General features: G+C 41.6%; 25 protein-coding genes and 1 pseudogene across 33 annotated transcripts in view; 15 read left to right on the top strand and 11 right to left on the bottom strand.

Annotated features, from left to right (window-relative positions):
- The window catches only part of LOC132995424 (retinoic acid-induced protein 1), a 58,954-nt gene extending 45,253 nt beyond the window's left edge, over positions 1-13,701 (top strand). Inside the window, exons 2-5 of one of the 2 annotated variants that reach the window (XM_061065398.1) lie at positions 1-6,639; positions 7,343-7,436; positions 8,422-8,471; positions 12,019-13,701. The exon at positions 1-6,639 is cut by the window's left edge and continues 4 nt beyond it. In XM_061065398.1, coding sequence (XP_060921381.1) covers positions 73-6,639; positions 7,343-7,436; positions 8,422-8,471; positions 12,019-12,027 — 6,720 coding nt within the window. In that variant the 5' untranslated portion in view covers positions 1-72 and the 3' untranslated portion in view covers positions 12,028-13,701. Of the gene's footprint in view, positions 6,640-7,342; positions 7,437-8,421; positions 8,484-12,018 lie in introns of those variants that run through there. The other variant, XM_061065397.1, reaches the window with a different exon arrangement.
- A 1,849-nt stretch (positions 13,702-15,550) lies between these two features.
- srebf1 (sterol regulatory element binding transcription factor 1) lies at positions 15,551-32,855 on the bottom strand. Its single transcript, XM_061065400.1, has 19 exons — positions 32,354-32,855; positions 29,281-29,847; positions 26,973-27,142; positions 26,741-26,878; positions 25,851-26,069; positions 25,632-25,746; positions 25,227-25,384; positions 24,438-24,657; positions 24,133-24,317; positions 23,689-23,950; positions 23,255-23,421; positions 22,752-22,920; positions 22,136-22,244; positions 21,480-21,589; positions 20,586-20,718; positions 20,261-20,426; positions 19,322-19,546; positions 17,760-17,871; positions 15,551-17,376 (listed from the first exon to the last, which is right to left on the bottom strand). The coding sequence occupies exons 1-19, from the start codon at positions 32,457-32,459 to the stop codon at positions 17,156-17,158; spliced, it is 3,552 nt and encodes a 1,183-aa protein (XP_060921383.1). The 5' UTR covers positions 32,460-32,855; the 3' UTR covers positions 15,551-17,155.
- A 4,124-nt stretch (positions 32,856-36,979) lies between these two features.
- On the bottom strand, positions 36,980-55,047 carry LOC132995439 (TOM1-like protein 2). 3 transcript variants are annotated; one of them, XM_061065427.1, is made up of 16 exons: positions 54,953-55,047; positions 50,913-50,997; positions 48,159-48,237; positions 47,650-47,799; positions 46,996-47,130; positions 46,768-46,911; positions 46,491-46,607; positions 45,730-45,863; positions 44,732-44,774; positions 42,889-43,060; positions 42,407-42,521; positions 41,665-41,740; positions 40,699-40,773; positions 37,876-37,935; positions 37,287-37,323; positions 36,980-37,168 (listed from the first exon to the last, which is right to left on the bottom strand). In XM_061065427.1, exons 1-16 carry the CDS (start codon positions 55,002-55,004, stop codon positions 37,020-37,022), a joined length of 1,623 nt encoding a protein of 540 aa, XP_060921410.1. In that variant the 5' UTR covers positions 55,005-55,047; the 3' UTR covers positions 36,980-37,019. The 3 variants fall into 3 exon arrangements, with proteins under 3 accessions (XP_060921410.1, XP_060921411.1, XP_060921412.1); XM_061065428.1 differs by lacking the exon at positions 40,699-40,773; XM_061065429.1 differs by lacking the exons at positions 37,876-37,935; positions 40,699-40,773.
- Positions 55,048-55,550: 503 nt separating this feature from the next.
- Positions 55,551-60,054, top strand: drc3 (dynein regulatory complex subunit 3). The gene is made up of 14 exons (XM_061026954.1): positions 55,551-55,604; positions 55,705-55,865; positions 55,956-56,072; positions 56,173-56,339; positions 56,423-56,569; positions 56,660-56,752; positions 56,847-57,094; positions 57,401-57,411; positions 57,772-57,995; positions 58,083-58,214; positions 58,524-58,594; positions 58,788-58,911; positions 59,105-59,236; positions 59,339-60,054. The coding sequence occupies exons 2-14, from the start codon at positions 55,706-55,708 to the stop codon at positions 59,426-59,428; spliced, it is 1,716 nt and encodes a 571-aa protein (XP_060882937.1). The 5' UTR covers positions 55,551-55,604; position 55,705; the 3' UTR covers positions 59,429-60,054.
- Positions 60,055-60,341: 287 nt separating this feature from the next.
- gid4 (GID complex subunit 4 homolog) lies at positions 60,342-64,429 on the top strand. The gene is made up of 6 exons (XM_061065457.1): positions 60,342-60,720; positions 61,245-61,304; positions 61,883-61,990; positions 62,557-62,658; positions 63,258-63,388; positions 63,496-64,429. The coding sequence occupies exons 1-6, from the start codon at positions 60,496-60,498 to the stop codon at positions 63,557-63,559; spliced, it is 690 nt and encodes a 229-aa protein (XP_060921440.1). The 5' UTR covers positions 60,342-60,495; the 3' UTR covers positions 63,560-64,429.
- Positions 64,430-68,620: 4,191 nt separating this feature from the next.
- noxo1a (NADPH oxidase organizer 1a) lies at positions 68,621-72,521 on the top strand. The gene is made up of 8 exons (XM_061065430.1): positions 68,621-68,917; positions 69,010-69,090; positions 69,191-69,263; positions 69,351-69,534; positions 69,644-69,831; positions 69,923-70,036; positions 70,646-70,763; positions 70,884-72,521. Exons 1-8 carry the CDS (start codon positions 68,852-68,854, stop codon positions 71,632-71,634), a joined length of 1,575 nt encoding a protein of 524 aa, XP_060921413.1. The 5' UTR covers positions 68,621-68,851; the 3' UTR covers positions 71,635-72,521.
- A 1,530-nt stretch (positions 72,522-74,051) lies between these two features.
- Positions 74,052-91,935, bottom strand: tbl3 (transducin beta like 3). Its single transcript, XM_061065404.1, has 23 exons — positions 91,765-91,935; positions 91,586-91,637; positions 90,653-90,748; positions 90,117-90,164; positions 89,850-89,991; positions 89,667-89,751; positions 89,385-89,555; positions 89,216-89,291; positions 89,035-89,131; positions 88,721-88,950; positions 88,240-88,381; positions 87,832-87,890; positions 87,511-87,617; positions 86,443-86,578; positions 82,493-82,732; positions 81,868-81,938; positions 80,296-80,452; positions 79,998-80,056; positions 79,193-79,296; positions 77,197-77,268; positions 76,626-76,784; positions 76,181-76,274; positions 74,052-74,929 (listed from the first exon to the last, which is right to left on the bottom strand). The coding sequence occupies exons 1-23, from the start codon at positions 91,794-91,796 to the stop codon at positions 74,557-74,559; spliced, it is 2,802 nt and encodes a 933-aa protein (XP_060921387.1). The 5' UTR covers positions 91,797-91,935; the 3' UTR covers positions 74,052-74,556.
- A 387-nt stretch (positions 91,936-92,322) lies between these two features.
- rnf151 (ring finger protein 151) lies at positions 92,323-95,279 on the top strand. The gene is made up of 4 exons (XM_061065454.1): positions 92,323-92,519; positions 93,787-93,956; positions 94,061-94,157; positions 94,639-95,279. Exons 1-4 carry the CDS (start codon positions 92,517-92,519, stop codon positions 95,098-95,100), a joined length of 732 nt encoding a protein of 243 aa, XP_060921437.1. The 5' UTR covers positions 92,323-92,516; the 3' UTR covers positions 95,101-95,279.
- Positions 95,280-95,502: 223 nt separating this feature from the next.
- rps2 (ribosomal protein S2) lies at positions 95,503-97,933 on the top strand. Its single transcript, XM_061065451.1, has 7 exons — positions 95,503-95,612; positions 95,906-96,043; positions 96,144-96,233; positions 96,816-96,923; positions 97,013-97,346; positions 97,611-97,702; positions 97,797-97,933. Exons 2-7 carry the CDS (start codon positions 95,909-95,911, stop codon positions 97,884-97,886), a joined length of 849 nt encoding a protein of 282 aa, XP_060921434.1. The 5' UTR covers positions 95,503-95,612; positions 95,906-95,908; the 3' UTR covers positions 97,887-97,933.
- Positions 97,934-98,816: 883 nt separating this feature from the next.
- ndufb10 (NADH:ubiquinone oxidoreductase subunit B10) lies at positions 98,817-101,258 on the bottom strand. Its single transcript, XM_061065461.1, has 4 exons — positions 101,031-101,258; positions 100,562-100,700; positions 99,319-99,458; positions 98,817-98,965 (listed from the first exon to the last, which is right to left on the bottom strand). The coding sequence occupies exons 1-4, from the start codon at positions 101,176-101,178 to the stop codon at positions 98,877-98,879; spliced, it is 516 nt and encodes a 171-aa protein (XP_060921444.1). The 5' UTR covers positions 101,179-101,258; the 3' UTR covers positions 98,817-98,876.
- A 992-nt stretch (positions 101,259-102,250) lies between these two features.
- LOC132995448 (large ribosomal subunit protein uL3-like) lies at positions 102,251-107,626 on the top strand. The gene is made up of 10 exons (XM_061065438.1): positions 102,251-102,384; positions 104,001-104,193; positions 104,391-104,559; positions 104,657-104,792; positions 105,625-105,811; positions 105,895-106,055; positions 106,145-106,246; positions 107,026-107,121; positions 107,293-107,412; positions 107,503-107,626. Exons 1-10 carry the CDS (start codon positions 102,382-102,384, stop codon positions 107,560-107,562), a joined length of 1,227 nt encoding a protein of 408 aa, XP_060921421.1. The 5' UTR covers positions 102,251-102,381; the 3' UTR covers positions 107,563-107,626.
- Positions 107,627-107,843: 217 nt separating this feature from the next.
- LOC132995428 (testis-expressed protein 2-like) lies at positions 107,844-122,180 on the bottom strand. Of its 2 annotated transcripts, none has more exons than XM_061065401.1 (12): positions 121,620-122,180; positions 116,233-117,521; positions 114,482-114,682; positions 113,826-114,105; positions 112,840-113,027; positions 112,110-112,310; positions 111,400-111,499; positions 110,066-110,198; positions 109,826-109,963; positions 109,351-109,560; positions 109,142-109,262; positions 107,844-108,461 (listed from the first exon to the last, which is right to left on the bottom strand). In XM_061065401.1, exons 2-12 carry the CDS (start codon positions 117,400-117,402, stop codon positions 108,315-108,317), a joined length of 2,889 nt encoding a protein of 962 aa, XP_060921384.1. In that variant the 5' UTR covers positions 117,403-117,521; positions 121,620-122,180; the 3' UTR covers positions 107,844-108,314. The 2 variants fall into 2 exon arrangements, with proteins under 2 accessions (XP_060921384.1, XP_060921386.1); XM_061065403.1 differs by having other exon boundaries at positions 112,840-113,024.
- Positions 122,181-132,849: 10,669 nt separating this feature from the next.
- LOC132995445 (myoneurin-like) lies at positions 132,850-136,063 on the bottom strand. The gene is made up of 3 exons (XM_061065434.1): positions 135,666-136,063; positions 134,540-135,040; positions 132,850-133,864 (listed from the first exon to the last, which is right to left on the bottom strand). Exons 1-3 carry the CDS (start codon positions 135,841-135,843, stop codon positions 133,122-133,124), a joined length of 1,422 nt encoding a protein of 473 aa, XP_060921417.1. The 5' UTR covers positions 135,844-136,063; the 3' UTR covers positions 132,850-133,121.
- A 697-nt stretch (positions 136,064-136,760) lies between these two features.
- zgc:173575 (uncharacterized protein LOC100141356 homolog) lies at positions 136,761-138,774 on the bottom strand. Its single transcript, XM_061065444.1, has 2 exons — positions 138,479-138,774; positions 136,761-137,853 (listed from the first exon to the last, which is right to left on the bottom strand). The coding sequence occupies exons 1-2, from the start codon at positions 138,654-138,656 to the stop codon at positions 137,048-137,050; spliced, it is 984 nt and encodes a 327-aa protein (XP_060921427.1). The 5' UTR covers positions 138,657-138,774; the 3' UTR covers positions 136,761-137,047.
- Positions 138,775-139,506: 732 nt separating this feature from the next.
- LOC132995442 (zinc finger protein 436-like) lies at positions 139,507-144,258 on the bottom strand. Its single transcript, XM_061065432.1, has 3 exons — positions 143,992-144,258; positions 141,861-142,337; positions 139,507-140,332 (listed from the first exon to the last, which is right to left on the bottom strand). Exons 1-3 carry the CDS (start codon positions 144,155-144,157, stop codon positions 139,533-139,535), a joined length of 1,443 nt encoding a protein of 480 aa, XP_060921415.1. The 5' UTR covers positions 144,158-144,258; the 3' UTR covers positions 139,507-139,532.
- A 1,240-nt stretch (positions 144,259-145,498) lies between these two features.
- LOC132995446 (zinc finger protein 287-like) lies at positions 145,499-147,953 on the bottom strand. Its single transcript, XM_061065435.1, has 2 exons — positions 147,656-147,953; positions 145,499-147,213 (listed from the first exon to the last, which is right to left on the bottom strand). The coding sequence occupies exons 1-2, from the start codon at positions 147,858-147,860 to the stop codon at positions 146,060-146,062; spliced, it is 1,359 nt and encodes a 452-aa protein (XP_060921418.1). The 5' UTR covers positions 147,861-147,953; the 3' UTR covers positions 145,499-146,059.
- A 2,642-nt stretch (positions 147,954-150,595) lies between these two features.
- On the top strand, positions 150,596-152,797 carry LOC132995471 (methionine-R-sulfoxide reductase B1-A-like). Its single transcript, XM_061065463.1, has 4 exons — positions 150,596-150,741; positions 151,525-151,667; positions 151,879-151,993; positions 152,205-152,797. The coding sequence occupies exons 1-4, from the start codon at positions 150,687-150,689 to the stop codon at positions 152,222-152,224; spliced, it is 333 nt and encodes a 110-aa protein (XP_060921446.1). The 5' UTR covers positions 150,596-150,686; the 3' UTR covers positions 152,225-152,797.
- Positions 152,798-153,584: 787 nt separating this feature from the next.
- LOC132995470 (methionine-R-sulfoxide reductase B1-A-like) lies at positions 153,585-155,556 on the top strand (annotated as a pseudogene).
- A 12,932-nt stretch (positions 155,557-168,488) lies between these two features.
- Positions 168,489-182,928, top strand: LOC132995449 (heparan sulfate glucosamine 3-O-sulfotransferase 6-like). Its single transcript, XM_061065439.1, has 2 exons — positions 168,489-169,319; positions 181,480-182,928. The coding sequence occupies exons 1-2, from the start codon at positions 168,799-168,801 to the stop codon at positions 182,096-182,098; spliced, it is 1,140 nt and encodes a 379-aa protein (XP_060921422.1). The 5' UTR covers positions 168,489-168,798; the 3' UTR covers positions 182,099-182,928.
- A 6,934-nt stretch (positions 182,929-189,862) lies between these two features.
- Positions 189,863-191,020, bottom strand: fahd1 (fumarylacetoacetate hydrolase domain containing 1). Its single transcript, XM_061065459.1, has one exon. It carries the CDS (start codon positions 190,884-190,886, stop codon positions 190,224-190,226), a length of 663 nt encoding a protein of 220 aa, XP_060921442.1. The 5' UTR covers positions 190,887-191,020; the 3' UTR covers positions 189,863-190,223.
- A 200-nt stretch (positions 191,021-191,220) lies between these two features.
- Positions 191,221-196,556, top strand: LOC132995455 (hydroxyacylglutathione hydrolase, mitochondrial-like). Of its 2 annotated transcripts, none has more exons than XM_061065446.1 (9): positions 191,221-191,380; positions 192,856-193,040; positions 193,923-193,987; positions 194,161-194,278; positions 194,364-194,472; positions 194,606-194,709; positions 195,626-195,727; positions 195,833-195,912; positions 196,010-196,556. In XM_061065446.1, exons 1-9 carry the CDS (start codon positions 191,314-191,316, stop codon positions 196,107-196,109), a joined length of 930 nt encoding a protein of 309 aa, XP_060921429.1. In that variant the 5' UTR covers positions 191,221-191,313; the 3' UTR covers positions 196,110-196,556. The 2 variants fall into 2 exon arrangements, with proteins under 2 accessions (XP_060921429.1, XP_060921430.1); XM_061065447.1 differs by having other exon boundaries at positions 191,236-191,376.
- A 993-nt stretch (positions 196,557-197,549) lies between these two features.
- On the top strand, positions 197,550-201,408 carry LOC132995459 (hydroxyacylglutathione hydrolase-like protein). The gene is made up of 9 exons (XM_061065452.1): positions 197,550-197,696; positions 197,844-198,037; positions 198,248-198,312; positions 198,415-198,532; positions 198,659-198,767; positions 198,971-199,074; positions 199,362-199,463; positions 199,865-199,944; positions 200,600-201,408. The coding sequence occupies exons 2-9, from the start codon at positions 197,933-197,935 to the stop codon at positions 200,748-200,750; spliced, it is 834 nt and encodes a 277-aa protein (XP_060921435.1). The 5' UTR covers positions 197,550-197,696; positions 197,844-197,932; the 3' UTR covers positions 200,751-201,408.
- Positions 201,409-201,706: 298 nt separating this feature from the next.
- Positions 201,707-206,870, bottom strand: narfl (nuclear prelamin A recognition factor-like). Its single transcript, XM_061065433.1, has 11 exons — positions 206,764-206,870; positions 205,666-205,761; positions 205,414-205,557; positions 204,725-204,854; positions 204,480-204,614; positions 204,114-204,232; positions 203,865-203,994; positions 203,707-203,779; positions 203,496-203,633; positions 203,120-203,277; positions 201,707-202,333 (listed from the first exon to the last, which is right to left on the bottom strand). The coding sequence occupies exons 1-11, from the start codon at positions 206,827-206,829 to the stop codon at positions 202,092-202,094; spliced, it is 1,431 nt and encodes a 476-aa protein (XP_060921416.1). The 5' UTR covers positions 206,830-206,870; the 3' UTR covers positions 201,707-202,091.
- A 1,347-nt stretch (positions 206,871-208,217) lies between these two features.
- Positions 208,218-214,629, top strand: e4f1 (E4F transcription factor 1). 4 transcript variants are annotated; one of them, XM_061065411.1, is made up of 14 exons: positions 208,218-208,359; positions 208,618-208,751; positions 208,846-208,927; positions 209,355-209,536; positions 209,667-209,787; positions 209,887-210,039; positions 210,190-210,377; positions 210,521-210,757; positions 210,985-211,102; positions 211,239-211,456; positions 211,572-211,770; positions 211,862-212,025; positions 213,077-213,139; positions 213,610-214,629. In XM_061065411.1, the coding sequence occupies exons 1-14, from the start codon at positions 208,263-208,265 to the stop codon at positions 213,976-213,978; spliced, it is 2,325 nt and encodes a 774-aa protein (XP_060921394.1). In that variant the 5' UTR covers positions 208,218-208,262; the 3' UTR covers positions 213,979-214,629. The 4 variants fall into 4 exon arrangements, with proteins under 4 accessions (XP_060921394.1, XP_060921397.1, XP_060921392.1 ...); XM_061065414.1 differs by having other exon boundaries at positions 208,846-208,936; positions 210,214-210,377; XM_061065409.1 differs by having other exon boundaries at positions 208,846-208,936.
- Positions 214,630-215,311: 682 nt separating this feature from the next.
- On the top strand, positions 215,312-248,929 carry grid2ipa (glutamate receptor, ionotropic, delta 2 (Grid2) interacting protein, a). Its single transcript, XM_061065399.1, has 23 exons — positions 215,312-215,988; positions 218,157-218,410; positions 219,066-219,398; positions 219,494-219,648; positions 230,327-230,602; positions 232,528-232,613; positions 232,970-233,039; positions 233,787-234,083; positions 235,806-235,957; positions 236,168-236,329; positions 237,437-237,543; positions 237,659-237,806; positions 238,935-239,266; positions 239,663-242,074; positions 242,178-242,265; positions 242,947-243,033; positions 243,161-243,357; positions 243,461-243,616; positions 244,217-244,303; positions 244,416-244,545; positions 244,645-244,763; positions 244,848-245,012; positions 246,512-248,929. The coding sequence occupies exons 1-23, from the start codon at positions 215,907-215,909 to the stop codon at positions 246,590-246,592; spliced, it is 5,976 nt and encodes a 1,991-aa protein (XP_060921382.1). The 5' UTR covers positions 215,312-215,906; the 3' UTR covers positions 246,593-248,929.
- A 1,066-nt stretch (positions 248,930-249,995) lies between these two features.
- On the top strand, positions 249,996-258,196 carry slc5a11 (solute carrier family 5 member 11). The gene is made up of 16 exons (XM_061065417.1): positions 249,996-250,119; positions 251,484-251,665; positions 252,440-252,511; positions 253,134-253,238; positions 253,338-253,397; positions 253,499-253,603; positions 253,723-253,828; positions 253,933-254,013; positions 254,106-254,311; positions 255,347-255,482; positions 255,654-255,761; positions 255,865-256,015; positions 256,661-256,829; positions 256,925-257,140; positions 257,582-257,756; positions 257,845-258,196. The coding sequence occupies exons 2-16, from the start codon at positions 251,525-251,527 to the stop codon at positions 258,075-258,077; spliced, it is 2,064 nt and encodes a 687-aa protein (XP_060921400.1). The 5' UTR covers positions 249,996-250,119; positions 251,484-251,524; the 3' UTR covers positions 258,078-258,196.
- Positions 258,197-258,517: the final 321 nt, after the last annotated feature.

Here is a 258,517-nt window from a genome sequence, read left to right as displayed (position 1 = left end):
CCTGACCCCCTTCCCCCTTTCCCATCTCACCTCACCTCCCCCTCCCTTTTCTGGCTACAGACGGAGACAGCTATGCAGTCCTTCCGTGAGCGCAGCGGTGGTTACCACAGCAACCAACCCTGCTACCAGCAGGAGCCCCATGAATTATCCCGCCTGGAGACCTACCGACAACATCCTCATCATCCCCAACCCCAGCACCCGCATCCAAGCCCTGGTCCACATCCAGGCCCAGTGCCAGGTCCAGGTCCAGGTCCAGGTCCAGGGCACACAAGGACAGGCTATGAGGCTCTTTCACTGGCAAACCCCACAAGCATGCCTCCAACTGGAGGACCAGGAACTGGAGGAGGACCCAAGGACTGTTACAGCCAGCAAGCCTACCCTGGATACCCGGGAAATGGTGGAGGGAATGGAAGTGGAAATGGAGGCTCTGCACCCTCACAGGCAAAAAAATCATACAGACCAAGCAAAGTACCCCAAACCAACACCACTCAGCACCTGCAGGGACCTGGGGCCTACAGTAACCACATGGGGCCTGGTAGTTACTCAGCTCAGTATATAAGTGAGGGCCACCTGCAGCAGAAATGGGAGGACCAAGCCCAGCTAGCACAGTATGACCAGGAGCTGATCGGACGTATGGAAGGTAGTGGTACCCCTGCACCTGGTTCCTCCCAGTACATGGACCAGAACATGCTGGGCCACTCCCAGACTCAGTGCCACCAGCCCTCCACCCCAGCCTATACCAGCCCCCACCATCAACCTCACCCTCCTAACCCTGCCCAATCCCCTCTCATGTACCCTCAGAGTCACCTGCACTACCCCCAGCACTCACCTTCTCCGTCACCATACATGGAAAAGTGCAGCCCTATGCCTCATTGTTACAAAGGTTACAACATGCCAACTAACTCCCAGTATGGAAGACAAATGAGTAGCAACATTAATCTAAAGCAGGGAGGTTACAGGCCAACTCAGAACAGTTACAGCTATCAGCAGCCTCCCTCAAGAGCTTATGAGCAGCAACCCCCTTTACAGGCCATGACCAACCCCCAGGAGTCCCACACAAAATATCAACACTACAGCCAACCCCAACAAAACTACTGTCTCTCGGATCTCTCTGTCAGATCGCCAGAACAATATTATCAGACCTGTAGCCCTTCCTCAAGCCACTCCCCTGCACGTTCTGTTGGGCGCTCCCCTTCGTACAGCTCCACCCCTTCACCGCTAATGACCAATCCAGAGTCGTTCCAGTATGGCCAACCACCCATGACCCCTGGGGCAGCCTCCTCTTCTTCATCCTCTTCAGCCGGTATGCAGGACCAAGCCAGTACCAATACCATGTTGATGCCCCCACGATCGCACCCTTCACCCAATGTGCCCCACGCAGCACCCCATAGCTACACTACTACACCACAGGTCCCCACCATGAAAGAACGCTTCTCAGAGAAGTTGCTGTCCAACCCCAGCTTGTGGAGTCTGAATGCCCTCACCTCTCAAGTAGAGAATATCTCAAATAATGTCCAGCAGCTGCTGCTTTCAGAGGCTCTGGTGGCCAACAAAAAGGGAAGTAAGCGCAGCAGTGGAGGAAGCAACAGCAGTGTTGGAAGTGGGGCATCCTCCAAAAAGGGTGACGAGTACAAAAGTCCTCCCTATCCAGATAGTGGTGCTGGGAGTGTTGGCCCCATGCAGGACCCTTACTCAACTCCACAGCATCAGCCAATGCCTATGGAGCTCCATGAGGGAGGCTACTCCAGCAGTAGTGATGAACAACTGGAGAGGGGCTACTACTACTGTGGCCAGGGCAGAAGTCCAGCACAAGCCCCCAATAACACACAACAAAGCTTGGATACAGCCTCTTCATGCTCCATGACATCTCCAGACGATATGTCCACTAGGTCTGGGGACTCAGGTCTTCACAACCTTACCCCTGACCCTACTAGATGTCAGTCAGGCCAAGGAGGAGATGGCATGAGTACTCCAGTAAAGAGCATTGGTGATGAGAGGTCGCCGACAAGTATAACAATTCCTAGTCCGATGAAACAAGAAAGGGACTCTCCTTTGGATATACAGCATATCAGTGAGCCTGTCAAAGAAAACTTTGAAGAATCAGCATGGACAGAGAAACCAGTGGACAAAGAGGAGGTGACAACAGATAAAAACCCCGACCTTGACAGAGATTCAGACATGACTAAATCAACAGAGAATCTTGAGAAATGGTCGGATGAAGAGAAATGCACAGCTCGATACAGCGACCTAAACAAAGATGAGACAGACAAAGGCTATTGCTATAAGGAGACACTTTACCAACATGTACAGAGCAAATATGACTCTGATGCAAGAGACTCAGTTGAACAGTCCCCAGCAGCTCTCTCTGACTCCAGCCACAAGGAACACTTTGTCAATGAGATGAAATCTGAGGCATTCAAGTCAGAGTCTCCGACTGCTTCTGAGAGCTCAGTGAAAACATTGCCTTTCGTTTCTGGGGGTGACCTTGAACAGGATCAATACTCAACAGAGAAGGATGACAGCTCAGAGAATGCCTCCCCTACCCCCCTAGCGGAGGTCTTAAATGAGAGCAACATGGACAAGAGAGAGAGCAGAGATGAGGAGGATGAAGAGAGAGAAGACGAGGAGGAAGCGGAAGAGAAAAACGAAGAAATACAGAAACAAAAGCTACACACTCTTTCACCTCCTCTGTCTGCCGACGAAAGGGAGGAACTGGGGGAGGGAGAGACAGTGAGCCAGTCATCGACTGAGGATCACATGAATAATAAAAATGTGCCAGAGAAGCCTCTTGGAGATCTCTGCAGAAGGACAGAGAATCAGAGTACTGAACTCCTTATTGACAATGAGTCCGCAGGGGCACCTTCACATCCAAATCCAGCAGCAGTAACGGCAGCAGCAGGTGCTTCTGAAAGGGAGTCAGCCATTGGTGACACTGCTCCTCAGCCTCAGTCATCTTTGCCAGTTTTCTCAGCTCTCAATGACAAGGGAACACTCCAGGCTAGGGATCATATAGATCACAGTGACGCTAAAGTGCTGGAGCCAGACTCTCCTCAGCTCCCAGGGAAGTCGATACTTCCCTCAGCTCCCTCCTGGGCAGATACTCCACCCTCCCCCAAAAAAGGTGATGAGGACATGGAACCAGGCATCAGTTGTGCTAGTGCTGTGACCCCCTTGGCCAAGCCAGAGCCTGTTGCCCCATCTGCTCAGCCCAGAGCTTTCGGACGCAAGCATGCCAGGGGCAGAAGAAGAATAATGCAGTCAGGTGATGGAATCAGGCGACAGCTAAGTTTGGAGAGGGAGGGGGAAAAGGAACAGGAAGGAGCCCCCTCTCCTACACAGAAACCATGCATGTCTCCGAGTAAAACTGTTTTATTTACAGATCAGACGGACCTAGCTCATCAGGAGTCTATTGTGAGCCAGACTCCCAAAATGCTAACGGATGCTTTTCGATCTAGAATGTGCACTCGCTCATTCAATTCACTTGACTCACCACCCAAAGTTGAGCCCAATGTTAAGAGAAAACCTGGTCCAAAACCAGGTCCAAAGCCTGGGTCAAAACCTGGACCAAAACCAGGGCCAAAACCAGGAGCAAAGCCAGGACCAAAACCAGGGCCTAAACCTGGCCTAAAGCCTGGACCAAAGCCTGGATTAAGACCTGGACCAAAACCAGGGCCAAAACCAGGACAGAAACCTGTGCCAAATGAACCAGAGCTGCCACTGAAAATTGAGACTACTCTGAGAAGAAAGCCTGGACCGAAGCCAGGTTCAAAACCTGGAGCTAAACCTGGCCCAAAACCAGGACCAAAAACTGGTTCGAAACAAGCTCCTAAACCAGGTCCAAAAGCAGGACATAAGCCCGGAACCAAGCCAGCAGAAATTTTACCGCCTGCTGACACTACACCTTTAAAGGGCTCTGTGGGTCGTCCCAAAGGGTCAGTTTCTAAAGCAAGAGTGGTACAACAGGAAGAAACAACCCAGCCTTTGACTGCACAGCAAAGCAGAAACAAGAAGAGCACAAAGGCTTCCATATCACAAGTAAACGAGGATGTAAAACCAGTAAATCAAGAAGAAAAAAAAGTAAACCAGGAGGAGAAGGCACCAGAAAAGGAAAGTAAGAACATGGTGTTAAGATCCAGAAAGCCCTCACAAGAAAAACCCTCAAAAGAAAAAGAAAAAAATGGAGGGGAGAATGTTCTCCCTCAGGTTGTAACTGAAATAAAAGCCAGTGATATTACTCCAAAAACAGAGGAGTCTACCTTGAAAGAAACTGTAACTACAACTCCTAAAGAAGTAAAAAACACAGATGTTCCAGCAGACCCACCTGCACTAGTTGCAGAACCAACTGAACAATCTGAAGAAAAGACATCGCTTCCACTAAAACGGAAACCTAGTCCAGAACTTTCTCTAACACACACAGGGAAGAAAAAGAGGGGTCCAAAACCCAAACCCAAACCCATACTGCCTGACCCAGCTGTTTTGGAAGAAATTGTCTCCCCACTTGTGGGCTCCAGGAGAAAGCGAGGGTCAGCCAAGAAAGCTTCTGTGGTTACTACCCCAACCAAAGACAGTCTTCCAAACATCAATGAAACTGATATCACAACTGACACGCCTGTGGTGCCTCCTCAATGCCCCACTAGAACAAAGGTTCTCCCACCACGCAAAGGTAGAGGACAGAAATATGAGGCCATGGTGCAGAAAATTACATCTCCTAGCTTGAAGAAACACCTCCCAATTCCCCAGACAGACAGCAATCTAACTGATGATGTGACAACCAAGGTTTTGTCTCAACACGCCTTGAAGGAAGGTGAGACGTCGGTGCTCATACATGGCCCTGAGATGATGGAGGGAGAAGTAAAAAGCATAGATTCTAGACAAGAACAATATAGTAAAGAGGAGACGGCACAAGAAAGAAAAAAACACAAGATTAGTCAAGAGGCATCAACACAAGAGGAGGTGAGAACAGGGTCTGAAGAAGAGGTTGTAAATAAGGAGGAGATGAGACAGGAAAACCATAAAGCAGGGACGCCCCAGGATGGTGAGGCTGACAAGGTTTGGAGCGCAAGGGATGGCCCTGTAGAAGTCAAGCCTCAAGGAAAGTCGAAACAACAGGCCTCAGAAGCTTTATCTTCAACTGCAAATAACTCCTCGAGAACTAAAAGAAAGAGATGGGCAATGGTCGAGAGTACTGATGCCTCAGTAGTAGCATTGGAAGCAGATAGCCTGATAGTTACAACGCCAAGGCTAGCTAAGCAGAGAGCAATTAAAAACAACCATGAGATGCACCTTAAACAGAGGAGGAAGAAGAGAAAAGGCCAAAGCCTTCAAGAAGAAACAGAAATAGTCCAAGAGATAAAAGTTGAAGCAGCGGAACAGCAACAGGAGAGGGTAGAAGAGAAGGTAAACACAACAGAATCCGCAGCACCTCTGCCAATCAGCCAAGACGAGATCAAAGAAGCTCCCCAGGTCGCCAGCACAGACCATATCCAGAAACCGAGGAGAGGCAGAAAGCCATCAACAGATCCAGCCAAAAGGAAACGCAGCAAATCCTCAACAGAGCCGGTTCCTGGTCAGCCACTCAAGGTCCACAAAAAGCCTGGGCCGAAACCTGGGATGAAAGACGCCATCGAGGTTATTGAGGCAGTAATAAGGGCTGCAGGATGTGAGTCAGATGCAAAAGAGGAGAGAGAAAAAGAAGAGAGGGAAAGAGGTGAAATTGAAAAACCAGATAAACAGGAGGAATCCGTTGTGGGTCCTGTGGTGACGGTATCAGACAAAAAGACTGAGATCATAACAGTAAAAAGAATCAGACGAAGACCAGTCTATCAAAACCCTAAACTGTCTTTCTGTCCTTACGTGCGGATTAACAACTCAAGGGACTTTTCCTCTTGGTGTGCCATCGTCAACAAGCCTGAGGATGCAGTAATATTTCAGAGACGGAGAAAAAAGGGCATACTTCGAATGAGGAATCCGTTCACAGTTGCAAAAGTAGTGCCACAAGCTGCTGCCATGCTACAAGGACCCTTGGTAAACACACATCTAAGAGACAGGTGTCTTACATGTAGCCTGTGTGGAAAGCCAGCAAATTACAGAGACTTGGGTGATTTGTGTGGACCCTACTACACAGAGGATAGTGTTCCCCGGAAAGTTTTGACGACCAGCCACGAGTCCCTCAGGATAGGTTCAGAGAAGACAAATGATGACAACAACAACAACAACAACAGTAGCAACAGTGAAGAATCAGGCAACTCCCTAAAGGATGAGGGAGAGTGCAGCACAAAAAAGGAAGGCAATACTGAGGCATTACCACAAGAGGTCAGTAGTAGTAGTAGCAGTAGTAGTCGTCACCATCACTGGCGCCACAGACGTGCAGAAAGACCTGAAAGAGTGGGTCAGGAGGGCGGTCCGCGAAGATTAACGCTCAGAGAGAGGTTCAGGCGGATGAAGCAGCTCCAGTCCGTCAGCACAGGGGCTTCAGGTGACCAAGGCGGCAGTGGCAGCATGTTCCAGAGGCTACAAGTGGAGGCGGAAGCTAAAGAGCACTGGGCGCATGAAAACTGTGCCATCTGGACCAAGGGCGTCATTATGGTAGCTGGGAGGCTGTTCGGCCTGAAAGAGGCTGCAAACAACTCAACCCAAACGGTATGACTGTGTTTATTTACTCTGCTTTTGTGATTATGCAAGTTAATAGAGAAATGATAGCCCCTTTCACATTTGATCTGCACTCCTGATCATTTTTTCAGAAATTGCCAGGGTGAGCTGCCAACGCAAACTGCCAAACTTTTCACCGCTTTCACAGTTTATCCAGACTTTTTGTCCTGCCAGCCCACTTTCCACATTTAGCGAGCTGATAATATCAGGAAAATTCTCCACAAGTGAGTAAGCAGGGGACGATGTTGTTTGTTATGCGTCCATTGCAAATTGGTCTGATCAAAATGCAGGAAGTGAGGTTGCTTCATACCGCTTGTCAGTATGTTCTTTTCCACTCTTTTGTTGACAGTTCACATGTTTCATTGATATAAAGGCAAACACTGCCATCTTGGATATTTTGTAAATATTACACTGTGACTTTTTCCTCCTGAGACCTCGTCGCCCGTCTGACAGGGAAAATCTGACGTGTGAATAAGCAAGTCTTGAAAATCTCTGTCCTGAAATTTCCTAGAAATGTTCAGGAGTGCATGTTTGAAAGGGGCTCATGATAATTCTGTCATGCAAACAATCTCTGAGAAACTGAAATAACTTTTTTTTCCCTCTTTTCCTCTCCTCTTGTGTGTCTCTATTGGTCAATTTGTTTTGTTTCTTTATTGGTCCCGGTCCATATGTCCGTCTGTCTGACTAACCCCAGAACTGCTACAAGTGCCAGATTGCGGGGGCGTCCCTCAGCTGCTGTTGGAGAGGCTGCTCTCATAAATACCACTATGTCTGCGCCAAAGAGATAGGTAAGAGACCACAGCCAGAGAGGAAGAGAGCAACACGGGATGAAAAGAGAAGAAGAGTCGGGGGGAGGAGGGAGGAGAAATAAGTAGAAAAATTGGGAAAGAGAAATTGAAGGTGGTGTTTAGAGGGCAATAGGGAGGAGGAACAAATAAGGCAGGTAGGGAAGAAAGAAACAGGAGGGAGGGTGGGTGTTGGTAAAATGAGAGCGAGAAAATACATCAAGAAGTAACATTATTGAGTGTGAGGAGAGATGGCGGAGAGTGCTCAAGGAGCGCAAAAGAGGGAGGGAGCTTTGAATAAAGGGGATGATGAGAGGAAAGTGGGACCCCAGAGTGTGCAAGAGGGAGAGGGGGAAGAGATAGAGGGTGTGCATGTGTGCATTATTGACCATAACCCTGTGGCTTGGTCCAGCTCTCTGGGTACTGAGTGTGCATGTGTCAGCGAGCATTATGCGCCTGATTGCTTCCTTAAATGCGTTCCTATGTGCATCTCATAACCATGTTGCTTCTGTGTATGTGTGCTACTCTTTTGTTGTCAATATAAGTGAGTGTCTGGGTGTTAGCACATGTGTTGCATGGCTCCCCTTACATTACCTCATGCCAATGAAGTACAGTGTGAGGATTAGAAAGCCTGCCACGTCTGCCTAGCCAGCACAGAGAGCAGAGCGAGGCCCTTTTTAATCCTGCTGAGTGCACCAGCCATATCTGCCTGCCTGCCTGCATCACAACTCATCCACTCACTCTATCTTTCCTCTGTTGCTCACCTTTTCTCTCTCTCTCTCTCTCTCTCTCTCTCTCTTCCTTTTCTTGCACATTTTTCATCCTGACCCTTCTTCTTTTTCATTTATCTGGATTTTTTTGACGTGGGGTTGTATGGGTTGCTGCGTGTAACGGCTCATGTAATTTGTTTCATTTATTGTCATGGTCTATAAGAGATACAGAAAGTTTTTTTTTTTTCTTTTGGTTTAATTACTCTCTTTCTGCCTAGGCTGCACATTCCACGAGGATGACTTCTCCATCAAATGTCCTAAACATGAGGTAAGAAAATGAAAGCCTTTTTTCGGCTCTTTACTGATTCATCAAATCATCGCTGCATCCTGCTCTAACTGTGAGTCATGCCTCGAAGAAAGGTGAAGGAGACGATTTGAGGAAACAAGTTAGCGCACTACTGAAATAACCTGGGTTAAAAGCTCTGTTCATGTACAGAGGGTTTGTGTTCTCTTAAGAACTCATCCTCTCTGTTCTCTAAGAACCCGTGTATTCTGTTTCTTTTCTGTTCTCCCCCCCCTTCTATCCGATTTTGTCTCACCCCTTGCACCACTCCACACTTCATCCCTCTCCATGGCATAGAAAAAAAAAATCGAGTTCACACATTGCTGTCACAAGCAGCAACACCTTGGCTCGATAGATGATACAGTGCAGAACAGAAAGCACGATTGCCAGCTCTTGTAAAACAAAACAAAAAGAGGACAAGAGACAGCAGAACAGATGAGGATTCGGCTTTGAGTTCCTTATACTCAGGTATCAAGTCCACTATTTAGCTTCTTCTGAGATATTGTGTATCCCATGAAGGATCCAGGATCACTTGGGCTCTGTGATATTTTGTTACCCAGTCAATATGTTCCCGGTGACCTTGGCAAGCTAAACCCATATCCATCAGAAATAGCTGCAAAAACATTCAAGTACTATTCCCGTTTGTATTGCGGTCACTTATAACGGCTGCAGACCTCTACAATTACAATAAGTCACCTGGTCTTGCGTGAATATCAACAGTGCACTTCGCTTTGCTGTAGGACAGATGCCATCTGGTGGTGGCGTGTTCACACTGCAGCACAGAGAGGAAGGTCAAATGCGGAGGGAGGCGGGGAGGGAAGTAAAGAGGGAGAGATGCTGACATTCAGCAGGGAGCAGCGGTGCATTGAGGCAGCAGTTGCAGCAGCCTCCCTCTCTCCCTCCCCTCTCTGCATCCCTCTTTCCCTCCCTCTCTTCCTCTCGTTGCTCTCCTCTGTGCAGACTGACAGGGATGAAAAGCTGGCTGCTGATCAAAACACCCCACCCAGCAACACGCTGCCTTCTATCCTCCCCACAAGCTCTCTCCACCCTTTTTCCTCTCTCCTTCTCTCCCTCTTTTCTCTGTTATTTTCCCTATTTTGCTCCCGCGCTTCCCTGCTGTTCCAGCTCCCTCTGTCTCTCACTCTGCTCACCTCTCATCTCCCTTTTTCCATTTTCAGTCATCCTCCCCCCCATTTCTTTCTCCCTCTTTTCTTTCTCATCTCCTCTCCTCTCGTCTCCCCGCCTCCTTTCACCTCACCTCCCACGTCTAAGCGGCAGAAATAGAGTATGAGAAAGAGAGAGAGAAAAAGGAGAGCAAGACAGAGAGATTGTTGTTAGCAGGCTGAGGCACGGCTGTCATCAGCTGAGGGATTTGAAGGTCTGTGTGTGTGGGTCTGTGCCGCACCAATTTAAGCTGAGGAGCCTAATCAAAGGGAAGAGCAGATACAGATGCGCACGCACACACACACACACACACACACACACACACACACACACACACACACACACACACACACACACACACACACACACACACACACACACACACACACACACACACACACACACACACACACACACACACACACACACACACACACACACACACACACACACACACACACACACACACACACACACACACACACACACACACCCATGGGTCCCCCTTCTGAAATTCTCCCTCTGCCTGAGTTCATTTGGTTTCAGGGCTGGAACACACATATCGATGAAATTGTGGGCACATGCTGTGGGACACACACTGTGTGCGTCCACACAGGTTCATTAACAGGGTACCTGTAGGCTCACACACGGATACACACAGTGCATGAGAGACATGCAATAAGAAAGGGGGGGGGGGGGGAAGAAAAGAGGAATGGGGGCAGTTACATCAGACAGCAACTGAATGAAAGAGGCAGAGATTGAAGGAGAAAAGAAGGGCAGAATCAGAGAAGGGCAACAAAGGGAGCAACATCCATGGGTGAAGAAAAAGAGATGGAACAAGTGAGATTTAATGTGTGAAATAATAGGATCCAAAAACACAGAGGGAAGTGTAAGAGTCAGTGAGACACGCAGCTCGTCTGAGTCCAGGCTATGAGGATGTGCGACTGGTGCCTCAGAGAGAATGAATGAGAGGTACTGGGTGGCTTCAGAGGCCGATGAGTTGGAAAGAAAGGGCCCTACCGCCACCTCACCAGTGCAATTAGTGGGCGTTCCCGCTGTGTCTTTCACAGTGGAGCTGGTTCACTGACCAGCCGCATCAATCTCGCTTTCATGTCTGCAGAAACACTCATGCAGACACATGTACAGCACGGCGATCAGAGAGCTCCAAGTGGCAGGTCTGCACAGGCTTCACCTGCAGTATACATGATAACAGTGTTGCGGCTTCAATGTTAGTAGAAGTAGTAGCTGACGGAGGCAATAGTGCTGCAACAACCGAAAAGATTAATTAGTGGAAATAATAAATACATTAACAGTAAATGCTGTAAACGAAACAATCAAAAAACAATCACAAGAGAGGGTCCATTTCAAATATATCAAACACACATACAAACACACTCTTTCCCTCTCTAGGTTGGCATTAAACATGCCAAGCATTAAGAGTCCCAGTGCCTGCAGATCAGGCTACATGTATTACAAGCTGCACAGCTTACAAAGCTAACCAGCTAACAGCTGCTCCTCTTAGCAGCAGTTACCAGAGCAAAGCTTTCCTTCCATCAGAAACCATTTTTCTAAAAAAAAAAAAAAAAAAAAGATGCTAAATATCAACACAAATCAGTGCTCTGGTGATGTCTATCATTATCTGGTCAAAATATCATGAATTCATCAAACTCAATGTATCTCACCTGTCTCTCCCTCTCCTATCAACATTTCACATAGTGCCCCCTACAGGCCTGGAGCACTTCTAGTGTGACGGTGGAGTTGCAGCTAATTCTGTTGTATTTGATGTCTGTGTTTGTGTGTTTTGGACTCTGCAAAGGTTTATTATTTGCATTTGTTTATGCCTTTGTCCTGACTTTCTGCTGCACATCTTTCATTTTGCAGCAAATTTATGTTGTTCAATTTGTATTGTATTTTCTCACTGTACACACTTTACACAGTTTTTAGCCAGGATTGTCATGATTTAAACTTTGATAAAAACTTGTAAAAAAAACCCAAATTAATTGATAGCTTTTGATTATAAATACATTGCAGGCAAACTCCTGCAAACTGTCTAATGCCTTCGCACACTTGAAGACTTAAAAAAAGACTTGTTAAAAGACTACCGTCTGACACCCTCTCACATCTAAAGACAAAGTGTCAGCAACTCACAGAGTTTTTACTCACAGACTGAAATTGCACAAATAAGCTGCCAACATATATTTGCAATTTGCCGACTTTTTATTGATGGACTCATTCCTCACAGATACACCTTTTTATGAAATAGATGTAGGTTTTTTTTTAGTTTACCTCTGGCAACTCTTATAGGTTTCTTTCTTTCTGTGTGTTTGTGACTATTATTTACATGAGTCACTCTTCTCTTATTCTGCAGGACCTGTAAGATATTCCAGTACTCCACCACCAACACCACCTCACAACCGGTCGAGAATCACCTTTCCAGCAAGGCAAACAAGACAAACGCTCACAGTCAGACCAGCCACCAATTCCTGAAAACATGGTGTGGACTGAAGACGGACAGGGACGTTGGCTGGCCAGTGGGGCTGGGGAGAGGGGGGGGGGGGAGCGTGAAAGGCTGGAGCTGAGGGCTAACAGACCCTGGAGGAAAGCTCCGCAGAGAAAAGCTGCTCCCAGGACCCGGCCTGGAAATGTGTTTTCTCATCTGAGCCCCTCACTGGAAGGCAGAAGGCAGCAGTTAACGGGAGGATGGACTGTGTGCTGAGAGCCCAGTGCACACATGGGGGCTGTTTGAAATGCAGAGCGATGAATGTGTGTGTGTGTGCGTGTGTGTGTGTCCTGCCTTCGGATGGGTTTGCTATCATATTCAGACACCTGGCGGACACTGATTGGACCGCAGCATCCCTCTGGCCACCTTGTCTATGGTCCAAGAAGTGTGTCTGTGTGTGCCTGCGTTAGAGTGTGTGTGATAATCATAGAACTCATCATTCCCCGGCCACATCATCAGTGTGTATGTGCAAATGTGTGTGTGTGTGTGTGAGGGAAAAAGGTCATCTCCAATTCAAGATGTCACGCATCAAAAAAACAGCAGCCAACCACTGGATGTACTATCTCAAATGTGTGCGTTTGTGTTTAAAACAAAAAAAGAAAAGAAAAGGAAACTGTACATGATGATGTGATTTACAGGTTCTACATATTCTGAAAAAACGGACGCAGTATTTTAATATAACGCTCTTATCTTCGGAGATGTATTTTGATGTGCATTATGACTATACGACATCATTGCGTCACCCTCGGTAAATGTCGGGCTTTGTGTTCCTCCGAAAAACGAAAAAGATGAAAAAAAAAAAAAAAAAGGATAACTCTGTTGAAGAGTGTTTCTACATTTCAACAGTGTGCACATTCAATCTGTACAGTCATCACTGGACAGGTTGCAGATCAGGAGGGAGGAGCCAGGTCATCTCACGTCATCTCTTTGTACAGTTCAGAAGTATTACTGTTCAACATTAACATTACGTATGAATATTTCACCTTCCACAACAGTGCAGAAAGTTCTTCATCGCGTTCAGATATCATCACACACTCGTCTGTTTGTGTATCTCAAATGTAGCCTCTCTCACTCTTCCACGCTAAGTAACGGCGCCCTGCACAGCGGGCGGCAGTAAAGAGTACCAGTCATATCAAAAAGGAGACATATTTAAGTATTAGAGCAGAAAAAGGAAGTGCTAAAAAACGCCACACCAAACGTTCTCTTTTATGAAGCTCATTATTTAATGGTGTATATAAGTATTTGATGCTGTTTAAATGTAAGATGTGATGTACTAATATAATTGTGTATAGTATTTCCTAGAGATGTTTATTTTCTATAAAATGGAATATGTTATTGCTTATAAAATGTTATTAAAAGAATCCATTGATGAAAAAAAAAAAAACAACGACCTTTTTTGGGAATGTCACTTGTCTTAAGTTGGAGCATGCCGTTTGATTGATTTTCATGTCTCTTTGTTTGGAATCGATGACACAGCATCACTTTGTTTGAAATGTTTTTGTAACGCCAATGTTAAATATACCAGCACCTTTCAATGCTGCTACGACCAGTGCCTGCTCTTTTTGTCTTTACTGAACATGCACCGACATCCACACACTGGAGAGACTCAGACCAGGGGTGAGCATCGCTCCTCCACAAGACCACCCCGCTCAAATCAGGATTCATAGGCTACACTCTGATTCAGGAATGACTCTTTAAAATGACTCCACACATTTCCATTTGGTTCTGATCAGGCTGAGTCTTGCAAATTCAATAATCCCAGGTCTTTGTTATTACTTTAAGGAACTAAAAGAATAGAGGTAAACAAATTCAAAATAACATGTCCTTGTGTTATTTCTCCAAATCACAAAAGACTAGGCCTCCTGCACAAATAATTTGACATTAAGTGTCAGAACTGAGGTCTTTAAATCTCCCACTGCTCAGGTGTCTCACTTTCACAATATGCACTCCTGAATGTTTCTAGAGAATATTAGGACTACTGAGTGTAGGTCAAGAGAATCACAAAATCTGCCTTAGAGTGGAGAAGAAAACATAACGCAGCCGTTTCATTACGTGCACAGAGATTGCCCAGGTCGCATGCATACAGTCTTGCACAGATTGCAGGATATAAACGTCACCCCCCCCTCTGCCAGTGGCTCGAGGTGAGTTCTCCTGATTATATCCTGCTGAGTTCTCACATCAGCACTCTCAGAATGCGGTAAAACGATAGGGGGCTGACAAGAGAAAACGTTGGATCGAGTCAGAGTGAAATATTCAGCTGTTCACAAACGCAGCTCAGCATGATAACTTTCAGGTTATTCAGGAGTTTTGTTCAAGTGTGAAGAAGACTTTCTGGCAGGTATTTTGGGGGAAAAAATATTAAAATCGGTTGTTAAACACACATATCTCAACTCTTCTGTAAATCTCGCGTCATGGTCTTTATGAAATCCTGCTTACAGTTTAAACAAACATATTTAATCAGTAGGGCCACAGTTTAAAGCCAATTGTAAGTACAGCAGAATTGTCCATAATTATCTGGTTTGTCTTACCTTTTTACCAATCCAGGTCAGACTGATGTACTCACATCTGTAATGTTCAGGTCGGTCACCACCTGGAATAAACTTAAATGTTTGTCAATGAATTTGGTATTTAAAGGCAGGGTTGTTAATTCTTTTTGAAAACTAGCATGATTTTGAAAGTAGCATTCCCTCAGTGCTCCATCAACACCCGCCCCCTCCCCTCTGTGCTCCCTCACTTACATGCACGATTGTCGAATCTTTCGGTGTTAAGTGAACACTAAAATTGATCATTATTTTTATATATATATATATTTTTTTAAACGTGACTGTTTTACTACTCACAAAATCAAACGACAAACTCACAGTATAAACTCCGTCATCGGTGACGCGCTTTGAGTGTGGGCTCGTGCATGCATGAGGTAGAGAACGAGCAGGGAGACGGGGAGGCTGTGATTGGTTCATCAGATTGGTACCTCGTGGCAGACATTGGTCAAAGTTTTTACATTCTCACAACTGCTACAGATGACGGATTATCTTGGTTCCTGTTTCAGAGCACGAGAGTTATTCATTTCTGTCAGGACCTAAAGACAATTTCAAACAAAATCTTAAAAAGTTTATCTGGAGAAAATTACCAACCCTGACTTTAATTTACAGCTTTAAAGGAAATAACTGGGAACACGCAGGAGAAATTAAGTTACTTCAGCTTTTACCCCCAAAATAGAAATCCTCAGAACATTTAGCAAAAGTTTCGTCCCACTTTAAACTAAACTAACACATGACCTACTTGCATAATTTGAAGCCAAGTGGAGGGGGACTGTCAGCATCTTTTCTCGTTATGCTGTATTTAAAAAAATATATATATTTTTTTTAAAAACAGAGGAAGAACAACAGGGAACAGAATATTCGTCTTTACAAAATGCTTTAATATTTACATCATAAAAGGTTGAAAGTAAAGAAAAAGGGAAGAGATGAAAAGATGTTGGTTAAAAGGACACATGAATAATACCTTTAGACACGGGTGCATCTCATTCACTTCACTCCGATGACTTTCAGTCTTTCACATTAGTGACACACTATAAAAATGTACTGGTCCTTGGACAGAAACACATGCTGGACAATGTTTTTTTTTTTTTTTTTTTTTTTTTAAATGTCTTACAGTTCTCTAAAAGTCCATAAATGGTGTTTCTGTAGGAACATGAAAGTATAATGACTGAAAGAGCGAGTACAGCTCGTTATGTTGGAGCTACACAGAAAACACTGGAATTCACTGCAGGTCCTCTTTGGAAAGAATCACAGTCAATTACTTTCAAATCGGTCGTATGACTTACAGTATGAAAGTCGTTGAAAAAAAAGCGACAAAAATTATCTTCATTTTTTTATGCCAAAATTGAACTCTGCCAATTCCTCACAATGACGTAGTTACTTATGTGCAACAGTGCAAGAGGTCGACAACATCATACTGTCTCTGTTTGACACTTATTGCCATGGCGATACAGTGCAGTAACTACTACTTAGGCCTGGCTGAAAGCTACCAAATAAAACATATTCAAGGGAAACACACTCTGCTTATGCAAAATACTGCTCAATTAAAGTTCATACAGATTATAAATACCTTTTTTTAAATATGTACACGGCAACAAAAAAGAAAAAAGAAGAAAAGAAAAAGGACGTCTATGAAAGTAACCTCATAAAGCCATATTTTTTTTTCTCATCTCATTGAAATCAGCCTCGCAGGGCTAGTGCAGAAAAGTCACAGAGCTTGTGCAGGGGCTCGCCTCGCCTCAGATGATCACTGAAACATGATTCTAATCAACTGTCGCACACTTTCAACAACCTGCAGAGAGCGGCTTCCCACTGGACAAGCTCAAGGTCGGTCCGAATCCGAATTTGGTCGTCTCACACTGCAGCCAATCAGAGCAGCCCGACACACCCAACCCACTGAGCACTCGGCCTGAAGAAGGTGCATCCATGTTGAAAAGATCAGGGGTGGGAGTTTGTTTAATAAATGCAGGGCAAAGATTTCTTTGTCATTTCTCACACACACACACACAAACACACAAACACACAAACACACAAACACACACACACACACACACACACATCATTCACACTGAACTGTGATGGCTCCTCTTTGTGGGCAAATTGTGGCACTGCAATGCTTTCTCAATTGGCGGTTCAGCTCGGGTAAGAGGACAAATGCTTCTTAAACTCTGGTAAAAAAATCCACAGCAACAAGAGTGTGAACTCTACAAGTGCCTCCTGATGTGGGGTTTAGGGTGATGGGAGTGGTGGGAGGGACAATCCATCAAGAAAATTCCTGACAGTTCAATATGAAAACATGAAGTTGAATGAATCTGTTCAATAGGTGCACACCATAAATACAAGAGACTGTGTGGTTGTGTGGCTGCAGGGGTTTCTTTTCGGTGTCTTTTTTTCTTTGTCAAAGATGTTCCCACACACAGCGTCCATGCATGGCTTGCTGCCCCTCCCCCCTGCTCCCCCTCCCTCTAGCTGTTGGTGACGGTGGTGCCGCTGCCCAGCTTGATGATCATCTGCTGGCAGTCGTGAAGGGTCCTCTTGTCTCCCAGCTTCTCCAGCGTGCGGGCCGCGTCGGCCAGCATGCCCACCCTTTGGCCTGGAGCCGACAGGAAGGAGGGAGGAAGGTAGCGGCACGCCAGCATGACAGCCTCCGCCTGCTCCCGCTGGCCGGGCCGCGTCTCGCACTCCTCTGCGCACACACACACACAAAAAAACATAAACAACAATCTTGTTACCATTGTGAGCTTTTGATGCCGCCAGCCACCGACAGTCGATCAGACTTCAGCAGCTTCTGGTTTAATTACTGAAGGGATTTAGTGCGGTGAACAATTGGGCGAAATAGACGAGAAGCTGATTAGAGTCTCTGATTACAGCAATTCAGCGTCGCTCAGCTCTCTGCAACTTTTATTTAAAAAGTTGAAAAAAGGCACAAATTCAGAAAACGATGCTCAGAGAAAAAAAAGCATCCACAAGAGAAGTTATTGTTTTGCTCCTTAATAACAGTTTGATATTGCGCTCATAAAAACAGTGATTAACAGTGGATTTAAAAAAAAAAGAAAGAAGTCCACGAACCTGTCTTGGCTCCGGGCGTCGCTCTGCGTCGCAGCGAGCGATCTAGGAGCTGATGGGTGCGGGTGGGGCTGGCCCCCGCCATCAGCCTGGCTGTAGCTTCATGAAGGAACAACTGGAGGAAGACGAGGGGTGGGGGAGGGAGGGAGCAGAGGGAGGGGAGTCAGTGATGATGAGTCATACAGAGTGTTCAGCTCTACCTCAGAGATACTTTGAATCGTTGTGAACAGCGCTGCTAAACATTTGCCTCAGGGGTGTGTGCGTGCGTGTTTCTGTTTGTGTACGTGTTGCAACCCCTCTCAGCTAATTTCCTCAGAGAACTGTACCGTGGACTGCCTGCAAATATGTGCACAGGATGCATTTGTATTTGTGAATGCTGGGTGCTGCCATTTTTTTTCCATTCCAGGTATTTGCAGCACCTTCTTACACAGCAGCGAACATTTTTACATGAAGACTTATGAGGATTTTTAGGCACCTTTAATGACGCTGCGTGAGATTTTTTAAATCTTATTTACAGTCCCATGAAGCAGCTCGTCGAATAAGGTCGACAAAGTGTTTGATTCCTTTTCAAACCACATTTTAAGACGAACACATTTCTGTAATCAGGAACATCAATAGTTCTGGAACTGAAACTTTGCCGAGACATTTGTGCAATTAAGAAAGTGTGCAGGAGTTTGCCTGCAGTTTTTGGTGATTAAAAACAACAAATGACCCAATAACAGGGGCCTAGGACTTTTATGCTTGTTGCCGCTGCTTTAATATTTTTTTTTATTTTTACCTGAATCGTATTAAAGTTCTGGTAAAGTGACAACCCTATTGCTAAGTGTGATTTGATTCCACATTTTGAAAACAGCAAGTTGACATTGATTGGCATTTGGAGCGGCCAATATCACTAGAATATGTTTCCATCTTGACTCTGCCATCTGCTGTCATAATTTAATCAAAAGAAAGGAAATTATAAGGGTTAGCAAGAATGAGCTTGTGATGGCTTGCTGGCTCTCAGGTCCTTTGCTCGCTGTTACGTTTACCTATGTGGAGATGACTAAAGAGATGAAAATAGCATTTAATTAGACCCAAAAAACTTGGATGTGTTTCATGGATATAAAAGTAGGAATACCCCTGAGTGCATAACGAGAAATCTACTTTTTTAATATTTTTCAGGAAATTACAAACTCAACAATATCTTAGCTACAAAACTAAAAGAGTTTAAATATATGTTGATTGCATCTGAACTTTAAAGTGAGGTATTAAGTCAAAGAGTGTTCATGTTGTGTTAAGATGTCTGAATGAGAGGAAGTACAGTCTCAAGGGTTTCAAAATAAGACATCGCCTTTTTTAATATTTTCTATAACATATGACACCTACAAAAAACAAACTTTTCTATGTTAAGAGGCCTGATCCTTGAATATATGGAGCAACTATTGCAAGACTTGTGCAATATAAATAATCAATTTATGATCAGCAGGACGATAAACCCCTAAACTGCTCGTTCACAATAAGCCTAACAAAGGTTGTGTTTGGGCTATAATGATGATAAGCAGGTAGAAAGTAGTAACTGTACGTACTCTTCTCATTGCAGGCCTGAAGCTGTGCGCCAGCTTGCGTAGTGAGCTGAGATCTTGCTGAAAGCCCTGCAGCTCTGGTGGCGAGGCCTGGTGGAGCCCTGCAGGACCGCTGGTGCCCACTGACCCCGACCCCGACCCTGCAGGACCGGTCCCTTGCTGCTGCTGCAGGCGCCACACGTTGGTCCTCATGACCAACAGGAGGTCGCACAAGAGCAACTGGACTACCTAGAGACAAACGAGAGTATAAGAATACAAGTCTGTGCTTACAGTAGCCGATATGAAGACGTTCAAACATAAACACAGTGAAATGGTCCTGAGCACAGGATGAGAACGAGCATTTATTGTTGTTTTTAAGGAAATGAGAAACTCTGAAATATCAGAACTCCTTTGACCAGATTCTGACATAAAAACTGATATAAAATAAGTGCAAGATCAGTGTGATAAACAAACAAAAACCATCGATTTGATGTTATTATTGTGGTGTTTCTGTGTGTGTTCCGCTGTTAGCAGCCAGCTCTGTGTTGCACTGCAGGTACATTGCACTCAGCACAGACACACATGCAATGCAACTACAATGCACCGCAGCTCTGGCCGTAGAGGTGCGCACACTCCGCGCGGCCTCATCCACCAGCATCACCATCTGCCGAGCGCCAGAGGGCAGGACAACGCTGTATCACACAGAGGAGTTGCTCCAGGGGGTTTGCTGTCTGTAGTAAAGTGTGTGGCTTTGTGTTGTAAGAGAGGTGCACGCGTGTTTATAGATTTTTCTTTTTTTGAGTGGGAACATCTGTCTCTGTGTGCATCTTATGTGCGTTGAATTTTGAAGTATTGTCAATGCAGGAGATGCCGTCACAGGCGATCAATAGAAATGATCTCGACATCAGTGTGCCCTCTGCGTGACGCTCGTGCCTCGGTGCGAGTGTGTGATTGCGTGTGCACCTTGTCTAAACTGGAGCTGTGGCAGTGCGGTCCCAGGTTGAGGCTGTCTCGAAGCAGGGTGCTGGCCTTGTCGCTGTAGCTCAGACTCTGCTGGCAGTTTTCTGGCTTGGACAGCAGAGCTCGCACCGCCCTGAATGTGTTTAGACACGCCTTGGGCAGAAGACTCCTGATGGAGCGAGGAGGAGAGGAGACAGAGGACACAGGTTAAAGCAGTGGAGATATGCGTGTGTGTGTGTGTGTGTGTGTGTGTGTGTGTGTGTGTGTGTGTGTGTGTGTGTGTGTGTGTGTGTGTGTGTGTGTGTGTGTGTGTGTGTGTCTAACTTACTCTGCGCTCTGCAGACTGCGGGGCAGGTGCTCAACGGTGGGATACAATCTCTCTGCAGCAGCATCATCTCCTTGGAGCCAGTTGATGATCACCACGGCAACCGAGGACCACCACTTGGAATGAGGGTCACAGCCTGGAAGTGGGAACAAAACAGTCAACAACCTGACAGGGGGAAAAAAACAGGATGCAAATAATTGAATTCTCCACTGCCCATTCTCCAGCATTAGAGTACACGCACACACACACACGCACACACACAGAGATAAAGACAGCTGCTGTCTGAATATTGACCTCTGTATCAATCTGTTTGCCCCCTCTGGCAGGGTCACTACACGCTGGGAGGAAGCAGCCATTTTGAAGAGTCCCTCAAGAGGGGGAAACTCCTCCATTTAACACTGGGCAACACACACACACACATTTACACACGCCGACTTCTAACGATTTGTGAGCAACCTGAGGCTCTGCCAAGAAAAGTCTCAGATTAAAGTCTCTGCACAGCCTCCCTCCCTCCCTCCCTCATCTCAAGGTGATCACTGATTTGACAGCGCTGAAGATAGATGATGCAATCTAGAGGATCCCTCCCCCCCACTCCCCCGCCCCCTTCTGCTCACATCAGTGATCAGTGAGGAAAGGAGAAGTGGCAGGAGGGTGGGAGTCAAGCAAGTGGAAATCAGGCTACTCGATCTTAATGTTGTAAAAAATAAACTTTATCTCGCTGCTTTTCATTCTGCTCACACATTTAGGGCATCGCAGAGTCTGCGGAACGAGGAGAGGTGCAGGGAGAGGAAATGCAATTCTCTCAAAAAAGAGATAAGCAGGGAGGAGGAAAGAAGTAGAAAACTGCACAAAGCAAAGGGGTTGTTGACGGAAATGACAGCGTCAATGGTGACTTACCAGTCACAGTCGCCATGTTGGAGCCGATGGCGAAGGATTGAGAGGTGGCACCTGCAGCGTCCGATGCACTAATCAACAGCTGGAGGTACTCCAGAGCATCAGCATACTCCCTGAGGAGAGACACACAGGGGATGGTTATTTTGGTTTATTTTGGTTATTTTTTCATCTTTAAGTTAATTATGCCTTTTTATCATCTATTGTAAATTATATCATTCTAGTTGTATTCCCCATTTATCTCAAACTATTCATCCAAAAATGGTGACAAACAATAACACCTAAAACAGCTGCAAAATAAAAGCCAGCGATTCAAATCATCACGAGAAGAGTCCAAGTGTAAGCACTTTTTGTTTCTTTTTTGCTGAGTCATGGTACACAGCAACGCAGGAGCTTCAGAGCAGATTCGCTGTAAATGATCTTGGCTGTCAGTTTACCTCGATAGGTGACTTGTATTCTTCTTTTATGATTAAATAATTATGTAAGATCCATGACTTGGATTTAAACAATAAGAAGTAGACCTCTGGAAATGGTTGGATGTCAAACAGCCGAAGTGGGTTTGAAAAAACGAGACACCTGCCGATGTAGCAGGTGGATTAAACGCTAAACTACATCAAAAACACTATTTTTCTGTAGGTGTGTTTTTTTTTGTGTGTCCTCACCCCTCGCCCTGGTTGGGGCTCGTCTCTCCACAGGGCTGGGCCACACAGTACAAAGCTTTCTCCAGGAGGTGTTCTCTGAACGCCTGAGTCACCTGGGCCAGAGGGTCCACTGTAAGAGAAACAACCAAGCTTTAACATCAGACATACAGACTGACAGCTGCCTGAGCTTACGAGTACAAGGGTTGTCATGACACCAACGTTGTAAGCGATTCTAGAGCATATCAAATGATATCGATGCCTGTTTAGATACCACAGAAACAGAAATAGAACTCCTCTGCGCTCAGTATTGGATAATTTATTGTTTTTAATTACTACAAAATGAAGTCAAACTCCTGCACAGCGGCTGAATTGCAGGAATACTTGAAACCTTGCCAACGTATTTGTGCAATTAAACAGCGCTCTCTGTCTTTCGCTCCCAGCAGTCTTGGTAAAATAATATGACTGAATTGTAGTTTTGTTACAATACTATAGTTCATAAAAATAATGCAGATTGTTTAAAGATGTGCTGAGGTTGTCAAACGTTTTGATACTTTTTGATACCACATGTTTGGAACAATACAGAGGTCTTTGCCTTGTGCAGGATTTAAATCTTTAAAGTAACTGTTGCTGCCCTTACCGGTGTTTCCAGCCTGGCTGTAGATGCTTTCTTTAGGAGTGCTGCGAATAGCCCAGTCACCGTCCACAAAGAAGCGGTGACCCAGTGGGTGACAGAGCCACTGCATCGCTGGAGGCACGCTGCCGCTGGACGACAGGCACGCCTGGCGAGCGCTGCTCAGGAACACACGCTATCAGAAAAAAAACAAAAACAGGAACAAAATCAGTTTAGTTCTTCTCTCGCATGTCCTGTGTAGATCGGACAGTGTTTAGTTTATTAATGATGTTTTACTTTGACTCCTCGTGTAGTTCAGTTCATTTTAAGTCTCGAGGTCATTAAGGAGTTAAATGTAGGTTCATTAAATATGGGAGAAGAATGAAGTTCAGCTGTGTGTTTCACTTTAATCCTAAACAACTAACGGCACTTCTTTCTGTCAGCTTCTACAACTGAATACAATATCATAATCTCCACAATTCAAAATACTGGGTTAGAAAACTGTGCATGTGTGAACCAAGTGGACTCACAGAGGTGAAATGCAGGATCCTTGGCAGGCTGGCTTTGACCCGCAGAGCTGCAGAGACGTAGACCTCAGCCAGAGAGGCCACAGGCAGGCAGGAGCCGGCACACTCTGCCAGGTTCACGGCACTCAGAGCCATGTGCACTGCTGACAGGTGGCTACCGTTCAGCTTACCTGTGTGCAAAGATAGCAGACAAGGAAATGATTACTGTGAAGAAGAACTGAGTCAGACTGATCACTAAAGGTGAGCAAATATTACTGCTGATAAATACTCAGGTCAAATGACTTTGCAGCCTTAGTCTGAACCTTTTATTGTCCCTAAATCCACAGAAGCGGACTCTTACATCTTTCATCCGCTGTGATTCTATCACTTTAATATCTCGCCTGCAACGTTCAGTCTACCACACTGATTTAATTTCAGAAATTTCCAAACCAACCGACCTGTCATGTGCAGCTGGTGCAGGCGGTGGTAAACAAGGGCGGCATCACGGCTGCTCTTGCAGGCGTCCTCCTGCAGGGGGCGGTCTGATCGCAGCCTTCCAGCCCGGGCAGCCAACCAGCGGCCCACACCCAGACGCTGGAGGCAGAATCTCAGCAGGGACCAGAGGGCAGCGCAGGCGAGGTCCAACTGGGAGATGGGTAACGGTCGACCAAGAGCCTTCAGACAGGTCCACAGGTTCTGACTGGCCTGGGCAAAATCTCCCTGAAGGGAAGAGGAGAGAAATGTGAGGAGATCCAGAGTATGAAGCTTTAGACAAAGGAAACACCTGAGGGAGGAGATAAAAGATGCATCGATCCCTCTTTCAGAATCTGGTGTTGCACAAAAAAAAAAAAAAAAAAGAACAAAAGTCTCTCTTAACTTTAAAAACATTAAAAAACACTTACTCTTGCGAGGTCGAGGTCAGCCTGCTTGCGGTGCCTCCAGAACAACACAGAGGATCCAGAGTGTGGTCTGGTCACCGGCTCTCCGTACACCAACAGTCGGATGAGAACCCCTGACACCAGAACACCGTTCAGCAGCCACACCAGGATAGTCGGCAGCATCCAGTCCATCCAGCCCAACGAGTCCGCTGCAGAAAACAGATTCAGAGCTCATCATTTAGAATAGAACACTTTTATATATTTTCTTACATATCATTTTTAAAGACTAGCCACCATAAACTATCACAACAACCCCCCCCCTCCCGTACCTGCGATGTCCACACCCAGGACGCTCCTTCCTGCGTGATGGGTGGCGCCGCCGGCTGCAGCGCTTTCAGCTGAGCTGCTTCCGGAGGAGCAGAGCAGTGCAGCGAGAGGATTGAGGGAGAGGAAGAGGAAGGTGAAGGCGCACAACGCCATGCGGGATCTGTCCAACATCCCGCCAGCACCGCCTCCTGCTGCCGCGCCGTCTAGGATGCCCACATTCGGCTGCAGAGCGGAAGAACTGACAGTTAGAAATCTCAAATTCCTGTATCAAATGTAGCGTAAATTTAATGCTGCACCCTAAAAGTAGACCGAAGAAAGTCAGGTAACTGGTCGGTTAATTGCAGAACTTAAAGTGTTTGCTGCACTGAGAAATAAAGCATCTGTTCTAGCTATGTTACTACAACAATTACTGTTGATTTTTTACTCTTAGTTTGCTAGTTTTAAGCCAAGCTTACGCAAACTGAAACAAGACGTCTCCAAATTAAAGTTTGGAAATCAGCAGCAGGCTGGGGAATATTGTTGGAATGTGTTTACAACATTTTTACTCCCCTTGCTTATTTTTTCTGACACATTCTGAATCATTTATGTTCCTGCTTTTTCTGTTAGAAGACTTATTATTATTACTGTTGTATTTCCCTCAAACATACCATATTATTAAAAATGTTACTTTTCTTTGTCAGTGCCTGACCTCAAACCACTCCCTGATACTCCGGGATTACATGAAAATGTGAAGTCGTCTTCTGATGAAGATCATTGGTCATTAGTTTGAAGTCATGTTAACCTGCCATTACCTTTGTGTCCTCCCCCATTGGACTGTCGGGCTCAGAGTCACTGCCACAGTGTGAGAAAGAGGAGGGAGAGCCCACGTCAGAGGCCGGCGGGGTGGGCAGCTCGGCTTTCACGTCAGCCTTCTCGTCCACCTCCATGGCAACCAGGTCCTTGAGAGACTCTGCGGGGAGACGGTGAAAAATGATCAATCAGTGGTACGGCGGTAAAGACATCTTCAGCCTTCAATCCCACTTACTTAGAGGCAATAGAAGAACATTTTTTCACTTCTGTCATTTCTAGGATAACAGCCGCTATCAAAAGACCTCATCGCACGAGGTCAACTGAACGACTTCCTTTGACAGAACTGAAACAAATCTCAGAGAAGCCGTAATGGAATAAAAACCAGAGGCAGGGTTTTAAGCACTTACTGTTTTTCTGTGCTGCCATCTTCAGAGCCATGTTCTCCTGCTTGAGTTTCTGGTTGGTCTGCTGAATGTAACGGATGTAGTCGATGGCCTTCCTCAGAACTGCAGACTTGTTGAGCTGTGAGGAGGTGAAATCACAAACAGTTTTTACTGATCGACAAATCACGCAAACTAATCTTAACCAAGCATACACACTTGGAATAATCAGTCACTCTGTCCTACCTTGGCCTCGGTTCCAGCCACCAGGTCTTTGAGCTCCAGGATTTTGTCATTAATAGACGATCGGTAGCGCTTCTCGATGGCGTTGTGGGCCGTGCGTTTCTCCCCCTTGTGCGGCTGGCCGAAGGGCTTGCCGCTGATGGCGATGCGGTTTATGGGCAGCTTGTCGGTGTCCACCATGACAGGAACTGTGGTCAGGATGGTGCCACCGCCCATAAAGGCCTGAGGAGGGAAAGAAAAAAAGAGAGCACATGTGAGGAAAAAGAAAAGAAGGGAAGACAGTTACCAACAGAAAGCACGACTTATCTCTTCTGACAATCTTCATAAAGTCACAGTTTTTGATCACCCGGTCTCAACACTCCCTTTAGCTGATAGACTAAAGTGTCGAAGATGATTTTAAAAAACATGCTCACATTGGCTCTAAATTAGTTTTTTGATCAATCTGAGGCCCTTCCTTGATGTAAGAAAACTCTACACTTGGCCATTTTTGTGATTACAGTGATTGTTATTTATGAATTTACCAGACCAGTGTAGAAAAGTACAGAGGGATTATTCTTTAGGTTGTAAAACGGGTCCTGGCTATTTCGTTCAGCCCTGTAATCTTTGTGCTGCTCAGATGCCGTCTCTGTACGTCCCTAAACGATCACATCGGTTAGCTTATAAATATAAATCTCTCCTTTGCCTGGTTTCTCCTCGTCTGTGTACATTCATGTGTAAAAATCAGTGTGGCATGCTGTCACAATATCTGAACAGATGTTGTTCCCCCCGAGCTAGAACAGAACAAGAAACAAAAGGCAATTAAAGATGCTGCCCCTGCTTCCTAAGAATAAAGCACAGAAGGACCTGAAGGCTCAGAGCTGGATAAACTTCAGAAATGTGTTGTATGAACCGACCTGCAGCGAGGTGCTCTGTACTGGGTTGGTGGTGGCGAGGGATGTGGGCGAGGCCATGGTGGTGACGATGCACGGGTCATGCTTCAGAGTGGTCAGCAGCAGAGACTCGGCCTTGATGAACTGTGGCTGCAGCAGCACCTGAGAAAACAACACACAGGTACACAAACACAGTTAGGATCGCTTCATAACACTTATTGAATCTACTTCACAGAGGCCGGTCAAACACACTCACAGGGACTTGCTGAACGTGCGGCGCGATGGCTTGAGCCGACGAGCTCACTGTCGTGGTCAGGAGAGGAGAGGCGGTGGTCAGCGCCTGGAGATGAGTCTGGATGGTCACCGGCTGAACACTTGGAGGCGAGGATGACAAGCTGGCAGCGGGTTGGCTCACACTGCTGGCGACTGGAAAAAGAGTCACAGAGAAGATTTTTAATTCAAGCATGAACAGTGGTATGAAACAAACAAAGTCAGAGCACGATGATTACTTTCACCCAACAATCAGAGCGAGTTAGGATGACATTTTTCATGCAGATAGAAATGATTCTCTTTCTACACAGTTTGAACATTTCAAAAACGTCTGTGATATCCACGCCGGGAAAAAAACCACAAGTGTTATTTGTTTGAAAATAAGGTTGATAAAAATGTTGATCATTTTCAATAACACACATTTTTAACAATCCAATCTCATCGTTTAGTTATTGACAGTTCGACCTTATAACTCATTTCCTGCATGTCATTCTCCTTCTCTCTCTCCCGATTTCCCTAATCTTTCCACTGTCCTAGCCCATAAAGGAAAAAAGCCCAAAATAAATCTTTAAAAACAACAATTAAAACAATCACAGAGAAGATAAACATGAAAATATGTTCCAAAAAAAAGGTCCAAAAGAAATGAAGAAACATGACATTAAGTGAAAATAAGACATTCAAATACTAAATATATAAATAACCTGAAATGTGTGATGTAGTGATGTTATCTGTTCTGTGCTCCTTTCAGTGTAAAACAGTTCATGACCTAAAGTTAATAACAGTTCAGTTAAAACAGTCATTAATGTTAGATTATCAGTTAAATCAGTGAGCTATTAAGTGTCATCTTATCAGCATTTATTCTGGCAAAGCTTCTTATTACCAGCGTTTTGATGAAGCCTGAATTAGTCAAACTAACACAAAACATCATCATGGTTAATTAATTATTATGGTTCATCATCAATGTCCAAAATGATCATTGGTGTACTGGTTAAAATAAAAGTGTGTGGGAAACTCTTGGAGCACTGGTGTCTTCTGCTGAACTGGTCACTATCTCTGGGTTTGTAGGCCAATAGTTGACATGCAGACTGTCTCATTAGAAGAAAGTGATAGCAACATTCAGTGTGTCACAGTTTGTTCCTTATCAGCTCCACTCCAATGACCTACCAGCACCCGGGTCAGTGAGTGCAAAGAGTAATAAAAATGTAAGACCCCTCAGACGTAAAGTTCAATGTCCTGTATGTTATTAATAAACAATGAGCATCCAGACGAAGCACTTCCTTACCACACCGCCGAGCAAAGTCTATCAGATTAGGAGGACTTGAATATGACATCAGCTGAGGTTGAGTAACCGAGTGTCCTAACTTAGTGAATGTAACGCACGTGAAGAACCGCCTTCCTTTCCCACGCACAGAGGTTAGATTAGTGGAGGATTCCCAAATCAGACCAACACAAAGATGGTCCCAACACCTGCATGAGGACCACTAAACTTTACAGACCCTAACGGTGTTATTCATTCAAAGTGAATGAAGCTGTAACACCTTAAAATGGTCAACATTTAGCAAAAATAAATACAGGAAGTGGATGTAAATATTAAAGTTAACGTTCTGTACATTTGTGACATGACTTTACCGATGCTTGAATTTTCAATGCCATTTACAACCCCCAGAGATTTGCTTTGTAAATGGAAGGAATGCTATCTTTCTCCTCATTTTTACACCGTTTACTGTGTGCCAGCTGTTGATTTTAATGTTGTAACAAACACTGATGAATTAACATTGACAAAACAATAAACACTACACGGCCTCCATCGGCTTGAAAATTGCCACATTGACGTTTTGTCTCCCTTTACAGCTATACTCACAAAAAACCTTCAATAGAAGCCCAGGATATATATATTTTTTGTTAAGTTTATTTGGGGGATAGTGATGCCTTTATTTTATAGATAGGACAGTGGATAGGGTCAGAAATCAGGGAGAGAGAGAGAGTGAGGAATGACATTTGGGAAAGGTGCTACAGGCTCGATTTGAGACCGGGCCGTCCGCATGGAGGACCACAGCCTCCATGCTGGCTACCGGCGCTCCAAGCCCAGGATTTATTATGGATATCAAATTGATCCAGTGGGAGGAATTCAAAGACAAGAAACTATCATAGACCAAAGCCTTTAACTTGGAACATGTACCTCTAAAGAGTTGAAGATTGTCTTAAAAACCAGCAAACATTGAATATCTATCTTAATGTATTGAATCCATTAGAGGTGTTAATTTGATCCCTCATCACCACTAAAGAGTTCTTACCTGTGAAGCTGTTCTGGCTGCTGTAGATGGTCCGGGTCTGTTGGGGCTGAGTCTGAGTCTGAAGCTGTGGTTGTGTCTGTGGCGGAGTCTGTGGTGTCGGCGAGGTGAACAGAGCCTGCTGCGTTGAGGTGAAAGCTAGGTTTGATACAGGTGAGCCGTGCGGTGAAGGTGCCTGGGCTGGGGCAGGCGGGCTGAGGATAGGTTTGGGCTGCTCCACCTTGGCCTGCTGCATGGTCAAAACCTGCTGCGGGGGGGACGGCTGCTGCCTCTGGGTTGCGATGGGCACCTGGGCCAGGGGGGACTGCTGGAATGTGGGGGGCTGGAAGGTCTTGTCTGGGGTGGATGAACTGCGGGTGATGGGAGGGCCAAGAAGTGCATCCAGGTGGGGGCTGCTGCTTAGGATGGAAGAGGGAGGTGGGGGTGTGGTAGTGGTGCTCGGAGGGGGCGCCGTGGCGATGGACTGGGTCAAACCAGGAAGCTCTCGGTTGGGAGCTGGCGCTGTGTACGGAGGGTTATCAAACAGCCCTCCGAACTCCATGTCCTGGTTGTTGATGAGCTGTAGCATGTCTGAAGAGGGGGAGAAATCAGCATCACTCACAGCTACATACAAGGACAGAAAGATCACTCTGGAGCACAAACACAGGAAAACTATTTATCATCAGTTAGGTCTGAATATGGAAAAAAAAACTAGAACCACTTCCTAATTTATTTAAGTATTTGGTCGTCAGTGTAGCTTATTCATTTCACCTTCTCTAGTAAGCCAAGCATCAAACCCACATGAGCAATGTTATGTTGTAAGTAAGTGCAGAGAGAGCACTAACAATTTAACAAACAAATGTTGGGGCAGCTCAGAGACTTAAATTGGATAATTATCTTAATTAAATGTATTTACACTTTCACTGCATGCTGAAGAAAAAGTGCAAACCCACCAAGCACCAGAGGTAAACATAAGCTGTACACTTTAAATGTAATGTTGGTCGACCCTGGCTATTTATATTTATTGTCATTTATTTATTTTGCTGGAGATTTCCTACCACCCATATATTTTTCAATTGTGGAATGATTTTGAGAAATATATGCAGATATACTTATTATTTCATGCATTTTATTATGATTGTATGCATGGCTGCTTGTGGTTTGAAACTTTGTTATCTGTCTTGGTGAGGACATTCTTGGCAAAGAGATTGTTTAATCTCAACCATATAACAAATACATCAAAAGTAATCATAGAGCTATTAGTCAAAGTCCAGTGTACTTTGACCAAAGTATTATGCCATAAAATTTACTTAAATATGCAAGTATTTACTATTTTTTTATAAATCTGAAATGTTCCTAAATTGACTTTTTCCATATTAATTACTGTGGTGGATACATTCAGAGGATGCTCATGTGACAGCAATGTGCTTTCACTTTACTCACAGGCACCGTTACAAGCTCCTCAATAAAGATGCCGCATTCACAATAATTACACTGTCTTTTCTTTGGACTTCACCTGCTACATATTGTAAAAAAAAACACTGACATTTTGAGTGAATTTTGTGTCTGCAGACAAACGCAGCAGCCCGGATTTGTAATCCAGTGTTTTGTATGAGGTGATCGCTTTGGACCAATCAGAGCGCTTCTCTGAGACTTGCTATGCCGATCAGCCCAAGACACGAAGAGAGAGAGTCTGTCTGTGACTGCGCATGAGGTTACTATCGAGCAGCAACACCCAGGGTTACTGTCGGTCAAAATTTGGAAAGTGGCTGCAGGATATCCATCCATGACCATCAGCAGTACACACAGTGACGCTTTAATAAATACACCTCGACTACTACCAACATGTGGATGTTACTGGAGTATCTTAAGTAGAAATATGACACCTCTGTTAAGCCTTACCATGTTATCATTTATATGCATCTCTGAACGTCTGAAGAAAATGTGACTGATAGAATAAGAGTAAAGATAAAGATAAGATAAACTTTATTGATCCCCATGGGTGAAATTTTTGCATTCGTAAATTGGAAAACGCAATTTTTGCACGTTAGATGGTAAAAGGTGTGAGAAAAAAAATACTCGTGTTTACAACTTAAACCTGACATGACTGGAAGTGACAACACGACTTTTTATACTCTTGACAAAAACGTGTAAATAATATGGGTTAATTCAGTGAGCATCAGTGAACTCAACAAGGAGGAATGAACGGCAGTAACCTCCTGATGGAGCAGACTGGGGGGGCGGGGTGCTCACGACCCTTTAGCATCAGTTAGCATCAGTTAGCATCAGTTAGCTTCAGTTAGCTTCACTAACCCGCTGCAGTAATCGGCTAGTCGTTACTGTGCAGTAAGATTATGACAGCCGGCTCCGATAGTGAAAGAAATCACAGAAAACGCCTTATGAGACAAACATTCATCACTTAAGCAAAACCCCAAAGCATTGTAGCTAGCCTGATGGTTGGCTAACGGTGGCTAATGAAAGCATATGTTAGGCTAAAGCTAAAACTCTTTTATGGTGCTTTTAATTGGTATTTACAATGTTTAACACCGACATTAGGTGTGTAGCACAACAAGCAAGTTAAAATGACGAGTTAAACACATACATTGCATGTAGGAGTCACATGTAATCATGTTTAGCTGTATAGCAAGCAATAAACAGAACAGGTGTTCTGTCGAATAGTGCTACCCATTAAGATGATGCCAAGCGGCTAAGTGCAGTACAGGGGCTTTTCCTCCATCCAGAAATGCTACCTCTAAAATATGAAATGCAGTTTTTTTAGAGTATCAAAACATGCTTCAGATTCTTGGCTGTGCATATGCAGCGAGCAGTGTTGTTTTAAAGTGATTATGTGCTGAGAGCATTATCATATTGGGATAATTGAGAATAGAGATACGCTTCCTCTGACATCTTCAATAACATAGCAGCACCAACACTTGCTCCTCATACTGTGATAAGGGTCACAGATACAGATCTCTGATAGGGCTACAGATACAGATCTGCTATAGTTTTACGCTATGTTAGCATTTTTGACAAGGTAGCACATCTCGACCTAACACCGGATTAGCTAGCAGCAACTGTTATGCTAAAGTTGTCTTACCATCAATGTCGCTTAAGAGCACCGTGTCGATGTCGCTGGGATCATTGAGCGACAACGTTGGATCCAGAGTATCCAGCGAAGGATCGTCAAAAGACAGGCTGTTCATCTTTACTGTTGTGTCTGGCTTTCCAATGTGAGACTTCTGATCAGTCGCTCTTCAGGGGTAAGAAACCTCAAAACCTCCTGCGCTCCTACATTTGACAAAACGAGTCCAGGTGAAGCCGAAACACGCGCAAAGTGAGCGGAAACTTTCTATTGATTGTGTCAATTAACTACACACTCCTGCCCCCATGATCGTCCAGGGGAAACTTGTGAAGCCGAGCCAAACACCGGAGCTCATTCAGCACAAACGTGCTTTCACGAACCCTCCTAGCCTATGCTGTTGATTGACAGGCGAGGCAGCCAATCAGCGCGTTTGCACTGGATTCCCACGTCGCAGTGCTCCTCAGGGTTGTTTTGATTATTTGACTGAAGAGGTGTGGAGCATATACCATTATTTACTAAAATGGAAATAAACAGAGAAAATTACATTTGGTGAATACCTAAAAGTGAAACATCTCTTCAAAATTACCTAAAGGGATCCATCTGAAAATTATACTAACATAATCAAACCCTGTGTTAAATATGTTTATCGTTTCTCACATAATATACAATTAGTCTGTGTTCATTACAATCTAGTACAAACATCTTTATCAGGATTATATGTAACCAAACTGTTTTTTGGTGAAACCACATAGACTGTAAATAATAAAGTCTATGGGTGAAACAGCATGGATGTGTTTTTTTGTGGGCTTGCCCCCAACAGCCTATGAGAGCCTAGTGGGTGTGTGCTTGTGAAAACCAAGTTCGGTTGACTCGAAGCGGCGGCTCCTCCTGTAGAACCAGTGAAATGGTCCAATGGGAAGCTCAGGATCCGAGTGGGGTGATCTGACGTCACATCTCTGGTACAGAAATTACATCATGTGTATCTATCTTGGACTGGAGCAGGGAAATAACATGCAAGGACACAAGTGGGGGAGAAAAGTGGTGCTAAGTGTTTGTTTTGGCTCTAAAAATATAAAAAACACTCAATCCATCCTCTCATTAGAGTTATATAACTAATTAAGAATTGTGCAGTGAGGGTTTTTTCCAGTAAACAACCCCACATCAATTATTCATAATGTAAACAAAGAGCAAGGCAAACTTTATTTTTGGATTTGCTCAAGTTAATCCATACTGTGTGAGCACGCTGTAACATGAAAACAAAGAGGCAGCCCCACATGAGGCATGGTGGGGAAATAGGTCAGTGACCTAGAGTAGCACGACAAAGTTGTTGTTAGTAATGGGGAGTGGAGTATTGTTAAAAAACCTGTCAGCGAGCATGGACCCCAGGAAGAATAGTTGTTACTGCGGTTAACAACTAATGTGGATCCAATGTAAATAAACAAATGGTATTGTTGAGTGTTTGTATATCCCTCCTTACATTCTTGATTTTAGAAACCTGAAAGCAATCCTCTACAAGCAGCTAAACAAGGAAACCTCTATTTAAAGAAAAATTGTGTGACTAAGATTGGTTTATTTGTGTCTATTATTCCTGCTAAATGGATGACGTGTCCATAGACGGGAATAAAGCAGGTGGTAGAAGTGGGTAATGTGGCACTGATGGGCCTGTGCAGTGCAAGATTGAGGGCGGGTTGCATCAGCATGCTCACACAGGAGAAGCAGGATATTGTCGCCCGGCCCTTCAATGTAAATAAATAACCACAAACAGTTGTGAGGTAGAGGTCACACATTGCTAGTGTTTTATTGGGCAGTTAAATACGTGCATTAGGCCAAACAGAAATCTGACCATTAGTAACGGCAGCAGACATGGGACACCGACCAACAGAAAACAAACCCTCTATTTCCATGTCCATATAACATCAGCAGTTCTGCTTCATCAGTATTAAAAGACATTCAGTTACCTTTTTCTAGATAGCAAAAGCTCTGAGGAATACATGTTGCAATCAGAACTTAAACCTCATAAATGCAAATAAAAAAAATAAACGCTGTTACAGGTCCAAAACGTTGTACACACACTCTCAAAAATACTCTCTAGTTTCTTTCCTTTTTTTAGTAATCGACTTTGTTCAGCCCTCGTGGTAAAATGTTTTTTTTTAAAGTAAACACCACATTGATTGTAAATTTAACGCTATTATCTCAGTAACCTGGCAACCATATTAATCTATATATAATGTTACCTTACAGCATTTAAAAAAAGTTAAAGCTCAGTTATTATTGTTTTTTTAGACAAATCATTTCAAATGTTAAAACCTGCAAACAAGTGTGATAAATCCTAAATACTTCCCTCTGCTTCTAGGCCTATACTGATAATGGATAACTCGACTTTGAAGTGATTTTGATGCATGGCTAGAAAAGCGTTTCGTCATTACAAGACTGAAAGGTGGAAAATTAATAAACTCAGAAAACAGCATTAGGAAAAAAAATTGAATGAAGAACGCATTGCTTTTTGTCTCAAAGTGTGAACACGTCACACCAAAGAAAAACTACAGACAGAGCTGCTGAGCTGACATCAGTCATTTACAGAGATGCTTTGCAGCAGCTCCAAAATGAGAGCAGATGAATCATGCAAGAGAGAAAATGTGCAGAGAATCAAAATACATCTTTGACTGCTCGAATCAAAGGAAGAATGATTTTTGTCCGTTTGCCACATGCTTATTTTCAACCACAAAAAAAAGATAAATGATGATGGGTACAAACAAGATTCTTTTTTTACATAAACTATTAAAAAATACAATCAGGGGATCAAATAAAACACAAACCTCTCTGCTTTTTGGATTTACTCTGGGCCTATACATTTGTCATTCAGATACAGAAACTTTCATCTCTGTATTTTGAGGTATATAATCATTTTATGGAGTCAGGAGGGTCTACTGATATAAATACAACCGTGCATTTCTGTAAGCTATATGTTTTGTCGTTAGTCGATTAATGTGCCAGAGAGTTTAAATGCCATTATTTTGTCTTGTATCTATTTGCAATTCTGACCGTGATTCAAAGATGTTTGCCATCTTAAGTTTTAACCCTCTGTCGATCTAATTCTATCAGAACAAACACGCCTAGAAACAATTACAAGACTCATGTGCAAAATGGGACTTTTCCCCTTCCCCCTAGAAAAATAGTTACCATCTTGTAAACACAAAAGGACAAAATACATACATTTGTTTTTTTTGCATCAAAGAGCAAAACAGACATTACTGTAGCAGGGGGAAGGAAAATACTCATGATCTCTAAACATTTACAACATATAAACATGATTATTGTTCGACAGGCTGAATTCAGTGCTAATTGGTCGTTAAAGCCTTAATAATCTTTGGAATGGCTAAAAGTGTTTGCAGTTATTTAAGAGCTTGTCTAAGCTAGTTTGTTGTAGCTTTTCAGAGGACTGAAAAGGACGATGGGAAATATTCCATGGACACATTCCTTCCCTTTAGTCATTGTTTTTATATAAACATAACAGACAACCCCAAACTGCTGTAGTGCGTTTCCATTTTTGTGTCTTTTTCCCTTTGGCTAAAGGAATGCTGGCATACACTCGTTTAAGATTAGCTAGGATTTAGCTCTTATATTCATAGTTAGCAAAAATAGCCTGCTGACATACATTTTTTTCTCCACACTGCTACTTCAGGAAAATCGAGAATTGACATTTGTTGCCATTCAACCCATATCTCAGAAGCACAACTACTGTAGAGCTAGGCCCTGTGTGTCCACCTAGCGTTTTGTCTGGGCAGAAAAGCGCTGCACGTCCATCCTGTCTCTATGACAACGGTCGGTGTATGACCGACACTGCTCCGTTGTTTTTTATTTTCGATCCTTTATTTACCGATCAAACTTTACCCGCAAAGAGGATGTGGGTACAAGACACAACTACAGGGAATCTTACAAATTTGGAAAAGAGCGCCGGAGACGTCAACAGCACCTTTCTGAAAAGTTGAATGATTTTCAATTTGATTGCTCGGGAGCGGCTGCACAAAAAAAGGCGGAGCGCTCGGAAAAAAGATGCTGGGCCTGCTGCTCCATACGCTTTCTCCTCATTTAAAACAATTGGGAAAAAAAAGACGCTGGAGCTCAGAAAGAAACGCTTAGTGGACACAGGGCCTAACTGGAGTTTTTGTGGAGAGAAAAAAATGCATGGAGCAAATTTTACCACAGCGCTTTGAAACAATAAATGCATACATTAGCGATAAGCTAAGTGTAGTTAAACAACACAATGTAACCCTTATTGTATTCTTCCATACTGACTCGATGCTTTGACCTGCAGGGAACTGTTTCCGTTTTATCTCGCAGTAATATACTACATTTTGAAACCACATCAGACAAGCAGGGATGTCTTCCTTTGGTGGCGCGTGACAAAATAGATGCAGGGCTGCGAGTAGTTCATCCCATATTAACAGATTAATACATCCATATACTGTATAATGCAACACCGCTGTGCACAGTAAACATAAGACCTCTGCATGTTAGCGCAACACTGTGGCATGAGAACGACAACGAGGTGGAGATCACTTGCTACAACCGCTGCCAGTAGGCGATGAAATAAGACCGGCAGGACTGTTTTGGAGGAATCACGTAGGGCGAGGACCTTAAGAAGCCCTGCAGAGAGAGATGGAGGCTCGCTGCGAACAGTCTACAAGGCAAAGAGGGCGTCTTCTGTCCGCTCAGCCTTCTTGTGGGAGCCTGCGCTGGGGGCCCGGGCGGGTTGAGCAGGGTCAGCTCCAGGGGGAGATGGCAGAGAGTCCACCGCCTTCGCTCGCTCCTCCAGGAACTTGTCAAATTCTGATACAAACAAATTGAATCATCAGAGACATGGAGAGTTGACGTTTTAGCGATGAAAGAGTATGTTTGGAATCAGCATGAGGGGAAAAAAAATTACTACATTTTAATCAGTATTTACCTTCACTGGTCACCCCTTCCTCTGCAGTATCCCCTACCTAAAAATAAAGAATACAGTCATGAGATTTAAAACACAAATTTGCAGAACCATTAATGCAGTTTTCTTTCTTTAAAAACAACCTGTGTGTGCATTCAGCAACAGGTTGAGCTGTTGCACAAAATCGTCATACAAGTTAAATGTCTGCACGGTTCACACAGAGAACATCCACACTCATTAAGGGTTCGACAGTCATGCATCGTCCAACATTTCTGCAGGTGAAGACGACAAGGAACCGTCTTGAGCCCGACTCCTCAACCTCCACATGCATGTATTCAGGAAGCTCTTTCAACTCGACTGTCATTAGGGATACATTTGTAAGTCCAACCTCACAGTAAACGGTTACATAAGTCAGTCATTGGTGGAAATCAGTTAGTTGAAAGTGAATGAGAGGATGTGACATGAAAGGAAACTCAAATTAAAAAGTCTTCAGTTGTATGAGGTGGCTGAATGAAAGGTGCTGTCAAAGAAAAATAATAAATAAATAAATAAATAAAGTGAGGGGAGAAGAGAGAGAGAGAGACAGATATAAATCAAGGTAAAGCGGTCTCACCACGTCAGCACAGAGCCACTCCTCTATGTCATCCATTACAGAGGACTGCGATACGGGGATCTATGGAGCAAAGCCGTGGACAAACCAAGGGGTAGCACCAGAGCCACACAACAGAAAGACACCCAAACCCGACAACAAAAGAAAAATAGTAAAAAAAAACAAGCACAAACACCAAACACACAGAAATAACAAGAATAGAACCAGAGGATCGGAGAGGGAGATGATAAAACAAATCAAAGTGAGAACAAAATGAAAGTTGCTCAAAAGTCACACATGCCCCTTTCAAGTCTGTGCTCTGACTGATTCATCACGTGCGACGTCTTCAATGAGAACAGGAGTTCCCAGGCTGTGTTTTATTCTCATTACTTCTGGAGTGCTGACATGGCTTAACAGCTGCCAACTCATGTCACTCTGCAGCGTTCATTATTCCACATCATTAGTGAATTAACAAATCGCTTGAATGTGATTAAGAAAATTGATTGGATGGGAGAAGCTGAAAGCACAGGGACCATCAAGAGGCAGTGCTAATCCAACACGGCATACACACGCTGCACACACACGCTAAGGTTGTCAAAATGTTCAATAATTTAATTTGATTTGATTTAATTAATAATTTCCTTCTGATACAAACGATGCAATCCATGATATTTTAATATTTCAACAGTATCAAAAAGTACAATAACTTAAAGACCTTTTGACATCTAAGTTGCACAAAATACCAAAACGTTGTCAATGTATTTGTGCAATGGAGAAAGTGTGCAGAAGTTTACTTGTAGTTATGGTCATTAAAAACAAGAAGTTACCCAACATTGGGTACCTAGGTTTTCTATTTTTGTTGCTGTGGTTTTGAAACAGGTATTGATATTATTTAATATTTACTGATATCGTAAGAAAATGTAAAATTCTGGTATCTTGACAACCCTAACACACACACACACACACACACACACACACACACACACACACACACACACACACACACACACACACACACACACACACACACACACACACACACACACACACACACACACACACACACACACACACACACACACACACACACACACACACACACACACACACACACACACACACACACACACACACACACACACGGTGATGATGAAAGCCATTTCAACATGGGCGGAGTGAGTTTGTTTTCATCTTTGTGCGGGTACAAAGTGAAAATGTGTTGCATTATATGACACTAAAAAAGGAAGCTGCAGCTTAAGAAAATGTACTTTCATCCAACGATTGGGGAACGATAAAGGGACTTGATTGCCGTTCAAAAGCAGAACAGACACTGATTTTACACACGATTCTACAAATGTCCACATTTGAAGATGACCTGAACTTTATTTTTTTAAGCATCTGAGGCCTTGTCATATACTATGATGGTGGGGGTCTTCATCATGACATCATGGTGAACGCAGTGAAGGAGCTTCATAATCAAAGGATAAGGCAGTGGAGAAGTAAAAGTCATTCAAAAAAAAACACACACACATGCAGCTGTGTGAACAGGTGAGAAAATGTTGCAGAAAAGTGCATTCAACAAAACAGTGTTGGAAAAATGACAACTTTTAATTTGGGTTAGTTTGCTAATCTACTTCTGGTTAGTGTGTAAGTGAGGTTGTTGTTAATTTTCTCGAGCGTGTTATCTCAGGGCTAAAAGACAGTTAAAGGGGCAGTTGACAAATACTCTCTGAAACACAGCGGCCACTTTCCACTTCCTCATCTGTCACTACTTTAACAGTCGGGGCGTTGCTGTGTAGCAGAAGTATCGGTACTTCTCGGCTGTTTTAGTACTGAGTGACTGTGAGTAGATGAAACAAGCCGATGGAAGTTCCTCCTGGTGTCCCGTCAGGCTCATGTTTTCATTAATGAAGGGATTATAAGGCGTTGTAGTGAATGCATCAGTAAAGGGAAGTCAATATAGGTGTGTTATATGATTTGATGTAAATCTTTTTTATCATTATCAACATGTGGGAAAGGACCTACAGGTTGGATTTGAACCTGGGCCCCCCGCTTTCAAGGGCTTTAGCCTCTGTATTGTACATGGGGTGCGCACACCACTAGGCTACTAGGCTATATGTTACTTTATCATGTAGACATTACGTACATTATGTATTGCAATAAAAAAAAGTATTGTTCATTGATTGGATACATTGACTGTAATGTGCTCATTTAACAAGTATAAGCAGATATTTAATAAACGGCCTAACAAGAAATCTGAAAAAAATCTGCAAATCAAATCTTAGCAGGTTGCGTCTAATTTTTAGTCAAAAATATCTCACTACATTTTTTATAAGCTACATGCACCTGACATGCAGAAAAATAATTTTATTGTGAGGTATTACAAACCAAAAAAGTTAGGCCTGAAATGCTTGGAAAAAAAAAACCTGACAATTACAGTTTAAGAAACTTCAAAAGTACAATTTGCTTTCCCCATTGGTACATTTTTCTAAGTATCAAAAGAAAAGCAGGCCTTAGTTTGCCTTGTAACATCTTTAAATAAGATGTTTATCTGGACTTGTCAGGTGAATGTGGCTCATAAGATATATAGTCAGAAATGTTTGACTAGATATTAGACAAAGAAACTTGCTGAGATTTGAGTTTTTGCAGTGAGATTTCAATATGTGTACTCGGCATGGAAATTCATGTTCTAAACGGGGAAAGCTTTGTCTTCCAGGAGAGAGCAGTGAGATGAGGCTTTAAATGAGAAGCAGCTCATGAGGTTTATGGATGATGCCGCAGGAGGGGGGGTGATAGCGGACATGAGGGAGGGGTAGGAGGAGGACACACTGAGGATGGAGTCCTCACCATTCCTTGGGTAATAAGCCAGCTGTCTATGGGCAGCTCCTGATCTGCCGGGTTATCATCCCCTTTAACCCTCAGCTGAATCAACAACAGAACAACACCTTACACAAGAGAAGAAAGGTAGCAAGCCCCCAACACAGCATAGCACACAATGCAAAGAGAGAGAAAGACAGAGGAGAAGTCAAATATGCAAGAGAGACGGCTGCCACTTGAGAGAAAAGGGGAGGAGAACGAAAAGAAAATGAAGATAAAAGGTTCATTCCATAAAGATGAAAATGAGGAAATCAAAGGAGAGAAGATCTACCTCATGTGACCTTGTAGAGGCAAAGGGAATTTAACTTAAAAAAAAGGGGCCTGTGTGTGCGTGTGTGTGTGTGTGTGTGTGTGTGTGTGTGTGTGTGTGTGTGTGTGTGTGTGTGTGTGTGTGTGTGTGTGTGTGTGGGGCAGTTCAGGTTTCAGAATCATCTGTGTACATTGTGATAACCATGCAAATATAATGCAATGTGAACTCAGACAGGGTAAATGAGTGCTAACATGTGACTTTTGTATCTGATTATCAGAACAAATAATTTGTTTGGAGTTTGATTTACACAAAAAACTGAAGAAAAAAAAGGTGCTGATGTCTGTATGAAGAGTGAACTGTTAAAAGTGTATTACCGCCCAAAACACATCCTTAAAGATGACAAGTACTCACTTATCAATACACCTCACACTAGACCAGTTATTTAGTTTAGCTATTCACAAAGGCAACAGCCAATACACAAAGCGTCACCTCTTTGATCAAAGTTCAAATATGGCTCCACGCAGGACTAAAGTTACTGTAGGACAATCATTATTACAGATCAACACATGCAGGGAGTGACCGAAGGCCGAGGACAGGCTGGGACAGGAAGGCTCGCCAAGCCACGTAAACAACACAGCACCTGCACTCCGTATCAGGATGAAAGAAGGCTGCATCGGTGTACTCACCCCTCCTGCGTTCTGTTGTCTCACATCCAAAGCAGACGCCAGGCCGCCCAGAGCCTGAGGATCTTCATACGTTACACTGCACACACAAAAAAACACAACGTAATTAAAGATAAAGCCCTGAAGGATGCAGAATGAAAAATAAATATCAACAAAAATAACCTTAAAAATGTGACCAATCCGAGAAAACTAAAGTGACACTCCATGCTCATTTTGATCATGTAATACTAAAATGTTACACAGTTTATGTAAACATTGAGCAAGATGTTTCAACAACTGCAACACTAAAGTTAGAAAGAAGGTTTTTTTATAATACTTGTGACCATCTTGCATAGAGAGGAGGAATACAGAAAGCAAACCCTGGAGTACATTCATAGTTTTTATCAGGTTTACACCGAGAACGTTGGAAGACCTCTTCAATAATCACACATGTCAAACAATCTAATTTATTTTACTAGCAGAAGAAGAAATATTGTTCTGCAGAAAAAAAGCCTAGTCTCTTTATCAGTTTCTTTTTCTTAACTGAAATGTTTGACATTCAGCCAAAGGCAACCCCAGATATATTTCTGTACCCTACAGGTATTCAAGTGTCATTACAGGAAATGCAGGAGGAAATTGCTTTCAGAAGAAGATGAAGCAGGCAAAGCCAGGTTAAGGGGCAAAGGGGATACATATATATATTTAAAAAAAACAACTACTGGTATGCAGTCAACATCATGGAAAAGACTCCAGAATTGTGTCCTACTTTTTGCGTTGTTCGGCCAGCGAGGTGCTCCTGGTCTGGGCAAACATGTCAAAGTCATCCTTTTTGGGGCCCGGTAAAGAAGACAGGGTGCCGCTCACGCTTTCTGAGGCTACATCTGCAGAGGGACAGTGAAGGAGGATTAGGATGAAACGTTTAAAGAAAGTGAAGCTGCCTTTACATCAAGATCAATGACATCAAGAGCAACACATGTTAACTTTAAGGCAGAAACTGTAGCATACAGGGACTGTCCAGAAACCAAGAGTTGGTGTTTTAGTGGTAGGTGAGAGCGTCCAGCAATGACTTAATGCTGGGCTTCTTTCCTAACAGCAGCCAGATTTAAGCCTCTTTTACACTCTGCTGCTTCTTTGCTGCATGTGTGCAAAGACTGGGGGGAAGTCTATTTGTGAGGTAGCTGGAAATGGAAAGCAAAAGTATCTTTATCTCCACACTGGAAAACAAAACTGCTTCCGTTCAGTTCATACCAAGGCCAGCTAGTGCAGTGGATAGCGAGGCGGGAGTGGGGTCCCGGGCTGGGGAGGCAGTGGCCCTGGCGGGGGAGTGGGGCGTAGGGCTGGAGATGATCCGGGGCGTGACCACCGCAGGAGAGCCTGGGCCCAGGTCTATCAGGTTGTCCTCTGTGGCCTCATTCAACATCTGACAGGGAACAGAGAGGGACATCTCGCAAAAGTTACAAAAAACATGAATTATTATGAAATGTTCCACTGGTGGTGAAGCTGCTGCAATGAATGTTAGCATGGCTGCAGGCCGAGTGTCAAAGATAATTACAGCCGTGCTGATATTCAGGAAAACTGCATCACCTTCAGTTTGATTTTGCTTCAAGCAGCATATTCAAACTTCTGAAACTTGACTTGATGGTCTGGAGAAAAGTTTCCTGCACTTCAGCTTCTTAATGCAAGTCCAGTCTTTACTGCAGACCAGTTAGTTTGTACGATATAGATTCATCTTAAGCCAGTGTTTGGACTTATGATGTAACCAGTAATATAAGATTTATTGATCCAAGATCGACAAAGACCGTTTGCTGTGATGTCAATTGATGGGATTCGTAACTGTTGCACTTTATATCAGCGCTCGTGTTGTCACAATGTCAGACTTTTAAACATTGATATGATTCTAGTCCAAATCAAACAATATGATAATAATACAATAATAGTGTTTTGCTACCACGGCAACCGACATACAAGTACTAGGCACCTAGTATTGGGTATTGGTTTTAATTAAGTAAACACCTTCATACTGTCTGAATTGCACACACATGTTGGTAACATTTTGCGCAGTTTAGTCATTACTAAAGATGGCGGATGATCTGAAGTTTTTTTTTTTAAAGTATCAGTACTTTTCAACTCTGTAGAGGTATCAAGAAAGTATCAAATATGTTGACAACCTTAATCAGCGCTCATGGAATGCCCCATGTCCGATCAAATAACCCAGGAGGATAAAAGTGTTTGATATTTAAGTGTTAAATAACATCAAGCTGCGACTCTTCTGAGGGTTTGATGATTGGCAAAGAGACCAGCAAGCACACAGAGATAAAGCCTGTGCTTTTTCAAAACAAAATGAAGAAGTTAGATTGAAGGGTTCGCACTTCATACAGAGAGAAAACATGAGCTTCTACAATCTACAGGATTTACTATTCACACAATCTGAGACATCGTGTGGGTGAGCAGTCGACTCTACTGGAGCTATACACAAACAGTTTCAAGAGACTTGATATGTATGAGACAGAAGGCAGGAGAGGAAAGGAAGAGCTTGTTATAGTATCTAGTTTCACACAGAACTAATGGCGTTGACACATCATATGGGTCTACTATGGGGTATATGGCATCATACTTGCCTCCATCAGCTAGCCACAACACAAAAACACAGAGTACACAGACATATCAACAACATGCAAAACAACAATACTGTATATATTGTTGGCTGTATTCAGAGATAACCTGGTCATCTGGGAAAAAAAGCACTCATACTTATTAATCTCTTTGGTTTGCACGACCAGTTTCAATGTTAAATTTTGAATAAAGCTAAACATGCATATAAATGCTGCAGTGGACTGTGTGTGACTCTGTAAAACAGAGTAAACGTTAGCCGTGAATTCAGAGGCTGAAACAGCAAAATAATCACAACATATATTTTGGGATGGTTATATGTTTGAAATATTTCTCATATCACCCTCTCAATGTTGGAAAAACTGCCACATGCAATGCTAATGTAGCTGTGTTAAAATATAAAAAGGCTCAAAATGTTCTGAAACATGCGACAACAAAAAAGCAGAGAAGAAGTGATCCTAGGAGAGAGACTGATACTCACCCCGTTGTTCTGTGCAGCTCTACCCAACCTGTACCTCTCATACCTGCAAGCAGCACAAAAAACCCCACCTTTTTAATGTGTTACCAGAAGCTTTGTGAGCTTCAAATGCTCACACACTTTTCATCTCCAGACACCTCATGAAAGAGACATTTTCAAGTTTAATACAGCAGAATGTTTAAAGGGAACAAGTCTTGCTCCGATCTTCAGAGAGAATCGGGAACTTTGTGGTGTTTGAAGTCGAAATGTTTTCAATCCGTGTTGTGAATAATTTATCAAAATATTCCAACTCTCCACTGTAAAGCTCAACACATCCGGAGCTTCATTGTTAAAACTGTGGATGAAGTTACACATCAGCAAATTTCTAAAAGCAGTTATTAATTTATGATTGGAACAAGTTACTTTGTATTTTTATTAATATTATAGTTTTGGGTTTTTTGATCCTTTAACCACTTGTTTCTATTTCTTTTCCTGCTCTTACCTTCTTATTGCTGTTATCTTTTTATTTGCTTTTAGCTCTTTTAGTTTCTTACATCTTTTTAAATCGTTGGTCCTCTTGGTCTCAGCTCGTGTTGTTGGGTTCTTGTGTTATCTGGGTTCTTATGATGGTTCTTGTGATGGTCGGGTTATATATGTCTGTTGGGTATCATGCAATATGGGTTCTTTTCTGTTGAATTGTTTTTAATTATTTTTTAGTATTTTGCATTTGTTTGTTCTTGCTGTTGTTTATGTTCTTCTGTGTTTGCTTTAGTTTGCTTTGTTCTTGTTTTTGCTGTTTGTCAAAGCATTTTGTAAACCTGTGTTTTTAAAAGGTGCTATATAAATAAGTTATTATTATTATTATTATTATCATTATTATTATTATAAGTCATCTTCTTATAACATGGGTGAGCAAAAACCATCCAGTTCAGCTGTTCAACTTCATGATAAGAAAATACAGAAAAAATTTCTGACAATTACAGCAGCGTTACAACAATCATCCTTGTTTAAATGGATCGTACCTCTCATATCGGAGGAAGATGTTGTTGAGGTCGTCGTTGACGTGTAAAAGCTCCTCGGTCACCTCCTCGTTGGAGACGCGGGAAATCAGCTCGACTACCCTCTGCTGCATGGCCCTGCAGGTTCTGTTCAGCTCCTTTAAAAAGCAACCAAAATGACCAACATATTCATCAATAAAAAAAAATAGAAACAGAAACAAAAGAAGGAGATAGAACTAATAATGATCCATAAATGAGGAGAACATTGTATAAAGCTGGCATGTTAACTCCTGTGTATTATAAAGAACTATGTTTTTCATTACATTCAGTGTTGCACATGTCAGATATATTTGCAGATAAATAAAAAAAATCATAAAATGTTACAATTTGCTCGAGGACCTTATCCCAGTGGATTAAACTTTGCATGAATATCTGCTCCAGTGGTTAATAACCCCTTCAAGGAGTTTAACCTCAGCCACACTGTTCTTGATAAGAGTGGGCGGGTCAAAACTTTCCTCTGATAATGTAAGACACTACTCCCCCTGGTGGATGCAGAGAATTCTAACACTTCCCAGCTGACGGAAGCTATTTGGGGTAATATCTGTAACACAGTGTGTCATATTTCATCGCTAAAAACTGTCTTCTGATTGGATTCTATTTGAAACTTTAAGCATAATTAAAACTGTATTAACTTCAAATGAATACAAAGCACAAAAACAGCAGTCGCAACATAAGTAAAGGCATGTACTCAGAGAAAATAGAGCAGCGGATTATGGTCCCCTAACCTGAAGCAGTTCGAGGTCAGAGGCATCTTCCTGTCCAGGGACCATCTCTGTCAGCATCTCCGACATGACTTTGGTGTTTCCTCTCACTACGTCCAGCTCGCTGCGCAGCCGTGCGATCTGAAAGCACAGGCGGTCAAAGGTTATTTGAAAACAGTTGGGGCTTAACGGCTCTGCCCGATGTTTTTGACGGCAGGAGGCAGAGTGAGTCATAGTAGTGGTCAACAAGTGCAGCCAAAAGCTTATTTCAATTGAAAAGGTTTCTGTCGTCGCCCCACACCTGTTCAGCGGTTGCTGTGATGGGGCCAGGTGCCGGGGGATCCTGTGCAGCAGAGACAGGGGTCGGGGAAGGTCTAGTCGTCACAACAGCTTGTGAAGCAGGTGCTAGGTACTTGATCATAGAAGGGTCTACCTCTGGTGTACCCTGGGGAAAAGAAACACCCTAAGAATACTGCCATGTGACTGTATGTATGTTTTTGTACTGTGTGTGTCTCTACTGTTTTCTCACCCTCTGTGGTGTGTGGATGGGGGACAGTGCATCCAGGTCTGCCATTGGGAACTCGATGCCCTTCCTCTTCAGTTCCTCGTAAATGTGGACTACACCAGTTAGGTCAGGGCTGCTCCTGAAGGCATCAGCCCAGGCCTGCAACAACAACAACACACACACACATAGACATTGAGACAAACAATAAACTTAATAGGTATTTGAAGTCACAGATTTGTTACAGGAAAGTCCTTCCATATTTGCCAAGCCTAAACAGAAAAGGAAAAAAGGATCAAGGAGCTTTCCTGCCAGACACACTCTCTGATGGTGTAAAAAAAAAAGACAGAAGTAGAAACAGAATGAGTCTCTGCAGATTCTTGTTCATCATCATTTACAAAAAAAATACCTACAAGGCTTCAGAAAAAGAGAAGGAAACACCACCTGTTGGTTGAGGTGACATCAGGTAACTACACAGTAGCAGAAGCTACAGTCTGTGGTGCAACACCTGGAAAGTGGATTATATTGCACCCTCTAGGCCTCCCAGAAACCATCACTGATCTACTAGGGTTTTTGGCATTTTGTGAGTTAATTCAAAGGGAGTTATCTTCTGCAATGAACATGAGAACATTTAACAACATAATAAAACTGAAACCAACACCAGAAGCTCCAATATCTCACTTGTATGAGCGACAGAACTTTGTCCTGCACGATGGTTGGAGGATTGGTTTTGGGCGAGATGATTTTGACCAACACGCCGTCGATGAAATCTCTGTTGGCCACCTGGACGTGAAACCTGTGGCCACAGTTTTTCACACACGTCTCCAAAACCTGCAGAGAAAAAAGGGATTAACCGAGACCGAAAACATGGTGAATAGACAAAAAACTGCAAATGAGGTGGCAGAGAAAAAGAATTTGCTTGTGTTGGGCTCACAAAAGAACTCAGCCAAGATGCTTTCATCACACACAGAGCCATAAAAGAAGTGGGTGGATATGAACAAGGGGTCAAAATGAACAAAAAACTCCTCCAAAAGAGGCCAGGAAATAGACAAAATGGGTTTGAATTATCAGCAGAGAACAAAAGATCTGGTTTTATACAAGGTCTGCATAATGCTTGGACACATAATGCACCTCGATTTGTTCTATAACATCAGCTAAAATACGATTTTACAAAACAAAGAACTTCTTACTGTTAGCGCCAGCATCACTTCTCTGTAGTTCTTGTTGCCAGTGAGCCTCTTCTTCAGAGCCCGCATGGCGTCTTTTGGCCTTGAGGGAAACAGCAGAGAGGATGCAGCTGAACATCTCTGACTTTGTTGGAATAAATAATTTTGTTGTGCCACCATAACAGATGCCAGTCACATTGTCAGTGTAGCTGTTTTACAAAGATGGAGAAGAATCCTTGCAGCATCTGTTTCTCGCTATACTGTCTGTATGATTGTTTGCTTCCTCGGAGGCGAGATTCGAGCTGCCGATACACGAAGCTATCTGAATCAAACTGTGTCCTCACTGTGAATGATGCCTCATACGTTTTTATGAACTTCTTCGATAGTTACAGTACATTTATTGAGTCAGAGGTGAGGAGTTTAAAGAAATCATGAGAGTATCAAGTCTGATGTCTTTACATGTGAGTGTGCATGTGTGTTTTAAGGGGAATTTCTGATTAGACTTAGACTGGTTGTTGAAAGTGCATACATCTTAAAAATACATTTTTAAGCTCATATTATATGTTGTTAAGGGAGTCGAGATTGCAAAACTGATTACTTTAAAAGCACAAAAGACGTAGCTGCAACTGATGATGATGTATAATATCAGCTGTGGGTCAGTCTCTTGATGAAATGATTCGTTATTTGGTCTAAAAATGTCAGAAAACGGTCAGAAATCAGAAAATATTCACATTGAAGAGGCTGAAATGAGATAAGTTTGACATCTTTGTCTTTCATGATATGATTCAAACTCTAAATGATTTTTAAAAGTGTTGCTTATCAACTCATACTAGTGCCAACTAGTTAATAAACTGACTTGTTGTTGCAGCTCTGACACAGCAGCGTGTGTTAAGACAACGTGTTCAAAAAGTTATTTTCAGTATTTCAGAATTGAATGAATGAGTCCGAAGTTAACCCGACATTTTCTAACTTAATGAATATTTTGAGGACAAGAAGTTCAGTGTCTGGAGGATGTGTGTGTGTGTGTGTGTGTGTGTGTGTGTGTGTGTGTGTGTGTGTGTGTGTGTGTGTGTGTGTGTGTGTGTGTGTGTGTGTGTGTGTGTGTGTCTTTGGGTATGACAGAGAGGGCCTCATGTCGCATGCCAAGACAATGAGTGTGTGTAGGCATGAAGAATGTGAGAAGCAGCGAAAAAGAGGAAAATGGAAAAGTGCTGAGGGAAAAGACAGAATCCAGTGTTCACCCTCCTCAAACATTCTCTGCATTCATAGTTTTTATGACGATTCACATCCCTATAAATACACGAAATGAACATTATTAAACAGTTTTTTTCTTTGAGGTTGGCTGAGGTTAGAGACAGACTTAACATGTTTTTATTGTAGGCTGATTCATGGACTCTCTGGAGTCGCTAGCCAACAATCTTTGAACATAACTTTATTTGGTGGAGCAATTTAAAGACTTTAAAGATGTGAAGGCGCGTTTACCGTGTGTTGTTTAAGTACTGTCGGACACCAAAAAAAAAACTTAAAAGAAGAATTAATCTACTTGTCTCAAAATGTCCAAGACAGCGAGGGAAATTCTTCCTTTTGTCTTATTGAAGAAAAATTCAATGAGGTGTTTTCAGGATAACATTTACACGACACCTAGTTGATTATTTTGTCATGGATCAATTTATCAAAGTGTCCATCAATAATGAAATGATCTCATGTTGGAGCTCTTTAAAAATAGCGAAAATTAGATAAATTGTGCTTTTATATTAAAGCATGAGTGGTAATAATAATCTTATGATATAATATAATATATCAGAGGAACATTTGCAGGGGACACTTTGTTGCATTCAGATATTTTCCTTTTGTATGTACAGTTTCCTGATTTTAATTTACGTCACCTTGTAATGTTTCCAATGCAGGAATTATCTATTTTTTTTTTTTATGGGCTTTTTTTTTCATTAGAGAGACAGGACAGTGGATAGAGTTCGAAATCAGGGAGAGAGAGAGAGAGAGAGAGAGAGAGAGAGAGAGAGAGAGAGAGACAGAGACAGAGCAGGGAACGAAAGGAGCCACAGGTCAGATTTAAACCCAGACCGCTCGCTTAAAGGACTACAGCCTCTGTACATGGGACACACACACTAACCACTAGGCCACACACAGTAGTATTTTTACAGTGCGGTCCGTATCAGTATCTGTTATGTAATCATCTTTATCAGTCTGGCTTTCAAGCATGAGAGAAAAACAGAACCTACTGTGCTCTCATTGTAATCTTCATATATTTGATCAAAAACCCAAACAACAGTGCACACAGCATTACGTAAACAGCCACAAGATACATTTGTCATGACGTTATTATGTAGAGTGGTACATAAAAAAACAAAATGCCTCTACAATATTTGACATTACAAAACAAAATGCTGGAACCTTCGAGAGTTTTTACCTTTTTAATTAACTTTCCATTCCCTCAAATTTTGATTTTTAAACACTGTCTGACTAAATAAACTCTGATCTTTGAGTCCCAGATAGGATTAAGAGTAATAGATGTCCTTTATACACACTGAGTGTCGTTATTTCAGTGTGTGACACCTGACCTGGAGAAAACAAGAGGCTGTTTGTAGTGTTGTGTCTGTTGGTGAAGCACAGTAGTCAGTGTATTATTTACAGTACATCACTGTGTCGTTGTGTGACATAACAATGACAGTTTCAGGCTGAAATCCAGATACCAGGAGTGTTTTAGTAAATATTAAATAACCTTAAGTATAACACAGCAGTGTTTAACTAGAGGCTCACCCCTCTTCTGTCTCGTTGATGATGTCACAGATCTCCATGTTGAGGGTCCAGTCTTCGTTCTGTAAGCCTCCATCTGTCGCCCTCTCTGCATAAAACACAAAAAAAGAAAGTTTTAATTTACATATTGTAATTTCCAAGTTATTGTTCTTACTGTGTCTTTATTCACAGTTATATGTGCTATGTGACAGGAAGAAAGTGTTTTTGTACAGAGACTCAACGTTGTTCACCACCAAACAAAATGACAATCACAGAAGAAGAAGATATACTTTATTTATCCCGTGAGGGGAAATTCAGTTTTACACTCTGTTGTTGAACATGCTACACACACATAGGCTGAAATACACAAACTGGATCCTATGGACGTGCACAAATGGAGAGATGCCACAGCAAGTGGGGGTTCGGTGCCTTGCTCAAGGGCACCTTGACAGTGCTCAGGAAGTGAACTGGCACCTCTCAAGCTACCAGACCAATTTCCAGACTTGGTCCTCATCAGGACTTTAACCAGCGACCCCCTGGTTCCAAACCCAAGTCACTACAGACTGAACTACAGCCGCCCAAAACAAAGATGTTCCAAAGCGAGTTTAGATTCATCTGAGTACAGTGATACCTGAATCGTAGTTACTGAACAACCCCAAACTTTTAAGCTTTAGGTTGTAGTACATTTAAACTTTTGATTCGCTATCAGCTGTTAGCTTCCTGCTAGCCAACGCAGTGGTAGGCATGATGCTACATTTAACTCAAGTCAAGCTAAATTAAATACAGAGAATTAAAACAACCCACACTTAATGTAACAATTAAAATAAAGGTCACAATATGAACCATTAACTAGTAGCTTATTAGCATGCTAATTAGTAGCATACTGGCGGCTGATGAATCTACGGTATATTAAGCGTTTATTACATTTTATATTTCTGAAAACCTGAGAAATGCAAAAGTAAAAAAAGTAATACAACACGTCAATTCAGGAGAGCATGCTTTGTCACTACTTGTTCTAAGGTGTGGACAGTCTGCTCAAGGGAGATCCATTAATAGCCTCACTGCAAACTAATCTCCGTTCAAGGGTTGGATCAGGTCTTAGGTCGGGGATCAGGTCACAAATCAGACTAGTGCAATTCTAATTTACTTTTCTCAGCATTGTCTTCCTTAGGGCGCCACATGTGCTATGAAATATGGCCAACACCTGTTGTTGGGATCTTCAAAACTGCATTAAATCCACTAAAAGAACCAAAAGCTGGAGGAGACACCTGCTTTCTCTTTTTACACTCCATTATTTAAAAGACTACAGACAGGAAATAATGGGATCCAGACAATATGATGAACTGCCAGCGCAGTCATCGCTGTGTTCCTCTCCGTCTCCTCCTTCCTCTCCTGTCCCCTGAATCCATCCATCATCATCACATCTGTGACTGCTGATGACTTTCAGGCTGGCGGTCATGTTGGGAGGCATTGAAAGTGAATCAGAGAAAAAGGTTTCTTTAACCAAAGCGAGCTGTGACCGAGTTGCTGTGAGTGACACTCAATAGATTCTCATTAGACGACTCTTGAGCTTGGACAGGAGGAACGTCTCTCCCTGAAGCCCAGAGGGCCCCGAGCAGGCTGTCATGCCCAGGCCGAGAGCCTCTCACTGGGCTGTTTTGCTTTCCTTTTGGGAAGCTCCACATTGGACAAGCCTGACAGCCATGACTTATTTATGCTCTCTAACCCCCGTGTCTGATCAAGTCCTCACAGACTTGGAAGGCACAGACACAAAAGACCTTTATTTTCAAACAAAGGAGTCATAAAAAATGAACATAAGGAACATTTAAAAACACAGTGCTGAGCCTGTGAAGAGTATGTTTAGAAGAGCCAGCTTCTGCCACCGGGACATCCACGTAATCCCTGCAAGTAGATTGCCAGGTCAATGGCGGACAGAGTAAGGGGTTACCAGGGGGAAAGAAGGAAAGAACAACCTGATCTGTTCCTGTGAAATCGGATAGAATAACACTGTACAACTACAGTCTCACTAATGAAGATGAAAGTCTGCTTAGTGCATTCATTCATGATGTTGTGTCAACCCCAACGCCCCTCCCACTCCTGGGAATCGACACCACAGTCCATCACATGGCTTTAACGGTGGCAGGCTGTGCCACGCACCGCCAACTTAAACACAAATCTCTGTCCTTCCCTGGCGTCATCTCCCCACGTTTTGTCCTTTTAAGACTCTTCTTTTCTCTGCACATTTTCCACTTGTTGATTCATTCCGTCCTTACTGAGTTAACTGCAGCATGAAAACGATCATTCATTGCCTCGCACACCTCTGCCACCGTCTCAGAAACATACAGGAAATGAAAAAGCTAAATAAAGCGCCTCACAATGCATTCCTCCTTTATCAGTCTCCTCTGTCATTGTCTCTGTCATTGTTTCAGGTAAGCAGATCTGTGGTGTACAGTCTCACTGCAGCAGAAAACGCTGACTGTACAACCTTGCACAGGGTGAATCCAAGGTATGCTAAAAACAGTCTGCTGCATGCGCAAACTAAAAGGATCTCTGTAGAATAAAATTCTCAAGATGATGCTTACGGTTGTGCATGAAGAATGAATGACATGGCATTAAGCAAATGGGGCCAGAGGTCAAACCAAAGGCCCTCTAAATCTCATCCTTGTCCTTCATCCAAACTGTTTCTATCCAAGTGCTCTAAGAAACTTGATTAAAGCACTGCACATTTTAAGTTAAGGACATGCTGGGTCAAACCATGAGGATTACTGAGATCTATACACATCAGCAGCTTGTTCCACTCTAACACACAAAAGACTGCATGTAATCAATTTTGCCTGTGAGACAGCTGCTGCATGTATGTTTCACATCTGTTGGGCAGGGGCTCCACTGAGAAAAAATAAATCAGAAATCTGGAAGTGCTGGGTGAACTCTGGAGGATTTTTTTACACTTTAAAGTGGAATTTACAAGTCGAGGTAAGAGTTTATCAACTAAAACCAAGAAAAAAGTGTGTTCATGTTGGTCTCCATTGCTGATTCTTTCGTATCACTAAGCCCTGCTAGATGTTATTAACCTGATACGAAAGTGAAGCTAAATAAACACTTTGTTGCAACCAGACTACTTATTTATTTAGTCTTTGTTTAACCAGGACGACCCATGAGAGTGGAATCTATCCGAGGAAGACCTGGCATAGACAGCATACTTGTTATAGTTTTTAAAATAAAAGTGTGATAAATGGTGACAGAGCACCCCAACACCAAGCACACAAGGAAGATGACCAGCTCAAACAATGCAAGTACATGTTACAGATTTGTGATGTGTGTGTGAAGTTTTTGTTAGATGTCCTGCAAATTATTCCAAGTCCAGGGTGCAATAGAGAAAATATGTGGCATCTTTATTGCATCATCATCTTGCATGTTGTAGGCAATCTCCAGCAACACACACACTTAAACAAACACAGAAAAAATATTTATTTGACGTAAGCTGTGACATAAAACCTTCTTTAGATTCATGTGTACTGTTATGATAAAGGCACAGCAGAGTCATAGCCTTGTCAACTCTTCTTGAGTTGCTGATCTCTGCACAGATTTTGCAAACAAATCTGCGAACATGCAATTAAAGCCGAAACCACAACAAAGGGGTGTGGTAGGAAACGCCTCTGTTCTCCTTTGTACAACAAACTGAGATTGAATACTAAAACAACCTGGGCTGATTATCCACTGTGGACTCACTGACATTTTGAACTTTAACATGACACTTCAAATCATGTCACTTCACTACCGAAGCCATTCCTTCTTATGCCAATTCATTTTTCACATAAAAGCAAACATATCTGATTATACTGGATTAATAAATTAGATGGGTTAGCTTGCTAACATTAGCAAAAAGCTCATTCGAAGTAGATGACGTTTGCTGCAATGATGCTTGCTAGCAGGCTATTTCCACTGGGGCGACCACAGGGTGCTTTTAATCCTCATAGAAAACACCCTTCCGCCTGTCCACGTTTACGTTACACATAATAGAGGTAGTATTACGGCTCAAATAAGTAATTTAAAGCATAACGTACCTATATTTTGACCCACGGGAGTGCTGAATGGATTGCCAAGTAAGAACTCCATTTTGACAACAAAACTATCCGCTCGAGAATGACAGAGGCTGAGGCCCAGAGGCGGGACTAATATGTCCCGCCCACAGCACAATGCTATTGGTCAAAAAGGATACAACGCTCCACATGAATGGATGGAATTGATGTCGATCATGGTAAGCAGCTAAAGCTATGTTCAACAAATAAATGTATACATATTAACCACGTATTTCACATTTAAACGCAAAATAACTGAATAGAATTGAAAGTATCAATGGAAGCATAAATCCTCTAAAATAGAGCTTATTATTACATATCGCTACGAGTGGACGTTTCGTTCGTTAGATTTGAGGGGAGAAAAGTTGAATTATAAGAAAACGAGCATTCATTAAAAAAATGGTCTGATCATAGTCAACCAATGACTTTGATTTATGTTGTTAAGTATTTAATTAGGTCGAGCAAGTATGTTTGTATAGTAAAAGTGTTTTTAAATAGAATTATTTTTACGTCTTGAACACAGCTTACGTCAGCCTGTTGCTAGGTAACAACGTGTAAACAGAGGTAGGAGGTCAGGTACGAACGCTTTTAATGTCAGTTTCTTAGTGTTTTGTATTGGACAAACAACAGCAGCAAGGTAAATAACATAATTTATCCGGTAAACGTGTAATTCAAGGTCATAAATAACACGTTGTTCTTATTTAATTCAAGTGTGACTCTTACCTCGTTTGCTGCAGGATGGACATGCCTCATGGTGAAACTATGCCCAATTTGATGAATGAGGTGATGTTGAAGGAAGCAGTTATGGAGCAAGTCTCTGAAGATGAGGTCAAACGCATTATGAAGCAGGAGAGCATCCACTTTAAAGAAACCCTTCATCTACGTCTGGAATTCAAAAGTAAGAAAGATAATGCCATATTAGACACAATAGCCTATACCTTATGAATGGGGGGTTCCTGTACTTGAGAGATTGTTTTCCTTTCTTTAGAAATCCAAAGAATTCATTGCTTGTGGGAATTCACATCCTTGGACAGGCTTAATTTGAACAACAACCTCATTGAAAAAATTGAAGGCCTGGACCGTCTATTGAATCTGACATGGCTAAGTAAGACAAACCTCTAGATTTCTCTGTCACTTTTATGCATCATCCCAGCCACCACTACTTATGAAGTTAATTAATTAATTCACTAAATATGTCTTTTTAGATCTATCATACAACAAGTTAGAAAAAATTGAAGGTTTGGAGTCTCTGCGGAAGCTTGAAGTCCTGACTCTGTCCAACAACAGGATCTCTGTCATTGAAAACATGGACACACTTGAGAAACTCACACTATTCTGCATTGGAAACAACCTCATTGGACAGCTGGATAATGTAACATTTTCTTGTCTTAAGATGTCAGAATTGAACAGTATAGTATGTTTCTGTCACCTAATAAAAATGAATGTGTTCAAAAGGTGCTGTACCTCAGGAAATTCAAGAACCTGTTCAGCCTCAACCTGTGTGGAAATCCTGCCTCTAAGGAAGACGATTACAAACATTTTATCGCGGCCTACTTTCCAAACTTGATATTCCTCGACTTCAAATTACTCGAGCTACAGACAGTAGTCTTCTTGTTTTAATTAACTATTTATTGACGATTCTCTTTTACATCATGACTATACAAATAATATTAATCTTGTGTTCATGTGCAGAAAAATGACGCTTCTGTTAAGTACCAAAATGCCCTTGAGAAAATGAAACTCGAGGAGCTGCAGCAAGAACAAGCTGAAAATGCTGAACAGAAGGTGATTGAAACTTTACATTCTGCAATGCAGCTACTTTTCTACTGAGCTCTCAATGCATGCTTTAGAGTGACAAATTCATTTTTCTTTCCAACAGGATGACTTAGAGGGGTTCCTGAAGGGGTCTGATCTGTCTGAGAGCATGCTCAAATTTGATCCAGAGGCAAAGACACTCCGGGATGTGCCTGGAATGGCTCGAGAGATGGAAACATATCCTTTCCTCCCCTTTTCATTAAGCAGTTTACAAAACAAGATAGGGAAGAAGTGCACAGAAATAAAGGCTTGTAATCAGACAGCAATGGGGGAACAACGACACTACACATTCATACCCAAAGATCAAGCAATGTGACAATGAAGGTTGTTAGAATTTTCGATACTTTTTTGATACCACGTGTTTTAAAAATGATTCAAACTCTGTTATTTGAATGATCGAAAATATTGAAAGTATTGAAACAAAAACAAAAAAACATGTCTACCTCATAAGACAGTTATATAGAAGAGGAATGAATCCATCCAAAAACTGTAGGCAAACACCTGCACACTATGCACAAATTGCTTGCAATCTTTGATAATTGAAAACAAGGAATTACAGTCTTACCCAAAGTTTGGATGCCTAGGAAGTCTGTTTTTGTTGCTGTGGTAACGAAACAGGTATCAGCATCGTCTGATTTTTACCAGCATCATATCAAAGTTTAAAATTCTGATGTAGTGACAGCTCTTTTGACAATATGATGTGCTGTGTTTAAAATGGAAGCACAAATTATTATTAAGAAAAACAACATTAAATAAACACATATAAGACAACCTGGGACAGACAAGGAGCACAAAGGTAATAAGTTATGTTGAAAAGCAATGACTTGGATTTGGATGTATACATTTTTTAAGCCATGTAAACAGATTTCTTTCGATACATTTTAATAGTTGTTAATATAATGTAATATGTAATGACACGTGAACAGTGAAAGAGTGGTAACTTATGATTAATTACCATGTTTTTTGTTTTTGTAATGCATGATAGTGAGGTTTAATCTATGGTAAGTTATTAGTTGAATTCTTTAACCCTTCGCTTACATTTGAACACCAAATGTTAGAGCTGTTCACACAGATCATTGAATCAGGCTTGGCTGAAAATGAGCGCAGAGAGACGGAGGTGAACTGCTTTGTCAGCGCTCAGACGAAGGCGATGAAAGACTACCAGAAGAAAGTCTCGAAAAAAATGGCAGATTTTGAGGAGCAGCATCAAAAGGTCAACTTTGAGGACCACTATGTTTTAACATAGGGTTTGTCCTGGATCTTTTTTAACATAGTTGTCTCTTTGTTCACTTCTCTGTAGAGGATGGTGGAGCTGCAGCAGATTTCAGAATCAGACCTGCTAAAGGACAAGATCAGCCACTGCAGTGATGAAATCCGTCAACTCTGTCACAGCTTCATGGAAATGGAGTGGCGGCACGTCAGCCAGATGGAGGTGGATCTGCTTTTGTGCCTTTTTGCGTACACCTTCTATACCTGACCTATTCAGTTAGGGGCCTTATTCGCACATAAGCCTCACAGCATGAAAGTTTCACATGTCGGACAGGGGGATTGGGTTGGCGATCTCTGGAGGCAGGAAAGGATGTGCCAAGATTGCAGATGAGCAAAAGAGTCTGACGCTATGGTTACAGTTTTTGATGACAGAGTGATACATTTGAGGGATTGTGTTCACATTGTGTGAATGTGTGAAAACAGCTTCATTTCTTTTAGATTTGCTAACAACAAATCTTTGTGTTTGTTTCAGGATATCATCAAAATGTTGGATAAAAATCTCTCTGACATGGTCGGCAACTTCAGTGAAACTGTTCAGGGACTATATCCTTTCTCACTCTGCTTCTGAATGAGCTGTTAGGATACTTTATTCATACCTTATCGTTTGAGGAAGCAAGTTTCTCCCAAACCAAATCTGTGTTTGATTTAATCATAGCTACACACACACACACATACACACACACAAAGTCTAAGCTGCAAACGTACTGATAGTCTGATTTCCATGACAAAGTAATACATTCACTCAATGTCGAGATCTGGAGGATACATATTATGAAAAGGTGCGGCAAGTTGCTATAGCGACTCTGGAGAAAGTGGCCAAGGGTGAAGTGGAAGAGCACATGCAAGATGATGCTAAAGCTGTGAGTGTTGTCTCTTTAAGATCAAAATGGAAATCTTCACATCGTTCATGTAAACAAATTCATTATTACAGATAAAGCAGAATATTAGAGGTCTGAGTACAGAGTTAAACCTGAATAGGTCTGATGAGCTAAGGACATGGTTTATTACTTTTGTAAGTTTCCTCAGCCTTTCATACCTGTGTACCTTTTTTAGCTTTTCACAGACAGAGATGCAGTGATGGATGCACTAGAAACCGCCCACGAAAACCACCTGCTGAGGATCAACGATCGACAGACCCAGCTGCTCACACGTGTCAGTGCGTGGAAAGTGGCCGTCATTGAGGGGGTAGGTAGCTGAAATTTGAAATAAAACAAACCAAGATATATTTTTAAACAGATAACAAACTGCACTCCTTTCATATATTTTTGTCTTTACGGATTATTACAGGTTCGAGACAAAGAACTTGAGGGGAATCGAACACGTATCTCAGACTTCCACAGATATACGGACATTTTGAAGGAACAGCTGGAGGAATAACATGTAGCACCATCATTTCTACCCAAAGTTGTAAAACAATGGAAGAGGACTATTTCACAGCTGGACATCAATACATTTAAATATGCAAGAAACATTTTTTTCTATAGCCTATTTGATTCAGCCTAATAAAACAAAAAACCTTTCAAATATCAGATGGTTAGCAAAAGTGAGACAAATTGTGCATTTTTTAAGTCCCTTCAGTGTGTGGCTGTTTTAAGAAACTATGAAAAATAATTGAAAAGAACATTAAGATTAAAATAAATTTAAGCTTGGTATAGGACTATAAAATACATGTTTTTTAATGTTTCTTTATGGTATATCTCAGAAACTGAATAAAATGGGTCTTTGTGTGTCTATAATCTGTATCTGAAATAAGACTGAACATAGACTACATAAACACTGGCCAACACAGTTATACATAATTATTTCATAAAATGCTGGTTAAGGTGTAGTAGATAATTAAATACAATTCCCAGAATTGATAGAGCACCAGTCTTCCTGTCTCCACCCAATGAAATTCGGGGAATCTTCAGGTTGCATTCAAGTACTGCCAGAATGAAAGGAAAAAAGACTTTCATACCGCTAAAATTCAGGTTAATGCTCAATTACGGTCAATAAAGCCAGAGAAAATTGTTCTCACCCGACATGCTGTGTTGAGAGACTTGACGTTACATGATGCAGAAAAAAAGGCTCAATTAGCAATAACTTTGTGTTGATTAACATCTCCCAAATCATTATGAGCCTCGTTTATCATTTGTAATATACACATAGACTTATTATCTTCTAATTAATTCAAAGAAATACAGTACAACATTATATTTGTAGCGTCCACGATGTCACTATATCACGACTTCAAGCTCGTAAACACAACAAAGTCGGAATAACGACTTCCCAACTCGGGAAAGAGCGCCTGAACGCAGCATGGGACGTTGAAGGCTTGAAGCTCTTCAGTCGCAGACCCAGAGACTAGCTTCCCAAATTGATCAAAGTTGTGTGTACCGCCGACACACTGTCCCCTGTCAGTCCCTTTTCTCCCTCTGGCTGCTGTGTGCTCCGTCGTTAGGTTCATGACGGTGGCTGACGGTGACACTTTAGCGCTCATTATGCCTGTGCGAGCAGAGAGCTGCTGTACTACCGGCCTGGCCTGCTCATCCTCGGCCTCTCTTGTTCCCCCTGCCCCGATCAACACGTACCAGCCGGGGGTGGCCACTTCGCTGCTGTACAGCGGCTCAGAGTTTCGGGGTTATCAAAAGAGCAAAGGCAACTCCTACGACGTTGAGGTTGTTCTGCAGGTAATGTACTCTAAACATGCACTAGTAGTCCTGTTGATATTTTCATGTTAGTTTGTTGGTTATTTGCAAACTCAGCATAATTTTAGCCCTAGTTGCTAACTTAGCAAACGTTAGCTTGCTGAGGTGTTTATGTTATAATGTTTTTCCTCTGCTGGTTTTTATAAAATACTAACACACTGACCTAACTTTGAGCTATCCTGGTGACTGTTTCTACTCTAATGTAATGAGTTATGACACAGTTACAGATATGAACATTTTAACAGTGTACACCACCCAAACAACACGTAGGCATTTTGTGCATCTGTCTTTCTAAATGAGTGTCACTGACCGACGACCTGACATCTGACACTAACCAGAAACTGCCAACGTATTACATATTTCTGTGCTAACCACATCCTCAAACCTTTTCTGTGTGCCATATTAAAAAGAAAAAAGTAGAATCATTAATACCTCTGTGATTTCCAACTCTCTGAGCTACATAATTAAAGGTTAAGAGTGACTTAAAGTGTGTTTGTCTTGGGCAGCATGTGACTATGGAGGACTCCTATTTGTGTGGATACCTGAAGATCAAAGGGCTGACGGAGGTAAGCATTAAAACTGGGTCAGATATATTGACCTTTATTCTATTTAAGCATGAACTGATTCCTCATTTAAGCGTGTTGGAACTGGTTTTCACTTGGTTGATGAAGGCTTAATTGTGTCACATTAGATAAGATGAATGATGGGCTTTGGCTTTAACCTCTTATTTCACGTCTAAGACTGGAAATCCTTAGCATAAAGTGTGTCAACCGTATACCCATTACATTATGCAACACATGGAAGGGAGCAGCTCAGAAATATACTGAAGTGAATTTTGGAGGCGGCAGAGTGGTGTGAAAGATGAGTAGATGTTGTGTATGCGGCTTTCTAGATACAACCACGTTTCTGTGTGAGAAATATAGGTCAAATATTTGCTCTTATTGCTGTCATACGGACAGTTATTGCATCACAAATATTCATCAAGGCCAGTAAAACAGCATCCAAAACGATGATGATTCTTCCTCCTTTTTGTTATTTGCCACAACTAGTGGACGAATCCCTTTTGGGTACATCCAGATATCAGGATATGTCTACTGTTCTTGTATCAATGTTTTCTTTCCTGTCTCATTTCTCTTCGTGACAGGAGTATCCCACCCTCACAACATTTTTTGCCGGGGAAATAATCAGCCGGAAAAGGCCTTTTTTAACCAGGAAATGGGACGCAGACGAAGATGTGGACAGGAAACACTGGGTATGTCCCATTTGACTATTATCAATGTATTGTTATTATTATTATGAAGAATGGACTGTTTGTGACTAGTTCTTTGAATAAATATTAAAGGAAAAGTTGGATACTTAGAGAAACCGCGGTTGAGGTTTAAGTTAAAAAAGAGAAAACTAGTGTGCACACATCCAAGCAAAATGCATACTGTACAGGTGCAGGACAAACAAATGTATTAACTGCAGCAAAAGGAGAAGGTCTGAGGGAGATGTTTTAGATTGAAACGTTGCCCTTTTTAAAATAAGTTTGCTCATCGGGAGCTGAACACTGTGCAGCCATTTTTTGTGCCTTTTTGCTGCAATGAAACCCTGAGTGTCTGCATGTGTCTTACCTTTAGATGAATAATTGATTGATAAAAGCTGTAGCAGCTCCTATCGCTGGGTTTTAGGGCAACTTTTAGAATGAATAATAAACCAAAGAGGCATGTTTTACTGTAAGGCTTCCAATTTATGAAACTTGCTGTCTATTTTTCTTTCCTGTCATGATCTTATCAGCGTCTGTTCTCTAAACCTCTTTTTACTGATCTCTCTCGACAGGGCAAGTTCAAGCCTTTTTACAAATATGCCAAAAGCTTTAACTCCGATGACTTTGACTATGAAGCACTGGACAGCAGTGATTTCGTCTTCATGAGGTGGAAGGTTAGTACGGACTACTTTACATGTAATAATGGCTTCTGATGAAACTGTGCGAAACAAATATAATGTCTTTAATTAGGCCTCACCTGTCAGTCTCAGTTGCCCATTATGTGTTTCACTGTGAGACAAGACATTTAGGGATCGAGACCGAGTCAAGACCACGACTATAAATATCGGTGAGGAATCATCATCTTGTGTGCAGGCGGCTTGTCACTCACTAAGGCTGTAACACCGGGAAGGTTGAAGCCATAACCGTGGGATAAAAATCAAACCAGAAATGAATTGAAGTTTTATGTTCTTATAGAAAGGAGCGATTTCCTTATCAAAGTAATGACTTGGAAAAATAGCCGATCAGTGGTGGTCTTGACCGGTCTTGATTTAAATTCTGGAGTCCGTCCCAGTGAGCGAGACGAGACGAGACTGAGACATTCAAAAAGTGGTCTCGAGACCAAGACCGATTTTGTGTACTACAACACTAGTGCAGACTGTAGTTCTCTTTATTACACCAGAACTAAGTCATGTTCATTATCTGAACATTTCATACAGCACCTTCAGGCTCTAACTGTTTCTCTTTGTTGTTGTTTTTCCCCCGGCATCTTCAGGAACAGTTTCTAGTTCCAGACCACACCATCAAAGACATCAGCGGTGCCTCTTTTGCTGGCTTCTATTATATTTGCTTCCAGAAGTCCACAGCAACTATCGAGGGCTACTATTACCATCGGAGTTCAGAATGGTAACTAAAAAACATGACAAACTGCATTCTTTCAGTCTGTTTTTTTTCTTCTAACCCTAACCCTTTCATACCAATGGGACTCAATTCTTCTTCATCTCCATCCGCAGGTACCAGTCTCTAAACCTAAACCACGTCCGGGAGCACAGTATGCCTATTTATGAGTTCCGGTGACAAACATACACAAGAAAACGAGTAGAAGAAGGTCCTTACTGCTCTGTGGTTAAATGGGATGGGAACAACAGAGAGCCCTTTTATTGCCAAGATTGGAGCTGATCCTGATTCCTCGCTGCAGGAGACTCAACCTGTGATCAGCCGCTCTTCTGAAGGACTGAAAGAAAGAAGGCACAGAGAGAGGGAAGAGCTGATAGAAGATGCAGATCAATGACTGACAGTTTTACTGCGACTGTAAGACTGCTGTTTTCCTCGAAATTTCATTTTTTTATTTCATTTTTGACCCTTGCTTTTGACCTTTTTTTTTTATTTCAATTGCGTGCAACCAGATTGCTTTGTTCTCAGCTGTTGGAAAAGTTTTTCCTTCAGCAGAGACACTAAATATGATCGCCTCTAAAGATAAGAGTTGCAAAAGAAAAGGCTTTCAAGTTGAGAGAAGAGTTTTGTTCTGTAAAGATTCATTTTTGTCTTTTTTTAAATAATGTATATGATCCTTGTAATCTCACTTTAATGCCCCGTCGTGACTCCTGCAGAGTGAGATGGTGGAGGGATTGCCAAAACGTTGCAGAGGAAGTGACGAGGATCTACTTTTTATGCAAGGTCTGAAAGATTGTAGGTTGTGGTTTTGGTCGCTCAGGGATGGTAGATCTAAAAAACCAGCTGCTGATTGTGGGATTTAGAGTTAGGATAACAGCGATGAACATGTTATTGATAACCAAGAGCTGCTGCTTTTTTCACATTGGATGTTTCTATGCAAGCCAAAGGTCTCTAATAGGTAGGAAATCTAACTCCACTTTGCTTCTTTTATTTCAGATTATTTGTCTTCCAATATCTTTTTTTTTTTTTAAATCAAGAATGATCTTGAGAAGGTCTACATGCTTGAATGAGTACATGCAGATTCATGGGAAGACACAAGCACATTGATTCAGTTTTTCCAGCCAGTATTTTGAAGCTCGGATATGTGACAGGACATTCATTCACATCAACATTTCTCAGTCTGTCAAAACGTGGAGCTGAAGAATAGAACCTTCATGGTTAATGTGGCTTTGACACTACAGTCTGCGGATGTAAACAAACTCCTTTTTCATCTGTAGAGGCTGATATTGCTCAATGAGTCAGTTTGACTGCATGTAGTTGGAAAAAACATCAAAAGCTTCACCTTAAATGCGTATTATCTGCTAAGTAAGCGCTACTCTTCTGTCCTTAAGTGGAAAAAAAGTTGTGAAAAAAAGCACCTCGTGTGGCTAATGGAGACGAGTCTGAAGTATGAAAGAGTGATGAAAAGAATGAAAACCTCCTTCGATGCTTTAGAAGAAAAAAACCTTCTGCCTTACACTTTTAAATGTTTATAAAAACGGTTTTAAAGAAAGTTATGTTAGTGATGTTTTATTTCAGAGAGAATAAGAAAGTACGTTTCTGTGTTTGAGAGGATTTGTGTGAAAAACAGAAGGTGAACTTCTGTCTGTGGAAACGGGTGATATAAGAGTTGTTTTGTTTTTCTGGAGAGTGCATGTACTCCGCCTGCCTGCCTGCCTCGTTGTTGCTCGTAGACTCTCAGCCGACTCGCTCGCCTGCAGCATGACTAAGTGGATTTGATGAGCTGTGGGGGATTACTGACGGCAGTAAGATTTTTTTATTTCAGTGCGAGTTCAGTGTGGATGAAGTCCGAAGACTTCCAATAACTTCCTTTTCTTTCTTTTTTATCACTCGTATATCAGAAAAATGTGCAATGTAAGAAACAGAAGTTTATGTGAGAGTGTCGTTAAAGAAGAAGACGGACGAGAAATCTGCTTTGATTGCATTTTGAGAGAAAGAATAAAGAGTGCGATATTTTTACACAGTTGTGTTTACTGTTTGATTTGAGTCAATTTGTCAGTTCATTGAGCAGAGACAGGAGAGGAGAGAGAGGTATTAAAATACATGCAACTTAGTCCCAGCTGTTCTGTGCTCCCTTCAGGGCCCATTCGTAAAAAGAGAATCAGTGTTCTTCTGATTTGAAAAAGTCGATATTTCTGTTAAAACTCAGGTTAAAAACACGACTGAAGATATTGTGTGTTTTTTACAATCTTTGGTTCTTTATGATACTATGGATCATTAAAATAAAGAAGATTGTATCGTCTTGAAACACGTGGTATCAAAAAGTATCAAAGTTTGAACAACCTTATTGGATTTAATGGCACAGACAAACCTTTAAAAATGGACTTAATCCAGATGACCCAGTTCACTAACTTCACTATCAAACATCTGATCCACAACAAATACATATAAACAAATAAACAGCTGTAAAACTCTGAGTCACTGACCCAGGACGCAGAAAATAAAAATGGGACCTGACTCTAATAACCATAATAAAACATAGACGTGCATGGGTCAGGTGTTTTCGACCAGTAGATCCATGAACACCTCAACTGCTCAACAAGAGATGCACATATTATAAACAAGTTTGACTGTATCTCTGTAATTCATAGAAAGTGAGAAGACAAAGTAAGAATGAAATATTCACTGATGGATACAAACACTACATTGAATTAGCCGAACACCTCACGGTTTAGAAATTCAACTGCAAAGCAAAACAAATAAAGTGTATATTACAGGCTTAACATTTTGTTAAGAACATTTTTTTCCTAAATCCAATCTGAGTGAATCTCTTCATAATCAAGTTTAATTTTCAACAAAATTCCTGAAGGATTGAGCCAGAGCCAGAAAATAAATGGAGTGAATCTATTCCAGATGATACGAATTAAGTGCTGCACATTTTTAGCTGCCTCCACAGAAGCATCAGTTCATAATATCTATAAATAACTAGTTTGGAGGCCTTTCTGATTTTGATAAGATTTTATCATTCATGCTATCTAAAATCTGACCTGAGTGTTTTTAAATGACTGGTCCCAGACTGCTGGGTTGGTAAAAGTTTAATATTCTATTCACTATCCATGCAGGAGTTCATACCACAGATATAACAGCAGCCAGCACTAGATGTCAGCATCGCATCAAGAACAGCTTCACTCTTTCAGACTCACCACAGGGAGTCCAAATCAATCTCAAAGGTGTTTCTAACTCACACCATTAAACAGAGTACTGCTGCTTGTTCTTGTTGTATTTGACATTGTGTGGCAGCTCATTGATAAATCAGCAAACGATCGGTCTGAAAATATGACTTTTTGTCGCTGCAAGAGCCCTCTAACCTGGCAACCACCTATAGATAACTCAAATGTTCTGTTCTGTAATGTGAAAAGAAATGCTCTCATTGTAAAATGTTGAGGTGACTGGTTTAGCTCAGTCTGTGGAGCAGACGTCTCATATACAGAGACTATCAACCGTGATGCATTAGTCGTAAGCCCTCTACACTTCGATGCATTTCCCCACCCCTCAATCCCCAACATGTCCTGTCTATATTCTTCAGATGTCCTCTCAATAAAAAAAGCTCACATACGCCCAAAAAAATCTAAATTGTTGAGGTGACTCCTATAGTTTGACTAGTGCCGTGGTAGAATTAACTCAGTGAATCAAATCTTTTGTTTTCAGGAGTTCATTTGCAGCAGGTGAATGATTGACCCTATATTCCTGAGAACATAACAATAAAACACACGTAAATGTGTGACCACGGCTCTTTGGTGTACGTGCTGCAGCTAACATAACAGGAGGAACCTTGACTCCTTAAAAAACACACAAAAGGAAATAAATGTGATAAACGATAAGAGCGACTTCTTCCTCGTCCAACTCTAACAATGCTTGCTTCTTTTCTAAGACAGCAGGTTTGGTAACTTAGAATAAAACCTCATATTACTTCATATTCATCATCAGGACAGTTTAGAGGGAGACAAAGGAGATGTGCATTTCAGCTTACACAGAAAGACTCTTCAACTCTTTGAGTGATTAAATTTGTAAAGTTATTTAGCAGCAATGAGTGAGTCCTGTGAACTGAATTATTGGAATAATAGACATTAAAATGTATCTGAGATTATTACATTATTATTTATTTTAAAAAAACATGTCATATCTTCCAATGCTTCACTGCAACATTATTTGAAACCCTCAATGAATCTCACACTTACCTGATTCTAATCTGGTATTAATCCAAAATGAGTTTAGTATCTTTTGCTATTTTAGAACGAAACTTAATAAAATAGTTTGACTTCTTGAACTTTTCAGCTGATGAGGACGATGTTTGGGAAGAGTATGAACTCCATTGACAAGACAAATTTCCCCAAAGGGTACAATTAAGTTTATTGTAACCAAGGTTTCAAAACTACTGTATTGTTTCATATCATATCCTTTGGCATTGTATCGTATTGTATAGTTACATATCTTATTATTTTTCGCTACCTACCAAAATTACTTTCAATTATATTTTACAAAACCAAAAAAAAATCTAATTCTAAGCATTTGCACTAAAACTATGAATGAAAGCTGACGTGCTCACTGTGTGTCAGGTATTGTTGGGTAATAAAGGTGCACTGTAGTAGGGACAAATTACTGGTGTGGGAGAGGTTAAGGTGGAAAGGTAAGAAAAAGAGTGGATATACATTTGCATTCATTGATGCAGCTCATCCCAAAATGTTTAAGAGATTTGTGTACGTGTGAAAACACCTGAATACGTCTACAAGAACTTTATCAATGCAGGGGACTTGAGAATTAAGGAGGAAATAGAGTTTTTTTACAGGGACTTTGGGAGCTGAGTTGTCACAACATTCAGAAATATAAAGGAAATGCAAGTGGACTAATTCTTGAAATCCTCCGGGGTCTGTAGACAACAATGTTTGAGGAACCTTTTAGTCTCTAGAGAAATAAAGTTCCAGGGACTAAAAGTTCTGGGTACTGCAGTTTCTGTGTAGACTCACTGTTGGAGGGTTTTATAAACGCTGCTGTTCTGCTCTAAATAAAAAACACATTCCCTGCAGGTAAAACATTCACTGCAGGTGCGTCAGAATAAAACTGATGGAAGAGGAATGCTTTCTGATTAGGAAATGGGAACACAGCCGTCACATATTTCGTTGAACCTGTTCCTTCTCCCTCACATCCTAATTAAGAAAACATACCTGAGCTCTTTGTGGCTTTAGGTCGCAAAGAGCTGTGTTGGTGCAACGCTGTACTTTCCTGCTGTAAGTGACGAGCATAGTTTCCACCTGGGCTTTTCTGTACGTGACTCACGCGGGGCCACACCCTGCACCCTGCGCTGCACGGACACATTTAAAAGCACCTGTTGGGCTTCTCTGTTGCAGTCGCAAATCAAACCGAGTTTGAGAGCTCATACCTGGACTATTCGACACACTTTGACTCTGTCGCTTCACCATGGAGGAGCAGCGGTATCCCATCAGTGTCCGTCTTATTGGACTGATGCTCAAGGAGAAGAACAAAGTGAGTACAGAGATTATTTATTCACGTGCAAAAAAAATGTGAAATATGTGCACATCTGCCATGTGTTTAATTTGAAATTGTCCTCCCCCCAGATGTACATGACCTCTGTGCTTTGGTCGGACCAGAATGATATTGTTGTATACAGAACTTTGGCGGATTTCGTGAACATGCATGTAAGTATGAATTATTGCATTTCTGTCTTCGCCTTTTTTTTTTGTTGCGCATGGATTGTTGAGTATTCAAAAAAACGCTTCTCATTCTTTTCTATTGCAGAAACAACTGAAGAAAGCTTTCCCACCTGCTAGTAAACTCAAAAAATCCAACAGAGTCATCCCTAAATTTCACGGTAAGAGTGCGTAATTTATGGTCAATGTAAAGCAGAGTGCGCAGCTGCAGGTTGGCGAGATTGTGACCGAGTGGTGTTTTCTTTCAGCCAAAAAGAAGAAGCGCAGCGGCAATAAGAAGAGCGCCACCAGGTCACTGACGCGGCTCAAGTCTTTGCAGAAATACTGTAATGAACTTCTGCGCTGCGACCCGAGAGTCTCTCAGTCTGCAGACCTCATCCAGTTCTTCCACCCCAAAGAGCAGGACCTGAAGCCGGAGTTCTCCAAGAACAGGTAGGCTACACTATTAACATACGCTACTGGGGCTCTATAATAAATGAATGTGTTCTTTTTCTAGAGTGCATTTCCCTCAGAGTTAACCTGCAGTTCTCCTCTTCCTCAGCATCATGATCATGCCTTCAGAGGATGAAGTCGAGGCCAATGCAGGCCAGGCCGGCGGCAACGTGACCCAGCCGTTTGTCACGGAGACGTACAGATGTGTGGCGACGTACGAGACCAAGGACACCAAGAACAAACCTTTCAACGTGGCAGTGGATGAAAAAGTAGACGTGCTCATCAGAGACAAAGCAGGTGAGCGCACATGGTTCTGATCGGGGTTGAAACAGGTCTCCTGCTGCAGCCAAATGCACTGTTAGATGTTTAATGTACGTTTGTGGAACAGGGTGGTGGCTGGTGGAGAAGGAAGACAAGCGCATGGCCTGGTTCCCTGCACCCTACCTGGAGAAGCTGGCAGATGAATTTGATGAAGATGAAATAGATGGGACTGATGACAGAGGTACATATATGAATACAAATTGGCTTATTTGGACTGATATTTTTATTTTATCAACCCTTACCGGTAATACTTTTACTGCAGGAATGAAGGTCAATAGACATTATATAATCAGGCCTGAGGAAAATCTGCAATGTGCAATTATATTGTTCACTATCACAATGACTATATGATGTGCAACAATGAACATGTGTTAAATAAAAATTGATGGGTGCCCTGTGCACAGCCGTGCAACTCATCCTGGGTGCAGCCAGAGCAGGAACAACACAATATTCAAGATCAGATTAATTCAGCGCACTTCAGGAATGTTCAGATCGACTTTGAGTTTAATGCATTATAAAACATTGTTTGCTCCAATGTGGTCATCATGCTAGCTAACAAAGGCATGTTAAACTTGCTGCAATAAGTCTGAGGATAGCTTACGGCTAGTTTAGTTTTTATCTGATTGAATAAATAGTGTAAATGCATGGCCAAGGTTTCCATCTCCATCAAACTTTTGCATTCTAAGTGACAATGCATGGCTCTCTTTCAATAAATATTTCATGAGGTGATAAGTGCACATCTTCATGCAGCCACACAGTAAACATATTAAAGTTGTTTCTTTCCCTGCAGGGTTGCTTTACTGTGCAGCCAAGAGCTACAAGGCCACCAAAGACGATGAGATAAGCGTAGCCATCGGTGCTGTGGTGGAGGTCCTGCAGAAGTCTGACAACGGCTGGTGGCTCATCAGGTATTCAACATCGCCGAGTCAGGACAAACAAAAGCCGTGTTTGTGTTCATGTCGACTTCCTGAAGGACTGAAATCCAGATTTTCAACCCCACATTCTTTGTCTTTGTCTCCTTTTCACAGACACAATGGTAAAGCAGGTTACATCCCCACCATGTACCTGCAGCCGTACAACTACCCTCACATCCGCTTGACACCACACCAAGATTTCCGCCCCTCCTCCCCGCTCCAAGTCCCGAGCTTAGAGCAGCAGTCGCATCAGTTCAGCAACTCGCAAGGAAACCTGCTGCTGCTTTCGCCCGTCAGGTCCTCTCCGAACCTAAACGAAAGGCAGAGGTCGCGCTCTCTCAACATCCTGTCTGACAACCTTCCTCCTCCGCCTGCCCGGCTCACCACCCCAAGCCCCCCGTCCGCTGCGAGGGTAGCCATCACACCTACATTCACCAAGAGTCCCTCTCCTCCTGCAATCATGGTCGAGATGGATGGAGACGACGCGGAAAGCGGCAGAAGCTGGAGAGACAAAAGCGCGGGAAGCTTTTCCAGCGACAGCTCCGACTTCAGCTTCGACGATGACCTCAGCTCCTCCTCTGCCAGCTCCACCATGACCCTGAGCCCGACCGCCAACGACGACCAGCTGCATCTGAGTCGCACGCCGCCCCCTCCGACGAGAAACCGCCTGAGCCCGACGAGCGGCCAGGAGGGGAGGCTAATGCCCAGCATCTCCGATCCGAACCTCTACAAGGGCCCAACGACGCCTAAGGTGCCACCCAGACCGCGGGCCCAGGAGATCCTCACACGATGCACCACTATCACCCGCAAGAACGCAGCTAGAGGCGGCGCTTCACCCACACCACCTGAGATTCTGGGTCGATGAAGTTTCTCCTGAAGCCAACGTTTGCTTTACTTTAAAAAAAAAAAGGACCAAAGCATGAAGTAATAACCTGCTAGTGAGGTCACAGTAGATGGTTCCTGCTTGTTTTAAGTCTTTGCTGGTTGCAAAGTGCTTGCTAATTGGTGGATTCATGTTGGTACTCTGTAAATACTACAACAGATATTGCAGTCTAGATCTGCTCCTGTGTTACATGTCCTGAGATTTAAAATAATGTATGACTTGAGGCTGTGTCGTGTAGAGACTGTTTGATGATCAACAGAGGGACAGTTAGAGGGACTGTGATGAGAGCTAGCTACAGGATATGTTTGTCAATCAGAAGGTGTAAAATTATGCTTTCAAATTTTTTAACTAGTTGTTTTTAATGTTGTGTTGATACAATTTTTGTTGGCATCGTCTTTGAAGAGAGACGGCGAACAAGCATGCAGAAAATGTCAAATGTACAAAGTTTTTGTTTCCAAAAAAATCAGCAAAATACGTATAAGGTGATTCATCAGAAACACTAAAAGCACCTCTTAACTACTATCTGTTTTGAAGAATGATTTATTTTCCATACTGGAAACCCTGTGTTGTGCCTTATATGCATTTTGTCTGCTGTGTGAAACAGAGACAGAATATTTTTTTCTTTTTTGACCTTGACAAAAGTAAATGTTTGTCTGGCTGTTTGTGTGTGTGTGTGTCTATTTCCTGCTATAGAGTTTCAGTTTAATCAACCTAAAGAATGGGAAGCTTGTTAAGAGTTGAATACTGTCGGTTAAAAAAAAAAAAAAAAGGATTTGCACTCCAGTATCTGACTCTGTAAATTTTGTCTGTATTTGTATGCACTCTATGTAAAGAGCTTAAAACTAATAAAAGCACATTTCAGGATCAAATTCAGACTCAGTGGTTGTTTTTTCATTCTATTTCATTCCTCGCCTTACATTAAACACATTTATTTAGAAATTGAGGACAGTATTGAGTTCTTATGACTTTTAAAACCCTGTTATGAGGCAAGCTTCAACAAGGCTGGATCCTACATCTCCCATAATGCAACAAATAGCTAATTTCATTCATCCCTGTTTGGTAAATGAGAAGGTCTTTTAAACTCTGTGTTTCCAGTTTGTAACAGTATTTAGTTTGGATGTTAATCAAAGTCCATATTATTCAAGTGTCAGAAACTCCAATACAGGACTCTGAACTTATGAACTGCAAACGGAATCGGGAACATACTTGTCACATGTCATCTTACAATTACTTGTTTTGTCCAGCCAGCAGCAGCTGCAAAGTCTCTGAAGTGAGAGAGCTAGCCTTGGAAATGTTTGCTGAACAAAACTAACTTGATTATATTTAATTATGCTGCTGATTAAATAAGCAACATGTAAGATAATTAAATGATAAAGTGACCTTACTACATCATCAGTCATTAAGGAAACATGCTGTGTTGAAGTGCTGGCTTCTCTGACAACAATGCAGCAGCCAGTATGTCCTCCTCCTAAGATTAGATTCTGGTCCTGAGTGGTCTGGATTTGTTTGGACCAGAAAAGGTAGGCGGTTTTAAGGCCGTTTTGGACGCCCCCCGGTTTGTCAGATATGAGAGCAGTTATCAGGTCAAACCAACAGGTGTTGCAGAGATGGAAGCGGGCAAGCGAACCGGTTCAGATATAAATGATTCTTCCCGACCTAATAAGCCTCTGCATTTTTTGGAAGTGATTGAACAACCCTCATCGCTTTTGTTTTTTTTATTCTGAAGTTCTAATTTTAATTGGTCAGACAGATAAATTACTTCTACATGATGAGTCAAGCTCAAACCCACAGGGACTTCAGCCGTCTCCACTGAGCAGTTCAATCTTTGAAAGCATTCACTCAGCACATGTATGATGGATTCAACATGTAAGACTGCAACGAGTACTGCCGAGGTGCCTTTGAGCCAGTCCCTGTGTGACCCCCACACTCTGACATCTCTATTCTAACGCACGTCCATAGGTCTTATTTGTTCTTTCAGTCCCATGTGTGTGTGTGTGTGTGTGTGTGTGTGTGTGTGTGTGTGTGTGTGTGTGTGTGTGTGTGTGTGTGTGTGTGTGTGTGTGTGTGTGTGTGTGTGTGTGTGTAGCATGTTTGCAATAACAGAGTGAAAAGTTGGAATTTCCGGGACGCTGGTGGAGCAGTGGTTAGTGCGCGCGTCCCATGTTTGGAGGCTATAGTCCTTAACGCGGGTGGCCCGGGTTCGAATTCAGCCTGTGGCTCTTTTCCCACATGTCAATCCCCACTCTCTCTATCCCTGATTTCCACTGTCCTATCTCTCCATTAAAGGCACAAAAGCCCAAAAATAAATCTTTAAAAAAATAAAAATAAAAAGTTGGAATTCCCCTTGGGATTCATTAAGATTAAAATACAAAGTGAATAGAAACACAACTCTTTCTAAATAACGAAGACCAAGTTTTTTTATTTCATAAACATTCTCAGTCATTACATAAAAAAAAAAAAGGGTTATATAAGGAACCTTTTGTGGTTGTTGCGGTTGAGCCGGTAGATCAGGACTACACAGCAATGCAGAACAAGACAAAGTGTGCTTGTTTCTGTACATAAGTCTTACTCAGTGACTGAATGTAAATGCAGAATGTTTTCCATGTTTACTGCCACACCTCCACCTCGTGTGAGGAAAGCACGCTGATAAAAGTTTCATCAGATTCTGCCCAGACGCTGTATGAAAGAAGTGATGCACACTTTAGTTTTTGGCTCGGGGGGGGGGGGGTGAAGTCTTTTGTACTCCTCAGAGAGACCTTTTATCTGTATCATTATCATTCTACACCTGTTGCTCTGTCTCTTTCTTTTGTCGTCACACTTTAAGCACTGCTCCAGCTAATGGTCCCAGATAAGACGACCTCCAGGGTTTCTTTTGTCATCTTGTGATGAGCTTGACGATCTCTGTCAGCTCAGGATGGTCTGGCATTGTGCTGCTGCAGAAACCGGGAGACATTTCATCTCTTTCACGGTTTGATCCGTCTCCTCTTCTTCCTCATCTGAGCTCTCCTCACTTTCAGAGTGATGGTTCCCGTTTGTTTTGGTGCTCTCTCCGTTTTCCACTCGCCTGTCGTTGGAGGACGCCTTCTTTGTGACACTGACCTCGTCATCTTCTTCATCTTCTTCCTCCTCCTTCCCTGGGCAATTTTCATCTTGTTCCCCACCACTGTCATCTCCATCTTGTTTCTCCTCATCGCCGCTGCCTGTTCCTTTCTCCTTATCGATCGTAAAGAAAGGCTGTGCAAGGGGAGTGGTGTCCATTTCTTCATCCTGGTCCATGCTGCACAGAATATACAAAAAAGAATACATTAACAAACTTTTATTACACAAGACGAGTTGAAATGTGCATCATTGTTTGTAACATTGTCTTGGTATCAGTTTCACCTTCACTCATCTTTGCAGAGTCAGCAGTCAAATGTCACCTGATCTGGTGTTGTATAAAAGCTTCATTCTGAATAGAAGAGGAAAGTTGCAGCATGCCTCTTAATGCCAAGAATGCTGCCAGTCAGCAAACCTAACCACCTTTTCTACTCTCCAGAATTCCTGTGAGACCGAAGACAGCCACAGCCTTTGTGTTGGCTTTTGTTGGATCATTTATAAGCTTCGTACCTGCGTGTCACATCTGACCCACATCCAGAGAGACAGGATGCAGGATAACCTTCCTGTTACTAAGCAACTGAAATGGAGCACTTCATGCTCTGAATGATGTTTTAGGTCAGTGGAGAAACAAGGAAGTTACTGAGCTCAAGCCTGTCCCCTGAGAGATCCCATAAAGTGTGTGAGACTCTGACCGGAGCCCTGCATGAATTAACTCAGCACTTTCATTCATTTGACATCAGTACAGGACGATCGGGGTTATTCTGGCAAAATAAAGCTGATCAGCTTAAGATGCAAAGTGATGTCATATGTGACAACGCCCTGCACGGGTAAGTCAAATAAAAGTGCATGTGTGTATTCCTGGCTGATGATTTTAGCTGATACCAAATGGAGAGAGAGGGGGGGGGGGGGGGAATAACATGCTGGAAAAGGAGGGCAACAGGTCCAGGGCCCTGAACCAGGACCGCCAAGTAGGAGGACTATTGCCTATGTGCATGGGGCGTGACCTGACCGCTAGGCCATCTACGCCACAGAATTTTTCAACTTGTGGTTTTGACATGATTAGTTGTGTAGTCGGTGTGCTTGGTGTCATGAGAACAGCAGCGCAAATTAAACGGCAAGATTTACTGCAAAAGAAAATTGCAAAGGCACTTCATCAGAGGAGGAAGACACGGCCATATGGAGTATCAAGACTTTCCTCAGAGATAAGAAATGAAAATGGAAAAGCTTGATTCTGAAGACATCTGGACATCTGTGAAGTCCACCATGTGGACATACAGAGTTTTTTGTAAACACGGTTGGTACGGCCACATTCAAAGGCACCCCTTTGTAACGACATATTTTGACTGCTACCCTCAAGGTTCGGAGGGAAAGACAGGAAAGTCGCTGCTGTGATACATTTCACTGTTGATAAATGTCAGTGTTGCTCTTTCACCTGGACGGAGCTCCGGCCACTCTCATCTTCTGCCACATGTAGTTCAGGAACATGGACGTCTGCAGCAGTTTGCCGATCCTCTGCATGTGTCTCTCTGTGGGAAGAAGGAGAAGAATTCATCATACAGTCATCATCTACAGTATGATCACATTTTTGTTTTTGAGGAGCCACAGGTCGGGTTTGAACCCGGGCTGCCTGCTCTGACGACTGTAGCTAACCACTAGGCCATCATCTGCATGCCTTGCCCTCTTTGCTGATGAAATTATAACGTTCCTTTGCGGTTTGGTTTTGTTATAATCTACTCATACAGATTGTAAGATTGCCCTGCTTTCATAAGCAGTTCCATCAGTGGTGTATTGTAGAATCATTTTGTGATATAAATACACTTCTTCTTCTCTTCTTCCAAATGCGCACACATACACACACACACACATCATTCACTAACCTGTGTATGGGATGAGTCCCTCCAGGTGCGCTCGGGCGCCCTGGTACTGCAGCAGCTCCTCAGGCGGCAGGTGTGTGAGGAGCACCTGCAGGACGGCCTGGGCATCCTGACAGTTTCTGGCGTTTGTGTTCCACACCACGCAGTAACGCAGCAGCGACTCTGAGACGGGCGGAGATCATGACAGGGTCAGATAAAGACGGAGAGATGTGAAAAGACATGGACTTCACTACTCTTGGCTCCGGCAGGAATTCTTCTCATAGTCTGCTGATGGCTCAGTCTTCATGGAGTCAGTCATTCTCGCTCAGGAAGTTATTATTATATTATATTATTTATAGCCTCATATCATTTTAAATCCTCACCTACTTTTCTTTATGATAAAATCTCCAGTGCATAGTTCATATTTTGAGGTACCTCTGTGTTTAGCTGTAGTCCACAGGGCATTTTTAAAAACATATCCTACCTAGATAACATTCAAGCTTTTTTAAACCTCTTTTATTTAAGGATGAATCCTTATCCCTTAAAATCACTGTTACAGTGTTTACTCCTGTCAGGGAACATTTCAATGCTTTACCTTTCTGATCCACTCGAAGTTTTAGCAACGTCTTCTCCAACAGCTCATGGCTGCCCTCCACTTGACGGATCGCTAGGAGCAACAGGAAAAATATATGTTAAGTTCATCTGATTGAGTTCTTGGCCCCGTTATATACCTCAGTGAAACTGACAAAATCATGCAAAAGAATTGACAACATCACAACACAGGTACAAACTCTGTGATCAGCAGAAACAAAAAACATCCACTTTGGATAAATAAAGGAGTAGGGATGTAACGACTCACTCAACTCACAATACAATTCTCTCACGATTTATTTCACAAAATGAGACTGTAGACAGATTATGAGTGAAAAAGATTCCTTTAGGGGCTGCTAACCCGCTTGTCAGTGTGTTTTCTTTTTTTCTCGAAACAAGGGGAGGTGATTGGAGCTTCTCATTGTGGGGTGGATTAAGTGCTGCATCATGTTGGTCATGCTTTTTGTGTAGTTCTCTGTCTTCTTGCAATATTTGCACACAGTTTTTGTCTCGTCTGTTGTCTTCTCACCTCTTTCATTTTCTGTCTTGGGGAAGCCAAAATGCTTCCACACCTCCAACACCTCTGCTTTTTAAACATTGCTGTACATATATAAACAACACAACTTCAGAAGGTCAACATTTTTTTATTCTTATTATTTTTTTTATATTCAGGTCTAATTACAGATTTTTTTCCTCAACTGTTTATAGGTTCTTGTTTAAATTTCACATATATTTTTATCCCTGCACGGGTTATGTACATTTCTTGTATAAGTCTATTTTTAATTGCACAGTTTAAGTTTGATTCATCTAGGAGTATTCTTTAAATCTTTTTTTCAGGTTAATATATATGTATGGGGGGGTCGGTTTTTGTGGTTTAATTTGTAACAAATGTTTCATGTCATATACGTCTTTGTAACCTGCTACTGGATGCTTTGAATTTCCCTCGGGATCAATAAAGTATCTATCTATCTATTTAAAAGACGGTGGTGCGTCCTCAATTTCTAAATCTCGCTCTGCAGCTGCTGACGTTCACCATATTATTGCGCTTCATTTTTCAGAGTATCGATGTGAACCTTGACACCTCTGAATCGATTTATCACCATTTTACAATTCATCTTTACATCCCTATGAAGGAGGAACCCAGCTGTGTCAGTGGGAGCAAAAGTCAGCGGGGTTTAATAATTGTGAAGACACTTTGTAGAAACCGTTTTGTAATCACCAACCATGGACATCGTTATGTGTTTGCTCGAGCTATAAACAGAAAAACTGTGTCAGCATTAGATGCGTAATCGATACCTCTTTGAATGATCTTTGTCAAGTCTGAGAAAGACCAAGCTTTTTGTTTTACACATGTACTGAATGGGATGCTTGATGACTCATCCCCTGCCGTCATTCAAGTCTTAAGCCCTCAGATTTAAAACGGATATTCAGATTTTTAAAAGCGATCTGTCAAGACTCAAGCACAAAGACGCAAAGTCAAGTTCATAACCATCACTTAGTGACACTGAAAACTATGTGATGATATGTTCCAGAAACCTCTTTACTCCTGTGCCAACTGGATTTACAAGTTCAAAGCTAAGAGGGATATGTTATGTATTGTGTTGTCTTTGTTTTGCATTTTTTCATCAGTCACATGACACAACAAAAAGCAAGAGATGGTGAAATCTAGGAGTGTTTTTTTTCGGGGCTATTTTTTGACAGATGCATCAACCCTCGGGTGACACACCTCTTAAAGTGAGCAGCCATCCACAAAGATTGATGACAGGCTGACAGAACAGCCGGTTTTTAAGGTGGCGGGTATCAGGAGAAAGGGCAGATGAATGACTGAAGTGTGGCAGAGTGTACAGAGGGAACATGATGTTTTCAAAAAGAAACAGATAACAGAACATGTTGTGTTTACTGTGTACATGCACGCAACAGAAGATGTTTTATCCTCCCCCATCTCTCCTCCCCCCCTCGTTCCCTGCCAGTCTAAAAAGGAGAGCAGCAGCACTCGTTACCTTTGATCACAGTGAGCACCGTGCGAGGCTGGTCCAGCGAGATGGCCAGACCCAGAGCTTTCAGATATTTCTTCTCATGGAGCAGGTTGGACAACTCCTGCTGCCTTCACACACAACAAACACAAAGACACATGTTGAGAAACGTATGGCAGAATTTCATGAGAAGTTTAGATTTTATGAAAATGTCACAGTTAAAACAATGGGCCTTTTTTTCCTTACATAAAAGGAGGCTGGAAAGAAGAAGGAACATATATATGCCAGTTTTCCTTCAACGTGGTGATAAAAAAGAAAATAGCAAACGTTTAACCTAATTTCCTTCACTGTGTTTCGGCTGTGTGCATCTTCTGCTCTAAAATATCTGATGAGTTTTGTGCAGGAAACTATTTCTATCATATCATGATTTGTCTTTCGTCTGCAGCTTGACAAAGAGGGATTATCATATCAGAAAGAACACACATGTCTGAGGTCATGTACACACACATTAGTGAGCGAATGTACACACATTAAACACAACAAGTGTCTGAGGCCTTAAATTCCTTCTTTCTAATCAGAACTGAAACAAACACACAGACGGCCCTGACCTCGGCAACCCCTGACCTTTGACTGAGCCGGGTCCACCTTAGCCCAACGCGTTCTCTGTTTATTTATCAGGGGACAGACAGGATGGCGCAACACGGGCGAATGTGGATCATTGTCTGACCTCAGTCTCTAATTACTACTTTATTTGTCAACCACTTCTTTTGAGTGACAGACGGGCAGAGCGTTCGTTCATGTCTAAAGTAGATCATGTCTATGTGTAACCTACTTGAGTATCTGATCCTCCTGCTTGGCCTGCTCCTCCGCTAGCTCCACTTCAGTCACATCCTAACAGAGGACAAAAGAAAATGAAAAAACAAAACCTTTTACTCTTTGTAATACTTTTATCTTGTGACGTGATCCGCCTAATAACCTAAAAATGAGAAGATGTGAACCGGTTTCGCCCTTAATGCAAAGTTTTGAAAATCAATACTTTCAGCTGGATGTTTTCTTGCTCATTAATACAGCTTCACCCCCCCCCCCCCCCCCCCCCCCCCCCCCCCCATCCCCCCTCAGACAACACCTACCAGCCACACGGTGATGTTGGAGTCTGCAGAGGCGGTCACCATCTTGTCGTCTTTGCGGTTGCCGTGGAGACCCCACACTTTGTCCTGGTGGGCGTCCAGCGTCTTCACACATTCGTTGGTCTTTATGGTCCACAGCTTCACTAAACCGTCGGAGCCGCTGAGGAGAGATCGGGTTCAGAGACTTGAGTTAAAACTGCGAGTCAACCGTTAAGACTTTCATTTAAAACGGCTGACACAGACACACGGACATATGTGAACACATGTGAACAAGAACACCTCTTAGGGCAGAATTCCACATTTTCTGCAAACTGATTGAACATACAAATAAGCATCCAAGTAAAAGAAAATATTATTCCATATTGCTGATTTTGTCACAGAAGCTGCAGCCCTGATTTAAGAGTGTGCAATCCAATGCACAAAGGATATAAGAGAGCGACACAAAGCTGCAGAGCATGGATCTGAGTCGGGAATGACATGTGGGAAAGGAGTGAAACAAACAAGGTAGTGAACCTCTGAAGGCAAGTTACATTCAGCGAGTAGAGTGGTGAAGGCAAAACTAAAAACCACCATATCCGCACAGCACCAGCCCATTTCATCCTCTGAGCTGCACGGTAGATGTGGAAGTAGGAAGACAATTGTCGATGGCGTCTCATAAATAATAAAAATATCCTCAGCAGCAAGATGGACTACATTGTACACGCGATAACGCCAAGGTGATAACGCGAGTGGTTGCCATGGTTGCTTCTTCTTCCTTCTTCCTCTTGGTGGATTTGCAAACCGACTACGTTAATGTCGCCACTTCTGTATCGGACTGTGTACGTACGCATGTGTGCTCTGACAAGGAACGATGTTTCACATTAGTAGCATCGGGGGAGAGAGGAGGGGGGGGGCAATGGTGCCTAATCTGAAAACGCCCTAAATCCTCTGCACATGGGGCTCGACCTAACCACTATTTCATCAGCTCCTCCATATTTAACAATGTTGCTTGGCACATATGATGGCATCAATCGATCACTTTGGTTCCTTATATACTGACAACAAAAGCTCAGCATCATTTAGAGAGAATGACATCCTGTACATGTTGAAAACGTAGGGTGGATTGTCACTCTGCTGACGTGTCAATGTTTTCTGAGCACATTCCTCGATCTTATAAGCGAGCATGACAAATGAAATGACTCATGGCAATCAGACATCTGAGATTAGATGATAATTACAGGTGAAAAGATTAAGACTAAGATTAACTTCATTGGTACCCGCAAGGGGAAATTCTGTTTTTACACTCTGTAAGTCATGCAACACACACATAGGCTGAAATATACACACATGCACAAACAGGATCCTATGGACTAATGGAGAGATGTCAGAGTGACGGAGCTGCCCACAGCGGGCGCTGAGGTTCAGTTCTGAGTTCAGTTTTCCTTCTGCACAGAACAAAATTAAAGTTTCTTAATCTACTTCAAACTGAACCTGTTAATAAATTCAACAGTGAAAAAAAACAAAGATGATAATATGTAGGAGTGTTTTGTTTTTTTTAAATAGAGAGAGGTTTGTTTGACAGGATGTCGAGGTTACCTGGTGAGGAGCTGAGTCCCTCGGCTCACAAAGATGACCTTCAAAACAGACGCGTCATGACCCTCGAATGTCTGAAGAAATAAAGAGGAAAAACGTCTTAAGAATAATAAAGACACACATAAATTACATACAGAAAAGTGTTATGTTGACGATTATCCCGTATAATAAACTAACTTGAGAGCTACTGTGCCATTGGATGTCCACTACAGGGCCTCACATACGTATCACCTCACCGTTCAAGGTGAACAAAACACAACTGAAAATTCAAACTGGTTTCATTCAGACTGCATGTGTTGAGAGCAAACGTTTTGTAATCGGGGTAGAGCAGCAGGGTACCAATCGATTACGAACTCGTTAAAGCACAAATTGTCTTCAGGTAGACTTCTACATTCAGCATAAATCTAATCAAATACAAACACAAATACAAATACTCAAAGTAATTCTGTGAATCCGGGGTTGTGACACTTAAAGGCACTGAAACTGTGTCAGTGTAAAACTTCTTTTCAAATATAGGGCACTGATAAAAATTCAGATGCACAACACATACTGTATATTTAATCAGCTATCATTTTCTCCTTTTATAGAAGAAAAGAGTGACACATGCACGCTTGATTTGGTTGCCCACCTTGAGGCAGCTGAAGTCCTGCAGGCCCCACAGTTTGGAGGAGCCATCAGCAGAGGAAGTGGCCAACACCTGGTCGACGGGAGAGAAGCAGACGGCCCAGACGCCTCGACGATGGCCTCTGAACACCCCGAGCAGGTCCACGGTCCCCTCCCCCGCCAGCGACCACAGCTTGGCCGTGCGGTCCTGTGAGCCCGAGGCCAGCAGCTTGTCATTGGGCGACACTGCGACGCTGTTTACATCCTAAAGACGGGAGAGCAGCATCGTAAGTATTCTATGGAATGCAAATGTGAGACTGTACAGAGAAACGACATGTGTAGAGCGTGTAGGAAAGATATGAAGTAAGAGATATTTTGGCCCTGTAGAAACATTCTCCAAATGTCTCTTACTTCACAGCGTCCAGTGTCATCATCACTTAGTGGTCATGACTGACATGTCACATTGTCTCTGAATCTGATATGTAAGAAAGATTGATTGTTTTACATGACAACAAAGGCAAAGTTAAGTAACAAGGCACTACTGGAGGACAGGCTATCAATTGTTAGATCTTGCAACTGGAGAGCCCTGTGTGTAGGTGTAGCAGGAAATGATGGCGTGGTGTAATTTGGACTTCAAGGCGTTTACATAAGATCAGAACTTCCTGGGTGAAAAAGCGGACAGCCTGTTTTCTGCACTTCCTTACGAGAAAAGAGAGCTTTGCATGAAGAGATGGGGATGGACTGTGTGAGTGTGAGTGTGAGTATGTGTGTGTGTGTGTGTGTGTGTGTGTGTGTGTGTGTGTGTGTGTGTGTGTGTGTCAGGGAAGAGAGAGAGAAATCCACACAAGATCTTCCTGATTCATAAGTCATCGTCAGGAAGCTCATAAATTATATTTGGCTGCCCGCAGGTCTGAAGATACGCCATTGCACATATAAAGTTTTCAATTGTCAAAGTCACTGAAGTGAACGAGAAGAGATGTTGTCTTTCAATCGTTTGGTTTGTGAAAGAATTAAAAGTGTAAGAAATCCTTTCACAAGCACACAAACCTTTAAAATGGCGCCCTTACAGGCTTTTCTTTTTGTTCTTAAACGGTCAAACTCCTAAACTATGTTGTTAAGTTAAGAAACGTAGAGGCCACAAACAAACCTGGATCAAGAAATCATTAGCATGAAAAACTATTTAAACATTTTATCTCTTAAAGAAACAGTCACAGAGGTCACAAGTTACTGCTGATGACATTCAGACGATGGGAGACAGTGTGCACCCTCACTCTCTCATTACTCTCTCTCATTGGTCCAAAAATCAGCCTTTGCATTATTTGACCCGTTTCTGAACTTGTTTCTTGTGTAACCTTTCATGTCGATATTCCTCCTTTTATCACCCTGGAAATACATTTCAGCTGAGCTGTATGTGAGAAGGCAAAAAAGATGTAATAGGAGCGACGACGCTTTATCTTTCCCATCGGAGAGAATTCAGAGTGAGAAATGGAGCCAAGACAATGGAGTGAAATGTCACCGCACTCTTCAAGTTACAGAGAGGGAAGCTGACATAATGAAGGCAACCAGGAAGTCTGAAAACCAATGTCATGTCAAAGCGGTTAAACATCTCGTATTTCCTCCTCTTTTCATCAAAAGAGCAAAGAATCCACACTGTTTACTCAAAGGCCCAATGAGGGACAAGAGTTAGAAATGAGCAATAGCTTTAGCCTCTCTGTGCAGAGAGTTTCATGCTCTGAATTCAAACTATGTTAAATTCCATTTTCCCGATTAAATACATATATTCACATCATATCACTCATCACAGTGATTGAGTATTTTGACTTCAGTGCATTTGTACCGCATCCATATTAGACTCATGCAGCACACATAGGCAGCTGCCACGTTAGCCGCCAGGTGCATTTAAAGAGTGCGTAAGGTAACCACCACATCACATTACCTCATATGTTGCTCTAAAGGTTTGTAGGTAGACAGCTTGACATTCATTCATTCAAGTTATTCCTGTCCAAACAAAAACAAACCAACATGGATGGACAGTTGGACACACCCTGACACACCTGTTCACTGTCATCTCAGGAATCAGTTTTGATTTCTTGTTCAGCTGAAGTGCAAGTGCAGACTCCTGGACTCACCTCTGGAGATGGTTAGGCGTTTTACAGGATAAAAACACCACCAGGTTATCTTCTTGTTATCTGTTGTTTACAAGAACTAACAAGGTCTACACTCCCTCCCGCCCACTACGCTCTGCCAATGAAAGGCGTCTGATCCAACCTTCACAACAGGGTCCTAAGACGCTGACTAGACTCTTCTCCTCTGTCGCCCCCCGGTGGTGGAATGAACTTCCAAACTCCATTCGATCTGCAGAGTCCCTCTGCACCGTTAAGAAAAAGCTAAAGACCCAGCTCTTTCATGAATAACTACTAACTTAATGATGATGGTCTCCATATTATTGATGATGATGATGATGGTAATGACGATGGTTTTTGTTTGATAACTACGACTTATAAGATGGTTTCTATACTGATTAGAGCTCTCAAGAACTGCCCTCAATGTTGTGCTTTGCCTCTGGTCACTTCCTGTCAGCACCTGTGTGTCCAATCAGACTCAAAGCTGATCGTTTGCTCTTACTGACATTGTTCCCTTTTTTCTAGATCCTTGCTTGTGTTGTACTTACTCTCTGATGTACGTCGCTTTGGATAAAAGCGTCTGCTAAGTGAATTGTAGAATTGTAGATCTTGAATGCATACGTGAGCAGAAAGGCCCAATGGAAGCACCTAATCCCTACACTTGACTACCCCCCGACCATAAGAGTCCAACATCTGAATGAAGACCGTTTCTGCAGAACTGAGGGCACACATTCCCTGGAGAAGGATTTTGCTAATAAGCCCCAGGTTTAATGGCTTTTGACTCATGCCATTATTTCATCATAAACAGTGACAATAAGTAAATCTGCCTGATTTTAAAAACATTCAACGTGTTGTTGTTAACGAGAAAAGGACTTCTCGTCTCTAAAAGCCCACACAGACGGTAGAAAACGACTACAATGTCTTTCCCTGATAGTGAGAAAACAGCTGTCAGTGTCTTTGTAATGCGTCATAAAGGCACCATGTAAATATAGATAATCAGTTTATTTGTATACTTATTGATCTATGATAAATTATTGCAATTTCAGCGCCTTCATTGGACTTATAATCGCTCACTGCACATGTTGCTGAAACTGAAGTTTTGCAGCGTTTTCCTCAGTAGCCCTGCAGATCAGGTTGCCTCTCATCTGCGCGATCAATGACATTCTCTGTGTCCCCCCAGATTTACTTTGTTTAAAATTGTCAAAAATGAAAGCTAACTTTCTGCAGGTCTCAACCTCTCAACTAAGTGCTCACATAATAATGTAAAGCATGTTGGGGACGGGGCTTAATAAAGCAGTCTGGCGTGTATTTCCACATCATCACAGTGTTTTGAAGAGGAGAGTGTGAAGAGAATGAGTGGGGCGGCAGTAGCTCAGTCTGTAGGGACTTGGGTTGGGAACCGGAGGGTCGCCGGTTCAAGTTCGGACCAAATATGGAAGTTGGTCTGGTAGCTGGAGAGGTGATGGCTTCCTGAGCACTGCCGAGGTGCCCTTAAGCAAGGCACCAAACCCCCTCCCCACCACCAGCTCAGGTGCGCCCGTCGTGGACAGCTCCGTCACTCTGACATCCCTCCATTAGTGCATGTCCATAGGATCCTGTTTGTGCATGTGTGTATATATACTTCAGCCTATGTGTGTGTTGCATGACTACAGAGTGTAAAAACAGAATTTCCCCTTGTGGGATCAATAAAGTCAATCTTAATCTTACATAATGAGGCTTTAAGAGGCGGGTAATTAAGAGGCTGTCAGACAAGAGTAATTGGCTGCTTGGCATGCAGACATCATCAACCTCAATCACATCTCAAAGCTGCAAAGACAGCGGGGGTTTCCCACTTTCTTTTTTGTATTTGTACCTTATCGTGTGCCTTCTCCGTGGCGCGGGCGGTCAGCTGATGTATTTCTGCACCTGTTGTAGACAAGTCCTCTGGCAGATCCCACACCTTCACCGTACAGTCCTGACTGCCCGACACTACGAAAGATGCTTTCAGCCTGCACACAAACATATGCAAAGATGTAGAAGGATCTTTCAAAGTAAAAGCTGTCTAAAAACTACAAACTCCTGTTGACATCTTAATACCAAGTGTTTCAAAAGATTCAACCTCTGTCATTTTTAACGATCGATTGAATTAAAAGTAGTAAAGCTTAAAAAAAACAAAAACACAACAAACATCTATTTTAAAGGGCAGGTGTGTCAGAGAGGAATAAAGGGAACTCCTGCACACTGTATGAAGGAGTTTGCCTTATAATAATAATAATAATAAAGAAGAAATGACTCAACATGTGTTGCCTAAGACTTCTATGTTTGTTGCTGTGGTTTCAAAACAGGCATCGAAATCATTTGATTTTTATTAGACCCGTATAACTATCTGGTATCACGACCATCCAACTTTATTTTCTTTTATTTTGGAGACCTTCTCTCTCTCTCTCTCTCTCTATTTCCTTTACAGTTTCCACCTTACGACCCAGAGTCTGTTAAAAACACGATGAAGCTACGTTTACACTACACTGTTTGTAACTGAAACAAACTCCTGTTAGAGATTAATATGGTCCAAATGTAAACATTTTTAAAACCAGGTTAAAAATATTTGTTTTCACAAGCCTTTGAAAGAACTAGGGCCCGACCGATGTGTGATTTTTAGGCCGATATCTATGTTACAGTAGTAAGTCACTGTTATTTCATTTTGGAGTACTATATCCCCTGACATAGTTTTTTTATTTCTCCAAAATGTTCTTATTCTCTTTCAGTACAACTTGAAACTCTTAATATTTAAAGCTTGTGGTTGTTCTTTTATCGTCCCCTGGATGTTCCTTTTATCCGTGTTACGCACATTAAGTTAGCTTTGTGCATGCAACGGGCTTTATAAATTAACTCTCACTGCTTTACTCTGTGCTCGTGTTGTGATCAGTAACAGGAAGTGTACCTGGAGCAGGTGATGGAGCCCACAGCGTTAGAGTGGCTGGAGCCGTGAGCCACACAGGTCACCTGAGCGCTGTCGCTGTCCATCCGCCACACACGCACTGACCGGTCCTACACACACACACACACACACACACACACACACACACACACACACACACACAACATTACAGATGTTATTGTTGGCCTACTTCAGGTTTTTAAAGGGCGTCTTCTGCAGAGTGTGTTGACATTTGTGTGTATTTGTGGTGAAGGCATGCATGTGTGGACTGCTTTCAGTTCTTTGTCTGCAGTGTCGACAGATTCTGAGAAGTCGTGAGCTTACCTTGGCACAGCTCGCGAAGAGAAAACCCTTTTTGAAGACGTCCAATGAGAGGACAGTATCTGTGGAAGACAAACAAATGAAAACAGCTGTGAATGACAGAATCAGTTCGCATCCATCGAACCTGCTCAGCGAGTCGGACGGATCTGAATTCTTTGGATTTTGCTCCCCTGATGAGGAGTGGAATTTCTATTATATAATACTCTGAAAGATTCACAGATGATTCACAGATGTTGAAATCGACACAAAGGTTCAAATAATGAATGAGACATAGAATTAAATCAAACAGTCGGTGGGGCCTGAGGCAGTCACTAAAGTGATGGTGAAACGTCCTGCTCACACTCCAACACACTGTGGGGTGTTTCACTTGTACATTAGACGAACACGTGCTGCCCTCTGCTGGCCACTCACCTGTGTGTCCGTACAGGATCTGGCAGTTGTTGGTGAGCAGCTCAAACACCTTCAGCTGGCAGCTGTTGGTGGCCACCACGATGTGGCTGTCATCTTTACCCAGAAACTTCACATCGAGCACCTCGTCGCTGTAGCCTACAAACTGTGAGCACACAGACAGAGGAAGAGAGGATCTTTATTTATTCTGCAAACATGACTGTAAAATCTAAACCCAAAGATGGGCTCTTAAAAGTTCATGTTACACAAGTTGTGTATCATAATGTGCAAGGAAGTAAGGTAGTCAAAATGTTAAAAACTTTTTGATACCACGTGTCACCACAAACATTAAAAAACACTGCCCCCTTGTGGCAGCTCAGGAGAGGTCTTCTTTCAAAAGGTTAAACTAGCAGTATGAAAGCAGGCAAACCTGTCTAGAAAAAAAGACCCATAAACCAACATTTACTTTTGAATTAAAACTGTCAGAATAAATAGCAGCACCCACCTGCTGCTGTGTGCTGAGAGCGGGCAGCTGGTAGAGCACGATGTTGTGCTCTGCGGTGACCGTGGCCAATCGCGAGGAGTCGGGCAGGTGAAGGAGGTACGTTAAACTACGAGGGTCGTCGTCCTTCTCTTCCTTCTTCTCCTCCTCCTCAGATACAGCGCTGAGGGTGGAGGACAGGGTCTGGGTGTAGACGCATCGTGCCGTGCTGGCCTCCCACACTCTCAAGACTCCTGAAAGTAAGATAACAGAGGAGCGGTGAGTTACAGAAAACAGAAGAACACAGTTCAGATAAAAAGAGGATTCAAGAGCTGCACCTTTGCTGCCAGCTGTGATGAAATGCAAGTCGTTGTTTTTCACTCCAATCTCAGAGAAGTCCTCGTTCTCCGGCAGAAGCATGACACCCTCCACAGCCTGGAGACAAAGACACAGAAATGAAGCTGTGCTATTTTTGTTAATCAATATCTTCCAGTTTCTCTCAGTTCTTCACCGTCTTACCTCATAAACCGGAACAGTTCTCTTGGCTTTCTTGGTCTTCAGGTCCCACACTGTGCAAATCTTATCTCTGCCAGAACTACAAGTAAAGATCAGGAAAGAAGAAGAAAGATTAAGAATCTAAAGCATCTTGAAGTTGTAAATAGCAGCCCCACTGGTGAGAATACAGTACCTGATCATGGTGTCTCCGGTGGGGCTGAAGCTGAGGGCGGTGACGGCGCTGTAGTGGCTCTGCAGCACGCACACACACTGACTGGAGCGCAGGTCCCACAGCCGAATGCCACAGTCCAGAGAGGAGGAGAAGAGCTGCAGCCGGCTGATGTCTGGGTGGAACTGCACCAGGCTGCAAAGATACAAAAAAAAAAAAGGATGTTTACTTTATGATTTAAAAAGCCAATATCTGTCACTGCGACATATGTAACTTTAAACTTCTCATTCCTGTATCTGAACTTACTGTACAACTCCAGACGAGCCTTTAAGGTTGTGGGTGCAGTACTGCTTCACCACGTCCCACATCTTTATAGTGCCATCACAGCCGCCTGCAAGACAAATCACGATACATTTGTAGAAGATATCAGGGAGGAAAAATGGAAAACAATCGATGCAACATAACGTTAGTAATCTCATAACTGCGGACCTGTGGCCAGGAGGGTGGAGGTGGAGTCAAAAGTCATACTGGCCACAGGGACTGTGTGAATGGCCCTCCATGAGCGAGTACACTGAGCTTGCTTCCAGTCCCACTGCTTCAGCAGCAGCGCTCTACTGGCTGTTACCAGCAGCTGTGGTAAAAACACAGAGCAGAGACATGCAAACATAAATACTTTTTTATGGGCTGTCATGAAGAATTGAAACAATGGGGAGTGTGACTTAAGAAGTAAGAAGGGGGTCAAAGTGTTTGCTTTACCTCGTCATCACAGCTGAGGGCGAAAGAGGTGATGTCCTCTTGGTCATCCTGTCAAAACAGCACAAGAGAGAGATGTGATGGAAGCAATATCAAAATAATCAAATGAACTATTAAGTCAGGGTCGACACAAGAAAGTCCAAAACTTATTTCCATTGTGGTGATTATGTAAAAGGGACAAAATGCTGCAGATAGCTTTTTTTAATGATCAGTATTTAAATTGTTCAACTAATTAACCAACATAAAAAAACCATACAGTTTATATCATATTTGAATGATTAGAAATCTGGAGAAAAAAAATATAATAATAACTACAACTACCAGTACAAGTTGAACATGAATTGTTGACTCTTTTCAGTCACAATTGCAAATGAAAGCCCCCTGTATGAATATTGGCAGGTCAGATTTGCTAAAGAAAACTGTTTTGCAGGAAAGACAGCCTCAGGAAAGTGATGTTAGCTCAGCTATGTTGTTGTTGTAAATATTAGTTTCAAGGCTGTGGTCTTTAGAGGAAAACAATTAATTCATTCTGGACTTACATGTTCAACGCAGTGGATGACCTTCCCCGTGCTGATCTCCAAAACATTCACGCGGGAACCACAAGTGCAAAAGATGTACTTTTCATCTTTGCTGATCTAGAAACAGACAGAAAGGTGACGTCAGCGCTGCTCAGCCTGGACAAACTGTGCAGTGACGTTTTAAATGGCTCGGGAATCAAATCAACTTTATTTATTTTGCATGACACATTACACACAACACAGATGATCCAAAGTGCTTTACAACAAACACACAGAGGAGAACAAGAACAAAAGAAGGAAACTAACAGGAATAGAAGAGAAAAATCAAGAGTGATGACAAAATAATCATTTTAATAATAGTTATCATAACAACAAAAACAAAAACTATTTACCTCCATCTGTTACATAATACATCATTTATTATCACATTTGCGTCAGCATCTTCTGCACTACTCATCACTGCACTATTGTTTTATTTAGTACATACAGGTTGTTGGTTTATAGGTTAATATTTAATGTTAATCTTTTAGAGCACAGTCTTTTGAAGTCTGTGTGTGTGCACTGAGAGCACACCTGGTCAATACAGCTGATCCCTATAACAATACCTTGTTTTGAGATACCAAAACAATATGAAGGCATGAATGAGTTTTTCAGTGCCATTAGTAAAGAGAATTGATCTGAGTTTGGAGATGATGCAGAATAACTTCTACGGTTGATTTTGGAAACTTGACTGATACCAGGGTCTCAATGTCAGGATGCACTGATATCAACTTTTTGTGTTTTTCACCATGTTAAAGTTGTATTTCAATGCGTCATTCATAAGTAACCCACCTCTAAGGCTGTGCAATATTACATTACTGTAGTTATGGTCAAACATTACAATAATAAACTTAATAATCACAAATTTTATTAAAACAGACACTTCTAATATAAAACACAGAGCTGAAAACTCACCTGCACTTTCCCTCCTTTGTAAAACGGTTCAATCTTGCTGGAAACGACATAACTGTGAGAGAACAAACCAAACATCACTGTTACTTGTCGCACTTTCACACTTTCACACTTTAGCCTAGCTCGTGAAAGCCAGCTAGTAAAGTTTACAACAAGCACGTGCCATGTGTCAAAAAGCTTACTTTGTCTTGAACTGAAGAGTCCTGCTGGCCATCGTGTTCACGCGTTATACCAAAGCCTCAATGTGTTGGTCGCAGTTTTGATGAAAATACCTTATTTCTCACTACACACGTTGGTAACAGTCAACACATCCATCCCGCATGTTGATAGGCGAGTCGCGCACATTTCGCGTCATCAGAGCGCACAGAGCTGTGATTGGCCAGGCGGAATTTGGCTCATAAAATTGTCAGAATTTGATTAAAAAACTGCTTTTGAACGTGTGACCTAGGGAAATTGGAGTCAAGAAGTAAACTGGGTGAGATCTTTTCGATTATTATAGTTTCAATTTAACTTTAAGATTTAAATGATGTCATCGAGGCTCACAACAATAGACTGAGCTGGAGCTATGCAGGTCTAAAAACACCTGTGTGACGTGTGGAGGTCGACCACTGATGCCAGAACAGCAGGGAAGGGACTCGCTCTCTAATGAACGCCATTATCTCTCTTCTTTTTTTATAATTTCACCGTTTTCATTTGTCCACACACACTCGTACACAACACACACACACACACACACACACACACACACACACACACACACACACACACTCATACACACTGCGCGCGTGGTCCCTCCTTCATGTTTTGTCAGGAATGTTCATGTGTGTTTTTGCATTGATAACACGGGTGTGTGTTGAGTTTGTGACATGTGAGTGTACCGATATGGAGTAAACTGGCCCCGGGGATGGAAAAACGGTGAGAACAGGAGATTATCATGGTGAGTAGACAACAGCTGTTGTGTTTATTAATAATGATTATTTAATCAAGGTTGTGTTAATGGCTGAGTGTGGTTTATTGTGAAACTATCTTTAACATGGGAACAACTTGTCTACATTTCTGATCTCTGAACAACTCATTTTTCAAGAAGTGTCAAATGTCTTGTATAAGTATTGTGTTATTTTTCTATTAAACAATTTATTCAAATTAGAATAACATTAAGAAACTAATACGATTATATTTTTAAAGCATTTTGTAATTGTGATTATTTTTCATGGAAAAAGGATCAGTTTTGCCAGAATAATTACACCTCCTTTTTGTTATCATGTAACCAGTCACATGAGTTACTAGAACAATGCTGTTTTGTCCTCTTGTGCCTTTATGTTGACAACACTGTTGACAGCCTGTAAACAGCTGTACTGCTTTTTTTTAACAGTTGTAGTGAAAATACAAAACTGTTAGTAAAACCAGGTTGTAGGGCTGGGAAATATATCTACTTTTTAAGATATATCTATATAATTACAAACAAGATTAAGGATAAGACATTATCGTTTATATTAATATAGTTTATATAGCGTTGAAATAACGTTATATGTTTCTTCCCCGCCAGTTCACCTGTTTCTCCTCTCACTGTCGGTCCCTCTTGACCCTTCTCCGACTCTCTCTGTTCTCTCTCAGAGCCAAACTCCCCAAACTCCCCAAACCACCTGAATAACAAAAGACACAGTTGTGTGTATTTTTTTAGGCAGGAAAATAAAAAAAAATTATTTAAAAAAAGCATTTTAATTAATTTAATATTTCACAAATGGGTCTGTCATTCTTCCTCTACATGTTGACATTGCGCCTATGTGACTTTTGGCCCATATTGATTTGACTGAGAACTGATTTTGTTTTTGTTATTTCTTTACAGAATCCCCCCCCCCCCCCCCCCCCCCCATCTGAGATATAGATTATCACCATTCAGCTAAAAACTACATATGTGCAACAAGATATTATTTCACCCAGCCTTATGCTCACAGTCTATCATAACTTTCAACCAAATTCTTTAAAGTCTCCATGAAAAATATAATAATATTAATATTCTGGAAAGCTTTATTTTAGAGAAGGAATTAATCCCCAAACACTGACAATGACTTAACTGTCAGTAAAGTCATTTTTTGTGGGCAGTCGTTAATTTATTTTTTAATTGAATGTTCCTGCGTGTGTAGATTGGCTGTTTTTGGGTTCATAATCGTTAGTTAACTTCTATCTTTGTTTGTCACATCCAGGCGGACCCGGAGGTGTCGACACAGAGTGGGGGCTATGATGTGGAGCTGTTCGTGGACACTCCAGACTACGATCTGATTTGTACCATTTGCCAGGGGGTCCTCAGGTGCCCAGTGAGAGCTGCATGTCACCACATCTTCTGCAAGAAATGCATCTTACAGTGGCTAAAGAGGTCTCTAATCTATGCAGTGGACAAGAACACAGAAATATTGAGCTGTTTTGGATTGTTTTAAATGTCTGGTTCATACAGGACTAACCGATATCTATGTTCCTCAGGCAGGAGACCTGCCCCTGCTGCAGGAAGCCTGTCAACCCCAGCTTGATCTTTGTGATGTTCAAGCTGAGCAAATCTATTGGTCGCATGAAAATCAAGGTAGGAAAATAAAAAATAAATGTTTTATCAACTGATCATAAACGTAAGTCTTGTTAAGTAATTGTGATGGCTTCAATTGTAAGACATTTTTTTTTAGCTTAATAAAAATGTTGAAAATGTATTATTAACAATTTGTAAATTAATTGAAATTAGCTCCATCATGTATCAGTAATACAATGTTAATATATGTCCTTAAAAAGCACTCACAGGCACCATGATCTGTAGGGCTTTGAGTTTTTTTATTTGATCATTTAGTAAGTTTTTCTATACTTGCATTGTCGTAATGATATTTTTATAGCATGAATTTTCCAAAGTGTTTTTTAAAATTCTGCTTACTACTTCCACCTCTGTGAAATAATTTACACTAATTAGTGTCTCTTTATGTAAAGGACTCTCTCGTTATGCTGCAGTTAGGCAAATGTTTATCAGGTCATTTACAGCCATTGCTTTCTTTAATCTCTGTATCTCTGGTCTGTTACAGTGTAAGAATGAGATCCGGGGTTGTGCAGAGACCTTCCCCCTCTCCGAGCAGTACTGCCACAGCATGAGCTGTATGTACGAGCTCATCCCCTGTCCATACCAGGGCTGCCGGGCGCAGCTCCTCCGCAGGGACCTGGACACCCACGCACGCCACTGCGAACACTGGCGTCAGCCGTGCCACATGGGCTGTGGGACTATACTCTCTCATCGCACCCAGGCGCAACACAACTGCTACAAACAACTGAGGCAGGAGTATGAAGCAAGACAGAGGAACCACAGGGCCATCGCCACCGCCCTGCAGAGGAAGATGAGGAGGATGCAGAGCACCATGGCCCACATGAAGAGGCAGATAGGCCTGATCTGTGAGAGTCTGGAGGTGATGGACGACCTGAATGAGGTAGAGGAGGAGGACCTAGGAGAGAGCAGCGGCAGCTCTGGGACTCCGAGTAGCAACAACAGTTGACAAATCTCAATTCACTGCTGCTGGCTGGCGACTGCTTTGTATAATTCTGCATGTGTTCTTTCTCTTGAAAGTGTGTTTTTGAATATGTAGGCTGGTATATGATTACATGAGTGAATTTGTAAAAAATGTGTGCTGTTTCTTAATTAATTTTGTAATAAAAGAATATTCATCATTACTCACTCAGTCTGATTTTCATTCAAGAGAACAGCAGAAATTATTTCCTAAAAACAAATAATCATAACAGTTATTTTGCAAATTTTCCCATCAAATGTTCCTCATGAGTTTCTGTTTTTTCAAAATAATGTTTCAGCTTTTAAAAAAAACAAAAAGATAAATGATAATTCAATACGTCAAATACATTGTTACAACCTTACAATAAAGCACAAGATTGATGTGGAGAAACAGCCACTGGGGGCAGTAGCAAATATTTTCTCTAAGAAGTATCGCGAGAATACAGCTATATATATTCCTGCGGGACCTCTCACGGGTCTTCTTCCTGTAAAAACGATCACGTAAGTCGACAGCAACATCCTTTATTCCGACTCAAAATCCTCTTACATCTGAAACATCATCCTAGTAAACACGTTGATTTTACGTTTAAGATGACGACTGAACATGATATTTTAAATGCTGATGTGTATTTACGAGGGAAACGTAGAAAAATCCGGTATATTTGTTATTATTGAAAGAGGTCCTCAATGTGCAATATGGCGACCCGGTTTCTGTAAGATGGTTAACTGCGAGATATACGATCAAATGTGAGATGAACAAAAATGTAAATTAAGACTTTTGCTCTGTTCTATAGCAAATGGCGGACGACGCCGGTGGTAGAGGAGGTTTTCGCGGAGGTTTCGGTGAACGCGGCCGTGGACGGGGCCGTGGCCGCGGCAGAGGCCGTGGAAGGGGCCGCGGTGCCCGGGGAGGCAAGTCCGAGGACAAGGAAGTAAATGCCAGACTTACAAGCGCATGAATTCTCATTTTAATGTTAAACCTCAATTCGTAGTACGAAGAGCCCCCTCTAATGGATCTTTGTTTGATATCAGTGGGTCCCCGTCACCAAGCTGGGCCGTCTGGTTAAGGACATGAAGATCAAGACCCTGGAGGAGATCTACCTGTACTCTCTGCCAATCAAGGTAAGCAGCAGCTGAGTATGGATACAGTAACTGTCAAATACTGTGCATGGTATTAATTAGCTATCTTAGTGTAAAGGAAGGTCTGAGGAAAGATGCATTAGCAGACCCCTAAATGGGCCTGTTGACTACAACCTGTCACGATTTGTGAAGTTGGGCCAAATCTGTGAGAATCATCACGCAAGTTAAAGAGCTAAGCTGAATTTTCTCTGCAAATTATGATAATTTCTGGAAATCCAGGTTACTTGCAGTAAGAGAAGTTGTTAAATGCAATTCTAAATTATATGGAAGTGTATTGTTTCTACCCAGTTTCACTAATATTTGCAAAAAAAAATCAGTTTCAACATAACTTTGTTGTTGAACCAAATTACATTTTTGCAATCTAGATCAAACAGGGTTTCTATAAGAAGTGCAAGTGATCAAAGACTTTGTTTACCGAACTACGCTAGCGTATGCACTTTTTGTTATGAGGAAAATTGCAGGTTTCCATCATAAGGATAAATTAAAATGGATGCAATGGTGTTAGTGGCAGCATGCGAAGCATCAAAGCAGTATTAAGTTGATTTCCATTTTTTTCCCCTGCAGGAGTCAGAGATCATTGATTTCTTCCTGGGATCTGGTCTGAAGGATGAGGTGCTCAAGATCATGCCTGTCCAGAAGCAGACCAGGGCCGGTCAGCGTACCAGGTTCAAGGTGAGTTTTCATCATGTACCAAAGGCCTTATTACCCCATGGTGCTGATGGTCCAGTTGTGACATTGTCCCCTTTTTGCTTTGCTTCCAGGCCTTTGTTGCCATTGGTGACTACAACGGCCATGTTGGTCTGGGAGTGAAGTGCTCCAAAGAGGTGGCCACAGCCATCCGTGGTGCCATCATCCTGGCCAAGCTGTCCATCGTCCCTGTCAGGAGAGGTTATTGGGGTAACAAGATCGGAAAGCCCCACACCGTGCCCTGCAAGGTGACTGGACGTTGTGGCTCTGTCCTGGTGCGTCTCATCCCTGCCCCCCGTGGTACCGGTATCGTGTCAGCCCCTGTGCCCAAGAAGCTGCTCATGATGGCGGGTATCGACGATTGCTACACCTCTGCCAGGGGCTGCACAGCCACCCTCGGCAACTTCGGTAAGACCTTTTGTGTTTGCAACCGCTTTAAATCAGCTCAGTGCTTCAGTTTTTCTCCTTGCTCTGCCCAGCTTCACCTCTGCAGTGGTGTAGTTGTCGTTATCCGGAGAGAAAGAAACGAGTATTGTAATGCACGGCAGAAAGACTGTTAAAGTCGTCTCCTCTGTTCCCCCTTTCAGTACTCTACATCTTTTGTTCAGAAAAGTCTGCAGCACGATAATATGTTCAGCGCTCAGTCTAAAAACCTCATTATTTCCTCCACAGCCAAGGCCACCTTCGATGCCATCTCTAAGACTTACAGCTACCTGACCCCTGATCTGTGGAAGGAGACCGTCTTCACAAAGTCTCCCTACCAGGTACAGTACAGTGACTTGAGTGATCATTAGCTTTTTTTAAAAGTGAGGCTCATTTATTTATAATTGTGTTGTCTTTTTTTTTTTCTTATCCCAGGAGTTCACTGACCATCTGGCCAAGACTCACACCAGGGTGTCTGTGCAGAGAGAGAGACAGGCCGCCGCAGCAGCAGCTCCCCCCTCCTAAACGTTTTATAAAGAGAATTGTTGAATAAACGTTCTGAAACATCACAATGTTTCTGTGTCACATTTGTACTTTATGTAATAGAAACTTGCCTCAACATAAAGCAACTCTAACGTACACTTTATTTTTGAAGATATGAAAGCAGGCTAATATCAGACTACATAATGGATAAGTCTAGGTATTTGTAAATGTTTGAAGAGCATATTTATGACTATACCGTCTGCAGAATGAGGCACATGTATCTATTTGCTGATGTCTGACTGTTGACATCATGGACTTAGGTCTCGGTTCAGGCTGCAAATGACCAGTTTACTCAAAGCCAAAACGGAAAAAAAACATGCTTAATTCTAAACTTTCCTGACAAAGTAGGGTTAACGGGATTCATTATATGCCACTGTTACACTTTCGTATTAGACTACGGCCCTTAATGTGGCATGTAATTCTATCGCTAAGAATGAGTTTCTTAAAAGCGCTAAAAACTTCAAAAAATAAACACTAAATTAACCCCCACATTTTTTATTTTTTTTTAAAGCAAACCAACACAATACCTGAAAATTAAAAGTGATCTGCAAATATATCTATTTAATCAAAGTAATCCTGCACATATTGCTTTTTTCACATTAGGCTCACACAGCTTGAGAATGAAGGGGAGATACGGCTGTACAAGTAGCGAGATCCAACAATTCAATCCCTTGCTACCAAAGTGCTTGTCAAATCAGTTACCCTGGTTTTTAATTTTACCATTGTGTCTTATTGTTGCTTATTCTTCCTCACATTTCTCTCCAAATCTTGTCGTACCCTGTTAACATGACTATAGATATTGTATCCTTTTGTAGAAAAAATGTTCCTGTATGAGGTTTGCACATTTCTGCAATGACTTCCAGATTTATGTAACTTGGATAAAAATCCAGCAACACACTTTAGGAGACCAGATTAGTCACATACATTTTATTTTACAATCTTTACACGGGACCGATTTCATGGCGACTGTTCTTAAGCAGTCTGGGCCTGGGCAGCCATCATTCGTTCTTTCTGCTTCATTAGACATTTACGACTACTGCCGTACGCTCCCAGGTCTCCATCTGGAAAAAAAAAAAGTCAAGTTTTAAATATAGCACAAGTAGAGGTCAGACAAAAATAACACTGAAAACAACTACATTCCTCAACGTACATAATGTCATGATGGCACCAAAACTTATTTTCCATTTATTTAACTTCTTATAAAGTTGTTAATAAGCTTCTGTCAGTCGTTTCAACATGGACACAAACAGTATTTGTTACATGATTTACCGCATCTGTGAGATAATACACATTTAAAGAATGACACACGGTAAACTTTGAGTCTATTAAAGCACCTATGGAACATGTAGAGTTAGTGAAGACAGTTTTTGTTTTTTATGCTTCACTTTAAAGCTCCAGACATCACATAACTTACAGCGTAACTGGTAGTTCTTCGCTGTCTCAGTGAACAACTCCATTTCTTTTGCACAGTTCTGGTGGAAGCTGTGTCCCTCTCTCGACTGGCAGGCCCGTAGACGCTCCTGCACCACCTTCATGATCTCCTGGTCCACTTTGCTAAGGGGGAGAGGACAACAACACCATATTGATAATATCTCTGAATAACACAGAGGGATGCTCTTCTACATGTACTGTATGCAGGGAGGCGACAACAACACAAGTAACTCCAGTGTCACCTCGAATAGGACTAAATAATGCAATAAATACCAAAAAGTATTGCACATAACAAATTGACAGTTCAACTATTACTTCAAGAGAAAATAGCATAAATGAGCTAACAGGCATCAGGGGGCTAAGCCTGATTTCCCATTAGCGTTGAGGTTTACACCAAGGAGTTCAGGTGAGAGCTCCGTGCAGGACACTGCGGTTAAATATCCTATAGAGTGGTCTCTGTGGACCTTGCTAGCGCATCGCAGCATTTTAAGCAGTGAGCACATACAGTAGTCGTCTTATTTATTTCATGTATATTTGTATAGGGACAAGTACAGAGCAAGTAAAAGGATGCCACTCACCACATTATTTATAATATGAGGTAATTTGCAATGCCCATGACTAGGAAGGCCTTAAAAAATCACAATATGGAAAAAATAAGCCATAAGCCGTTTTGACACAAACACCCAAACTCTTTAAATGTGAATTGAATCAACTTTCCTTTAAGTGCCATCAATGATACCTGATCATCTCTACCAAAAGGCTGCTGCATATCACATTTTGCTAAGAGGTGCCGTGGTCTTGTTAAATAATATAGTGTAGAAGGGCTGTAAACATAAAATTTTTTTATTTTAATTAACAATGGTATAGTATAAAAATCTACATCTATTTGAAAAGACCGGTGCTTTGGAGAGGAATTAATCCGCAAGTATACTTATACATACTGTCTTAATTAAAACATGAAAGTTCCTAGTATTAGATGCCCATGACTTCTGCTTTTGTTACTGTGGTATCTAAAGAGGTATCAATGTGTGTTTTACTAGTATCATGACAAAGATGAAGGAAATGTCACCAAATTCAAAGCTGGAGCTTCAGGGTCAGGAAGTTTAAGAACATGTAATACTGTCAAATGTAGGATTTGTTCTAAGTGTCTAATGCATTTCCCCTCATAAAGAACCATCAGCTGAACATTTTTCTCCCACACATTAACATCTTTAACCTTCACTTACAAATCTCTCCTCCACTGCATCTCAGCCTCATAGCAGCAGGTGTAGTCTCCCTCCTCGCACTCCGTCAGGTAAGGGACACGGCGGTACTTCTGGTGGTAGTACACGGGCCTGTTGTTCTCCCTAAAGCCGTCGATGATACCTGGATGAGAGGAAGAAAACTGCTCAAAGAATGGCTTTCACAATACGCAAGGCAAACGCGTCCTGTGCAGGGATCCTTCATGATGCTATGAAGGACGCTTGCTAGCAAAACATCTCGCTTGTAGCTGTCGTTAGCTTTGTGGGGTTAAATCACACAAACCACATCAATGTGTTTGATCTGATGGGATATCACACAGGAAATTAACAGTGTTAACCAGTGACAATACAAATTCAACAACATGTTTAGGCAGCAGCCTCAGCTTATTGTGGCTATGTGTCTGTGCTATTCGGTTAGCTAGCTAGCCCAGCTAGCCATGTTAGCTTGAGTTACCTCTAAATGTGGTGACAGGCAGGTCCACGGAGTAATAAAAGAGTTTAGTCAGAATCACGGCAGGGTTTGGCAGTGCGGTCTGTTTGTCCACAACCGGAGTCTGCCGTGGAGGCGCAGGGTACGCAGCTTTGTCATGGTCTGAAGGCATTATTGTGCCTTTTACTCGCCTTGTTCTAATTCGACCTCGACAGTCCTATACTGGAGACGCGCATGCGCAGACGACTCTATACAATGGCGCAGCAGAGGTCAGGAATTTAAAACTTTACTCTAAAAACATTGAATTCTAGATATTTTAAAAACAGTTTCCCGTCACTTAGTCTATCTGTAAATTGGAACTTAACGTAAGTCCAATTCCATGATTTTAAAAATGATTTAATTCTTAATGTAAAGGTCACAGGTAAAGCTGTTGTACCATTACAGAGCAGCAGAGGGTGGTGCAGAGCTGCCATCCTTTATCACTAGTGCATGGTCAAAGCAACACTTAAAATAAACAAGTCAATAGTCTGAAATAGCATAAATCAAAGCATCAAAAATCTATCTAAAATCTATGTTTGGTTAGTGAAAATACAAAGTTGTAAAAAACAACATACACTTGTGTTTATGTTTGCTTGTTTAGTAAGTACAGGATGCTGTAGAAAGCTAAACTCTTTAAAAGCAATATCACACTCATGGTCGTGCTGTTATACTGGATATCAACACTGCCGCAGTCACAGCAGTGCAGATATTCAGTACAACATCACATTATGCAGATTAAAAACATGAATATAGAACGGCAATACAGGAGAGGGTTCATAGATTTAGGCTGTGATACACAACTTTGCTTCCAAGGATGTGTAAAAGGAGGCCCTCTCTCCTAGCATTCCCAGACATATTGTTTCTTTTTACCTTGAATTGAGCTCTTCCTCCCATATGGTTTCATTACATTTATCAAATTAATGTCATGTTACGTCATAAAAATGTTTTTGTTTCGTCAACATATAAGCCCAGCCAACATCTGGTCGTATTATTGTGCCATAGAGAAAGAGAAAAGTCTGTTTCCCTAACAGGGCAGGTGGATGTTGGCCTCATGACAATGTCAACTTTCTTTTTCCTCCCACTCTCCTTTCTTGGTTACATGTTCCTGTCTGCTGGGCCCCCTCACCCCCTCAGACCCCAGACTTCGCCCCTCTCCCCTCCTCCTATCTCCTTCTCTCGTCAGAACTTGGCAGAGATCTCCTTGTGTGAAAGTGAATACGGCTCCTTAACTGGGCCAAACACCAATTTAGAGTCCTTACACTGTGTATCATCTTATATCTGACCCTTACTTCAGCACTGGCTCTCTTTCTATCCTGCGATCGGACAGTGAGCAGACATGGTCAGTGCTCCTCTTATTTTTGGGTTTTCTCTCCTATGAAGGATATATTGATTCACTATTTTATTAATAGTTTAACTCTTTGATGTTTATGTGTGTCACTTTATCTGTAATGTTGGTCTCTAAGAAAAGATGAAGCATGTTGAAAAGTGATCTTATAATGGCTGCCTTTGAGGAGACCACGTGTACTAGAGAAATGGCGACTTGTCTTTTAAACAGCTTCCCATTGATTGAGTTTTGCTGTCTGTTTCTCAATCTTTCTTTTTGTCTATTTGATGCTGTTTTTGTCTACATCTGTCTATCTCTCCTTTTATATCAAACTTTCACTGTAGCTTTTCACAGCACATGGCTGTTCACCAATGAGTGTGGTTCTGCTCCAGGTGTCTGCCTGTTGAAAGGAACTTTTTATCCCCTTGCACTGTTGCCAAATGTTTACTCATTGGTGGATTCATGTCTGGGCTTTGTGAGAAATAATCTTACATAGAGCAGTTCTCTATATGTAGAGTAACAAGAGATTACATTTGTTGTAATTTTTTGCTAAATATATACAAATAGATAGTTATTTTTACTTTGCTGGGTTTGTTTATAACATTTGAAGAGGCAGAAATCAAAAACAGCTGACTTGAAGAGGCGGCCACATGCTTAAAATTGAACTGACTTCACTATTATGCCGATTTTGTGTTCAGGTAAATCAAATTATAACTTTTGAAGAATATTTACGTCACAGGATTTGACAAACTGGGACAGATAGTTGAATTAATTTTACATGGCAAGGATCAACTGGTGTTTTTTAGAAAGTAAGTAAGTAAAGTTTTAAAAAGTGAAGTAAGTAAAGTAAAGTGCTTTACATCAACAAATTACAACATACATATAATAAAAACAGGAACAGGTGTGTGGTTCATGGACCAACATTATTAAAATCCTGCTATTCCTGCAATGCTATTTTAATGACTAGTTGTTGTAGAATAAGTATCCAGAGAAAGTAAACAACAGTAATCTTAGTGTCTAGAAAACCTCAATAAAATGAACTATAGAATTTTACAAGAATATATAAAATATGAGCTGTCATTAAAATAGCATTGCAGGAATAGCAGGATTTTAATAATGTTGGTCCATGAACCACACACCTGTTCCTGTTTTTATTATATGTATGTTGTAATTTGTTGATGTAAAGCACTTTACTTTACTTACTTCACTTTTTAAAACTTTACTTACTTACTTTCTAAAAAACACCAGTTGATCCTTGCCATGTAAAATTAATTCAACTATCTGTCCCAGTTTGTCAAATCCTGTGACGTAAATATTCTTCAAAAGTTGTAATTTGATTTACCTGAACACAAAATCGGCATAATAGTGAAGTCAGTTCAATTTTAAGCATGTGGCCGCCTCTTCAAGTCAGCTGTTTTTGATTTCTGCCTCTTCAAATGTTATAAACAAACCCAGCAAAGTAAAAATAACTATCTATTTGTATATTTGCAGGAATGTGCAAGATGATTGAGGAGTGCAAAAAGCTTGCAGTATGAAATGCAGAGACAATGTGGGATGTAAACAGACAACAATCCAGTTTTTGTTTCATTTCAATAAATGGAAATTAATTGTGACTCATGATCTTATTCCAGTCTCACCGCAAATTCCACGCACCCCGCCACGGGCACATGGGGTTCCTGCCCCACAAGCGGAGCAAGAAGCACAGAGGCAAGGTGCGCACCTGGCCCAAAGATGACCCCAGCCAACCCGTCCACCTCACTGCCTTCATGGGATACAAGGCCGGCATGACGCACACGCTGAGGGAGATGCATCGCGTTGGCCTCAGTATGTATGAATGTGTCTACTTCAACCTGAGTGATTCTCATCTCATTTGTTTAAGTGGTTACTGTGAAGGGGCCTTATGTATTCACTTGTTAGTATCCAGCAGTGAAGTGCTGAGATTTAATTAAGCTTCTGGAAGCATTAGTATAAAGTATCAATACAATTAAACTAGATTAATCGTTTCCATTTTTCTGTTTCAGAGCAATCAAAGCGAGAGGAAGTAGAGGCGGTCACCGTCATTGAAACCCCTCCTATCATGGTGGTCGGGATCGTGGGATACGTTCAAACTATCCGTGGTTTGCGATCACTTAAAACCATCTTTGCCGAGCACCTCAGTGACGAGTGCAAGCGAAGATTTTATAGAAACTGGTGTGTGGGGGGTAGCCTATCATTTTCTTCCATGTGTTATTGTTGCGCTGACACAGTGTACACTCAGATATCTAAATTGGGTTTGTCTGCTTTTCAGGTACAAGAGCAAGAAGAAGGCCTTCACCAAGTACAGTAAGAAGTGGCAGGATGAGACAGGAAAGAAGCAGCTGGACAAGGATTTTGCCACGATGAAGAAATACTGCTCAGTAATCAGGGTTATTGTTCACTCTCAGGTAAGCCAGCAAGAGAGAGAGAGAGTGGGCAATGAAATGTGGGAAAGGGGACACAGGTCGGACTCGAATCTGGGCCGCCTGCTTTGGGGACTACAGCCCTTGTACATGGGGCGAGAACTAACCGCTAAGCCATTAGCGCCCCATGATTTGTCAGATTTTATTATTTTATACAACTTAAGACAAGAAACACAATATCATAACAGCATTTGAGCATCCCAATCTGAGTGTAAAAATGGTGTCTCATGAGACCCCGCAGGTGTAATACTTGGCAGAAAACCCCTGCATATCTCCTTATGTCTTGAGTCCACCCGTGCTTAAGAGCAGAGCTGTAAAACTTACCCACCTGACTACATGTAATGGTAAAATTCCAGATCTCCCTGTAGCACAGAGCCAAACGACTCCAGGCCATGACGCTCTGGGGTGCACTGCAGTGTGACGTATCAAATGGCAGTTTAAAAATACTTGAACCTTGCTGCCAAGTGAACTTTAATGTTGGTGGTAGTAAACAACATGTTTGTCACCCAAGTTCTCTTTCTCTGGGCTGGTTTTAGCTTCAGAAGAAGTAAAAATATCAAAATGTGTGCTTCATTTCAGGGCTGCGGAGACCCCCTGGTGTTATCATGCATACTTCAAACATGATCTTTTGCTGAGTAGTACATCTAAATATAAACAGGACAGGTGCTAGTTAGCATAGTAAGTTCAACGCAAGATGCTTTCTAAGCTTTTGGACTTCTCTATCTGAGCTTTTCTATTTCTGGATGTGATTGCCTCTCGTGTAAATGTTGTGATTAAATAAAAACTGTGGTCGTGTTGACATATCTTCTTCACTCAGATGCGAATGCTGGCCTTAAAGCAGAAAAAGGCCCACATCATGGAGGTGCAGCTGAATGGGGGGAGCATCTCGGACAAGGTGGACTGGGCAAAGGAGCGTCTGGAGCAGGCGGTCCCCGTCTCTGCTGTCTTCAGCCAGGATGAGATGATCGACGTTATTGGAGTCACCAAGGGACACGGCTTTAAAGGTTTGGGAAATAAATCTGATCCAATGACTAGTAAACTAAATATACTGCGTTATAAACGTATGTCTGGCCCTTCGTGTCGACAGGTGTGACAAGCCGCTGGCACACAAAGAAGCTTCCGAGGAAGACTCACAAAGGTCTGAGGAAGGTGGCTTGTATCGGGGCCTGGCATCCGGCCCGTGTGTCGTACACTATAGCTCGTGCTGGGCAGAAGGGCTACAACCACCGCACCGAGCTCAACAAGAAGGCAAGTTGATGGAGTCACACGTTTCATCTTAAACTGGAGGTATATGTCGGAAGGTTTACATTAATGCAATGTCTCTACATGGTCCTCAGATCTATCGTATAGGTAAAGGTGTGCACATCCAGGATGGAAAGGTGATCCGGAACAATGCCTCCACCATCTACGACACCACCCAGAAGGCCATCACTCCCATGGTACTCTTGTTTTTCTGCTAGAATTTTACAAAATGCACTTAAAGCTCAGAGCTGCAGGGGGCAGGAGCCGACCCCAACTGCCATTGGGGAGGTACACTCTGGACTGTTTGCCAGTCAATCACAGGGCTGATATAAGAGACAGACAACCAGCCAAACTCACATTCACACATTCGAACCAGGAACCTCCTCGCTGTGAGACAACAGCGCTAACCACTGCACCACCATGCAGCCCCTACTTTTCCATATGTACAGCACAAAATCAGCTAAGAGATATGATGCACTGCTTTGTCTACAGGGGGCGCCAAATCAACACAAACCAAAAGTTCCTTACAGGAGCTTTAAGAGAGGCACAAATGGATTTTAAAACTAGTAGTGCAAATTCTCCTAATGCTCTCCATGAGGTCCACATATAAAAAGTGAAAACTCACCTGTATGACACATTCTCCACTCTTATACTGGCTTGTCAACTGGTAAGTTAGACACAGAATATGTATGAAGAATTGAGTTTGTCCTAAGGCCCATTTATTCTTTGGAAAAGTCCAGGAGGGGCTAGAAAACGTTGCTGGTGAGAGGAGTGTAAAGCATACCTTGTTCAACATAATGCCAATGGGACCAAACCCCAGAAAGCAGAAGACGATAAATGGCTGGTGGTTAAGACCACATAGTGCTTTACCACAGTTGATATCTTTTGATTACATTTTTTGTACTTTAAGGGCTTCATAGAAAATGTCCTTGTGAACACTCTGTCTTTCATCTCTTGTCCTGTCATGTCCCTGCAGGGAGGCTTCCCCCACTACGGTGAGGTGAATAATGACTTTGTGATGGTGAAAGGCTGCGTGGTCGGAGTTAAGAAACGTGTTCTCACCCTCAGAAAGGTACAGTGATACTTTTAAAGTCTAATTTCAGATCCAAAAGACAGCTCGCAGTACACATATTTTCTGACTTAAAGCTGACCAGATAGAGCATGTTATTGATAATTAAAGAAGGGCTTTCAGAACATCATAAGAGTGCAGTCAGAGTTCATCTTTGTGCGTCCTTCTCTCTAGTCTCTGCTCGTGCACACGTCTCGCAAGTCAAAGGAGGCCATCGAGCTTAAATTCATCGACACCACTTCCAAATTTGGCCACGGCCGCTTCCAGACTGCCCAGGAGAAGAGGGCATTCATGGTGAGTGTGAGGAGGAAGTTTGGTGCACACACAGATCTGATCTGAGTCTTTTTAGCGCTCCTTAACCACTGACCTCTGGTTCACCTGCAGGGGCCTCTGAAGAAGGACGTAAAGAAAACACTGCCAGAGCCTCTGACTGAAGAGGTCTGAAATAAAAAGGGAATATCTCAAATTTTTGGACTTTAAGATAATAAAACTGGGTGCAAATACATCATGTGTTGTGTTTTTTTTCATACTTTATTAGTATTAGTTTATGTGATGTAACTGCATTGAATTAAACCATTTGTTTCTCTATTAAAATCAAATAATTACAATTACAAAAACAGTCAGTTTTATCGTGGTTTTTATTAACTGATAAGTCCATGAGCATATCGACACTGTTAAGAAATAACATGCACAAGGGAAGCTTCAATGATTAGATAAACATGTTCATGTTTTTTTTTTTTTTTTAAGTTTCCAGTTTGTTCAGGCTCTCAGCCATTAACAGGGTTAGTAAAAAAAAAAAAAAAAAGGAGATGGATGGATACATTCTTTTTAAAGAGAGTTCTTCAACTCCATTATAATTTGACAAGGGGAAAGAAATTCAGTTTTTCAGTTTGGCACCTTCAATCATGTCAGAATCAAAAGTTCCCCTTTAGAAAACCAGCGTGCAATCAGTTCTGACGCTGATGGAGGTGCAGTTCAACCATCTTCCCAATAGGGGGCACTGTTGCACCACTCTCACAGCGCCCAGGTCTCTGCAGTGCTGCCTTCAGGAGGCGTCCATCCTGCACTTGTTACCTTGAGCACAGGCAACATAAACCAGCGAGCGGGTACCCAGCTGCAGCAGCCTCCCAATCCATCACAGATTAAGGCAATAGCTGCACGACACCTGTTTCCATCACAACCTGCTCCATCTGTGGCTACTCCGACAGGTACTCCTGGGACTCCATGGAGGACTGGTGCGATGACGAGTGGATGGAGGACTGTTGGGATGCAGCTGGGTTGTCGAGGCCAGATGTCATCAGGGGCAGATACAGATCGTCCATGTTGGGCATGACAAACACTTTCTGTTGATTGTTCAAAGGGGTGAAAAAAAAAACCAGAAATTGGATTTGTTCCTTTTTAGGTTAGCTCAAGGTGTTTTTGGTCCATGACAAAAGAAAAATGCCGAAATAGAATATATAAAAAGAAAAAACAAGGTAAAAAGCAGCATATAAAGAATATTTAGTAGCATATTTAAAATTGAACAATCATTATAATCCAGATGATATGTGTGTTAAAGGAAAGCATTAAGGCAAGGCAAGTATACATAGAGGAACTCATGGTGCTTTATAGAGTTAAAACAGAGCAATTACAACAACAATGAGCAAAAATAAGACATTAAAATACAAGATATATTCAATTATAAGCCCTTAAAGTTGTTATGCAAGCAACGCCCACTTCTGAGGCGATATACTTCTACTACTACTACTTCTACTACGGTCACTTTCTGTTCGTGTCAGGCCTCAGACCCTGAAGGTTATATTTTGAATAACCTCTTACTGAGCCTTGAACATCTGAAGTTAAATGGGCAAGCTTAATATGATTATATCATTAATACAATTTAAATGAACCATGCTGGATGAGAGGCTGCGTCACTGCAGGCGGACCGAGGACTAATTGGTAAGGCTGGATATGGATACAAAAATACTGTGCAATGTTTTAACGTTTTCAGCAGCAAGGGAAATGTTTTTACTGATGGACTCACCTGGAACTCACACTGCAGTTTCTTCTCGATCCACTCAGTGACGTGCGTGAAGGTGACCTCCCTCTCCCCGAGCGTGGGACGCACATGGAGGTCCAACCTGGGAGGGACACGAAAACTGTACCTGAAGAGACAGAGAGACTGCTTGAGAAAGACAAAACGTAAACCTTCAAATGTGTGGTGTGAAGTGAGTAAAACAGAAACTTTAGTACCATATCCTGTCCGTAGGAGGAGGCGGGATGTTGACCGCCAGAGTGCCAGAGAGCTCCAGGACCTCGACGCTGAGGATCAGCGGCATGTTGGACACCTCAGCTATCTTCTTCTTGATGTACTCGTTCTCTGTGGCTTTCTGGAAGTACTTGGACTTTGCTATTTTGTCCACAAATCTTAAGAACTTCCTACCTGTGCTGCCACCAGTGTGCCTAACGGGGAGGACAGGGACACAAATGTAGTCAGGAGACTGTGGACCATGTCATGAGTCTAAACTGAGAGCAAAGTGATTGTGGCTTGTTTATATATTCTTGATGTCAATTCTTACAAACTTGGAACCAGTTTATAAGGTCACATGTTATAATATAAACAAGATGAACATATTCAGGGAAACATGTGCAGTGAATTTTTGTGAGCTGGAATCCAAATTTAATTTAGTATTCGTCGAGGACAACTACAATTAAAATGTTTATTTACCCTTCAGCTGTTACCACTGGGCTCTTTTCTCCCAGAGACCCCTGCACCTCAGACAGAAGGACCTCCTCTTCATCAGAAGAGCCTGCGCTGGACGACTCTTCATCACTATCGGCCAGCGTACACAGCCTGGGCCTAGAGCTGGAGACAAATCAGGAGTTCCCTTCAATGCAAACTAACTGAGTGTAAAAGAAACTTGATTTTCCATTTGTTAAAGAATACAAATCAGAAACGCCTCCTAACCCCACTTGCTGAGTCTCTGGTACACCGTGTGCCTCGTCATCTCCATCTTTACCCAGCTTACACAGGTTCATCTTAGTCTCCAGGGTCATCTGAAGGCAGCCTGTGTACACCACCTCCAGCTCCAGCCACAGGCCTGGGGATAAAGGAGAGGAGAGACAGGTTGCTTTAGGTTTCTTAAAGGGACTTTGATCTAAAGCCAGAGTTTGGTCAGCAGGCTGAATCGACATCTCCTTTTCCAGCAGGATTTGAACGGTGATGTTCCAGAAAACACATGAGACAAATGCAGGAAAGCTCAGGCATGTCATTGTCGGTTGAGCTAAGTCAAGTCAAAGGGATTGCTAATCCCCCAGGGAGGAGACAATGGAGAGCTTTTAAAGTTAGTGCCGGAGACGGCAAACTCTCTAATGAAACAAATGGGATCATGGGCTGAGCCGACAGCAGGAATGCGGCTGAGAGAAGAGAACTCGGTTAAGACTGTTGCGTAAACCTTGTCTACAGTGATTTAAGAAAAGAAAAAAAACAAGACTCAAGCTGAAGTAGCAGCTGTGAAAGGAGGGAGTAGATGAAGTGTCGGGGGGGGGGGGGGGGGTCCCCAAAGTGTCACAACAATCCTTAAGAGATGGGAAGGATTTAAGTACAAATGATGGGTTACTGCGCTTCAATAGAGTTGACACATATCTGTATTTTATGCAAGTTTTTTTATCCTTTCTCTCTCAAATTCAACACTAGTATATGTTCTTATTAGTACTTCTTACATTTTAAAAACAGGCTTCTCACTCTATAGCTGAAATGCACTTGAGGAATTACAGATTATAATTATTTTGCATTATTGCAGGACAATAACGTTTTAAAGTTATTTCAGCCTGTAGTCTTGTAATTTTTAATATTATGAAATGTGCCGGTCTTAATAAAGTTGTTCTTTAATCCACAAGTGTTTCTGGAGCGCTTTAAGATATTTTTGTTCTCCATGCACTGTGGAAGTTGGTGAATCTGTGTCAGAAAACCTTCCTCTGATTGTTCAGTAAGCCACAGAAACAGTCGCTCAGAGCCTGTACTTCTTCCATTTACATTCAGTAAAGAAATTTAATCAGTAACTCTACTTACCAGAGTCTTTTTTTGCACAAGTATATGTACCTCTATTTAAGTTGAGAGTGTGTCTACCTTTGCTGCACTCTACCATCAAAATGTTGTTGTTACATTTCAGTCCGTAGAAGTGGACTGACCGACAACAGAGCCATACTATGAGCATGGCTAACTCTCAAAAGAGCAGGAATGTGTAGAAAAGAGTACTTCTCTAAAGAAATATGTACAAGTGTAAATACACACAGGTGTACCTCTGCGGTCCAGAGTTGGCTTGGAGGTGCTGAGGACTTGAGGTAGACAGGTACCCATGTCAAGGTCAGCCAGGGTCAGATCATTCATGAAATATGGCAACTACAGAGAGACAAACCTTGTGTGAGTAAACACACTGAGTTCATGCAGGACATAATGTACATAAAGATAGGTGTGTGTGTGTGTGTGTGTGTGTGTGTGTGTGTGTGTAACAGAGAAGCAAGACAGGAGAGGTTAAACTATGGTGTGTGTCGAAGAGAGGAGAAGGAAATGAGTAATGAGACGCTGTGGTGCCATCAGTGCTACACTCCTCTCTCTCTCCTCCTGCCTTAGAAACTGGAGAGTGCATTATCAGCAGACTCAGATACACACACACACACACACACGCCAACACACATACATGCACAGGAAACAGAGCTGCAGTGTTGTTATGCCTGGCGTCCCATCCTTTGACCTTGTGCACAAACCAGTGGTGATGTTCCCGTCCTGTCATCCAGTGACAGTTTGCAGAGATGTGACCTGCAGTAAGCTCACTGCTGCAAAGCAATGTCATAACTCTGTATGACACTTATGATGATGGTGGGAACACACAGATGGATGTGAATATATAAAGCACAAACAGGAGCATCAATCCAAAAAGATCATCTCCTGACCTGACTACATACGTTTCTGACTGACAGTGAGATAAATCACCGTCCTCATCCCGTCTCACCTTGATCTTGCTGAGCTTCTTCTGGATCTTGTGCGCCACCTGATCCGTCCAGTACTTCTCGCGGAGAAAGTCCCAGAAGATCCGTCCCACCAGGGAGTTCACCCAGGTGGGCTGGCCCTCTGCAGAGCGTCCCCCAGTCCCTGAACCTCCACTGGGCTCATCTCCCGCTTGACCTCCACATCCAGGCTCTTCATTGTGAATCTTAAAAGGTACAGTAAATACATTTAAAAGCATTGCACGGACATTTTTTTAAATAAATATTATGGTTTGACAGAACTGAATCTTTCCTATTGCTGTGCTGACTTTTGTACAAATTCTGCATCAGCCACTTCCAAGCATCAGCACAGATGTTCTCTTCGAGGGTTGCCAATCGCAAATAGCCTGAGTTAGCAGCTTAATTAGGTATACTGCTGATGTACCACAATCTTTTTCTATTAATATCCTTCCAGGCAGGTGATACCATACATTTCTGCACATTGACATTTAGTAAAGTAAGCATGGAGGTGTTTCGCTGAGCCAACATCCCACACAAGGCTGGCCCGAGCACAAAGCACAACAATGAAACAGCAGCTGATATTGACCAGCTCTGATCGATGGGAGTCATGTTGAGTATTAGCACAACATGCAGAGGGTAATTAGAGCACAGGTAAAGCTTTCATATCTGGTCACAATGAAAAGACATCCATACTGCATCTAAAAAGCTAAATAAAAGTGTTGTTTTTTTTTTTACCTTCCTGTGCGATGTGGGGCTTCCCTTGTCGCTGTTGCAGGGGCTGGGGATGGTGTTGCAGCTCTGTGTTACGATCAGTTGAGTCATATAGTTGCTGTAGTCTAGCAGTGTTCTTGTTTTCAAAGCTCCCTGCAAGTCGTGCAGCTCTTCTGTGCTGTCTCTTACAACTTCTCCTCCTACGAGTGCTTCTGTGTGAGAGGATAAATAAAACAGAATAGAAATAAATGATATGACATTTTCTATCCTGTATCTGTTTTAACATAGTTTGATTTTTACTGTCTCCTGTGTATTTGTCACTGATTGTTATGTATTTTAAAGGGATGGGCATTGCAAATTAGCTTATGCAATGAGTATCTTGAGGATACCGGTTATTAGCCGGATCCCGGTGTTGATCATATTGTGGATATGGTGTTTACATGCACACAGAGAAACCTGGTTATTCATATCCTTGTTTGAATTTAAAGCAGCTGAGAGGAGCTTTAAGATTTTGGTGATTTTGGTGCCTGTTACGGCTGCTTGTCCGTTCTCCCCATCTGTTGTCTTCAGCTCTGCTCAGGTGAAGTTACTCAATGAGGTGCACCTAAGCCTCAGTAATTAAAAGCCCTGCAGCACTAACCTCAGGAGGAGGGAGGCTTTTGGAGTCCGGACTGCTGTGCCTCTCAGATTCTGGGTTGTCTTGTTGATTTAATCCTTTGATGACTTTTTTGAAACTATTTATTTATGTTCCTGTCTTATTAAATCTCTTTGTTTTGCCTTTGTTAAGGTGTTTTATGTGCTTTACTGGGTCAATTTGTGGGTTGCTGTTAGCCACATAGGGCCGCCTTATGATCAGGTAAATCCTATACATTTTCTTCTTTACAGAATAAACAGAATACACTCTTTACTTTTCAACAAAGAGCTAATTAAGTATTGACAAAATGTCTGCAGACACTATTTCTTTCTGCTGAATTTGCACCAAATCACCGAGCTCCAGACCTTCCCTTTACCTGCGTTCTCCTCCCCGCTCACACCTCTCGTGGCTCCAGCCCAGGAGGCCGACAGAAAGTGTTGGAACCACTCCTCCTTCTGCCTTCCTGTGCGGCCGAACAGGTACAGGGTGACAGGAAGCTGGTGGTCAGGAAGAGTGTGTTTTTCTGCCCTTTCTTCTTCCTCCTGTCCCTCGATGACACTCTCCTCCCCTACCTCCCCCTCTGCAAGAGTGATGCAGATGGGGTATTTCTTATTCCACACCCTCTTGCGAGCCAAACCAGGCGGCAACAGAGACACCTGGAAAAGAAAGAAAATATAAAGATGATAATTAGCTTTTTTTTTTAATTTTCTATTTTATTTCTACTTAGTTGGGAGTCCCCATTAATAAAAGCCTCCTCCATCAATTAGCCTGTCTGTTAAGGTTATTCTGTTACCCCTTTGGAAGAGAATGCATCAGTATACACCTGGGACAGAAGCCGGGTCAAATTCATTCAACACATCATCACTTCTCTGCTCTTTCTCCTCCGTGTTAGATGACAATATGGGTGCAGAGAGATGAGAGTTCAGGTGAGAGTTCACCTCGCCTCTTGTTTACTCCCCCTCTGAGCGAAAAAAGTCAACTCCCCCCTGGGACCTAGAAGTGAGAATATTTTTGTGCCACAAAAGCACTGACCTTGCAGTTCGCCAGCTGGTAGGTGCGCGTTCGCAAAAACGCAGCCTCGTGGGACGTCTCGTCAAACGCCGCCCACCGGGGGATGTGGGCGCGCGGGTATGCAAGGCGTAGCCGGCGTCCCTCCAAGGCGACGAATACAGAATGGAGCACGGACGGGTGAAACGACTCAGGGTCGTAGCTGTGTGTTTCATTCATCCAGCCCTGGAGACAGAAAAAAAGAGGGTATAAATCACATATTCCTTTAGAATGTGCTCATGTGTAAAGCTGCATTAAGGCGGTTTTCAGGGTATTAAACTTGATGTTTACAGAATCTCTACTCAGGCAGATAAAATATCAGAGTGAGAGGTGCAAACTGCAGCTCAGCAGGAGGGGAAACACGAGACATTGCAGAATACATCTGTCTCATTTAACACTGTGGGAGAGCCCGCTGTGACCAACTCCTCCATCCTCGTATACTTATTTCAACCTGCTCACTCGGCGTTTATCGAGCCAGAGGACCAGTTTGAATCTCTCAGCATAACTGTCAAGAGGAGCTCTGAGAGAACTTTTTTCATATTAACCTGCTCTCTTTGCTTAACCTGCTTTCCCTATGGTTGTAGTATTTATAGTCAAAATGAACCCATAACGCATTAATCATAACGGTATCTTTAGTGCTCTCTAAAGCATCACACCATGACTCAAAAACACTTACCTAGTTGGTTGACATCCAACTTTACAAACCAGTAATATGTTGTTGAACCCAGAGCAAAGGCAACTTGTGGATTGGCTTAACCAATGAAAAAAAGAAATGTATCCAACCCTTTTTTCCAGTAGTATTGATGGGCCTGTCTTAAAGCTGTGCACTTATGTTTGGGAGGAAAATGAATGAAACACGATGCTTTTAAACCAGTGATCTTTTAAAATCAGTACCACGTCTATGGAGCTAATATTGTTGCAAAACTGTTTGCAAATTCTTAAATAATAATATAAATAATAATAGATCTAAAAAAAATGCATTTATAGATCCACAAATGTAAGGGTTAGGGTTAGGAGCCAGATGGAGATAGCCGCCTCGGCTATGTAATAGTGTGACATCATAGCAGCCCAACACAGTGTAGCCAGCTATTTATTAAGTTAAACGTTCAAGAAGAACAGGGACACAGTAAAAAAAGGGACCCTTTAAGGTCGGATTGGTACCCTTGGCACCCCAAAAGAAGGGTAACAAAAAAGTAGGACGGTACGGATCCCTTATTTTGGTACCATTGCCAACTTCTGACGGTGGAAATGCCAATAAATGGCTATCGTACCGTACCGTACCGAACTGAACCGGACCGCTTGATGGAAACGGGGCTGGGGATGGAAAATGGTGCCAAGCATACCGATCCCACCCTAAAGGTTGAAGCTAGACACACTGCAGTCCGTTGATTGGTCGAAGGAATGGTCACTTCCTGTGCAACAGTGGTAATAAAGGACAATCACAAAACACACCATGTTTAAATAACTTGTGGATTTGAAGAGAGTAATTTCAAAGCTGTTTCTGTTGTTTGCAACTTATGTCCAAACTGTACTGAACCAAACCGGACCGCTTGGTTCAGTACAGTTTGGTACATCCTTGAATATATGTGTGGATCTATTTACATATTTGTGGATCAGTGTGTGCATTTATGCCTGTACGGATCTAACGGTGGAATAAAGGTTTTGATAAACGTTGAGGTCGAAGGACGAAATGTCGTCATGTCAGTGTACTGTTTCTCTTCACATTCTGTATTTACCTCTAAGAACTCTTGATCTGCGAGCTCTCCATTCAGTGGATCCATGTTCAGATGTTTGCTCAGTCGAGAGCCCTTGTCTCTTCTGGCAGATGAGCGTCGAGGGGCAAACATGTAAACCACCACCAGGCCCAACATGAAGCCACATACAATCCCAATAGACAGACCTGTCACATAGGAGGGCAGGGGCAACACGAAGAAACCATAAGCTAAAAGACCCACGGGGAGGAGCCAGTGGAAAGGGAGTGGAGGGACCGGAAATGAGACTCTGGACCGGGTGTACGCTTTATGATGAGTCCCTTTGGATCCGTTCTGCAGCTCCACCACCTGGATCACGTCCCCATAAGTGTGAATTTCCAACGTGCTGTCTTTGCTGTGTGTGTGGTGTTCTGGGGATCCAGAGGATTTTATTAACGAGCCCTGTTGGAGTCGTCTCAGGGGCGAGTCACACACACTTTCAGTTCTTCTCCGACACTTAAGCTCTACATTGTCACTCCCTCCGTCTCGCCCACAGCTGCCTTGCTGGGACTGTGAGTCTCCTGCCCTTCCATGCTTTGGGCTGCCGGAGCTTTCGTCCCCCATGATCTTACTCAGCATGCTAAGAGGATCCAGCATGGCCTCGGAAAACTTCCTGCGAGTGTCCTCCAGCTCTGCGATCAGCGAGCTTCCCCGGGGTTCCACAGGAGGCATGCTGCCAGGTGAAGATTCCCAGTTGCTGTCCTCATTCTGTCCTCCCGCATCAGGCTTGGCCTCAGGGATTCTAGGATGACTAAACTGCTTCCGGGGTTGCAAATGCAGTTTGGAGTCCGACTTGGATAGGTTGACCTCTGGCTCGACCCGGCGGGAAATCTCCGTGCTCAGGGACTTGACCAAGCTGAGCAGAGGTTTGCTACGTACGGACCCGCTCTCGCTCGGCTCCAGGTCAGTGGAGGAGGACTTGACGAGGGTGCTGGAGATGGGAAGTTCTCCAGAGAGATCGGCGAGAGAGCCCGGGGATGAGGGGGAGTGACGCAGGAACGGCGAGTGGGCGCGTTGGCCTTGGCTCAGGTCTAACTCCATATCCAGAGTGAGGTTGGGTTGGCTCTCCGCGCCCCGTGGTTTATCTTTGGAAAAGGCCACGATGGGACCTTCATCACGGCGGTCCAGGCTGAAGATGAGCTTGCTCTCCTCCATGCTGGCTGGAAGAAACTGTGAAAAATGTGGTCAACCCAACAGAGCAGCCATTCCAGAAGACTTGGAGCGTGACACCTGAAGATTCATAATATCCACCTCGGTTAGCTTCATGTTGGAACCTTGAAAGTGGGAGAGAAAAATGGAAAGTATTTTATCAACAGCATCTTGTGTACTGTTAGTGGATTAATCAACATTCAGGAGGAAAGCCCACAAGGGGCTGCTTGTGGGATGTTTTTATGATGATGATTTTATTTGTTTATAGCCACTCGATTTATTGACTGGAGTCTGCCGCCATGGTACCCTGGAAACAAAAATAAGATGCCCTATACCAAGCCTTTCAAAACGAATACAAATTGAAACTATAAATGAAATCAGTGACTTGAACTGCTTCAACAAACCCATGGCAACGTTTTCACCCTGAATGACGGCTCAACATTTAACATTTCGCTTCCCTGCTGCTTCTCTGCAGCACTGACCTTCAGATTCCCGTCCTCGCTGCTCCCTTCTCTCCCCTTTTTAAAAATGTTCTCTGCCCTTTCACCTCCTCACCTTTCTTTCTAATCTCCCCCCCTGTACTTTCAGCTTTGTCCCTTTTACTTATTCCTCTGCAAGGAAGGATACAGGGATTGAAATAGTGTGTTTCACTCTATGTGTGTGTGTGTGCTGTCATTTTACATGAAGTGTTTTTGGAATCATCATACGGAGTCGTTTAGACAGAGACTTTAATTCCAGAGCTAATCCCACATGAAAGGCAAGGATCAAAATCATGAGCCTGTGTCCTTTTAGGTTGTTTGTGTCTTGACACATTTTTTCTTCCTCACTTGTCTTTCTGTTGTGTTTTTATTTCTATTTCTGCGTATTTTATCTTGCTTGTAGATGTGTGAGACTTTCACTCATCTGTACTCAGATCTTAAATCAGATTTCCCCAGATGATGATTCAGGGATTCAAAACTCCTCGACCGTAAACTCACTCTGTGACTCAAGAGAAACTAGAGAACATGTGCCGTTATTTAGCTCTAGATATCAGTGTTTGTGGAGTCACATGCGTCCAAAACAAATTCTTTACATCTTTTTTTTTTTTTACAGGCAAAAATCACTGACAAGTATCATGCAGCCAAAATCACAGAGTCAACCTCTCGATCCGACCCAGACAGATAGTGGATTAACTGTGATCCTCTGTATTTAAGAGGCTTTCACGACAGGAAACTAAGACACTTGGCAGATGAATTCAATCTGATGAATGGGCAATCAGTGTGTCTCTCTCTGGATTGGATTGTAATCTGTGATCACAACTTCTGCACTTTATCTGCCGACCAGACTTTGGTCTTCCAGGCGGGCGGCCTGGGTTCAAATTCAACCTGTGGCTCTATTCCTGCATGTCATTCTCCACTCTCTCTCTCTCTCTCTCCCTGATTTTTGACTCTATCCACTGTCCGACCTCTACGGCCCAAAAATAAACAAAAACAACGTAAAAATAAGACTATACCATCGATCAATAAAACATGGTGAGTAAAAGCGAGGTAGAAATGAGCCATAAGTAAAAACAAGAAAACTAAAGACAAGATAGAAAGTGCAGAGATCAATAAATATACTCAAAATTGCTTCTGCATTACATCTTGTTCATCTCACTGATGGCTGCTGGGACGAAGCTGTTTAGGGTGGTACGTCATACCGACGTCCTGACGGGAGATTTGCTCACATTTACAAAACATTCATAAATTGTCTGACTTTTTCAACCTTTTTTGTTTGGCTTTGAAATATTGTAGGGGAATTAAGCATTTGAAAATTTGGCACAAGGCATGTAACCACGATAAGTTAAAATACAAATGAAGGCTGTGGAGGACGGGTTTAATCTCCATGTTCACGGTGCAGACACAGTTCATGTTTCAATCTAAATTCAACAGAAAGCAACAGCATCATCATAACTTAATATGACTATCCTTTAGGGGACACAATTTGAACATGTTTAAGCTGCAGCAGGAACTCTTACATAAGTGAGACCCATGAGATGTGTTTAACGATTGTCTTTAATATGACAAATATCTGACCTGGACCAGATGAAACCAGTTTTGAGGAACTGGTTTCATCTGGTCCAGGTCAGATATTTGGCTGCACATTTAGTTACCATATTGGTCAAAGAATGTCACTTTCCCGTCGGCTCCTCCATTATCTCTTCCCTCCTCTGCACACGGTTCATTTAGAAAGATAAACATTTCAGCACCAACCTGCTGTTTGTCAGATTTATTTAATTAAGTAAAAGTGCTGCTCCTGCTCCCCCCCCCCCCCCCCTCCAGTCAGCCCTGCATTACCCCAATCAAATTCTGCTCCTGAGTCGATCTGAATCGATTCTTGCTGACATAGAGAGGGAAACCTTTGCAGCCCCGCGGGCTACAGAGTCAGCAGGGATTTTGCAGCTCAGGACTACTACGGATGAAATTCTGCAGGAGCAGGAAGAAAGAAAAACTAACGGAGGAACTCTGCCTCAAACCCTCGATTTTGGTTCATCCCATGGGGGGGGCGAAAGTGAAACAGATTCAGCGATTTAATTATCAGTGGTGGAGCAACTTCTAAGTATAGTTCCTGTTAATGAGGGAGAAACATGTAAGAAGTCTTTGATGACACATAGCTGGCTCTGTAATAAAGATGTTTCTGTCACCAGTGTGGGCAAGCAGGGGAGAAACAGTCTTTGACTTTTCAATGGGAAAAAAGGTCGATTTAGAGCTGCAGCTCAAGTTACATTTCATTATCTGTTAGTTTGATGATTGTTTTCCTAAATACATCAAGAGAGAATAGGTTTCGCTCTGTCAGAGGTGACGTCTTTAGATGACTTGTTTTATTCAAATCTAGGATAAAAACTCAAAAATATTCTTCTTCTATGATAAAAACAAACTGGAGTAGAAGATTGTTCAGCATTTCACTTTGCAACAGACTAAAAGAAGTCAGTTTTAAAACAAACAAAGGGTTCAAAATTTTATATATCTTTAATGATGTCTGTAGTTTCTGACAGTTTAGATTTATTCACACTGGCTCAATATGAAAGCCCTGATAGTTTGTAATAATGGCGGAGGAAACATGTTTTTAATCCTGCACGAATTGAGCATTTTCTTGTAATGTATTGCTCTATTTTCAATCAAAGGTTAGTAAGCAAACAAACAACAAAGCCACGTTTATCTGTCTGTCTAGGGCTGGGCAGTATATTAATGTTTAAGATATAGCTATTTAATTTCAAGCAAGAGGCAAGGAACATTTTTTATTCATCTTATTTTTATTTAAGGAACATTTCTATCAAATAGTAATGTTTTTTTTTTAACAAACGGTTAGATTATTTGAATGTTATTTTTCATGCACATGTTGACATTGTGCAGCTGGCTGTTAATGAAAGTGTCTGTGTGACATATAATCCATAAGGACTTGATTTTGAATTTTCTTTTTTGTTTGTTATGTCTTAACGACAAAATATCGAGTTGTTGTATCATGTATGGAGCCTTCAATCTAAAAAACACAGAGATGTGATTTTGGGTCCATATCGCCCAGCCCTACTGTCTACGTGCAGAATATACTTTCTGTTTGTTCGTGGGGAGCAATACCAAACTTGTGCATGTGCTTATGATGGAACAGGTACAGTCAAGGGGTTTATCAACGAGGATTAAAAAAAAAAGAGAAAGAAATGACGTGACCAGCAGAAAATCCCATTTTTATCCATGATGTCTCCACGAGATTGAATCCTCTCTGCCCTCCGTTTGGCCTCTTTATCCCTTTTTAACGACCACATGGGGATAGAAAGTCAGCAGAATATTTGCTTTATTCCTGAAATCATTATTATTTTTTTTAAATCCCAGTTGTGACTGTGAGATTATGTGACTGTCCATGTAGCCGTGCATCACTCTCAAAGAGAGGCTGCACATTCATTTTAGGACATGTCTGTGCTTCTGTCCTGTCCTCGAACTACCGTCTGACCCTGACACATTTGGCACAGGACTGTGTGACTGATCAGTGTTTCTAGAGCTTTACTTCGTGCTCTAAGACTATATCTGCTGTACCAAAAGAGGCTGACTATCACTCAGGCACCAAACATCTTTGTCCATTCAAACTTTTTTTTTTTATGCTTGACAGTAGGAAGTGGAATTAAGCAGATGCCAAATCCATCACCACATGGTCCGTTTTAAGCATTCTCTGTCCTAAAACTATGAAGGTGCACAAATCAGGCGTTTGCTCACCTAATTCTCGCATGTTTGTCCAGCTGCTCCTGTGAAATCCGCGGCGGAGCTTTGTGCAGAAATGCTCTTCAGACTCTCTGTCAGGCTGCAGTGCTCCGTCTGTATGCTGCAGAGTGCGCTGTGCTGCACCAGCCGCAGGCAGCCAACAATCATTCATCCAACTTTGCTCAGATTGACGGAAAACCAGAGAGATTCATCCACAACTCCTTTCAAAAGATTGCATCCAAAACAGACAGGTTACCTTTAATTCAAAACGCGTCGGGGACTTCGCGACGCGTGTCCTCGCTTGTATTATTGCTCCCTCTTCATGAGGCGTCAACTCAAAGCAGAATAATGTGATTATTGGCGTCCTCCTGGCCACCGCCGCAGACTGGACCGGTCCCTAATCCAGATTAGGCTGTAGAGGCCAACAGTTGACGGAGCGGCTCCTCCTCTGTGCTCTCTGCAGCGTCAAAACACACACACACACACACACACACACACACACACACACACACACACACACACACACACACACACACACACACACACACACACACACACACACACACACACACACACTGAGCTCAACTCTGACACCGCAGTCATGGACGCAGACTTATGTAATTGCACGACCTGGAAAAAATTATTCATGCCAGAGTTATCGCTCAAAATACATAATCCTTGTTTAAAATACATCGATTTAAAAAGGGCATTTGAGTTTTGGGATCTGTTAATGCGCAAGGATGTTGCGTAGAAATTCACGTCTTGTTTTATCTCATTTTGGGACATCATTTCTTCTTTTAAAAATATATTTTTGCCTTTTTTTTTGGACAGTTGATGGAGTAGGAAAGAGAGTAGGGAATGACATGCGGGAAAGGAGCCACAGGTTGGATTTGAACCTGGGCCGCCCACTTGGAGGACTGCACACTAGGCCATCTGCACCCCATCAACCTTTTATTGAGGGAAAAATAAGCCATCGATGTCGTTTAGGGTGAATAATTTTACGCGATTAGAAGTCAAATATTAAGAGGTGGCACACAGATAAAAATAATGCTTTTTGGTTTAGATCACAGCCCGCTTTCCAAAAACTTGGCGGGCTGAGTGAAATGTAAATAAAAACAGGAAGTGTTGATTTGCAACATAAAAGTAGCACAAAGACAATATATCAAATGTTGACACTAAGAAATGTCATTGCTTTTGGAAAATAATGTGTAATTTTTAATTTGATGCCTTAAAAAAGGTTTTTAAAAAGTTGGGACATGCTCAGGTTTACCTCCCTGCTGCTTCTCCTTTAAAAACAACAACACTGCGAGTCTTTGGGAACTGAGGAGACCTGTTGCTGTAGCTCTAAAAAGGATGTACAGGGTTTATACTGTGCATGCATTATTGCTCCCTCCAAATTATTTTTAAACAGAAGCATCAGAAGTGTTTGCAGCGGAGCAGCAGAAACATTCACCCTGCATGATCTGACATTTCACTGCATACTGAACTGCATTTTATGGACTGATTTAAACGTCTGGATTTACAGAAGCTTAAATATGATCCTGTTATGTTGCTACAGATAATTACTATGTTATGTTGTTGCATGTTTAAACCAGTTATCTCCTTATTGACTGATAGTTTAACAGGCCCTCCTGAGAATAAGTCCAGGGGCCCAAAGGATCAGGGGCCGCCTATTACCAGAGCCATTTCTTAAAGTCACTGTGTTTTAGGAGAGACACAAAACAACAACATAGATAAACAAAATGTCTAAAGAGATTGAAGACAAATGCAAAAGGGAACAAAATATCTACAACTACGTGCAACACATCCACGTCCAAGAGAAAGAAAATATGCAGACAGAAACCAAAGATATGACACAAGTACAATTAGTCGCATAAAAACAAATAGAAAAATGGCTAAAAAAACCAACACAAGAACATTAAACGAACACAAAGACAATCAAGACTACTACGATATGAAAATGACCACAATCAGACACAAAATAACTCGTCTTGCACTTTGGGGGCTGATGAAGTGTTTGTTCTCAGGGCCCTTTGTCCAATAATCAGCCAGCAAATGTTGGCCAACCAGAGACTCAGTTATATCAATACAGATGCATGTTGACAAGACAAAGAGGTAACAGTAGACAGAATAGAGGAAGTAGAGGTTTTGGCTGATGTTACAGACACCTGTGACCTTCTAAAGAACTGTAGGTGTGTATCTGCTGCCACCTGCTGGTCAAATGACTGAAATGTTCAAATGTAGTGAACTGATTTTAAGGGGTTGTGTTTTGTTCCAGAGATAGGAGCACCTCCAGCAAGGGCAAAACAATTAAAGGGATGATCTTTTTTTTTGTTTTTATCCAGGGGAAAAGAGCAGTGAAATATTCTGATGTGTACCAAAGACACTGCCAACAATTAACCACCAAACAAGCACAAAATACAAATACACAAAATCAAAAACTTTTAAGGGTTAACGAAGATAACTATAAATCAAATGAGTTCACTAATTCTGACATGATACCTTTTGACTCCACAGTGCTTATATATATATATACAGTACAGACCAAAAGTTTGGACACACCTTCTCATTCAATGAGTGTCCTTTCTTTTCATGACTATTGACATTGTAGATTCACACTGAAGGCATCAAAACTATGAATTAACACATGTGGAAATATATACTTAACAAAAAAGTGTAAAACAACTGAAAATACGCCTTATATTCTAGTTTCTTCAAAGTAGCCACCTTTTGCTCTGATTACTGCTTTGCACACACTCTGCATTCTCTTGATGAGCTTCAAGAGGTAGTCACCTGAAATGGTTTTCACTTCACAGGTGTGCCCTGTCAGGTTCAATAAGTGGGATTTCTTGCCTTATAAATGGGGTTGGGACCATCAGTTGTGTTGTGCAGAAGTCAGGTGGATACACAGCTGATAGTCCCACTGAATAGACTGTTAGAATTTGTATTATGGCAAGAAAAAAGCAGCTAAGTAAAGAAAAACGAGTGGCCATCATTACTTTAAGAAATGAAGGTCAGTCAGTCCGAAAAATTGGGGAAACTTTGAAAGTGTCCCCAAGTGCAGTCGCAAAAACCATCAAACGCTACAAAGAAACTGGCTCACATGAGGACCGCCCCAGGAAAGGAAGACCAAGAGTCACCTCTGCTGCGGAGGATAAGTTCATCCGAGTCACCAGCCTCAGAAATCGCAGGTTAACAGCAGCTCAGATTAGAGACCAGGTCAATGCCACACAGAGTTCTAGCAGCAGACACATCTCTAGAACAACTGTTAAGAGGAGACCGTGTGAATCAGGCCTTCATGGTAGAATAGCTGCTAGGAAACCACTGCTAAGGACAGGCAACAAGCAGAAGAGACTTGTTTGGGCTAAAGAACACAAGGAATGGACATTAGACCAGTGGAAATCTGTGCTTTGGTCTGATGAGTCCAAATTTGAGATCTTTGGTTCCAACCACCGTGTCTTTGTGCGACGCAGAAAAGGTGAACGGATGGACTCTACATGCCTGGTTCCCACCGTGAAGCATGGAGGAGGAGGTGTGATGGTTTGGGGGTGCTTTGCTGGTGACACTGTTGGGGATTTATTCAAAATTGAAGGCATACTGAACCAGCATGGCTACCACAGCATCTTGCAGCGGCATGCTATTCCATCCGGTTTGCGTTTAGTTGGACCATCATTTATTTTTCAACAGGACAATGACCCCAAACACACCTCCAGGCTGTGTAAGGGCTATTTGACCAAGAAGGAGAGTGATGGGGTGCTGCGCCAGATGACCTGGCCTCCACAGTCACCGGACCTGAACCCAATCGAGATGGTTTGGGGTGAGCTGGACCGCAGAGTGAAGGCAAAAGGGCCAACAAGTGCTAAGCATCTCTGGGAACTCCTTCAAGACTGTTGGAAGACCATTTCAGGTGACTACCTCTTGAAGCTCATCAAGAGAATGCCAAGAGTGTGCAAAGCAGTAATCAAAGCAAAAGGTGGCTACTTTGAAGAACCTAGAATATAAGACATATTTTCAGTTGTTTCACACTTTTTTGTTAAGTATATAATTCCACATGTGTTAATTCATAGTTTTGATGCCTTCAGTGTGAATCTACAATTTTCATAGTCATGAAAATAAAGAAAACTCTTTGAATGAGAAGGTGTGTCCAAACTTTTGGTCTGTACTGTATGTATATATATATATACATATATATATATATATAATGTGTCAGTAAAATGTGCATTTTTATGGATCTAGATCTGAGTTTTTATTTTAGTTCCTAGAACCTGCTTCAGAGTAGGTACCGTGGTGGTGTGAATGCAGACCAAAACAAGTCCCTGTGGTGTTTAATTCTCAGGGAACTCCCCGAGTGGAAAGTTCCTCTTCAAAAAAGTCACCAGAACGGTTTGGTCCAAAAACACCCAATATGTATATAAAGATGAAAAAGGAAGTGGACCAAACATGGATTCCTGTGGAACACCTTTTGTTGCCAATGAAACATGATAGCGCCACAGTTTAGCATATGTTTGTCTTTATTGGATGAACCTGTTTGTAGTCATCTTGAAGTCACAATCTTCATTTAAAGACATCAAGGTTCAACACATTCAGACAGCTGTATTCTCTTAACTGGTCTTTGGTGGAAATCATAAGAAATGTAAAAGGTTTTAAAAACTTCATGAAGGTTACTCCATGTTTCCTGGTAGGTGTGATTTTTTATGTTCCGTTAACTGCGCCCTCTGGCAAAAACGTTTACCACAGACATCACATGAGCAGAGCTTTCTTCCCCTGAAACGTTCTTCATGTGATTTGAGATGACCCCGTGTGTAAAAGCGTCGCCCGCAGACATCACACTCATACCGCCTCTCCCCTGAGTGGGTCCTCATGTGCACATTCAGATGCTCTTTTTGGACAAAGCTTTTACCACAGTCTTGACATCGAAAGTCCTTCATCCTTGTGTGCGACTTTAAATATATTTGCAGACCAGCGGTTGCGGTAAACATCTTGTTGCAAACATCACAAACTACTTTGTTTGCGTGTGCGTTCTGCAAACGACTAAGAAGCTCCATTTGAGAGTCACTAGGCTTGGTGTGAGTTTTGATGTGCTTTCTGAAGTGATGGATGAACCTGAAACTCTTTCCACAAGAAGGACAAACATGACAGTCCTTTTTACACTTGGCAAAATAATTTCCTCTCTTTGTCTTTTTCTGTGTTCCTTTCCTGTTAACCCATTCCTCATCACTCTCATCGCTCTCACTCTCAGAGCCGTCTGAAGAAACCGGTTGCATTTCATCGCAAACTTTTGCCCCTTGTTGATTTCGTCCCCATTTCACAGCTTCAACAAGAGGTAAAACAACCTAATTTGTCTCACTTTCATCTGCATGTTCTTCCACCCCAAAGTCAATCTGGATGCAGCATCTTCCTTCAAAATCCTTAGAGGAGGCTCGGACCTGATCATTACTCATATTAGACTCTTCTTCCACTAAAGGTTGGGTCTCTGACAGATCTCGTTCCTTTTTCACAGCTGCAGGAGAAGGAAAAAACACCTCCCGTGTGTCACTGTCGACCACACGTTCCTCCTGCTCCTCTTTTATCCTGAAGCCCATCTGAACAAAACTGTTTTGTACATAGCTTTGCCACTCAAATAAGACTGCTCCTGAGTTGAGATCTCCTGCAGGGTCTCCGCACTGTTGGTTAAAGTGACTTCTGTAAACACAGACAATAAGGAAAATATTACAACTCGTTTTTTAAACTAGCAGAGGGCGCTAACAGCTTTAGGCTTCTCTTGTTTGTCTGAAACAAGAGACACGCAGACATGGAGGGAGCATGTGATTTTGTTTTGTTTTGGAATGTGTAGGAGACGGAAACAGTGCGCAAATATTGCAGGAGACAGATGGACTGACTACATAAATACAACAGACATGATGCAGCTTTTACAACTATCCCACGCTGCAAAGCTCAAGACACCAAAACAAACTAATAACATTCACATGTGTAGAGCCAGAGATGACAACGTGCAGACTCAGGAGGGGTTTGAAGGATTTGGGCTGATGATAAACATGTAAGAGCCTTTTGTTATTTTCAAAAACACAAATGACCACTTAAATTAGGTCACGCATAAAGAAAATCCGATATCTTTTTTTATTTAACCTTTATTTAACCAGGAAAGAAACTCATTGAGATTAAAAAATACATTTTTCAAGAGAGTCCTGGCCAAGACAGGCAGCAGCACAATGAACAGAGTTTCACAAAAATACATGATTAGACATTAAAAGACACAAATAACAAATCCGAACAGCAAATGTTTGTCAAAGATCATCCACAAACACATCAGGAAAAATGTCTACAGCCAGATGCATCCGCCCCCAAGTCATCTAACTTCCTCTTCCTCTATCTTAAAATCTTTCTGTGCTTCAGTCAGAAACAGGCTGCAACTCTTTTTGTGCTATTCATGTATTTATTTTGATTAAGGATACATCTTCAAATAATTTGATCTAAAACTAAAGTTTCAAAAAGGTATTTTAGTAATATATAATCTCTGTCACTTTTTTATAAAGAAACAACAGGTTTTTTTTAAAAATAATTCATTAGTACCAATACAACCTCAAAAAATTAAAAAAATACATTTATAAATTACAATAAGTTAAGAAAAATCGTTTTTATCGTAAGAGAATTCTAATTTAAAAGAATCACATTTATTCATAAATTGACTTTAACATGTCTTTATGACGATTAGATAATCCTAAAAAATGTGTGATCAAATCGTGTTGTGAATCAAGCATAATGACACATACCGTATCGTGTAAGTTAAATATTTGGTTTATAATACTGTTTATAAAATCTTATAAGCTTTAACCTGGCACTGGTATTTTACGTGTAACGTGAGCGCCCTCTGCTGGGGACACTGCGGACGTGTGACGAGGTGAGACCCAGAAGCTGTTCCTCTGAAAAACGTTAAAAATAAGTTTGTTTTACTTCGTTAAAGTGCTTTTTATTATAATAGTGTATTCGAGAGAACCTGTAAATTTAATATCAAACACTTTAATGATGATTAAGCTCGATATGTTGCTTAACATGCATTCTGTGTGGGGAAGCTCACTTAACCACAGTTAGTTAAATTACTTCTCTGTTTCAGCCATTTCTGGAGTTTATTTCTACCACAAACGTGGCTGGATGTGTCCTGATCATGCTTCTTTTCTTATCAGAATAAATGTTTATGTCTGGTCCACCACATTATGCAAGTATCCTACACTACAGATACACGCTTGTTTGTGTGCTTTCAACTATCTACTATTATCCGAAACAGTTTAAACTTTAATGAGAAGAGTAAAAAATAGTAGAGGAACAAACCCCCAAAAAAGGCTTTAGTTTTTGAGATACCCCAACCCGAGGTAGAACAAAGCACGACCATATTTTTCATAACTTGAACATGTCTAGTTTATGAAACGGATGGTTGTATAAAAATATTTTACTGCAAAATAACTTTTTTTGGATGTTTTATGCCTCTTACCAAAAAATGAAAATAGGTCAAATTAGGGCTTCTCCAAAAGGGACAGCTCTAGCCTTATCACACGTATCTCTGGGAATCAGAATCAGAATTTCAGGGCGACCTGGTACAATGGGGCCCTATGGATGTGTATGTGGGAGGAGGTGGCCACAAACAATAGATTAAGACTTAACAAGACACAATATAATTGTATTCTGTAATATATATATAATTAAACATTTTATAGTTATTCCTAATATATTTTGTCTCATATTTTCTATCTTACATATGATTTATATGATGACACTCAGAGTCAACCCGCTGCTTTCAACAATATTGTCACCTATGACATTGTTTCTATTTCATTCTGAAAAATTAAAGCATTGTCTTGACATCAGTTGTGAAATATTAATGAACTAAAAAACAGTATTGATATATATAACCTTGAGTTCTTAGAAATTAAATATACTTCATATAGTCTATTTGTAAATTGGCTATACAGCCTGTTGTAGTTTTTTTTAATGTATTTCAGTCATATAAAGATGGTGTGTAGTCACCATATCTCCTGCTTTTAAGAAGAACCATAGTTACTTCAGAGGATACACTGGATGAAGGGATAGTTTTTATAATACCCTAAGTATGATAAAGTGTTAAAAAAAAAGCTACAATAGCAATTTTTGTTGAATGATTTATCAGGCAACCAATGGAACTGGGATACAAAACAATTCTTATGATGGCTTAAATGTGTGTGAAGTGAATTAGGAAAATAATCATGCAGACATGTTTATAAGAAACTTCTTTATACACTTATTTTACCTCATTATATAAGATAATATAATAATATAATATATATAAGTTTGACCTCTTATCTCTTCGCTGATCTTGTCCTGTCCTTGTGTAAGTGGTGTTTACTGATGAAAAATCTCCTTCTGCCAAGTTTGAACCGTCAAATGTATCCCTAACTCTGAATCTTGGCTGTAGAAAATGACACCAACCCGCTGAAAGCAGTAACGAATAGCAAGTCATCACAACCAAATCAAGACACCATAACCAAATCAAGTCATCACAACCAAATCAAGACACCATTACCAAAGACAACACAACCAAATCAAGACAACAGAACCAAATCAAGTCATCACAACCAAAGACAACACAACCAAATCAAGACAACAGAACCAAATCAAGTCATCACAACCAAATCAAGTCATCACAACCAAATCAAGTCATCACAACCAAATCAAGACAACAGAACCAAATTATTATTGATGATGATGGTAATGACGATGGTTTTGTTTGATAATTTTAAGATGGTTTCTATACTGATTGAGCTCCCAAGAACAGCTGTCAATGTTGTGCTTTGCCTCTGTGCACTGCCTGTCAGCATTTGTGTCCGATCTGACTTAAAGCTGTTCATTTGCACTTACTGACATCGTTTTCCTCCTCTCTAGATCCTTGCTTTTGTTTTACTTACTCTCTAATGTACGTTGCTTTGGATAAAAGTGTCTGCTAAATAAATTGTAAAATTGTAGAAATGCATTCAACACAATCAAATACAGCAAAATAAAGACAAGCCAACAAAAAGTAGACAATACTGACACAATAACCACATGCAGCCAACACAACAAAATGCAAGGAAAAGGCATTACCATCTACAGGCAATCCAGCCACAGACAATAGAACATAGCTAAATGTATTTTTAAACAAAAAAGTTGTTTGGTTATATGTTGTCATTTGTCTTAGAATAGATTATATGAATGGAGAATCCGAAGGGGGCTATTATCTTTGGAGGCAGGGCAATGTTGATCAGACGCTAAATGCTCATCAGACTAAAGTGTACAATTGATTTTGATTCCTGCGTAAGATTTTGCCATCAGCAATCTTTTCTATTGATTATCTTGATTTGGTTGTGGTGTCTTGATTGATTTGGTTGTGGTGTCTTGATTTGGTTATGGTGTCTTGATTGATTTAGTTGTGATGTCTTGATTTAGTTGTGATGTCTTGATTTGGTTGTGATGTCTTGATTTGGTTGTGATGTCTTGATTTGGTTGTGATGTCTTGATTTGGTTGTGATGTCTTGATTTAGTTGTGGTGTCTTGATTTGGTTGTGTTGTCTTTGGTTGTGGTGTCTTGATTTGGTTGTGTTGTCTTTGTTTGGTTGGTTGACTTTGTTGATGGTTATTTTCTGCAGCAATTGTTTTCTTAAAGCTCCTGTGAGATAAGAGGTAAAACTTTGTCTCCAGGGGATGCTTAGTGTGACACAAAGCAGGTTTTTAGTTGCAAGGTGTTAAGCTCTCAGGTTCACAGTCATTTTGTCTAAAAGTGGAAATCATCCTTTGTAATTAGCATTTAAAAGCAAATGTCATTATATATAATGAGGTAAAATAAGTGTATAAAGAAGTTTTTTATAAACATGTTTGCATGATTGTTATCCTAATTTACCTTACACACATTTACGCCATCATAAGAATTGTTTTGTATCCCAGCTCCATTGGTTGCCAGGTGACAGGTTACAGGTGACAATATTGTTGAAAGCAGCGGGTTGACTCTGAGTGTCATCATATAAATCATATGTAAGATAGAAAATATGAGACAAAATATATTAGGAATAACTATAAAATGTTTAATTATATATATATTACAGAATACAATTATATTGTGTCTTGTTGTTGAGTCTTAATCTATTGTTTGTGGCCACCTCCTCCCACATACACATCCATAGGGGCCCATTGTACCAGGTCGCCATGAAATTCTGATTCTGATTCCCAGAGATACGTGTGATAAGGCTAGAGCTGTCCCTTTTGGAGAAGCCCTAATTTGACCTATTTTCGTTTTTTTGGTAAGAGGCATAAAACATCCAAAAAAAAAGTTATTTTGCAGTAAAATGTTTTTAGACAACAATCCGTTTCATAAACTAGACATGTTCAAGTTATGAAAAATATGGTCGTGCTTTGTTCTACCTCGGGTAGGGGTATCTCAACTTTTAGGGGCCCAAGTTCCTCTACTAAAATCACATACCTAGTTCTGGACGCTCATCGGGTTTCTCTTTTGCTGGCTGCATGTCTACTTCCCACAAAGCTAACATCTTCTCCACCTCTCCGAGGATCTCCTCTGCTGCTGCGTGAAGCCGCTGATGAACGAACGACCTCAGCTGAAACATTGTTGTTTCGAAAGTGCACAAATGTGGACGAAAAATAATTTATAGAAAAAACGTACAGTCGAAAAGGAGACAGTTGAGCTTCTTCAGCCGAGGTGTGCTTTGTGGCTGTGACAGCGGATACGGATGTAAAGACTGTGCTTACAAAGATCATATATTAGAGACGATGATCCACTAACGGGATCTTTTGTAGTTGTTTCTGAAAACATCTAATTTTTTCTAAAAAAACAACTTTATTTTGTCCTGAAATGTTTTATTCTGGTGTTCCCGTCCATCTGAAATGATTTACTGAGGATTTACAGTAGATTACAGTTAAACATCATATCACAGAACACAAGCAGGACTATGGTTGTGGTTGATTAAATGAGTGAAATACATCATTGATAGTCTGCTGTAAAAATGTCTACCCATTGACTGGCCTACTAACATTTGGTCAAATGGAAAGTACTGAAAATGGATATTTCCACAACAGAATATGACTCCTCAGGGATGATAAAAAAAAGTTACATTTAGAGTTGTGACTAGACATTATTATCATTGTTTATTTGTATTTCCTACAGTGTGAGAATAAATACTGAAGTATTTATGTGTCTTGAAATGTTTGATGCCAAGAATTCAACTCAAAGATGTACAGTTCCTCATTATATTAGACAAAGACAAGCAGGACAATGTCAAATGCAATCAAAGCCTATTTGATTTATTTTCTGAAAAGAGTCTTCTGTGAATGTATTTGTTCAGCCGTATAAACTTCACTAAAGACAGGACAGATCTTTAACAATTTAACAATGTTAGAATTTCTTTTAGCAGACCCTTTTCTCAAAAGTGACATCCATCTGAGAGTTAGTACAGTACTAGTCACATTCACACACAGATGGCTATGCCTTCTGTTGCAACTCGGGGTTCAGTATCTTGCACAAGAACACTTCCACAATCGTTTCTGCCCTGTTCCAAAACGATTTAGGATATCCTCCTCGTGTCTCCTCTTGTGGCGTTTGGTCCGTAAGTGACTAATAAGATTACGTCTTTTGCAAAAGGTTATCCCACAGACTTGGCATTTAAAGTCTCTAATTCCTGCATGTATTTTTGAATGAAGTCTCAGACAATGGGTAGTGGTAAACTTCTTGCCACAAACATTACAATCCTTTCTTCTGAGAAATTTTTGCATATCCTTTAGAAGCTTCTTTGTTGGACCATTGATCTTCTTGTGTTTTTTCATGTGCTTCACCAAGGGAGAAATGAACCAGAAACCCTTTCCACACGTGGGACAAACAAGAAGGTCAGTTTGACCACTAGCAAAAAATGTTCTATCAGTCTTCCGTCTCATCTTTTTCTGTGCTCCTTCATTCTGCACCACCTCCTCACCACTGCCTTTGATTTCACTCTCAGCTTCAGAGCCGTCTGAAGAAATTGGCTGCATTTCACCAGAAGTTTCGTTCACTGGCTGATCTTGTTCCGTTTCAGTAGAAGGATAAATAACCTCCTGTGTTTGGCGGTCATGTTCATGTTCTTCCTGGTCATCTTTAATACAGAGGTCAGTCTGCACCTCGGCCTGACTTAAGTTAGACTCTTCTTGTGTCGATGGTTGTGATGAGGTTCCCTGCAGCTCTTCCTCTCTATTCAGAGCACTGGTTGTCAGAGGCGGTTCTGTGGATATTAAAGACATAAAGGCAAAAGTTAATTACCGTAAATCTTCAATTAATAGCCCGGGCTATCATCACAGGTGTACCCCAGGGATCCATCCTGGGACTACTTTTATTCTCACTGTGTATTAATGACATCACTGATAAAATGGAAAATTGTAAAATTAATCATTATGCTGATGATACAGTTTTATACACTTTTGCCTTAACAAAGTCAAGCTCTCTCACAGTTGCAGACTGCTTGTAACTTATTCCAACAATCTCTGATTAGTCTCAAGCTAAAGCTTTCCCTGTGACACCGGTGTAACGGTTTAAAGGGTGATCATGTTAACTGGCTAATTAAAACACATGTTGAAGAAGTTAAGTGTCCCAATTAATGCTTCTATGTTTAGTTTATATAATGGTGTCATAAATACTCATCATATATGTCTCTAATGAAAAAACAAAAACAAAGTGGCATCCGTTAGGGCATGTTCCGTCATTCACTGTTTTAACAATGACAACAACAGACTCACATGACTGAAAGACGACAGTAAACATGGTCACACTTTAAACTGTAACACCGGCACCCTCATTAATATTGAAAGAAAAAGGCTATTATTCTCAATTTAAGACGATTTCCAAACAGTAAAGGTTAAATCAGCAATTGTATTTTCGTAAATTTCCAAAACATTTTTACCCAAACCTGATATCTGCAGCACACAGGTCGGTATTGGACGTTGACTGTCAGGCTCCTGTTTGTGTATTTTCAGGTGCTTCTCGAAGGGAGCAATGGACAAGAAACCCTGTCCACACGTGGGACAAACACAAAAGTCAGTTTGACTTCTAGCAGAAGATTTTACATCAGGCTTTGGTCTCATCTTTTTCTGTGCTCCTTTATTCTGCACCCCCTCCTCATCACTACCTTTGATTTCACTCTCAGCTTCAGAGTCGTCTGAAGAAACTGACTGCATTTCACCAGAAGTTTCGTTCACTGGCTGATCTTGTTCCGTTTCAGTAGAAGGATAAATAACCTCCTGTGTTTGGCGGTCATGTTCATGTTCTTCCTGCTCATCTTTAATACAGAGGTCAGTCTGCACCTCGGCCTGACTTAAGTTAGACTCTTCTTGTGTCGATGGTTGTGATGAGGTTCCCTGCAGCTCTTCCTCTCTATTCAAAGCACTGGTTGTCAGAGGGGGTTCTGTGGATATAAATGAGATGAAGGCAAAAGTTAATTACCGTAAAACTTCAATTTATCCCTGGGGCTATTAATTAAGGAGTACCCCAGGGATCCATCCTGGGATTACTTTTATTCTCACTGTGCATTAATGACATTATTGATCAAATAGAAAATTGTAGAATTAATCTTTTTGCTGATGATACAGTTTTATACTCTTCTTTGCCTTTATAAAGTCAAGCTCTCTCACAGTTGTAGTCTGCTTTTCATTTATTCCAACAATCTCTGATTAGTCTCAAGCTAAAGCTTTCCCTGTGACACCGGTGTAACGGTTTAAAGGGTGATCATGTTAACTGGCAAATTAAAACACATGTTGAAGAAGTTAAGTGTCCCAATTAATGCTTCTATGTTTAGTTTATATAATGGTGTCATAAATACTCATCATAAATGTCTCTAATGAAAAAACAAAGTAGAATCTGTTAGGACACTTTCCGTCTTTCTCTGTTGTAACTATGACAACCACAGACTCACTTGACTGAAGTGATATTAATATTTAAAGAAAAAGGCTACTTTTTTCAATTGAAAGCGATTTCACAACAGTAAAGTTGAAATCAGCAATTGTTTTCGTAACTTTCCACAACATTTTTACCTGAACTTGATATCTGCAGCACACAGGTAACTATTGGAAGTTGACTGTCGGGCTCCTGTTTCTGCCGTCGAACGTCAGCTTCGTGCAAAGCTAACGTCATGACTTTCTCCACCTCTCCGAGGATCTCCTCTGCTGCTGTGCACAGCCGCTGATGAACAAACAACCTCAGCTGAAACATTGTTGCTTCCAAAAAGCACAAAAGTAGACGAAACAAAACTGCTCACAAGACAATGGACTCAAACGATCGAGCTGCTTAGTGCGGGGTTTCACCCGGAAGTAAATATCTGAAGAGACGACCATTAAAAGATCATGTATTGAAGACGACGACTCACTCCTCTTCCCATATGTAAGACTAGTTTGATATTGTGTTTTCTGGTTGGTAAAATTAAAATGCTTATCCCTCGGAAGTAATTCAAGTAAAAATATCAGTTAAGTCATTAATATCTAGATACCCCTGCCCCTTTTTATTTGCTGTATAAGACAACTAAAAGACTACAAATGTGGATACAGGCAGTAAAATGTGAGCAGTCTGTAGGATGATGTTTTTTTCTCTATTGTGCACTAAAAAAACCCTCTGATATGGCTACATTTATTTTGTATTTTAATAGGTAAACCCGTTAACACATTTAGTTTGAAACGATGCCCATCAGATGATTACAATTTTGAGGAAAGTCATAGTTCACTGCACTCTGTGTCTCTATACTGAATGTGATGTTTGGTCTTGGAAGGAAACTCCAGTTATGTGTTGACATAATATTAAACATTCTAAGGAGTTTACTCAGTAATACAAAATAAAATGCATGATACTTGTCTATGAACTGGTTAATACATGAACTATATTGATGTTGAAATCACTAAGATTTCTAATATCATACATTCATTGGGAACAGGCCGATCATAAAATACTTGCTATGGAAGCGTATACAATGCTTGAAGTGTTTATTTTATGCTGTTCAATTCATGATTTTTAATTTTGTTGATTCTAATCTGCACTAGAGTTTATCTGTGCTCTGCCAAATGTGTTTATTCCAAATTTAACAGCTGTGGACGAGCAGGATATTCCAACAGTAAGAAAAAAATGAAATAAAAAAGTGGTATATTTTCTATTCAGAACTGTATTTCAACACCTTGTTGATCTCTGAAGGTTATCCAAGTGTAAAGACAGATTTTTTATTTATTCAACTTCCAAATGTAGATACACATTTAAACAGGAACATTTGTAACAAAAAAATATATTTGTTGAAAATCGCACAATCAAATTCAAAACTTGTGTCATTCGACCTTGTACCAATGTGTGTTTACTGTGTGTTGATAATTATGTCGAACCTACTTTCTCTCATGACAAAATGTTTAACCAAGGCTCTCACAGGGGACAGGTTAATTCATCTTCTTTTTGTATGTGTGTGTAATTGTTTCCCCACTGACCCACGACGATTCGGTCTCTCTCCCGTGTGTCTCCTCCTGTGAGCTGTGAGGTTATGTTTCAGGGTGAAAGAAATTCCACAGATGTCACACTGGTACGGCCTCTCTCCTGAATGGCTCGTTAAGTGCATCATCAGATTCGCTCTTTGGGAAAAGGTTTTCCCACATTCTTGACATTTGAAGTCTCTAATCCCTGCATGTATTTTTGAATGAATCTTCAGACCCCAGGTATGGGCAAAATTCTTGCCGCAAACATCACAAACCTTTCTGCTGTGAGAACTTTGCAAATCCTCTAGAAGCTTCCTTGTTGGACCATTGATGTTCTTGTGTTTTTTCATGTGCTTCAAGAAGGGAGCAATGTACCGGAAGCCCTTTCCACACGTGGGACAAACATGAAGGTCACTTTGACTTCTAGCAAAATATTTTCCATCAGGCCTTTGTCTCATCTTTTTCTGTGCTCCTTTATTCTGCACCACCTCCTCATCACTGCCTTTGATTTCACTCTCAGCTTCAGAGCCGTCTGAAGAGACTGGCTGCATTTCACCAGAAGTTTCGTTCACTGGCTGATCTTGTTCCGTTTCAGTAGAAGGATAAATAACCTCCTGTGTTTGGCGGTCATGTTCATGTTCTTTCTGCTCATCTTTAATACAGAGGTCAGTCTGCACCTCGGCCTGACTTAAGTTAGACTCTTCTTGTGTCGATGGTTGTGATGAGGTTCCCTGCAGCTCTTCCTCTCTATTCAGAGCACTGGTTGTCAGAGGGGGTTCTGTGGATATTAAAGACATAAAGGCAAAATTTAATTACCGTAAATCTTCAATTAATAGCCCGGGCTATCATCACAGGTGTACCCCAGGGATCCATCCTGGGATTACTTTTATTCTCACTGTGCATTAATGACATTAATGATAAAATGGAAAATTGTAGAATTAATCTTTTTGCTGATGATACAGTTTTATACTCTTCTTTGCCTTTATAAAGTCAAGCTCTCTCACAGTTGTAGTCTGCTTTTCATTTATTCCAACAATCTCTGATTAGTCTCAAGCTAAAGCTTTCCCTGTGACACCGGTGTAACGGTTTAAAGGGTGATCATGTTAACTGGCTAATTAAAATACATGTTGAAGAAGTTAAGTGTCCCAATTAATGCTTCTATGTTTAGTTTATATAATGGTGTCATAAATACTCATCATAAATGTCTCTAATGAAAAAACAAAGTGGAATCTGTTAGGACACTTTCCGTCTTTCTCTGTTGTAACTATGACAACCACAGACTCACTTGACTGAAGTGATATTAATATTTAAAGAAAAAGGCTACTTTTTTCAATTGAAAGCGATTTCACAACAGTAAAGTTGAAATCAGCAATTGTTTTCGTAACTTTCCACAACATTTTTACCTGAACTTGATATCTGCAGCACACAGGTAACTATTGGAAGTTGACTGTCGGGCTCCTGTTTCTGCCGTCGAACGTCAGCTTCGTGCAAAGCTAACGTCATGACTTTCTCCACCTCTCCGAGGATCTCCTCTGCTGCTGTGCACAGCCGCTGATGAACAAACAACCTCAGCTGAAACATTGTTGCTTCCAAAAAGCACAAAAGTAGACGAAACAAAACTGCTCACAAGATAATGGACTCAAACAATCGAGCTGCTCAGTGCGGGGTTTCACCCGGAAGTAAATATCTGAAGGGACCATTAAAAGATCATGTATTGAAGACGACGACTCACTCCTCTTCCCATATATAAGACTAGTTTGATATTTTGTTTGCTTGTTGGTAAAATTAAAATGCTTATCCCTCGAAGTAATTCAAGTAAAAATATCAGTTAAGTCATTAATATCTAGATACCCCTGCCCCTTTTTATTTGATGTATAAGACAACTAAAAGACTACAAATGTGGATACAGGCAGTAAAATCTGAGCAGTCTGTAGGGGGGTGTTTTTTTCTCTATTGTGCACTAAAAAAAACCCTCTGATATGGCTACATTTATTTTGTATTTTAATAGGTAAACCCGTTAACACATTTTTTTTAAAACTATGACCATCAGAGGATTACAATTATATTGAAATTCAAAATGCACTGCACTGTGTCTCTATACTGAATGTGATGTTTGGTCTTGGAAAGAAACTCCAGTTATGTGTTGACATAATCTTAAACATTATTGTCCCCATATTAAAACTTGACCTCTAAGAAGAGTTTACTCAGGAATACCACAGAACATGCATGTTATTTGACTAAGAACTGGTAAATACATTAACTGTATTGATGTTGAAATTACTAAGATTTCTAATATCATACAGTCATGGGGATTGACTAAAATACTTGCTCTATTTTTTATTCAGAGCCGTATTTGAATACCTTATTGATCCCTGAAGTGTATCCATAACAGTAAAGACAGGATTTTTTTTTCCATTTCATGGCTCATTTATTCAACTTCCAAATGTAGATACACATTTAAACAGGAACATTTGTGTTGTTTCCCAACGGATCCACAACGGTCCGTTCTCTCTCTGTGTGTCTCCTCCTGTGAGCTGTGAGGTTATGTTTCAGGGTGAAAGCAATTCCACAGATGTCACACTGGTACGGCCTCTCTCCTGAATGGCGCTTTAAGTGCATCATCAGATTCCCTCTTTGGTAAAAGGTTTTCCCACAGTCTTGACATTCAAAGTCTCTAATCCCTGCATGTATTTTTGAATGAATTTTCAGACAATAGGTAGTGGAAAACTTCTTGCCGCAAACATCACAAACCTTTCTGCTGTGAGGACTTTGCAAATCCTCTAGAAGCTTCCTTGTTGGACCATTGATCTTCTTGTGTTTTTTCATGTGCTTCACGAAGGGAGAAATGTACCGGAAGCCCTTTCCACACGTGGGACAAACATGAAGGTCACTTTGACTTCTTTGTCTCATCTTTTTCTGTGCTCCTTCATTCTGCACCCACTCCTTACCACTACCTTTGATTTCACACTCAGCTTCAGAGCCGTCTGAAGAAACTGGCTGCATTTCAGCAGAAGCTTCGTTCACTGGCTGACCTTGTTCCCTTTCAGTAGAAGGATAACTCACCTCATGTGTTTGGCGGTCATGTCCATGTTCTACCCACTCGCCGTTCATTTCAAGGCCAATGTGGACAGAGCATCTTTCTTTGGGGGTTTTAGAGGAGCCCGGGACCTCCACCTGACTCAAGTAAGACTCCTCTTGTGTTGAGCTCTCCTGCAGCTCCTCATCTCCATTCAAAGTCCTTGCTGTCAGTGGAGGTTCTGCAGGTATAAACGAGGTACAGGCAACGTTATTTAATTGGCTACTTTAAAGTTGAACAGAAGCTACTTAAAATTGTTGAATAGACCAACAGAAATCTATCTGTATTTTAAGATAGCCAGTGTAGTCATATTTTTTGTCTCCTATGCCGAAAGAAGCCTCTAACTACTCTGCTAAGAGGGAAGTTAAAGTTAGTTTAACCTAAATTATAATTAACCAACCAATTCTTATTTTAAGCCTTTATTGGAGAGACAGGACAGTGGATAGAGTTGGAAATCATGGAGAGAGAGAGAGAGAGAGAGAGAGAGAGGGGGGGGGGGGGGGGGGAATGACATGCGGCAAAGGAGCTGCAGGTTGTATTCAAAACCAGACCGCCCGCTTTGAGGACTGCAGCCTCTGTACATTAGTTTTGCGAACTAACCACTAGGGCATTGTTGTGAGACTCTGAAGTTGTTCAGATTTTGGATTGCAACCTGACATCTGTTTTTTTTTTAATTGGTGTATTTGTAGAAAATGCAATCAATGTTATTTGACTTGGTAACAACATGAATTTATCCATACATAGAAAGGTTACTCAGTGCTACCTACCATCTGTGCATAATTATGTCTGACCAACTTTCGGTCAGGCCGGAGACAAATAAATGCTTTTAACTTTACGTTCACGTGATGGCTGCCTCCTGGCCCTGAGTCTGTTTGACGCATCTGCTTTGCACATCCTCAAAAATGTACGCTACATGGCTGCAAGGTTGCAGTGTATGCACATGAGCAGTAGGGGCAGTGTAGAGGAGGAGGGACAACAATGGCAGAAAGTTTTGAAGATAAACCCGTTGACCAAGTCCACACTATCCACATCTGTTCAATATGCCACAAGCATGCTTCTCAAATAGCCGGCAACGAATATGTTTCATTTCAGCAGCTGACACAGAAAACTGCAAAACTAACTGGAAACAAGTCAGGGACTGTTACTGCGTGTTGGTGCATTGATCTGGAAGTTGCACATGGCCTGCCCCCTAGAGGTATACTCTAGTAACACGCGTAGAGCAAAACCAAATATGTGAACAATTACATTCATGTATGTGAACTCAAGGTTTTAAAAAAAAAAAAAGAAGCAATGATATATGCCACAGATCTCACAGCAAAAGAGTTTTCTCCTTAAGAATCTTCTTGTGTCTTTTTAAGGAAACACCACGGTGAAATCGTTCACACCCGATCCACAAAGATTCTGTGTCGCCCCCGGGTGTCTCCTCTTCTTGTGTACGGTCAGGTTCTGTTTCTGGCCAAAAGCTTTCCCACATAAATCACACTGAAACGGTCGCTCCCCTGAATGGGTCCTTAGGTGTGAAATTAGGTTCCCCTTTTGGACGAAGGTAATCCCACAATATTGGCATTTAAAGTCTTTTATCCCTGCATGTATCTTTGAATGCACTTTAAGGCCGCCTGCAGTGGAAAACATCTTGCCACAAACACGACAACAAAAACTTTTATCGTTAGAACTCTGAAAATTACGTACAAGCGCCCTGACAGACTCACTTTTCTTGTGTGTCTCTATGTGCTTCACAAAGGGAGAAATGTACCAGAAGCCCTTTCCACATGTGGAACAGACAAGACGCTCCTTTTCCCTCTGAGCAGAAATGTTCATGTTCACCGATGCTTCTTTTCTCTTAACCCTCTCCTCATCACTTCCTCTGTTGTCGCTGAAAGCTTCAGAGCCGTCCGATGTAACTAGCTGCATTTCATCAAAACCTTCAGTCTCTGGTTGATCTTCTTCTCTTTTTGCCACTTCCTCAAAGGGATACATGACGTCTTGTGTTTGGCTGTAGTATCCATGTTCTTCCTGCTCCTCTTTTATCCCAAAGTGAACCTGGACAACGCAGCTTTCCTCCGTGGTTTCAGAGGGGCCCGGGACCTCGGCCTTACTCAAGTAAGACTCTTCCTGTGTCGATGGTTGTGATGAGATCTTCTGCAGTGACTCCTCTTCGGCCACATCACTGTTGATCAGTGGAGGTTCTGTAGAAGCAAAAGACATGGGAGCAAATGTTAATCGATTGAATATCTAAAATAAGAGCTGTATCAAAAGTAGATTTAAATATATGTAGAGGAAATTAATAATTTACATTAAAGATAACTGTTTGAGTCATATTTTTTGTCAATGTTTTTACTAAATCTTAAACAGAATATTGGGTGTTTTCACAGGTTTAAAATGTTAGCAGCACAACAACATTGAGTACTGTCAGAAGGGGCCCCATTTGGGAGGCTTCCTACTGTCATTGTAAAATTTGCACATTCTGAGCCACTGCGATGGTTTTATGGTTAAATGTATAAGCCCTCCGTGGCCCCCTGCTCAGTGGTGGTTCTAGACCACTTTTACTGAGGGGGCCAAACTGGGGCCAGTTGTTTTGTCAGAGGGGAACATTAAACCCAGGTGAAAAATAGACAAAGATAATCACTTTAATATATGTATATATATATATATATATATATATATATATATATATATATATATATATAATGCCAAATAACAGCGCACATCATTAAATAACACAACATAAAATACCATGATTTATAATACGTGTGTATGTGTTATTAGGGGGGCGCTTCCTTTTGGAGGGGTGGCCACAGGGGGGACCAAGCTCAGTTTTACAGGGGCACTGGCCCCTGTTGGTCCCTGCCTAGAACCGCCCATGCCCCTGCTGGCCAGGGGTCCCAAGCAGTTGCCTGCCTTTGCCTGTTGACAAGCAGCATCTCTGATAAGAAGGAGATGCGTCTTAATAATCGCTCGGTGTGACTGAAGCAGATTTTCTTGTGTTAACCGGAAACTTTCTCCCGCAAACATAGGCCTACGTGGTTGTCATAGTTACAACAGATGTTACAGATGGAAAGTATCCAAACTAATGTTATTTGTTTAGCTGTTCAATAAAGTAATAGTTAATCTGATCAGTATTTTGATATTACAATAAATTAAAAACAAAACAAAGAGGCATCCATTAGGACACCCTCCATCTTTAACACATATTGTTACTATGACAACCACAAACGAGTTCAGCTGAAAGTCAGTTAACAAGGACCACAGTCACTCTTTAAACTGTAGCACCGGTTACAACTAAACATTGGCTACAAGTCATCAATGTCTTCACATGGTCGTAGAAAAACCTGTAAACTAGTTTTGATGCCATAGTCGTGTTTTCAATGAAAAAGTAGTCACTAGTGTTGTGGTTGAAAGAGTGACCGTGTTAACTGCAGACTTTGTTTGTTTGTTTGTTTGTTTGTTTGTTTGTAGTTAATACAGGTGTCGAATCCGAAAGCCTTTGTTTTTTAAATTGTATTTAAGACATGTCTGATGTGCAGGCCTATATTTAACACTACAATAAAAAAAACACAACAACGAGGCATTAGTTAATACCAGGTTAATACACCTTTCGTCAATAACATCTGTTGTAACTATGACAACGAGGCTACATAACGCATTCGGCCTAAAGTCACCAGTTAAAACGGACACTATTTAACCCATAACACCGGAACATCAAAGTTCAAATCCACGAAGTCTTCATTAAGTATATTTTTTAACACTTCAACTGGTCACACCTGAATGCGGATTATTATTAATAGGCTACGCCAACATGTTTAATTAGAATACTATTGTAGTGATATTTGGGACTCGAACCTGATATCTGCCGCTGACTGTTCAGTTTTGGACTGTCGGGCTCTTGTATCGGCCGCTGAACGTCGGCTTCATACAAAGCTAACGTCATGACTTTCTCCACCTCTCCGAGGATCTCCTCTGCTGCTGCGTACAGCCGCTGATGAACAAACGACCTCAGCTGAAACATTGTTGCTTCTGCTGCACAAAAGTAGACGAAACAAAAGCTCTCTGAAAGATAACGAACACAAACAACCGAGTGACGATGAAACGGTGGACGCGGAAGAAAATAAGTGTGACGTGAGGACCGTTAAAAGATCGTTTATCCAGGAAGATGACTCACGATGTTTCTAACTAACGCGTTCATAGGAGAAAGGCTTATTCCCTACGAGTTATAAAATAAAATGTTTAATTTATTAGAATATCTATGCAGCTGTGTCCTTGAAATTGTATAATATGTAATACGATTATAATTTTTAAAACAAGAATAAATAGATTATTTTCTTCTTGCTATTCAACAACAACAAGACTACAAATGAGGATACAGACAGTAAAATGCGAGATATAAGCAGGAAGATTGGAAAAATGTATGCGTTCGTTACAAGCAGATTACACTATAGCAATAGTCTCTTTTCTGGACCACCCCAAAAAAATCCATAAAACAATTGCAGCTTAAGCAGAAAGCTGCTGCATGTAATATTTTAACCAGGGCCAAGAAATCTCACCACATCGCTTCATTCTTAAATCCCTGCACTGGAATTTTAAAATCCCTTTAACTGTCTAGTATACACAGTGAATTAATATATAAAATAGTTGCTTGTACACCAGGGTTAGGGTACAAGCCCACATTAAGCCTTAAGATCTTCAGCCAGTGGTCTCCTTGTTGTCCAAGGAAGGTGAAACAGAACACTGAACTCTTCAAAAAGGAGACTTAGCCTAAAACATTTCTTGTTACTGCCGTATTATTATAACCTGATCAAGTTGTGTTTTAATAGTCATACATGTCATGTGAATGTCCCCCCCCCAAAAAAAAATAACCAAAATGACTAAAACATCATAGCGTCTCAATGCAATTTGAGCAGACTTAACCTTTAATTATCTCAAAAACTATACAGTGAAATCTGCTGAGTATTCTCAGGACTACAGCCAGGGACTTGAGGAATAAGAATCCATTGAAAGTTTCTTGTCACCTGTCACAGATTTTTCAAAATAAAATATTACTACACATTACAATTTTTGTAATACATTTTTTATTGTATTTTTCATTTCATATTCAATAGCAAGTTGTCAAAATATGCTGCCGCATTCCTTCTTTTTGGCGAGCCAAGCACCGGTACCGTAAATCATTGTATAGATGCGCATCATTTTTTCAAGCGGCGGCAGGCTTCACCGGGGTTTTGCAAATGACGGCTCACTTGACCGCAGTCCTCTGGTGGGTGTTGCAAGCCGTCTCTCTGCAGTGATGTTGGGACCGACTAAAGGATTGAGTCAAATGCATGAATCTGGTAGCAAAGATAAGCAAACTACCGTATTGTGGTGACAGAAAATCCAACTTTATTGACCCCATGTTGAAGCTTGAACCCTAAGAAGACATTACTCAGAATCACAAGTACACACATGACATTTGATCAGTTTTGTGAGTACATATTGAGTGTCGACAACAGGCACATTTAAGTTCTAGAAAAATCTCCATACCAGAGGTCGAGGCATCCACAGAGACTGAAAGCATATGTGTGGTTGAAAAGGGCGATAAAGGAGGGACAACTAACAATTCAAGGGTTCTTCTTTTAGGAGCAACAAACCGACAGCCAGAGCTGAGAAGCTGAAACTGAGAAAGCTCTCTTCGATGTTTTGAATTTGGACTGCAGTACCAATTTTAAAAGTTAGGTGACAGAGTTATACATTGCTCCTTTAAGCCGTAAAGTTATTCATAAATGTGTATACTTAGGGGCGTGGCTGATCTAGCTGTTTGCCAGAAGGCTCACCTTAACTGCCCCTCTTTGCCAGTTACTGACTTAATTCAAAAGTCTGTTTCAGAAACCAATGGGTAACATCCTTGAGACTTTGTCCATGTTTTATACAGTTATTTTCTTCAATCAGCAGCTGCCTGCTTGTGAGTTTGCAGATGCACCTTAAGATTAGGTGCAAACCTGTACCTCATTCCACAGACGTGGCAGGCGTACGGCCTCTCTCCCGTGTGTGTTGTCCGATGTCTCGTCATCTGTCCGCTTTGGCGAAAGCGTTTACCACAAACGTCACAGGGGTACGGTTTTTCTCCTGAGTGGTACCTCATGTGTGCTTTGAGGTGACTGCCTGTGTTAAAAAGTTTCCCGCACAGGACACAATGATACGGCCTCTCCCCCGAGTGACTCCTCTTGTGAATCGTGAGGTTCTGGCTCTGACTGAAGGCTTTCCCGCAAACATCACAGTGGTACGGTTTCTCTCCAGAGTGGGTCCTCACATGCACAATCAGGTGCTCTTTTCTGTGAAACGTTTTGCCACATTCCTGACACGTAAATTCTACAACGCCCGCGTGCATTTTTTCATGCATCTGGAGACAGCGGTTACTTTCAAAAGTCTTGCCACAAATGTCGCAAAAACACGTCTTGTTGTGGCAAACTTTCAAGTGACCTTTCAGATCTTCGTTCGACTTGCATGTCATCCCACAAATGCTGCAATCAGTTTTGTTCTCGTGTGCTTTTATGTGCTTCATCAAAGAGCCGATGTACTGAAAGCCCTTTCCACACAAATGGCAAAAACTGCGTCCCTTTTCATTTTTAGCATGACTGTCAGAAGGTAATCCATGATGGCTCTTCTCAATAGGGCTGCCACTTTCTATTTGCTCATTCCCCTCCATTGTTTGGGTCTGTTCTCCTTTGCCTTTCACAAACTCCTCACCACTGTCATTGTTCTCCCTCTGAGCGTCCGAGCAGTCTAAAGAAACTGGATGCATTTCCAAGGCTGTGTCTTCCTCTGGCTGATCCTGCTCGCTTTTCACAGTTTCAGGGGAAGGAAATACAATCTCCTGTGTTGAGGTGTCATCACAAAGCTCCTCCTTTTCCTCTTCTTTTATCTCAGAAATGTTAAAGTCTGCCTCATCCACGCCGTAGTTCCAGTTGTTAAGGTCCCCGTCTCCACTGGTTTGAGACGGTCCCGGTACCTCAACACTCAAGTTAGGCTCTTCTGGGTTCTCATGTAGATTAGGCGGATCACAATCCTCTCTGCTGGTCAGTGATGGTCCCTCAGCTGTAAAAGCAATAGGAGATAAAGTTATCCAAAAGTTTCTCATGTTTTTATTTCACGCGATTCATTTTCCATTTAATTAACACAACATACAAACTGTAAAATGCATGAAACAACCCAGTGTTGGGTGCAAATTAAAGGAAAATAAACGGGAATTTTCAGAATAAAAGATGTAATATTATGTGAATAAAGTACCGGGGTAAATTGTTGTAGTTTTCTCAGTCGGCTACAGATGTCGCTGCTTTAACACAATACTATCACTGTCTTTTTCCAGAGGCGTAATTAAACACAATATTAAAACATTTCTAAAACTTCTGCAGTATTTCGTGGGGGGACCTCTCCGTGCACGCATGCGTGGAGCATGATTCACAGCATAGGTTCATACTTTAGGGATTATTCTGGAAATGAGAGATGCAATTTAAACATCATAACCAAGGTCCCAAACCTTGTTTCTGTCGCAGTAAGCTCAGCTGGTGTCGCAGACTTTCGAGCTCCTCTTTAGATCGACTAACTTCGGCTTCGTACAGAGCTAACGTGACGGTTTTCTCCACCTCTCCGAGGATCTCCTCTGCCGCAGCGTGGAGCCGCTTGTGAACAAACGACCTCAGCTGTAACATCGTGGTCTCCATGTCTCTGGGGCACCAACACATCAGCAACAGTGGCTGGATATCAGGAAGATAAACTCAGCTAACCCATATCAAATCTGTCATTCCGCACAAACCGAGAGCTGTCAGCAGCAGTCACATACTTCCTCTTGTAATGTTTCACAATAAAAGAGTAAATTCCAAAAAGATTTGAATGAATGAAACCTGTATAATTCAAATGTTTTTATTACCAAAACTGTATAAAAAGATATAGTGTATTGTTGTATTTGTTCATTATTAATTACTATTGCCTCCAGGTCAGCTGGGGTTTTCCCTCAAAGTGCAACAACATAAATGTATCAACATAAAGTCAAACTGCAAACGATCAGAACCCAAAGACAAGATTTTACGTGAGACACAAATAGCTTAAAAATCACCATTCCTCCCACTTGCCTAATTTTGCACATAGTTTTTTTTGTTGTTGTTTTTTTTTACCATTCCTCACTTGCTTACGGAGCCCTGGAGGTGACATGGATGTTTTTCGCACGCGCGAGATACAGTAAATCGCACGCGCAAGATAGTCAGTTACTATCTCGCCCGTGCGACTTATAATAAGTGAGGAATTTTAAGGAGTAAAGAGGAATGTTCTTTCCTTTACTATAGGCATTGTAATTCCAGAGTTTCACCACAAGAGGGAGTTTGTGGTAAAGGGTCGCTCTTGGTCAGCGCAGGTCGATCATGGTGTTGTTCTGATGAAGCTCAGAGAGGAGCGTATGATTTACAATGCTGCTATATGTTTATGTTTGCAGAAAAAAGTAAAACAACATACAACTCCAAGCGCACTGTGGTTCATTCAAGTGTGCTACATATACCCTTATATACCCTTATACCCAAGCAAGGGGAATTTGTTTAGAAAATATAACTTGGGAATAAACTTTGACCTGTAATCCATGTAATGTGTACACATATGTAAAATGTATATTTAACGTGAAATACTGTTTAGTTCTCCTCCACTGTCTCTCTCTCTCTCTGTCTGTGTGTGTCTTCCTTTCTCTCTCTCTCTCTCTCTCTCTCTTTAAGAGTAATGTATAACCTGCATCGCTCTGCATTTTTTCAGGAGGAGTTAAATAAGATACGAAATGTCTGGAACACACATCGCATCCGACCATCTAGGAACCCTACTGTGCCCAGTGGGATACCTAACATCATGTTTTCAGCACCTCATTTGTGGGGTGCAGATGACCACATAGTCCATTTTAATGCCATTGACCTGGCTACAGCCAAGCAGACCTGCAAGTTCCTAACAACCATCCCATGTGATGAGGACATGTTTGATGTCTGTACCATCACCATGGAAGAATCAGGGTTAGGCTTTCCAAACAACACATCAGAGGCACTGGATTTCTACATGTCATTGAGGGATGTTATCCGTCCCCAATTGTTTGAGTAGTATTTTGTGTTGTGTCTCTCTGTCTATGTGTAAGTGGGGAGAGGGTCCCTATCCCACCATGTCTGTCGAGTGGACACTGGCGTGCCCCTCTCTCCAATCATAGCTTGCCTGGAATCATTTGAATAACATTTTTGTAAACATTTTGTAGTTTTAGAAACACTGTATATAATATAACATTCAATTCTTTACATACACCTTGTAACTTGTATGAAGATTTACATGCCTTTGCAACTTTCTTAACTGACTGAATCTTTCCCTGCAAGTGTTGCAGAGGTACAGTTTCTCACCTGTGTGAGTTCTCATATGATTCCTAAGAATTCAGTAGTAGTATTTTTTTGTTACTGAGTGACACATTGTCCATTCAAAATAGTCTATTTGTCATAAATATATTCTTGAATAAGTTCTGATCAGTACAGGTGAGGAATACAGTAAATAAATGTGTAAACCATTGTTTTGTGAATGTAGCGTGACATTTTGTTGCTGAATGTTTCCTATAGCAGCTTTTAAGGAAATATAAGAAGATGGGAACAATGAAGGCTAATGGTAATTTCATTTATTAAAGTGCTTTCCTTGAAAAGTAACTGCTGCTTCAGTTGCTGTGACTTCACACCTGTAACATGCAGCTATGTATTACTGTAAGACCTTGAGTTGACTTGTTTCTGAGTGTCTACCTCTGGGTTTGTCACTGTATAATGTGTTTCAAACTTTTTATTTCATTAATAAAACATTGTGTGTAATTACCATACATGTACCCTTACCCATTTCTAATCCATTTGGTTCAATTTCTACACTCTAGAGGTACGGAAATAGCGTTTAGTCAACTTGATACTTTATCTTCATAGGAGACACCTCCAAATACTGCAAATGTGCTAGTTATATTGTATTAACACACTAGACCATTCAGACCGGTTGAAATAGCATTTAAGTAAAAAAGCTTAACTCAAAGCCAAGTTAAATAACAGACTATTGAACAGAGTGCTATTGGCAGAACCGCAGTAAAAGAACATGCGAGATGAAAAAAAACCCATCCATGTCACCTCCAGGGCTCCGTGCTTGCTTGATTCTTCACCTAAAAAACAAAAAAAACACGATGAAAATGTTTTTGAAATGGAGTTCTTTAAATATTCTGGATGCCTATAAAAATACAAATACAAAATTAATAGCTGGGGTTAATTCACAAATGAATTAACACATTTATTGATATTAATAACAAAGAACAAATAATAGCAGTCTGTATAGCGGATATTAAAATGTCAGGTTTATTTGATGGTGATTTATCAAGTAGTATTGTGGTGATCACTCTTTTATTTTGAAGGCTAACGCACAAACCGGATATTGCCGTTGTAGTAAACAAAATATTTCTAGTTTATCAGAAAAACTTTACCTGACCCGCACAGAAGAGCCGGAGATAAAACCAACACACTGACCGAAAAAACAGAGCCATGTCGTTTTGTAGTTTCTTCGGTGGAGAGGTCTACAAAGACCATTTCAAAACAGGTAACTTAAAAGCTTTTACTTCTTTCACTTCATCCAGATCTTCAAATATCGAGTGTTTTTATCGACTGTTTAGTAAAAGTAGAGTTCACGTAAACGAACTAGCTAGCTACCGGAAGCTAACGATTCACTGTGACGTTTTTACCAGCAGCTTCATTTACATTTTTGACATTTTTTCGGTAATAACTTCGATTACGTATTGTTTTGTTGTTGCTTTCACTAAACTATGTGGATGGATGTTGCAAATCGTGAAAGAGTCGTAACTAGTTAACTTTTGTAACCTGTTGCCAAGGTTACTCAACAATTCTGTTACAAAACGGGATGTTGTATAACAAACGAAGACACAACAATACACACTTAAACATACGTGAAAAGTTGTCTAAAATGTGTTAGTATAAAAACTCATATCTGTGAATGATGAAAGGATAACAAACATTAGTTGTTGCACATATAAGGCATACCTATGCCATGGACATTTTTAATAAGGTTGTATTCAGGGGCGCTGTCAGGGATTTGGGGCCTCATGAAAACACAAGCATAATGAAATTAAAAACAACTCGTATATTATTTTTAGGACCCTCCTCAGCCGTGGGCCTTTAAAACCATCCTAACATTTCAACATTTCAAATGTTACACTTGTTCATGGAGAGTGTGTAAGTCTTTTGAGAAAAGGTGTATGTTGTGTTTGAAATCACACACTTGAATGAGCAAATAAACTAAATATAAATATGACAATCTTGTGCCCTTACACACCAACCATCATCCCCTCCATCCTCTCCTGCTCAGGGATTTATGTCTGCTCCAAATGCGACCACCAGCTGTTCTCCAGCAGATCCAAGTTTGAGCACTCGTCCCCCTGGCCGGCGTTCACAGAGACCGTCCAAGAGGACAGTGTGTCTAAACACAAGGAGAGACCAGGGGCATACAAGGTACAGCCATTAGAAAAGAGATCAACCTTTTAAATCTATATGTCACTGTTAGTGTGCTACATTAATCTCTAGTCTGTCCAAAACAAGTTTAAACAGTGGTATAAAACACACCATCTGGTACAGCTGTGTGGTAAACATCCTATAACCTTTTAAAAGACTAGAAAAGAATAAACACACAGTCCTGACTGAGATGTGTGATTTGTCGTTTCAGGTACGCTGTGGGAAATGTGGGAATGGATTGGGTCATGAGTTTGTGAATGATGGTCCGTCCAAAGGAGTCTCTCGCTTCTGAATATTCAGCAGCTCACTGAAGTTCGTCCCTAAAGGTATGCTAGTAGTCGGGCTCTATCACAACACCATCCTGTTACGTTGGCTGTGTGTAATTTGTAGTAGTATGTTTTACTGTATGCCTGTTTTTCAGCATTCAGGGTGCAGTATTGACTAATTTCTTTGTTTATTATAAGTAACACAATTGTTTATTTAGAAGTGTTTTAGTCTCCGCTGGTTCAAGACAGAGTCTGTACCCTCTTTTCACAGATAAGGTCGATGGACAGTAAGGTGAGCTGTTGGAGGAAAGCGCTGCTGGAGCTTTAGACATTTCTCTGTGAAGCTGAAGGTGTGGACAGTGGATGAAGTGTTCTGGGATAAAAACCCGATAAGGGAACACCAGGGCTCTGATGAAAGATGGCCTCACCGGACTGCAAAAACAGAAGATCTGTCGAAAACACATTTATTATGCAATCATCAGCATCATCTGCAGGGAAGACTCATCATCAGTTTGACATATGTCAAGATCTATTTATTACAGCTATAATTATCTCTTTGAAATAATTTTATCTCTTTTTAAATTATTCCTTCCACAGTTTTTAGATCATTTTCTCCTTCAAACTCTCAAAGGAATGAAACAAGCGCACAAGTCCGTCTGAAAGATTCTTAACAGATGTGTGTGAACCTTTTCCAATGACTACTCATGATATTTGAATACCTATTTCATCAATAATGACATTTAACTGTGGTGTTTGGTTTGTTACATTATATCCTATTTTCACTCTGAAGGAGCTTTTTGTGAATGGCGCGATCAGACTTATATGCAAATTCTGAAATAAATGTTTATTTTTTAATTCAAATAACACGACTTTCACAGTTTGTTGTGGGGTGGGAATCAACAGAGGCCACACGATACGATATTATCACCAAACTTACAACACGATTCAATATTATTCTGATTTTAAACATGCTGAGAATCATGATATAATATATTGCTATTTCACTTTTTTGACTGCGTATGTCCACAAAATTAAACTAAATCAATAACTAAATAACAATTTTTTTTAACAACGCTGCATATTCAAAATGAATTGTGTAACCCCTTTAGTGATTCAAATATAAATAAAGCCTATTTGCTATTATTAAAATAAAAATATCGATACTTTGCAGCCATGAATCGATATAATATCGCCACACAAAATATCACGGCATTATGCTGAATTGATTTTTTTGGTTTGTTGATGACATTTTAGCTTTCTAATACAATCAATATATATTTTTTCTGATTAAAACCTTTCAGTTTTTTGTTTATTTGAACAAATTCTAATACAGAGTCGTTTTTTGTAAGTTAAATCAGATGTCAGGTACATTACTCTCTCAGATGATGCTTTTCACCTGAATGAATAATTAACTTAATGAATCACACAACTCCAACTTGTTTTACTTATACAGATTGTTTAATAATTGATAATGATTGTTATATTATTAGAATATGTATTGATTGACATGTAGATTTGTCTCTTTTTGTAAGTTTATGACTCCGTATTTTTGGCTGGTTATGAAGTCTACACCAAAGTTTATGTAAGTGCTGCCATCTAGTGGACGTAAGGAGTATTACAACATGCCTTACACAAGGAGCGCGCTGCTGACATTTGATCTGGACATGCAGGTTTGTTCCAGCTTTAGCCGGGTGACTTGTTGAAAACACACAAACTGTCTTCAGGTTGGAGTCACCGGGCGTTTGAAATGGATGAAATGTCGTATTGCTCGTTCTCTGGAGGAGAGGAATACAAACACCACTTTCAACCTGGTGAGTATAACAAAGAGACGTTAACTTGAATGCAATTTCAATCAAAGTTCATGCTGCTTTATTTATCCATCCATTCATCCACACCTTTCTCCTTCACAGGCATATATGTTTGTTCTGAATGTGGACACGAGTTGTTCTCCAGCACGTCAAAGTTTGAGCACTCTACTCCCTGGCCGGCCTTCTCACAGACGATACATGAGGACAGTGTCTCCAAACACCCTGAAGCATGGGGACCCTTGAAGGTAGAATACTGCACAACAAGCCTAAACATACTCAGCTGGATTGTTTTTTAGTTTAGATAGACAATAAAGGTCACATATTATCCTTCTTTATAACAACTTTAAATACATCTCAGAGCTCCTAAACATGTCTGAATGTTGAATACCTTCAGCACTATGGCTGTCATGTTTTTATTTGAATCTTTCAGGTCTGTTGTGGGAAATGTGGTAGCGGGCTGGGTCACGAGTTCTTGCATGACGGACCGAGAGAAGGGCTATCACGGTTCTGAATCTTCAGCAGCTCACTGACGTTCATCCCAAAAAGTGAGTATTTACATGATTTGTTTTTCTTTAACACACATTTACAGCTTTATGATCCACTTTTAGCCAAGGACAGGCATACTTTGTAAGATCCATGAGGCCAGGACGGGCCATTTTTTGTGTTTAATTTGAGTCACAAGATTTCTTTTTAAAAGTCAATCAAACAACACAAAAGAAACAAAAAAAAAAACACAAAGACAAAAAACTGCTGCAAGAGAAATACAATGACATCAAACAGATAAACATGATAAAAGAGAGATGCAAAACATCTAAAAAGAGAAGCATTATGAACACAAAAAGATATAAAACTATTAGAAAGAGAGGACCACAAAGGGACAGAAACAGTAGGAAGTGTGAGGCAACTAAATAGAGAAATACAGAGTTTCTGCAGAATGCATACACCATTTACACAAACTAGACATACGATATGGTGTGATACGATACACTTGAACTTCCAAACTCCATTCGATCTGCAGAGTCCCTCTGCACCTTTAAGAAAAAGCTAAAGACCCAGCTCTTTCATGAATACCTACTAACTTAATGATGATGGTCTCCATATTATTGATGATGATGAAGGTTGTGACGATGGTTTTTGTTTGATAACGATGACTTATAAGATGGTTTCTATACTGATTAGAGCTCTCAAGAACTGCCCTCAATGTTGTGCTTTGTCACTTCCTGTCAGCACCTGTGTGTCCAATCAGACTCAAAGCTGATCGTTTGCTCTTACTGACATTGTTCCCTTTTTTTCTAGATCCTTGCTTGTGTTGTACTTACTCTCTGATGTACGTCGCTTTGGATAAAAGAGTCTGCTAAGTAAATTGTAGAATTGTAGATCTTGATTGTCCCCTTGGGGAAATCTGTCTGGGACTCAAAGTTCTGTCAAACATTCAGCTGCTTCCACTCGAATCAATTTAAAAAAGGATGTAAAAAAAAACATCCACATTCATATATGTGTATGATCAAAATGTGCACATGCAGACATGAAAATAAATGTACATACAAGCACAATATTAAAAAGTTCTACCAAGTAGAAACACTCCTCTCTCTCTGTGTCTGTTCTTAGAAAACGGTGATGGACAGAAAGTTGAGCTGTAACTGAGAAGACTCATTTTCTGCTGCTAAAGGTGAGGACGGTTGATGAAGAGCTCCGGGATAAAGCCTGAAGGAGAACCGGGGCTCTGAAGGAAGACGGACGGCCTTAGCGGGTAGCAATCAAAGACATGGACTCAAACTCCAACCAAAAATATAACACAGAAAATCAGCAACAAGATGATGATGACTCATTTTTAAGCTTTTCTTTGTAGTGAAGAAAGTCATATTTAAAAGACAGTTTAAGAAGTTTTAAAGCTACGAGTGAGGACAGTGAGGACATTTTTCACACAGATATCACAAGTCAGTGCAAATAAACTTCACACCCTGGATACATGAGACTATGTTTGTGCAGACTGTAGGTTCCTCTCTAAATGTGTAATTGCATGCTTTCATCAGTTGATGGTGCTGTGTGACCTAAAAGTCCTCCGTAAAATATTTGTGTTTCTTTTTGGCAGGAATGTAGAGAGAGCATTTTCCAAAAAGTTTAGTCAATATTAAATTAAAAGGAAAACAAAAACAATCAACAAAAGGTGTGATAAATCATTCTATGTGTGTGTAAAAGGAGACACTTTTATGTCCGTGTGTCTTTGTTTAGACTTTTCAAGCTCTTGCTGTGTTTGTGTTAAATATTTGTTTTGTTGTGTATGTGTGCACGTCTGTGAGCATGCTTTTGGTTATTGCTGTTGTTTCATGTTTGGAGCGAGTTACCTTGGCAACACACCCGAGATGACGCTTCAAACTTGAGAAGGTTTCCGAGTTTTTTTTCTCTACCTGGTGAACACTGTAAACCCGCTGCTCTGCTCCTGAAGTGATGGAATTATAAACAAAAGTGAGCATGTGGGGGCATACGTTCAACAGCTCCATGTGCTGTGTGTACTGGAGATGTCCGGGACGAGCAGGTGGGGAGCTGCTCGTTTCAAAGGCTGAGAGATCAGAGGGGGAGATGAAAGCTGAGGTGTCAGACGGAGGATTAAGGAAGGAAGTGCAAACATTCACAGATTGTAATGATGTGCAGTAAAGAAGCATTTAAAGCAAAGGCGGTTTTTATGCAGTCGATGTGATTGTTATTTTGTCTGTGAGGTATCATCAACTCTTGAATCTACCTCAGAGGGAGCAGCTGTTTGTGAATGTGCTTTTGTCCCCGAGTGTTGTTTTTAGATTTCAGTATTTTGCCTAAAGTGAACTTTAGTTTTTTCTCACAGTCTGCAGATCATAAAGCCATCTGACTTCAGTTGAAGTCCGCTTCGCCTGAACCCTAAATGTTGCCTCTGACTAAAACATCCTTGCGACTGATTAGAAGTCTTTGTCGTGGATCCTCTGCGGCCACACACAGCTGGCACACAGACTAAAGTGTCCTCGGGGGGGATGATGTCTGAAAGAAGAAGGGCGAGTTAGAGAGAGGAAAAGCGGCAAACCCAACAGCAGACATTCAGACAGACGGAGACCAGAGTACAAAGACAAACCACATGTGAGGGATGCAGAGGAAAAGGAAATTGCCCAAAACACAGGACTGTAATTAGCGTTCGCTATCTGCGAGCGAGCACTCTCTCTCTGGCTGGCATCTGAGCACAGCTGTATGGCTGAGAGGAAGCAAACAGGAAGGAGGAAGTGGTAATCCACTGACCTTTGCTTCTCATCCTACTCGTGAGCAAACGGCATCCTTAATTACATTAAACCACTGCGTCTCCAAATCCTTCCCCATGTCCTGCTAACCAGGCCTAGAGGTACAACTTAAACATGTGCGTGTGTGCAACTGAACATCTTGTTTTAATTGAAACTTATACCCAGCTAGAAATTTGACATTCCCTGAACGAGCTGAAAACGTCCCTGCTGGTGTAAAGTTTCCAGAACGTTTCCAGGCAAAGTGCAGAATATTTAACGGGTAGGAGCACTTTATTTGGGGTACTTAAAAAACCTCTGGAGATTTGGCCTGTAGTAGTTCATAGTCTCATTAAGCCTCCACAAAAAATGTAGAGAAACTATCAATATTAACTATTAGAAAAAGTGCCCCCCCCCCCCTGTCAATGTCTGAGCCTGTTTCTCAGATGTGGATGTTTACAACCACTGCACCTGCTTCTGTTTTAAGCTACAAAGACCAATAGTGTCTCATTCTGCGTCCAAATGCCATGACATCACTTCCATTTCATTAAGGTATAGCATTCCCTGAAACCATGTGTCCTCCAGGGTCTCCGGTTTTCACACACGGCAGAAGCTGCGATCACTTTGCGGGGAGGAATAAAGCTCCTGAATGCGTGACTGTGGAAGAAATAAAGAAAAAGCCTTCATCAGGGACTAATATCTGCAGTATGTGAGTTACCCCGCAGTATGTGATGTCTCCATCCATCCGTACACGGTGGGGGCTGCCTTCCACATGTTCTCAACCACATATGCTGCCCTCTTGGAGTAATGACCGAGAGGATAAACAAAGCATCTATACATGCCACTGGAGTGATCGGATCAGAGGAGAGTCTGAAGGCGCTCCAGGTCGGGCATTGTTTTACTTCTGTCAGCAGCATGTGTAGTGGACGAGAGGATTTGTTGCTCGTCCTCTCTGAAGAGCCCACAATGTGAAATGATGTGTAGTTTACAGAGTGTATAAACAGATTTTTTTATGTGGTGTGGGTACGTGAAATGCATATCTCGACAGGCTGTTTTTGGTTATAAACACTGTAAATGCAGAATGAGGAGTAATAAAAATACAATTACACTACGGAAGAAACAATGCGAAACCTCAATTTTCTGTCCGTTCCAACAAAACGTCAACAGTTTAGACATGCACCGGGATGGTTTGGCAGAATGCAAACTTGCACCGCGGAGCCAAAAAGTGCCCCGTAAAAATCCAAAATATGAGGGGCTCCCTGTAAGAAAAATAAACAATCTGAGAGATTTCAAAGGTGATCTTCAATGGACGCTGCCGACTCATTGTCACCTTTATCACCACCATCACATACCTGCTCCTGAGCTGCAGCAGCTTCAATAACAGAGGAGGTTTGGACATTTATGTATTTGCAAACATGGCTCACATATCTGCACTGTGATCAGGGAGATAGGACCCCCCAACAGTAGTATAGGGGTCTTGTCTTGAAAGCTTCAAAGGAATATGTTTGAGGTGTGTGGCACAGGTATTGTTCCCACTGATGAGAGAGAGAGAGAGAGAGAGAGAGGGTGTTCTTGTTTTGGGGGCTGCGGGATCACCGGTTGGATGAGAAGAAAGGCTGACTGAGTGTCTTGATGTCACAACTTTTTATCCTATACTTGATCAGAGACAGTACAGTTTCAAAGTACGTACAGTAGTATGTAAAAGAAAGCAGAGTGACTGTGGACAAACGCTGTGCTTCATGTTTAAAAAGGCCTCTCTTCTACTTTGTGTGTACTGATTTTCAACATCAAAAGGATGTTATTCTCTGGACAAACGGGCTCACTGACCACAGTTTAGAGCGCCGCAGGATCAGGAGTATTCAGTGACATAGTTATAACACAAAGAGTCAAGGTCTGCCTTTCTTCCTTTTATATTTAATTCCAACCATCAAATCAATCTTTTCGTATTTGCTTTCAGATTGAACAGATTTGTGCACTTCAGGTTTAAACCTCTCCAGGCGACATGAAGTGTGATTGTTGATGCTGTTTTGATTGTGCAGATGACGGCTTACAACTGAAACATATCGGTCATTTTGGTCGTTCAGGCAGGCCGTCCACCAACGATCCCGAGGAACCTAAGAGAGCTCAGAAGCTCCCAGGACCCATGTGGTTAGGAACTGAGATTTACAGATAGTGACATGCAGTAATATATTCAGCAGCCGGAGCACGTAATTAAACTGCTTTTCTTTGCTGTAACTATCACGTTCTTCTCCGCTCTTTTGTTGATTCTGTGAATACGTCCAATAACACGTAGGCAAAAATGTCATCATAGGGACAACCTTCTTGTCCTGCTTATCAATTATATCGGGGCAATTACAATTAAGGTCTTGTGTTTGTATTATTTGTGACTTTTGGGGATTTTTTTCAACACAAATATCCTGAAAACAATCTGGCTTGCTGATCTTTAGGTGCTATAAAAGTCAACTCAGTGCTCCAGATTATTTGTTATTATCTATTTTGCAGGTATCTGTGTCTGCACATTTTAGCTGGTGAAGTGTTTGTCATACACTTATTTATTCATGGAAGAAAGTGAAGCTAGCCAGGGAGTCAGTGTAGTCAAACTGTGCTTCACTTCAAACAGGCACTCTCTCTTACTCTGTGTGGCGTGTGAGTTACAGACTGTGTCTGGTAAAAATGATCAAGTAGAGTCTCAGATTAAAGAGCGCCAGAGGGAAGGAAACATTTATCAAACGTGCCGTCTTGAGAAAATGGAAATATCAGGATGGGTTTTGGATTTCGGATGAGTGATTTAAAGGAGGCTCGGCTCACAGATAGTCAGAGCCGTGATGGACTGTGGAAAACTCAGCATTTGTGTCATCGGGTGTCCAGAGATGTCAAAAGGCCTGTGACGTCTTGAGAGGTTTATGGCACTAAAACATCTTTATTCAGACACACGCTGAACACAACTGAGGAGGAGAAATAATTACATCAGTCTTTCCCTGGTTACCGTGCCACTGTGTGTCTTCCCTCCCTCTCCCACCCACCCACACGGCTAACCCCAGCTCCCTGCAATTTGTGGCTGCTCATCCTCTGTCATCGTGGTTAGTAATCCCAGTGTGTAAATTCTGCATCGTACTTTGTGTGTTAAAGAGAAGATGATTGCATGCATGTCTGTGCATACTCTTTTTTTTTTTTCTGTGTGTATGTTTCTCCAACGCATACATACAGCCTGTGTGACAACTTTGGGAGCCCTGCGACCCCCCACACGCCCCAGATGGGTGGTCCTAATAGTCAAAATTGCTCCTTTGGTCTTGCTGATTGTTAACTTATGTGCAGAAAATGCTCAGAGGTGCATGCTCTTTGTTCCTCTTAGTGATTATAAGCCAATCCGTAACCTATAATCACCTTTATTACCATTATTATGGGACTTTTTCAGAGGTGGTGTTCTGGCTGTAGTCTTAGACAGAACATCAACTTTTCTGCTTTTACTGAAAGTCAACAAGAAGGCCGATGAGGAAACGGTTATAAAGCTGGGGCGTATTTCGAATTTTTGTAGCTCTTTATGTGTGTATGTGTGTGTGTGTTTGCATGATGCATTGTATCCATAGCATGTCCTCAAAACAATATTTCAAAACTTCTCCAGCACGTTTTGAGCAACACACACACAAAGACATACACACACTTTATGTTTACACAGCATCTCCTAAAGTATTCCACACAAGAGCCAACTCTCTTATGGTAGTAATCATCCATCCATCTTCTCTTATACAATAAAAAGGATCCTTGAATACATGATTTTTATATCTGAACATCAACATTTTGTCTCGGATATGCCGCTGTAAGTTTCTCTTGATCCTTTAGTTTCTCCGCTCGGCTTTGTGAGTGTCCTTGACTGGTGCGAAGAACACCATGTTACATCAACAAGAAACAGAGTTAAGACAGTACGTCTAGTCTGGGCTTTCCTCCGGGTGCATCAGTCACCAATTATCTCAGGAAGCGAAAGATTACTTTGTCAAAAAGAAATTCATTTAAAATATATTTTGGCCAAGTCTGTCAAAATGCCTTCCTGCTGTTATTTGGACAGCAGCTCTGTTTTGTCCCCAGAAACACAGACCACAAAACCCAAAGTGAGACCAGATGAGAGCTGCAGGAAGGAGAAGAAGATTTGTGTTCGTGTGTGTGTGGGTAAAGGGGGTTTAAAAAAGAAGAGGTCAAAGACTTAGAATACATTCCCACAGGAATGAGGCTCAGACAACCCGATGTGATTATCAGCTTTACGGCAAAGTGAGGGTGTGGTGCTGTTTCGAAGGAGGAGGGCAAATATCCAGCTTTGACGTGTGACCGCAACTTCAAAATATGAACCGGTGAAGATTTGTAAAAGGAAGACTTAATTTAATGACTGCTTTGCACCATAAGTTAAAAAATGCTTGAAAATGTTGGACATTTAGGTTCTCGATAAATAGACTAAAACCAGTATACAGTATCCTATTCATTTGACAGTATACAGAAAATTCTCAAGTTATTGTTTTCATATAAGTTTTTGTAAAAATATAACATTAATCTACTTCAATTAAAAGTGTTGGATGGTTTTAGTTTGTAGCTGTCAGTTGATGTCTATGTGGAGATACCTACATTAGTTAAAAATGATTATAGCAATAACCCTGATATCAAGTCAGGTAAATAAATATTTAAGGAACATTAAGGGAATAGTTGCTCACAGTTATCACATTCACAAACTCTGGGAAGAGCTAACAAAATGTTTCTTTTTAATGCTCCCAGAAATAAAAGAACTCTACTTTGCAGTTTTCCTTTTTAAAAAATCACACCCTAAAGATCACTGGGACTTCAGTGACCAGGACTTGTTGATCTTGTTTTTAAAACACCAATAGTCATAAAACACCACATATGATGCTTCCAGTAAAACTTAGTAGCTGCCAGAAACAAAACAAGGTTATTTTTGACCATTAAAACCGTTACACTGTCCTGCATTCATGTTAAATAATAAAAGATCAATTCATTTTCTTTACATAAATTTGTAGCGTGGTTTTGTCCCCAACTTAGGCCTTCATTGTAATAATTATTCTGAGTGATTAAGAGACAGACACAGCATTGAGTTCAATTTTGTTCAACATACATTCCTTCAGTTACACAACAACTTAAATAGCATAGCTTAGCATTTAGCAAACATAGTGATATTGAACCTTTCATCTAACATTTGGCAAGAACTGTCTAGTTATCACTTTATAATAATGTTTTCTTCCAATAGAACTTATTCTAATTAATGTTTTTGGCAGACAAAAAGTTTTGTGTGTTCAAGAAGTGCAAATATTTCAACTTAACAACAATCAATCTCCAGAGTGAAATGTTCAATTTTTAAACTTCATTTCTCTCCCGACAGGCTTGTTTTTTTCCCAGAAGGTCACATATTTGGTACACTCCTGTCCCCTTTGGCCAAAACAACCGTCAGCACCTTGGCTCTGCTCGTTTGAGTCGCACATGATTCCTGTGAAATGCAGACTGGCCCCACAGGGAAGGAGCTCATCTCCTGTTTCTGCAGCATGACACACACACACACACACACACACACACACACACACACACACACACACACACACACACACACACACACACACTGTGGCCTGCAGGAGCTCACAGGACAGGTGATACCATTTTAACAAACCTGACTCAACAGTGTTGGAGAGGAGTTTTGACTTCTTTTCTTTTTGGCGGGGATGACAGCTCTCTTTTCTCACAGTCGATGTGACAGGCTGGAATTTACAAAACATGGGAAACTCCAGCATGCAGAGAGACAAACTGCTGCGGTTTTACACCAGTAATTACACTCAGTTAACACCCATCTGATTACTGTGTTTTATTTACAGTGATCGTCACAGCTTTCGCTTGTTTCCGAAAAAAAAAAGCCACATTAAATAAGGCCACTTTCAACCAGCTCCTCGTTCACATGCTTCCCATAGCCCGTCCAATAGTTTTCAACTCAGCGAATGAGTGTGAAAATACTGAGCACATCTATTTGGGTGGCGGATCTGGGCCGGTCACAGTAGCACAGTGTTCGATCCAACCGTCCGTGTCAGTGAATTGCAAAGATGGAAAGAAAGTTGTTTTTCACACAGTGGGAGGAAATAGATGGTGACAGTGACACATAAAAGGCAGGGCTGTGGTGCGGAGCTGACGTCATGGCAATCAACATTTAAGACGACGGGGCCTTTCAATGAAGGAAAGCCACACAGAGCAGCCCACAAGCATTTCTGTAAGTAACCATCTGGGATCGGGTACCACAAGCGGTTCGTGTGCATGCAGAGTGGAACAATGGGCGTCCACAAGCACTTGGATGCATGCATGACACCCTAAAGACATAAAAGTCGAAGCACGAAGAAATATCCAGAAACTTCACATAAACATCCAGGAAAACTGCAGCAGTCCCAAACGGTCCACTTTGTATGTGTGTGTGTGTGTGTGTGTGTATGTTTTTCTTTTTGTGTTTGAGTATATCGCATATTTTCCACATGCAATAGAGCTTAACAGTGAACGCCCACTTTTTTTTACAGAAGTACATTTCCCCATTCAAATCTTTCATTGACATTTCAAAAAATTATTATATCAGTATTTTGAATCCTGCTACCACTTTGCCTAAACTCACATCCACCTATCCACACAGACGGTTGCAATGCACAATAAACAGGAGTGAATTTTCCCATCGGGTCACTTTAAGTGGGTCCATGCCCTCCGACTTATGTGCAAAAGAAAACAGCCCATGTGAAAAACAAAAGTGGTGTAGCCTTCGACTGTCATCTTACGATGGTTTGAATATAATTATTGACTATAAACCAATATCTGCATGGAAGTGCAGCTAACAAAATGCTCTTTTTAGACGTAGTGTCTTGACACCAACTCTGTTCTTGCTTCCCAAGTTACCCCGTCGGACTGCAAACAGTAGAAACGCAAGGAAAGGAAAGTCATGGCTGCAGTATATCTCGCTAAACACCAGCATGATGCAAGCTCCAAAAAGTCGGATTGGGGTTCCAAGACTGATACATTCATTACTGTAACTGTTATTGTTTGCATATATGTTTCATATGTCTGGTCTCTCTTTTCGGCCATCTTTTGTGACGTTACCTACCAATTAAAAAAAAAGTTTACCTCAACAGCTCTGTCAGCGTTGCAGCCACACGTCTCAGTGAATCCCCCAAAGTGAGCTGCAAGGCATGAAACTGCACACCGATCTAAGCACAGTTGTCTCTTTTTTAACCTCCCTCTCTCTCTCTCTCTCTCTATCTGCTTCCCTTTCACTCACGCTCATCGTCTGTCATGAACACAAAACACATATATGCACATTCAATTTCCCCGCACACACCTCCCTCTCCCTGATCCTCCACCCTTCCCAACACACCCAATATCACTTAAGAGCCAACCGCCAGATCCCACTTTTCACCGCAGAGCCGTGGATTAGAAAAGAAGGCATTTCCCAAATGGTCTGCGGCTTTTGTGATGACATGATTGTCATTCAGCTTAATTCCCCTCTGTACTCTTTAGATGTGCACTCGTCTGATTCTGCCTCCACAGTGAAGCACCCAGAAAAGGTAAATAACAGTTTAAAAAACACACGAGGCTCCTGTACAGACTTGCTCCCTGGAAAGGCATCTTTTTTTTTTTATTGCCAAGATGAAAGACACATTGAAAATAGTTGTGTGCAGCTGGTTTCTAGCTGGTGTGGAAGGCTTGCAAGCATTACTGTTTATTTGAGAAATATTTCTAGGGTGATATCGATATACATGCATTTCTAGAGAACCTCCTGGCTTTGCTTCCAGTCTCATGAAATCGAAATGAATCGCAGCAGATATAAATGACTCACATGTTGAACTGAACTGAACGCTTTAGCTTTGTCTATAATGCTTCAAGGCCGTCCAGCCTGGATGTTGTGTAAACCGCTAAACATCTTCCCTCTCTGATCTTTTGCACATTCATCCATCCAGTGATGCCTCTATTAAGCCGCAGGGCGAGTCTGAAGTTCTGCTGGAGGCGAAAAAAGATCGATACACCTGTGAGAAGGTGGTGCGACATGCGGGATGAAGGGTGGGAGGAGAAGAGGAAGATGTCAGGAGAGATCAGAGTGTTTTTTATTCAGCCCCTCTATCCATCATTCTCTCTTTGCTTACGTCTGCAGATGAAAGTTTTTGGGGAGGCTCCAGGAGAAGGGCGGGGCTCCACAGTCGCTTTGTTGTCGGCTTTTGTCCTCAGTGATCCTCGCTACCTGAGGGCTCAAACACTGAACATCTAATGTAGCAGGGTGTGTGTGTGCCATCTTTGATTTCTTCAAAGGAGCTTCCCTTCAGATGCAACAATATGAGGATTAAACTTTTTTTTTTTATATAACCGCCTTGAGCCTAATCTCTACCAACAGATTCTGCACGAGTACAGAATCTGTAGGGAGACACATTTTTGGGTGTGTGATGTAGGGATGTGCGTGATTAGGTGACCAACGATTTAATGTCTTCACTGTTGCTAGTTGACACCAGAGTTAGCTGGTTTAACTGATTATTTATATTTGTATTAATTCAGTCCCGCAATGCCGGTCAAATGTTGTGTCTAAGCTGTAACGCAGCTGTCCACCACTAGCTGGGGCTGTTGCTCCTACCATAATGCAATAATGGATTTCAAGGCTCGGGAATATTTTATCGCTAATCTGAATAAGCACTTTACAGTTGACATTAGATGAAACGTGTGCAGCGACGTCAAACCATGTCAAAAGCACAACGACAAGGTTCAACTGATGAGCACAGCAATGCATGAAGTCGGCCTTGTCGCTGCTCTGTTTTTATGATGGCTTGAAAAGAATCCAGACGTCATATTCTTCCTCCTTATACCTCTGACACCAAGGCCATTCTTGTCCAATGTCTCCACGAGGGTCTTTAGCATGCACTAAATCAATTAGGCACTCCTGTATCTGACCGTCTTTGCCAACAAATCGAAGAAGATCAACTGGCCCTGTTCAGAGGAGTCTAGAGTTGTATCAAGGTGGAAAGAGAAGAATTTAGCCTCTTACTAAGTTTCCAAGACATGAAATCATCCCATTAGGACTCTGTATAGAAAGATAACTGGGGACATTTTAGAATTTTTTCTTGCAAAGCATCTTCAGTGATTCCCCTGAACACAGTTGTTTTTTTAAAGTCTCTGATTCATTAAGTCCTCAAAAGAAAAGATAAAAAGGTGCTGCTTACAAATCCTAAAAGGTGCAATTAAACTAAAATGGCCGTTAAAGGTTATGTGATACTCATCTTTTATTTGGTCTTCAATGATATACTTACCAGACAAGATAATAAGGTTGCATTAATAGGAAACTGCAGCCGTGCCTCTGCACAGCTACACGAGTATCTCCTGGGCGGCGGTTACAAAGATCTGTCATGAAGCCTTAAAAGATTCAGCCGGGTATCTTGCGGCTATCGCAAATGGCCGACAGCTTCCTTCTCATCCTGGCAGCTACCAAACGAGAACGGAACAATCTGCTTTTTTCTGAGGAGGATTGGTAATTTGCTGTAATGGCTGACACATGTACAGGCCTCTAGCTATGGAAATCTCTATCAGTGCACACAGGGATGCAGCAGCAGCAGCAGCACACCTGCAGGCTCCAGCGGTTGGAAACGAAGTCTGGGCTGCACACATGCATGCTTAAATGCCAACACGTGAATGTAAATGTAGACATAGATAAAGATGTATGCATACAAAACATTGACAGAGATACAGCCAACCTTAATCCTTCACACACAGACGCAGTTCAGAACTCGCATGTAGCATTTGTTTCCTCAACACTGCTGCGGCCTGCTTGTTTCTTTAATCTTTCTGTTTATATTTCTGCGTCCAGACCTGTCAGTATAACTCCAGCTAGAGCAATTAGCACGAGGGAAAAGCAAATAAGAAGTCTGATGAAAGCAAAACCCGGATCCTGACCTCATTCTGACTGAATCTGCCCGCTTTACCGAGCACACGCTCATTTCCAAAGCTGTGAATTCCTCAGTGCCAGACTGGCCTCTCTCTTTGGATGGATTTACAATGGCTGTTTGTCCCTCAAGACATATCATTATTCTATATTTGCCTGGGTCATGTCAGTATATCCACGGACCTTTGTTTTAGGAGCCTTTATTTTCCAACATCTCAGAGGAAGTGAAGTGCAATCACAGGCTTTTAAAAAGTTGAGATTTACTCACACAATTGTTTGGACTGTCTGGGATGTACGATCATTTTTTTCTCTTTTCAGATAAACACAAATGAATGGTACTCTTATGTGTGCAACAAAATTAAATTGACAACAAAAACACACCTTGGAATTAAGACACAAACACACAGAGAACTTGATTGTCGAACGAAGATCAACGAAAGTCCCCGTTTACAAGACAATGGATTTAGCCGTAAACGGTAACTATTGGTTGTGTGCGTGTTTGCTGTTTATGTTATTGGTCCCCATTTTTCAAAAACTATCACCTTAAGAAGAGAAAAAAAGCTCAGGTCTTCACTCTTTAACATCTTTTCATGGCTTTGACTAAGGTGGGCATATATTCTTTTTCCTGTATGAAGGTTAATTTAACTGTTACAAAAGTCTTTTTTCATACAAGTATCTGCTACTCTACTTGAGCAAAGCACCTCTGATTAGCTCTGTCTGAACGGCACTGTGCCCCAGGTGTGCGAGTATTTGTGCACCTTTTTCTCAGACGGATTATCTCAGCCTCCCCTCACCTCTCTCTTTCCATCCCCTCATCCTTTCATACAGCTGCTCGGTATGTTAGTCAAGTTCAAAGTCTGAACTCTGTCTCTTTGCCAGAAGAAACTCTACACCTGCTCCAGCTTTCCAAAGTCAGGGGGGAAATATCTCAGAGAAGATCCTTCCTGCACAGCCCCAAAGATGACACACTCAGCCTCAGATACTGTATTTATGCCCCCCCCCCCCCCCCCTCACTTCAGGCCTATTGTTGTGCAGGTTTGTGTAGGAGACGTGTCACTATGTCGGCTTTTCTTGTTGGTTCAGTGTTGGCTCTCAGGGTGCAGAGAGAGTACAAGAGGTTTTGGATGGACGTCCTCAGGGCGTCTCTTCTTCACAGAGCTGACTGAGACATCTATCACACGGGTTCAAAGGGGCAAGGAGGCTTGTCCTCTGCGGGGTCTGCTCACATTTGTACACCACCGGTAGGAATAAGTTCTATATGTCCACTTCTATTGCAAAAAGTGGAACAAATTATTTAGAAGTCCTTAACTCCTGCTTCTACATTGGACTTTGACTTAAAATCACAGTTGGAAAAACAAGAATAAGCAGTGTTTCCAAATATTTGTGCATCAAATGATTTTACTGTGAAAATGTATTTAAATAATGCGTAATTCCTTATAAACAGGAATAATACATACACATGTTTGCCATAAACACCAACGACAAGCAGAGCCTCTATATGTAGGCTTGTTTATGTGTAGCATGAGGAGGGAGGGGTGGAGTAAGAAATGGGCGTAGGAAAACAGAGGAGAAACCTTGAATGAGAGATTAGTAGACCTCACAGTGAACAGATGCAGCAGGCTGGAAGTCTCACCTGACTCCAAATAACTTTTCGTGTTTAATGACAAAACTTTCTCCATCAATAAGGGATTATTTCTGTTGTTTCCAGACAAAAAAGAGGCAAATATTATGACGGACGTGTCCAGTGTGCCGGACGCTCTCAGTGTGGTGCATGACTTTTGCGCAACAGGTTCTGGGAGATAAAATCAAAAGTTTAACTCCGATCAATGTAGGAAGAAGAAGCATGCTGTCTCCGTTTCGGCTCTTTGGCACTGAGCAGGAGATCAACTCATGGGATGTAGTGGCTGCAGAGTCAGGTTCAACTTTGGAAAGGTGCTGTCCAAAGTCTCCGTGTTTTTTACCATGGTCCTGATCTTCACCTATTTCTTCTACTGCCTCACCGGATTCTGCGATTCCGCTCCGAGGACTTTATACAGACAGCAAGCTTTGGAGTATGACGTTTTGGACGATCATCGCAGCGTCCTGGACGACCTGCGACCTCCGGCGCGCCTCCTCCCCGACGCGCCAGCTCTTCGGAACCGCACAGTGGCATCCTCCACGGACGCAGGGCAGGTGGACGCGCCTGGACAGCTGCCTCCTCTCAGCGACAAGGGGAGCGCCCCGAGCAGCGGCATGCCCGTTTCCAACACTTTCGGGACCAAAAGGTTCCCGCAGGCGATTATAATCGGCGTGAAGAAAGGAGGAACCCGCGCGCTGCTGGAGTTTCTGCGCATCCACCCGGACGTGAGGGCGGTCGGCGCGGAGCCTCACTTCTTCGACAGGTTTTATGACAGAGGACTGGAGTGGTACAGGTAGGGAACACACAAGCACACATAGACACAAGCACACGCTAGTTTGGTTTATATTTTGCCTCAGTAATTGCAGCAAAACAAAGACCTTTGAAACCACACAGGAAATTGTAACTTAAGTAGTATTTCAAATAAAGGCACACGGGATAATAAGAGTTTTTAATATTTGCTCTAACCTTTTATAACCACTGCTAGATTGACAATCATCATTCTTATTACTGCCTTGCTTCACCCTAAGCCTGATGTCTCCTTACAACTTTGTCTGCACCCTGTTTCACTCTGCATTTGGCGTAACTGTGGGTTAGTCGTGTTGCGTACGTGTGTCCTGATTTTCCTCTCGTCCATGTCAAAACTGTATTCCCACAAGGAAGAATTGTAATCAGAGATATTCACAACAACATTACGTTATTTTTGCCAAAATCACCCCCCAAAAAGTTCAACAACTGGATTGTACGGAAGCCCGAAGGGGACATGCATCAAACATTTTAATTTAACAAAATTTTCCTGTAAAATTAGTACATTTTAGTTAGTTTCTTGAGCTCTCAACTCAATAAGTCAACTTATTGTCTCAAGTCTCAACCCATTACCTTGGGATAATGCTGGTTTCCTTGTGATAACAGGATAATTTCATTCTTGAGAAATGAACTTGTCATTATGGGAAACCAGCGTTATTATCTTAAAATAAAGAGATATGTTAGCTAAGATCTAGAGAGAACAAGAACATTTTTTGGAGTTAAATCAAAATGTATTGATAAATGTCTGCTCAGTGCTTCCGTAGAATTGCATTCTCTAGATTTTCCTTGAAAGATCTATCTATCTATCTATCTATCTATCTATCTATCTTTTCATGCTATCTCAGATGATGTATGGCAGCCTGTAGGGTCAGATCACCTGCAGAAGTGCTGATGTCACCTGCCAATAAGCTGCAGACATCCATTCACCAACAGACTGAAATTCAGATCACTAAAAATGCCGATATTCTCCCTGCACGCTGCACTGTAGATGAAGAGGCGTGAGCAGGTCTCCATGGAGCCGTTCATCATCCTGACAGTCGTCTAAACAGCATCTATACACTTCAACATGACATCCTTTATTAACATCCCCACCTTGTTCTGAGTGAGAAAACATCACAGTGAATATTCCTTTATATTTGACACGCTAAAAGGATAAAACCCGGCCTGATTCACTTAATTCATGTTGGGTAATCGCTGCACAAAGAAAAACGTTTTATGGTTTTAGGCACATTAAAAGTTCACGGGCTACTTTAGATCTGACAGCAGCTGATTTGTGCTGATCCGAGCTGTAATTAAGGTCGAGTTCAGATCCTGAAGAAGAGGGATTAAGGTCTGGATGAAGCTGGTCCTGATCATCTCCAGATGTCCCTCAAGCTCCTGGAGAAGGTCCCAGCTTACGTTTAAACGCCTCATCATGAGTCAGAAAACTATTTCAGACCTGTGAGCATTTAATGTGCAAAAAAAAAGAAACAATTGATCTGCATGATAGATTTAATGCAATGTTAAAATAAATCCAACTTAATTTATGTCTAAAATAAAACATTGGCCGTGTTTGTAACGAGAAGATAGGACACATGGAAACACTTTCATTTTAGCCTGCTGCTAAGCTTCCTCTCTAATTTCTCATAAACACACACATGCACCACATGCACACACGTTTGCACCCTTCTTCTTCAAAACTTTCTCTCCTTTGCTGTCTTTCTTTACTGCTTTCTTCCTTCTTTCCAGATTCTTCTGTCTCCTTTTATCCAACCTTCTCATCCCCCCAACTTCCCCCCTTTCATGTAGCTTCACTTCTTCTCATTCTTTTATTTTAATGTCTTTAAGTCCTAATACATGTGGCAGAGTTGGCATGTTTTCATGTGTTGCTGTCACTGCTGCAGTAAAGCTGTGATAGCAGCCACACTAACATGGTCTGTAAAATTAACTTCAGTCATAATAAGGTTTGAAATGTATCTTTTTTTAAAATATGCAATCAATCTACTAATTATTTCTCTGTGAATTAAGATTATGTATCTTAGGTGACATCTTGAAAATGCTTGTTTTGTTTTTTCAATTTAATGAATAAAAATGCAGTTATCTATTTTTAACATGACAAAGAAGGCAACTAAATCATTAGATTTTAAGAAACATGATCAACAATTATTTCATCTTTTGCTTTAAATAATGTCGTAAAGATTAATTAATTATCAAAATAGTTGTTTTTAAAGCTCCTATGAGGAGTTTAAGCTGGTTTTGAAAAAAAAAGAAAAAAAGAAAATCCTCTATAGAACAAAAGCAAATGAGACAATGCGTGACAAGACTGGTCAGTTATGTACTGTGTTTTTTTTTAATGCCGTCAGATGAGGCGAGGTACAGCCCGCTGTAGAAACAGTCTTTTTATTTTTTGCCATTTTCCACTGTGAATATCACAACCAGCGATGCTTTTGACTGTGCAAAACACCACCAAAAGGACAAAATCAGCAAAGAAATAAGATAGACCCTTTGTCAACTTTAAATTGATTAACATGGTTTATGTAAGAAGACTTACATTTAGTTAAGTTAAACATCAAGAAAACAGAAGAAGAAAAAAGTCTGTGTACAATGTTGAATTCTCCTGTGATGCCAAATCGTTTCTGTAGCTAGAATTGGCTTTAAAATCATTATGAGCAAACCTCTCAGCATTTACAAGTATTGATTTATATGTGACATTTACAAGACTGCAGGACAGGCGGTTATAGTGTCTGTGATCCACTTCAAATTTTCGTCTTTTATTTCTTTTTAATCCTTTCTTCCTAATCTGAATGGATGAAAAAAGAGGGGTGAGAGATTGAAGTATGAACACAACAATAACAGAGGCAGCAGTAACGTGACCCGACTGAAATCACTGTAAGATGATTCCTCCTGTTGTCGCTGAAGCTGAGAAACTGGGAGAAATCTGTGTGCTGTCATCTGCAGTGACCCACACACACACGTAGTGGAGTGTGTGGTGTTTGCGTGTGTATCTGTGTGTGTGTGCGCGTGTGTGAGTGTGTGGGTCAGTTACAGTGACAGCCAAAACTTATCCATGTGGAACCAACAAGTGCTCCTTCACCTGCCTGTCAGTGAGCAGAGGGTTCAACCAACTGTCACATCTGGAAACACACAAACACACACACACACACACACACACACGCGTACAAAAGACTGCTGTAGGCTCTGAAAAGCAGCCTTGAGCTTTGACATGATATCTCGTTGAAGTTCCCGGCGCTTCAGCTGCAGCTTTCAGGGTCGACAGGTTCATTTTTCTATAAACTCACAGATGTAAATATTCCACAGGATCATTAATTTAATCTCAGTATAGCACCGATCAACCTACATTTTATTATGAATTTATCGACCCTCCTGTTCTGCATGACCTTTGCATCCTTGTATATCAGCCGGAATCAATATGAGAATCTCAAAATTGTTAATCATTATGCCATAATTGTATGACTTTGATGATTGATCAGCTTTTTTTATAATAACTTCATGTCCTGCAAAAGAATAGCCCAACCATTACAAGTTTCAAGACAATGTATAACACATTACGAACAATAAAATGTGTTACACCTGTTCACTAAGCCAGCATCGATGCACACTCGCTGTTGGAAGGTTTAACAACCCACTCCGACTCCACCCTCCGACTCCACCCTCAGAGGTTTTGGGCAGCGCTCGGTGTGGCAGGCCCTCGATGCAAGCGCGCAAACGGAGTGGAAGTGTGTAGGGAAAGGATGGAGGGAGTGGTTTGATATGTGTGGAGGAATGTAATGGGGGGGGGGGGGCAGGGTTTCCCAAGGTAATAGGTGACATCAAAAAAAAGAGCAACTGAGTCTGCTTTATGATGCTATAATGAGAGTTTTTGTCTTTATATCAATGCTACTTGTTGTTCGGCGGAATCACAATGTCAAGAAAAACGGAGAACAACTAACTGATGAACAAAAAATCTAATGCAGCTGTTTATTTACATGCGCTGAGATCGTAGCGGTTGTGGGCAGACAGTCAATGCACTGACTCCAGTCACAGTATATAAACGTCACTTCCCCCCTCCCATTGGCTCGAGGTGAATTCGCCAGAGAATATCCTGCTGCGTTCTCACATCAGCTCACTTCGACTTGCTGCGGAAAAAATACTCAGGGTCTGGCAGGAGAAACTCCGGGTGAAGTCCGAGTGAAAAATTGTGGCTGTTTGCGTTCACACATGCAGCTCCTCCTGGAAATATCAGAAGTTTTTCAGGAATTCTGCAAGTGTGAAAGCCCTAAAAGAGAGCAGGTCTTCATCCGTCTGTATGTTCTCTACAGCGAGTGATGAAACCATCACGTATTGAATATTCATGTTACATTTGATGGCAGCGTGGTGTTATGTATGTTACAAATAAATCTGTTAGGTTCGTATAATCAGGACAAAAAAACAAAATAAATGAAAACAAAGGCTTTGCAGAGGACACTCCAGCATTTCTAACAACAAATGAGACCCTTACATTAAGTATCTGCTGACAACCTGCACACTGGAGACATTTCACAGACACATCATTGCCCTCTCATGCATGTTGTTCCAGCATTATCGTCTGAGACAAACTTAGACCACATTCATGAGTGTTTTCCATTTTCTTTTTATCTGATGCAGTCACTCCGTCCTCTCCAGCCGGTCTGCCTCTTTTGCATGTGAGCATCCGAGCCCATTACGGGAATGGAAAAGCCACGAAATAGTGCAGTCAGAATGAGGCAAAGCTTTAATGAATTTTCTGTGTTCTTGTTGTTTTTAATGGCTTTAAGGGGACTTCATGTAGTGATGAGTTTCATATGAGACTTGAGAGCCACCGCAGGAAAGAGAAAACCCTCCGCTTTCCACGCTACAATGGTTCTGATTGTCGCGGCTTTGTCACCATGACGTGGTGGAATGAGTAATCCACGCATTAAGTCTTGTTTTTTTTATTGTTACTTGATGACGTTGTTGTCTTATAGAAGAACAAGCAGTTGTTGTTATAAACTAAATGTGCATGGAGCTCATACTTATCATTACACAACTTTTAGAAACCAACTGATGAGGCTCCCTATGAATGCTTGATTCATAAAAAAAGGTAATTTCTGCATTTCTATTTGAAAAAACAACACCAGTCCACACAAGCGCCATCAATATTTTGAAAGCTTGTCGATTGGCTGACCTACAGTCTTGACACCAAAGGCCACCTCTGATTGGATTGCTATTAAATCTTAGTGTAAATCCTATAAGGGCAGCAATTCAAGGGCAAGGAGGGATCATGTGGGTCCATAGAAAACCGACTTTAGAATTAGAAATGAAGGGATGATTTCCGCTTTAAATCAGAGTGAAGGAAAGTGGTGTTTTAAGTTTATTATGAATGATCAGTTATCAGAAGTCAGTTGTTTTAATTTTGTTAGATTAAAAATATGACCATCAAAGACGATAAATGCCATAAAACCTGCTTTTCCTGATACATTTTCTTCTGGAACAGAATTGATATTTAATTTAATCATCAATAATGTTTCATTTTTTTGACATCCTCATGAAAACAAACATTTTTTAAGACCTCTTGTGTATTTCTTCGTACCTTAAACATCGAAATACAAACCCGACATCTTGTTCCTTGTCGCTCCTCGAAGCCCTTAGTGAAGAAGCTGAACGCGGCTGATTGGTGCAACAGACCAGGAAGTGGTCTCTGTAGTTTTGAGCTGTATTGTGTTTTAATGCTGTTGGGTTCTTTGGCTGGGGTCGGGTCTAGGTGGTGTTATGAGGATTGAAAAAGGCCCAGAGTCACACCCCATATGGCTGAGATTATAATAATTTGTGGTGCATTAAGAGACGCCTGTGAAATTCTCTGGGAGGTTTCAGTCGTGTCGTTGGAGCTCCGGACGGCTCTGAGCTGGTGAGGAAAATACTGTGTGAAGAAAATAATGGTTTGTTTCAGTTGGCCAACATGAAATGTTTCAGATAGTTGGTAGTCATGCTCAGTTTCGCTGCCATTTCCAGAGAAGAATAAAACAAAGTAAAAACAGCAGGAAGGAGCCAATGGAATTTAAATAATGGAAATGTTGGTGATGTTAAAAAAAAATGAATCCAGTTAACACTTAAAGAGTTTGACTAATAGTAAAGTAAAGGACCAACAGAAGGAGGACATACTGGCTGCTGTGTTATTGTCAGAGAAGCCAGCACTTCAACATAGCATGTTTCCTTAATGTCTGATATTATAGGAAGGTCATTTTATGATTTAATTCAGTCGATATCTTACAAATTGATCCTTTTGTCCCTGACCAACAAAAACTGTTTCATGTCTTTATACAGAGGCCGCCCACAACACACACCATTCTGCAAGATTTTACCCTCAACCCATCCCAACCACTGCTTCACACACATAAACAAGCACACGCTCAAAATCGTTGCATTTGTTTCCTGCTGCAAACCACCAAAGACGATCATGCAAAACACCGTGTGGAAGTGAAGCACTTCAGCAGCCTCCTGTTGAGAAAAGCCTCCTCCGCCTCCATTACGGCATCATTATTCATATGAAAAAATAATTTGATGACAATATATTTAGAGCCTGTGGGTGGGAGAAGTCTTTTTTTTCCCCATTCATTCATTTGGTTTCCTAGAGGGATCGAACCATTTACTTTGTCTCTCTGCGTGTCCCTAAAGCGTCGGAAAATTCACCTCCAGGCTGTCACTTGCAAAAGTGTTTTGCGAGTTTACTGTGCGTATGTGTCACTAACTTTTGTGAGATATTGTTTAAAACTTTGCTCCGTCTCAAGCACATCCTCCAGGCAAAGTTTTTTTTTTTTCTTCATACATGATAGTTGTGTTTTTCCAACATCGGCATCCATGACATTTTGAGGCCTCGTCGCTTCACTCAGGTTTCTGATCAGACAAAGAACATGTAGACAGCACGGCGGTGTGCAGCCTTCATATCCTGCAGGCAATGATGACTTCTTTAGTGTGTGCAGGGTCCACTGTATTATCACAACAACAGATGCAGTGACGTGATAACGTTCTGTCACAGTGAAAATTCATGATTTTATTAACTGTAGTCCAACAAGATTACACTTAACCAATAGTTTGACATCCTGGGAAACACAGCTATTTCCTTTTAACTGGAATTAGACGAGAGGTTGAATACCTGTTCAATTTAAATCTGTTTAATCCAAAGCTCCTGTCTGCAGCACTAAAGGTCAAACTAGGTATACATCTTAAACAAATCCACTATAGAAACCACATGAGCAATGTTCCTAAAATGTCATACCCTTTATGGAAACTGCTCTTTTTTCCTGCTCTTGAACTTTGGGAAGGTCATTGTTGTTGTACTGACTTGATTATGTTAATCAAAACAAACCTATAAGCCACTGAGGGGCTGCTAGCCTACCATACTTTTCTTAATTGACTCTTCCGAGTGGCGTGGCAATGACTCAGTCCACAAACGTGCAAACGTGCAATCGTACTAAAACGGGTCCATTAATATAAAGCCTCAGGTCAGCTACATAGACTAATCCAGTATAACTTGAATGCAAACAAACAGGCTCAATGTTGAGGCCACGCTACACATAAAAACGGCGGTCAAAAACTGTGCACCTCCCAAGGTTGGCTGCTCACCTGCCATTGGTTATCTCTTCCTCTACTTGTACCGTCACCATACACCATAGTGAGTATGCCACCTACTGTGACAACAAGACATTACGACTGCAAACACACATTGAACATGCTAAAATGTAATAAATGTTTTGTTGTTTTGTTTGCTTTTCATAGGAAAATATCATGGTTTTTTTTCACACATGCACTCAATTCTGCATGTGAAATTTCCAGAAATTTTCGGGGTGAGCTACATGTGTGAACGTTAACAGCTGGATTTTTCACACCGATTTTTTCGAGGCTGCTCCTTAGTACAATTTCTGCTTGAAACTGTGATGAGGAAATATTCAGGACTATTCCCTGCCAGCAAGCAGTCCGGGGTGAGGATGTTTATGCAACCGCTGCTATCGTCCTGCATGTAGTCAAACTGCCTCATACTCGTTCCTTCTTGTAATTATGTTCTTTGCCATCACTCATTGAAAATGAGAATATACTACGTAGCATTATTCTAATACATATACTCATTATAGTGTTGGAAGCTGTTGCTGTGTCCGCTCAACAGGACAAGTCTCCCCCGCTGTGAGGTGCATGTGTGAACAGGCAAGTCAGGAAGGTTTTCAAGCAGCCAGTCCCAAAAATGTCTTGAATTTTTCGGGTTTGCATGTGTGAAAACAGTTCATGTTTCAACCAGGCATGAAGGCGTAAATTGAAGTTCCCACACTCATCCTGTCTTATTTGACGGCCTGTATGTGGCCCCTCAGGCTCCTCCTGTACTCCTCTGCTAGGAAATGTTTTCACTCAGTTTGTTGTTTGCTCTCTTGCTCTCTCATTTTTATGGCCTTGCTTTTTCCACTGCCTCTTTAATTTGGTCTCAGCTATGAAAGCATCTGGAGATGCAAAAGACGGTCTTTGGCTCCGATGGTCCAGAAAATTTAAGTATAATAGCCAATGGAATTTAAGATCTGTTTTTCATTACTGAAATGACATGATTATTGGATTTTTTTAGAATCATTTTCGTTTACAGTCATCCCTTCTTTCTCTCCAGAATGCCTTTTGTTCGCTCTCTACGGGGGATGTAGCTACAGGTCTTCAGCGGGAGAGCTCATAATCTCAGGGGCAGGAAGTTTTTTGCCCACATCCTTGTTTCCTCAGTCAGTATTTAATCTTCTGATCCAGACTGCCATATCAGTAGTGTAATCAGTGCTGAAGCACTTCAGGGAAGAAATATGTTACATCCTCTAAGCAGCAGGGAGTTCCAGGCTGATGTGGCTAGTCAGCAGCACTTTCCAAAGCCAGCCTAAATAGAAAACATCTTCATGCCCTGAGTAACTTCTGCACATGTTGGTGCAAAAACTGTAAACTTAAAGGCCCTTTCCTTAAGTAAAAAGAGAGCTCTGTATTTGTGAAACATGCATAATATAACAGATTTACATATATGACAAAATTGACGTGAGATTAATCATCCTTGACCTGTTTACAGTTTCTCCTGACACCACACAGGATCAGATTTATGACAGAAAATGGAGAATATTGATTGTGTGATAATTGTGATGAGGGAGATAGGGAGCAGGGGAGAGAGGGGAGGAAAACAACCACAACTCATTAACTATTCATGAATATGGAAAGACAAACTAATGGTCAATTACTGAAGTGACACTTGTGTGAAGAAGTGAAGGACAAATCCAGGAGTATGGGTAAGAGAGAGGAGAGGGCAAAGACGCTCAGATTCTCATCAGTAAACACTGACACCTCTGTGCTTGTATGTGTGTTTGTGTGATGTGCACTGACTCACACACACACACACAGAGAGAACAATCCGTCATATAGAGACAGACGTATTGATCAGACACGGATAAACAGGGGACAGACAGGCAGCGATGGGCCATTTGCAGCTCTTGTAGTTGGATAATAATCAATTAATGGTCTTTTATTATGGGGATCATTTAATGGGAGTGGATTGAAATGTCTCTACGTTTAAGTGAAAGAGGAAACTTAAAACTTATTCAGGGTCACTCCTCACAGTCATGAGCATGGACCCTGAATGCAGAGTGATTGAATAGTTTCTTACATTTGCCACACACTTTGCACATCTCTTATAAAATCACTTTAACGTACAGTTTTAATCTTTTAGCTCGACAATTTTGGGGAAACCAGCAGGATTAAGATGATAAACAATGGTGCAAATTGGCAGGGATGGCTGGCATAAATGGACTTGCAGGGCCAAGTCTCCCCTTTCCTATACTATAAATATGAGAAAATGATTCTTCATATGACTTACAACAGATTGTTTTAAATACTGGTGGAACCTAAGATAGCAACCAGATCTGATATTACAAGAAAAACACACTATATCTCTAAATAGGCTTTTTTTCTTTACAGCCTAAGCACTGTAGCATCCTCTTCCATCACTTCTGTAATGTACATTAGTGACAGGTCATGGCACGCCCTCTTAATTTGCTGATCATTTAGCCTGAAATCATTCAGCCAACAGAGCGCTAACTTTTCACCAATGACCCAACTGTCACTCCACAGACTGAAGAAGAGCTCTGAAACTAACTTAGCATCTCTTAACTTGTGAGACAATCTATTTGACATCTTTCAATTTCTGCCATCTTCATGCTAATTCTGTTAGCCGCTCATATCGCAATTTCCATTATGTGTTAGCATCAAGCTAATGAATTAAGATGTACATCCCCAGCCCATCTGTGGAGAATAATTCACCAACCGTCACTGCTAATGAGCCATTACTTTTAAAATGAAATGTTTTGCCTTTTAAAAACCATGGCCCTCAGTTTAAGACCACAGAGAATGTTTCTAGAATAACTCATTTTCCGTTTGATGTCCATCAGCGATCTTTGGTTTTGGATGACTTCGTGTCATTGACATTTTCAATCTGAATCAAATAAAGCACACTCAGGCTCATTACTTGCTGGCTACATACAGAAAGCCACATGAAGGCTCTTTGTTTCCAGTAACACAGTGACATGAACTACAGACAATTACTTGTTTCATACATGGCTCATTGTCTGATTCTCATGCAAAACAATTTGTTTCTGAAACCCCAATCCACCACAGTTCTGCCTCATGCAGTCCGTCAGTGTCTGATGTAAACGAACAAATGCCGGATCTGTTGAATACCACGTTACCCACAATGCCTGTGTGCCAGACAGAGCTGAAATGAAAGCAGTGTGTGACTGCGGGCTTTCAAAGAGTTTATAGGACAACAGGTGCACACAGTCAGTACAGTATTAAAGAAAACAACTGGCAAACAAAACAAGTTTAAGACCAAAAATGAGACGTTTTTTACATAGATCAGCAATTAGAGCTTTAGATTGATATACAGTTAAGTGATATGATAAATTAATCTCTAAAATATAGTAGCATACTTCAGCATCCCTCCACATTGCAGCCACATGTTGGACACAGCAGCTGAGCTCAGCAGTTTGTCGGCCTGGTTACACTTCCTGCAGATTTTGGTTTGTTTTGGTCTGTTTTGGGTTGTTGTAGTAATCCGCAGGGGAGGTGAGGGTGGCGAGGGGGGGTACACTTTGCTCCTGCAGGAAGAAGGAGGAGGAGGAGGGGAAATAGCTGTTAAGTGGTTCTTGAGGCTTTGTGGTTTTGACTCATCAGGCGAGCGGGGAGTGTACGGTCCTGGTGCACAGGCCTTACAGTGAGGCCGTCTGGAGCCCTCGTACATAAACACACTCTGGTGTGAGAGGCTTTAATCACAGATTCTGGGGTTGCTTTAAGGTTTTGTGTTTATAATGTGTTTACATTATCTCTCCTTCTTTACTGAAGTCCGTGAAGAGGGACTATGGACACTTTCATGCTTTATAAGACAAAGTTGAATTGGTTGAAGCGAAACCTAATGGTGCAGTTTTACAAAATATGAAGGAAAAAAAGGACACAAAGTTTTTGTTAAGGTGCATTACTCATTCTTCACGTGTAAATATTTGGTCCAAGACTTTGTACAATTTAAAAAGGGGTTGCTTAAAGTGATGAAACTGTCACCTTCAACTCTGTGAAACTCAGAAGAATCTTTTTGGTTGTTTGGTCCACAAAATTAATGTTTCTGTTCACTCTCCTGCTTCTCATTCACATCATTTCTAGAAGAAGCAAGCAGCTCTTTTTTTTTATTTTTATTTTTTTTTATAATTCTGATGAAACAACGTTATTACTGAGCAGCAGAAAGACAAAGTAGACAACACAGCTGGGGGACAAAAGCATCAGATCAGCTAAAGATTCAGATGTTATTCCAAAGAGTTGGTCGGGATCAAAACGTGGCTCCTGAAACTTTTCCAAAAGTTTTGACTTAATGGAGCACACATTTTACTCATACAGTGACCACTTCAGAAGATGCAAAAATCGCAGCCCACTCAAAACACCAAAGAGCACCTTAATGTGGTCACTTTAGGGACCAATCAGTGTGTCTACTACTTTGTCTTTTCAGTCTTTACTTAGTGTGTCTGTTTGATTCCTACAGGTAACATCTAAACCTTGAGTATGGTCATGGTTATAAGTCAGCAGTGTTCTTACAGCTTTTGAAATCTGAATTCCTTTTTCTTCTTGTCGTTTAGGACCCTGATGCCTCGGACGCTCGACGGCCAGATCACCATGGAGAAGACGCCCAGCTACTTTGTCACGAAGGAGGCTCCGGGTCGTCTCTGCACCTTGAACTGCCAAACCAAGCTCATCGTGGTGGTCAGAGATCCTGTGACGCGGGCTGTCTCTGACTACACTCAGACTCTGTCCAAAAACCCGGGTCTTCCCTCCTTCCAGAGCCTGGCTTTAAAAAACTCCTCCAGTGGTCTGATCGACACCACGTGGAGCGCCGTACGCATCGGCCTCTACGCCAAACACCTGGAGAACTGGCTCCAGCACTTCCCCTTGTCTCATTTTCTGTTTGTGAGCGGCGAGCGGCTGGTGTCCGATCCGGCCGGGGAGATGGGTCGGGTTCAGGATTTCCTGGGCCTGAAAAGGGTCGTATCGGACAAACACTTTTATTTCAACCAGACCAAAGGCTTCCCCTGCTTGAAGAAGCCCGAGGGGAGCAGCAGACCTCGCTGCCTTGGAAAGTCAAAGGGCAGACCCCATCCAGATATCTCCTCCGAGGTGCTGCAGAGACTCAGAGACTTCTACAGGCCCTTTAACCAACGCTTTTACCAGATGAGTGGACAAGACTTCGGGTGGGAATAACAGAGAAGATTCCTGTCATGGCCTCAGAACAAAAATAAAATCCTCTGGAGAAAATGACTGTGATCCTCTGCAGGGTTAACTTTCTCAGGGATGGGAGATGATTCTGCCTCAGTAGACTCAACCTGACAGGCAGCATCTCAACTCTCATTTTTTTGTTATGGAGAAGAAGCCAACATGGACAAGATGCTGCCAAAGTTGGCTTAGTCAATACACCATTAATTAATTGTCTGACCTGTCACTAATGTAAGTGTCAAATTGAATTTTGAAGCAACAAGGATCCAAAGGGAAAACAAAAAAAAGATTTGCCTCTGAATATAATTTGAACGTTTCTTTCTGTGTTTCTAGAATAAGCTGATATTTAAAGTCTCTGTTGATATGAAATACAACAGATGTGTTCTTCTTTTATGAAAGAAATGTATTTATTACATGACATTGTAAACTAAAATATAAAATGGAAAACATTTTTAATCGACAGGACATTAAAAGAAATGTCGTACTCCATGATAAACCACTATCTCTCTTGAATCATTAGCAGTGTTACGTGGACTGCGTTTATATTTACATTTCATGAATATTTAATGTTTCTAAATGCCGCATGTCTTTGTGTTGATGTGGATATTTTTTTTAATACGTTGCCGTTGCTATACCAAAGATACCTCAGATGTAAATATAAAACGATAAGAAACCAAACATACACACATTCCATTTGTAGATATCTTTCTTCAAAGCTACATCATTATTTTCCGTTGCCTTGGAGACGAGCTAACTGTGTTCACTTTAAACTCCCTGTATAGATTAAACAAAGCACAGCGGTGTGTATTAAACCTGAATTCTCTGACTTTATTTTTTTGTGATGTGAAGTAAAGTTTTATCTGAAATGAAAGAGTGGGGTCCAATAATTCATCCTCTTCCTCCGGAAAAATTGGCAACTTATGGTTTTGAACAATAAGGCCCTGTGTCTGCAAACCTCGTTTGTTTTTTACACAGACAGCACCCATCTTCAGTGCAAAACGCCCTCAGCACCAACTTTTTTTGGTTGATTCGCTCTCAGTTCAAAATAGTTGAAAAAAATACTTTTGGAACATTGTGCAAATGTCCATGTCACTTCTTCCTCACTGACCAAGGGGTGCAGATGGTCATGCCCCATGTACAGAGGCTATAGTCCTATAGCGGACAGCCCGGGTTCAAGTCCGACCTGTGGCTTCTTTCCTGCATGTCCTTCCCCTCTCTCCCTGGTTTTTGTCCACATGTCCTCTGGAATAAAGACAAAAAGTCCAAAAATCAGGAAGGGGCGGAACTTCTGATATCAGCTTATCACCAATTTTTCATTCATTGGTTTTGAAAGTATGACGTGTTTCACTCTATGACAACCATGTTGTTTCTGCCACAGACTTGTCTAGCGTTTGCTCATTCCTTTATTTATGCTCTCGAACTTTAGCTCCCACCGTAGCTCTTCATCACTGGAGAAAACTCTCCCTCCATCTCTCCCATCTCTTCCTCGGTCTCTCTGACACAACTTTTCCCTCTCGCCACTTCCACGCAGAGCGACCACATGTAGAGTCTGAGGCCTTTAATTATGAGAGAGATGTCAGCTCACTCAGAAAGGCCCCCCCACCCCGCCTTCCTCTCTGGGCTCAGAATTAGCAGCAGAGCTCTGTTCTTTCATGCTCACTGTCCTTCATGAAGGAAAGAAAAAAAAAACATCTGCTCTAGAGGAACCAAAAGAGGAGCCCACCTAAGATCTGAGAAAGACACTGGGCTGCAGATGTTTGGTTTTGTTGACCAATTTATGACTTCATCCTCCTTCATCAGATAGATTTAAACCCAACTTTGTTTGTAGAAGTATCTGTATGTGATTGAAAACTGAGTGGCTTCTAATGTTAACATGTTAGTTTTGTTCATTTAAGGAAATTTGCATTGGCAACCTCCAGTGCTGTAAAATGAAGCCGATGTGGAAGTGCAAAATCCTGCAGTTCATCGAGTGTCCACTAGAGGCTGGCTCCAAGAGCCCTGGAAGTCACATACACAACACATTCAAAAAAGTCAGTTTTTACAGCAGAGATGAGCTTCCTACCGTAACAGATGGGTGACATCACCAAGGCTTTGTCCATTAATATTTACAGTCTGATGATGCAAACACACCCATCACCCCTTCTCGCCCTACATCTTTTTTTTTCTCTGTCAGTATTTCTCTCACATTCTTCCTCTGTTTCTTACATGTCTGGCTCAAGTTTTTAGTGGGCCTCATTCAAATTTAAACGTGCTTGGCTCCCTCCATCATTACCAGCTTTTATGACTCTGTATTAGCAGTCAAAGTCATTGTCGCCTTTTCGATATACCAGCCCAGCAGCAGGCTTTAAAGAAAACTGATTTTACCATTCTGCCATCTGGAGAAGTCGTTTGGTTTCGGTGTTGGCAGTTCTGCCCAGTCGTTAGGTTCCATTAAGTCAGCAGGACGTTCAACATAATGTACAGTTGTCACCAAAGACATGTGATGATGTGAGAAATTCGGTTGAGGTGAGCAAGGAAGACGGAGGAATGATTGAGAATACAGTCACTTAAAAGGACACATGAAGCAAATCTTGGTGTACATAAAAATGATCTACTGCAGCAAAATTTAAGAAATGTCATCAAATCTAAGCCAAGAAGACTTACAACTTTGCCTCTGGTCTGGAGATGTTGGAGAGACTGACTCCATGTGTAAATTTATAAGAAGGGAAATAAATGTACAAATTTAGAACAACTTTGAACTTTGACGCTAAAACAACTTCATTAACATTGTCAGTAAGGCTGCAAATGCGTAAACAATGCAACATTAAAAACACACAGACCCAGAAAACAGCTGCAAATGAAAGACGCTGCAAGTCCAGCTGCCACAACAGAAGGGCTCCAGGCCTTCAAGTGCTCAATGGCAAAGCTTATTATTCAGGCTTTGACATCTCATAGACTGTGGAGGCTCTTCAGTGTCTTTTTCTGTCTTTCATCAAACTAGGAAGTTAAACGTAAAGACAACTTATCTTTCCTTACATTTGTTGTAAATAGAGAATCTTAGGAATGATAAATGCTCCAAAAAACTAGAAGCAACAACAATAAGTAACAGGTCCATCAAACTTCAAATCTTCTCTTTGTGGGGACAGTAATTTGTTTAGCTTCGTCTAGCATGCGACTTCCAAGGATTTCAGCCCACAACTTAGAGCGTGCCATCTTTTCCGACCATCGTGGATTTGTTTGCATGAGTGGAAATCGCTGAGTGTGGATTGAGTTACCGGCCACTGTGGCTCTTTGAGATTAGGCGTGATGAGGGGTGTATATTTTTTTGCGGTGGGTCTTATTTTGAGAATAATGGCCACATGGCAGACTAATCAGAAACACTCCTACTCCAGAGGGAGGGATGAACCTCTCTGACGGCTGCTGTGCTGAACGAAACAAGGGGGGGGGGGGGTGACTTCTACACAGCAGATGAAACAGGATTAGAGTGTAAGAGTGGTTTCCCAACGAGCAGCCACAAATAAAGACGGTTCATTCGGACTCCACACATTTTTCCAACTGTTCCTCAGTCTCCTTCAATTCAGTGAAGAAACGCTCCGGGATTTTCTTTCTTCTTTGTGGTTTAGGCCTCACAGCATCTTGTTAAACTGTGACTCCGGCTTTAATTGATGAGAGAGTCATTTGGGTTTCGGGGGGATTTTAAACGGTCATGTTAGCTCAACATAAATTGGGGGACTTTTTTTCATTTTTTTAGGGATATGGGAGTGAGAACTTTAACAATAGGATTTTATAACGTTGTTTTTCTGGACACGTTTCAGTGCTTCTATTCATTCATTGTAGCCGACTAAATACCAGCTCCAGTCGGCTTATTGTGCCTCGATTGGAAAACTCCACGTTTATAGAGAAGCTGGCACTTTGTTGATGAGGTATGAAATGAGGCACTGTCGCCAAATGGATGGAAATAAAACCACATACTCAAAACTTAATTCTGGAAACATCCGTCACTTTTGATTTGCACACATGGGTGTAGTAGTAAGGGGGGGGGGGGGGGGGGGGGCAACTGACTACCATGACCCCCAGTGGTGGGAGTGGCCCTGGCCTAAAATAGTTATATGTTTCTAATCTGTTTCTCTCTGAGTTGTAGCTGTCATAAGAAAGGTCAAATTGTTTGAGTAATTGACCATGATTTATTCTAAAAATTCAAAAACCTTTAAAGAGAATTCAAACCCAAAGACGATGCACGTATTACAAATTTTAGTTCAATTTTGCAATTGAGTTTTCAGGGTGTAACACAAAGTTTTTATTATTTAGGTTTGCCCCAGATCAGAATTTTAAATTTCAAAACTTTAAATCCAACTATTGATAACTGATTCGATAACTTGGCAACATTTTTTATTTTACATATTTTAATCTCTGAGGGGAAATTCTGGTTTACACTCTCACTCAATATTCAGATATATGCTTCTCACACACATAGGCCCCAAATACACACACATGCACAAACAGAACCTGTGGACATGCATTAGTGGAGAGATGTCAGAGTGAGGCTGCTACACACTGCTATACAGGGAGCACACCAGAGCTGTTGGGGTTTCAGTGCCGTGCTGAAGGGCACCTCGGCAGTACTCGAGAAGTGCCCTGGCACCTCTCCAGCTACCAGACCAAAGTTAATTTTTGTAATGGAGGTGGGGTTATAGAGGTATCACAGCTTCGGCTGAGGTTGTGGTCAAGGGGCCTAATGTGATATATTTTCATCAGGTTCACAGGTCCTTGAAATGCCTCCTGTTTACACACATCTGTACGGGCGACCCGTGCTCAAACCAAATGCTGTTGTTAAACCTAAAGTGTAACATGTTCCATGTTGCGTTTCACACTTTGCCTAACATCTGCATCTTCAAACTCAATGTTAACACACTGCGTACAGTCAATCATTCTGAATGAAAGAGGCTTGCACCTGGCCTGCATGCACGATTTCTTTTTATTTGCCAGAGACTCATTATTCTTAGAGAATGAATTACAGCCCTCAAGTTTGAGCCATTAAAATCACAGAGAGTTCTTGATTTGCTCCATGGTGTTCTTAATCCTCAACCACCCATTAAATAAGTGATTATTGGAAATGGGATGGAAACAAGTTGAACTTTACGTCAAAATATTTGAAAGTACAAACACCTAGAAAACAGACACACAGTAAGCCAAAAACATGAAATATGCACTTCCAGGCCATGTGCGTGTATGTGTTGTAGATGCAATATGTCTTATGCATCCTGTCTGACTCAGTCCCTCCTATGGCTGTGTGTGTTGGTGGTTTCTATCGAAGAAAGGCCACACCGCAGCACTGTCTGCAGCACGCAGGCTTCATAAATGGCCTTTTTCTGAACACACACACACACACACACACACACACACACACACTTTGCCAAATTGAAAATCATTTTCACATGTTGGACCTTACAATAAACTGAACATCAAGGGATGGAGCTTTAATCCGCCAAATATGTGTCTATTGACATTTCAATACGTTTGAGTCATGTTAGTTCTGCATATTGGAGCCGTTGTGCACTTTCAATTTAAACAAGACTTCTTTTTATAAAAGTGATTTCAACTGAAATAACAAGACATTATATGTTGACTTTCTCCACTGGACTTCACTGTTTTTTTAAATGAACTTCCCAGCTGAGTTTTCCTTCAGGAAATTTTGCAATTTTTTCAATATTTTTAGTTTTAGAAATCAACTTTGTTTGCAAGAAAATTCTCTCAGATCTCTGTTGTTTGACCGATTCGCTACCTGGCTCGATTTCACAGGTGACGTCAATGATGGTGTGTATCAGAAGACCGTGGTATCCCCGTAATCCCCCCGCTATGGAAAGCTTCAACTTTACCTTCCCAGACTCCTGCTCATGACACCTTTGGGCTTCTTGTTCTGAACGCTAAACCAGAGCTGAGCGTGATTCTTTGAAGCCATTGTTCCAAACCTGTGAGGGTGTAATACCTTCAGTCACACAGGGACAATGAACAGTATGATTCAGATCTCATAAAAGGACAACACCTGTGAGCACATGCCATACTGTCTGCACCGCTCCAAAACTGTTGGCGGAGAAAAAAAAAACATGCAGTGACTACATCCCACAAATCCCAAATCTAATTGAATCTGTCATAACTGCTGTAATGATGGACACATATAACCCCAGAGTCCCCTCAGGGGGCCCGGGTGTTGGGTCCTGTGTGTCTGGGAGATAGCGATAGATGCCCTACAGGTGTAGGAAGATGATGTGCACAGACTCAGGTTTCAGCAGAGTGGCCTGGGACAGGTTGATGGAGGCTCTGATTGATCCTGAAAACAGAGAAGCCTGTGGGAGAAATGTAATTGAACCTGGAACAGATGTTAAACAGAGCCGGAAGAATGTGGTTATGATGAAGGTAGACAGGCCTGAAAGCCAAATTACACTGGATGAACAGAAATACCACAGTGCTATTAAACAGTATCAGGAAGGGAAGTCTTTTTGGGTGCGTTAAACCGAAAGGGCGTGAGGGTTCACTGTGTGCAGTTACAAAGACGTCGAGCTGAAGAAAACACATCTCTGCTGTCCAACAAGCGGAAAAAAAGGGGCTCCGTATTCATGAATAACCACAAGTACCCCGTGCCAAACCCTCCACCCGGTCCTAATAATCTGAATACTTTCTCAGCTCATCGAGTATTAATTCAATTTCCCGTTTAGGTTTCTAAAGGATTCAGACTGTACGTTACAATATCAATCAAGCAATCTTTATTTGTACAGTATAGAGCCAATTCATAACAAGTGTAATCAAAGCAGGTAAAATACCTTACACTTTGTTATATTATTTAGTTATACAGTAGAAAATAATGTAAGTCCTCTCTCATCATACACACACAGCCATTACAGCTGGTAGTTTTTTGGCCTGTGTCCCCACTTTGACCTCACAAACCTCAGTTGACCCCAGACAACAAAAACACATACATTGCCTTTTTATTGGATAGGACAGCTGAAAAGAGACAGGAAATGTTGGGAGGGGAGAGTTGGGGATGACATGCAGCAAAAGGGCAAAGGTCGGATTCGAACCCATGGCCACTGCAACGAGGCCTCTGTACATGGGATGCGCGACATAACCGTTAGGCTATCAGCGCTCCTGCATACAGCTTTTTTCTAAATGTATTGTGGTTGTTCTTTTCTGTCTTTGTTGTAGGTACGCATTTGTTTTAGACCACTTCAAGGCTTTTTATTCACATTATTGTGGAGAGAAGCAGAACAGCCAGGATGAGATTTACTTTTTTCTCAGTGTCAGATATGAACAGCCAGGTGAGTGTGTATTAATAAGGTTGGGAATAAATTACGCCTGATGCATCGATGAGATACAGAGAGTTTGGTCGTTTTTAGCATGGAAAACTAGATTGGTCAACACCTTATAGCTATACAGACATAATGTATTTTTTATTGATCATTAATTAGAAATTTCAGGGGTCAACATTTGAATTCCTTGCGACCCCAAGGTTGGGAAAGCCTTGTATAGACTGTTATATAACTGTAATTCTTTATTCTACTTTTTTAAAGATAATGATCAAGACATCCTCGTTGACAGATGTTATTGTATTTAAACTCTAAAAACACATGAATGCTGTGTTCACATGTCATTAATGCAATCAGTAAGAAGGGGCCAGTACGGCCCACCTTGACTGAGAATAAATTAAAAAGCTCCTCAAGCCTTTAATGGACATTTAATAATCTGTTAGTCTCAAAGGGTCCTCGGTGTCCACACGAATAAACGTAATAGAGATTTGATTTATTTGAGTAACAGTTCTGAATCCTTTTAATTTTAAACAAAGACAGAAGCATTGGGTGATGGGTACTTTTCATATCCATGTTAGGATCACACAGTACAAAAGACTTGAAGTACATTCAGGATGCTGAGATCAATCAATGAAACCAAAATGTGCTTTTTAATATTTTCAAGTACAGATGTGATGTTAGTGTATGAGAAGCATGGTCTCTGTGGCACAGCACTGCCACCTGCTGGTTCATATAGATACTGAAAAATATATTTGATCGAACCAAAACCGACTTCCCGATATAACTTCTGAGTCTGTGTGTTTATTTCCCATCATCACTGTCTTTGGTGTTTACTATTTGTCTTGTCTGTCAACTCTGAAGCTCATGGTGATAACGTCCTCGATCCCAGCTTGCAGCTCATCGTGCTCCTGCACGGCCGAAACTCCTTTAGGGGTCCCGGTCAGGATGAGGTCCCCCTCCTCCAGGCTGATGAAGTCGCTGATGTAGCTGATGAGATGAGGGATGGAGAAGATCATCTGGGAGGTGCAGCCGCTCTGCTTCATCTGGTCGTTCACCTTCAGCCACAACTTTACGCTCCCCGGATCAGGGATGCGCTCTTTGGGGATGAACTCACTGATCGGGCAGGAGGTGTTGAACGCTTTGGCGAGGGTCCAGGGCAGACCTTTGGACTTGCACTCCTCCTGGATGTCCCGGGCTGTCATGTCCAAGCACAGCGCGTACCCTGCAACATGCTCCATGGCTGCGGACTGAGGGATGGCCGTGCCCCCTTTCCCAATGACGACCCCGAGCTCCACTTCATGGTGCAGGTTGCTGGTGTACAGAGGCACCAGGATAGGAGATCCCTCTCTGACATATGCTGAAGGTGGCTTCAGGAACAGGATGGGCTCCGTAGGGACAGCGTTTTTCAGCTCCTTGGCGTGGTCTGCGTAGTTTCTCCCAACACAAATGATCTTCCTCCCCCATTCCCAAAATCGAGATATATTTCGCGTTGTCATTTAGGAGAAAGGAGAGATAATCAGCCGCTTTGAGGCAGTCTGCAGCAGCTGAAGTAAACTTTGACCGCCACTGAATGAAGCGTAATGTGTAACCTACGGCAAGCAGGAAAGGACATACGGAAGACTCAAAACTCAATTCGAAAGTCTTTTAAAACGACGCATTTAAAGAATTTTGTTGGGGTGTTAAATTAAAATGAACTCCATTATATATACTCAATTGTGTCTTTATGTCTGAAGATTTTTTTTAAATTAATTCATGTACTCACATTTATAGGCTACCTGATCATCCTCGAGCTACTCCCTCATGCTCGATTGGTCGTGTCTCGGATGTCAAAGTTGAAGAGGGGGCGGAGGCGGAAGTGAAACAGAACCAAACTTTTCTGGTTTATACCACGAATGTGATGATAAGGTTGAACCTGCTGTTGTTATGTTATTCAAGTCACTAGTGGGGAGTGCCTGCACTCTCCTTGGAGCTGCTACAGCCTTCAAATTAGGTACGTGCACACGGTTATTATGAGCATTAAAAACATCCAGTCGACGTGTTAGCATGTGTAGCTACACGAACATTAAGCAGAAGACACTTTTATCTCGTGGTGTCTTAAAGAGGAGAGCTGTCACATAAACAGAGCTGGCTAGTGCTAAAACACGTCTGTAATGTCTTACACAATCGCTTCCGTGATGTCGGTCTAGAAAGATCAACAGTGTGGCAGCTAAGTGATGAAATATAAGACATGTTTAAAGTTAGCATTGAAGCTAACCTTGTTTACTTTAGTATGCAGGTGTTTCGTTTCCAATGGTGACCATGTTAACTGGAGACTTTCACCCAACCTGTGGTTATCGTAGTTGCTACAGATGTTGAGGACGGAAGTGTCCTAACCAGGGTGACATTAGGACCTTTTAGGGGTTTTCAGTTTCTAAATATATTTCGACATGAAGAGTTCCTGCTAAACATCTCACTTCATCAACAATATTGTCTTACATGTGAGGTTTATTTTATATAAACAACAATAGTAATAACATGAAGTTCTGAGAGTTTTACACCACAAAATAGTTTGTAAGAAAATGAAAGGTTGAGTAATATTAATATTAAATTATTATTTGTACGTTATTTGTGTGAGCAGTTCAGCATATTAGATATTTTAATGTCAATACCATTATATCAAAGTTTTGAATGCAGTGTTTTTACATGTAACAACAGCATCTCAACACTGTGTATAGTTACTGCTTTATTAAGACAATTATCTGCTACAACTCAATAATTCATCACCAAAAATAACCTTTATTTTGCATCATTCCCCTCTGGGTTAAGGAATGACTTAAAATATTATTTCTTATAACTTCACAGTATTAAAAATAATATCTCAAGTAAATATAAAAAAAAAATCAAGATAGTTCTGTCAAACTTAAAAAATCAGGTGAGGCTCATGCCCCTGAACACTTTCTATCTTCAGCTGTTGTTACTATGACAACCACAAAGTCACCAATTAACATGGTCACTCTTTAATCCGAAACACCGGCACAGCACTCGTCCTGTCAACAGCTACTAGTGATATATTATGATTTTTCAGATTATGTATTAATCAGGATACAGTTTATTACATCACAATACTTTATACAGGTTATATTTCTAATGTTATATTATATAACATTACAGTAATATATATATTACACCCTCACTCTTCTCATACCTGTATGTGTAATTGCTCTTTTATATCGTTTAGTTGAACTTGTATTCCTTTCTTTTTTTATTTCATGTGTCTGTTAATGTTTGTCTTTTCTTATCTTACTGTAAACTGCCTTCAGTTTCCTGGTTGCTTTAAATGAACATTTAAGGGAAATGGCAGCTGCCATACAACCAGAGTTTTATCAAAGAGCAAAGTGATTTTTTTCAGAGATCATCCGAGGGTGTCCTCACGTCACTCTTGGCGGTTTCTCTCTATTAAACATTGACTTGCATTACCTCATGAAGCACCAGTCGAAGTCAAGGCCCAAGCAGCTGCTCTCCTTCACAGCGCAGTGAGGAAGTCTTCTCTGGTGGAACAAGCAAACATGAAGGTGGAACTTCTCCCTGCGCTGTCTGATAACTACATGTACCTCCTGATCGATGTGGACTCCAAGGAAGCGGCTATTGTGGACCCTGTGGAACCCAGAAAGGTCTGAACGACATTATATACATTATTTTAGTATTCAAGTACTCTTCCTTAACTGCAGCGTGTCTAGGTAACACATGCAAAGGTGTTACAGGTATTTATATTGTCCATTTGGTGAACTGTTAAATATTAAATGATCAATGTTATATCAGGTAGTTATTAAACCAGACTTTGACCAGGAGCTTCAATTAAATACTGCATGCTGTTTTTGCATCAATAATAATCTGTTAGTGCAGTATATTTAACATTACAGCGCTCTAAAAGGAGGCCTCATAAATATAAATGCTCACTGTTTTTTGTCCTATGGCATTTCTATACTTGAATTTGAGATTGTGAATGTAGGATTGCTAATCCCACATGCTGTATAGCGGCATTAACTCAGTCTGCAGGGACTCGGGTTGGGAACTGGAGGGTAGCCAGTTCAAGTCCAAGTGTGGACCAAGTCTGGTAGCTGGAGAGGTGCCTGTTTGTGAATGTGTGTGTGTGTATTTGTAGCCTATGTGTGTGTGGCATGTCTCTCTATAACAGAGTGTAAAAGCATTTTCCCGTCATGGGATTAATAAAGGATATCTTCATCTTCTTAAATAAAAGTCCTTCTTTGAATATTTTATACAATTTAGCAAAAGATCTCAATAAGTATTCCATTGTTTTAGTCTTTATTATATAAAAATAAAGTCTTACACTAATGTGTTTATTATTTATGTGTAATTTATGAAATAAACAGAAATAAAGCATCAAATCCTTCAAAGTAAGAGAAGCTGGAATCATCAGATACTCTACACTTCTGCTTCACACATGATTTGAACAGATCGTGAAAATAGCTGATGATTCATCGACTGATCGTTTAAGCACTGACTAAGAGTGACTCTTCTTTTCTCTCAAACAGGTCGTGGACGCTGTCAGACAGCATGGCGTCAAACTTACCACAGTCTTGACCACTCATCACCACTGGTGAGCTACATGCTAACTACTACCATGTGCATCACGTACTGGGTACAGGAGAGACTTCTCAAAACCCTTAAGCTAACCAGATGAAAATCTTATGTGCTAAACAACAACACCAGCATGAAACACGTCTTCTGAGTCTGCTGAGTAACACTACTCTCATCCTTTTCTCCCTGTAGGGATCATGCTGGTGGGAATGAGAAGATGTTGAAGCTCATGCCTGGACTGCGAGTCTATGGAGGAGATGACCGAGTCCCTTGTCTTACAAAGAAAGTTACTCATTCCCACAATTTTAAAGTAAGACCATCAATTGTTTCTTCCATGTGAATTTAAGCCCTGAATGACTGACATCCATCCACTCACTGGTGTTATTGTCTCCCAGGTTGGATCACTCAATGTCAAATGCCTGTTCACACCATGTCACACGACCGGTCACATCTGCTATTATGTGACTAAAGAAAACAGCACAGAGCCACCGGCTGTTTTCACAGGTACGTCTACCGGATAAAGCAGAACAGCATGCATATATACTGGAAGCAATAACATCTCCTAAGTCTGTCCATCTTGACCCAGATCCATCTTGTCTGACATTAACGTCCTGCGGACACTTTCTTATTCACGCAGGGGACACTCTGTTTGTGGCTGGTTGTGGTAAATTCTTCGAGGGAACAGCTGAGCAGATGTACAGAGCCTTGATAGAAACTCTAGGACGTCTTCCTCCTGAAACGGTAAGTCTTCTGATGATCTCCATCGCGATGTCACTGAAAGTCCAGATGTGACCCTGAAGACTTAAATCACTCTACAACATATTTATAGAAGAATCAGGACTGAAACTAATTTGGATAATGTTGCATCAAATGTCATTTTGTAGTTAGTTATTTTAATATGAAACCGAACCGTTCAACACTTGCATGTAAAGTTTACCAAAACAAAGATGACACTATTAAGACTGAGCCTTTCACAGCCTCTCTGTATTTTTGCAGTAAGCTGTATTTTTATATTGCATGTTTGTGGCAACATGACTGTGTGGTGATGGTGTTGTGTGTCAACCAGCAATGAAAAGTTAACCAGAGCTGAAGGATGGAGCAACCATTGCAGAGTAGGCTCCACGGGTTAAAAGTTAAATGATTTTTATTTGTTATGGATCTGCTTGTTGCCATGATAGTTCACGGCATTTATATATAAATAAATAAAAAGTTAAGTTATCTACAGCAACATTTCCTGCAGCGGATTACGCGTGCATTCACAAACCCGGAATGGAAGAGATAAGGAGAAGAAGACGTTGAAATACAAGTTTGAAGATATTCAGCATCAAGATGAAACATACAGAGAATTATTGGCAAAAGAAAAACCTTTATGAGGTGACTGGCCAGATATGCAAAAACGCTTGTGAACGTGGGACAATGGGAATCAAAGCTATTTAGACCAACATGGAAATAAAGCACAGACACTCCACAGTGCAAAAAAAAAGTATTAATTTTTCTTTGTTTGGATCCTAAAGTGTTAAATTTGTTAGAAAAAAAAAAGTGCAGCAACCCTGATTATGAGCTCATGCCTCTTAGGTTTTGTAACTGCTTTCACCTCAAAAGGGGAGATAATAGTTTGGAGAGACTGATTGTTAACCTTGGTATGTTTGTCTTTTAGCGTGTTTACTGCGGTCACGAGTACACGGTCAGCAACCTGAAGTTTGCTCGTCATGTGGAACCAGACAATGAAGTCATTCAGGAGAAGCTAGCATGGGCAAAGGTTTGTGACTCACCTGACACATTGAAACGATAATGTCCTCATTCAGTCGATCATGTCCTCAAGCTTATCAGTGAAAACACTTTTTGTGTGTTTGTATTCCTCCAGGAGAAATGCAGCAACGGAGAGCCCACCATCCCGTCCACTGTGGCAGACGAGTTCACCTTTAACCCCTTCATGAGAGTGAAGTAGGTCGAGCACAATTTAACACCACTTGTTGTTTTAGACCATTGCATCCAGGAACGTTTTGTTAATTCTTCTCTTTTGTGTGTGCGTTTAATTTAGAGAGAAATCTGTGCAAGAACATGTGAAGCAGACAGACGCGACTGAAACCATGAGAAGTCTCCGGAAAGAAAAAGATGGCTTCCGCGTGCCCAAAGACTGATGCTCAGAAGTCCAGGGCGCTCACGCTGACTCTCTCTGAACAACTGCGAGCTGTCATCACTACACCACACACATTAACCATCTCCAAATCCACTTGCAAAAGAGCCACATTCAATCGCAGTTAATCCAATGACACATTTGATCGCCACAATCAGCTCTAACATGGCAATAAACCTCTTCATCAGGCTTTCATATGTTTTATGTTTGTTTAAATGAAGGTGATAGTTTTAAGGAATGTTTGGGCTTTTTATTTTTTAAATGTTTCAACTGAGAAGTAAGTTTGTTTATCTATGAATGGAGGTTTTACAGGTTAATGTTGTAATATATTGAAGTGCAAACTACTATTTCAAGGAGTAGAAACATCAAACAAGTCAGGGAGACACTCGTTCAAAGAATGTTTGAATATTTGTACAATATCTGTAAATTGATAAAGTAATTTCTTTAGAGATTTGAATCTTTTTTTTCTGACCCTGAACGCTTCCCTACACTGTTTCTGTTCATATTTGCATGGAAAACATTATTATTGTTAGTGTGTCAGCATTACATGTTAGATACCCGAAACGCTCTTATGCATGTAAAAGTACCTCTCGTAGAGAATATTGCATGTCGTTCTTTGCTTTCAATTTTGACTCCAAGCATCAGAAGTAAAGGTTCTCACTATGCACAATGGTGCCATTGTGTTGTGTTATTATATACATCCCAAATTATTTCATTAGCATTAACAGGAAGGTTTATATTTGAGCTTTTATGTCCGTATTTAAAGATAGGACAGTGGATAGAGTCAGAAATCAAGAGAGAGAGAGAGAGATAGAGTGGGGAACGAAATGAGGGAAAGGTGCCGCAGGTCGGATTTGAACTTAACCACCTGCTTGGAGGACTCCAGCCTCCATACATGAGGCCATTAACCACTAGGCTACCGCCCCCCCCCCCCCCCCCCCCCAAGAAGGATGCTTTTTAATGTAGCTGGAAAGCTCCTGCTCAAGATATGATTTTGTCCACAATAACTATTTAAATAAAGTTTAATGAAGTGTACACAGCTTATTGTTCTCTTATGAGTACAAGTAATTTAGGTTACACCAGATTTCATTGGGATTTAGCGCCTTTAATTTATAAAATGTTATGAAGTACATTTTATATAAATGCTTGATGACCATGTTGTGTGCTAACTTGAATGGAAATATGCAAGTAAAAGAATGAGAAAAAGTGCTAACTGTAGTACTTGAGTAAATACTGGTACCAAGCATGAGAGCATTTTATCTTATTAAATCATTTTACATCCAGAGTCTTCAGATCAGTGAGTTTATTACCACAGTTTACAGATTTAAAGAAAAAACGTATTTACGCTTTAACAATAAGCAGCATCCAATGAACATCTTCTTTAAAAAATATATAATAAATGTCTTATATCATACATAAAGAAGAAATCTCAAGTAATAATAGAAAAAATAACTGATGAATCAGTCTGGGCTCGATTAAAATGTCTTGGCTGTGACACGTTAGCCTGATGATGTCATAGAATAAAAAAAAAAGTCAGATCGTCACAGCCGCATCATGACAAAACAACCTGATCGAGATCAATAACACTGAGGTAACAGCGTTTTTCATGACGTGTGCAGATTGATTCATTTTCCTTTAATGTGTTGAAGCTGCAGAAGTGAGACCCGGATGTAGTTATATATCTGCTTAAACAAGTGTACACGGTGTTTATGTTGCTGTGAATGTTTTCCATGATCAGACTTAAGTAAACAGTGCAGATGTTGATGTTGACGTATTCAACTCTTCCTGAGTGTCGCACAGTGTGATGCGCATGCGTGAGGGGCTGCCATGAAGGTAAAGGTGATCTCCATCCTGGAGGACAACTACATGTACCTGGTGATCGAGGAGCAGAGTAAACAGGCTGTGGCTGTGGACCCCGCTGTACCACACCGGGTGAGACTCAGATCCTCAGGCCTGGACCATAAGATGCACTAAAAAAATATTTATTTTCAGAGTTTTTTTTTTCTCACAAGTACCAAAACAATCATCTAACTTAGAAACAGAAACCCAAAGATATTCTATTAACACATGAAAATGTTTGGCATTAATCCTTATGAAATAGTTTGAATCATAACAATAACTATTCATTCATTTTCCTGACAGCTGCTAGAAATCGTGAAGAGAGAGGGCTTGTCTCTGACGGCTGTTCTCACCACACATCATCACTGGTAAGACTCTTTCAGTGGGTTAGCCAAGAGCCAGAATTATCCAGAACATCTCATAAAAGAGTTAATCTATTTACTCTTTTTTTTTCTTTTTTCAATGATCAGGGACCACGCTCGGGGGAACGAGGCTCTGCTGAAGGAGCTCCCTGGGCTGAAGGTGTACGGGGGAGATGATCGGATCGGGGGTCTGACTGATAAAGTCACACACGACCAGGAACTCAAGGTGCTCACAAAGTATCAGGACTGAACTGTAGATACCTGAAGAGAAGTGCTCCGGTTATATTTTCCACATGTTGATTGGACACAAACGTATATCTCTGCCGTGTTGTTGTGTTTTCTCTTTGTGAAGTTTAACGCCATCAACGTGAGGTGCCTGTTCACTCCCTGCCATACCTCTGGACACATGTGCTACTTTGTGTGGGAGGACGAGTGCACTGACGCCCCGGCTGTGTTCACAGGTGTTTGTCTTTGTGAACATAAAGGGCCATTTACTGGGTGGAAACCTGAGAAGTACATTATCACTTACAGATATTGTAATGTGGCTTCTGTTGTGTCCAGAGATATGAATCCTTGTCGACAAACACATTGCTCCATTGTTCTTGTTGTGCGCAACAGAAGAAACTGACCACCGTGTGCACTTGATCTCTCTTTTGGTTGTCAGGGGATACGCTGTTTATTGGCGGATGCGGGCGGTTTCTGGAGGGTACGGCTGAACAGATGCACCACAACCTCACCCAGGTCCTCGGCACCCTACCTCAAGACACGGTCAGTGAAATCACGGCTGTCCTCAGCAGCCCTCACAAGGTTAATGACAGCTCACATGACCTCAGAGAAGAGCTGGAGTGAGACTGAGTCACGCTGATGAATAAACACACACAAACACAATGAAGGGATTGAGAGCAGCCTGGCTCCCTCTCTTCTCCCTTCATTGTAAAAGAAAAAAACACGTCTCAAACGGGGCATAAATCACAGAGCGTTCAGATCATTTAACTTCCCAGCTTTGTGTCTGTGTTTTTGAGTTTTTTAATTTGTCATGTCTGGCTCATTTGCAGAAGGTGTTCTGTGGACACGAGTACACCATAAAGAACCTGAAGTTTGCCATGCTGGTGGAGCCAGAAAATGAGAAGGTTAAAGAGATGCTGAGCTGGGCCCGGGTGAGCTAAACAAAGAACATGCTCTGAAACTTAAGATAGGATTGCATCAAGAGGAAACTACTCCTCTGCCTATTTGGCAGTTAAAGAAAAATGGCTAAATTAATGGGGGTTTTTTTTACAACAAGTGAATATATTCTCCTCGAATATTCCTGTGTACATGCAGTAAATACCCCAATCATCCACACACAGCCTGTATGTTGGCTGGTAGATTAGTAAATGATGCACAGAGCTGCCATGACACAGGTAAGAGGAAGTGTTTTACAGACAGCTGTAAAAACTCCAGATGAGATGAATATTTGAGATTCTTTAAAAAGAATATAGAAGACACTGTCCTAGTCTTTGAATCCTCATTAGAAATATATTTACTTAGCGGTGTAACTTGACGTTCTTTGTGTCTCCAGGCAAGAGACGATGATGACAAACCCACAGTGCCATCCACCCTGATGGAGGAGTTTGAATACAACCCTTTTCTTCGCCTCTCGTGAGTTTGGAATATTTTTTATCCACGATGTTTGAATCATAAAAGGTTCAGACACATTGACAGACATGTGTTTGGACACTTTTGAAACTTTCTTTACCTTTCATTAAATACAGTTTAAAGGCAGTGATGTTTTCTATTGAAGTGATTGGTAAAACAGGATCATGTGGTCAACTTTTCTTTCAAGGTTTGTCCAGTGGTTTTTAAAATCAGGACGTTTCCTGTCATCATTTTGTGTTGAACTCTACTTCAGTCTACAGGGGTCACGATGCCAGAACTTTAGACTTCAATGATAGTAAAAAAAATCTAACAATAACGATACTGGTTTCGATGCCACGGCACTCAACGTATGAGTCATTTCTTGATTTTAATTTCTAAAATTGCAGGCAAACTCCTGCACACGTCACCTCACTGTGCTCTGTTTAAAAGAGACATAAACATCACTTTAACACCTAAAGGATCACAGCTGCTCTCTCTCTTTTGCTCGCGGCAGCTTCGGGTAAAAATCTGACTGAAGATCTGTTTGGTTTTATTTGTAAAGCTTTTGTACCTGTCGATGCTATTGGTGATTGAAAAATGGAGATTGTGAAAAGTATCAGAAACATTTTGACTGTCCATTTCAGCCACTAAATCCAACATCCTCACTTATTTCCTGCAGAGAGGAAGGAGTACAGAAGTTCACAGGGGAGTCAGACCCCATCGAGGTGCTCAGGGTCCTGCGGAAGGAGAAAGATAAATTCAAGAAGCCCAAGGAGAGGCCTCCTCCTCACGCCATGCTGGCTTTGGAGTGGGGGCTGCTCAGACCCTGAGATCCAGTTTCATGACTCTGCACATGTGACAAACTCATTATCTAGAGTTGGATGACCGGATGCAGCAAGACACAGGACTGTAAAGTGGGGTGCTGCTTTCATGGAATATACCTACATTTAGATTAATTTAAAGGCTGGTCTCTCAGTCTGTTATGCAAACATCTAAAAGCTCATGTGAAGATTTGAACGTGTTTCGGGCATTTTTTGCTTTAAATACAGTACCTGGTCTGGGGAGAAGAATTAGCTGAATTTATTTACGTGTTGTTCATATCACAATGTTACATTTCTTTTTTTTGTCTTTATAGATTTTAATCTTCTGTCTGGTAACTTTAGGACGACCAGTACATTGTACTTCAGTTGTTAAGTCAAGTTATCTCTCTTATGTTAGTTTGTGTATTTTAGCACAATTTCTCCCTTGCTTATTTTTGTTGTTGTACACTACATAATTGCTGTACCATACTGCACATTTAAGGAACTGTGACCCTAATTTAGACTGCACTTTACATGCAATGTTTGAGAGGAGATGGTACGCCTGAAGTGTAAAACAAACATGCAGTGTTCATCACTATGAATGTAAACTTTTTCCTCACATTGCGAGCGCTTATATCTGCTAACCAGGATCAAGATTATTCAATAAAACATATCAGTAAATGGTTAATTGACCTGAGCTTGTAAAGCTGACTTCTCAAAGTTCTTTTACACCGCAGGTCACACCTACCCATTCACACACTGATGGCAGAGGTTGCTGTGTAAGGTGACCATTAGAAGTAACTAATCCATTCATACACATTAATACTCCACCGACGAAGGGGTTAAGTGTTTTGCCCAAGGACACATCGGACATGTGGCTACAGGAGCTGGGGATCGAACCCCCGACCCCCCAAAGATCAGTCTGAATTAGTATTCTGTTGGATGCATTTAAAAAAAAAAAAAAAAGTAACTCAAAAACAAAGGCCATGTTAAATAATGTCTTTATTTCTCTCTATACATACAGCCAGACAGGGAAATAAACAAGGAATGATTATATTTTGCCTTTGTGTTATTTCCACTCACATGTTGAAGTGTGACAGAAGCTAAATCGTGTTGGTATTTATGAATGATTGAAAGGACAATCACTGCAATTGTATAGATGGCATACATGATTTGCCTCAGTTTCAGCATTGTGTGTGATATCTACACCTTGGTCTTCTAGATTTTCAGACACGGAACTGCTGGACAAGAAAAAAACCTGCTCATATTAGTCTTCCTCTTTGTTTTGTAGAGAGACAGAAGTGCTTCTGGACGGTTCTGTCAGCGTGTGTTGAAAAACACAGTTAAATTCTGCACTGACGAAGGCTTTCTTCACCACTTCATAGCGAGCCCGTTGGTCATCTTCTCCACAGTGTGGTACCGTGTGTGCAGCAGCGCTCGGGCTCTCTCCTCCCCTACGCTGCCGAGCCAGGTCTGGTACAGCTCGGCCACCTGAGCGTCGTCTTCTGGAGACACGGGGCGCTCTGACTTGTAGAGCGCCTCTACCTTCTGGAGAAGCTCCTTTGGGCTCTGACCAGGTCGCGGCTTCACTTGTCCACCACCATTTAGACAACCTGAATATCAACAAAAGAAAAGAGGGGGATGTTCGTCAGGTTATCGCTGTAAACTGCACATATTGAATCAGTCAAGCAGGGATACTGTGAAGCTTGTGCAAGTTGTGTTATGTGTTAACGGCTTAATTTGTGACATCCAGAATATGAAATCAAATGTATGTAATGATTTCCTAAAAAACTCCCTCTGGGTTTGCTGTTCTCAGCTCTATGTTTACAGCCCTTGAACCAAGGGATTTGCAGCTTGTTCATGTCATTCAGAGGCTCAAACATGATTCCTACATGTTTTTTTTTAATACATCAGCCCCTCCCTCTTTAACCCTCGGCTCAGGGGAAAGAGAGACAGTGTCGTGAATCATCTTTGAGATTCATTCTACTACTTGAAACTGATCGCAGAATCTTGTTTTCAGATGTTTATCAGCACTTTTCCGCCGCTCGCTCTCTCACAGACACTTGCTGGAGAAACAGGACGAGAGAGGTGGGGAAAGTGCGAAGACAAGAGGGAAGAGGGGAGCTGAGGGAGGAAGGAGGCGTGTCCAAAAAGAGCAATTTTTTTGTCTATAAACTTGATCTGAAAGTACTGTGAACCTATTGTCTCTTTGTGTACAAAACTTTAATAAACAAAACTGTGAAAGAAAAAAATTATGTTATTCATGATGACTTGCTTGATGCTTTCTTGAGCAAGTTTATGTTAAAACTAACTAAAATGTCTTACGGTATTACCTTTCTCACTCTTTGGTGTAGCAGTACCAACAGAGCAATACACTTTATTTATTTATTTCACTTTACCTGACGGACATGCCATCACTTCCACAAAGTCATACGGCGACTTCCCCCTCTTCAGTTTCTGCACCAGGTTCTGAATGTTGCGGAAGCCGTAGGTGGAAGCAAAGCACAACAGGACCTTCCCATCTTTCTCCAGAGTCACTTCCTGAAAGTCTTTATTCCTGTGGGCAGAGGGGTTGACGTGGGGAAACGAGGTAAGGGAGATTCATTGTATCACATCAAGTAAAAGACAAGCAGACTGGTGTTGATTATCTTTTCTATTCAGAAGTCCAGCCCTGGTTGTCGGCCTGCATTTGTCCAGCCTCTGACACAGCTGACATTAGCAAGGATTCTGATTAATTGATAATTAAGCTTCTTAAAGCCGATGATACACACTCACCTCAGGGTCTTATAGGTGAGCTCCTTCACCTCCTCCCCAAACAACTGCTTGGCTGCATAGGTGAAGACATGATGGAGGTAACCGCCCGACCCGCTCCCAGCATGATTTAGGTAATCATCCCCGCTCACACTGCTGAACCTGGGTCCAGAACAAGTGCCATTAGGTGAAGTAAATTCATTCTATGGCTTACTTTAACGTTCTCAGAGCTTACATTGTATCGAGGGGTGCAGGCTCCACATCATTAAGAGACATATTTTTCTCCTCCAGCATTTTCTGAACCTCACCTGTACGAGACAATGAGCAGTGTAAACGAGAAAAGATAGTCCACATTCATGAACACATGAGGATTCAGAGGAGTAGTGACTGTACCGGAGGTGATGACACAGTCCACTTCTCGGGTCTCAGCCGTGTCCAGGTAGAAGTCTGACCTCGAGGCCTCAAGCTTCTTGTCAAAGCACGGCATCACCGCCACGTGGTAGATCTGGCTCGGACTTATCCCCTGAGAAAACACACAAGGCACAGCTCAGCATGACTCGTCATTCTTTTTCTACTTTGGTTGACGTGTATTCATTCATTAAAAGGTAGATCACAGGAACTCGATGGCAGCTGTTCCAGTACCTGTTGTTCAGCATAATAGCCTTTAACCAGAGAACCCATCATCTGCTGTGGGGACCGGGTGGTACTAATGTAAGGCAGAACAAAGTCTCCATGGGTTTTTTCAGCATAGCAAATCCACCCTGAACAAAGCACACACACAGATACAAACACAGACACACACAGGGGGAATCATGATTTAAGTTTTATCACACTGAAGCGACAGAAGCAATGAACATTTCTCTCAGCCTTTAGTTGTTTTATTGGACATATTTTGGAGGGGTTGTCACTTTTACTTCAGTGAGACAGTTTGGAGCTGACAGTAATAAAATGAGGGGAAAGGCGAGGAGATGTCGTTCCAACATTTTAAAGGGTGTTCAGTGTACCGACCTGGACATGCGGATGTCATCATGGGCAGACACTTGCTGTCCTGCTCCTTCCTCTGGAATCGCTCCACAAACTCCCTCTGGCTCTCCAGCAGGCTGAAGGTCCGGCTGTAGCTAGTGTCGAAAACATGATGAACCCCTGCAAAGAAATTAAAAGAGGTCAGTGATTTTATCTCAATCAACATTTCATCTAACTAACACATTTATCTGTGAGTTACATGGAACAGGAAAGATCACGTTTGCACCCACCAAGGCCTTTGAAGAAAGATGTGAGCCTCCTGCCGGTCTCACTGCTGCTGAGGTCATAGCGTGCCGCGAGAGAGGCTCTGGACTGCGGTGACACTGAAACCATCACCACCTTCTGCTCGGTCGCATTGTCCTGAGGAGGGAGTCAGAGTGAAGTATAGGTGAATAAAGAGATCATTACTTATCTAGTTTAAAGGCTGCAAAACCAGTAACAGTCTTCACACACTTCAGAATACATAAAGGGGTGCAGATGGCCTAGCGGTTAGGTCGCACCCCATGTACAGAGTCCTTCAAACAGGTGGCTCCAGTTCGAGCCCAGCTTGTGGACTTTCCCGCATGTCATCCCTCTCTCTCTTCCCTACATGGTCAATCCATCCATTATTATCCGATCACAGCTGTCACTGGGCGAGAGGCGGGGTACACCCTGGACTGTTCACCAGTCACTCACAAGGCGAGACATATAGAAGAGTCCCTAATTGACCTAACGAGCATGTCTTTGGACTGTGGGGGGGAGGGAACCTACACATGCACGAGGAGAACATGCGAACTCCACACAGAGAGTCTCCTGTCCGACGAGGATTCAAACCAGGAACCTCCTCGCTGTGATGCAACAATGCTACGAAACTGCACCACTGTAGCCTTCCTACATTATCCACTGTCCAAATATAAAATGAATTCATGTTAATGTCTACCTTGTTGTTGCGCAGCACTTTAAAGAGCTCCTCGTGGCTCTGTTGTGTGATGAGAACACTTTCAGCAGAGGTTATACAGCCGCTGCACGCCAAACAGTCATTCAGTGTGATCTTTGCTTTCTCGAGCTTCTGCTTCCCACCATCCTACAAACACACCGGGAGAAATCATTCATAAATATAGTAGTGCAATACTTCATTTTTTATTTCAAACACAGTTTTTTTTTAAATTTCAAATCAAGCCTTGATACCCACCTGGTTGACTTGGACGTAGCTGCCATCATCTTCTATTTGAATTTTGGCCACAGATTTACCTTGTTTCTTCTCTAGCTTCACTGGTTTGACACATGACTGCAAAACAAAAACTACTACTAGACATGTACCCCATAATTTGTAACAGCCCTAGAGGCAACAGACAGAACTGAATACATACAATAAAGGCAAATTGAATAAAACGTCAAACCTAAACATATTTAACATTTTTAAAACCTGAGACCTGAGATTTGAATTGCTCTGTCTTATATCATCATCAGAATATGTGATGGTTGTCGGTGCTGCATGTGACCAGGAGGTTACACAAGAACTGATACGAAGAATAAATGATATATTGAAGCATTTGCAGAATAAAATGGTTAACAGTCTCTAATAAGCCTAAATGTGTTTAAGTTTGTTTTTGCAATTCTGCTCACCATTTTCACATGAAAATAAATCAATTAAAGTACAAAAATAGAAAAAAAAATGACATCAATAAAAGTCATATTTCATATGTAAGAATGCTCAACGTTTCTGGTCTTTCAAAGACTTCTGGAAATGTAATTCAAAGAACTGGAACAGAAATAAGTTCATGTCCTTAAAGAACATCAGTGTTACACCATTCACTGTAATGCAGCTGACACATCTACATAAAAATGTAAATCAAGTAGACGTGTAACTTGCCGGTTTAGCCAAAAACATATTTGCAGTACAGTGGTATCTATTTAGAGCACATTTAACTTGAATTCAATTTTTTTGGTAAAAACTTGTATTTCTGCTATTTCATCATAGTTACATCAGTGCTAACATTAGCATCAGGCTAACTATATTGCGCATCTGACATTTTTCAGCGTTGGCAGGTTAAGTCACCACCACTAACTTTAAAACCAAATGGTAAACACTGCATTACGATAAGCTTAATATAAACCATTAGTTTGTGTTTTTAGTTATTTCGGCTGTCCCATCACAGAGCAGCAGTGACAGGATCAGAGAAGAGATAGAAAGCATGCTAGTTATATCTGAACACTTCCGGGCTGCTGTAGATGTGAAGAGGACCGTGTCCTCTTTTACTTATAGGTTAAGTGATAATAGTTACATTACCTGAGAGGGAGTGATAAAATCATCGAGGTCTGTCAACTGCAGCACACCGCTGAAGACAGACGCCATAGTTACTTAATGCCGTAAAGTGTTTCTTGTTTATCTTATGTGTCGTAAATCATTGTCCCCTGATTGAACTCTGGTAGAAACCATTTTTACAAAGGTTTGGATTGAATCGTCCTGTATTGTAATTGTAATAAAACTACAGTAATTAAGGGGAATCAAACGTGTATAATCCTAACATGCTTTTAAGTCATGTTAAATTGAAATAAAGAGCAGGGACACAGGCACTAGAAAAAAATAATAAATTATAGGTTTAACTTCATATGACAATATAAAAATGTTGTAGGATAACTTCTTATATAAGCTTTTAAATTGCATCCCGATTTATGCGATTAATTTAGGCTATTTTTAACACTATCTAAAAGTACTGCAAACAATGTGTTGCAGAGTAAGAGTTTGTTTTCAGTATGACAGCTCCTTGTTTCTTGAAGTGAGATCCTCTGGAAGTCTGATAACAGTATCTGCATAAAATAACCTGAAACCCAAATAACTTGCAAACTTACTGACTGGACTGGCCAACAGCGGCTTTCTTTGCGTAAGTCAATCACTTGTAATCATCTTTATATAAGGCTTCATTGCCACTTTAAACATTTAGGGTGCATTTAAGTTAAAACAAAAAAAAAGATCACAATGGGACCCCATTTACTGCTTTGTTCATATTTACTGATGCTTAGGCTACTGTAAATGCATATGTGCTATTATTAAATGACAGAATACAACACAGTAAAAACATGTTAGGCTTTATCCATGGTGTAGTGGGTATAAGAAGTAAGAACATGGTTATATTATAATCCCTCCACTCAATAGTTACTGTGTTACAATAGGAATCTCACATTATTTATACTAGTAAGAAGACCCAATCATAAACTTGAATGATCTCCACATTGATGTCAAGTTCTTCCGCATACTTGAGCTTTTTCAAATCGGAATAGCAGCAATACTGTATTTAGTGGGCTTAAATAACATAAATAAACAGCAAACAATTATATATAAGCATTAGGTTATTGCCTAATACAAAATATGTGATAACTTATTATATTACTGTATTACACAGCTCATATTAATAGAGCTGCTGCAACCTACAAATGACGCTTGAAGACTATTTTTGCAGTAAGAGACAAATAGATATACATTTTCACAAAGTTAATGTATAGTCTAATCAGCCTATAAATAAAGCTTATGAACCAAATACAAGACATATATGGAAGTGTTTGATATAATGTAGGCTTATATAAATACTTGTAAAGCTGACCGACTCTTGATAATGTGAAATAAATAAATAGGCAATTTAATAAATGGGTAAAAACATGTTTCCCCCACCCTGTTGATGAGCAGACACGCTGACGCGACCTTTTGTTGTTATGACTACGGGGTCGTAAATCCGCCATGTTTTCCCTCCTTGTAGCAGCGTTGCGACAGAGACGGAGAACTCGAACGACATGAATGTAGAAAATAATCATACGGCAGAAACAGAGACGGAGCAAACGAAGGACGGCAACGAGACCATCACCATTCAAACTACACTGGGAGATGAAGGTTTGATATCCTACTTGCAGAAAAAATACGCAAAAACACATTAAATATTGTGTTAGGGCCTAGCTAACTTCCTCCATCAAGAAAGTTGCTAGCAGCTAGCTGTTATTAGCAACAACATTAGCTTTGTTTTGCTTCCTTGCTGCTGATTGAAGTCCACTCAGTCGGCAGTATTTTTATCAGCTTTGTGGTAGCTGCTAGCACAAATACGTGTAAATGAAGTTTTTACATTTTGAATTGTGTTGTTTTCTGTGCTGTCAGATGAAGATGTGCACAAGTGCGGACGCTGTCAGACAGAGTTTTCCACGCTGGAGGCTTTCATCCAGCACAAGCTGCAACACAACTGCCGACGTGTTGAGACACGGGAGGAGGGCAGTCAGGAGGCCAGTGAAGAGGTACACACTGTGTTTATATCCACATTTATATCCAGTAATCACTACAAGAAGAACAAGAGGTTGAATTCAAGTCGTTATATTCATTTTTCCACAGGTGACAACAGCCAATGGGAGTCCTTCAGAGGTGAAAACAGCTGAGGGTGCACCCACAGATGAACAAGTGAATACCACTAATGGTGAATGGAGTGAGAAATAATTTCTTCTTTGGATATAACCTCTTTATTGCTATAAATTCAGACTTTCGCAATGTGTTTCTTGCGACTATTTATATTGCAACAATTGCGATTTATTGTGCAGCCCTACTAATTTTGCCAATATTTTTTAGCTTTATTTGGTCGACAAAACATTACATTCTCATGATGCAGGCAAGAAGTTTACTTGCTAAAATTGCTTTTGTGCTGTAAAAAAATGTCAAGATTATGGCAACATATGATCAAGAATGTACCTAAGGTTAGCAATAAAAAATAAAAAACAGACATCAGCAATTGTTCAGTATTTCTGCTCGAAACAGGATTCAAGCAATAAACTAAAAATAGCAACCGGTTAAATGTTCTTGAATCTACAATGGGATTGAATTGTTATTTTCTCTTTTTTTTCTGACAGATGAAAGCATTGATGTCTTGGGTCGAGGTCGCAGGAAGAAAATAGTTTCACATAAAGCAACGGAGCAGTCAGATGGGACCGAAGGATCCATATCCGACAACGCTGATGGTGACAAACCTGTTTACAAACTGAACAGTGACGGACGCTACATTTGCCAACTTTGTGATAAGACTTTTAAAACAGTGAGTGTGTGTGAGCATGTTTTACCAGAAAACATTTGTTATATGTTCTTCCATAAGTCCTGGAAATAAGAAATGTTACAGTTTATAACTGTTGCAATGTTCAGTAATACAATTTTTTTTTATCTCTTAGACCAACATCCTGAGAACTCACATGAAAACTCACAGTGACCAGAAGAACTTCTCTTGTAGTCTTTGTGGGACCTCCTTCCGCACTAAAGGCTCCCTGATTCGTCACAATCGACGTCACACTGGTGAATATAGCTAGAGGAACTGTGTTTGTCTTGTAGTATTAATGTACTCTAGTCAGTTCTTCCAAATGATGACGCAACCTTCTTCCGGTTTTCTCGCAGACGAGCGGCCGTATCGCTGTAACTTGTGTGGCCAGTCCTTCAGAGAGTCGGGTGCCCTCACCAGACACCTTAAATCCCTCACACCCTGCACGGAAAAGATCCGCTTTGTTCAGTACAAGGAAATCTTGGTCAGCAAAGATGGAGTACAAAAAGGTCAGGTTTAAATCTTGTGCCAAATCTGTTTTTGCTGAAGATGTTAGCTTGGTGATAGCTCTTTATTTAAAAAAAAGACTTATGAGATTTAACTGTTGGTGAAGTACTTGTGGTTTTCCAAAAGTTGGCTGTTTTGGCTGAATTGTTCAGGGGTTGACGATAATCCTGCTGCAGTGGCTGGCCAGCAGGAGGTGGTGGTTTTGGAGCAACAGCAAGAGGAGCAGGAGATGGTGGAGGCTCGAACTGCTGTCGTCAGTGTTGTAGAAGCTGGTTCTCAAGAGGTCCTTCATCGGGTCCACTTCACCATGGAGGTGGACGGAACAACACAGGAGCAGCAGGTGAGCAGAGAAAGGGTTCAAATCGAGCTTAAAGTCCTGCATGTAACACACAAAACACACATTCTCTCCTTTAAAGTTAAATTTGTTGCATAAATTATTTTAAAAAAGTGGAGCTTAAACTCTTCTGCATTGTTTGTGGCCAGGTTGTGGTAGAGCAGTCTCAGGCGGAGGCCCTGGCAGCTGCAGCAGCAGCAGGAGACAACCTCATCTGCCAGGCCATCATCAACTCTGGCATTGCACTGGGGACAGAGGAAGCCGTGATCGAAGAACCCCAACAGGCTACTGAGGAGATGCATGAAGAGGATTCTGACTGTCCTGATGTTGAGGAAGGCATCGATGAGATCCATGTGAAGGAGGAGTTTGTGGAGATGGAAGCAGAAGTAAGGATAGCAGTAATTGAGATTGAGCAGTTCTTTAAAAACACGACCAACATTGGTTCCACAACAGCTTTCCGATTCAGTAATGTTTTTCCTGTTGTTATTGATAGACATATAATCTTCTCTTGATTGCAGATTTATGTTTTGTGTCAATAGTAGAGAGCCTGGGCCTGTGTCTGGTGGTGCACTGACTATTTTCACGTTTTATTTGTCTGTTTTTACACTTGCAGGAAGAAGAAGAAGAAGATGACAGTATTCAGACAATCTCAAAACTGTACCAGTGTCCTCACTGTAACCGCTCCTTCAAGGGACTGAATTACTTTCGCTTTCATGTTAAGGGCCATTTAGGTAATTAAAAACCTTTTATAATGAATCTCACTCCTTGCCTTCTCAAAATATGGAACCAAAAGAAAGCAGCTGCTGGGTCTGACCCCTTTAAAAAACTACAGCTACAGATATATTTGTGACCTCTCTGTTTCTGCAGGTTACAAGCCTTTTAAGTGCACATTATGCCACAAGGAGTTCCTGACTGGTTACCTGCTGAAGAAACACATGGAGGTGCATGTCAGTGAGAGGAGGTACAAGTGTGGCGAGTGTGGCAAGCTGTACAAAACCATCGGGCATGTACGTGAGCACATGAGGGCCCACTCGGATGAAAGACCCTACCAGTGCTCCAGATGCAGCAAGGGATACAAGACCAAGGTAAATCTGGCAATGTTATACTTTGTACTCTCAAGTTTTATTCATGTAGTATTTTGTTATTCATCCTTCAGGAACATGAAAGGCACTCTTTCACATATCTTTTTGTCCTGCTCAGAATGCTTTGCAGGTGCATCAGCGGACCCATGGGGATGAAAAACCTTATGTGTGTCAGTTCTGCATGAGAGGCTTCAGGGAGAAAGGATCTCTGGTGCGACACATCCGCCATCACACGGGGGAGAAGCCTTTCAAGTGTCCAAAATGCAAAAGAGGCTTTGCTGAGCATGGGACTCTTAATCGGCATATGCGTGCTAAAGGTGAGTGTGATTGACAGTCAAAAAAAAGAAACGTTAAAGGAAACAGGTTTTTTGAAGCTAATAATGGCACACCTTTGTGTTTTTCCACCAGGAGGCTGCCACAAGGACGATTCCTGCGAGCAGCAGGGTGTAGTAACAGAAGAGCAGGCGTCGGTGGACAGCCTCGCTACAGCAGCCATCATCTCGGAGGATCCTCATGCCGTCCTGGTGGAGTTCTCCTCAGTGGTGGCAGACACACAGGAGTACATCATCAAGGTGAGCGTCGAGGAAGCAGGGCTACTACCTCACATAACAACTTAGTGTTGCTTTCAGGGCCATTCATGAGAAGTTAGTTTTGAGAACATTCTTCTAACATTTGTGAGAAATTGATCGATTTCCTGATTGTCATCAATGGCTCAGCACTTTCTTACATTTCAGGACCGATTTAAAGGAAAACCTGTTTTGACTGAAGCAAGGATTGAACTTGTCTATGAAGATGAGTTACACCAAACAGAATGAACTGAAAATAACATTTTAACTACACATTTAAAGGCACCCTTCTCATTTTTAAGTAAAAGCTGAAAAGTAAATAATTTGCATTGTTCAAAAATAATACTGCAGAGCTTAGTGGAGCTAGTACGCTAGTCGGAATAACTGATTACAAAACATGTTGAAATTGAAATTGTGAAGAAATAATATCAAGCAACACACAATTTAAAGCCCCAGACAAAATACCGAGATTTTTCCTGTTTTTATAAAGATATATTTAAGCATCTGTGGACCTGGACAGGTCTACAAAAATACTACAATATTTATTTATACTAAGATTAATGCACATGTTACATTTCAGTCATTTTTTTATTTTTGCACAATGATAAAAACACTTCACAACAATAGTTTTTATGAAGGTATACCATTAAACACTTTTTGTTTCCTAAGTTAGAAAACAGCTCTGCCTATGAAGATAAATGATTCAATCCATCTCATTATGTGTTTGTTTCATGTCCATGGTCGAGGGAACACTGGGGATGAGTTTATTGATTGTTACAAAGTTTACTGAATGTAGGACGGTCATTTCTTTTCAGTTTAAACTGAGCAACGTATGTTGGAGTCTTTTCATTACACATCTGAAACAAAGAAATGTATCCTCCAACAGCTTGAATTCATAATGTCTTCATAAAGGAGTAAGGTTGCTGCATGACTCGTTTGGGGCCATATTGATTTATTTTGTCCTTTTTCAAAGGTTTTTCATACAAGTTTGTGGTTAAGAATTTATTAAAATGTGTATATATACTAACGTCTTCTTTTTCATCTCTTTGTGCCCTAGACTCAAACTGAAGAGGAAGTGCAGGAAGAAGAGGTGACACTCATTCAAGACGGACAGAATGAGGTCAGTATTCATACATCCACAGAGAATCTTTATAAATCTAAACGTGGATGCAACTCCTCATTTCATGACCATTTATCCAACAAATGTTTCATGATTTATCCACTGATGATATTGTCAAAAATGTCAAAGAAAGAGAACAATTCTCTTTTTAAGTCCCAGAGCCCAAAGGGGTTTCTTCTTATTTCTTTCTTGTTAAGCTAATAGTCTTAAATCCAAAAATAATGTACAGTATGTGCATTTTCAAATGATAGAAAATAAGTAGTAAATCCTTACATTACGAATATGGAACCAGCACATTATTTTGACATATTGTCTTGATGAATATCTAAAAAATGGAACATTAACTGTATAGGTGTACATTTTATTAATCAAGTAAACATTTGTACCTCTCAAACACAAAAAGTGACCATAGCTCTTAAGCGTATTTACAGTCACTAATAACCTTTTTGCATCGACCCTCTCTCTGCCAGATGGGAAATCACATCATGAAAGTGGTGCAGCGAATCGTTAGCCAGTCCCAAGGCACAGGCAGCCACCAGATCATCGTGCGGAACGTGGGGACGGACGAGGAGGGCCCCACCATCTCCGACTGTGGCGACACCATCACCATCGCCACACCCGAGAGCCTGACGGAGCAGGTTGCCATGACGCTGGCCTCCGCCATCAGCGACGGCTCGCTGCTGGCCACGGCGGGGGGCGGCGTCGAGACGGCGGACAGAACGGTTACCGTGGTTACCACAGAGGACGCAGTAGATCAGGGAATACAAGTGGTGCAGCAGCAAGAGGAATATGTCATCACATCTCCAGAGGAGGTGGAGATTCAGACTGTCGTTGTATGATGGAGGGGGAACCTCACTGGACAGTCAAGACTTTGTACTGGTTTATCTGAAGAGTGTGTATGAGCGTCATGTGTGAGACAAGACTGCAAATCAAAAGGCCAAAGTGTTCATAGAGTCTATGTCTGTGGGACACATTAAGAATGAATGCATGAGGACTACATAGTTCTATCATGTTTTTATTTTTTGCTGGTGGATGTACTCAAACGGACGCGGCCTACGTTACATTAGCTAATGATTTGACTTTCACCTTTTTCAACAGCCTAAAAAAAAACTAACTTGATTTATTTTGTACAGATTTCATTTAAATGCCTGAACGTATTCATCTTCTTTTAGATGATACAAACTGGACATGTCTACGCCTTTCATCTGCATCAAAAAGTGAAACTCCTTCTTTAATCACCTAAGATGTTACTTCAGCTCTCTTCTGTCTGCATCAGCTGCGGGCAAGTTAAAAAGCTCTTCACCTGCGCTGTGACAATGTGATGCCTTTAGAAGATCGGCTGATCGCGCGTGTGCCTGCAGAGTTTTTTTTTTTTTACCAGTCAGGGAGAGCGTCTCGGTACCCAGCTGCTCCTCTGAGCTGGTCAAACATCAAATTGTGTTCAGTTCCTTTAAGTAGCCTTTGCAACAAATAAATGCTATTTTCTTATACACTCGACTATATCTATCTTTTTTCATCCCTTCCTTTTTTTTTTCCTTTCAGTGTTTGCTAATTTATTGCACTTATTAGAAACTTGTGATTTTTTTGTGTTTACATTTGTTTTCAAAAATTATGTCGATGGTGACACAAAACAACAATGAAGACTGTAACATTTGTTGGAGTCATCCCTGAAGTGACATCATGTTTCTATCTTGCAAACTAATTTTTTAAAGCGCGTATATTTAGGATTAATGTGTTTTTTTTCTCACGTTCTCAGAAAGACATGATGTGAGCTGTTTTATCTTTTTATTGTTCTTGTTCATGGTTAAGTTTTGCCGACCTTAACTTAGAGCAACTAAATATAAGCCTATTTTTTGACCTGTGTCTGTAGGTCTTACATGCCGTTATTTTCATCATTGTGTGAAGCAGTCTTATTTTGCTTATTTTTTTAGATGTGTGTGTGTCTGTCGAATGAATGTCACCTACCATCTCCTCATGGGCGACCACCTGCTGTGAACCCACTCACACCTGCCAGGTAAAACACACATTTACTGTTTCACCTCCCTCTGGGGCACATGGACGCACCATGAGGATTGTGCTTTGAGCCTTAACTGGTGTTACTACTTTCATTTCCGTGCTTTTAGTGTTGTATTTGGTGTGTAACCTTGAGCGTATCTTCAGGCTACATCGCTGTAACTGGTGCTCCAGTACTCGGGTTAACACAGCCGCTATAATCAGAGAAATGTCCCTGGCTGGTACGCTGCACAGTTTCTGGGTCAGTCCTCAGCCCTCTGAGGGGGCCCCATCCACATGAGCAACAGAGAGCGAGGGTGGGAGAGAGAGAGAGAGAGAGCGGGTAAGGTATTTATAGAAAAATGGGGCTTCGCTGTACCTTTTCTTGCAAAGAACCATTTCAGAAGAGCGTGTCCCAGTTTTCTGATTGTCGCTCAGCTTTAGGCTTTGGGCTGAGGCTGAGGCTGGTCTGCCTCACCCAGGATGGAGAGCCTGACTTCAAGACCCTCTCCGCTCTCCGCCAGGCTCCCTCACCTGAGCTGCAGACTGCTGGTTCTCTGATTGAGAACAAAGGGAGGCATTGAACCTGATAACCTACAGATGTGACCTTATAGGAACACTTGATTTGGCCAGCTGGGTGGAGGCTTTTGGAGGCAGTGAGCTCAGGTGAGGAGCGGCTCGAGGGTGTCCGAGGGCACCCTTCAGCTGCGTCGACCTCCAGGCCGGGGGCGAAGGGAGGCTGGCCGGAACGTGCCCTGCCGCAAGCCGGGCAAGGATGAGGCGTTTCCTGAGCAGAAAGGGCCGCTTCTCCCTGCGCCAGAGTAAGTCTGGGACCCGGAGTGCCTCCAAAGATTTCTGTAAGTATTTCTCTGAATCCTAATTTTCTTACTTGATGTCCATGAAATTATTTGCAGGAGGTGGAATAAAGACTAGACATAAAGCTGAGGTCGTATATCTGGGTTGCAGGCTGCAAAAAAGTGGACAGAGAAGTTTTGACATTTTGAGTCGTTTGTGTTCTGTGTTAGGAGAAAAGATCGCGATCCACAGCCTCATGTCAGTGATTTCCCAATCTATTTGAGATCAATAATCAGCTGCAGTTTGATGTTTCCTCTCAGCGAGCTGACAACAACTTCTGTGGCTCTTTGAATTAAGAAATGTTTTATTCACTCAGCCACATTTCACTTTGAACACATCACCCTGTGCTCCAGTAAGATGTGATTTTTCTTTCCCCCCCCCCCATCAAAGCAGATCTGACATTTCTACGCTGCTCTGCAGAGTCTTGCACAGCCGTATTTTCTCACTTCTTTTGCATGTCTTTGTTACTCTTCCTGCTTCCTGTCTCTAATTAAGTCTTCTGTCTTAAGCTCCCTCTGTCTCCATCTTTCTGCGCCTCTGATCACGTATAAAAAAAAGAAGAAACCTGAGCAGTTTTCTGCAGCAGATTTGATGGATGACTGTGTGCAATTGTTTTTGTACTTTGCAGCTTTATGATTTTTATTATGCAAGTGTGCTCGGTTGTATTTCCCAACCTCAAGTTCTTGAGTTTCTTTCTAATTTTTCTCTTTGGACTTATTTAGTCATGCAAGACACGGAGAGTGGCAATGCAACCTTGTACTGATGTAAAACATGTTTTATCCTATTTGCAGATTCAATGAAGGTTCTTCTTCTGTCCTTTTGTTGTAAGCATCATTGCAACAGCAAGGTGACAGTGCAGAGTGAGAATTTGTATAACAAATGAACCAGAAAGCACAAGTTTTGAGGTTCTTCAGTTTTTGTAGTCCAGAATAAAATGTGTTTTGGGGATGTTTTGTGAGACACTTTCAACAGAAAACATCATAATGTGAGCTGACAGATCCCCATAATGTCCCACATACATCCCTGGCTGTAGATGAAAGGATATGAAGTGAGCCTGCCGGGACACTTCCTGCAGGAGAATGAGGCCAGTGACCAGGGGAAGGCCATCAGTTCAACATGTGGGCTAGATACTGACAGTCAGAAATAACCTGCTTCACTTCCTTTTACTCTCGCTCAATTTACAGATGACCAAACTACCGATCTAAAAATGCTTTGTTGCACGACTTCAGTGTCTTTGTATCTGTCGCTTCGTTAAATAGACCAGTGTACCTGCTGCTTACAGCTCCACCGCTGAGATGCCCTATTTAAACCAGTAGAACATTTGACCTCCATTTTCACAGCTCACAACCTGCTGGCCTGTCTGAACAGCTTGCACTAGATACCAACATTACGATGCGCTCACATGACATAAATATCATACAAGCAGTGAAACATTTCAGCACTATTAAAAGTCTATCAGAGACAGCGTTCTGACTGAGACCGAACATCTGCCTTTAAAGAATATTCAGTGTGAGGGATTCACACCTTTATCGCCGCCTGTTTGTACAACTCAGGCGTCACTTACAGTCCAATATGCCACTTATCTTTTAACACTCATTAAACATTAGTACAATCCTGGCCTCCATACACTTTCACTTTGTTCATTTTTAGGATTCATTTAAAGATCTTATTGCTTGTTTTTAAATCTTAAAAAGGGTTAGCAACTCAGTGCATATCTGACTTTCTGCACATCAACACCCCCTTGAGGTGATTGTCTGCTGTTTCTTGTCATCTCTAAAGCCAGGCTGAAAAACCAGAAGTGACTGTATCTTTTCAACATGGGCCCCCCAAATGATAAAACAAGCTACCTCCCAACATACGAATCTACCCCACCTTAACAACTTTTAAATAACATCTAAAACCTAATTTTATATTTGTTGGCTTTTAAATCGAGATGAGAGGGGTGTGGTCTCTGTCTTTCTGTGTCTTTTTGTGTTGTCTTTATAACTGAATCTTTAAGGTGGTTTACTGACTTTTAAGTGTTTTAAGTTTTGATTTATTTTAAAGGGGTTTATATCTGCTGTGCTTTATTTCTGCTTTATTTATTATCTTTTATTGAAGTGGATGGTTTGGAATATACTCTAATGAGGATCTTTGAACAAGAGACTAGTTGATACTGTCCTTTCTCCAGACCTCGGCCTTCCAGCCACCAATCAGAACTGGCCCGAGGCGTTTGGCTTCCGACTGGGTGGCACTGGGCCCAGCTACATCCTGTCCGTGGTGGAGGGCAGTAGTGCCTACCTGGCTGGCCTGCAGCCCGGGGACCAGGTGGTGGACATCGAGGGCCAGGATGTGACCAACCTCAGCACACCGGCACTCATCGCTCTGGCTCAGACCCTCAAGACGGTGCCACCCAGCATCGGAGTGGTGTCACGGCTCGAACAGGTCAGCCAACACATACACACAATACCCCCCCCCACCCCAGGTGACAGTTTTATAAACAATCTAGAACAGCTTGACTTATTGTCATTACCAACCTAGTCATAATATACTTACAAAAAATACAAAAAAGGAGGTGATCAACCAGCAGCAAAGAAATTCACTTAACAGTCGGCCATTTTTCCTGCAAATCAGTATCATCTTGTTTTGGACCGGGTGATAAACCTCCAGTTACTCCACGGTTGCTTTAGGTACCGTAATGTTTCCTTGCATCCAAAAATGTGCCACAAGATCCTCAAAAATATATCATAACCTTTTTTTTTTTTTTTTGAAAAATTACCCAGATTTTATACTAACAACAGAAAAGATTATATAATTTTTAGAACACGTTTTCAGTATTAGGTTAGTTAGTAGGTATTTTGCATTCATAAAAAGCAGCAAAGACATGAACAACATGAATAAAAAGAGGAAATTCTAAATATATTGGCTGCAAATGTGGTATTAAAAGCAATCACTGGAAAAAGCAAAAACAAATAAATTAGTAATCAAATGAACAAAAGCAAATACAGAAGCTTTGGATTCAAAAACTTAAATGAAGATACAATCAGCTCTGTTGTGGTGAAAACTACACCAACGAGGCGACCGTGTTTTCTCTCCTCAGATTGACATCACTCCTGGCCCTGACGGCCGGTTTGGCTTCACCATCATTGGAGACAGCCCTCTGATGGTGGAGGACTGCATGCCCAACGGTCCAGCTGGTCGCAGCGGCCTCAAAGTCCGGGACTACGTCATGGAGGTGAACGGCATCCCCGTGAAGCACCATGAAACGGCAGCAGCCATGATCAAAGCGGCTCAGGGGCGGCCTCTGCGTCTGGGCGTGCTCAGCATGGCGCGGCGGCCCAAGCGACTGAGCAGCAGCATGAGGGTGTTGTCACAGAGCGGGGACAGTGTCAGGGAGAGTCGTGCTCACAAGGCCATGGAGTTCAATAAGAAAGTAGGTGTGATGCATGTTTTCTTAAAGAAAGTGAATGTGCTTGCTCTTTCATCTCCAGTTTTCTAAATGAACCCACGCCTTTGTTTATCCGTCAGGTGGAGGAAGTGCTCGGAGAGGAGCCAGATGTGAAGGAACAGCTGTTTGAGGTGCTGAAGCAATACGCCGCTGAGAGGGATGTAGAGAGTCTGGCTGAGGCCCTGCCCGACATCTTGATCACAGAGGAGCATCAGCAGCTGATTGACAGCGTCAGGTAGCCTATCAGATTATACGCCATACATGTCTGTGTACATTTGTGCCTCTTGTTTAGACTTTGTGTGATTTACAATTCTCCTCAAGTACAAACATTCTTCTGCACTAAAGCAGATTTATGCAAATTAAATCAGGGGAGATTTCACCCTGAAACTCAGTTCTGCTGCAGCGGGGGCTTTACATCTGCTGTCAGTATCTATTACTGCCTGGAGAGCATCCAGTACGGTACATTCATGTTTCAGCCAGCAATGCCGTCTGCAGTCTAAACTCTCTAAAAAAAAATGTGTTTGTGAATTTAAGGATGCATTTAAGTCCCTCAAGCTTTTATGGAAAGAGACTGTGATTTATTTTAAATATACTGACAAGACTGTCTAATGGCCAAATACTGTAGAGACTTCTTGGGTTAGTGAGAGACTAGCTTTATTCAGACTGCTGTTTCAAGCTGCCATATTTACGCCCTGTGATGTTTCGCCTTCATTATGAATATTGCAGAGGCGTAATGGGAGTACAAAGTGATCCCCCCTCTGTACCGTGCATGTTTAACTGTCTATGTGAAGCTCCTGCTGTGCTGTGTGCCAGCAATGACTTTTTTGTTTTGGATTTTGAAAATTAAAAAAAATCTGAGAAGTACACCTATTTAAACAAGTCTTACTAAGACTGGCTCACTAATATAACGCCGTAGCAGTATTAGTATGAAATGAATGTACAAAGATGTGACGACAGCTCAGCTTAGTTAAGGCAGTCTGAAAAGGGCTACTGTGTTTCTTAGTTTACATTTTAAGAGGTAGTGCTACAACATCAGTACATTTCAAAACGCGATTAATTAGCAGAATAAATAGATTATGGAAGGAAAACTCAATAACAGCCAAGCAAGACCTTCAAACTTTTCCAAATAGAAACAACAAAACAACATAGAAGAACTGATTAAATCTCAGTACAATGTTGTATCATTATGTTTCCATAACTTATTCTAATAAGCTTATTTTGGGATAAAAGTTTAAGCAAGACTAACGGCAGTATTCACGTATGGCATTAACTGCCACAGTCCAGTTTTGCACAACTTAACTTAGGGTCAGCAGTAGCTCAGTCTGTAGTGGACTTGGATTGGGAACCGGAGGGTGGCCGGTTCAAGTCCTGGTGCGGACCAAAATATGGAAGTTGGGCCAGTAGCTGAATGTCTTGACAGCTCTGATGCCCTCCCTGTGTAGCAGTGTGTAGCAGTGTGTAGCAGTGTGTAGCAGCCCCACTCAGACATCTCTGCCTGTGTGAGAAGCATGCCCCTCAATAACAGAGTGTAAACCAGAATTTCCCTCAAGGATTGATAAAGTATGTAAAAGATTAGAAATGAAAAGAAGATGCACAATTATGAGCAAAAACTCGTTCATTGCTCCATGAAGTCAATAATTTACAAACTTCCCCCCTCAGGAGGAACTGTTAAAAGTTGGGTGAGCGTAATTAACACTTAAAATCATCTTTGACCTGAAACAGAACAATGACTGCGGCCCTGGGGTGCCAGAGAGTCACTGTGCTCTGTTTCTCCTCTCTCAGGTGCAGCACACCACCACACAGGGGTATTATTGGAAGTTCTCCGCTGAATATTGCATTTCTCCCTCCTCAGCACTGATCAGGAAAACCAAAACCCCAAACCCAGTCTCTCTGCACACACACTTGGCGATATATTCTGTCACTTCCTCTCCTTTTATCTCTCCTCTCACTTGCTCTCTCTGCCTTGATTTTCTTTTCTCTTTCTCCCCGTCAGCTGAGATTCACTCTTTGATACACGCACCACATTTTCACTGGATGCTGTTTATTCCCTCCTCTGCATACAGCGCTAAGCCGCTACAGCCCAGTTAGCTGTTGGTGGTGGAGCCATGCACACACACGAAAACAGAACAACATGCAGATGCTTCCACCGCGTGCACATAGTCCTTGCTTTGAAATTCAATGCTGGAGCTAATTATGACCTGCTGCCTCAGGTGAGTACTGAAAAACAATTTTAACATGTGTTGACTTTGTAGCATGGCGTGAGGAACTGACCATGAAGGTCTGTCAAACATGGCCATTTATAATGGCACAGTTAAAGTAATTATAATTTCAGCCTCGTAGCAATCAATTTGAATCTTTCCAGGGAATCATATTTTAGTAGCAGTCCTTCCATTGAGGAAACAAAGCTGTTGTTTAGCTTTTTCTGTTTTTCCGTTTCATGGCTGTCTGTTTCAAAGGTGTATTGGCACAATTTGTCCCAAACAAAGCTGCCTGCTAAACTGCTTTGTTGTGTATTTTTTGCATACAGTTTCATTAATTATGCATCATCTTTATCATTAGAGGACTGAGAACTGTTTTCCTCACCTTTAGGCGGAGAAAAAAGTCCTTCAACTCTCCCAGTTAGAGCATCTTTTTAAATAAATCCAGTCCCCGATTATTCATAGAAACTGTGACCCTAAGTGGCTTCAAAATGCAACGACTTCTCTTCCCTTTTTCTGTGTGCATCAGCGTTTGTGTCGTAGTGTTTTTGTCATTATCAGTTTGTGCTGTTACCTTTACACTCATTAGGCTGTGCAGGTCTGACAGGGTATCATTGGGTGTGCCGCTCTGAAAAGGGGCCAGCTTTGGAAGAGCTCTGGATGTTTTGGCGCAATATGTGGTGATCATGTTTCTGTCGTAGGAGCCTCTGGGAGTTTTGCCTCCGGGTTGTCCACCAGCCATGCCTCAGGGTGCTGTTTGTGTCAACTGCTGCTGCTAAACGATATGTCTCCGGCATCTGGGCAAAAGTGTTATATGGAGGTTCACTTTTCTTGGTTAAGTGCGCTGCAAATGGTATTTATATAAACGTCATTTACATATACATAAACTGTTTATAGGTTGCTTTTTTTCCCTTCCCGCAGTTGGTCACAAACTAACACAAGTCAAAGTTGTACAGAAATTCATGATTATTCCTTTTAATAATTTATTTAGGTCTTTTTGTGCCTTTATTGGTGTGTGGATAGTGTTGGAAATCAGAGATAGAGAGAGAGACACACACAGATACACACAGAGACAGAGAGACGTGGGAAAGGTGCCACACAGATTGAAACCCAGGCGGCTATAGCCTCCGTACAAGGAGCGTGCACACTTCCCACTACGCTACCGGCGCCCCAGACGTTCATGATAATTCCTGTTGCAGTCTCAACAAGATCAAAGATAAATGATTATACCGAAAAAGATCTTGATAGCAGCCTGATTGAATGTTTACTCCCCTGAAGATGAATGTAGTTTGTGTTTATCCCTCATCGCTTCCTTAACGCCTCAGCGGCTCCTGTTTCCCGGGACAGTACAGAGGACTGGCAAGGGGTGACATGTGCTCCCCCCCCCCCCCCCTTTGAATTCTGATTGGTCGCCCCAATATCCTAAACTAAGATTGGCTATTCATCTTGTCAGAGGCGGGACTTACCTAAAGTTTTTCTGCCCATTTCAATATGGCGCATTTCCTTTTTGTTTGTACTCAAAGGCAATGAGAAAGGCTTCCACACACTGTCTCTCTTCATGATGACATATTAACTAGATTTGTTACATTACCAGAATATAGTTGGAAAATTACAAAAATAAAGTCATATTATTACCAAAATAAAGTAGCAAAGTTAGGCTACGGTTAGCCTTGTATGCTATTTTGAAATGGAATATCTAAAGAGCAGCAAAGGCACTCAAACGAGGTTGTATTCAGTTATTAGTGAAACATACAGAATAGTTTCATAAAGATGCTGACTGGCTGCTCCTCACATATTCCCTTTCAAAATAACCACTGCCTAATGTTACAATTTAAAGCTTGTAACATCAGCCTTTAGGAAACACATTATCATGTTTACTTAACTGAAAGTACACAACAAACCACACGTAATCACATTCTCTCCACTCCATAATGTTTTCTCCACTCGAAGTGCACTTTAGAGGAGATTTCATCATGTTCTGTTTGTCATAGCGGCATCTATACGGAGGGCATTGTTGTGTTTTTCTAACATTTGTAGATTTGGATGGGGTTGGGTAGGCGAGGGGGCGTGCCAACTTGATATTTGAGAATACAAGTCATGAGCTGGATGCCCGTGTTGTCTTGTAAAGTGTGGAGAATGAATGTGTCTGCCACTGACGCTGTATCAATCTCTTTTATCCTCTTGCTGCCTCCTCCTTTTTTCTGTCTCTCCCTCTATCTCAATCACTGTCACTCTCTGTGCCGGTCACTCAGTCGCACACTTGTGAAAACTCTTCCACCAGACCACCCTCCGTCCGATAATCAAAGGCTCTCAGTCAAAGGATGTATAAGGTTTGCTTAACATCTTATGAGTTTACATCTTCTGTGTGTAAAAACTTGACCAGCTGTGCGCCACACTCCGCTCAGTCTGCCTCTGTCCCTTCTCCGGTTTGCCTCGCCCTCCCACAGGATGTGTTCTATTTTTAAGCAGCCTATTTCTTTTAATAAATTCTCTTTTAGGTTTCTCAAGCGCTTGCCAGCGTCGATTCTTGAATGGCCCTGTAAAATGCAGGGATCAGAGAGCGCTTGAACACTTGAAAGTTATGCAAAAGATTTTGTATTTGCCGTGTCAGTAGAGACAAACTTGGAACACCTATTAGCTCTTTTGTTCATGCAGTTCTGTGGTGTTATGCAAATTGAATGTAATTATGGTGAACTGCAGTCCTTTGTTTTCGACTGTATCTGTTTATATACTTCAAAGATGTGAATTCAATTAGACTGATGCATTCACAAACTGGGATTAAGACGACAGTGCTGCTGTCTGTTGAATATCAAAGTGTTTGTGTCTTATTGCTGTTTTGGGCTGGAAATGTTTGAACAAATCGATTTCAGTGTTGTCATACTTGTAACACAGACATGATTGTCAAAGTTTTGCATGCTCACGTATTCACAGCACTGGTTCTTGTGTGTGCACACACACACACACACACACACACACACCCCTATTGTGCTGACCTGCCTATAGAAATCCACCGGGGCTCTCCTCTGTTCTCCTCTCTTTCTTGTCTCCCTCCTCTCTTACTCCTCTGTTCATCTCATTCCTTCCTTCCTCCCTCCACTGAGGAAAGAGAAGATTTGTCACTCACTGCCTCTTACCTCCGCTTGACGGATGGCTCTGTGACGAGGGTTATCCCTCAACTCTGACTGAGAAGACTACTCCAGCGGGTGACCCTGACCCTGGCTGCAGCGGAGGAAGACGGGGACGAAATATGGGCTCAAAGGACGGGTGCTGCCCCAAACATAAAGTTGGAGAACAGCTGATGATGCTGCCTGAAGTTTTCCTGGAGGTCTGGAGGGATATGATACACATCCACTCTTACAGTGTGTTCCCTCCCTCTCTCCCCTGCTCTCTCTTTCTTCACCTGGCTGCTTTCCGAGGCTCCAGCGAGCGTTTTTGAGATCCAGGACCTCTTCCTTTTCCTCTCTTCCTTTCCTCCTTTGTGCGGGAGAGTTTGTTTGTTCAAACTAGATGGGGACTCACCGAGATAGAGGAGAGGCATTTGCATTTCTTAACTGAGCTCAGACACCTCGCCAAAGTCCCAGAGAGCCATGGGAAGGGATAGGAGCCTTTCCAGACACTTTCGGTAGGGAACTTTTCCTTTCATCATCTCAGCAGTGTTCGCTGTGTGTTGTGTTAGTTTACTGACTTGTATCTGAAGTTGCTGATTTATTGTGCGGCTGCTTTCTGTGTTTGGTATCAAAGTTTTTTTGTTTTTTTTTAACATTTTTTGTTAACATGCCAAACAAAAAAAACTCTACTCTCCTGAAAGTTTATTCTAGCTTTGGAAACTTTAATTATATTACTGCTACTACTGATGTTCTTTCTTGTCATGCTGTGGCTCCTGAAGCTTTTATTTCCACACTGATTTGTACCCGTACGCTCTGCTTCCTGTTTGCATATTCATAACTGTCCCAGCTGTCAGACTGACTGATCAGAAGTGGGTCTGTTAATAATTGTTCTTGCGATGAGTTTCCCAGCTGATTGCAATTGTCATTCATCCCTCTGTGAGTTGCGTCCTTGATCCACCCCTCCTTTAGACCTAATAATAGACTCCTTTCGCCCTCATTATAATTGAGGGCGTCCTGAGGCCTACATCCAACTTCAGTGTAGGAAAGCTGTGAAGTTTCTTCACACCAGGTGACGAGATTTGACAAGGGAAACATTCCTTTTCCTCCTAAGATTTACCTTTTGGCTTTTTGCCTTTTATTTATATCGGAGAGTGGATAGAGTAGGAAATCGGATGAGAGAGTTGGGAATGACATTTGGGAAAGGAGACTTAGACCTAGGCTGTCTGGTTGGAGGACTCCAGCCTATGTCCATCGGGTGTGACCTATCTGCTAGACCATCAACGCCCCGAGAGAAGAATTCTTTGATTAAGATCTCAACATATTAGGAAGATTTTGGATGATAATTATTAAGCTGTAGTTATTAGAATGAAATAAATAACCAGTAGAGATGCACTGATTGCGGACTTAGCAGATTGCCGATTCCTATACCCATGTTTTTTTTTATTACATCTTCGTAATTCTTCATAACTGTTTTTCAAATGGCTACTGACATTTGAAGTATTTAGTCTGTTGTAAGCAATTCTTCCTCTTGAAATATCACTGGAACATGTCGTACAAGCATGTCACTGTATAAGACTCCCACACTGCTTATGTTTTCTTTCATTTTTGACCATAGAAACAAATTAGAGCTTGTCCAACAGGTGACTTGTTCCGCCCCATAAAATAAAAGGTAAACTACTTTAAATGCCAACATTTAATGGTTTGGACACAAAAAATACACTGACACCGGTGCATGCCACATTATCTGCCGACGGGGCAATGTTTGTCGACAGGACAGATATGTGCCGATAACGACGTTCAACCGATGCATGTTGCATCCCTAAAGGCCATGCCTTGGGACTGTCATAAATGCCCCCATTCTGTATAGTTTTCCCACTTTACTGTTTGTATGAGCAGCCACTGTGATGTATGAGAGTTGTGAGGGAAAGTTCTGTGGCCTACATAGCCTGTGAGTGCAGACTAAACTGCTTCATTCCCAATAGTTACATGACCCTGGCCTAGAAAGAGCTCCAGTTCTCCACTTTCTCTCCAGTTTTAGTGGAGTCATATGTTACTTCTTTTGTCAACCTATCTGGCTTACTTCTTTTTTAGGCTTTTGCTTCACGTCAATTTTTCACTTCTGACAGCTTGTCAGTTTGTCTTTAACCGACTTGTTTCTCTTTCTTCCTCTGCCACTCGCTCTGCCTCCTCGTCAGCAAAGTTGACTGAGCTCAGACGGATTTCTTTCTTCTTCATGCTGTTGTCATGTTAAGTCTCCAACTATCGTCGTCATAGCTCCTCTTTCTGTACAAAACAACATCTCAAGATAGCTGTTCAGAGCAGCCTGGCTTCAGAGATGAGCACATTGCAGCCCTCGGGGAAAGTGTTTTTGACTTTTTGGCTGCATAAAGAGATCCTGCACTTAATCACTGTCACCTACATACAGTACACTCTTTCCCTTCACCTTCATTAATAAGGATGCTTTCATATTAGGCAGATTAAAATGTTATCTATAGAAGTCCTTGTCCTGATGATGACAAATCTTAGTGACCTGGGATGTTCTAACAGTTTAACACAGATTCACCTTTTTACCTTTTTCAACAAACTCACATGCACATTTTTCTACTTGATTGGTTGGACTGAAGGGACACATTTTCAACAATCTCTGCACCTTAATGAAAATGCCTAAAATGCCCAAAAAAACGAAAATGCCTAATTTTTTATAATAAAATAAGACACAACCACTCTTTGACTGAGATCCTCCAAGTTCAGAGAAATCTGCTGTTTTACTGTAAATCATTATCTCCATCATGGTGGTAATAAGGTCCAACAGTCAAACAGCGGTTAAACACTTTATTTTTAAATATTACGAGAAGCTGCCAGTGAAGGAAGCAATAATCAAGTGTCAAACAAACAAAAACATGCTGTGTGTGCTGTGAATGTGCAGTTAACTCAGGATTCCCATAATGTGTCTGTGATGGGAGTGGAAGACTCCACCGGGTGGCGAGCAGGAGGCACACTGCTAATGCTGCAGACTTTATACTGTTTGGTCCAGTACAATAACACGTGCAATATACTGCCGTAATGAGATTCAAGTGTGTTGTGCTATAACTGGACCAAACCTCCTGACTCCTGGAACGCAAAGCATAAGTGACAGGCCATTGTTACAGCCTGATATTTAGATTACAAACCAGTTCAATAACCGAACCAACTTCAAAAGATTTCAATGATTGCTGTTTGCTGTTGACACTACTATGCACAGATTAGCTTTGCAAATGGTCTCAGGCTTTGTTGGCTCAATGTATCTTGGACATATGTGGTTCCAGTCATGCTTTTTGGTGTATTTGGTTTTGCTTAAAAAAAGTTTATGGGGTCAGATTTCCATCTAGGTCATAAATCCCCAGATGAAATATTGCAGTACTATACATAAGTCTTAGGCCACCATAAGATGTGTTGTTATAGCAATGTTATTGTAATTCAACATGACATTCCTTCTGGAAAGCACCTTAATGTGAATTGATTTATTTTTCAGCATTAAAACAATCCCAAGTACACGGTTAGAGAAGTGAAATCATATTTGGAGAGGGAAAACAGATGATAAGACACTGAGAGTTATCGACTGGCCTCCACAGAGTCCAGATCGAATATCATAGAGGCGTCGTGGGATCAGTAGGACAGAGGAGGAAATAAACGACAGCCTGAATTTGTAGAAGAACTCTAGTAATGATGAAGGAAGCTTGGTATAACATAACAGAGGATTACTGAAGAACACAAAGGTCACACTACAACCTGACTTTTGTCTGTCATGGTTTTTTTTGTGTACACATTTCCTGTATTTCTTGAAGATGTGTTTTATTAAAAAGACTGAGTAATAACTAGACGTTTGTTTAAACCACAAACCTAAGACTTTTGCATAGTACTGTATCTATTAGCATCCCTTAACTTGATAGTCAAATATTGGTATGGCTGCAGCTCAGCTCTTAATTCAAACCCAATGCTCCCTCTTAGTTTTTTGTGAAACAACCAGACATAGAATCATCCAAGCGTTGCTTCCTAACAATGTTCCCAAATGTACCTGCAAAGGGACTGTGACGCCTCACATCTAAGCCTTATCCTCACCCGCAGTGTTTGAGTAAGCAGTTGTGCTGTGTAGAAGGATGCACACCGAAGCTGGTGCGCTTGGAAAAACAAAAGCAGTGTTTTTCTGCTCTGCACTGTGGAAACACCCAGGAGAATTATGTTGCAGACAGAGATTGAGAGAGGCTTGTGTTGAGGATGGAGCAAGCTATGTTTTTCAGGCAGGATGGAGCGGAAGATATGCAAAACAGAAAAAAGAAAGAAGTGGTGTTTAGACGGGTGTGAGCGGTGGTTTGCTTTTGGATGTGTGTTTGCAGAAACACAGATAAAAGAGAAAGAAAAGCATGGAAGATGGCCTATATATTCAATGGAACAGGGCACCATTAATCACCTTAAACACAATTATTGGCCATGTTTCCTTCTATTACTGGGTCATTTCTGTTCCTATGTTATGCAATTCTCTTCTTCTTGCAGATAATTGGACAAATATAAACCCTATGCAGCAGTCTGCACGTCTACAGGAGAGTTTAATTACAGTAGACATCTCAAGGAATCTAAAACATCAAAAGATCGATGTCAGCTTTGAGTGCAAACTAAAAAAAGTGCTGCTGTCTTTATATCTGTGTGCTGAAGTTGATGTTGCAGGGAGAAAAATGTTGCACAGAAAAGGCTGTGATGTTAATTCTGCAATAAGCTTCAGACTACTTCTCTAATACAAGACTTTCTTTATACATTTGATGCAGAATTTGATTTTGTCGCCGACACTAAATGTTCTCCCTCCAATCTTCTTTTTTTATCACAAAATGTTCAAAACGGATCTGGAAAGTGGATGCTCATTGTTCACTAAACAACCCCTGGAACTCGTGCAATACCACAAACTGATATCTAAGAGGAAGGGTTTTTCCTTTAAGGAGAAAAAGGCATTGGTAGTTGATTATGGGAGGGGGGGGGGGGATAAAGCTAGAAGGGGGAGTGGAGCATTTTCTCCCAGAGGTGGCTCTTTCTCCTTTTTCTTCCCGCATATTAGCTGTGAGCTGTCACTGATGCTGAACACTCGTACCTGCAGCTGTGAATGTGACAGGACCGCACATACAACGCTCACCTCTTTTCCTCTGTCATCCCCTGGATCACACTCAATTACATGCACACACACACAAACTTACGCTGGATCCCTTCTACCTGCCTCGGCCCTCCCATGAGACGACATGGACAGAACTATTTTTGAACCAATTAAGTGGAGCTGCACCAGGAGCTGGAACAAAACACAGAACAAGAATCCCTCTGTTTTTTTTAGGGATACTTTGGACTATGCAAGCTTTGAGAGATTAGAAAGAGGAATTTTGGATTTTGTCTGGATTTGAGCTCATGTGATTTTGTTGTTGGTTTTCAGTAAAGCTTTTGTGTGGAGCTCTGATGTGGAGAAATACGCTCGGTCTTCTCAGTAACTGGATTGGAACTGGGTGCCTAATTTCTCTCTCTCCTCCTCTGCATCCCTCCTGAGTGTCCTCTTGTCGGTTTCAAATTTGTCTCTTGATTCCACAATGTTTGCCAGGATCTTCATTCCCAAGAAGCACCGGGAGCGTTTTGACGAGGTGGTTTCCCAGAGCCTGATGAGCAGGATCAAAGGGCGGAGCTTCAGCGACCCTAGCCGTAGCCACCTCCGCCGCAGCAGGAGCGAGGACCACCCCGAGCGCCTCCTCGTCTCCACCCGTGCCAGTTCAGTGCCACGCACCCACGCAGAGGAAGGCGGGGCCCCACCAGCACGCGGCATGCGCAAGACCACCTCACTCATAGCTGGGCACTCCAGCGGCAACACCACCAACTGCAGGTGTGTATGAAGTGTTAACCTGCAGAATGTGAAAGTGTTGTCCCTTTAATAATAAATACAGCCATTCTCCTGATAAAAATGAGAATTTTAAAATCACAATCAATAACTTATTCTCTTACTTATGTCTTGTCTCCATTACATTTTGTATTTTCTCACTGATTGTTAAAACTATTTATCACTATCTATATCTTGTGACTTTTTAAAGATGTCTTTTGGGGTGTTTTCCTTTTATTTGATAGGTTAGTGGTTAGAGTAGAAAATCTGGAAAGAGAGTGGGAAAGGTGCCACAGGTCAGATTTGAACCCAGGCTGCACGCTTGGAGGACTACAGCCTCCTTACATGGGGCACGACCTTACCGCTAGGCCATCTGAACCCCATTACTTTCTTTTTACTTTGCTTTTGTTCTTTTATCTCTTTTCTTTTTTACTTTGTTTTGCTGCATTTGTTTTTGTTTTTTTGTAATTGTAATCTCATCGTGCTGTTAATCCTGTAACGTGTAATTTATGCGTGTTTTAAATTTAATAGTGTTAAACTGCAGGCAGTAAAAGCCAGTGTCACAGGATTTTCTGCTCTCATCCCGTCATTTTAGCTCCCGACCGCTTCGTCCTTAACTTTTATTTCCCATCAGGTACACTCAGCGTGCCAGATTTAGTTTTCAAAGAATACCCTTTCCCCAAAATAACATCTTCTCCTTCGTTTCGTCTGGAGACATTTTTTTGAGAAGTGCTGTGACAGATCTTCCTGAGTAGGCAGTGGAATTTATGTGAGCTCAAGATGAGTAGGAGCTAAGTGGATAAATAGGCCCTTCAGCGGGAAAGCCGATGGGAAGAACATAGTTATTTAGAACCGTCATGCCTGCTCTTCCGCTCCTTTCATGTGTTGTCATGTTGTCATCTGTCATGTCTTTAGGAAATGATAACAGTTATTCTTCTATGCTGAGATACAAAAAAAAAAAAAACATCATGATCATACTGAACCGAATTAAAAGACACCCAAGAAACATATCATCATTATGATTACAATCATCCCGTCACCAACTCGTCATTTGGTTGTGATAATTTGCCCCAAGAGACTGCTTGTCTCCTCGATGGCTCTGCCTTACGAGGACTCTCTTGGGATGCACTGTCCATATTTAAGCAGGGCTGTTAATGCAGGATGTGAATTTAAAGCAGAGTGCTGAATACAGAAATGTGCAGGAAGTCTGCGGTAGGATTCCTTCCAGGATGAGAAGGAGAACTTATCAGTCTCATTGCATTATTACCTTCCTCTTTACAGATAACCTTTTGAACAGATCACAGCCACTAAACTGTGCAACGAGCTGCAGTTCATAATGAAATGATCCTGACCTGACTTCAACTCTCTCTGTGAAGAATATTCAACGGTTTATGAGCAGCACTCACTTTAATAGTGAAGCCTCCATATGAGTTACAAAACAAGCCAGGCCATCAGAAACGACACTGAGTCTGTTCCTGCTACTCGGGCTTCTTAAACTCAGACTCAGCCGTTTACAGTCTGCAGATTAAAAGACCCTTTTCAATTTATCTGGCTAAGTACAACAGTGACCTGTGTTTTGGGCAATTAAAAGAAGGCGGGACAAGCTATTTGTAAAAAAATAATAATACATTTGTCTTATCATAAAGATAATAAAAATATACTGGAAAGGATGAGCAAGGAAAGAAGATTCAATATCCTCATAATAACTTTATACATCATTTATAACCACTCAATAACATATATAAAGTCCATCCGTGTTTCAGTGGTGAGCCCTCCATTATGTATAATGTATATTTTTTAAAGATTAACACATTTAACACATGGATTCATTAAGGAATAGAGAGTATTTTTATTTTTATTTTCTTATTCTTTTTTTATGGTGGTTTTTCACAAGTCCTGTATTTAATCAAAGTTCACATTTGTGTCTTTAGGACAGTGAGAGTATGTAAGGGCAACATGAGCTTTGGCTTCACTCTCAGAGGACACGCCCCTGTGTGGATTGACTCTGTCATCCCCGGTAAGTTAAACATGTCTGTGCACAAAGATTATTGGAAATATTTGTCTGATGTGGCCCTTTAATGAGGAAAAGTTGTGTTCCAAATTAGAAAACAAGCAGATCTTTGGCTCTGTGGTAAAGGTTAAAGTAAGGGGTTGTGAGTGTAAGTTTATGTAGATGTTATGTAAGCACATGCTGGGTGTGTGTGAATGATTAAGCAGTTGTCACGTATGAGTAGTTTAAGCACAACACTTTCAGAGTGAAAACAGTTGATGACATCTCTACAGAGCATCGTATGTCTCTAGTGTTCGGCTCTTTAAATGAGAAAATAATCAAATGAAATGTCTCCGTCTCTTCTTCTGTTTTCTGTTCCGCAGGAAGTCCAGCAGACAAGGCCGGTCTGAAACCAGGAGACCGCATCCTGTTTCTCAATGGGCTGGACATGAGGTTGAGCTCTTACCCATATAAACTAACAAAACACATCATTTGTTTATGTTTATTAATATACTCAAGGTCATCATGAAAGCTTTTTTTATTTAAAGTCAATATAAATACAGAAAGAAGGTGCCCTTGCTTTAGGTGGTTAGTTGTTGTTATTAAAGGGAGTGAAACTTCATCTCACATAAAAACAAGTTTCTCATTGGTTTATTTTTGGGGCTTTTTCTGCCTTTATTTAGAGATTGGACAGAGGATAGAGTCTGAAATCAGGGAGAATACGAGTGGGGAATGACATGCTGGAAAGTAGCCACAGGTTTGATTTGAATCAGGCTGCCATCTTGGAGGACCATAGCCTTCGTACAAGGGGAGCACACACTAGCCACTTGGCTACGGGCGCCCCAATCTCACATAAATATGACCAAAAAAAATAGCTTCCTCAAAAACTGCAAGCAAACGCACACACAATATTTAAATTAGAAGAAAACATTGATTGGCAACTTTACGGTTTAAGACCTTGATCAGGCCACTTGAAAATGGCTGAAGTTAAAAGATAAACAATGACAAGGAAGCTCCCCAGGGAATATTTAAGAGATATTATATTACATCCTCTGCCAAGTAAAATAAGCTTTTCATGAGTTGTTCATTATTTACATACCAGTTAAGTAAAACTATTAATTACAACATAATCGATGTAAATGTTCTTCAGAGAAAAGACAAAGGCAGTGTGTGTTTGTGTCTCCATGTGTGTCCCTGCAGGACCTCCTCTCATGAGAAGGTGGTGTCCATGCTCCAGGGCAGTGGTGCCATGCCCACTCTGGTGGTGGAGGATGGTCCGCCCTCTTTCACCATGTCAGAGCAGGACCTCGCGGGGGGTGGCGTTCCCACAGAACGCGCCCGCTCCCCTGTGCTCAGCTCCCTGCAGTGGGTGGCAGAGATCCTGCCCCCAAGCATCCGTGTTCAGGGCCGCACCTTCGGACAGCAGCTGCAGCACCTGCTGACCATCCAGGAGAGGTACACCATCTGCAAGGCTCTGGAGAACTTCTTCCAGCACAGGTGAGGGAAGAGTCGGGGAAAGTTTGGGCCTTGAAAAGAGATAGAGGGAGTCAGAGGATGGATGTAAATGATGTGGATCTAGACCCACAAAAGACACCTACATGATGTGTGTGTATAACTACCTCCTTTTTCTAGGTTTTCTAGGATTAGTAGCAAATTTCCCATAAACGTTGTAATGTAATGTGAAGAGCACATTTTTGTAATTTAAAGATATTAAGATGAGGGAATTCAATGTAGGTCATGAATCAGAGAACAAAATTGTCTGTTTGGGAATATAAAATAAAAGTTTTAGGCTTGAGCCAGTGACACATATTTCTACATTTCAGATCAAAACAAAAGAATAACTTCAGTGATTCAGTTTGTTGTTTGGGGACTTACACAGACAGAACAAAGAAACAAAAAAGAGTAATGTGTCAATTCTAAATCTCAGCCTAAATAATAAAAATCCAATTTTTTAGCATCATTTGTTAAGTCCCTCCCTGGATGTAGTCACATCACTTTTTTTTTTTTTTTTTTTTTGTGATCAGCTTTTTATTGAAATTTTACATAAGATGCTTATACACATGAGCTTCAATAACAGAAACCAAAGACAGCATCATCAAACATACAAACTATTTACAGATCGCCGTTGCCTTGATGAGGAAAAATATACATAAAATTTAAAACAAAGACAAAATTACTGAATGAAATTATGATATGCATGTAAACACACACATATATATATATACCCATACACACATATGCACACAAAATAAAACCTATAGACACAGCACAATAAATAAAACTAAAACAAATAAACAGATTAAAAATAATAATAATAATAATAATAATAATAATAATAATAATAATAATAATAACAATAATTCAATCAAACAATTTCACAAAAAGTGTAAGTCTACATTTTGTTTATAATACCGGTTATATTTGTTCAAGAAAAAGTGGATCTGAAAGAGTTGAAATAAGGAAATCCCAAGCCTGTAAAGTGGATGCCCATGCCTTATGAGTTACAGCTAATGATCTTTCAATAAGAGAGATGTCTCTAAAATAGTTAAACCATTCCTTTATCGATGGAGATTCAACAGAGAACCAAGAATGTATTATCGTCTTCTTTGCCGCAGTTGAGCTTGCAAAGATAATTTTCCTAAAGGCCAGTCTGGTGTTATCCCTGAGAGCAAAGTCATCATTAAATAACAGTAGGGAGGGCTGTTTGGGAACTGGGAATTTCAGGATATTTTCAAGACATTTAGTCACCTTAGACCAAAGGGTGGAAACTGAAGGACATTCCCAGAAAACATGGAAGTATGTACCAACAACATCAAGATTACATTTAGTGCAGTTTGGATGGTCTATAAGCTTCATTTTGAAGCGCCTATATGGTGTTGCATAGTATTTATGTACAAATTTAAAGTGAATGAGTTGATGTGCTGGATTTTTTGATGAAATAAATATATTGGTCCAAATAATGTCGTCACATCACTTTTTGTTCAACAATTAGAGATTAAAGTTTAAACCGTGATAACCTTGATGACATGGTCAGGGTTTATCTTTGGTTCCCCTCAGAGCCAATGAAAATACGATACAAAGTTTTAAAGGCTCTGTGTTTTGTGAAATTAAATGATAGAACCATTTGGTATAAAGTTTCCCGAACACAACTCTGACCCTCTTTTTGGACAGCCGGGCGATGTCTGTCACCTCACCTCACATTTGTTTCTGTGGCCACAGGAATGTGGACACTCTCATCGTGGATGTGTTCCCGGTGCTTGACACTCCAGCCAAACAGGTGATCTGGCAGTTTGTTTACCAGCTGCTGACATATGAGGAGCAGGAACACTGCCAGAGCAAGATCTCACGCTTCCTTGGATTTAAAGCGCCAGGTGTGTGCATGCGTTCGTCCTTTGTCTTTTTTCTTTTTTTCTTTTTTTCTATAATTTTGGTGCATGTGTCTTCTGAGGTGCTCGTGTGTGGATGCAAAGTGGTTTGTGTATTAGATGAAAGCTGTCATGGGGATCTAAATTAAACACTCTCAGGTGTTGCAGCCCTTCATATGCACCTTTGCATTGCCAATGTGTGTGTGTGTGTTCCAGTACCACCACCACCACCTCCTCCTCCCCCTCCTCCAGAGCCTGAGGTGGCCCCCGAGCCCCATCGACGTAGCAGCTCCATGAGGGTGACAGGGACCACGTACAGGAGCAGTGTGAGGGGCCGTAGCTCTGATGACCTGGTCATTGGAACACACTTGGGCCTGGGTACAGACCTTCATTAAAATCATCATCATCAGTAGAAACAGTAACAAAAGGACCGCCATGACACCTTTGATCATTATCACGTCATTAATATTATTTCTGAAGAATTTGCATTACTCTCATTGTGATCATGAACACCATCAGATTAAATAGTACAAAGAGTTTTTTTACATCTTTTTCTACTAGTTTTAATAAACTTCATGGTTTACAATATTCACATGTAGCTGAAATTCACTGGCTGGCTTTCAAAGCTAATATCAGACCCTGTCCACTGCCGGTATTTATACAGTGGCCATTTGCCCCTACCGCGTTCAGGCCGGGAAACTCTACTGCTTTAACGAGTTGTCCTTCAGTCTTTTAGGTTTAAACATAGACAATCTGAACAAATGTTACGATTTCACTGCTTTCCAATCAATCTGGAGGAACATTGAGCCACATTTCAACATGAAACAACATATTCGATAACTTGTTTTCTAACCGAAGACACTAAACCCTAAAAAGACAAGAGTACTCTAACATTAGCATACAACCAATTTAACCTCAACATTTCTATTTGATAGTGTTACATGATACGAGAAGGAAGGCCTAATTTCTTGCTCATGGTTGTGTTAGTTGGGATTATACACCTCGCGCTTGGGCAGGCCTACATGTTAGCATTGCCTACCTAGTTAGCAAGCTAACCTGCTAGTGCTGCAGCATTTAACCGGCATTTCCTAATGTGTTGTGTCCCATTATCAAATGGTTTTGTTTGCTAGGAAGCGGTTGAATGCTAATGTTAGCCAGTAGCTAAACAGTTCCCAAATATGTTTTTTTTTTTAACTTGAAATATTGCCCAATTTCCCTCCAGATTTTTAGCTTCATTTGGGCTTTCCTCCCTGGTTGCACATCAGAGGAAGAAGATGGTCATATGAAAATGGTGAATACCTGGCCCTCAGAAATCCTAAACTCTGCTAACTTTAGTGTATAATTTGCCCAAATAAACCCAAGAAAAGATCTTACAAAATGGACCTAATCAGTGACCATATATGGCCCAGTGCTTTAACTTTTAGTCCACTGGAAAAAAAGATCTTTTGTTGTGTATCAGCCATGCTAATGGGTATATCGTCACAGGCCTTCGTTCAGAGCCCGTGCTGGAGGTAGGGATGAGGTTGGCACCAGGAGAGAGACAGTCTGGCGATGGTACTTCCCTTCCGGAAACTCCCAACAACCTCACCAATGTACGTACCGAGGCCCATCCTCATGAGAAAAGATGCATTCATATAAAAGTAGGCTTCATCATTATAAGAGCGAGAGATCTCACTCTGGTTTCTTTCTGCATTCCCATCATACAAGCTGTCAGCAGTGTACGCTGAACTGGAAAACATGTATTCATCCAAGAGGTCCAAGTCTCTGAAGAGTCGTCCTCCTCCTGCACCAGAGAGTTTGCTGGATCTGGAGCCCCTCTCGCGCACATCCTCCCCTTCAATACATGCTAACACAGGTAGCTGATAGTATACATTTACTTAAAGTAATAGGTGTATAAGATAACTACTCAGCTTATTAATTGTGAGTGTGTGCGTGTCTGCGTGTCTGCGCATGCATGTGGAATGATGTAAGAGAGGGAGAATAACATGTTTCAAAAGTACTGCAGTGTAAAATGATAAATCCCAAGGTAGCAGACCCATTTCTTCCTCAACTGAATATCCTTGAATTGAACCGATCCTTGAACAGGATTTTCTGTCTTTAAATCGTGTTTTTACTGAAATATACAGCAACACAGAGTCTCAAAAATAACCTTCTATTCAGCCTTGCTCTTATGAATGTTGAAGTTTATTTTGAAAAAAAAGTAGACCTATTAGGGGTCTACTGGCATCTAGATGTGAAGTCAACTTTCTTTTATAAAGCACATTTAAAACACGAAGTCAACCAAAGTGCTTTAGAGAGTAAAAAGGTAAAACATACAGTATATCATAAAATAATATGAAAGTTATAAGCAAACCTATTGGGATAAAAACATCATAAAATAGTAAATAATAGTGAGCCCTTATTTTGAAATGTACCTCTAATACTGCTTGCATGTTAAATTAAATGTAGCCTAAAATAGACCAGAAACTTTGAAGCACAGAAGGAGGATATGGTGATGGTGGAAGTGGAACTAGAAAACACTCCGTTTAGGAATATGTGTTTTCTGCAATTGTTAGTAATCTTAGGGGCCTCTTATGCTGAAACCTTTTTTTTCTCAAATCTGAACCTTTCACAACGCTTTGAAGTCATACACAGTCATGATTTTTTTTTTTTTTTGAGTAATGTAGTTCAGTCTTGCCACTCTTGTCTGGGATTGAATTAGCTGGTGAGTGATTGTGGGAATTTCCTACAGCTTGTAGAAAGTGTGCAAACATTTCCAGGTTTATGATTTTGTTGGAGCCAAAAGCAACATTTCATGGTTGATGACAGGCAAAGGATTTCTTTCTTGGTGGATAGATATGTGTGCATGATAAAAGTCCTGACTACCTTTAATTTAATTAATCAACTTTGAGACATTGATATCCTTTGTGTTTTTGTACACATGGTGCTACAGGGATAATGCTGTCAATATAAAACTGTATACTGTATATCTTCCTTTTCTCAGGTAGCAGAAAGGGCCCACCACTGCCTACATCCTGGCCGGAGCCCCTCCCAAGCCCCCCTGCAGCCCAGTTCTACTCGTCAGGTCTGACAAGTCAAACCAGTGGAGATTCGAACCCTTACATCAGCCTGGACAGCCCTCCCCCATCTCCTCCAGAGCCCCCTGACTACCCGTCTAGTCCCCCTACCCATCGCAGCAGCAAGCGCCGCTACACCTTCTCCAAACCACCACGCTCAGAAGACACAGATCGCTTTCTGGATGCGCTGAGCGAGCAGCTGGGACAGAGGGTGTCTATCGTTGATGACTTCCTGACCCCTGAGAATGATTATGAGGAGGTAGAGTCACAGCAGGACTACACCAGCAATTCGTGTTGCAAAAAATACCTTTTTTACCACAATGATAAAATATGAATAACTATTCCTGACATATTAATTGATGTATTTGTAGTCAGACGTAATAAGTACTAGAGGACAATTTGAAATGGCAGGTGCTGGTGTCTCTGCCATTTTTTCATGCAACTCTATGAATCATTATTCTTTCCCTTGTGCATGCTTTCTTTTACTTATAAACATCCTAGAACAGTATAGATTATGCTTCAAGTAGCTTGATATAATTACAGACAATTCTTTTGGTGTAGGGAAGAAAATGGGCATATATCCCAAAAGTCATTAAATTCATCTTTATAAGACTCTAAATGGTGGCTTAATTTAAATCTTTGGTGTTAATGCCAGGATATTGTGCAGATGGACTTCCCAGATGAGGAGGATGATGATAATGAAGAGGACTTGGTGGTGGACGAAGAGGAAAATGGAGGATTTGTGGCCCCAGAGCTCAGCAGCCCGAGTGACGTTCAAAGCAGCAGCGGAGAAGAGAATGCCTCCTCCCTCACCTACTCGTCTTCCTCCGACCATATCCCTCCGCCCCCAATGACCCCTCCACCACCCCCACCTGTGCAGTTCAATGATCCGCCTCCCCCCCCTCCAGCACCGTCACAGTCACAGCAACAACAGCAACAGCAACAGCAACAACAGCAGCAGCAGCAGATAAACCCTAGCTACACCCCTGAGCATTCCCCGAGAGCATATGTGCCAGTTCGCCGGAAATCTGGCCCCCCTCCTCCACCTCCTCCCCGGAGTAATCCACCACCTAAACGCCACTCCTTACATAAGGTGTTGCCCGCAAGAGACGATCTTCAAGTCCACGCTACCATACAGGAGCTGAAAGCCTTCCAAGAACAGCAGGCTTACCAGGATAGACACGCCTATGAGGAGCAACAAGCATTTAAGGAGAGGCAGGCGTATGAGGAGCAGAAAGCCTTTGAAGAACAACAACTATTCCAAGAGCAGCAGGCTTTCCACGAACAGCAGGCGAAACTTTTCAAAGAAAGGCAGGCATATGAAGAGCAGAAGGCATATGAGGAGCAAAAAGCTTTCGAGGAACAACAAATGTACCAGGAGCAACAAGCCTTTCAAAAGAGACAAGCATATGAACAGCGCCAAGCCTACCAGGAACAAAAAGCATTTGAACAGCGTCAAGCCTACAAGGAGCAAAAAGCACTCGAGGAGCTTCAAGCCTACCAGGAGCAAAAAGCCTACGAAGAGCGAAAAGCTTATGAGGAGCGTCAGGCCTACGAGGAGCAACAAGCATATCAAGAGCAGCAGATGCAGCAGATCTACCAGAGCCACCATTCGATGCCTACCCAGCCAACGCAGCAGAAGGCGCACTCGCCATCGCCTCTCCAACAACTCCACCAATCCTTACCCCCGCTCCCTTCCCCGGACTCCAACCACCACCATCCCAGCCATCCTCTGTTGATGATGCGCCAAGCACAGCAGCAGCAAGCCCACCAGAGTCATCACCAACGACGCCAATCCCGTTCAGCCCCGTCTCCTCACCAGCCATCGCCCCAACCGACATCTCATCCCAGCCAACAAGGTCAGTATGCTGAGGGCATCTACCAAAGCCATCAGGGTATGAGGTCCCAGCCCCACCATTCTTCTGAGGAGATGCTCCACCAGATGCACCAAGTCCCAGTCCATCATTCCTCTGCTGAGGTGCTCCATCAGTTGCAACAGACCCAGGGCCACCACTCGTCAGCTGAGATGATCCAGCAGATTCAACAAGCTCATTCCCACTACTCGTCGTCAGAAATGCTCAACCAAATGCACAAAACCAAGGCCCACCATTCCTCCACCGAGCTCTTGCAGCAAGCGCATCAGTTGCAGCAAATGCAGCCCCACCACTCCTCAACTGAACTCCTCCATCAAGCTCACCAGATGCATCGAGGACAACCACACCATTCTTCCTCGGAGCTGCTCCATCAAATGCATAAACCTCAGGCCCACTACGCCTCCACGGAGCTGCTCCATCAAACCCATCAGATACATCAACACAAGGCCCATCACTCCTCCACAGAGCTTCTGCATCAAGCCCCACCTGAACCGGCCTCCCTCCCAGTTCAGCTAAACCGGGACGGCCACTCCCATCAGAGTCGAAGAAGTCTTAAAGGTCAACAACAGATGCAGCAAGGGAGACACCAAGAGCAGCAGATCCACCAAACCCATCACCCCCAGCCCACAAAGCCCTCTCCTCAAAGACCCCACTCCATCCAGCAGACCCACCACCACTCCAGCTCGCCTCAAATCCACCATATCCACCATATGACCCCACAACCTCTTCCGCAGGACTACCAACATCAGATTCATGTTATCCACCCTCCCCAGCAGCCCAACAGACCTCAGCCCCTTCTCTCCACCTTTCAACCCCTCCAGCCACACCAACCCACCTTCTCCTCTTTCCAGCCTCTGCCTCAGCACCACCAATCCCAACATCAAGTCCAGACCTCCACCCAGGCCACCCGTCCGCAGTCCCAGCCCTCACATCACCTGCTGCAGTCTGCACACCAGTCACAAACTCAGTCCCAACACAAGCATTCCCACGGCCAACCCCAGTCCCTCCCCCACTCTCTATCCGACCCAACAGAGCACCTGGAGCCACCACCACCACCTCCACCCCTGCCCCCACCCTGCTCCCCTCCACCGTTACCCAGGCCGTCGCTCTCTAGGATGGACTCCAACCATATGAGTGTGAAGAGGTTGCGCTGGGAGCAAGTGGAAAACTCAGAGGGGACCATCTGGGGACAGGTGAGCGTTGAATGTTTTGTATGGTATGAACATAGAAATCGAAATTGAAAAAAATCAGACACATGGGAAATTCAAATTAATATTTACAATTTGTCTTTCTTAGCTGGGAGCAAATTCCGATTATGACAAACTGCATGACATGGTGAAGTATCTGGATTTGGAGCTGCACTTTGGGACACAGAAGAGCTCAAGTTAGTACAAGTGGCTGTCTGCAGTGCTTCATTGTATCATTACATTAAAACTCTCAGTAAGCCCCTCTCATATGCACAGTATATTAAGTATTTTAATTTTAAATGATTCGGCAGGATGAACCTTGTATCAGTATGTTTGTGCATTTTATCAACCAGGTTCTTTGATCTCCTTATTCCTGGAGTGTGATTATTTAAAGTTATTTAAAGTCATTAAAGTCACACTGAGAATTCAGAGTCAACCAGATGTATCTAAACAAAAACAATAACTAAACCAAAATACTCCCCCATATTCAAGTTCTGCTATTTCTAGAGGAAAAAATATGTTTCCCAATTTATGGAATTCCGTTGTCTTGTCATAAAGGGATAATAAATAGATTTAAACTGAAGTAAATTAAATTGAATTTATTTTTATTGAATAGGAATGATGCAATTTAACATAGAGACAGTTTATAGCTTTCACTTATTTCCAATTCTGGTCCCTAGTTGGACCTTTGAGTAAGCGGTGTTTAAAATAAACAACAATCAGTAACATAAAACAACATAACACAATATTTATTCACATTTTATTCCTCATAAATAAAATGTACGTTAAATTGAACAACATCCTCATCATTTTCTCTTCTGTGCTGTCTACTATGTACCTGCATCCTGGAATTTCATTAACACTTGTCTCATTTTAAGTGCCTACTCTGGAGCTGCCCCCGCTAGAAACCTTCAAGAAGAAAGATGTCGTTGAAATTCTGTCCCATAAGAAGGCCTACAATGCCTGTAAGTGACGATGTGACTATGTTGATACTTATTTTTTCCTCTCATCCCAGAGGAATCGCTGGTTTATGATTAGGAATAAACTGTGGTTTGATTATGAATGCATTATTTATTTTCTTTTAACCTTTAGCCATCCTGATAGCCCACCTGAAGCTCTCTCCAGGGGAGCTGCGTCAGGTGCTGATGAACATGGCCACCGATAGGCTTGAGCCGGCCCACATCAAGCAGCTGCTGCTGTATGCCCCAGATGCAGAGGAGGTCAAAAAGTATGAAGAGTACAGACAGAACCCGAGCAAACTCAGCGAGCCAGACCAGTTTGTGTTGCAGGTACAGTCAAAACGAAGTAAACTGTGGAATACCTGCTGTGTCTTTTTTTTTTTTTTTTGTGTTTACCAAGTTCTTTTTGCTTCTTGTGTGTGTTCTACATCAGATGTTGTCAGTGCCCGAGTATAAGACCCGCCTGGAGAGCCTCCTCTTCAAGTGTTCCTTGCAGGAGAAGACGGAGGAGTTGAGGGGAGCGTACGACTGTCTCTACAAGGCTTCTCTGGAGCTGAAGACGAGCAAGAAGCTGGCTAAGATACTCGAGGTAGACTTTTGTAAAGTGCAAGCACATACAAAAAAAATAATATATATATATATATATATATATATATATTTAAAAGAACCGCTGCTAGAGTTTGTGAAATGTTCTCCTTGGATTTAAATTGAACCTTAAACTGTGCAAAAGAATGGATGTAGCATCTGCGTTTGTAAATGAAGACAGTCAGGAAGTGACAAAAACCTGTAATCTTTCAAATGGCCAGCAGGGGGCGACTCCACTGAGTGCAAAAGAAGTGAGATTGTATAGACATATTTCCTCAGGACACGTTTTCAAAATGAGCTTATGTTTTTAATTTCTAGTGTCAGATATTCTTTAATACAGTGTGATGTTAATTTTGTATTGGATAGGACAGCTGAAGAGAGATATGTAATGTTGGGAAGAGAGAGTGGAGGATCACATGCAGGAAAGGACTGAGGTCGTATTCGATCCCTCGGCTGCTGCGACAAGGATTATAGCCTCTGTACATGGGGCACACAACATAACCGCTAGGCCATTTGGCCTCCCTTCATCAACTTCTTTTAAACAGTCCATGAGTCAAATGCACAGTATGACTTCATTTGAATGCTGCGTTACATCTTTCCTTAGTTTGTGTTGGCGATGGGGAACTACCTGAACAACAGCCAGCCCAAAACCAACAAGACCACAGGCTTCAAGATCAACTTCCTCACAGAGGTAAGTCTTATAGATATCCATAACAAGATGTCTTCTGCTTTTTAAAGCAGCCTCTCTGTTCCTTCTTCACATTTAATGCTTATGCAGTTATGACTTATTGTGTCTTCTGCAGTTGAGCACAACTAAGACAGTGGATGGGAAGTCGACGTTTCTACATATTCTGGTCAAGTCGTTATGTCAACACTTTCCTGAAGTGTTGGATTTCTCCAAAGATTTAACCATGGTTCCTCTTGCAGCCAAAGGTAAATACACTTTCCTTCGACCTCTGTTTCATACCCGTTGAATAGTTAAGAATGAACATAATCAAGATTCATATTTGTCATGTTTTTGTCTTTGTACAGTGAACCAGAGGACTATCACATCCGATCTGAACGACCTTCAAACAACTCTTCAGGATATTCGCTCAGCCTGTCAGAAAATGCCCACGACGGCTGAGGACCGCTTCGCTGCCGTCATGAGTGTATCCTGTACAAAAGAATAAGAAACAATGAAATTGTAGTCGATATGATGTAAATCTTGTTTCCCTTGACTCCAGCATGCATAGAACTTTCTGGAGAACAGTCATCCAGCGGTGCAGTCTCTGGAGTCCCTGCAACAGAGAGCGATGGAAGAATTCAGCAAAACTGCCTCTTTCTTCGGAGAAGACGGAAACTCCACCAACACGGAGGCTTTCTTTGGGATCTTTGGGGAGTTCATGGGCAAGTTTGAGGTGAGCGGGAAAGATTGATTCACTGAAAGGGGTCAAGCTGTAACGTCTGCATTGTGATAGTCAGAGCTGTTTGCATCTCATCCTCCATGACTCTCTCTCTCAGCCCAAACTATTCAACACAACTGTTTGACTAAACAACTTCACTGGCTGCAGATAAACACTTACTTTGTCTGATGATTACCTCATTATTTTCTAGATGTTCTACTTTGCTGGGGTTGTGTTTTTAGAAAGCCTGTGCAGTGTCTAATGAGCACAGCCTGCATTTCAACAAGGCCAAACAGAATCACTGTGTGGGTTCTGTGTTGCAGCCTGGCAGACTTCAGCGTCTTGTTATTGTTGTCAGAAAGCCTTTTTTAATAATTGAACAGCTAAGAATGAGCTCAACATTCAGATTCATTCATTTATAGTTCACATTCAGCTTCTATAGGCAGAAGTTGTTTCCAAGCATCTTTAACGAACTGACATTCAAAAAGTACTAATCAGCCCCCTGAAATCAGATGTAATGATCAAGCATTTATATGTTTTATAGAAATACATTCAAAGTTAATTCAGGTTTTATAATTAAATTGTTTTCAAAATCACATTTATATTAAAGAATGTAATCTTTGTGTTCCAAAGCTAATTTAAAAACATGAAATAAAAACAGGACATAAAATGTTAAAATGAAGCTTTAATTAACCATAAATCAATAATTCATCAAACAAAATAGTTCATTTCAGAAGAGCTATTAAAAACCATTTAACTGATAGCATTATATTGACTCACAGAAGTCTTGTTCACACTTTCAGCTGAGCTGCATGTGTGATCGAAACACATTGACTTTATGAGAGCCCCCGAGAGTTATTACGCTGAAAGTTCGAGTGAGCTGACCGGAGAACGCAGCACGATTTAATCAGGAGATTTCACCTCAAGCGAGTAGGAGGGGTGACCTTTATTCCCTGCGTTCGGTGCATGACCATAGACTGTATGCACGCAATCAATGCGATCTCTGTGCCCAAGATTAAACTGCTGCATTGTGTTTTCGCCTGCAAGCATGTTCTTCTCCCCTCTTTTGCTTTTTCTTTGTTTGTTTTAAGATATTTTTGGGTGCCTTTATTGGAAGAGAGAGAGTAAATGTTGGGATGAGAGAGTGGAGGAAAATGAGCAGCAAAGGGCTGCGCCCACTGCCACCGTCACGAGAACTTAAGCCTCTGTACATGGGGCGTGCAGTGTAACCACTAGGCTATCCTGCACCCTGTTTATCTTGTGATTCTGTTGAACTGCACATAGCATTAATGTAAATTGCAATGTTGTCTGCCACTTCAGCATGTCACTTTTTTACATCATGTCTTGCTTCAGGAGGCCTCCCAACCCCCCCTGTCTGACATGTATAATCTCCTGTGTGAGCTGCATGTGTGAACATCCAGATCAGGAGGATTTCAGGGGCAGAAGCATTCTTCAGACATTTCCCGCGATGCATATGTAAAAACCTATATATTATTTTTTTGTCTTTTGCACAGAGAGCCCTCGCTGAGCGGCAAGCTGCAGAAAACCAAAAGAGCCCCAGAAGTCCACGAATGGCCTCCCCCTTGGCTTGGTAACACTCATATAAAACACATATATGGAGACGACAACATGGCTCCTTCATCGGACAGACTGTATGCAAATATACTGTATATACATGCAACCATTCACACCTGAAACTCAGCGCACCATTTGAGCAAAAAAAGACTGGTTATTGTTTTTTTGATCAAAATGAAGGCGGAGCCTTCTGCATCAGAGATAAACAGTTAGCTTTATATCAGTGGTATTATATGTTCTGTTTATTCTCTCAAGATGAAACTGAGTTTTTTGGAAGTCTTAAACTTAAATATTTAAGACAAATACATAAAAAGAAACTGGCTGTTAACGTACCTTCACCAAGTGAGACATAGTGACTCTGCAACATCTTTTAAGTTTTCTTTCTGTAAGAGTTCAGTCGTTTTATTTATATTTATAGCTAAGAATAAGAAATATATATATCAAAATAAACTAACTTTATCCTGAAATAGATATTGAATTCACATCGTTCACATTAGAGCCTGGCCTATCATGTTATATCTGTATCTGCACATGTGTTTTCCTTTAAAAGCAAATATGATTTTTTTTTTATCAAACATGCAGAAAACAATGCTAGGGGTGGATAAAAAAAAACGTACATCATCACGCCTATTTCTGATGTAACTGTTTACAATACTTCAAGTGCTGTCTGCAGCATGACTTCTGAGCAGCATGATGCTGATCTGCACTAGACTTAATTCATATTCTATTATAATGTTAAATGTTTGGTAACACTTTACATGAAGGTCACAATATTCACCCTTAACTAGCTGCTTATTAGCATGCTAATTAGTAGCATACTGGCTGCTTAGTTGTCATTATTAAGCGCTCATTAGTACCTTATTCTACATGACCAGAGTCTAAAGCTAACAGGTTATTAACTAAGAGTTTACCGTCCTAATTACTGATTATTGATAGTAAGTCAGGAAGTTGTTGAACATGAATTATAATTTTAACATTAGAGGTGTGGGAAAAAAATCGAATTATGTAAAAATTTAGATTCTTATACATTCATAACTTCCAAAAATCGATTTATTATTTTCTGGCTAATCAGTCACTCCCTGCTAAGTGCTAATGCTAGCTCTTTAACTCATTAGAATTAGTGAATTGAGTGAAAACTCTTAGTTAATGAACTATGAGTTATAGACTATGGTCATGTAGAATAAGGTACTAATAAGCAGCCAGTATGCTACTAATTAGCATGCTAATTAGAAACTAGTCAATGGTGAATATTGTGACCTTCATTTAAAGTGTTACCAACTCCTATTAAAAATTTACCTGCTGAATAAAGAGCAGCTCCCGGAGTGAATGTGCAGAGCTGAATTGTGCGAAATCGTAAGAAAAGAGTCTACTTCTATTTCAACCCTTACTTTTTCAGTATCTGTTGTTTTTAAAAATGTTTTCTTTATACCTTTTAAAGATCAGCTGCCATCTAAAAAAAATCCCATTTTGGACGGACTCTTATTTATGTGCACTTGAAGGTTTGGAAGAATCCTCTTCTCTTAGCTGACATGTGCTATATTTTTGTAAGCTGCCCACCACAACTGAATGTAACATAACTTCTGACTAAGTGTAGCCTATGTTCTCTAATAGTTCTTTTTAATTTACTGCATTATATTTATGCCTTGGTGTAAGAGCCTCAGAATTCCTCCCATGCCGGTTATAGCCATCCTAACTCTTTTTTTAATGCTGTTATTCTGTATTCTGATACTTACCTTCTGATACTAGTAACATGAATATGTATGAGACGATGTATAGTGGGAAACTTGGCACCTGTTTTTATAAAACATCATTGTAACGGTTTAAGGATCATTCTTGACTCGTACAAAGTCATCATCACAACATTTACAGGAAGCAGAAGTGGGATCACGTGGAGCTAACAGCGGGCAGCGTGCAATATGTGTTAAGCTGTGTTCCACTGTTAGATATTATTCTATCTAAAGTATAGCAGACATTAATCCTTTTGCACTGTACAGACAGAGAGTTGATTTAAAGAAAACAGATACAGCTGCTCCATAAAATACTGTATGAAGCACTTTGTTCATCCTGTGTGTAAAATGGACAGCCTCACCTCCTTTAAGTTTAGTGTAGCAGAGCAGAGTCGTTTATGTTGCCGAGTCAAACACTACGCTTCAGGTGATGTTGTTGAACGGGTAAATACATTCTAATGATAAAAACAATGTACCCAATTAGATTTTTTTTTTTTTCCAGCTTAAATTACTGAATGTAAACCTCTTAAGCGTTGCCGTCCAATTAATGCCTATAAAGTGTTAAGTCTGTATTTTGTATTGTATCCTAACAATGCTGACAACTATAAAGAGTGGTGTAACATCTGATGTACCCGGGTGTCTGTGTTTATATCATACAGGAAGACGCTTAGTCTCACAATGAAATAAACACTAATCGAGTGATAAACATTTACAGGACATCAAAGACCAAAGCGAGAGCATAGATTTGATTTATTTCCTATATTTCATGCTACTCAGCTTTATAACATCATTCTCTTTGGGGTGTTTGAATACCAATTTTTGGTATCCTGATGCCGAGATTTCATTAGTGGACAATACTGAGAACAAGTGTGATAGTGTGAAGTGCTTTATAACCGTTACCTTGTATGGCTGTAGTACATATTATTTTATGATGGCATGTCCTTACCTAAAGCCAAGCTGCGGCAAGGCTCACAGATAATCCTCAGAATCTTTTATGTTTGAAACTGATTTTCTCTGTGATTATACCAGTTTTAATGACATCAACTTTAAGTTACCATTATCATAACACAGAAACAGGTGATCATAAAATTTTAATTTCAGACATTTCAAGGTTTAATAAATGCTACACTTTAGACTAACTGTGGTGCTGCTCTTTGCTCATGTTGCATGATTATTCACCTGAAACTAAATCTTCTTTACAGCTCTGGGGCTGCCATTATAATTTATAAAACTGTTGATGTGTAGGACACTGTTTTTGAGAAGAAGACGTTTATTTTTTGGGAGGTTTTCTAAATAATACTGAATTTGGTTTCTGTTACCTCATAAAAGTTTGCATCAGAGGCATTTCCAATACTGGTATCTGTATCACTCCTAAATCTTTAGCTTTGCTGCGTACACACCTGCTGCAGTCACTTTATCTGATAGTGCAGTAAAATCTCAGATTAATATTTGATTTCATGAGATAAGCCAGTCTCTTCCGTAAACACAAAACCACACAAACATGTCCCTGCTGTTGTTCTATAGTCATTAAGTGTGGTTATATTGCTGCTTATGTGCAATGGAAAGGTATTTAAAACTCGTTCAGTAATCATTGATTTCTTCCACTGGCAGCACGAGTGTGTTGTTCACACACGTCTCTGTTAAGAGTCATAAATCCCTTACATTTTAACCTAACTCTTGTACACATGGATGGGGGAAAGTGGAGTTTGATCGTGAGGACGAGTGGAGGAAGCTTCGAGAGAATGATTGTCCAGTTGTCATTTCTCGCACGTTGCTTTGTTTGGCTCAGAGCACCTCGAGGCTGGACGACTGACTGAATGGTGAGTTTATTGACAAACAGACAGATGATACCACATATAGATAGAATGAAGACACCGAGAGTTATTGCTTCTACTGGTTTCTAAATTGCTGAGTTATCATTTGTAAGGCAACTATGGCTCATTCTATTGGCTTGCTAGTGACACCACAACAAAGACGAGAACTTTTTAGTCCAGATTCAAATATTCAGCCTGTCAACAGTCCTCTTCAAATGACGACAGTAACAACATATCTCCTGCATGTCCTTGAAAGTGTTAGCATAGATTTTTTGATTTTGAACAGGCATATAGGAAAATGTCATTTGAGCATGTGTCTCAGATTCTTACTTGCAGATGTCAGCAGTATGTTAATATCAGGTAGGAGTTGATTTTAATGGTATCTACATGAATTACAGTTGGCTGGCATTACATCCAAGATTTTAAAAAACATGAACCTGAATACAAGAACCTGACAGGAAGAAGAAGTATTGGAGTAAAGATGAAAGGCATGGCAGGTTTGGATGACTGGCTGGAGCCACAAAATAATTTGACGCAGATGTAGGCTACAGGTGGGCAGGGGGTCAGACCTGGAATGATCCTAGAGGCAGGATTGTAAGGACTTTAGCAGCAGTGCTACATGGGAAAATAGGCTTTTGCAACAACTCTGCAGGAAAAGGGGAATATTATTTCTGCAGCAGGAACAGGGAGCTCTAGTTGCAGCTTTGCAGGAAAAGGGGACATTTTCCCACCAGAACGGAATTTTTGCTGCAGCAGGAAAAACACGTTCGGCAGTTCACCAGAAACGGGGAACTTTTTCTGCAGCAGGAACTTTATCTGAATTGATGGGAATGGCCGACAAAGCATCAGGAAGGATGCTTGGAGGAAGCACAGACAGAACCAGGCAGTACTGGTGGCAACTTTGTGCTGCTGTTGGAAGCTATGATGACCACAATTACTTTAGTGGCCTTTTAAAGACCCCTTTAGAAGAGCTGGGCCAGCACCCTGCCAAGGACATGCAGCAGGATGTTATAGTGACTCTTTGAATGACTGTTGACGGCGGCTCCAAGGATTCAGGGAATACAGAATCAGAGTGGTGGTAAGCTTAGAATGGAGAACATCTGATGATCTGGCTGAAGGTCTTGATGCAGTGCAGGGTAGCAAGGTGAACTGGTTAGGCAGGTGTGCATAATTATCAGGGATCCGGGAGTCGCCCACACGACTAACACACAATACACACACACAGGGAGACACACAGGAGCACACAGAGAGAGAGAGAGGGGAAACACGGCCATGACAACAACAACAGAAGATCAAAGTGCCTCAGACTTGAGGTAAAGAACAGTATTAAAGTTATTTTTGAATTTTTTTTTATCTTTGGGGCGTTACAGGTGTCTTTACGTTGTTTACTACCAACACAGCAGTTGACGAAATGGACCCTACACATGGCCCACAAAGAACCAGTATGTCCCCTTCTCCATCGCCCCCCACAGGGGGCTCAGCTACCCTGGATACTTGGGACATAGTGGTGCTGGTTGTCTACTTTGTGCTGATTCTGGCTGTTGGCTTTTGGGTGAGTACAACAGAGGAAAACAGAACTGTGTTCCAATATTTTCACAGATCTTTTTTTTTACATGATAAGCTCCGTAAATGAGAGTTAAAAAAATGGCTTGAAATCAAAATGTACCACACTGAGTTTTGCCTCTTTGTCCTGTAGCTTCTGCAATGTCAAGCAAATTCTAGGTATGTCCTTCCACTGGACAAGTCTGTATGAACTTTTTCTTCTTCTTCTGACGCTCTAAAGACACCTCTCTTCAACCTTTGAAGTTTGAGAATGAGCGTTCTTCTGTCTTTAATGGAACTTCTCAAAACAAACTTTCAAAGGATTTGGTGACAGTGTTCAAAACAGAGAAAACTAATAACACACATAACACACAGACAACTCTTTTCAGCTGGTGACCCCAGTTACAGAACATGCATTTAAAATCCATTACTGATCTACAACCTGCGAGTCAGCATTATCTGATAAAACAACAACTTTGAATCTTGATTTTTTTAACACCTATTTGGGGTTATTTTTTTACCCTTTTGAAAGGATCTGAGTTTAATTAATAACCAAGGCTGATGTGGTCTAATCAGTTACAGTTTGTAATGCTCCAAACACAGGGTTCAGGGAGTGACATCACTCAGAATGTGGCAGTATGCAATTATTTTTTTCTTTTTAGTAGGTTACAGTGATGGCAAAGAAAGGGTATTTGTTCGTTTTAGTTCAGTGCTTAATTACAGATGTTGAAGCACATCTTTTCCTTAAGTTGTCTATTTTAAAGATTTCTCATTCTTCTGCCAGTCCATGTTCAGGACAAAGCGCAGCACGGTGGATGGATACTTCCTGGCTGGGAAGAGCATGACCTGGTGGCCGGTGAGTCACACAACACAATGTAGACAGTTAGTGGCTGAAATTTAAAGGCCAAATATTATGCAAAATACACTTTCTTTCTAACTCTAATATGTGTACCTAGTCTGTCTACAAACCCCCCCAATTATGAGAAAAGTCCATCCTCTCCGTCTTTAGCCTGCTCCACTTTTCAGAAAATGTGTGCTCAAACAGGCCGTTTGGAGATTTTTCCCTTCATGACATCACAAAGGGCAGTAACCCCTCCCCCAGGTGGGTGACACTCCCACAGCTAGGTGTTTGTTCTGCCCTCTGAGTCTGCCTTCTCACCATAAACAATAGGACAAGAAGCAAGAAAGCCCACCCAAGTCCCTCCAGAGAGGGGGCGTGGTCAGACACAGCTCATTTACATTTAAAGCTACAGACACAGAAACAGCCTGTTCTGAGCAGGGCTGAAATAGAGGGGTTTATAGGCATGATTAAATACAGGAATGGAGTGGATTTTAACAAGAAACTTTCAGCTTTCAGTATGTTTTAAGCTCAGTTTAAGCACTGATTTAATTAGCTCCCAACAAGACCACACCGATGCCCTTGGAGTTTCTAATATCTTCAAAAATCTCCTTATTCTGATTCTTTGATCTATATTTAGGTGGGTGCCTCGCTGTTTGCCAGTAACATTGGCAGTGGACATTTCATCGGCCTTGCAGGGTCAGGAGCTGCTGCAGGAATTGGAGCTATTGCATATGAGTGGAATGTGAGATATTTACAGCTTATATATGCCCTAAACATCTGCTAATATATATATTTTTAAATTTAAGTATAGACTCTAATGTTGGTATTTGATCCTCCACAGGGTATGCTGATGGTGCTGCTGCTGGGGTGGCTCTTCCTGCCCATTTACATCGCGTCTGGGGTAGAGCTTGAACACATGAAATATCACACCTGTGCACATGCATCCTTTTGTCCATTCAAACCTTTTTTTTAATCATCCTTTGACTTTTTTTCCTCCTCCAGGTTACAACCATGCCAGAGTATTTGCAGAGGCGGTTTGGTGGCAGAAGAACGCAGTTATTTGTAACCGTTTTGTCCTTATTTATCTACATTTTCACAAAGATATCGGTATGACACAAACCCACTATCATCTTTGCATTATGTTAATCCAAAAACGTATGTGTTGCATGTTGTTTTCTTTTACCTTTTATCTGCAACATATGTGTCCCGTGTGTGTTTCTGTGTAGGTGGACATGTACGCGGGTGCACTTTTCATTCAGCTGGCTTTGAAATGGAACATCTACCTGGCTGTGATCTTGCTGCTGTCAGTCACTGCTCTCTACACTGTAGCAGGTGATCTTTCTTCTTACCTCGCCCTTTAGAAACGTTTCTGCAGCTTACAGATAGGAGTGATGTGTTTTATTCTTCTGTTAGTCTTTGACTTTGTGGTTTCCCAGGGGGTCTGGCTGCAGTTATCTACACAGATGCAGCTCAGACGGTGATCATGCTGGCAGGATCTCTCGCCCTCATGGGCTTCAGTGAGTCAAATCTGACAGCCAAAGCATGAAACCGTGCCGTTAACAGCAGCTTGTAGTCCAGTTTATGTGACCCTGATGTTCGCATTGTTTAGGCTTTGCCAAGGTCGGAGGCTGGGATGCTCTGATGGAAGGATACTTTAAGGCCATCCCTTCGATCCGTGTCCCAAACTCAACCTGTGGTCTCCCACGAGAAGACTCCTTCCACATCTTCAGAGACCCGGTTAACTCAGACCTGCCCTGGCCTGGAGTCATCATTGGCATGTCCATCCCCTCCATGTGGTACTGGTGTTCTGATCAGGTGATATAGTAAAGAAGGAAGCAATTTTTGGGAATAACTCTTTCCATCAAATGTAACAAAGACATGGATATGTCAACATGGACATACCATATTAGTTCTACTAATATTTAAAATATGCTCAGGTTTGTCATCTCTTGAAGATAAAAGTGTAACAACATTCTTCCAGCTTGTTTATGAAGCTGTAAGACAAATCACATCTTTGGCATCAAATTTGGCATGTTGTGCTCTTCAGAGAGGTTGCATTTTCCTTTTTTTTTTTTTTTTTTTTACTGTATACTCGAGTTACACCCAATCTCAACTCTCACAGTTGCGTTCCCGGGGAATGTGGAAGTGCTTAATATCTTCTGTCAAATCTTCAAGTCTGAGAGGGCTCTGATGTAGAAAACAAGCATTACATGCATTGTTTCTGCATTTGCAGCGCATTTTTTATGTCAATAGTTTGTGCTATTGCTAGTCGGTTGCACTTGTTGGCTGCCGCAGGATTACGATTGAAAGATTAAAACACGCTGTTACAGATCACTATACAATTACAGATTGAGAGGATGAGGTTAACAGAAACATGTTTGCTTGGAAAATAGTACAAGTTAGAAGCAGGTCATTGTCTTAGACTGCTGTACAACCTTTTTCAGTCGAGTTGCCCCCTGTTGGCCTTTGTAAAGAATGCAGATTTAAGGCACTTTAAGGCACATTGGCTTCACTTTACAGATCTGTGCCCTACGTTTATTTTTTTACGTCCAGTCTTTATTTGATAAAGTATCAAAGTGTGTCTATGCTCAGCAACCAACCATGACACAACTCATGGTGTCAAAGAGCATTTCCTGTCTTCTCAGAAACAAAACTTTTGCACGTGAAACCTTTACCCCTTGATACCTGCCAGGTGTCTCAGCGATAACAATATGACTCACGATGATCACATCCCGTCTGACTCATATTTATCGTGATACTGCTTGAATGTACTTGTGTTCCTCTGCATGTCTTTATAACTCATTAACCAGCAGATCGAGAGAAAGTAGCTGTGCGTGTGTTTCTCTGTAGGTGATTGTGCAGCGATCCCTGGCTGCAAAGAACCTGAGCCATGCCAAAGGTGGCTCACTCTTGGCTGCATATCTTAAGGTTCTGCCTTTCTTTGCCATCATGCTGCCCGGCATGATCAGCAGGATACTTTACACAGGTAAGACATTTATGTCTCATTCAGAAAAAACAGAATAAATCCAGTGGATGTATCCTAAATGATACTTCTGTAAAATAGTCAAGTAATGCAGTTTTAAATACAGGACAGACTGATTGCATTCAGGTGATGATGGTATGCTGAATTCTCAGACATTTCAATGGTGTCCTGTAGATGATGTGGCGTGTGCAGACCCTGAGCAGTGTAAACAGATTTGTGGAAACCCAGTGGGCTGTTCAGACACCGCCTACGCCAGGCTGGTGATGGAGCTGCTGCCTGCAGGTGAGACACTTTCCCCTTTCTTTCACCTCTTGTCCTACATTTTGAGCTCTGCTTTTGTGTGTGTGTGTGTGTGGGGGATGAACTCTGTGTTTTTTCCTCCCAGGGCTGAGAGGTTTGATGATGGCCGTTATGATCGCTGCCCTCATGTCCTCGCTGACCTCCATCTTCAACAGCTCCAGCACCATTTTCACCATGGATCTGTGGAAGAGTGTCAGGACCAGCGCCTCCGAGTGGGAGCTCATGATCGTGGGCAGGTTTGTGACCTTTTCGGTGTTCTAATGATTGAGCAAAGAACAAATACAGACCGAGACATTCCAGCAAAAACTTCAAGCAGCACAGTTTATTGAGGGAGTCAGAAGTAATGGAAACAAAAAGCTGAAAGTCTAATATGATCAAGGCAATCGCATTTTAGGTATATTACCCCTCCCCCCTCTCGTTTGGGATGAAAGAGTAAAAATCATATTCACAATACAGCAAGCAAAGAGTTGATGATGTTGCTAAGCAGGTCAATATTAGGGTAAATCTTTTCACAAGATTATTGTTCTGTATATCTGAGACCTTTATTTTGTTTTTAAGGATTTGTATTTGAGGATAGGAAATTGGGGGGAGGACATGTGAGGAAGGAGCCACAGGTCAGATTTGAACCCGGGCCGTCCACTTGGAGGACCAAGACATGGAGCCAAATCTAACTGCTATGGTTCAATTGGCAGAGTCAGTTGTCTCGTAACCGGAAGGTCGGGGGTTCGATCCCCAGCTCCTGCAGCAACATCTCCGATGTGTCTTTGGGCAAGACACTTAACCCCAAGTTTCTACCGCTGCCTCGTCTGTGGCATATGATCGTGTATGAATGGGATTAGTTACTTCTGATGGATTATAAATAAGGTTTATTTCCCCTTCAGGGTGTTTGTACTGGTGCTGGTGGTGGTGTCGGTGCTATGGATTCCCGTCGTCCAGGCCAGTCAGGGTGGTCAGCTCTTCATCTACATCCAGTCCATCAGCACATACCTCCAGCCTCCCGTCTCCATCGTCTTCCTCTTGGGCTGCTTCTGGAAGAGGACCAATGAGAAGGCACGGTGGTATACAAACTGACACGTTTGCATTTTAATCAAGAGTGATATTATGGTTTTGTTCCTCAATGACTCTTCCCTCCTCGTCCTCTTTAGGGTGCATTCTGGGGTCTCGCTATCGGCCTGGTGATTGGCTGCATCCGCATGTTGTTGGACTTTATTTATGCTGCGCCCCTGTGCTACGAGGAGGATAACAGACCGGGGGTGTTAAAGTACGTCCATTACCTTTACTTCTCCATGCTGCTGTCCTTCATCACTCTGGTTGTGGTGGTGGTCATCAGCCTGGCAACGGAGGAGCCCAAACCGGAACAGGTGGGGACTTCAAATCAGGTTAAAGTTTCAAGTTTATTTCCAAACAGGGAATATAAAGATCTCTTCTTGTATCATTGATCCAGATGTAGAAACTAAAGCTCACTTTTTGATTTTCTCTTTCAATCACTCTAAAAAAAACATTGTGCGCTAACCATTTCTGATAACTTAAAAGATCTTAATGGATCCTCCTCCTCTGATTTGAAGCACCTTTAGGTGTTAATAACACCTCAGAGTACCTTAATGCCAAGTTTGTATTTGACTGATTTAAAACCTGAACCAAATGTTTCATCCTTTAGGTAAAAAAAAAACCATACCGAGGATTATTTTGTTGTTACTCATACATGCTTTGAAGAGTCAACAGTACCATCTAAATAGTCTACAGGAGATATCTCATTATCCCAGATCTTTTATGCACGTTGTATCATCACTTCTGTTTTGCAGATTAGTCGTCTCACCTGGTTCACAAGATTTGACCCAGTAGAGCCCAAAGAGCAGGTCTTCTCAGTGGAGCAGAGTAAAACCACCCCAGAGGTGATAACTACTCAGACAAACAGGATGGACGTCACAGGAAAAGATGAAGAGAGGTCCAATGGAAAAGCTTCTCATCCAAGAAAAGGTGGGTCATTGCTGCTGTCTCACACTTTCCGACTCTTTGTCAGAGCTTCCTGTTCACACACACCGTCTCTTCCTCCTGAACTCTTCAGACTCCTCATCCTCTACGACCAGCGTCCAGAGCCAGTCCAGGCTGATTAGCGCCCTCTACTGGCTGTGTGGGATGGAGCGAGGGAACGAGGGAGAGGAAAATCCAGCACAGCCTCTCGTACCCGAACAGGCAATCGCCTCTCTGGAAGAAAATCCACGTATGCGACTCATCATCAACATTAACCTCGTCATATGTCTCAGCGTGATCTGCTTTATGATTGGCTACTGGGGCTGAAGGCTGGTTATGACACATGGTGTGTGCTGTGGTTAAAGTTGTTGTGTACAGATATTTACACCTTATTTTTGTCTTATTATGCTGCTTAAATGAACACAATAAAAGAGATATATCCAAAACACTTTGTAACACAGATTTGGCTGCCATTTTTTTTTTAAACTGTTAAAATGTTACTTATATCAAGTAAAATTCGACAATATTGATGCATCACAAGATGATCTTTAGTAGCCTAGGCTGCATTCTTTGAGTTCTTAAGATACAGCTTTAGTATAAAAGCTCAATTTGTAGTGTTTTTGATTAAATAATAAAACCTAAAGGACTGCTCTTTAACCGACTATGATCATGTTTGTTATTTCACCTTTGATTGTAGAACTTGAATAAACTTTAAAATCTCGACAGAAGAACTTCTATTGAGATAAGAGGAAGATGAGAAAAGCTGA

Source organism: Labrus mixtus, chromosome 20, assembly GCF_963584025.1.
Source record: "Labrus mixtus chromosome 20, fLabMix1.1, whole genome shotgun sequence".
In the NCBI taxonomy this organism is placed as follows: Eukaryota; Metazoa; Chordata; class Actinopteri; order Labriformes; family Labridae; genus Labrus; species Labrus mixtus.
This window is presented reverse-complemented; position numbering and strand designations above follow the sequence as displayed.

What these genes read in the sequence shown, in the direction of transcription:
- srebf1 (XM_061065400.1), bottom strand. Translation starts at nt 32,459, where the DNA reads ATGAACAGCCTGTCTTTTGACGATCCTTCGCTGGATACTCTGGATCCA. An exon ending in TGGCTGGAACCGAGGCCAAG is followed by an intron (nt 25,747 to 25,850) that starts GTAGGACAGAGT and finishes ACCTCCTCACAG; the next exon opens with CTCAACAAGTCTGCAGTTCT. An exon ending in AGCCCCAACCAGGGCGAGGG is followed by an intron (nt 21,590 to 22,135) that starts GTGAGGACACAC and finishes GTCTCTCCTCAG; the next exon opens with GGAGTATGCTGATGCTCTGG.
- LOC132995439 (XM_061065427.1), bottom strand. Translation starts at nt 55,004, where the DNA reads ATGGAGTTCTTACTTGGCAATCCATTCAGCACTCCCGTGGGTCAAAAT. An exon ending in AAGTTCTGTCGCTCATACAA is followed by an intron (nt 47,131 to 47,649) that starts GTGAGATATTGG and finishes TTGTTGTTGCAG; the next exon opens with GCCTGGGCTGATGCCTTCAG. An exon ending in ATCTTCCTCCGATATGAGAG is followed by an intron (nt 44,775 to 45,729) that starts GTACGATCCATT and finishes TGCTGCTTGCAG; the next exon opens with GTATGAGAGGTACAGGTTGG.
- drc3 (XM_061026954.1), top strand. Translation starts at nt 55,706, where the DNA reads ATGGACATGCCTCATGGTGAAACTATGCCCAATTTGATGAATGAGGTG. An exon ending in CTGAAAATGCTGAACAGAAG is followed by an intron (nt 56,753 to 56,846) that starts GTGATTGAAACT and finishes TCTTTCCAACAG; the next exon opens with GATGACTTAGAGGGGTTCCT. An exon ending in AAGTGGCCGTCATTGAGGGG is followed by an intron (nt 59,237 to 59,338) that starts GTAGGTAGCTGA and finishes GGATTATTACAG; the next exon opens with GTTCGAGACAAAGAACTTGA.
- gid4 (XM_061065457.1), top strand. Translation starts at nt 60,496, where the DNA reads ATGACGGTGGCTGACGGTGACACTTTAGCGCTCATTATGCCTGTGCGA. An exon ending in TCGTCTTCATGAGGTGGAAG is followed by an intron (nt 62,659 to 63,257) that starts GTTAGTACGGAC and finishes CGGCATCTTCAG; the next exon opens with GAACAGTTTCTAGTTCCAGA. An exon ending in TACCATCGGAGTTCAGAATG is followed by an intron (nt 63,389 to 63,495) that starts GTAACTAAAAAA and finishes CTCCATCCGCAG; the next exon opens with GTACCAGTCTCTAAACCTAA.
- noxo1a (XM_061065430.1), top strand. Translation starts at nt 68,852, where the DNA reads ATGGAGGAGCAGCGGTATCCCATCAGTGTCCGTCTTATTGGACTGATG. An exon ending in TGCTCAAGGAGAAGAACAAA is followed by an intron (nt 68,918 to 69,009) that starts GTGAGTACAGAG and finishes TCCTCCCCCCAG; the next exon opens with ATGTACATGACCTCTGTGCT. An exon ending in AGATGGGACTGATGACAGAG is followed by an intron (nt 70,037 to 70,645) that starts GTACATATATGA and finishes CTTTCCCTGCAG; the next exon opens with GGTTGCTTTACTGTGCAGCC.
- tbl3 (XM_061065404.1), bottom strand. Translation starts at nt 91,796, where the DNA reads ATGGCCAGCAGGACTCTTCAGTTCAAGACAAA. An exon ending in CCCTCAGCTGTGATGACGAG is followed by an intron (nt 89,992 to 90,116) that starts GTAAAGCAAACA and finishes TTTTTACCACAG; the next exon opens with CTGCTGGTAACAGCCAGTAG. An exon ending in GTGGCCGGAGCTCCGTCCAG is followed by an intron (nt 74,930 to 76,180) that starts GTGAAAGAGCAA and finishes TATTCTGTGCAG; the next exon opens with CATGGACCAGGATGAAGAAA.
- rnf151 (XM_061065454.1), top strand. An exon ending in ATCTTACAGTGGCTAAAGAG is followed by an intron (nt 93,957 to 94,060) that starts GTCTCTAATCTA and finishes TATGTTCCTCAG; the next exon opens with GCAGGAGACCTGCCCCTGCT. An exon ending in TTGGTCGCATGAAAATCAAG is followed by an intron (nt 94,158 to 94,638) that starts GTAGGAAAATAA and finishes GGTCTGTTACAG; the next exon opens with TGTAAGAATGAGATCCGGGG.
- rps2 (XM_061065451.1), top strand. Translation starts at nt 95,909, where the DNA reads ATGGCGGACGACGCCGGTGGTAGAGGAGGTTTTCGCGGAGGTTTCGGT. An exon ending in GCAAGTCCGAGGACAAGGAA is followed by an intron (nt 96,044 to 96,143) that starts GTAAATGCCAGA and finishes GTTTGATATCAG; the next exon opens with TGGGTCCCCGTCACCAAGCT. An exon ending in GTCAGCGTACCAGGTTCAAG is followed by an intron (nt 96,924 to 97,012) that starts GTGAGTTTTCAT and finishes CTTTGCTTCCAG; the next exon opens with GCCTTTGTTGCCATTGGTGA.
- ndufb10 (XM_061065461.1), bottom strand. Translation starts at nt 101,178, where the DNA reads ATGCCTTCAGACCATGACAAAGCTGCGTACCCTGCGCCTCCACGGCAG. An exon ending in ATGCAGTGGAGGAGAGATTT is followed by an intron (nt 99,459 to 100,561) that starts GTAAGTGAAGGT and finishes TCTCCCCCTTAG; the next exon opens with CAAAGTGGACCAGGAGATCA. An exon ending in GAAGAACTACCAGTTACGCT is followed by an intron (nt 98,966 to 99,318) that starts GTAAGTTATGTG and finishes TTTTTTTTCCAG; the next exon opens with ATGGAGACCTGGGAGCGTAC.
- LOC132995448 (XM_061065438.1), top strand. An exon ending in GGGTTATTGTTCACTCTCAG is followed by an intron (nt 104,793 to 105,624) that starts GTAAGCCAGCAA and finishes TTCTTCACTCAG; the next exon opens with ATGCGAATGCTGGCCTTAAA. An exon ending in GCACCGAGCTCAACAAGAAG is followed by an intron (nt 106,056 to 106,144) that starts GCAAGTTGATGG and finishes CATGGTCCTCAG; the next exon opens with ATCTATCGTATAGGTAAAGG.
- LOC132995428 (XM_061065401.1), bottom strand. Translation starts at nt 117,402, where the DNA reads ATGGAGGAGAGCAAGCTCATCTTCAGCCTGGACCGCCGTGATGAAGGT. An exon ending in GAGCGGGGAGGAGAACGCAG is followed by an intron (nt 113,028 to 113,825) that starts GTAAAGGGAAGG and finishes CCTCTCACACAG; the next exon opens with AAGCACTCGTAGGAGGAGAA. An exon ending in AACTGCAGTGTGAGTTCCAG is followed by an intron (nt 108,462 to 109,141) that starts GTGAGTCCATCA and finishes AACAATCAACAG; the next exon opens with AAAGTGTTTGTCATGCCCAA.
- LOC132995445 (XM_061065434.1), bottom strand. Translation starts at nt 135,843, where the DNA reads ATGTTTCAGCTGAGGTTGTTTGTTCATCAGCGGCTGTGCACAGCAGCA. An exon ending in GCTGCAGATATCAAGTTCAG is followed by an intron (nt 135,041 to 135,665) that starts GTAAAAATGTTG and finishes TTATATCCACAG; the next exon opens with AACCCCCTCTGACAACCAGT. An exon ending in GCTGCAGATATCAGGTTTGG is followed by an intron (nt 133,865 to 134,539) that starts GTAAAAATGTTT and finishes TAATATCCACAG; the next exon opens with AACCGCCTCTGACAACCAGT.
- zgc:173575 (XM_061065444.1), bottom strand. Translation starts at nt 138,656, where the DNA reads ATGTTTCAGCTGAGGTTGTTTGTTCATCAGCGGCTGTGCACAGCAGCA. An exon ending in GCTGCAGATATCAAGTTCAG is followed by an intron (nt 137,854 to 138,478) that starts GTAAAAATGTTG and finishes TAATATCCACAG; the next exon opens with AACCCCCTCTGACAACCAGT.
- LOC132995442 (XM_061065432.1), bottom strand. Translation starts at nt 144,157, where the DNA reads ATGTTTCAGCTGAGGTCGTTTGTTCATCAGCGGCTGTACGCAGCAGCA. An exon ending in CAGTCAGCGGCAGATATCAG is followed by an intron (nt 142,338 to 143,991) that starts GTTCGAGTCCCA and finishes TTGCTTCTACAG; the next exon opens with AACCTCCACTGATCAACAGT. An exon ending in CATAGAGACACACAAGAAAA is followed by an intron (nt 140,333 to 141,860) that starts GTGAGTCTGTCA and finishes TTATACCTGCAG; the next exon opens with AACCTCCACTGACAGCAAGG.
- LOC132995446 (XM_061065435.1), bottom strand. Translation starts at nt 147,860, where the DNA reads ATGTGTTGGTGCCCCAGAGACATGGAGACCACGATGTTACAGCTGAGG. An exon ending in CTTACTGCGACAGAAACAAG is followed by an intron (nt 147,214 to 147,655) that starts GTTTGGGACCTT and finishes TTGCTTTTACAG; the next exon opens with CTGAGGGACCATCACTGACC.
- LOC132995449 (XM_061065439.1), top strand. Translation starts at nt 168,799, where the DNA reads ATGGGATGTAGTGGCTGCAGAGTCAGGTTCAACTTTGGAAAGGTGCTG. An exon ending in AGAGGACTGGAGTGGTACAG is followed by an intron (nt 169,320 to 181,479) that starts GTAGGGAACACA and finishes CTTGTCGTTTAG; the next exon opens with GACCCTGATGCCTCGGACGC.
- fahd1 (XM_061065459.1), bottom strand. Translation starts at nt 190,886, where the DNA reads ATGACAACGCGAAATATATCTCGATTTTGGGAATGGGGGAGGAAGATC.
- LOC132995455 (XM_061065446.1), top strand. Translation starts at nt 191,314, where the DNA reads ATGTTATTCAAGTCACTAGTGGGGAGTGCCTGCACTCTCCTTGGAGCT. An exon ending in TGCTACAGCCTTCAAATTAG is followed by an intron (nt 191,381 to 192,855) that starts GTACGTGCACAC and finishes TACCTCATGAAG; the next exon opens with CACCAGTCGAAGTCAAGGCC. An exon ending in TTGACCACTCATCACCACTG is followed by an intron (nt 193,988 to 194,160) that starts GTGAGCTACATG and finishes TTCTCCCTGTAG; the next exon opens with GGATCATGCTGGTGGGAATG.
- LOC132995459 (XM_061065452.1), top strand. Translation starts at nt 197,933, where the DNA reads ATGAAGGTAAAGGTGATCTCCATCCTGGAGGACAACTACATGTACCTG. An exon ending in GCACCCTACCTCAAGACACG is followed by an intron (nt 199,075 to 199,361) that starts GTCAGTGAAATC and finishes GCTCATTTGCAG; the next exon opens with AAGGTGTTCTGTGGACACGA. An exon ending in AACCCTTTTCTTCGCCTCTC is followed by an intron (nt 199,945 to 200,599) that starts GTGAGTTTGGAA and finishes TATTTCCTGCAG; the next exon opens with AGAGGAAGGAGTACAGAAGT.
- narfl (XM_061065433.1), bottom strand. Translation starts at nt 206,829, where the DNA reads ATGGCGTCTGTCTTCAGCGGTGTGCTGCAGTTGACAGACCTCGATGAT. An exon ending in GCTACGTCCAAGTCAACCAG is followed by an intron (nt 205,558 to 205,665) that starts GTGGGTATCAAG and finishes GTGTGTTTGTAG; the next exon opens with GATGGTGGGAAGCAGAAGCT. An exon ending in GATGACATCCGCATGTCCAG is followed by an intron (nt 204,233 to 204,479) that starts GTCGGTACACTG and finishes TGCTTTGTTCAG; the next exon opens with GGTGGATTTGCTATGCTGAA.
- e4f1 (XM_061065409.1), top strand. Translation starts at nt 208,263, where the DNA reads ATGAATGTAGAAAATAATCATACGGCAGAAACAGAGACGGAGCAAACG. An exon ending in AACTACACTGGGAGATGAAG is followed by an intron (nt 208,360 to 208,617) that starts GTTTGATATCCT and finishes CTGTGCTGTCAG; the next exon opens with ATGAAGATGTGCACAAGTGC. An exon ending in GTGATAAGACTTTTAAAACA is followed by an intron (nt 209,537 to 209,666) that starts GTGAGTGTGTGT and finishes TTTATCTCTTAG; the next exon opens with ACCAACATCCTGAGAACTCA.
- grid2ipa (XM_061065399.1), top strand. Translation starts at nt 215,907, where the DNA reads ATGAGGCGTTTCCTGAGCAGAAAGGGCCGCTTCTCCCTGCGCCAGAGT. An exon ending in TTCAATACATGCTAACACAG is followed by an intron (nt 237,807 to 238,934) that starts GTAGCTGATAGT and finishes TCCTTTTCTCAG; the next exon opens with GTAGCAGAAAGGGCCCACCA. An exon ending in TAAGAAGGCCTACAATGCCT is followed by an intron (nt 243,034 to 243,160) that starts GTAAGTGACGAT and finishes TTTAACCTTTAG; the next exon opens with CCATCCTGATAGCCCACCTG.
- slc5a11 (XM_061065417.1), top strand. Translation starts at nt 251,525, where the DNA reads ATGGACCCTACACATGGCCCACAAAGAACCAGTATGTCCCCTTCTCCA. An exon ending in ACATTTTCACAAAGATATCG is followed by an intron (nt 253,604 to 253,722) that starts GTATGACACAAA and finishes GTTTCTGTGTAG; the next exon opens with GTGGACATGTACGCGGGTGC. An exon ending in AGGAGCCCAAACCGGAACAG is followed by an intron (nt 257,141 to 257,581) that starts GTGGGGACTTCA and finishes TCTGTTTTGCAG; the next exon opens with ATTAGTCGTCTCACCTGGTT.